This window comes from Oryx dammah, unplaced genomic scaffold, assembly GCF_014754425.2.
Source record: "Oryx dammah isolate SB20612 unplaced genomic scaffold, SCBI_Odam_1.1 HiC_scaffold_27, whole genome shotgun sequence".
NCBI classification, from domain to species: domain Eukaryota; kingdom Metazoa; phylum Chordata; class Mammalia; order Artiodactyla; family Bovidae; genus Oryx; species Oryx dammah.
Window position 1 is genome coordinate 8290818 of NW_024070211.1, and position 278258 is coordinate 8569075.

A 278258-nucleotide genomic window follows, 5' to 3' on the forward strand; every position below is an offset into this window, starting at 1 on the left:
ATGTAAGAGATTTTTCAAGTCTGTTTAATTTTTCTTTTCCCCCCACGATGTTGTAAGTAGATGGGATGCAGGAGAGCAGGGCGCATCCATCCTGTCCGTTCTAACGTGCTCAACCGGGAAACTGCGCCAGAATTAATAATAGTGCCAAAAAGTTCATATAATTCAGTAAGGTGCTGGATACAAGAGGTCAGGGAAGCCTAGCGTGCAGCAGTCCATGGGTTCGCAAAAAGGGGGACACGACTTAGCCACAACAACAACAAAGGTGCTGGATACAAGAGAAATGCATGAAAAAAATTTTTTTTCTTCAACCATTAATTGGATGTGGAAATGAAAAAGTAGTCCCCTTAAAAAGAGATACTATATAAGATTTAAACGGTAACATAAGGAAAACTACAAAAATTTCAATAAGTGATTAAGGATTTTCTGGTTGGAAGACAAAAGAAAAATGTATTATCACAAAGGAGTATCTCCAAAAAGTATAAGTGTTATTTAATCAAAATCTCAGTGGATTGTTTTTATTTTAGAGATGGAAATATGACTATTGGTGAGCCTATGAAGAAACATGAATTACTATATGGCTGGTAGTGTTACGGACCAGGCAGGGTTCTTGGACTCCTTTAATCAATAGAAATTGGTAAGAGGCCAGATGAATTCAACCAAAGCATTATTGGAAATCTTGCTGCATAAGGGGGAAATGAAGACAAGTAACAGGTACACTTCCTGGCTCCCTGAGGTGGGGAGGGCTGAAGTGAAGTGAAGTTGAAAGTCCCTTATTTGTGACCAACTCTGTGCAACCCAATGGACTATGGAGGCCATGGAATTCTCTAGGCCAGAATACTGGGGTGAGTAGCTTTTCATTTCTCCAGGGGATTCCCAACCCAGGGATCGAACCCAGGTCTCCCTCTTCGCAGGCAGATTCTTTACAAGCTGAGCCACAGGGAAGCCCAAGAATACTGGAGTGGGTAGCCTATCCCTTCTCCAGTGGATCTTCACGACCCAAGAATTAAACCCAAGTCTCCTGCTTTGCAGGAGAAGTCTTTACCAACTGAACTGTCAGGGAAGCCCTGATGATGAAAAGGACATCTTTTCTTGGTGTTACTTCTAGAAGGTCTTTTGGTCCTCATAGAATTGTTCAACTTCAGCTTCTTTGGCGTTACTGATTAGGGCATAGACTTGGATTACTGTGATACTGAGTGGTAAGTTTAGGAAACAAAACAGAAATCATTCTGTCATTTTTGAGATTGCACTCAAGTACTGCATTTCAGACTTGTTGACTATGAGGTCTACTCCATTTCTTCTAAGGGATTCTTGCCCACAATAGTAGATACAATAGTCATCTGAATTAAATTCGCCATTCCAGTGCATTTTAGTTCACTGATTCCTAAAATGTTAATGTTCACTCTTGCCATCTCCTGTTTGACCACTTTCAATTTACCATGATTCATGGACCTAAAATTACAGGTTCCTATGCAATATTGTTCTTTAGACCTTCAGTTCAGTTCAGTTGCTCAATCATGTCTGACTCTTTGTGACCCCATGCATGCCAGGCTTCCCTGTCCATCACCAACACCTGAAGTTTACCCAAACTCATGTCCATTGACTCGATGATGCCATCCAACCATCTCATACTCTGTCGCCCCCCTCTCCTCCTGCCTTCAATCTTTCCCAGCATCAGGGTCTTTTCAGATGAGTCAGCTCTTCACATCAAGTGGCCAAAGTATTGGAGTTTCAGCTTTAGCATCAGCCCTTCCAATGAACACCCAGGACTGATCTCCTTTAGAATGGACTGGTTGGATCTCCTTGCAGTCCAAGGGACTCTCTAGAGTCTTCTCCAATCCGCAATTCAAAAGCATCAATTATTCGGCATTCAGCTTTCCTTATAGTCCAACTTTCACATCCATACATGACTACTGGAAAAACCATAGCCTTGACTAATGGATCTTTGCTGACAAAGTAATGTCTCTGCTTTTTAATATGATGTCTAGGTTGGTCATAAATTTACTTCCAAGGAGTAAGCATCTTTTAATTTCATGGCTGCAATCACCATCTGCAGTGATTTTGGAGCCCCCCAAAATAAAGTCTGCCAGTGTTTTCCACTGCTTTCCCCATCTATTTGCCATGAAGTGATGGGACCAGATGCCATGATCTTCATTTTCTGATTGTTGAGTTTTTAGCCAACTTTTTCACTCTCCTCTTTCACTTTTATCAAGAGGCTCTTTAGTTCTTCCTCACTTTCTGTCGTAAGGGTGGTGTCATCTGCGTATCTGAAGTTATTGATATTCCTCCCAGGATTCTTGATTCCAGCTTGTGCTTCATCCAGCCCAGCTTTTCTCATGATGTACTCTGCATATAAGTTAAATAAGTAAGGTGACAATATACAGCCTAGACGTACTCTTTTTCCTATTTGGAACCAGTCTGTTGTTCCCTGTCCAGTTCTAACTGTTGCTTCCTTACCTGCATACAGATTTCTCAAGAGACAGGTCAGGTGGTCTGGTATACCCATCTCTTGAAGAATTTTCCAGTTTATTGTGATCCACACAGTCAAAGGCGTTGGAATAGCCAATAAAGCAAAAATAGATGTTTTCCTGAAACTCTCTTGCTTTCTCGATGATCCAGTGGATGTTGGCAATTTGATCTCTGGTTCCTCTGCCTTTTCTAAAACCAGCTTGAACATCTGGAAGTTCACGGTTCCTGTACTGTTGAAGCCTGGCTTGGAGAATTTTGAGCATTACTAGCATGTGAGATTGGAGAAGGCAACGGCACCCCACTCCAGTACTCTTGCCTAGAAAATCCCATGGGCAGAGGAGCCTGGTGGGCTGCAGTCCATGGGGTCGTGAAGAGTTGAACACGACTGAGCGACTTCACTTTCACTTTCGCTTTCATGCATTGGAGAAGGAAATGGCAACCCACTCCAGTGTTCTTGCCTGGAGAATCCCAGGGACAGGGGAGCCTGATGGGCTGCCATCTCTGGGGTCGCACAGAGTCAGACACGACTGAAGCGACTTAGCAGCAGCAGCATGTGAGATGAGTGCAATTGTGCGGTAGTTTGAGCATTCTTTGGCATTGCCTTTCTTTGGGATTGGAATGAAAACTGACCTTTTCCAGTCCTGTGGCCACTGCTGAATCCTCCAAATTTGCTGGCATATTGAGTGCAGCACTTTCGCAGCATCATCTTTTAGGACCTGAAATATCTCAACTGGAATTCCATCACCTCCATTAGCTTCATTGGTACTGATGCTTCCGAAGGCCCACTTGACTGCACATTCCAGGATGTCTGGCTCTAGGTGCGTGATCACACCATCGTGATTATCTGGGTCACAAAGACCTTTTTTGTATAGTTCTTCTGTGTATTCTTGCCACCTCTTAATATCATCTGCTTCTGTTAGGTCCATACCATTTCTGTCCTTTATTGAGCCCATCTTTGCATGAAATGTTCCCTTGGTATCTCTAATTTTCTTGACGAGATCTCTAGTCTTTCCCATTCTATTGTTTTCCTCTATTTCTTTGCACTGATCACTGAGGAAGGCCTTATCTCTCCTTGCTATTCCTTGAAACTCTGCATTCAGATGGGTATATCTTTCCTTTTCTCCTTTGCTCTTCACTTCTCTACTTTTCACAGCTATTTGTAAGACCTCCTCACATAGCCATTTTGCTTTTTCGCATTTCTTTTTCTTGGAGATGGTCTTTATCCCTGTCTCCTATACAATGTCATGAACCTCCATCCATAGTGCATAAGGCACTCTATCAGATCTAGTCCCTTAAATCTATTTGTCATTTCCACTATATAATCTAAGGGATTTGATGTACATTCTTCAATTTAAGTCCGAATTTGGCAATGAGGAGTTCATAATCTGAACCAAGGTCAGCTCCCGGTTTTGTTTTTGCTGACTGTATAGAGCTTCTCCATCTTTGCCTGCAAAGAATATAATGAATCTGATTTCACTATTGACCATCTGGTGATGTCCATGTGTAGAGTCTTCCCTTGTGTTGTTGGAAGCAGGTGTTTGCAATGACCAGTATGTTCTTTTGGCAAAACTCTATTAGCCTTTGCCCTCCTTCATTCTGTACTACAAGGCCAAATTTGCCTGTTACTCCAGGTGTTTCTTGACTCCCTACTTTTGCATTCTAGTTCCCTATAATGAAAAGGACATCTTTTTGAGGTACTAGTTCTAAAAGGTCTTGTAGGTCTTCATAGAACCATTCAACTTCAGCTTCTTCAGCATTACTGGTCAGGGCATAGACTTGGATTACTGTGATATTGAAGTTTTGGCTTGGAAATGAACAGAGATCATTCTGTCCTTTTTGAGATTGCATCCAAGTACTGAATTTCAGACTCTTCTGTTTACTGTGATGGCTACTCCATTTCTTTTAAAGGATTCTTGCCCACACTAGTAGATATAATGGTCATCTGAGTTAAATTCACCCATTCCAGTCCATTTTAGTTCACTGATTCCTAGAATGTTGACATTCACTCTTGCAATCTCCTGTTTCACCACTTCTAATTCGCCTTGATTCATGGACCTAAGATTCCAGGTTCCCATGCAATATTGCTCTTTACAGCATCAGACCTTGCTTCTATCTCCAGTCACACCCACAACTGGGTGTTGTTTTTGCTTTGGCTCCATCTCCTCACTCTTTCTGGAGTTAGTTCTCCGCTGATCTCCAGTAGCATATTGGGCACCTACTGACCTGGGGGGTACATCTTTCAGTGTCCTATCTTTTATGCCTTTTCTTACTGTTCATGGGGTTCTCAAGGCAAGAATACTGAAGTGGTTTGCCATTCCCTTCTCCAGTGGACCACGTTTTGTCAGAACTCTCCACCATGACCCGTCCATCTTGGGTGGCCCTGCACGGCATGGCTCATAGTTTCATTGAGTTAGACAAGGCTGTGGTCCATGTGACTAGACTGGTTAGTTCTCTGTGATTGTGGTTTTCAGTCTGTCTGCCCTCTGATGGAGAAGGAGGAGAAGGATACGATAATGGTGACCTCTGTCATCAGTACATCCCATGCATGTACAGCTGCACTCAGTGCCCCCAGCCCTGCAGCAGGCCACCACCGACCCACGCCTCCACTGGAGACTCCTGGACTCTCTAGTTTTCTGTAATTGTAGTTTCCATTCTGTCTGCTCTCTGATGGATAAGGATAAGAGGCTTGTGGAAGCTTCCTAATGGGAAGCTAGTGGAGGCGACAGAATTCCAGCTGAGCTATTTCAAATCTTTAAAGATGATGCTGGTAAAGTGCTGTACTCAGTATGCCAGCAAATTTGGAAAACTCAGCCAGCAGTGGCCACAGGATTGGAAAAGGTCAGTTTTCATTCCAATCCCTAAGAAAGGCAATGCCAAAAATATATATATGGTAGTTCCAACTACCACACAATTGCACTCATCTCACACACTAGCAAAGTAATACTCAAAATTCTCCAAGCCAGACTTCAACCATACATGAATAAGAACTTCCAGATGTCCAAGTTGGATTTAGAAAAGGCAGAGGAACTGGAGATCAAATGGCCAACATCCACTGGATCATTGAAAAAGCTGGAGAATTCCAGCAAAACATCTACTTCTTCTTCATTGACTATCCCAAAGCCTTTGTGTGGACACAACAAACTCTGGAAAATTCTGAAAGAGATGGGAATACCACACCACCTGACCTGCCTCATGAGAAATCTGTATGCAGGTCAAGAAGCTACAGTTAAAACCAGACATGAAACAATGGACTGGTTCCAAATTGGGAAAGGAGTATGTCAAGGCTGTATATTGTAACCTTGCTATTAACTTATATGCAGAGTACATCATGCGAAATGCCAGGTTGGATGAAGCACAAGCTGGAATCAAGATTGCTGGGAGAAATATCAATAACCTCAGATATGCAGATGACACCATCCTTATGGCAGAAAGCAAAGAGGAACTAAAGAGCCTCTTGATGAAAGTGAAAGAGGAGAGTGAAAAATTTGGCTTAAAACTCAACATTCAAAAAACTAAGATCATGGCATCCAGTCCTGGCACTTAATGGCTTTTAGATGGGGAAACAATGACAGACTTTATTTTCTTGGGCTCCAAAACCACTGCTGGTGGTGACTGTAGCCATAAAATTAAAAGATGCTTGCTCCTTGGAAGAAAAGCTATGACCAACATAGAAAGCTTATTTAAAAACAGAGACATTACTTTACTGACAAAAGGTCCATCTAGTCAACAACTGTGATGTTGGAGAAGACTCTTGAGAGTCCCTTGGACAACAAGGAGATCAAACCAGTCTATCCTAAGGAAATCAGTCCTGAACATCCATTGGAAGGACTGGTGCTGAAGCTGAAACTCCAATACTTTGGCCTCCTAATGTAAAGAACTGAGTCATTTGAAAGACCCTGTTGCTGGGAAAGATTGAAGGCAGGAGGAGAAGGGAACAACAGAGGATGAGATGTTTGGATGGCATCACTGACTTGATAGACATGAGTTTGAGCAAGCTTCAGGAGTTGGCAATGGACAGGAAAGCCTGGCGTGCTGCAGTCCATGAGGTCACAAAGAGTCAGACGTGACTGAGTAACTGAATTGAAATGAACTGAGTATGTAGTACTCTGATGGATAAGACAGTCTTATAAACCGTGCAATTCTGGTAAGTGACATTAATGAAAATAACTGACATTTCTGAATTCCTAAAGAATAGCAATGCTTATAAGACTGCTCTGTCAAATGAGGTCAGAAGGCAGCTGGGTGCAGCTGGAGACAAAGGTATATGTGAGGACAGTGGTTATGTCTATTTGCCCCCAAAACTACAATCTAGAAACTAGTGGAACATGCATACTTAATGCACTTGCAGTATTGAAAAAAAAAATAGGAGGTTGGATATGTGAAGAAGCAATGATATAATTCAAACATCCCCCTTGTGCAATATTTAATGAATCAGTGGATCAGTCAATGGCTATGAATGTCACAAAAAAAGATAAAATCAGAGATTATGTGTCTCCTGATAGAAGTACTAATAAAAGTGAAAGTCGTTCAGTCATGTCTAACTCTTTGCGACCCCATGGACTATACAGTCCATGGAATTCCCCAGGCCAGAATACTGGAGTGGGTAGTCCTTCCCTTCTCAAGGGAATCTTCCCAACCCAGGCATCGAACCCAGGTCTCCCTCAATGCAGGCAGACTCTACCGGCTGAGCCACAAAGGAAGCCCAAGAATACTGGAGTGGGTAGCCTATCCCTTCTCCAGGGGATCTTCCCAACCCAGGAATCGAACTGGGGTCTCCTGCATTGCAGGCAGATTCTTTACCAACTGAGCTATCAGGGATGCCTCAGAATTACTAATATGTAGCACCAACATCATATATTTGCTAAAAATGAATTTAACCTGACTTGGATGAAACCACGAGATCTAACGACCAATACAGGGGTCAATGGAATATGTTATAGGACCTTGTAGGGAGGCAGCTAGCAGAAGCCACTTTGGGAAACAATAGGACAGTCAACACAGTTGTTTTCACACTCCTCAAAAAAGCAATAGATAAAAACGATGGAGAAAGAAACTATAGATTAAATAAACCTTAAGAGATGTGCATGCATACTGATTAATTGCAACATATGGGGCTTCTCTGAATTCCAATTCAAACAAATTGTAAATATAATAAGGAACGCTTACAAGACCATCAGGAAAATGTGAACACTGTCAAGATACTTGATAATAAGTAATTATTTGGGGATAGTGCTGATGGTATTGTGGCTAGAAAGCAAGAAATCTGGGTTCTTAACCTAACTCTGCCCCTAACTCTGTAACCTAAAACTTTCTGAACTTCATAGACAATAAGGGAATTAGTTGGAGTCCTCATACCACCTTCATGGTTTAAACCATAAATATGACCACTTGTCCAAATGTTCAGTGTTTTTAGGTTTCTATTTTAGTTAATATTACTATTTAATACTGTTAATATTTATTAAATATTACTATACAAATGGGAATTTTAATCTTTTTAATCTATACGTTCTCTTTTCATATTTTCTTTGTTATTGCTGTTTTTAATTTGATGGCCTTTTATTTGGAATCAAGATTGCCAAGAGAAATCTCAATAACCTCAGATATGCAGATGACACCACCCTTATGGCAGAAAGTGAAGAGGAACTAAAAAGCCTCTTGATGAAAGTGAAAGTGGAGAGTGAAAAAGTTGGCTTAAAGCTGAACATTCAGAAAACAAAAATCATGCCATCTGGTCCCATCACTTCATGGGAAATAGATGGGGAAACAGTGGAAACAGTGTCAGACTTTATTTGGGGGGGACTCCAAAATCACCGCAGATGGTGAGTGCAGCCATGAAATTAAAAGATGCTTACTCCTTGGAAGAAAAGTTATGACCAACCTAGATAGCATATTCAAAGGCAGAGACATTACTTTGCCAACTAAGGTCCATCTAGTCAAAGCTATGGTTTTTCCTGTGGTCATGTATGGATGTGAGAGTTGGACTGTGAAGAAGGCTGAGCGCCGAAGAATTGATGCTTTTGAATTGTGGTGTTGGAGAAGACTCTTGAGAGTCCCTTGGACTGCAAGCAGATCCAACCAGTCCGTTCTGAAGGAGATCAGCCCTGGGATTTCTTTGGAAGGAATGATGCTAAAGCTGAAACTACAGTACTTTGGCCACCTCCTGCGAAGACTTCACTCATTGGAAAAGACTGATGCTGGGAGGGATTGGGGGCAGGAGGAAAAGGGGACGACAGAGGATGAGATGGCTGGATGGCATCACTGACTCGATGGACATGAGTCTGAGTGAACTCTGGGAGTTGGTGATGGACAGGGAGGCCTGGCGTGCTGCGATTCATGGGGTCACAAAGAGTCAGACACGACTGAGTGACTGAACTGAACTGAACTGAACAAAGGGTAGGGTGTGGGGTGCTTTTTTAGGCTGGAAAAAGAACAGATTTTTTTTTTTTCTGTTGCTTCCTGGTTTGTATTTGCATGCTGATGCATTCTGGTAGTATCTCCTATCCTGTTTGTTTTTGAAGGGAGTCTAAAGGAGTTTTTAACATATGTGTTTTTGAGATGTTAAACCCATTCAGTTCAGTTCAGTCCCTCAGTCGCGTCCGACTCTTTGTGACCCCATGGACTGCAGCATGCTGGGCCTCCCTGTCCATCACCAACTCCCAGAGTTTACTCTAACTCATGTCCATTGAACTGGTGATACCATCCAACCACCTCATCCTCTGTCATCCCCTTCTTCTCCTGCCTTCAATCTTTCCAAGCATCAGGGTCTTTTCAAATGAGTCAGTTCTTTGAATCAGGTGGCCAAAGTACTGGAGTTTCAGCTTCAGCATCAGTTCTTCCAGTGAATATTCAGGACTGATTTCCTTTAGGATGGACTGGTTGGATCTCTTTGCAGTCCAAGCGGCCTTCAAGAGTCTTCTCCAACACCATGGTTCAAAAGCATCAGTTCTTTGGCGCTCAGCTTTCCTTATAGTCCAACTCTCATATCCATATATGACTACTGGAAAAACCATAGCTTTGACTAGACAGACCTTTATCAGCAAAGCAATGTCTCTGCTTTTTAATATGCTGTCTAAGTTGGTCATAACTTTTCTTCCAAGGAGCAAGCACCTTTTAATTTCATGGCTGCAGTCACCATCTGCAGTGATTTTGGAGCCCCAAAAAATAAAGTCTGTCACCGTTTCCACTGTTTCCCCATCTATTTTCCATGAAGTGATGGGACCAGATGCCATGATCTTCGTTTTCTGGATGTTGAGTTTTAAGCCAACTTTTTCACTCTCCTCTTTCACTTTCATCAAGAGGCTCTTTAGTTCCTTGGCTTTCTGCCATAAGGGTGGTGTCATCTGCATGTCTGAGGTTATCGACATTTCTCCCAGCAATCTTGATTCCAGCTTGTCCTTCACCCAGCCCAGTATTTCTCACGATGTACTCTGCATATAAGTTAAATACGCAGGATGACAATATACAGCTTTGACATACTCCTTTTCCTATTTGGAACTAGTCTGTTGTTCCATGTGCAGTTGCTTCTTGACCTGCATACAGATTTCTCAGGGGCAGGTCAGGTGGTCTCGTATTCCCATCTCTTTAAGAATTTCCACAGTTTGTTGTGGTCCACACAGTCAAAGGCTTTGGCATAGCCAATAAAGCAGAAGTAGGTATTTTGCTGGAACTCTCTTGCTTTTTTGATGATCTAACAGATGTTGGCAATTTGATCTGTGGTTCTTCCTCTTGGAAGAAGTTGCCATTAACCCCACCATAGAGCCACCAGAACTTACACAGGACTGGGAAACAGACTCTTGGAGGGCACAAACAAAACCTTGTGTGTACCAGGACCCAGGAGAAAGGAGCAGTGACTCCACAAGAGACTGACCCAGACTTGCCCTTAAGTGTCCAGGAATTTCTCCCAGAGGCATGTCAGCGATGGCCTGCTGCAGGGCTGGGGGCACTGAGTGGGGCAGTGCCTGCACAGGACATTTTGAAGGAGGTCACCATTATCTTCATTACCTCCACCATGGTTTGGCCTCAGGTCAAACAATAGGGAGGGAACACAGCTCTGCCCATCAACAGAAAATTGGATTAAAGATTTACTGAGCATGGCCCCGCCCATCATAACAAGACCCAGTTTACCCCTCAGTCAGTCTCTCCCATCAGGAAGCTTCCTTAAGCCTCTTATCCTTCTCCATCAGGGCAGACAGAATGAAAACCTTGATCACAGAACTAACCAGTCTAATCACATGTACTACAGCCTTGTCTAATTCAATGAAACTATGAGCCATGCCATGTACCGCCACCCAAGATGGACGGGTCATGGTGGAGAGTTTTGACAAGACGTGGTCCACTGGAGAAGGGAATGGCAAACCACTTCAGTATTCTTGCCTTGAGAACCCCATGAACAGTATGAAAGGAAGTAGTCAAATCAGTATATTTCTCAGGCCTTCTTATTCCCAAATTATTGTTGTTTCCATCTTTACCACATGGTTCCTTGAAGGCAGTAAAATAATACTTCACAGTATAGGTATGGGTGTTTAACGGATCTCTTCTCCTTACATGAAATCTCCCCATTAGACACACACACACACATACAGAATTCTCCTGGGGCACACACACACAATTCTCCTGGTGCTCCCTTCCTTTTGGGATAAAATCCATAAGTCCATTTTAGATGGCCTACCATATAAGAAGAGAGGTAACATCTATTTGGATTTGTTTCCATACCTCTGCTGAAAACTTTGTGTCCTTGTAGTAGAATGAAGTTTGAAAATTAAATCACCAGGAAGTTGTGGAGGACATAAAAGACTTAAATTACCTGCAAAGTGGGAAGATAAAAAAATTCATTTGGAATGGCAATTGCAGGAAGAAGAAAAGGAAAAAATAAGTACACTTCTGCCATCTACATTAGCTGTGGATTCAAATATTACTGCTATGTTGAAGCAGTATAGAGCATATGGTATCATAGTTAAGCATTAAGCATTCCAGCTCTGGTTTCCTCACCTCTACCTTAAGAGTTGTTAGAATAAAATATGTAAAACACTTACAACACCGCTGGCACATAGTTAGAGCCACATAATGGATATTAGGGTAAAAGGTTAAGCTACAGTAACAAAAGCTCCAACTAAGAAAAGATAAAGCTCAGACTTCCCTGGTGGCTCAGCAGTAAAGAATCGGCCTACCATTGCAGGAAACTCGGGTCCACCCCCTGCGTTGGGCAGATCCCCTCGAGAAGGAAATGACAACCCACTCCAGTATTCTTGCCTGGCAATCCCATGGACAGAGGAGACTGGCAGGCCATAGTCCACAGGGTCACAAAAGAGTTGGACACGACTTAAAAACTAAACAAAAAGACAAAGCCCGTGAGGATTTCAAGTATCAGTTCCCAGTTGAGCAGCCTAAGACACTGGCCGGATCCAGCTGCAAGGGACATTGAGAACTGGGCCGCCATGAGGGTAGAAAGGAGGGAAGGATTTCGATGGACACGGTGTTTCCCCCACAGTTATTTTTGGCATCAGTGTTATAGACATATTACTTCTTTCAGATCACAGCACAGCAAATTCCACAGTTTTTGTACATTGGCCATTTTACTGTCTTGATGGCAGTCTTCAGGTTTTTCATATGAATCAAGGAATTATAAAAGGCAACAAAGTTAAAGATTTTTCCCCTCATTTTAGGAATGTGCGGGCTTCCCTCATAGCTCAGTTGGTAAAGAACCCGCCTGCAATGCAGGAGACCCCTGTTTGATTCCTGGGCTGGGAAGACCCACTGGAGAAGGGAAAGGCTACCCACTCCAGCATTCTCGGGCTTCCCCTGGGGCTTACCTGGTAGAGTCTGCCTGCAATGCAGGAGACCTGAGTTCGATCCCTGGGTTGGGATTCCCCCTAGAGAAGGGAAAGGCTACCCACTCCAGTATTCTGGCCTGGAGAATTCCAGGGACTCTACAGTCCATGCGGTTGCAAAGAGTTGGACATGACTGAGCGACTTTCACTTTAGAAATGTGCAGCAAGAGGGGAAGACTATGAAGAAGTAAAGTTGCTAGAGATCAGTGTAAAAGATGTAGAAAGATGGAAGAGGAAAAAGAGGAAAAATCCTGATCTCGGATTTTCAGATAAAAACGGCTTCAACCTTACTGACTGGGCATATTAATGGCCCATTCAACAAGTCTAATAATATCCAACAACTAAAATAGTCGGCGTCCCCTTTTCTTCAGATTATGCTGCTGCCCAGTTACACCAGTATCATAGGTTGACCAAACAGATCAGACCTGACATAGAAACATACAAGAGACTTGAGAGAAAAGCAGTAAGTCAATGTGTTTTAAAGGCATACGTTTTGTGTGTTACTGGAAGGCCTTGAATTTAAGAGTGCTGATCCTGGAGCTTTGCTTCCTGGCCTTGAGTCCTGGCTCCACCACTTACTAGCTGTGTCACAAGATTTTTCTGTTTCTTCACCTGTATACAGGGAATTACAACGGTGCTCTCTCACTTCATAGGCTGAGCAAAGAATGATTAAATAAATCATAACAAATAAATTCATACAATGCATTAGATCAGTGCTTGGCATACAGAGGGCACTGTATATGTACTGGCTATTATTTATTATCATGATTATTACTGTTGCTATTACACTTTCCAAAGGCAAGGGACACAGTAATACTTTCTATTATGTGCAGTAAGCAATGCTAAACTGCACTCCTTACTTATGGAAGAGAGATACTTCCAAGGCGGCTGTAGTGATAAAGAACCTGCCTGCCAATGCAGGAGACGTAAGAGATGTGGGTTCAATCCCTGGGTCGGAAGGTCCCCTGGAGGAAGGCACAGCAACCCACTCCAGTATTCTTGCCTGGAGAATCCCACAGACAGAGGATTCTGGTGGGCTACAGCCCAGAGGGTTGCAAAGCTGGATGTGACTGAAGCAACTTAGCATGCATGCACGTGCTAAAGATCAAAACTGTTTCAATAGTGATAGTGCAGTAGAGTGGAGAGGGCTAAGCATAGCATGTTACTCAAGATCTCTCAACATATGAACTTGGTTAAGTCCATGAACCCGTGGTCCTCTGCTAATGTCTTTGAAATCAAATATAATCCCTAAGTTTTCCACTTTTGACCACTGGACACTGTCCAGTTCTAAAGGTATAGGATCTTTTTTTAACTTTATTTTGTATTTGAATATATACAATTAACGAATATGTTGTGATAGTTTCAAGTGAACAGTGAAAGGATTTAACCATAAATATACATATATCCATTCTCCCCTAAACTCCCCTCCCATCCATTAACATTGAGCAGAGTTCCATGTGCTATAGTATGGAATCTTTTTTCCTGTTACTCACCAATTCACTTTTTCAGTGGAAAGGCATTCCACCCAACTTCTAGTAGGCCTCTTCATAGAACATATGTGCCTTCCACAGAAGAAACTGGCAGGATGGTCATAGACTTGGAAAAGCAGCAAGTACTACAAATGTAGCCTGAAGTTTTAGTACTGATTTCATGCCTAATAACAAAATTAACTGGGTAGAAATCAAAGAACACTTGAATTAAGAAGTTAAAGAACACTTGAATTATTAGTTTGAAGAATGGTCCCATCCTCTACCACTTTTGTATGTTTTGAATGGTATAATTATTAGGCAAAATCTATAGAGTATGCATAAAAATTCTAACATAATGTATCACTGCTCTCATATTTCAACCTGAACCCAGGTTCCCAAACTTCAGATCAGGTCATTTGATGGTTCAGTTCAGTTCAGTTCAGTCACTCAGTCGTGTCCGACTCTTTGCAACCCCATGGACTGCAGCATGCCAGGCCTCCCTGTCCATCACCAAGTCCCGGAGACGACTCAAACTCATGTCCATTGAACTGGTGATGCCATCCAACCATCTCTTCCTCTGTCATCCCCCTTCTCCCACCTTCAATCTTTCCCAGCATCAGGGTCTTTTCAAATGAATCAGCTCTTCACATCAGGTGGCCAAAGTATTGGAGTTTCAGCTTCAACATCAGTCCTTCCAGTGAACTCAGGACTGATCTCCTTTAGGATGGACTGGTTGGATCTCCTTGCAGTCCAAGGGACTCTCAAGAGTCTTCTCCAACACCGCAGTTCAAAAGCATCAATTCTTCAGCGCTCAGCTTTCTTTATAGTCCAACTCTTACATTCATACATGACTACTGGAAAAACCATAGCCTTGACTAGACAGGCCTTTGTTGGCAAAGTAACATCTCTGCTTTTTAATATGCTGTCTAGGTTGGTCATAACTATTCTCCCAAGGAGTAAGCGTCTTTTAATTTCATGGCTGCAGTCACCATCTGCAGTGATTTTGGAGCCCAGAATTAAAGTCTGCCAGTGTTTCCACTGTTTCTCCATCTCTTTGCCATGAAGTGATGGGACCAGATGCCATGATCTTTGTTTTCTGAATGCTGAGCTTTAAGCCAACTTTTTCACTCTCCTCTTTCACATTTGATGGTACTGTTAACTTTAAAAAGAAAACTGCAAGAACAATGCTCATTGGACATATATCCTTGCAGGGTACTTTTCTAAACATATTGCTTCAGTCTTAGAATAAAAAAGCAAGCAGCTTTGGATTCCATATATGTTTCTACAGAATTAAAAAATGAAACAAATATAGCTGGAGACGTCATTATACACTAATGGAAGGAATGCTAAATTCAACAAGAAGGCAGAAAGATTCTATGAGAAATATATAGCTGAAATTAACTTAGAAAGAGGGAACAGCTGTCTAATCTCCTTCAGGAACTGTTTTGACTGCCAAATTGTACCAGTAAATCAGGACACTTCCCTTTTATAACTTGTAAAGATGTGTTCTACAAATGACTGTACTTTCATACTTACATATTTATTCACTTGTTTCAGAAAAATTTTGTCTTGCATTTCTGTGTTAAAGGTGTGTACTTAATGTGTGTACTCTGCTAGGCTTAAAATTCTTAGATATAAACCCAAGTCATCATCATGATGAAATTTGTCATGCTTGATTTGACCTAGAGTTCAACTTGGGAGCTTCAGATGCTAAACTGGCATTAATTCTTCTTGTAAGCTATGGTAGGTAGTGAAAGAAAGGCAATGGAAATTCCTACTGGAAATTCACCTTAACTTTCCCCATTCCCTCATCTGCCCAGAGCAGTCAGTTAACAAGTTCTTGCCTTTCTCATATTCTACTCCATGGCCCAGGTGCATGTATGGGGCAAGCATAGAGGGTAGGAGACTGATTCTCCAATGGGATTTTGTAAATATGCCATCCTTCAAAAAGCAAATATTCCTTGGAAGAATGTAAGTTAAAATACTTGGTCAGAGAATTATTAAAATATATATAATACAATCCATTTTTTTAAGGCTAACTGGAATTCTAACCTTATTTCAATTGGTTTTAGGATATTTGATTTTAGTAGTAATTATACATACACACACATAGGAAACAGGACAGAAGACTGAAGTCAGGAGTATCCCATGAAAGTGAAGATTATTTATTCCATGTCATGTGAATAAAAACATTAACTAGGACTGAGATCAGTAAATTGGGCAATCCTTATGGATAAACGAGTAGGAAAATATGATTTAGCTAATGATGGACTTATATAGATGGCTATATAAATGCTATTAATAAAGGTATATTCAATGTACTGTGAATAGGGAAATTGTAACACTATAGTACATTCATACAATTAAAGAATGAGATAGATCTACACTGAAGAGATGCTCTTATCTATATAAAGAGGGGTTTGTCCAGGCATTAAAAAAAAAATCCAGGATGTATATCCTACTATTTACAGTGATTGTCTCTGGAGAATGGGAACAGAAGTGATAATTTTACTTAGACTAATTTTTTAACTTAATTTGACAAATGCACACCCATGCAGCCCAATCTTATCAAGAGTAATGAAATGATAGTTTTTTGTTCCCCAGTGTTTTCAAAGAAACATTTAATACATTTCAACTAAGGGAAAAGGAGGTGAGGGAAAATTTAATAGGTTTCATAGACATGATACTGACCTGGGTTTAAAAGACAAATAGGATTTCTACAGAGAAGAAAAGCACTCCCAAGAGCCAACCAAAAATCAGATGTCAGTATGATCTTTGAAGGAGACGGAGTGCATGATGAAAGCCACTAATTCAAACAGGCAATACTGTAATAAGCTCAGTATAGGAAAGCTTCATTCTGAAGCACTGAGGCAAGCATTGCAAACTGGAGTTCAGAAAATTGCTAATCCTCAGTTAGTAGATGATAGTTAAAGGCAGAATGGAGGAAACTGGCAACAGAGGTTAAAGGAGGAGGCCAAGGATAGAATCCAACTGTGAGCAAAGGACAAAGAGCCATTGTAGACAATAGAAGAGGTCAAAGACAAATGTATAGCAATCTGCCTGAATGACAGAAAAATTTGAGAAAGAACTCCATAAGGAAGTAGTGAAAAGTGAGCCCTCATAAGAACAAATTTTACGAGGTAAACTTGATGTTTCAGCAAAGAAAACCAAAGGACAACATGCTGTAGTTAGTTCAGTAAGCATGACTCCTCTCTAGGGAAAAAAAAAAAAAAAGGCAAAGTATTACAGACCTGAGGGCTTTCCTGGTGGCTCAGAGGTCAAGAACCCACCTGCCAATGCAGGAGACGTGGGTTCCATCTCTGGGTTGGGAAGATCCCCTGGAGAAGGAAATGGCAACCTACTCCAGTATTGTTGCCTGGGAAATGCCATGGACAACGGAGCCTGGTGGGCTACAGTCCGTGGGGTCATAAAAGAGTTGGACATGACTTAGTGACTGAACAACAGTATTATAGACCTGAACCTAACATCTCGGACTGTGCTTTCAATAAGCACGGTAGCCATCTACCATATGTGACCAGCTACCCGCTGGAATGTAGCTAGGGCAAGCGGAGGTGTGCTTTAAGTGTAAAATACACACTGAATCACACCACCTTACCAAAAAAGGCAAGGTATCACCTCTTTTTACATTAAATGTTGAAATATTTTTAAGTATACTGGGATAAAAAATGAATTGACCTCTTTAATCTTTTTCATTGAGGCTCTCCTTTATATTGGACAGCACTGAATCTAGTCTCTTGGTACAATTTCTCACTGTCAGCAGCTGCTTGCTATTTGTTCAGGTCGTGATGACATGGTTTATCACACCTAGGCAACTACATCCCACTTACATAATGACAGTCTGGGAATATGCAATTATCTTATGTTATAAAGCTTAGAAGAGACTGAACATAGTAGTCATACCCACACCCAAACAAGGTCAAGTTAAAGACTGACAGGACTTCATGGGATGATTATGAAAAAATGGAGAAAGTATATTCTTTTCAGCATTAGGAGTTAGGAGTATTAGTCGGTCAGTAGTGTCTAACTCTTTGTGACCCCACAGACTGTAGCCCGCCAGGCTTTTCTGTCCACAGAATTCTCCAGGCAAAAATACTGGAGTGGCTAGCCATATCCTTCTTCAGGGGATCTTCCCTACCCAGGGATCCAACCCAGGTCTCCTGAATTTTACAGGCAGATTCTTTATCATCTGAGCCACCAGGAAAGCCCTCTTTTCAGCATACTTGGTAGTAAAAAGAAAATCAGCCAAGATATTTGGATCATGGTGGAGAGTTCTGACAAAATGTGGTCCACTGGAGAAGGGAATGGCAAACCATTTCAGTATTCTTGCTTTGAGAACCCCATGAGCAGTATGAAAAGGCAAAAAGATACCACACTGAAAGATGAACTCCCCAGGTCCCTAAGTGCCCAATATGCTACTGGAGAAGAGCAGAGAAATAGCTCCAGGAAGAATGAAGAGGCTGAGCCAAAGCAAAAACAATACCCAGCTGTGGATGGGTCTGGTGGTTGAAGTCAAGTCCCAAGCTGTAAAGAACAATATTGCATAGGAACCTGGAATGTTAGGTCCATGAATCAAGGTAAATTGGAAGCGGTCAAACAGGAAATGGCAAGAGTGAACATCGACATTTTAGCAATCAGTGAACTAAAATGGACTGGAATGGGCAAATTTAATTCAGATGGTCATTGTATCTACTACTGTGGGCAAGAATCCCTTAAAAGAAATGGAATAGCCCTCAAAGTCAACAAGAGTCCAAAATGCAGTACTTGAGTACAACCTCAAAAAAGACAGAATGATCTCTGTTCCTTTCCAAAGCAAACCATTCAATATCACAGTAACCCAAGTCTATGGCCCAACCACTAATGCCAAACAAGCTGAACAGTTCTATGAAGACCTTCTAGAACTTCTATAAAATCTTCTACAAGAAGTAGAACTTCTACCAGACCTTCTAGTCTAACACCAAAAAAAGATGTCCTTTTCATCATAGGGAACTAGAAGGCAAAAGTAGGAAGTCAAGAGATACCTGGAGTAACAGGCAAGTTTGGCCTTGGAGATCAAAATGAAGCAGGGCAAAGGCTAACAGAGTTTTGCCAAGAGAACACACTGGTCATAGCAAACACACTCTTCCAACAACACAAGACACTACTCTACACATGTACATCACCAGATGGTCAATACTGAAATCAGATTGATTATATTCTTTGCAGTCGAACATAGAGAGGCTCCGTACAATCAGCAAAAACAAGACCAGGAGCTGACTGTAGCTCAGATCATGAATTCTTTATTGCAAAAGCTGACTTCAGCTCAGAGCATGAATTCTTTACTTCAAAATTCAGACTTAAAGTGAAGAAAGTAGGAAGAACCACTAGACCATTCAGGTATGACCTAGATCAAATCTTAGATTATATAGTGGAAGTGACAAATAGATTCAACAAATTAGATCTGATAGAATGCCTGAAGAACTAGGGACAGAGGTTCATAACCTTGTACAGGTGGTGGTGATCAAAACCATCACCAAGAAATGAAAAAAGGCAAAATGGTTGTCTGAAGAGGCCTTAAAAATAGCGGAGAAAAGAGAGAAGCTAAAGGCAAAGGAGAAAAGGAAAGATATACCCATCAGAATGCAGAGTTCCAAAGAATAGCAAGGAGAGATAAGAAAGCCTTCCTAAGTGAACAATACATAGAATACACAGAACTATATTAAAAAGATCTTCATGACCCAGATAACCACGATGGTATGATCATTCACCTAGAGTCAGACATCCTGGAATGTGAAGTCAAGTGGGCCTTAAGAAGCATCACTACGAACAAAGCTAGTGGAGCTGATGGAATTCCAGCTATTTCAGGTCGTAAAAGATGATGCTGTTAAAAGTGCTGTACTCAGCATGCCAGCAAATGTGGAAAACTCAGCGGTAGCCACAGTACTGGAAAAGGTCAGTTTTCATTCCAAACCCAAAGAAAGGCAATGCCAAAGATTGTTCAAACTACCACACAATTGCACTCATTTCACACACTAGCAAAGTAACACTTAGAATTTTCCATGCTAGGCTTCATTAGTACGTGAACCATGAACTTGGAGATGTTCAAGCTGGATTTTAGAAAAGGCAGAGGAACCAGAGATCAAATGGCCAACATCCAATGGATTATAGAAGCAGCAAAAGAATTCCAGACAAAGATCTATTTCTGTTTCATTGGCTACGCCAAAGACTTTGACTGTGTGGATCACAGCAAACTGTGGAAAATTCTTAAAGAGATGGCAATACCATTCCCTGGTATTCCCACCTTACCTGCCTGCTGAGAAATCTGTATGCAGGTCAAGAAGCAAAAGTTAGAATTGAACATGGAACAACAGACTGATTGAAAATTGGCAAAGTACTACATCAAGGCTGTATATTGTTGCCCTGTTTAACTTATATGCATAGTACATCATGTGAAATGCCAGGGTGGATGAAGCACAAGTTGGAATTAAGATTGCCAGGAAAAATATCAGTAACCTCAGATATGCAAATGACACCATCCTTAAGGCAGCAAAGAGGAACTAAAGAGCCTCTTGATGAAGGTGAAAGAGTGAAAAAGCTGGCTTAAAACTCAACATTCAAAAACCTAAGATCATGGGTTGGGAAGATCCCCTGGAGAAGGGCATGGCAATGCACTCCAGTGTTCTTGCCTGAATAATCCCATGGACAGAGGGGCCTGGTGGGCTACAGTCCATAGGTCACAAAGAGTAAGACATGACTGAAGCAGCTAAGCACAGCACAAGATGATCATGGCATCCAGTCCCATCACTTCGTGGCAAACAGGTAGGGAAACAATGGAAACAGTGGCAGACTTTTATTTTCTTGGGCTCCAAAATCACTGCAGATGGTGACTACAGCCATGAAATTAAAAGACACTTGCTTCTTGAAAAGTTGTGACCAACCTAGACAGCATACTAAAAAGCAGAGACATTACTTTGCCAACAAAGGTCCGTCTAGTCAAAGCTATGGTTTTTCCAGTAGTCATGTATGGATGTGAGAGTTGGACCATAAAGGCTCAGCACTGAAGAATTGATGCTTTTGAACTGTGGTGTTGGAGAGGACGCTTGAGTCTCTTAGACTGCAAGATCAAACCAGTCAATCCTAAAGGAAATCAATTCTGAATATTCATTGGAAGCACTGATGCTGAAGCTGAAGCTCCAGTACTGGCCACCTGATGTGAAGAACTGACTCACTGGAAAAGACCCTGCTGCTGGCAAAGACTGAAGGTAGAAGGGGACAACAGAGGACAAGATGGTTGGATGACATCACCGACTCAATGAACGTGAGTTTGAGCAAGTTCTGGGAGATGCTGAAGGACAGGGAAGCCTGGCATGCTGCAGCCCACGGGGTTGCAAAAAGTCTGACAAGACTAAGCGACTGAACAAGGCTGAAAGGTAACAGATATGGCTAATCTGTTATATAGGAGGACTGGTTAAAGAGGTTACATGATTTGTATACTTAGCTATTAAAGGCTGTATTTGAACACAAATCACAATCAAAGCAGGTGCTTTTCTGTCACCAGCTAAGTGAAGGTGAAAATTATTTTAGCATTTTGTCATCAGTTCATTGCAAAAGTCTACCTTACAAAGAGTACCTTGGAGAGTTCTGTAACCTTGCTAAGGATATACCAACAAATTATACTGAGTGTTCATGTTATCCACATTTTCAAAAAATTACAAACCCTAAAACCAATCCTGTTTTCTTGTACTTTGATGTAACTAGGCCAGTGTATCAATATTCTCAGGTCTCCTTAGAATAAATATGAACTTACTATTTAAACTCTCATGAATTAGAAGCAAATTACCCTCCCAATAACCACGGTTAGAAACTAAGTGGAAAAGAAGCATTTTATTTTACCCAGAAAAACTCTCCCAGGAAATTCCTTGTTCACATCAAGTGCTGCTGGCTTAAAGGATGAGAATGTGACCAAGACTACCTAAAAGATAACAAATTTGATGTCCAGGACATATATACCCAAGTCTTTGCACATTTACATTTTTAATAGGGTCAAATTTAAGAGCAGCTCTTATCCAATACAATATTCTACACAGAAATATTTATTATCTGCACTTTCCAGTAAATGGTTACTTAAAATTCAGTTCTAGGCTTCCGGTTCAAGATGGCAGACTAGGATGTATGCTCATCTCTTCCTCCAAGAGCATCAAAATCACAGCTAGCTGTTGACCAACCATTGACAGGAAGATGCTGGAACCCACCAAAAAGATACCCCACATCAAAGACAAAGAAGCCACAGGGAGACGGTAGGAGCGCGATCACAATATATTCCATACCCACCAGGTGGGTGACTCACAAACTGGAGAACAGTAGTACTGAATTAGTTCTCCCACTGTTGTGAAGGTTCTGGACCACACCTCAGACTTTCCAGGCTGGGGATCCCCAGGAAATCTGGTGTTGAAGGGGATTTGCTTATAGGATTTCCATAGGACTGGGGAAACAGACTGCAATCTTGGAGGACACAAACAAAATGTTGCATGCACCAAGACCCAGAGAAAAGGAGCAGTGACCCAAAAGGAGAGCTGAACCAAAACTACCTTTTGAGTGTTGGGAGGGTGTCCTACAGAGACGTGTCAGCAGGGGCTCACCACAGGAACAGGGGCACTGGCAGCAGCAGTCCAGGAAGTTACCCCTTGGCATAAGCCCTCTTAGAGGTCGCCATTAATCCAAAGAGCCCTAACACGGAGGAAGTCCAACCCTACCCATCAGCCAGTAACTGTATTAAAGCTTTACTGTGCAAGAAGGCCCTGCCCACCACAATAAGACCATTTTTTCCCACGTCAGTCCCTCTCATCAGGAAGCTTACTCAAGCCTCTTAGCTTCCTCCAGCAGGCAGACAGAAGCACGAAGAACCACAGTTTCACAAGAGCTAGAACAAAAACCACATTATTGAAAGTTAATCAGCATGAAAAAGCACAGAGTTATATCCCAGAGGAAGGGACAAGATAAAACCCCAGAGAAACCACTAAATAAAGTGGATAGGCAACCTTCCAAAAAAAAATTAAGAATAATGATACTGAAAATGACCCAGGATCTTGAGAAAACAATGAAGATGCAAAAAAACATTTACCAAGGACCAAAAAGAGTTAAAGAACAAACAGATGAGTAATGTGCTAGAAGGAATCAATAGAATAACTGAGGCAGAAGAACGGATAAATGACCTGGAGGACAGAATGGTGGAAATCACTGCCACCGAACAGAATATAGAAAAAAAGAATGAAAAAGAATGAAGACAGCCTAAGAGACCTCTGGGACATTAAATGCACCATTTGCATTACAGGGGTCCCAGAAGGAGAGAAAGTACCTGAAAAAATATAGTAACTGAAAACTTCCCAAACAAGGGAAAGGGAATAGTCAACCAAGTCCAGGAAGCAGAGTCCCAGGCAGGACAAACCCAAGGCAGAGCACACCAACACCAAGACATAGTAATCAAATGGACAAAACTTAATGACAGAGATAAAGTATTAAAAACAATGGAAAAACAACAAATAACATACAAGAGAACTCCCATCAGCTTATCAGCTGATTTCTCAACAGACACTCAACAAGCCAAAAAGGAATGGCAAGATATATTTATCAAGTGATGAAAGGGTAGAACCTATAACCAAGAATACATCTACCTGGCAAGACTCTCATTCAGATTTGATGGAGCAGCTTTCCAGACAAGCAAAAGAGAATTCAGAACCACTAAACCAGTTTTATAGCAAATGCTAAAGGAACTTCTCTAGGCAGGAAACAAACAGAAAAAGACTTTCACTTATCACATCACTTTGACTCCCTCAAACTGTATGTAATTATTTTATATTGTTAATCATGTTCCCACTATGGCTTACAATTGTAATGATCTTTTACTTTCTGTCTGGCTATTGATTGTGAAACTGATAAACACCTTTTATTACCATGATTATGCAATGTAACTATTACTCCCTAATACTCTGTATCAACAAAAAAATTCAGTTCCTCAGTCATTCTAGCCAAAGTAGTCAAAAGCACACATGGGGCTAGTGGCTGTCTTAATGGGAGGTGTATGTAAATACTGGATAGCACAGCTTTAGTTAATATAGCATTACATCCCACTTGAGGATCACTATCTTTTTAAGCTCACATCTTACATTTAAATTCAAACATTTATGCAATTAGTCAAATGCTTGGAGAGACCATTTAAAAATGGCTTAAAATCTTTCTAAGTTCTGGTATCCACTACATTAACAGGTGAAATTACAAAAGTCTGTAGCTAATGTTTAAACCAACTGTCCAGATCTTGAGTGTAACACTCATTTTAAAATTTTTACATGCTTAGTTAAGTTCCTTCTCAGCTATAGTAAGAAGCATTCAAGAATTTCAAATCATGAATATTAAAACATGATGGAAAAAAATAAATGCAACTAAAGCCTCTGATTTTCTAGCTCATTGAGCAATTCCACTTCAACCTCTCTGAGTTTCATGCCCTGATGCTCAGTTCAGGACAACACTATGCTAATATTAAGTCTTTAAGGCCAAACTTTTCAGATTTTAATGAGTATCTACCATCAACAGGGAACACGGTTGTGATTCAATTTCTAATTCAGATCTGGGGTAAAGACTTGAGGTTCAACATTTCTCACGAACTCCCAGGTAAGGTCACTGAGCCTTATGGTATCAATCCATGGATTTGGATCTGGGAGCAGGAAGGTTTTAAAGGAGATACTACCTCATTCTTCTTCATTAAATAAAAACCCATTATGTAAAATATACAAAACCAAGAGAGACTACAATAATTTTAAAAAATTTATTAACAAAGTATTTACAACACAGTTCAATTACTGTTTGCTTTTTAAAATTTCACTTCTACATAACAGATCTGTATTATATAAAACATTTACAAGTGTAAATATACAAGAATCCCACCTGTGTGTAACCTGTGGTCCATTTGTGCTATCTCCCATCTGCAAAAGAAATCTAAATCATTATTTAAATTAAGTATTTACATATTTTTGTGTTGTCATTTGTAATTGCAACACCACCACTAAATGGTTCACAAGAATGGAATAATGCTAGAAACAAAACTTGCAAAAAAAAAGTGCATTTCAGGCAACCTTAGCAGCTGGCTTTTTTTAGACAGGTATCCACAGTCCATATGGACTTTTCTTCTTATCTATTTTTGGGGATCCTGAAGAATTCTCTTCAGCAATAGCTTTAGCTGATTTCTGAAGCATAGGCTTTGCTACAGAATTCTGAAAGAGAACAAATTCTTAAAGTCAGCTTCCCAAACACATACCTTATATATTTAAAATATCACATTAAATAAAAGACACCAACCAAATGCAAAGCCATGGACCTCACTTGCAACTTAATTCCATCAAACTGTTAAGCCGAGACACTAGTGGGGGAAATCAGATATGTGCAAGGCATACTGCAACAGGGAGATATTAAGATAGTTTTGAAATTTTATTAAGCCTTTAGCTGATTATTCTAATCACAGGATATTCTGAGATTTTATTTTAAAATATTTCAACAATCAAAAAGGACAAAGGGAACAGTTAAAAGGGGAAAACGCTGAAACTGAGAATGTGCATATTAGAGTAAGAACCTATTGGTCACTTGTGAGGACCACACAAAAAAAGTATTAAAAATTCTATTTAGTGGCTTAGTAGGCCTCATATCACAAGTAAGCCAACAAAAATAAAAGCCCCCTAACAGAAATACATTCCAAGTCTAGTTTTTGAGTGATCAATGCTTAGATATACTTACGTTAGAGCTAAAAGTGATGCTTTTTTGCTGATAAGACTTTTCATTGGCATTTTTTGTTCCATCTTCTGTTAACTTGTCCGATAGCTAGACAGGTAAAAGAAAGTAAATTTTAGAAGTCGTACCCTTGTAGGTATAAAAAGTAGTTCAAGTGTATTATAAATTTACTTGTAGAGACATAAATCAAGTTTGATCTAACCAGTCAACATCCTAAAATAACATAATACTTTTGTTAAGTTTTTCCCATAAAATTGATTCAATGATTTAAGATACCTTTCTCCATAAAGCAGTATTGTATGTATCCCTCTGATCTAAATTCAAGTAACTGTGAAAATAAAATTATACCAAAAAATACCTAGTTTCAAAAGAACTAAGGCATTTGCCCATCCAGTTGGGTACCTAATCACCTGAAAAATCAACTCAACTCTTTGTCCACCACTAATGCTTAGGCAAACCCACACCTGGGTCTGCATGATAGATAACCCATCGTTCTCATGTTAACTGAATGTATCAATTCCTAATTATTGTAAACCTTTAAAGCTATGCATTTTATGCTGCACATTTCTGGAGAATTATAATAAACTTATCTGCAAATGAAGCAGGCCTCTTCTTCTGTAATCTCTCAAAACATCTGGAATATATTGCATATATTATGAAAGGGACATCTGTATCAGATGCCCCGCCATTACAAAGTACACTTTCATTTAAAAATTGTCTTTAGTATCTTATCCAAATGGTGCTTGTCCCAAATTCTAGCATGCATCGGAATCTACCAACAAAACACTAAGCTTTCAGTGGGTCAACATATGACTTCAAATTAGTTTAACCTCTGATGCTTTTGCGCATGTATCAATTACCAACAGACTTTCTTCATCAATGTCTGGAGACCACATTCATGATTTCTATAAGACAGAAATAAAGCAGATAAACTATACTGTATGTTGAGTACAGAAGCTGTGGGAACATAACCCTGCAAATGAAAATTACAGATACTCTATAAAAAACTAGCTAGAAAAACTTGGTAACTACAAAGAAATCACCAAAGTACCAGCTACAATTATGGAAGTAATCAGGACTATGGCAATTGAAAATAAAGATCATTAGTCTCCCACTTTCATGGGAAAGACCCTATCTAATATTGTCAGGTCTGTTATTTAAATTATATTAGCTAGCCATTCCAAGAAACAGTCTAGGGTAAATGGAATAAAAATGGATAATCAGCTCTTTCTGGTAGTAGTCTTCTGAAGAGCTTATTTATTTTAATATTAAGTTTAGAGATGAAGTTTGAAGATTAAGTTTATTTTTAAAATAAACAAAATACTTACCTCAGACTTTGCACCATTATTCAGTACACCTGTTTCCTGGTTTCTTTCCTTAGATACAGGAACACTTCTGAGACTAGCTGGCAAGTCAAAGTTGGCTGTTCCTAACGCTTTTGCTGCATTGGCTTTGGCTATTTCTAACAGCTCCATTCGATCTACAAAAAGAAACACAAAATGTTCATTTATCCGGTATCATTTCTCAAAAAAACCTCAAAATCACAAAGTGTTCTTACACTAGTAATATAAAGATATTTAAACAGTATCTCCACGTATAAAATATATTTCTATTTATGGAAAGAGAATTCTACTTCTTTTGTTTAGAAAAGTAACCTTCCCTCAATAATCAAAGGAAAGGAAAAGTGAAGTCACTCAGTCGTGTCCGACTCTTTGCGACCCCACGGACTGTAGCCTACTAGGCCATGGGATTTTCCAGGCAATAGTACTGGAGTGGATTGCCATTTCCTTCTCCAGGGGATCTTCCCGACCCAGGGATCAAACCCAGGTCTCCCGTATTGGAGGCAGACGCTTTACCGTCTGAGCCACCAATAATCAAAAGCTTGGTCAATAAATCAGTAGCATTTTGAGAGGTGGTCCACCCACAACTGCCCTCCACAGAGCCATTTAACACGCACGGTGTAAGCCCTAGGGGGAAAGAAAGCGGTCTATTTTAAAACTGGATGCCAACCGTACCGGAGTCTTAACTATTAACCCGCTGGGGCCCTTCCTCTTTCCCCGAAGGCCTCTCCAAAGACTCACCTTTCTCGCTCAAGCGAAAGGGGGTTGGGCTGCGCGACCTGCTCCGGGATCGACCCCTCCAGCTTCTGTGCTCCTCGGGGTAGACGGTGCGGCCGAAGCCGTAGTAGCGGCGGCCTCGCGCGATGGCGTAGGCCCTCCGGTAATCCAAGCGGCCGCGGGAGCGGCTGCGGGACCGGTAGGACCTCCGGGTGGAGCCGGAGTGCCTCTCCCGGTACCGGCGGCTGCGGGAACGTGAGTGGCTCCGGGAGTAAGAGCGCGAGTAGCGCCGGTACCTCCTCTGGTGGCGCCTTCGGGAGCGAGACCTGGAGCGGCTCCTCCGCCCGGGCGGGCTGCGGCTCCGGGACCACGACCGGCTCGAGACGCTGCAACGGGACGAAGAGCGGCTCCCGGAGGCCGACGAGGGCCGGCTGCACGGGCCCGACCGCGAGGACGAGGGCGAGGCCTTGGGCGGCGAACCCGGCCACAGGTCGTTCACGTAGCTGGACATCTCGGCCAGCAGCTAACTCTTCCGCGAGTATCCCTTGCCAGAAACTCAGTTCCTAAAAACAAACGGGAAAAGAAAAAAAAGTTAAGTTCCGGAATGAGTCGCGAGGGCGGCCCCGGGTCGAGGAGAAAATTAACCTCCAGGCCTCTAGGCCGTGGCGCCGCCTGCGGCCGGCCTCCCCGCCCGGCCACCTTCCATCCCCCCTCCCCCCCCGCCCCCCGCGGGCTCACACAGGCCCAGGGACACACGCGTCTTGAGGTACTGGCGGGGGCACCCTGTCACCAGAAGACCCACCACAGGCCGTCGACGCCTCACTCAATCAGAGAAAGGCCCAACGCACGCCTTCCTGTAGAAGGTAAGGACGAAGATAGTTTCACTGTTCTTCCCCACACGAACACTCCAATCCTCCACGTCCGACGTCCTCACACGATCTGAACAGGGCAACAGCAGACGCGTCTAAAATACCAGGAGCTGGCGCTCGGCGCGTGCGCAGAGACGTTGCGTGTGGGCGTGGCTCTTCTCGTCCAACTGACACTCTCCTCTCTGCCCGCCCAGCCCCACCCTCCGCCTCGCCCATTGGCCTCTGCGATGCGCATGCGCGGGCACGCTGGCTGGTTGGGTTTTCGGCTGTAAGTGGAGGGGAAATGAAGCAGCATCCGGCGGGTTACACTCGTCGCTGGGGCTTTATGCCCGGCCAGTGTTGACTGGGGCGTGGTCTCCTCTTCTGGGAAGCTGCAGGCTCGGGCTGTGCCTCCCGGGACCCTTATTGGCCACTTCCTCTGACCCGTGTCTGAAAGGTGGGCCGCCCTCCTGAGACGTCACGGAAAGCGTGTCATTGCGTGCATTATCTTAGAAAATGTGTCTTGGCTAGAAAACGTAAGAAAGGTAAAGACAGACTGCAGAGATACCCATGTGAAAGTGAAGTTGCTCAGTCGATTCCGACTCTTCGTGACCCCATGGACTGTAGCCTACCAGGCTCCTCTGTCCATGGGCTTTTCCAGGCAAGACTACTGGAGTGGATTGCCATTTCCTAGCTGACCTTTAATTTAGTGAAGGTTCAGAAGGACGTCTGAGATTATTCCAGTTATTATTTTGGTGCTAGGGATTAAACACTGATGACTTTTATTTCCAAGAATGTATAAGTAGGATGGGCTTCTCTGGTGGCTCAGTTGGTAAAGAAGCTACCTGCAATGCCGGAGACCCGGGTTCGTTTCCTGGGTCAGGAAGATCCCCTGGAGAAGAGAATGGCAACCCACTCCAGTATTCTTGCCTGGAGAATCCCATGGGCAGAGGAGCCTGGTGGGCTACAGTCCACGGGGTCGCAAGAGTCGGACACGACTTAGCGACTAAACCACCACCAACCATAAGTAAGTTACATTTTAGACATCAGTTCAGTCTCTCAGTCGTGTCCCACTCTGCGACCCCATGGACTGCAGCACGCCAGGCCTCCCTGTCCATCACCAACTCCTGAAGTCCACTCAAACTCATGTCCACAACAGGTGGCCACTGGCGTGTGCATCAAATACAGGCCAGGAGCTGCTATGTCCAACCATCTCATCTTCTGTCCTCTCCTTCTCCCACCTTCAATCTTTCCCAACATCAGGGTTTTTTCCAATGAGTCAGTTCTTCACATCAGGTGGCCAGAGTATTGGAGCTTCAGCTTCAGCATTAGTCCTTTCAATGAATATTCAGGACTGATCTCTTTTAGGATGCACTGGTTGGATCTCCTTGCAGTCCAAGGGACTCAAGAGTCTTCCCCAACACCACAGTTCAAAAGCATCAATTCTTTGGCTCTCAGCTTTCGTTACAGTCCAACTCTCACATCCATACATGACTACTGAAAAAACCATAGCTTTGACTAGACAGGCCTTTGTTGGCAAAGGCATGTCTCTGCTTTTTAACATGCTGTCTAGGTTGGTCATAGTTGTCCTTCCAAGGAGTAAGCATCTTTTAATTTCATGGCTGCAATCACCATCTGCAGTGATTTTGGAGCCCAGAAAAATAAACTTAGCCACTGTTTCCACTGTTTCCCCATCTATTTGCCATGAAGTGATGGGACCGGATGCCATGATCTTAGTTTTCTGAATGTTGAAATTTAAGCCAAATTTTTCACTCTCCTCTTTCGTTTTCATCAAGAGGCACTTTAGTTCTTCTTCACTTTCTGCCATAAGGGTAGTGTTATTTGCATACCTGAGCTTATTGATATTTCTCCAGCAATCTCGATTCCAGGTTGAGCTTCATCCAGTCCAGCATTTCTCATGACGTACTCTGCATATAAGTTAAATAAGCAGGATGACAGTATACAGCCTTGATGTACTCCTTTCCTTATTTGGAACCAGTCTGTTGTTCCATGTCGAGTTCTGACTGTTGCTTCCTGACCTGTGTAGAGATTTCTCATGAGGCAGGTCAGGTGGTCTGGTATTCCCATCTCTTTCAGAATTTTCCACAGTGTATTGTGATCCACACAGTCAAAGGCTTTGGCATAGTCAATAAAGCAGAAATGGATGTTTTTCTGGAACTCTTTTGCTTTTTTTAATGATCCAGCAGATGTTGGCAATTTGATTTCTGGTTCTTCTGCCTTTTCTAAAACCAGCTTGAACATCTGGAAGTTCTTGGTTCACGTTTTGTTGAAGCCTAGCTTGGAGAATTTTGAGCATTACTTTACTAGCACGTGAGATGAGTGCAAGGAGATCCAACCAGTCCATTCTGAAGGAGATCAGCCCTGGGTGTTCTTTGGAAGGAATGATGCTGAAGCTGAAACTCCAGTACTTTGGCCATCTCATGCGAAGAGTTGACTCATTGGAAAAGACTGATGCTGGGAGGGATTGGAGGCAGGAGGAGAAGGGGAAGACAGAGGATGAGATGGCTGGATGGCATCACCAACTCGATGGACGTGAGTCTGAGTGAACTCTGGGAGTTGGTGATGGACAGGGAGGCCTGGCGTGCTGCGATTCATGGGATCGCAAAGAATCGGACACAACTGAGCAACTGAACTGACTGACTGACTGATTGAGATGAGTGCAATTGTGTGGAAGTTTGAGGATTCTTTGGCATTGGATTTCTTTGGGATGGAATGAAAACTGACCTTTTCCAGTCCTGTGGCCACTGCTGAGTTTTCCAAATTTGTTGGCAGATTGAGTGCAGCAGACTGACCCAGACTTGCCTGTGAGTGTCCAGGAGTCTCCAGTGGAGGCGTGGGTCGGCGGTGGCCTCCTGCAGGGTCGGGAGCAGTGAGTGTAGCAGTACATGCTGCGATGTTTTGAAGGAGGTCACCATTATCTTCATTACCTCCACCATGGTTTGAGTGAAGTGAGTGAGTGAAGTCGCTCAGTCGTGTCCGACTCTTTGCGACCCCATGGACTGTAGCCCACCAGGCTCCTCTGTCCATGGGATTCTCTAGGGTAAATAGCAGGGAGGGAACACAGCTCTACTCATCAGTGGAAAATTGGATTAAAGATTTACTAAGCATGGCCCCGCCCATCAGAACAAGACCTAGTTTCCCCCTCAGTCAGTCTCTCCCATCAGGAAGCTTCCATAAGCCTCTTATCCTTCTCCATCAGAGGGCTGCTGCTGCTGCTGCTGCTAAGTCGCTTCAGTCGTGTCAGACTCTTTGCAACCCCATAGACAGCAGCCCCCTAGGCTCCTCCATCCCTGGGATTCTCCAGGCAAGAATACTGAAGTGGGTTGCCATTTCCTTCTCCAATGCATGAAAGTGAAAAGTGAAAGTGAAGTCGCTCAGTCGTGCCCGACTTTTAGCGACCCCATGGACTGCAGCCTACCAGGCTCCTCTGTCCGTGGGATTTTCCAGGCAAGAGTACTGGAGTGGGTTGCCATTGCCTTCTCCCCATCAGAGGGCAGACAGACTGAAAACCACAATCACAGAAAGCTAACCAGTCTAATCACATGGACCACAGCTTTGTCTAACTCAATGAAACTACGAGCCATGGCGTGTAGGGCCACCCAAGACGGGCGAGTCATGGTGGAGAGGTCTGACAGAATGTGGTCCACTGGAGAAGGGAATGGCAAACCACTTCAGTATTCTTGCCTTGAGAACCCCATGAAAAGGAAAAAAAGATAGAACACTGAAAGATCACCCCCCAGGTCGGTAGCTGCCAAATATGCTGCTGGAGATCAGTGGAGAACTAACTCCAGAAAGAATGAAGAGACGGAGCCAAAGTAAAAACAACACCCAGTTGTGGATGTGACTGGTGATGGAAGCAAGGTCTGATGCTGTAAAGAGTAATACTGCAAAGGAACCTGGAATGTTAGGTCCATGAATCAAGGCAAATTGGAAGTGGTCAAACAGGAGATGGCAAGAGTGAACATCAACATTTTAGGAATCAGCGAACTAAAATGAACTGGAATGGGTGAATTTAACTCAGATGACCATTTAAAACATATTAATTGTTAATAATAAGGATTTCCCTGTAGCTCAAGTGGTAAAGAAGCTGCCTGAGATGCAGGAGACCAGGGTTCAATCCCTGGGTCAGGAAGATCCTCTGCAGAAGGGAATGGCAGTCCATTCCAGTATTCTTGCCTGGAGAATTCCATGGACAGGGAAGCCTGGTGGTCTACAGTTAATGGGGTCACAGAGTCAGACACGACTGAGTGACTGTCACACACACACACACACACATTGTTAATAAACATGACAGTTGCCTTAAAATAAGTTTTCATCCAATGAATTTACCACTTGTGTAAGGAGAAGTATTAATTAGCTGCTTTGCAAGTCAAGGGTGAGATTTTTACAAAGGCCACTCTTTTTGGAGGGAAGATACAAAATCACATCTTGTATTATATAGGGTAGCCCAATCTAATCAGAGGAGAGACTCAAAGCAAGAGAAAAACTCCACCATTCATTGCTGCTTCTGAAATGTTATGGAATATCTGCAAGGACTCAGAGAGTTCTGTGGGAACTAAGGATGGCTCCCTGCTGGCAGCACCAAGGAAATAGAGCTCTTTGTCCTACAATCTCAGAACCGAATTCCTCCAATACCTGACTGAGCAAAATGTTGGGGATTTGCCCCTAGGTCTCCTGAAAGAATGCAGTGGCAGCCCTGCTGACACCGTGACTTTAGACCAGCAACCCATCTCACAGAACTGTTAATAAATTGGAGTTGGTTAAGACACTATTAAGACTTTATTTTCTTTGGCTCCAAAAATCACTGCAGATGGTGACTGCAGCCATGAAATTAAAAGACACTTGCTCCTTGGAAGAAAAACTGTTTGCCTAAATAGCATATTAAAAAGCAGACATTACTTTGCCAACAAAGGTCCATCTAGTCAAAGATGTGGTTTTTCCAGTAGTCATGTATGAATGTGAGAGTTGGACCATAATGAAATCTGAGCCCTGAAGAATGATGCTTTCCAACTGTGGTGTTGGAGAAGACTCTTGAGAGTCCCTTGGACTGTAAGGAGATCAATCCAGTCAATCCTAAAGGAAATCAGTCCTGAATATTCACTGGAAGGACTGATGCTGAAGCTCCAATCCTTTGGCCACCTGATGCAAAGAGCCAACTCATTAGAAAAGACCTTGTTGCTGGGAAAGAATGAAGTTCAGTTCAGTCGCTCAGTCGTGTCCAACTCTTTGCGACCCCATGAATCGCAGCACCCCAGGCCTCGCTGAATGAAGGGAGGAGGAAAAGAGGACAACAGAGGCTGAGATGGTTGGATGGCATTGCTGACTCAATGGAATGAGTTTGAGCAAGCTCCAGGAGATGGTGAAGGACAGGGAAGCCTGGCGTGCTGCAGTCCATGGGGTCACAAAGTATAGGGCATGACTGAGTGACTGAACAACAACAACAAGAAGACACTAAGTTTGTGGCTATTTGTTACTGAAGCAGTAGAAAACTAATACACTCACTAAAGTTTTGTAGTTTTTATTCATACACATCTTACACTTACCTTGCTAAGTGTATTCTAATATATTTTGATGATATTTGTGGATCCTGAATAGGATCCTTTTTGTTAAGTGTTCAGTTTGTGTTATGTGTTTGAAAGGTACACAACACCTAGCTGAGTTAGGTGAATAACACCTAGGTCAGTTTTTACACCCAACATTAAAGACTTTTTTCATTTAATAGGTAAATTCAACCCATTTATATTTATCAGAGTAACTGCATTATTGACCTTATCTCTTCCATCAGAGTCTATTGTTTATTTTACTTTGCCTTTTTCACTTTTTCCGATTTTATTTTGCCAACCTGATCAAGTCTCTCTTCCTCACACTGATCATACAGAGGTTCTGCAATGTTTCATCATACCATTAATGATTTAATAGTTATCTTTTTCTCCCTATGAAAGATATTTATACCCCATCTCTCCTTCCACAAATATTTATAGAATGTTTATTATATTAGATGCTATTGGATATGTTAAGAAAAATTTAGTACCGAAATTAAATTTTTTCATTAATTTTAATACAGCTAATTTTGTAACAAGCAAGGAAATCCAAAGATCTATAATGTAAAAGCTAATAATACATTTTCTGCTGGGGTCCAGCCTCAGCAGAGTCCAGGGATACCCTCAGGATGAACGGCGTTGGCGAACTAACGAATGACACGGGGAGACCAAGCTTCGGTGAGTGAGGCCCGTAACTTTATTTTCAAAAAGAGCTTTTATACCCTGACTTGTACATAGAGGAAAATGAAAGATGCAAGGTCATGCAGAGTCAGCTCAAACATTCCAGCAGTTTTGCCCTTATCGAAACCAGGATTTTTTCTGCATACCTTTCCCATAAACAAGGGTCCTATGTTGTGTACATTATCTTCTGGCCTTGGAGGCCTGTTGACATTTTATGACCCTTTCTTGATAAAGGTTGATCAACCAAAAAACTTGTTTTCCCTTAAAGTGTTTTTTCTTTATACCTCTAATCTGTGTCAGCCTCAGAAAGTAGTAAACAGAGTTACAATCTCATGGAGCAAAGGTGCAGTGGGTTACAACAAAAAAAGAACTTATTAGCTCAAAGGTCTGATGTGGTTAATACCAAGGCTACTACTTGTTTTTCTTACATTCCAACTATATTAACTAAGGCACTCCCGGGCACACAATGGATAAGGGATATGGGAACTTGGCAGCAAGCATTGGCTCAACAATGAAACCCTTCACCAGTATTAATTTAATAAAACTTTTTCACCCCTCAAAGGGTTCTATATTTTTAGAGTGGTTAGGCTTCCCAGTATCATGGTTTGTGAACAATCATATGCATAGTTGCAAGAGTCTGGATAAACCTGCCAAGCAAGCTAGAATGCTAACAGGGGGGTTTGAATTAAAATGCTCCTTTCATGCTCAGGTGACTTATCAACTAGAGCCCTAAGTTGATTTTCTCCAGAGAAAGGTGGCCGGGGATAGCCCCCTGTTAATGTCAGAAGAGTTGGTGAAAGGCATAATATAGTAAACAGTAGACAGACAGATTTTGGTTTGGGGGTAGATGCTAGAGCAGGTCCAGGGAGTCCCTCGAGTCCTGATCCACCTTGCTTGTCAGGTCTCCTCCACATGATCTTGTCATGGGTGGGATCTCCTGTGCTGGCTCCCGGCAATTTCCTATAAGTATCAGTTCAGTTCAGTTGCTCAGTCGTGTCCAACTTCTTGCGACCCCATGAATCACAGCACTCCAGGCCTCCCTGCCCATCACCAACTCCCGGAGTTTACTCAAACTCGTCCATCGAGTCGGTGATGCCATCCAGCCATCTCATCCTCTGTCAGCCCCTTCTCCTCCTGCCCTCAACCCTCCCAGCACAGAGTCTTTTCCAATGAGTCAACTCTTTGCATGAGGTGGCCAAAGTATTGGAGTTTCAGCTTCAACATCAGTCCTTCCAATGAACACTCAGGACAGATCTCCTTTAGAATGGATTGGTTGGATCTCCGTGCAGTCCAAGGGATTCTCAGGAGTCTTCTCCAACACCACAGTTCAAAAGCATCAATTCTTTGGCTCTCAGCTTTCTTCACAACCAACTCTCACATCCATACATGACTACTGGAAAAACCATAGCCTTGACTAGACAGACCTTTGTTGGCAAAGTAATGTCTCTGCTTTTGAATATGCTATCTAGGTTGGTCATAACTTTCCTTCCAAGGAGTAAGCATCTTTTAATTTCATGGCTGCAATCACCATCTGCAGTGATTTTGGAGCCCCAAAAAATAAACTCTGACACTGTTTCCCCATCTACTTGCCATGAAGTGATGGGACCAGATGCCATGATCTTCGTTTTCTGAATGTTGAGCTTTCAGCCAACTTTTTCACTCTCCTCTTTCACTTTCATCAAGAGGCTTTTTAGTTCCTCTTCACTTTCTGCCATAAGGGTGGTAGGTGCCCAATATGCTACTGGAGATCAGTGGAGAAATAACTCCAGAAAGAATGAAGGGATGGAGCCAAAACAAAAACAATACCCAGTTGTGGATGTGACTGGTGATAGAAGCAAGGTCTGATGCTGTAAAGAGCAATATTGCATATGAACCTGGAATGTTAGGTCCATGAATCAAAGCAAACTGGAAGTGGTCAAACAGGAGATGGCAAGAGTGAACATCAACATTCTAGGAATCAGCGAACTAAAATGGACTGGAATGGGTGAATTTAACTCAGATGACCATTATATCTACTACTGTGGGCAGGAATCCCTTAGAAGAAATGGAGTAGCCATCATGGTCAACAAGAGTCCAAAATACAGTACTTGGATGCAATCTCAAAAATGACAGAATGATCTCTGTTCGTCTCCAAGGCAAACCATTCAATATCACAGTAATCCAAGTCTATGCCCCAACCAGTAATGCTGAAGAAGCTGAAGTTGAACGGTTCTATGAATACCTACAAGACCTTTTAGAACTAACACCCAAAAAAGATGTCCTTTTCATTACAGGGGACTGGAATGCAAAAGTAGGAAGTTAAGAAACACCTGGGGTAACAGGCAAATTTGGCCTTGGAATATGGAATGAAGCAGAGCAAAGGCTAATAGAGTTTTGCCAAGAGAACGCACTGGTCATAGCAAACACCCTCTTTCAACAACACAAGAGAAGACTCTACACATGGACATTACCAGATGGTCAACACCGTAATCAGATTGATTATATTCTTTGCAGCCAAAGACGGAGAAGCTCTATACAGTCAGCAAAAACAAGACCAGGAGCTGACTGTGGCTCAGATCATGAGCTCCTTATTGCCAAATTCAGACTTAAATTGAAGAAAGTAGGGAAAACCACTAGACCATTCAGGTATGACCTAAATCAAATCCCTTATGATTATACAGTGGAAAAGTTCCATAAGACACCTTTAAATGTCTTTCACTAATCCTTTAATAGAACCATTTGCTCTTTTTTTGTGGGGGCAGTGGGGGGAGGCTATGTGGCATACAAACTCTTAGTTTTGGCATGACATGTGGCATCTAGTTCCCCGACCAGGGATCAAACCTGGGATCTAACTCTGCATTGGGAGTGCAGAGGCTTAGCCACTGGACCACCAAGTCCCAAGAGGGAGCTGTTTTTAGTTGAAAGATGTGAACCCAGGGTTCAACATTCTGTAATTTGACTACCATCTGATAGGTTAAAAGAACCTGTTGGGGCTCTTCCCATCAAGGTTCAAGCACAGTTTTTGGTTGCTGTCTTTTCTTGAAAACTGTCACTGGGTTCCAATGTGTGAGGCAGACCCTCATCAGGTGGAGAGTCTCTGCAGGCCTCTTTGACCTGCTGGAAATAAGCTTCTAATACTGCACTAGAATCTTACAGTACTGGGTCATATCAGAGTTCACAAGAGCTGGTTGAGCATGTGTGGTTCTATCATTAAGGGCATGGGTTGCCTGGTAATGATTTCATCAGACATCAACTTCTATTTCCCAAAAGGTGCTGATCTTATTGTCCTAAGAGTCAAAGGCAACACTTTAAGCCAAGGTAATACTGTGGTTTCAGTTAGTTTTGCCAATTTTCATTTTAGAATGCCATCACTACCATCAACCATTCTTGAAGACTGAGGATGACGGGGCCAATAGTAATGCCATTACTCTCCATCTAGTTGTTTCATAATTTGTCCAGTAAAGTGAATCCCTCTATCACCTGAAATTAAGTTTCAGTTCAGTTCAGTCGCTCAGTTGTGTCCGACTCTTTGTGACGCCATGTTACTGCAGAACACCAGGCCTCCCTGTCCATCACCAACTTCCAGAGTCCACCCAAACCCATGTCCATTGAGTCGGTAATGCCACTGAACCATCTCATCCTCTGTCGTCCCCTTCTCCTCCTGCCCTCAGTCTTTCCCAGCATCAGGGTCTTTTCAAATGAGTCAGCTCTTCCCATCAGGTGGCCACAGTATTGGAGTTTCAGCTTCAACATCAGTCCTTCGAATGAACACCCAGGACTGATCTCCTTTAGGATGGACTGGTTGGACCTCCTTGCAGTCCAAGGGACTCTCAAGAGTCTTCTCCAACACCACAGTTCAAAAGCATCAATTCTTCAGCGCTCAGCTTTCTCCATAGTCCAAGTCTCACACCCATGCATGACCCCTGGAAAAACCATAGCCTTGACTAGACAGATCTGGCAAAGTAATGTCTCTACTTTTTAATACGCTGTCTAAGTTGGTCATAACTTCCCTTCCAAGGAGTAAGTGTCCTTTAATTTCATGGCTGCAGTCACCATCTGCAGTGATTTTGGAGCCCCCCAAAATAAAGTCAGCCACTGTTTCCACTGTTTCTCCATCTATTTCCCATGAAGTGATGGGACCGGATGCCATGATCTTCGTTTTCTGAATGTTGAGCTTTAAGCCAACTTTTTCACTCTCCTCTTTCACTTTCATCAGGAGGCTCTTTATTTCTTCACTTTCTGCCATAAGGGTGGTGTCATTTGCATATCTGAGGTTATTGATATTTCTCCCAGCAATCTTGATTCCAGCTTGAGCTTCATCTAGTCCAGCATTTCTCATGATGTACTCTGCATATAAGTTAAATAAGCAGGGTGACAATATACAGCCTTGACGTACTGCTTTTCCTATTTGGAACCAGTCTGTTGTTTCATGTTCAGTTTTAACTGTTGCTTCCTGACCTGCATATAGGTTTCTCAAGAGGCAGGTTAGGTGGTCTGGTATTCCCATCTCTTTCAGAATTTTCCACACTTTATTGTGATCCACACAGTCAAAGGCTTTGGCATAGTCAATAAAGCAGAAATAGATGTCCTTCTGGAACTCCCTTGCTTTTTCCATGATCCAGTGGATGTTGGCATTTTGACCTCTGGTTCCTCTGCCTTTTCTAAAACCAGCTTGAACATCTGGAAGTTCAAAGTTCACGTATTGCTGAAGCCTGGCTTGAAGAATTTTAAGCATTTCTTTACTAGCGTGTGAGATGAGCCTAATTGTGCGGTATTTTGAGCATTCTTTGGCATTGCCTTTCTTTGGGATTGGAATGAACTGAACTTTTCCAGTCCTGTTGGATTCCTTAAAGGGGAAAAACATTTTCTAGTAATTTCTTTACTACAGTGGTAGCATCAGTTTTCCAATATGGAAAAGCTTCTACTCATCCAGAAAATTCCTCTGTCCATGGGATTTTCCAGGCAAGAGTACTGGAGTGGGGTGCCATTGCCTTCTCCGAGACATGGTGTTATTAAGTACATATTGATGGCCCACAGAAGGAGGCAAAGAAATGAAATCTAAATGCAAATGTTGAAATGGTCCAGATGGTGAGGCAGATGTTCTGGAGCCCCTTTCCTGAACTCACCCAGGTCCTGGGATTGGCTGGTTAAACCTTATGTTTCACACCATCTTAGAACAGTTATCCCAGCAGTATTTTTTCCTAATTTGAATCATTTGGTCAATCCCACAGTGAACAGTTAGAGTGCTTATAATAATAGCAATCTGAGGGATTCAGGAAGCACCAGATGACCATCCAGGCATCTATTCTTGGTGCCACTCTTGTTTCCTAATACAGATACATTTGCCTGTCTGTTAAATAAGTTATCATAAGTGATTTGGTTTCGATCACCTTTGGGGAGTTCATTCGTTACAGAGTTTTGGAATATTAGGAATCTCATGAGTCACAGCCTTAGCATCAAAGTCATCTATAACGTTTCCTTGATATTCACAGTCTGATTTGTATGAGCTTAAACTTTTATCATAGCAACTTACAAAAACAGTAATAATACAGACAGGCACTCAGTAACCTGTGGTCCATTTTTTATAGGCATGCCATTTGATGTTAAGAATTCCTTCTGTTTCTACAGTGTACCAAAATCATGGATAGTAAGCTTTCCACAGCATGAGGAACCTGTAGATATGAGTCATTTCCCTGAAAAAGTTCTGAGGACTCCACAGTTTTAGTGATTGCATCTGAAAAAAAATTTTTAGACTTTTTTTCTGGATGTGGACCATTTTTGAAAGTGTATATTGCATTTGTTACAATATTGCTTGTGTATTACATTTTGCCAGGTGGGATCCCAGCTCCTGAACTAGGGATCAAACCCACACCCTCTGTATTGGAAGGTGAGGTCCCAACCACTTAACCTCCAGCGAAGTCCCCTGTGGCTACTGCTTTCAAACAATTTGGGTCTGGCCTGGTTAATGGGTCCAACTGCAGGCTATAATAGGCTAAAGGTCTATTATTTTCCTTCACATTCTTGAGGACTCCTAAACCCCAATCGTTCCATTCATTGATGAACAATACAAAAGGTCTAGAATATACAGGGAGCAATAATGTGGGAGGATTTTACAAAGCCCATTTGAATTCAGGACTGGTTTCCTCATGTTTTATTCCCCAAGGAAGAGAATTCTGAGTGCTATTTTTAGTTCACAGAGTGGGGAAGCCAATCAAGACATATGAGACTCAGGATCTACAATATCCCACAAGACAAAGGAATCCTTAAGGCCTAGGGTAATTTTGAATGGTATTTATACTTTTTAAAGACAGAAAGATTCCTTTTGCAGAGAATTCATGACCTAGATAATGAACTACCTCTTGAGAACTGAGGCTTATCTTGAGGTGTTACAGCTTTTTATAGGAGCCCCTGGTGGCTCAGATAGTGAAGAGTCTACCTGCAGTGTGGGAGACCCAGGTTCCATCCCTGTGTCGGGAAGATCCCCTGGAGTAGGAAATGGCAACCCACTCCAGTAGTCTTGTCTGGAAAATTCCATACACAGAGGAGCCTGGTAGGCTACAGTCCATGGGGTCACAAAGAGTCGGACACGACTAGGTGACTTCACTACAGTTTTTATAACCCAGTCATTGTAACAGATATGTTGAATTGATTCCTGAGTTCTCCAGGGATGAGGAACAAAGAAGCACATCATTTACATATTAAATCAAGGCAGAGTCTCTGAGAACTTCTGGAAGAGTATTTAAATCCCGATGTTAAATTTGTGAAAAGTATGAGGGAGCCTCAGTAAACCCCTAATGCACTGCTGTCCAGTAAGACTCTTGGTTTCTCCAAGTAAGAGCAAACACTGACTTACTTTGTCCACAAGGATGCTGAAGAAAGCAGAGCATAAAGTCTACAACTACTAAAGCATTTGGACTCGGCTAGTATATTTGCCAACAAAGTAATTACATTTGGTACCCCTAGAAACTTCAGTAACACAATGGCTTTTGCTTACAGCTCTAAGGTCTTATACAAATCTCCATCCAAAACAAAACAAAACAAAAAAACAAATTTCCATCCCAGTCTACAGGGTTTCTTTGAAGGCAAGATAGGAACACAGCAAGAACTGATACAGGGGATAATAAGCCTCTGACTTACTACATCTTCTGTTACAGGGGTGAGCCTGTGTATGGCTTCAGGCTTCAAGGAGTACCGAGATGAATTAGGAAGTGGTTTAGAAGGATCATTCTGAACTTTAATGAGTTTGGGACTTTTTATTGTTTCCACATCCGTGGAAGAGGCCCATAGAGTATCACGGATTTCAGAGAGATCTATCAGCTCAGTTCAATTCAGCCATTAAGTCATGTCCAACTCTTTGCAACCCCATGGACTCCAGCACACCAGGCTTCCCTGTCCATCACCAACTCCCGGAGTCCACCCAAACCCAAGTCCATTGAGTCGGTGATGCCATCCAACCATCTCATCCTTTGTCATCCCCTTCTCCTCCTGCCTTCAATCTTTCCCAGCATCAAGGTTTTTTCCAATGAGTCAGTTCTTCTCATCAGGTGGCCAAATAGCATCCTTACTTTATGGAATTTAGTAGTCTCCTCAGGGCAATCAGTTTGGGCTTGGAGAATACATAATGCCTCAGTGTCAGATGAGTCTGGAAATTCTAAGGTTATTTCTCCTGATGAAAATTTTACTTGGCTTTATAATGCAGAAAGCCAGTCTTCCCTCTACCCAAAACAAACAACTTTTTGTTGAAGTATAGTTCATTTACAACGTTGTGTTAGTTTCAGGTATACAGCAAAGTGATTCACTTATAGATATATACTTTTTCAGATTCTTTTCCATTATAGGTTATTACAACATATTGAATGTAGTTCCCTGTGTCATAGTAGGTCTTATTATTTATCTGTTTGTGTATAGTAGTTTGTATCTCTTAATCCCAAACACCTAAATTATTCCTTCTCTCTTCCTTTCCCTTTTGCTAACCGTAAATTTGTTTTCTGTGAGCCTACTTCTGTTTTGTGAAAGCGAAAATGAAAGAAAAAGTCACTCAGTGGTGTCTGATTCTTTGCAACCCCAAGGACTGTCTATGAAATTCTCCAGGCCAGAATGCTGGAGTGGGTAGCCTGAACTGGGGTCTCCTGCATTGCAGGTGGATTCTTCAACTGAGCTATCAGGGAAGCCCATTTCTGTTTTGTAAATAAGTTCATCTGTATCATTTTTTAAGGTTCCATATATAAGTGATATCATATGATATTTGTCTTTGTTTGACTTATTTCACTCCGTATGATACTCTCTAGGTCCGTCCATGTTGCTGCAAATGGCATGACTTCATTCTTTTTTACAGATGAGTAATATTCCATTGGGGGCTTCTCCGGTGGCTTAGAGGTTAAAGCATCTGCTTGGAATGCAGGAGACCTGGGTTGGATCCCTGGGTCGGGAAGATCCCCTGGAGAAGGAAATGGCAACCCACTCCAGTACTCTTTCCTGGAGAATCCCATGGAGGGAGGAGCCTGGTGGGCTCCATGGGATCGCAAAGAATTGGACATGGCTGAGTGACTTCACTTCACTTCAATATTCCATTGGGAATTTATGTGCTGCGTGTACACATACCAAACTTCTTATCCATTCAACTGTTGATGGACATTTAGGTTGCTCCCACATCTTGACTACTGTAAATCGTAAATAGCTGTATAAATAAATAAATAGTGAATAGCTGTATCTAGGAAATTCACAGGGGTAGTATCATATAATAGTAAAACATCACTTTCAGAGAAAGAGCCAACAGTTATGGGTTTCCATAAAGGAATTCTTTGAACTTGACATTACTTCGAGGCAGTTCTTCATGTATCATGTGGCTTTATTTCTTTTTATTTTAATATTTTAAAATTTTTATTTATGTATCAGCTGTACTGGGTCTTCACTGCTGCATGGGCATATCTCTAGCTGTGGCAAGTGGGGGCTACTCTGTAGTTTCGGTTTGTGGGCTTCTCACTGCGGTGCAAGCTTCAGTAGTTATGGTTCCCAGGCTCCAGAGCGAAGGCTTAATAGCTGTGGCACATGGGCTTAGCTGCTCTGTGGCATGTGGGATCTTCCTCCCGGACCAGAGATCTAACCCATGTCTTCTGCATAGGCAGATAGATTCTTTACTGCTGAGCCACCAGGGAAGCCGCCATGACAGTTTTAAAGTAAATAGGGTTGGGGGGTGGGGGGTGGGAAGGGGCTCCCTGGGGGCTTAGTGGTTAGGATTCGAGGCTTTCACTGCCATGGCCTGGGTTCAGTCCCTCATGGGGAACTGAGATCCCACTAGTCATGTGGAACAGCCAAAAAAAAAAAAAAAAGAAAGAAAGAAAAGAAGTAGAGCTGCTCTGGTATCTATCAATATGGTAGAAATTCTCTATTTAAGTTTACTTTAATTTTCATTCTTAAGTTAAAGGAATTATTGAAAGTATCTTACTGGGCAACTTCTTGGAGCCTTATCATTGTTGACAGTCATCACAAGAATCTGGGAGTTGTGGGCTCTCTTATAGGGCAACTGGATTGTTAAAAGTGGGCCAATCTACCAATGTCCCTTATGATTACAAGTATCTCTACCAACAGGGTCAAAACATGGAGTAGGAATGTACTTCTTGAAGTTGGGTCAGGATTGTTACCTCGAATTTATTTGCCTGATAGCCTTTTTCTGTTCTACTGTTCTTTCAAAATGTGCAGCAAAATGTTGAAGCTCTGGGAGGGAAGTGACTTCCGATTCTAATTTACGTTCCTGTAACACACCATGGCGCTCTGGATGAAGCCTATTAACAAAACGGGCACACAAGGCAAAATTAGTCCTCAAATCTCTGAGACCAGAGTAGTGTCTGTGCGTGCTGAGTCACTTCAGTCCTGTCTGACTCTTTGTAACCCTATGGACTGTAGCCCTCCAGGCTCCTCTGTCCAAGGGATTCTCCAGGCGAGAATACTAGGTAGGTTGCCATACCCTCCTCCAGGGGATCTTCCCAACCCAGGGATTGAATTGAAATAGATAATCTTGTTTAGACTTCAGAGACAAAGCAGAGCAGGCCTCTGATCTTGTTTGTTAACCTTCCTGGACTGCCTGAGGTGGGGGTGCAAGACTCCAAGCACCATAGATAAGACAGGGGATGAATCTTGAGATTGTTGAGCCCCTAGAGGGGGTCTGGTAAACCAAGCCCCAGGCTTAACAACATTCCAAGTTTCACATGACAAAACAAAGGGCATTAACAAGAAACCAGAGCTGCAATTTGCTTACTTACAAATTGATGATGATATCAGTTAATGTCCTGGGATTTTAAGCAAGAACTCCAAAGGGCAGTTTGTCAACTCTCACCCCAAGGAGTGCTTCCTAGTACCTTTTCCCAATTGGGATTCCAGATGTGCTGTTCCGGACTTCCTAGCACTGTTTAAGTCTGTAAGTTGGTCAAAATCCTATTTAGTGATGTATTCTCTATTAGTTCTCTTTTCTTTTAATGTTAGTATATTGAAAGTAAGCTAGAGCTAGTAAGCTCTAATAAGTATTAATATTATCTATTTGTATAGAAAGAGGGGCTTATTTTGTTAACGAATCCTTTGAACTTGAGATGAAAGTGAAAACTTTCTGCAAAGCAGGGTCTTTTCAATATATTTCTTAAAGCCAATTTTGAGCATTTCCTGGACTTAGTATCATGTTAACAAACTAGCTCAGCAGGTAAAGAATCCACCTGCAATACAGGAGACCCTGGTTCGATTCCTCGGTCGGGAAGATCCACTGGAGAAGGGATAGGCTACCCACTTCAGTATTCTTGGACTTCCTTGGTGGCTCAGCCGGTAAAGAATCCACTTGCAATGTGGGAGACCAGGGTTCAATCCCTGGGTTGGGGAGATCTCCCGGAGAAGGGAACGGCTACCAAAAACGAGGATCATGGGATTTAGTCCCATCACTTCATGGCAAATAGATGTGGAAACAGTGAAAGACTTTATTTCCTTGGGCTCCAAAATCACTGCAGAAGGTGACCACAGCCATGAAATTAAAAAATGCTTGCTCCTTGGAAGACAAACCTAGACAGCATGTTAAAAAGCAGAGACATTACTTTGCTGGCAAATGTCTGTATAGTCAAAACTATGGTTTTTCCAGTAATCATGTATGGATGTGAGAGTTGGACTATAAAGAAAGCTGACTTTCCAAGAATTGATGCTTTCCAACTGTGGTGTTGGAGAAGACTCTTGAGAGTCCCTTGGACTGCAAGGGGATCAAACCAGTCAATCCTAAAGGAAATCAGTCCTGAATATTCATTGGAAGGACTGATGCTGAAGCTCCAATCCTTTGGCCACCTGATGTGAAGAACTGATTCATTTGAAAAGACCCTGATGCTGGGAAAGATTGAAGGCGGGAGGAGAAGGGGACGACAGAGGATGAGATGGTTGGATGGCATCACCGACTCAATGGACATAAGTTTCAGTAATCTCGGGGAGTTTGTGATGGACAGGGAGGCCTGGCGTGCTGCACTCCGTGGGGTCGCAAAGGGTTGGACACGACTGAGCGACTGAACTGACAGCCCGAGGGGGCGTGAGCAGAGACTCCGCGCGGTGGGCGTGGCTCTCTCCGGCCCTCCTCCAGCCGGTCCTCTTTACCCACGCCCCGCTTTCTCTGCCCCGTCTCCGCATGCGCGACCGAGCGCTGAGGGTGGGGCTGCTGCATCCGGGTATCCGGCGGCCGGTGGGTGTTGTGTTTTCCTGGCTGGAACTTGGAGGGGTAGGTAGTAGTAGGCCCGGCCCCGGCGCGACACCGGGCTCCGGATTTACTGCACCGGCCAGGCTGGACTTAAAACTGTAAGTACCAGGCCGGAGTCGGGGGAAGGGGAGGGGCCTGCCGATTGAGGCCGGAACCGTCTGCCCGGCTGATACTGCCTGGGTCGTTGCGTCCATCCTCTTGGGGAAGCTGCAGGCTCAAAGTCAGCGCCTTGCTGGACCCTTCTTTCCTGCACACTTACTGCTGACCTGTGCTCGGCCGGGGGCGGGAGAGGGCGACCACCTCCGCGCTCCGGACAGTGCCCTTCCCTGGACGTCGCAGGATCCCTGAAAATCGAAAATCACCATGCTCCTCCCCGCCGCCCCCGCTACGTTAGATCTGGGGAAGCTGGCACTCGGGAAGGAGTTTAAGCCGGCTGGTCCCCTCGGCGAGGGACATGGCCGAGCTAGAAGAGCTAGATCTAGTTCCCACGTCTTCCTAGTCTCTGGCCACCCTCTGCACCTCACATCCCCGGAATCTGGAGGGGCGGAGTTTGGGGTTGAGTGTGCGGGTCGTAAACCAAGAAAAAACGGAGGATTCGGGGTGGCGTCATCGGGGTAGATCGAAAGCACAAGATTACTGGATTGCTGTTCCTCCCAGGAAAGAATTTTTTTTTAAGTTAATTTTCAAAATTAGGCTTGTCCTCAAGGCCTATTAGCACAGCTTTTAATGTAATTCTTAAAAGGGAGTTTCCAACTGAATTCGTTACTTTTGTAACAACCCCGGTTGCCAACTACAGAGTAGCTTCATAGAGGTTAAGATTCACTGTAGGAATTTGGATGTTTGCTTGATTATTAACAATTTACACTTAAGGCAGGCTTTTTCATATTCTGAGACAGAGATAATATGGATGTGTCTCACACCAGGTCTGTATAGCCCAGCTCAAAGGAATGTTTTGTGTAATCGTCTATGGTAATTTATCCGTGGTAATTTAGCAGTGGATTCGTTTTTCTTTCTTTCGTTTCATCCTTCCTTTCGTGTGTGTATGTGTGTGCGCGCGCGCGCGCGCGGACCTTTTGGACTGTTTCCCACCAGGCTCCTCTGTCCATGGGATTCTCCAGGCAAGAATACTGGAGTGGGTTGCCATGCCCTCCTCCAGGGGATCTTCCCGACCCAGGCTTCCATCCCGAGTCTGCTGTGGTCTTCCGCATTGCAGGCGGATTCTTTACCCTCTGATCCACAGTGGAAGCCCCGCCTTCCTTTCCTGTCCTTTCGTTATTCCCTTTTTCCCTTTTTAATGGTCTGAATTAATACTGACTTCAATTTTGTGCTTTCTTTTGGCTGGAAAACGTTAGAATCAGAGGTAGAGATTATTAAAATGAAATGGCTGTTCTTTACATAGAGGGCTTCCCTTATGATTCAGCTGGTAAAGATTCTGCCTGCAATGCGGGAGACTTGGGTTTGATCCCTGGGTTGGGAAGATCCCCTCGGGAAGGAAAAGACTACCCACTCCAGGATTCTGGCCTGGAGAAGTCCATGGACTGTATATATAGTCCATGGGGTTTCGAAGAGTCGGACACGACTGAGCGACTTTCACTTTCACTTTTACATAGAAATGAAGCCAAAAGACAGGCTTGGAAAAAAATAATGAAGTGAAAGGCCTTGATGTGAAGAAACATGTTATAGATAAAATGTGTAAATTGCTAAGAGAAATATTTTTCATCTGAGTCCATACTTTAACTCAGAACCAAAATTTTATCATATGTCTCTACACTGTGCTAGTGCTCCTGGACTCTAAATATCTCAAGCACATAATAACTTAGTTTGGAATTAAAGTTAATAATCATTATAAATTTTTTTCAATATTTGGATACCCACTTTTGCTTAAAATCATCTTTTTAAATTAAAAAAAAAAAAAGAACACAACTAAATGAGTCCACACTTTGTTTTCCAGAGTTTTGGGGAAATTCATCAAAAGCTGAATCCCAAATATTCTGAAGTATATGTAGCAAATAAAGTATTTGTAACTTCATTTTTATTAAATTATTCCTAAACTGTTATTTTCTAGAAACATAAGTCAGATTTGAAGCAATTCACTAGAAGTACTATATTAAGTTTTGTTTGTTTGTTTGTTTGTTTAAGTGACCTGAAAAAATGTCTGGATTTCTGGAAGGCTTGAGGTGCTCAGAGTGCATTGATTGGGGGGAAAAGCGCAATACTATTGCTTCCATTGCTGCTGGTGTTCTAGTAAGTGTCCTTGATCATTTGGGCCTTCCTTAATTTGATGTGTTTGTTTTTATGTATTTTGAATTCTGTGTGATTTAAGTTTGCACTATTTATTTTATCTTTGACCACTGAATTTTTAAAAATAAATGTTTATGTTTTTATTTATGAGAGGATTTAGGTATTCCATTTAAAGAGTTGACATTGTGGCTTGAAATTTGATATTATTTTTCTTTTACTGCATAAAGCATAGTATAGTGAGAGAGTATATTTTATGTATTTATTCACAACGTGGATAATGAGTACAGGAAGTTACCAAGAAATGTTCAAGAAACAATCAGGTCAAAACCATTCAAAAGATATGACTGCATTTCTCCATATCTTAACTTTTCAGTCTCATTAGATAAATAAAGAGGTCATTAAAATATATTGTTTAGAAGTAATTTATAGAGTAAAATTCTTATTTATAATACAAATCCTTCAAGGCATGTGATATTTTTTTGTGCTCTAATGTTGACATATACTCTAAAGAGTGAATTTTAAGTAAACAAACAAAAATCTAAGTTTAAATACGTCTCTTTGCCTAGCCTCTTGAAAGTTATAATCTATGAAAAATAATTGTCCTAAATTTTTCCAGAGTAATGTCGAAATATAAAACTACTATAGAAATTCTGCTCTTATATTTTAAAAAAAAGCTTTGAATTTTAGTCTCTGAAGAAAATATCTTGAGTATGTTGGGCTCAAAGAGTTAAAAAAGGCAAAAGAATACTTGTGCTACCCAGTAAAAATGTCATTACTAGAGTATAGATCTGTCTGTAACCTGGAAAAATAATTTGATTAACCTAAAATAGTTATTTATAAATAATTGCCTAAAGATGGCAGTTCCCAGTGCTAACTAGGTCAAGGTTGGAAGGGGATAGAGAAGGGGATTTACTTTCCAAATCTGCTAAACTACATGTCACAATTTGGTTAATATCGCCTTATTGTAAGTGTCTGTTCAAGTGATAAAAAATATTTATGCAGTTTTAATGTCTTTTTTCATTTTATGTTTGCCCTTGATAATTTCCAGAGCCAAATTCAATTAAGATAAATATAATTTTGTGTTTTAATTGAATTTAGCATCACCTCTGAAACCATCTGTAGACTGCACTATAGTTCATCAAAAGAGGAAGCAGTGCTGCACAGCACATTGTTTATTTCACAACAGTAAGAGACTAGCTAAAATTCTATCAATAATAATTATTCCCCATATTATTTTGAGTACTGTTTTTTTCATTTTCAGTAATATCTTTCTGGAGGCTTTTATCGTCAGCAACAGGCCACTCCTCTTGTCAGTTCAAGTCTAAATGACTTTTTTCCTTTCTCCTGCCATGAAATATAATTTACTTCTAGTTCACAGAAATTAGATCACAGACTTTTTAAATGACAGTATAAAAGAATGATTGTAATCATCTTAGAAAAGTTTGTGTTAATAAATAATAGCTGTGGGACTTTAGGGTATCTAGTCTTTCATCAGATACTAAGCCAAGTGCTAATTATATGCAAGAAACTGCTGGGACATTTAAGAAAATTTTGGACTTTATTAGAAGGGATCTCTTCACTTAGATTCTTTGCTTTTTAGCCAGTAAGAGATGAAATGACTGTCATTTCTGCTCCTGTGGTTTGTCTTAGTTTTTTACAGGCTGGTGGATTATCATAGATGCAGCTGTCATTTATCCCCACATGGACGAATTCAACCATTCCTACCATGCGTGTGGTGTTATAGCAACCGTAGCCTTCTTAATGTAAGTGTCATCGCTAGTGACGCAACTTGCACAGATTGTCACAAGAGAAATATGTTTTACATATAGTTGAGTAGAGTTAAGATTTTTAAATATTACCAAATTAACATATGGGTTGCAGTTGAAATGTCAGATCACAGAGAAGGACTCAGGAAGAAAAACAGCGGTCCTCTTTTTTCTGTTCTTCTTGTTTTAATATTTGTTTATTTGGCTGAGCTGGCTCTTTAGTTGCAGCATGGGAACTCTAGTTGCAGCATGTGGGATCTAGTTCCCTGACCAGGGATTGAACCCAGGCCCCACCCCCAACCTGCCACACCCCCGCCCCCACCAGCCCCCAGACACATTGGAAGTGTAGGGGCTTAGCCACTGAAATGGCAGGGAAGTCCCCAGAGCAGACTTCTAGAGAAAGCAAGGCTGTCTCAATTTAGAGTGGTATTCTGTAAAGCTCAGTGAAAGACTTTTTATGTTTGGAGCATGTGTCAGGGATTGACAGAGCAAGATTTTACTGCTTGCATCTCTTCATGCTGAGTATGTGTGATTGTGCAAACAGAAAACTAGATAGAACCAAGCTAAAGATCATTCCAATCTTAGCAAGATATAATTCTAAGAATTTCATTCTCAAATTTTGACAAGAATCAGAATCATCTAAAGGATTTGTTCAAATTCAGATTGCTGGGCTCTACACCCAGAATTTCTGCTTCAGTAAACTTGGGGTAGAGCCAGGGAATTCTCATTTTAAAGCATGTCCAGGGGATGCTGATTCTGCTGGTCTGGGGACTGTATCCAGTACATTACAGGATACTGATTGAGGGGCCTTGCCTATTGTTGTATGAACCCATTACTCAAGACTCCTGAAGACTTAAATTTGCAGAACTCTATGGTTAGATAGCATCACCAACTCAATTGACATAAATTTGAGCAAACTCCAGGAGATAGTGAAGGACAGGGAAGCCTGGCATGCTGCAGTCCATTGGGGTGGCAAAGAATTGGACGTGACTTAGCGACTCAACAACAACAACAGCTTGTTGTACCTGGCAGTTTGATGTCATGGATAATTTCCTCTTAGAGTCAGAGACCCTGATTTCTTGGTTTTATTTTGTTCACACAGGATTAATGCAGTATCAAATGGACAAGTCCGAGGTGACAGTTACAGTGAAGGTTGCCTGGGTCAAACAGGTAAATAGATGCAAACAACATCTTACTGTACACTCTTAAAATAAGAATTATACATGTAAGGGCCACTTGTCTGACTTCTTCAGATCAGGGATAGGATGGAGATGTGTCTAAGGAGAGGTTGTAGGTTCCAAGGCCTAAGGTAAAAGTTGCATTTGGTCAATGGTTGCCAAATAGTTCAGAATACAAAGTTTTGAGTATATAATCCTGTGCAATAATAGTACTGTATAGATATAAATGTATACAGTATATAGTAAAAAACAGTATATAATAAAGAATGCATTATGCCAAGTGCAAAACAGACTTTCTAGTACTTGAAGCTTTACTATATAAATTATTTTCTTCCCTTTTTTTGCCAACCTTACTTGATTGAATTAGCATTTTGATACAGCTTAGATTCATAGTTTTTGGCATGTTTCACAATACACAACATAAAATTTACTATCATAACTATTTTTAAGTGTACAGTTCAGTCGTAGGTACATTCATTTTTATCGTGCAGCCAGTCTCTAGAACTCTTTTAATCTTGCAAAACTGAATAGGATGATAGAGTTGCAGTGCTTAGATTTACCTAGGCCTGCCTTTCTCCCCTGAGGAATTCATGGCCCCTGGACCCCATGGCCATGTAGGTCCAAGGTAGGCAGAGTACAGGATGTTTGTAGCACAGCTTCCTGTAGGTTCCAATTTGGTCAAAAATTTGAGGAGACAGATACTTATTGAGCATCTTAAATGGTAAGCTTATATCCATACAAAAATAAACCTGAATATAGGCAAGTTTCAGGTGACTTTTTTCCCTCCTGCCGCCCTAATGAAATAAAAAGAACTGCAGTGGTCAATTCTGGTCTGTGTTTTCAGACTCCCTCTGGTTCACTCTCTGTTACCAATAGACGAACTTAAGTAGAAGCAATACAGATATACTGATACACTGTGACCTTGTAAAATCTAAATGAAGAGATAAGTGTTAGCACAGCTCTGGGGGTCCAGAGCTGGTTGTATTTGTGTATCATATCACATCTATAAATAAGAGCTTATTATTTCAGAACTGTTGTTTTATATCTTGGGTATGAAATCAGAAATTTACATATAACATTATTTGTTGCGCTTTAATAAACAAGGCAGGGTTTTTATTAAAATGCATTTGTTCTAATTAAATAAACTCATCTCAGAATTCACTTTAGGCGAACTAATGACTCTGTTTCAATCAGTTCAGTTGCTCAGTTGTGTCTGAGTCTTTGCGACCACATGGACTACAGCACACCAGGCTTCCCTGTCCATCACCAACTCCCAGAGCTTACTCAAACTCATGTCCATTGAGTTGGTGCTGCCATCCAACCATCTCATCCTCTGTCATCCCCTTCTCCCGCCTTCAATCTTTCCCAGAATCACGGTCTTCTCCAGTGACTCAGTTCTTCACATCAGGTGGCCAAAGTATTGGAATTTCAGCTTCAGTATCAGTCCTTCCAATGAATATTTAGGACTGATTTCCTTTAGGATTAACTGGTTTGAGCTCCTTGCAGTCCAAGGAACTCTCATAAGTCTTCTACAACACCACAGTTCAAAAGCATCAGTTCTTTGGTGCTCAGCTTTCTTTATAATCCAACTCTCACATCCATGCATGACTACTGGAAAAACCATAGTTTTGACTAGACTGACCTTTGTAGGTAAAGCAACGTCTCTGCTTTTTAATATGCTGTCTAGGTTGGTCATAGCTTTTCTTCCAAGGAGCAAGAGTCTTTTAATTTCATGGGCTGCAGTCACCATCTGCAGTGATTTTGGAGCCCAGGATATAAGGTCTGTCACTGTTTGCATTGTTTCCTCATCTATTTGCCATGAAGTGATGGGACCGGATGCCATGACTCTGTTTATTTTATAGTAAATCTTCATAAATATTATATAAATGTGATCTGTAAGTTGATTGTCTTTCCCTGTTAACGTAATTTTAATGCAGTGTAGGCACTTAGAATGTAAAGACAAAAGTCGACAAGGGAAACAGCCGGCATCCACACTGACTGCCCTTAGCACAGTTCCCACTGTTCTTTGCTTTAGACTCTGATGGCAAGTGCACTTGTTTTTTTCTCTGGGTTTTTGACTTCTTTTGAAAAGCTAATTGAACTGAGTGCTGCCACATAAGAAACAATTCTGGTAAAATATTATTTCTCTTAAGGGGCTCGCATTTGGCTGTTCATTGGTTTCATGTTGGCCTTTGGCTCTCTGATTGCATCGATGTGGATTCTTTTTGGAGGGTATGTTGCTAAAGGTAAGAGAAAACGCGGTTTACCTTTTACTTCAATGGAATTTTGAAATTTTGCATTAAAGTTGTTTTTTTTTTTTTAGAATAAAGTTTTCTTTGTATAGTTCAGCCAACTACTAGCAATGCGTTTGTGCCCAGGAACCCCCCTCCCTACTCTATATTTGTATTTGTTTGTTTGCTGTGTTTTTAGTATTCCTTTCTCCTGTATTTTTTTCTTCTCATTTAGAGCCTGGAAGGAATGGGACAGAGCTCCATACCTTGTTTCTGTTTGGCTTCCAGAAACCTCAAAAGCAGAACGCATATCTTGTCCAGCTATTTGGCAAGTCTTGACTTGCTGAATAATATGCAGGCAAAGCTTTAACATCCTAGAATTGAAATTTATTGAGCTCAGCCTCCTTGATAATATATCATCATCTTCTTTCAGATAAAAAAGCGAATTAGCACTTAATGCCTATCTGCTATATAAGACCAGTTTGAGACAAGCTAAGAAGAGACCTACTCTTAGGTTCCTGGTTGAATTTTTGCCTTGAGGGACCCCAGAAAAATATGAAATTCATTCAGTGTTCTAGGTAAAATCAACCATGCTTATCATAGTAAAAAATAAAATATTAATGATTTGCCAAACCCGACCAGCAGAAATCTAATCTGGCTCATATTTTAACACTTCACTTTGTTGGATAAGATGTAATTTCTTGGATTAAAATGATTGGTTTCCTGATTTTTTTTTTTTATTCAAATTGTTAAAATCTTGCAGGTAGGAATGATAGGCAGTTTTAAATATTTATAGTTCTTTTATTTATGTAATTTATTATAAAACTATGTTGCTAGAAACATAGAAAAGAAAGAAAAGAAAAACTAATAATCTTACTGCTCTTAAATATTTTGGTATATTTTATTTGGTTTCTTTTGTTTCTTAAATAGTTGTAATCATAGTATAAATATAGTTTTGAACCTGGCCTTTTGCCTATCATACGAAATTCCCTTGCTGCTACAAAATTTATCATCATCATATTTTAAAAACAAAAATGTTACTTTTTTATCATGTGAATTGCATAATTGTTATTCATTGTAGAAAATCGAGAATATAAAAGAGCTCAAAGAGGAAAGTAAAATTACTGATAGTTCTTCTTTCCTAGATAACAACTATTAATACAGAGCCCCTTTTTGTAGAAATGTGTTCATCTCATAGACTTTGAAGTTATTTTCCTAAAGGCTTCTGAAGCCAAGTTATGCTTTGAGAATTATTAGCAGCAAATCTGTAATTTTATGAAGTGCCTTTATATAGAATCTTTATGAGTCATTCTAGTGGTAATGGTTATTTCATGTGGCTTTCTAGTACGGAGGGCCTATCCAAACCAGCTATTATGGTAGTCAGATTAATTTAAAACTCTTAGGAGGAAAAGTTGCTATTTATCACGCCTCGGTTTGTCAGTGAGTGATCATTGATAGCTCCAGTAGTAAAAACTTAGAAGAATTTCAACTTCAGTCCAGTGGCTTAGTGGCTACTTAGTCTTAGTGGCTACTTTCTTCATCCGGGTGTTTAGGCCCAAAACACAGGTGGTTAAGGCCTGTCAAAGATGACACCTCTTTGTCTTACATCCCACAGCCTAATCCATCCACAAATTCTGTTGATTCTGCTATTCAAGTACATCCTGAATATGACCACTTTCTATCTCTCGTGTTGCTCCCGCCCTGGTTCCATCCGTGATAGTCTGCGGCCTGCTTTCCTAAAATAGCTTGTTTGCATCCCCTACCCCCCCTCGCCCCCCCCCACTCCCAGTCTACTGTCAGCACCGCAGCCAGAAGATCTGCTGAAAGGGTGTCAGCTCAAGTCACTTCGCTGCTCAAAACCTTTCAGTGATTGTTTGTCCTCTCACCCAGATTGAAAATCAGAGTACTCAGCACGACTGTGAAGCTGGGCAGGGTCTGCGCCGCGCCCCGACCCTGTGCCGCGTCCTTCTTGACCCGTCTCCTGCTTGCCTCTCTTTGGCCCGTGCCTCTAATGCACTAGGCGTGCTCGCACCCCGGGGCCTCTGCGCTTGCTGTTCTGCTGCTTCTGCACGGCTCCTGCCCTCACTTTCTTCGTGTCCTTATACCTTTCCATGCATCACCTTCCCATGAGGTCTTTCTGGCCACCTGTATATTATCATTCAGTACACTTCCAGTACCTTTCCTGCTTGACTTTTTATTTATTCTCAACAGTGTTTACCTCCACGAAGGCAAACATTTTGCCTGTTTTATTTACTGCATTATCCTTAGCACATTCAGCAGCACTAGTACACAATATGTGCTCGGTATTTATTAAATAAATGAAGGAAGCTACCATTTATTAAACCAGAACTGCACTCGTATGTACTGTGTCATTTAATAACCACACCAATCATAGTTGCCAGAAAAATCGATTATGTTAGGCAGGAAAACTGATATTCACCAGTTTATCAGAAACTGAATGTTTTGAGATCATGCACCTCTAACTGTTACAATTACTTTTATAGAAAAAGCCATAGTATACCCTGGGATTGCTGTATTTTTCCAAAATGCCTTCATCTTTTTTGGGTAAGTTTGTTTTGCATTCTTCATCCTATCGTTTTTTTCCTTTATTTAAAATAATACTTAATTTTATGTCATTTACTGTATTTAGTTGCGTAATTTCCCCCTGTCTAATGCCTCTCCCCCATGTTATTGTCATAAAATATGAAGAATGAGACTGAGACAGATATTTTTAATACGTGGGTTGGTTTACTGCCAACCTTGGAAACATACATTGATTATTTTTTAATGCCACCACCTCCCCTTTAATGAAGAATCATGATTCATATAGATTTAGTTATCTAGCACTGACGCTGTTCATTTAAAATTTATATCTCTAACAATTGCTTTTAATGAAAGCCTGCTTAAAACCATTTCTCCTTAAAGTTTTGTTTCTGGATGCATTTTATGGTTCTTTCTGTCCTTGGTGTCACTTGAATTTGTATGTGATATTTGAGGTGTAAAGCCTTGACCTTTTTTTATCCTTCTGATATAGTGACAAATTAAAAGATTACTTAGACCCTAAAAACCTTAATACCTTTTATCACTAATCTTTTCTAATGTTCATTCTTTTCTGGACGTATAGGGCATGCCCTTTCCCCTTTCCCTAGCCTCCCTCTTCACCCCACCTCCCAGAAAAACAACAGAAACTTCTCTTTATCCTATGTATCAGGAGTCCTTAATTCCCATTCCATGGGTAGGCTTCTAAAGATTGGGAACCACCAGACATGTCTGCATGCAAGACATTGGTTTTTCTGTTTATTTCTGGGAAGAGAGCCTATAGCTTTCATCAAATTTTGAAAAATGTCCTTAATCCAGAAAAGGTTTTTTTAAAGAAACAAAACTGCTGTATATTCTAGGCCAGTCTATTCTAGGACTGTCCCTTCCCTTCCTTGTCCCTTCCCACCCACCTCCTGAAAGGAGATAGATAACCCCTGTCTACTTGAACCACTCATGGAATGCTAATAGTTACCCTTTAACGATAGCCAGCAGTTGGTATTCACACTTTTTCCATTCCACCACAATGCATTTTTGCAATTTTATAAAATCAGTTTAGAAATAAGAACAATGTGAATTTACATGTGGCAAGATATACAGCCTCTTTGGGTCATACCTTGCATCTTGAAACTAGTGGAGAAAACCCAAGAATTTTTTTTTAAATTCTAATGTTAAGCCATTGATTTTTGTGCAGGAAATAATAATGCCCAAAGTTTCTTGAGCACTTTTTATGTGCAAGGCACCATTCTTAGTGTGTTACATGTATGCTCCCAGTTGATTCCCAAAACTCTGAAGGTGGCTCCATTGTTACCATCGTTTTATATGTGAGAAATAGGCACAGAGATCATGTTCCAGACCGTGTGGCTAAAATTCAGCCTATCTGACTCTGAAGTTCAGGCTCCAGGAGGATGGAATTTCGAATGAGTTTAACATTTTCTCCTTTGTTGAGTTTTCAACCAGTTGCTTAATATTAGTTCTGTTTCCTTCCTGCCCTCCCCCCTCTTTTTTTTTTTTAACGAATGTAACACTCTACTTGAAAAATAGGAAGTGAACCAACCTCACTCCCCAAGTTATGTAAATTTGGTAAATATGGGTAGGTTTGTTATTTTGTAGGGTGATGTATTATATAGCATGTGTTTATTAGAGGGACAGTATTGATGTTTAGAATTTCTTTTCCTTTCAAGCTATAACGCTGAGGCTTGAGCATCTTTAAAGAAGGACCAGGCATCTGAGCTCAGTACTCCAGAATCTCCACAGGGTTAGAGGTGCTCATGGGAATTCAGTGTCCCACAACTTCAGCCTATCGAAAGTAATGTAACAGGGTCAGAGGCAGGGGTCAGAAAAGCTTCAGGATGGAGTGGTGGGGAGGGGACTTACCAAGAACCAGCTAGGGAAGGGCAAACAGCAGCCTTCTGTGTTATAATCATTGTTTACTCTAGCAGAGGTGGAGGATAAAGTAAGTTCCACCTTGAGATGCTATTTCCTGCAGAGAAGTTCCTCTGTCAGAGCAGGGAGGAGGAGCCAGAGGATTGAGAGATTTGTGGGAAATTTTTATCATTTCCAATGAGGGAAGAAACACATAAGTTCATACAATAGTTATCACATTTCACAAAACCTTAAAAACCATTTGCTGGCTTGTCTCAAGTTAGTTATAAAACGTTATTTTTCTATGCAACAAGTTTGGTTAATTTCTCATGTATTGCTATTGTACTCATTAAATCCAAAACTAATTTGGTTTTGTGAAAATACTGTAAGCAAATAGAAGTTAAATCCAACTAATAGACACCATTGTCAGGATAGTTTTAGCAGATTGCCTACCATTTTTGATTTATAACAGAACAGTTCTTAGCAACAAACTTAGAAACTGTTGTTTCAGAAATCAGAAACAGAAATCAGTACCAAAGGTAACCATCTGACAACACAAAAGGGACTGACTCTTGCCTAAGAAACTCCTAAGGTTGCCGATTGCATCTGGTGACTAGGGTTTAAAGTTAAGCCATGCCTCTTTCAAGTTCTCTGTGGAGTAGGGGCCCCTCATACCCAACTCTGGTTTTTCTTTTTTTGTAGCAGTAGTGTTGAAATTACCTGGAAGAACACAGATCAATCACTTTTTGGAAGTTTATGAAATCCTTTATAAAGGAGAATTCCATGAGAGGGTATAGATGACTTCCTGGTTGCTTTTTTTTTTTTTTTTCCCATCAAAAAACACTCGAGTGCTTACCTTTGTAAAGGCCTGTGAAACCTATTTTGTTTGGGCTGTGCTGAGCGGCTCACAGGATATTAGTTCCCCAACCAGGGAGCAAACCCAGGCCCCCTGCACTGGAGGCGCAGAGTCCTAACCACTGGACCGCTAGGGAATTTCCTATGAAACGTTTTAAAATTGACCATTTTGATTGAGTGTGTATCTTTGAGTATACACTGGAAATTGGAAAACAGATGAGAAAACAAATGAAAACCAGCAGAACCCGTTGTAGTGTCTACTTTTCACTTCTCCCTTGCCTTAGCCCCCCGGCATCCAAGCCCTGATGAGTTTGCTTCTGAATTGTCTTAACCCTCGTCTCTTTGTGTCCATTTCCTTCGTTAGGTTCGGTCATTCTCATCCTTTCATGAGACTTCACACTCTTGACTGATACCTCTCTTGGGTCCAGTTTTCCTGCATCAGTGTTCCTTCTAAAGCACTAGGAAATGGCAGCCCACTCCAGTATTCTCGCCTGGGAGATGCCATGGTCAAAGGAGCCTGATGGGCTGCAGTCCATGGTGTCGCAAACAAGCCTGACACCACTGAGTGACTAACACTTTGACAGACGAGATTGCCACTAGGGGCCATCCAGCAAAATGCAAAACAGTATTGTTTCGTTTTATTGAGCTGACATTTAAAAATGAAGGTATTTTACCTAAAAATCTGAATTCTTGAAAAACTAGAGGATCTGCCGACCCTGGGCGCTGGTTCAGCAACAGTCGTCTGGAGCCGAAGTTGTTTCTTTTACCCGGAGATGCGTCTCTGCGTAGTCCCAGCTCCTGCATTGCCTGGGCCCAAGCTGCCTTTAGTAGATCGCAGACTGGTGCCCGCCCGCTTGACTCATCTGAGGCTCCCGAAGGCCCTTGTGGGCAATTTGCCACTCTGGTCAGTTGGCTTGCTAAATCCTGGCCACTGCCATTTCTCATTCTCCTTGTCTCTTACACTGTACTCTGGCCATATTGGACTCTCCCCTGCTCTACTACACCAGAGGTATTTATATCCAGGTATATATGAATTAGCCAAAAACTTTGTTCAGGTTTTTCCATAAGATCATACAGGAAAACCCAAATGAACATGTGTGTGTGTGTGTTCCTATGTATCTGCCCTCTTCAATTGAAACCTTAAAAAATAGCTATAGACACTTTCCAAAATAAAACCTAGAGTGTAGGCTCTGTGAGGGCATTTCCTAACATGTCTACCTCTGGGGCTTTGCCTGAGGACCCGTGGTCTTTTATTCCTCTCTGCCTTTTTTATTTTTCCCCTCTTTGCCTTTTGATCTGCCGTTTCCTCTCCTAAAACATCTTCACCATCCCACCAGCTCCTGCTTCTCCCACCCTGCCATTCAAACTCCTCCTATCCTTCCATGTTCTTCCAATACCACCACCTCTGTAAGTCCTTTCCTGACACATTCAGGCAAAATGAATCCCCATACAGGACTTCCTGGTGGTCCAGTGGCTAAGACTGCGCTTGCAATGCACACTTCGACCTGGGTTCAATCCCTAGTCTGAGAACCAGATCCCAGATCCCACATCACAACTAAGACCTGGCACAGCCAAATAAATAAATATTTTAAAAAAAAAAAATCCCCATGTTCTCTGCTCCCTTAACATGTGGTATATATATGCCTCTCCCCACCCCTGACCCCCTTTACTTACCACGTTGTGTCATCAAGAGCATAAGCAACTTGAAGGCCGGGACCGCATCTTTACCTTTATAACCCTAGCTTCTCGCACTGCCATCTTGACTCAGAAAAGGCTTGTTAAAGGAATTAGATAATATCAGACATATAATGGTTACACACTAAACACTGGTTAACTTCTTAAGAGGGACAACAGAAGTTCAGGTTACAGGATAGCTTGTGGTAAACAGCACAGTTGAGTACACTGGCAGAGCTTACTACCATAGAACGATCAGTTTCTGTTCTGATACATCCCGAGTTTTTTCCATACAGCTCATCAGTTATTCTTTGTCGCTAGTTCCCCACAATTCTAAATCTCTTGTCGTCTATTTTTCCCAAACTCAGCCAGTCATGTGATATTTCTTGTTCTTTTTACAGAGGACTCGTTTTTAAGTTTGGCCGCACTGAAGACTTATGGCAGTGAAAGCTTCTGATTCGTCACTGCCCAGCAGCCCTGTGTGGGTTTTGGTTTTTGTTTGTTTGTTTGTTTTTACTACTCACTCCCAGTCTTTTGTAATGGCATTTTCTAAACTTCTTTCTGAGTATAGTCTCAACTTAAATTTGTATAATACTAAAATCATGAGAACTCTCTAAACAACCACAGCAAAATCTATTGTGATATACATTTGATTACATTTGATTAACTTGTAAAATGTTGCAGAAAAGTATTTCACATGAGAAATTTTTATTACATTTTATCATGTTTATAAAAATAAATCACAAAAGAAATCATGGAAGCATCTTATATGAGTATTTGTCATATCCAAGGTCCAAAACTTCAATTAAAATGTTCTGAAGATTTAATGTGTTTATTTAAATGTGGCCTGTTCTGTGTCAAATATTAGATGAAATATAAACATGTTCTTGTTTTTAAAAACTATTCAGAGGTCAGAATTCTTTCTCACTATCCTTTGTGTTTGGTTTATTAATGTATGGTTTTGGCCAAAATTCTGTAAATATTTCAGTGTAAATAGTTATTGAGGGTCTCCCAAGGGATGAGTGAATATGTTGAAAGAGAGAAGTCCCATAGTCTAGCCACCAGTTTCCTAGAAGTGTCCCTTCAGTGCCACTGATTGCAGGGAAGGGCAGTGGTAATAACTCAGCCGTGCCCCTGGGCCTGGTGGGATGCTGACAATCACTCCACAGCCACCATGGAAGGAAAGAGGAAGCAGATAGGGACTCGCTCTTTACTCCGGTGACTGACTTGTTGTTGGTTCGATAATAAATTAAATTCCATTTCGTTGTATCTCTACTGAACCACTAAGCTCAAACTAGACCAAGTGAGGTTGAGGTCAGTTATAATGACAAGTGTTCAGCTACTGGGAACTCTTAGTCTGTTCCTCTTTGGAATTCTTGTATCCCCCAGGCTCCCCACTTTGACAAAATGGGAATTTTTTTTCTTTAATGAGCTAGCTAACTATGTGGGTACATGTTCTTCGGAACTAAAGCTTGAAATGTTCTGTTATATTAATAAAGCTTGCAACGATCAGCAGCTGTTCATTAACCACCAAATACCTCTCAGATGGTTTGGATTGTGGTACCCTTTCTATGTCAGCCACAGTTTTCTCCCCGTGTGTATGTTTTGTTTGTTTTTTAGTTTTTGGTTACACTGTGTGGCATGTGGGATCTTAGTTCCCTGAACAGGGATCGAACCTGCTCCCCCCTACATTGGAAGCACTGAGTCTGAAGCACTGGACCGCCAGGGAAGTCCCTACTGTGTTATGTTTTGAATGTTGCCTGGTCATCAGCTACTCAAGGAAATGACTGTATCACTGTCATCTCACCATCAAATCACTGTTTTTTAGATCCACGGGTGTGAGAATTGGAGGAGATCTTAGGGATTGAAGTTTACCTTCTCTTTTTACAGATAAGGGAACCCAGACCATGGCGATTTAAATGATATCCTCAGGGTCATAGGACTAGTTTTTAAATCTTGAGGCAGTCTGTCTCCACGTTGGATCGCAGATGTCTTCCCTACAGTTAAATTGAGGATGTGCTCAAGGAATAAGAACTCCTTGTAAAACCACTGGAATAAAAGCATAATGTCAGCAAGGATTAAATCTGAGTCTTCAGTTTTTCCCTGTTTTATATCAGCTGCTCTGCTGATATAGGTGAGTTGGCTTAATACTTTACTAAGCACAAGAAAGAATCTAGGAATTGTCAATAAAATTGAACCAAAACCTTAATGTCTTCCCTCATAGTTCAATCAGTAAAGAATCTGCCTGCAATGCAGGAGAACTGGGTTCAATTCTTGGGTCAGGAAGATCCTCTGGAGAAAGAAATGGCAACTCACTCCAGTACTGTCGCCTGGAGAAAACCATGGAAAGACGAGCCTGGCAGGCTACAGTCCATGGGATCTTGAGAGTCGGACACGAGTTAACTAACCCACCACCACCATGTGTCTGTACCCAAGACGGTATTGAGAGCATCATCTTTCATGAAACTAAACATAATTATTTAAAATCATTATAAGATTATTAAGTTTTTAGTCTTTTATTTTTAATATTAAATCTATCTCTGACCTGTCTCATTGTACATAAGGAGACTTTGCTATAATAAGTGGTTGTACACACACACACACACAAATGGGCAATGGTGAAAAGTTGTCTTGTTTCCAAACAGGCCTTGTTTCTCTTGGATGCTTTCCCTTAATATCCAACAGCCAAACGTGGAAACTGTAAAAGGAAAGTGAACTTTTTATTACAGATGAACCCTTACACACTCAATATTGCACACATACTGATTCTGAATCTTATGTTGCCCAAAATGTTACTTTATCACAAAGGTCTTATTACAAAGTTCTTTCAAAAAATCTGAATTGGAAGACCTCTTGGGTCAATCTCATGTCATATAGCTCTTTACATGGATCATTCATGGTCACCTGGCTTTTGTTTGAACACCTCCAGTGGAGGAGACTCATCACCATGTAAAGTAGTTCTTTCCATAACATCTTATGGAAAAACCTGAATGAACTTAATTGGCCAACCCAATAGTGTCCTCTGTCATCCAAGGATGAGATGGGTATCCTTGGGGTTGGTGAGTGTCTCACCCTAGGAAGCGCTGAGCATGGTTTGGGCAATCAGTGAAGGAATGTCCTTTGTAACCTCTAGTAGTCTGCTTCTATGACATACAATAAGGGCATTTTATAATGTTTAAGATGTCTTTTTTGGATAGTTTACAAAAAAATCATTCCTGGATTTATCAGCTTGGGAAGTTCGTATTCTTGCATTTCAAATGCAAGCTATAAGTATAATCCTGCTGAAAAAATGGTTCTACTCAGCTGTTAAAAAAGATCAGAAGATGAGGGGGGAAATAGCCATTCTCTAGTAGCTGACCATAACACATAAGACATACACACGTGTCTCTGGAGCCAGACAGACACTGATTCAGCTTCCTCCTGTACCATTTACTAGCTCTGTCATTTTGGACAAGTGACTCATCTTTAGATGGGGAGACTTATTCTTACGCAGGGTTTTTGTGAGGATAAAATCAGATAATGCTGAAAACCATCCAGCACAGACTCAGAAACAGTAGGCTTGCAGTAAGTGATAGCTGTGAGACTTAACACATTCCACTGTGGTTGTCTAAATCCCTAGTCTTAAACTTTTACGATCACGTGGTGGCTTGCATTAGACAGAATGTAGTCACAGATATCATGACCTCATTTGAGTTTCAGAACAACCCCCTGAAGTAGAACAAAGGTTACTGTTCTTTTTTTAACCAGTGAGAGAAGTCAAAGTTCTTGCCTACATCAGACCTTGCAGAGAGGTGACTAGAATCCAGGTCTTCCTGTACCAGGGACACACTCTGTTTCACCTGCTCCCACAGAGGCTAGTGTTAGATGGGGTCCCCCAGTTTCCCTTCATTTGTTCAGCAAGTATTTACTGCAGCTCAAATAATTGAGGTGGGTATTTGTCCTATTTGTGGTATCTTCATGAGCAGGGTGCTTCATATATAATAGTTGCTCAGTACATACTTGTGGAATGAATGGATAGATTAAGCCAGTTTTCTGAGTCCTTTCACTGGGTTACCCTGCTTCTGCTAAAGGGACAAGAGCACTTGCAGGGGCCTGAGAGAGACTGGCTGTTGGGAGAAGCCAGTGGCTATAGAGAGAAGCTGGTTCAAGATGAGGCAGGTTATACACGACCACGTGGGTGGTCCCAGGATAATTACACTTGGTAAAAGAAAACAGACAAGTACGTGCGATGTGGTTCCATTTACGTAAAGTTAGAGAAAAGGTAAACTAATCCATTTCATGGCAAATAGATGGGGAAACAGTGGCTGCAGCCATGAAATTGCTGCTGCTGCTGCTGCTAAGTCACTTCAGTCGTGTCCGACTCTGTGCGACCCCATAGACGGCAGCCCACCAGGCTCCACTGTCCCTGGGATTCTCCAGGCAAGAACACTGAAGTGGGTTGCCATTCCCTTCTCCAATGCATGAAAGTGAAAAGTGAAAGTGAAGTCGCTCAGTCGTGTCTGACCCTCAGCGACCCCATGGACTGCAGCCTTCCAGGCTCCTCCATCCGTGGGATTTTCCAGGCAAGAGTACTGGAGTGGGGTGCCATTGCCTTCTCCGGCCATGAAATTAAAAGACGCTTACTCCTTGGAGGGAAAGTTATGACTAACCTAGACAGCATATTAAAAAGCAGAGACGTTACTTTGCCAACAAACGTCCGTCTAGTCAAGGCTATGGTTTTTCCAGTGGTCATGTATGGATGTGAGAGTTGGACTATAAAGAAAGCTGAGCACAGAAGAATTGATCTTTTGAACTGTAGTGTTGGAGAAGACTCTTGAGAGTCCCTTGGACTAAAAGGAGATCCAACCAGTCCATCCTAAAGGAAATCAGTCCTGTGTTCATTGGAAGGACTGATGTTGAAGCTGAAACTCCAATTCTTTGGCCAGCTGATGCAAAGAGCTGACTCATTGGAAAAGACACTGATGCTGGGAAAGACTGAGGGCAGGAGGAGAAGGGGACGACAGAGGATGAGATGGTTGGATAGCATCACTGACTCAATGGACAAGGGTTTGGGTGGACTCCAGGAGTTGGTGATGGACAGGGAGGCCTGGCGTGCTGCGGTTCATGGGGTTGCAAAGAGTCGGACACGACTGAGTGACTGAATGGAACTGAACTGAACTGAAGCTAATCCATGGGACAGAAAGCAGTTCAGTAGTTGCCTGGGGATGAAACAGGATGGAGTTGGGAGGGAGCAGTTTCTAAGAGGCAGGATGAAATCTTTGGTGGTGAATATGTTCTTTTCCCTCAAAACATATTATTTATTCATTTGGCTGCATCAAGTCTTAATTGTGGCATGCAAGATCTTCACTGTGTCTGCGAGATCTTTCACTGTGGCACACAGCTCTTAATTGTGGCAGGAGGGCTCGGTAGTTGCAGCACATGGGCTTAGCTGCCCCGGGACATGTGGGATCTTAGTTCCCTGACCAACAATTGAACCAGTACCTGCTGCACTGGAAGGTAGATTCTTAACCCCTGGATCACTAGGGAAGTCCTGACACATAGGTTCTTACCTTGATGTGGTCATGGTTTCAGGGGGGTATAAATATGTTTAAAGATATCAAATTATATACTTAATATGTGCAGTTTGTTGTCAACTATGCCTCCAGAAAGCTGTTTCAAGAGGAAGAGGAGTACAGAGATAAAGGAAAAGGAGAAGAGGTGGGTTTTCTCTATAGGTTCTCTCAGTTTGGCCCCTACAGACCTGAATAGCAAGGTCCATAATAAGGCTGGTTCTGTGTCCCCCTAGTGGTCAGTATCTTGGGCTGCTGGGTGAGAAAGCCAACCTCAGCATCAGCTGGAAGATTACCTAAGGCAACACACATCAGAGTACTTTGTGAACTGCGAGTGCAGGTCAAAGGGAGGAAGGCAGTGGGGTCTCAGGGAATGAGCCCTGACCTTCTTCCTAGCCCTACAATGTCACCTAGACTGTCAGTGGTCGCTGAATTATTCGAGCTATATGTCTCTTGACTCACTGACCCCAGATCCCTATACTACAAGTTTTCTCATGTCCACTGGCTGTAATTTACCCGGCTCTTCCTCTCAGAACTTGGACAGTCATGACTCCGCTCGGAAGTCTAGCAAATGAGGGGACTGGACTTGCTGGCCCCTGCGGGCCTTCTGGCGTTTGCAGCGCAGGATTCTATCACCTTCATGTCGAACTATTAGCCCACTTTGGTGACTCCAGATGGGGAGGAGATGTGGCCAGTGTCAGTTCCCACATCCCCGACCCTCAGTGACTTTGAGGCATCAGGGAAATGGGAACATCTACTACCTCCCCACCCCCCACCAACACACACACACACACACACACACACACACGAAGAAAGGATTTGCTTCTCCTCCAGTGCTCCTTACTTCATTTTCATTTGTTTTTTACTTTACTCTCCATAAACACCAAGTTAACATACATACCCCAGGTATCTTTTTAAGTCCATTCACTCTAAACTTACGACATTAATAGGTTAAAAATATTACCTTCCAGAAAGATTGGTCGTCAAAGTAGTGAACCTTGTGAGTTGCTTTCCATATGTTGAGGTTTAAGAGCAAACCTGTTTAAGTTCATAAATAAATGTTACACATTTAGAGGATTGCATTTATCTCAAAGTTAATCAGACTATCTTATCTCACCTATGATAACTCAACAAAAATCCTTTTATCTCCCGCAACCAGGAGATAGACACACTGAAGCACTGTCCTTCCTGGACCAGTTTAATTAATTCTATAGAGATCTTTTAAAAGGAACTGGTAAGAACAATTGTAATATCTGCTGCTGTGGCTAAGTCACTTCAGTCGTGTCCGACTCTGTGCGACTCCAGAGACGGCAGCCCACCAGGCTCCCCTGGGATTCTCCAGGCAAGAACACTGGAGTGGGTTGCCATTTCCTTCTCCAATGCATGAAAGTGAAAAGTGAAAGGGAAGTCACTCAGTCGTGTCTGACCCTCAGTGACCCCATGGACTGCAGCCTTCCAGGCTCCTCCGTCCATGGGATTCTCCAGGCAAGAGGACTGGAGTGGGGGGCCATCGCCTTCTCCTTGTAATCTCTAATTCATGACTAAACTTAGAGAATGAAGCTAGGTCTTGCACTGTGTCTGTCTAAATACGTCTTGGTATGTCTTTGTCTCTGGGTAATATTTTTGATGTTAATTTGTAAATAAGCTCTGTTTATTTGGCTTAAAAAAAGGTAAGCGCTTACAAATCAAATAATTCTAAATTAAACAATAAATTCCAGGTTCATGTGAACTGGGAAATATTCAGGATTAAATACCTGATATTAATGTTTGTTTGTTGACCTATCTAATATAGACATGTCTTAGAGTAATTAGACTGCCCTCGTGATTTCCCTGGTGGCTCAGATGGTAAAGCATCTGTCTACGATGCAGGAGACCTGGGTTCTATCCCTGGGTTGGGAAGTTCCCTGGAGAAGGAAATGGCAACCCACTAGAAAATCCCATGGACGGAGGACCCTGGTGTCCATGGGGTCGCCAAGAGTCGGACACGACTGAGCAACTTCACTTCACTTTAAGAACAATTACATCCAAAGGATTTAGATTACACTGAGAGGTATATGATAGTCATGGATCTAACATGCTTCCCAAGACAGAGAAGAAGGACCCTGTTGCACAAAGCCCCACTTAAAAGCTGATTCATTTAAACACAAGAGGTACCATGGAGAGCGACTCAAACAGCCACCCTTGCAGGCTCATCCTCCCTGGTTCCAAGAAAGTCACAGTGACCTCAGCTCCAGATTCCACTGGTTAGGAAAGCAGGTAATAACATGTGCTCCTGTGCTTGTTCTTGTCAGCCATCCCACCTCTGCCCAGAGAGCTAGGGCCCTATGCATTCCCCCAGCTGCTCAGAGTGGAATTTCCAGCACATAAAGTCGTGCTTACCTTTCATATGAAGCAGGGAAATGCCATTGATAGACTTATCTGTGTGTTTTTAATGATGATCCGTCCCACCATTGATAGACTTATCTGTGTGTTTTTAATGATGATCCGTCCCAATGTATTAAATAGTAAGATTAACAAGAGTAGGTGTGTGCTCACTCACACTCGCCTCTTACAGTGTGTGCCTTTAACTGATATTGGCATGGAGAGTGTAATCAACACACCTCATTTAGCTAGAATTACTCATAAATGAACCTCTGTTGCCTACATATATTTTTCAGATAGTTGAGGCTTACTCATCACTGATGAAAATCCATCTAAAATATATTTTCTTGTCTTGTGAGACTACACTGAACACATTTAGACTTTTTTTAAAAAATTAGAGTTGTTGATAGGAATATCTATTTATCAAAGGCACTATATAATGTGGAGAAGGGCCACAGCTGCTGAAAGTTACTGGCCCGTTCTCTGGCAGCCCAAGTTTCTCATGTTCTTGTGTCTGGTTTTAAGAATTTACTTTCTCCTGCTAGGCTCTTTGCTCTCACTGCTAACTTCTACCAGTGTGTCTTACCTCTGGAAACCTAACTCTAATCTGCTATTTTTAATCTGCCTGAACTGGGAAAACCCTTAACCATGCTTGATAAGATTGCTTCTTTTTATTTTCTCTCTCTCTCTCTTTTGGCTGTACCACATAGCATGTGAGATCCTACTTCCCTAACCAGGGATGGAACCTGTGCCCCTGGAGTGGAGGCACAGAGTCTTAACCATTGGACCACCAGGGAAGTCGCCAAGATTGTTTCTTACCTAAGTGCCTATAGGAGGGCTTCACAGAAAGGGGTCTCTTCATGGGTAAAATGCTTGATTTTAGGGGGTCAATTTGGTGCCATCCTGGCTTTTTGGAGGCCTCTTTCCCCTTACATTGTCCAAGTAAATTTTTTTTTAATTTGGGGAAAGATTAGGGGATGTCTTTGTGGTGCACAACACACGGAAGGCTGTCTTTCTTTTTCTTTTTTTGGCCAAGTGGCATGCAGGATCTTAGTTCCCCGACCAGGGATTGAACCTGAGATGCTGAAGTGGAAGTGCGGAGTCCTAACCACTGGGCAACCAGGGAAATCCCGTCCAAGTACTTTTTAATCACCAGTTTCCTCAAGTAGAAAGCAACATGTAAAGATGAAAGCTCATTGTTCTTAACTCTTAAAGGAATAATACGAGTGTCTTTATTCTCTTTCATGATCTCAGTGAAGCATGGGAAGCCGTCTGAGTTGCTTTACAAGGCAGCACCACTTAGTGTCATTTGTCTACACTGCTGACAGTGGCGAATGGCATGAGAGCCCGGGTGTAGGACTGCCAAACAAAAGGCAGGATGCTCAGTTAATTCTGAATTCTGAGTTGGGAGCCTTGTGTTTTCACTTGTTAAATCTGGCAACTCTCTTCAGGGTTGGACTGCCACCACCAATAGAATGTAAACTTATGGCAGAAGGCCTTGTTCTCATCTGCATTTAAGCAGTCATCTCAGACTCTGTTGAAAGCTGAGGCCAATTGGTACATTAAAGCAATTCTAGCCAATCTCATTCTTGAAAATTCCAGAAAGTACTTTCGGGACTTTCCTGGTAGTCCAATGGTTAAGACTCTGTGCTTCCAATGCAGGGGATGTGGCTTCCATCCCTGGTCAGGGAACCGAGACTCCCCATGCCATTGCTGTTCAGTCACTAAGTCGTGTCTGACTCTTTGTCACCCCCATGGACTGCAGTATGCCAGGCTTTCCTGTCCTTCAGTATTTCCCGAAGTTTGCCCAAACTCATGTCCATTGAGTCTCTGATGCCATCCAACCATGCCGTGCGGCCCCAAAAAAGTACTATCCTGCATGTTTTAGAGCTGAAAGGATGCCAAGTGAATAGTTACTGTAATCCATCCGCTTTACAGAAAGCCAGCCAATGCCCAGGGCACACCATTCACCCAAGGTCACACCATTCTTTAGGGTCTGCTTTGGCTATTTTGTCTCTTGTTTGGCATTCACTCCCTGCTTAGAGACACAATATGTGAGAGTCTAACCAAGAAGAGGTATTTACCTGTAGAATAACAGTGAACAGTTCTGGACAGAATGCATGTTTTCATCTTGCGTATAAGATAGGCAAACTGATGTCTCCCCACGATTCTTCTGGGACTTCCCTGGTGGTCCCGTGGCTAGGACTCTGCACTTCCAGTTTGATCCCTGGTCAGGGAACTAGATCCCACATGCCATATGTGTTTTGGGGGCTTCCCTGGTGGCTCAGATGATAAGGAATCTGCCTGCAATGTGGGAGACCCGGGTTTGATCCCTGGGTCAGGAAGATCTCCTGGTGAAGGGAATGGCAACCCACTCCAGTATTCTTGCCTGGAGAATTCCATGGACAGAGGAGCCTGGTGGGCTATAGTCCACAGGGTCGAAAAGATTCGGACACGACTGAGCGACTTTCACAGTCACATTCACAAGACTCTTTGCTCTTCTGTCACATTGCAGAAGTAAAAACGTACTTCAGTCCTCTGCCTACAGATCTCCAATGGCCTCCCATCTTCAGAATGATCTGGCCCCTTGCTGCCGCTCTGTCTCCAGCCCCCTCCCCTCTCCCCACCTCTCCAGCTACAGCAGCTACACTGACATCCTTGCTATTCCCCGAACAGGCAAAGGATGCTCCTGCCTCAGTGCCTCTGGCCTTGCTGTCCCTTTTCATGGAAAGTTCTCCTCCCAGATAAATACACAGTATGTCTCCCTCCTTCTTTGCAGTCAAGTCCTTGCTTAAAAGTCAACTTCTTAGGTAGGACTTCCTTACTACCCTTCCTAAAGAGCACCCCACTCTCACCATGACTCTGCATTTCCCTACCCTGATTTATTTCTCTTCATAGTGCTTATCACCATCTGATGTACCATATTTTTTCCTATTTATGGTAAAAGCTCCCTCTCCACCTAGAATATCAACCTGGTGTGACCAGGGAATTTGGTTTGTTCACTGCTGTGTCCCTAGTACCTGGTTTATTTGCTGAACAAAATAGCAGTTTAGGTGTTATCAGGGAATAACAGGTAAGCTCTGTAAGCCTCAGGGTTTCCTTAGTTTTCTGTACAAAATTCAGTGAAATCACCAGTCCTGGGCTCAAGAGGCTACAGTGTTCAGGTGACCTCTGAGGGCCTTCCCAATTCTGAAATGTTGTGATTCTGTGTTCATTTGTTTTTTTAAATCTAGATATGAGCCCTTAGCCTCATTTGGCTGGAGCTGAGGGGGTGGGTTCATGGGGAAGGAGATGGGTACATACATGTCCAACCATGGGCCAGTTGCAGTCTCGGCCCAGACCCTGCACCCTGGACGATGGTGGAAGAAGGGTGGTCTCACACTGACCTGTCAAAAGACCAGAGGTCACACCCATGATGATGGTGAAGCCCAATGCCCCGATGTTGATGAGTACCTGGTGGCTGAGCCTAGAAATGACAAAGCAGAGGTGGTCACATTTGGGCATCAGGCTGCAAAGGTCACTGGGGACCAAAAAGACTATGCGCATCGGTAGTGACGCTGTCAGCAAGGGCCACCGGGAGAACGAATGTCCCCTCCCCAGGCAGTGCCTTCCCGTAGCTCTCCTGCAAAGCTGCTCAGACACGTAGAAGGGGAAGACGGGATTTCAAGATTCTCTTTGGCTTACTTTAGCTCATGGATAATGAACTAGAGCAGAAGTCAGAAAACCCAAGTTCAAGTCCCAGTTCTGTCACTAGCTGTGTGACCCTAGGCACTTAACCTTGGAGTCCTGAGTTTCCTCATTAGGCCGTTAAAGATAAAGGTTTCCTGTCTCTCAGGGCAAGAAAAAGAAAGGTTTTATGTCTAAGTAGGCAAAAGAAACTGAACAGACATTTCCAAAGAGGAGGTATTCAAATGCTTAAGTAGTCATCAAGGAAATGAAAATTAAAACAGTAAGTTTGATGTCTAAATTATATATTAGGTAAAGGAAGCTCTCAGTTTCTACTGTATAAACCACAATAGAAAACTGAAAGTATCCACCGAAGCAGATTGCATGAAAACTGTATGATCCAACAGCTCAACATCTAGGCATATACTCAACAGAAATGCATTTGTAGGTTCAAAAAAAAGTGCTGGAACATTCATAACAACAATACTAGCTCCATACTAGAAACTACCCAAATGCTCATTGACAATGGGTAAATTGTGCTGTGTTCATATAATGGAGCTCTGTTCTATGTTTTCTTAAATTTTGTATTTGCCACTCATTTATTACAGGGCCAAACTGTCAACATTGTTTACCTCGATCTCTCATAAGTCAACTTTCATTACAAGCCCCCAACTGCAAGCTCTAACATTTGTGTTTTCACTTTCGGCCTATAGGGGACATCCCTGTGTCCCTCCCCTGCCACTCTAGTCCTAAAGACATAGTCTCTGCTCCCGTCTCTCTCTACTGCCTGGTCCCTGCATGTGGTAAGCTTTCACGTGTCCCTGCATGGTATGTCATGCCTCTCATTTCCAGGGCAATTGGAACACTGAAGTTTCTGTTCAATGACCTTGGCCTCTCCATGTTGTCATTCAGTTGCCTTTATCAATTAAGCCCAAGCACAAATCAATGCTATACTCCAATGAAAATGAACAATCTACAGAGATACTCAACGACATGGATGGATCTCACAACTTCAAAGATGAGTAAAAGAAGCCAAGAGGAACACAAGAGCAGACCTCCTGTATGATTTTATGCATTTAAAGGACAAAACCAGGCAAGACTGATTGCTGCTCTTAGAAGTCAGGTTAGTGGTTGCCCTGGGACAGGGCACAGATTTCTGTGTGCTGGTTATCGGCCAAGTCAGAAGTCATTGAGTGGTATTCTTATGACATGTTTTTAAAAATTGTTGTTTATTTATTTGGGCGGAGCTAGGGCTTTGGTGCTATGCGGGCTTTTCCTTAGTTGCGGCGAGTGGAGGCTGCTCTCCGGTTGCAGTACGCGGGCTTCTCGTAGCAGCGGCTTCTCTTTTGAGGAGCACAGGCTCTAGAGCGCTGGCTTAATAGCTGTGAAGCACAGGCTTAGTTGTTCTGTGCCATGTGGGATCTTCCCAGACCAGGGATTGAGCCTGTGCCTCCTGCATTGGCAGCTGGATTCTTTACCACTGGACCATCAGGGAAGCTAACCCTTATGATACGTGACTATTCTGGAAGTAGACTGTATTACAAGAAAAAAGTTTCTTTAAAAAGTAGTAAGTGGTAGAATAAAAGCGATAAGCGAAAGTCACTCAGTCGTGTCGACTCTTTGCAACCCCAATGAATAGTCCATGGAATTCTTCAGGCCAGAATACTGGAGTGAGTAGACATTCCCTTCTCTGGGTGATCTTCCTGACCCAGGAATCAAACCAGAGTCTCCTGCATTGCACGTAGAATAAAGGCTAGACCCAAATCTGCTACTTACAACCCAAGTTCGCTCTACCCTGCTGCCATCTGAGAGTAGAAATGGATGAGGCAGAAATGGCTGTGTTAACATTCCCCACGCAGGGTGGGCTCCTTGTGCCAGGGCTTCAGCCTCTATGGTTTACCATCTGAAAGTCCCTTTTTTACAAATGGGAGGTGCAGGTTAGGAAAGTGAACCAAGGGTCCCATTGCCATGTGGCTTGGAATGGCTGTTTCTAGGGATTCAAACCAGGCAGTTCAGTCTACCCACAAAAGTGGCCAAATTTCAGCATCGGTGGGCTCCCTTCTCAGATTTGGCCAGATCTGCATTCCAGGGATGCTATTATTTATTCATTTGTTTATGGTCACGCTGGGTCTTCATTGCTGAGTGTGGGCTTTATCTAGCTGTGGCGAGCGGGGGCTGCTCTCTGGCTGCGGTGTTCAAGCCTCTCATCGCAGTGGCTTCTCTTGTGGCGGAGCACGGGCTCTAGAGCTCAAGGCTGCAGCAGTTGCATCTCCTGGGCTCTAGAGCAGAGGCTCAGTAGTTGTGGTGCTTGGGCTTAGTGACCACCTAGCATGTGGATTTTATCTCCTGCCTTGGCAGGCGGATTCTTTACTCCTGGACCACCAGGGAAGTCCCAGGGATACTATTTTGTTTTTAATATTTTTCTTTAAAGTGAAGTTGCTCAGTTGTGTCTGACTCTTTGCAATCCCATGGACTATAGCCTACCAGGCTCCTCCGTCCATAGGATTTTCCAGGCAAGGGTACTGGAGTGGGTTGGCATTTTCTTCTCCAGGGGATCTTCCCGACCCAGGGATCGAACCTAGGTCTTCCTAGGTGTTGCAGGCAGATGCTTTACCATCTGAGCCAGCAGGGAAGCCCGTATATTTTTAAGTAAACTTAAAAAAAATTTTTTTTAAAATAAACCTATTTAAAAGGAACTTTGTGTCACTAGCTTAAATGGAAGAGAAATAGGAGGTAACCAAGATACAATGAAAAAAAAATATTGCTTTAATCTCCTTTAGGTGCAGCAGCCGGGGCAAATCTCAGACAGAGGTTTCCTCTGCTGTTGTTGAAGTTGGAGGTCAGCGAGGGTGGGAAGAGCGTGGAGACACTCAGCCCTAAGGGGCTCTTCCAGTGTGTCTTCACACCACTTAAAAATCCCACAATTTGTGAAAAATGCTCCATCCAGGCTCCAAGCACAGCATCTGACTCATTTACACTCACTCACCCGAATAGGGAAATGGGCAAATACTGTTTGTGGAATGAATGAAAAGTCATCCTTTGGAATGACGTGTCCAATGACACAGAGCTAGTAAAGCAGCTGATCCACACTTCCTGGGAAGTGCTCTGACGACCAGCTCAGTCCTCTTGCCATCTTTCCATTATGTCCAGATGCTCTTCTTACAGAGGCAGCAGCATCAGTAACTATCCTAAAGAAAGAGGCCGTGTGTTGACTGTTTACTACGTGCCAAGCACTGTCCTGAGCCCTTTCTTGTAAGAAAGTGAAAGTATCAGTTGCTCAGTGGTGTCTGACTCTTTGTGACCCCATGGACTGTAACCCACCAGACTCCTCTGTCCTCGGGAGTCTTCAGGCAAGAATCCTGGAGTGAGCTGCCATTTCCTCCTGGGATTGAATGCAAGTCTTCTACATTGTAGGCAGATTTTTTACTGTCTGAGCCACTAGGGAAGCCTTGAGCCCTTTCTTTTATGTTGCTGAATCTTCACAGCAGCCCTGGGACATGCATCTTATCATCCTATTTTACAGATAGAAAACTGAGACTTTAGAGAGAGTTTGAATACCTTGCCCAGTCACACAACTGTTCAGTGTGACCTTGCTCTATTTGTCCCCGAGGCCTGTGCCCTTTACTTCCAACAGACCAGAGGCCACCCCGAGAGAGGTCACTGCTGTCACTGTGCCCTTCCTTTGCCAAGTTCCTGCAGAGGAGAGAAAACTAATACTTGGTCCTCAGCTGTCTCATCCTGATGAGACTTGACGTGGAGACGGTGCTGGAGTCAGGCTCACACAGACGCACAGGACGACAGCTCTCATCTCCTCTCAACTCCATGTTTGGGAGTATCACTTTGATGGCTTGAAATCAGCCATGGTGAGAGTATTGGCACCAGAGAAATCGGTAAATGCTCTAAGTCAGGGCTTTGTTTCACCAGAAAGCTAGCTCTTAATCCTTTAGCAGCAGATTGGTTGGTTGTTTTGCTTTGTTTCTATTTTTTGCTATAGGCCAATAGTTCTTGAACCTGAACTTGCATGAGAAGCACATATAGGACTTGAGAAAACAGACTGCTGGGTCCCGCCGCCAGGTTTCTAATTGTGTGGGTCTTGGGTAGGGGAGGATTTGCATTTTTAACAAGTCCCAGGAGATACTGTTGCTGTTGAGAACCACTGTTCTGGGAGAGCCAGAGAATCACAGAATTCGGGGGAGGGGAGGGCAAGTGATCCAGAAGTTCCAGGTCAGCAGCCCACGAGCAGAATTTGGTCCACACATTGTTTCTAATGGGGGATTTCCCTGTAGCCAAGATGGTAAAGAATCTGCTTGCAATGCAGGAGACCCAGGTAGGATCGGGAAGATCCCCTGGAAAAGGAAATGGCAACCCACTCCAGTATCCTTGCCTGGAGAATTTCATGGACAGACCATGGGGTCGCAAAGAGTTGGACACGACTGAATCAACTTAGCACGCACGTGTTTCTAATGATTTTGAATCTTTTGCCAATACTTGGGGGAGTATGTGCATAACTCTGGATTTCTGCCTTCTCTTAAAAAGTCATTAGATCTGGCAATCCTGATCCCAAGTCTCTGGATGGTTTAAGCTGTCGGGCACTGAAGAACAAATGCCTGTGGTTTCCTCCCCCTGCTGGTCTCATTTTTAACCTTACCTGTCTGGCCCCTACAGGCATCTGAGTGTAGGACCCTGCTAGATTAACCTGTTGTTTTACAGAGGGAGACTCAGGGCCCCAGAGAGAGGAAAGAGATTGCCAACAGTCACACAGTTAGTAAAACAGCGGCAGGAACACCTTTGGAGTCCATTACTGAGATGCCTTGCTTCACATATACCATCCTCTTCTCATCCCCAAATGGGATCCTCCTCATCCCTAAGCAGCTCAAGGATGTATGTCTCATTTGCTCATAGATGATTCCTATAATCTGGGGCTATGGTTGTCTCTGTTGTTGGAATTATAAGGAACCTAGCTCTCCGTGATTTCTCTGAGATGCTTCCAAACACAATTTCTCATCACCCACCGCTGGTGATCACCACCTCGAAAGCCAGCTTCCAGCCACATGACTTCAGAAAGCTAACTCCCCCGAGGTATCAATTCTTAGGGAAAACTAATAACACCTCACTAGGTAGTTGTGAGGATTAAACAAGATGATGCACTTAATGATTTTAGCTTAATGCCTAGTACTTAGAAAGCAGTCAATAAATAGTACTGATTGTCATCAGTAATTTCATTGTTGTTATCACTATATGGGTTCATCTGGAAAAAATCTATTCCTGTATCATGCCCAAGTCACTCTTTCATTATGTGTGAGCCACATTCAGAAGATAAACAAGCTCAAAAGAAAAACCCAGAAAGTGGGAACAAGAAGATAACAACTTTCAGAAAGCTATGGTCAGAGTTCTGATCATTGCTGTCTATTGCCTGGGGGGCATAGGACCTGATTCTGGTCCAGGGACTTACATTCCTACCTCACAATTGAGACATTAACCACACCCTTTCCCTCTCTGGGTCTCAGGGATGAGCAGTATTCAGCATTTTCCTACATGAACATATTACATATCATATCCTTTTAACCACACAGTGCCTAGCTTCCAACACTCCTAGGCGGGGAAGTACTATCATTATCTTCATTTGCCATGGGGAGACAGAGGCTCAGAGAGGTTAGGTAGCATGGCCCAGGTCAAGACCTCATGGTTATTTCACCACCACCTAAATCACCAGCGGTCGAAGAATGGACTCAGTTGGTTTGGGTCTGACTGCTTCCTCTGTCTTCATTTGGGGAGGCCTCAGGACTATCAGCTTTTCCTCTCACTTAAGCTAACTGCTTTAGAAAGAAGTGACCTGGACAGGTGATAAGTCCATACAAAGCGGGGACTTGTCTGTAATTTTGGAATAAATTGGCCAATAGATATTCACTGAGGCTTTCCGACTGCCTGGCCCTGAGTGTATGCCCCTCACCCCTAGCCAAGGACTCTGGGCACACTCCTTCCTGAGATGAATGGGGTGATAGGGGGCTGAGCCAAGTGACCCACGGGGACTTATCGGTTCCCTGGGCCTGAAGCGCCATCAGCACGATGTTGACGATCCCTCCAAGCAGACCCGGCAAGCCGAAGGTGTAGTGCACGCCGTAGGTGTCGTGGAGTTCCAGCGTTCGCTGAAGACACGCCTGGGGACAAACACCATCATCAGCAGAGCGACATGTGGGCCTGCTACACCTTCCCCACCCTTTCCCAGACCCTCGGCATCCAGGGCATCCAGGGGGAATGGGCATTAGGGCTCAACTAAATAAGTACTTCTCAATTTGCATGTGTACTCACAGCATCTGGGCAGCTCATCCAAATGCAGAGTTGGATTTAGTAGGTCTGGGGCCTGTGATTCTACATTTCTAACAAAGTCCTGGGCGATGCCAGTGCTGCTGGCCATGGTCCACACTGCTCCCATTTGGGGCTGTGTTGGGGGAGCTCAGCTGGTAAAGAATCCGCCTGCAGTGCAGGAGACCCTGGCTCGATTCCTGGGTCAGGAAGATCCTGTGAGAAGGCATAGGCTACCCACTCCAGTATTCTTGGGCTTCCCTTGTGGCTCAGCTGGTAAAGAATCGCCTGCAATGCCGGAGAGCTAGGTTCGATCCCTCGGTTGGAAAGATCCCCTGGAGAAGGGAATGGCTACCCACTCCAGTGTTCTGGCCTGGAGAATTCCGTGGGCTATATAGCCCATGGGGTCGCAAAGAGTCGGACATGACTGAGCGACTTTCCCTTTCACTTTCTTTCTCTGAGGGGCCCTCCTGTGCATTATAGGAGGTTCAGCAGCATCCTTGGCCGGGACCTTCTAGATGCCAGAAGCAGTCCTCTCCCAAGTATATCCACCAAAACTGTCTCCAGACATTGTCCATGTCCCCAGCGGTTGATTGAAACCCATTTGTCCAGCCCAAACTTAACTCCATCCAAGAGACTACATGGCTGATTAAAAGGTAAGAAGCTGACCACTCGAGTCCCAATCAGCACTCCTTCCACTTCATCATTTGGCCTCCCAGCTGGCCGTGAGCCAACAGATGTGGATGCCAATGCAAATTTAAAAATGTATCTGTTTATTTGGCTGCACTGGGTCTTGGTTCCAGCACACAGGATCTTCCACTGTGGCACATGGACACTAGTGGTGTGCAGGCTCAGTAGTGTGACACACACAGGCTTAGCTGCCCTGCAGCACCTGGGGTCTTAGTTCCCAGATCTGAGATTGAACCCATGACGCGTGCATTGGAAGGTGGAATCTTAACCACTGGACCACCAAGAAAGGCCTCCAATGCAAATTTTATCAGGCTAGTTCCCTCCTCAGACTCCTCATTGTGTTCAGATTAACAATTCAAACTCTTCAGCTCTACCCAGGAGGTGTTCCTGAGCACCAGCCATCTCTCAAAGCTCTGGTGAGAGACACACTCCCTGATGAACTTGATGCTTCCGCCAAAAGAACATCTTTCTGTTGGTTGGGTCACATTCTCTTCTCACCACTGAGCCTTTGAACACACTGTTCCTTCTGCCTGGAGGACATTGACATTTCCTACTTCTTTCCCTGCTGAGACATCCTCTGCCCTGGGAAGCAGTTCCTGACCCATCTCAGGCCAGCTTAGATGTGCTCTAGTAGCAGTTCTTAAACTGTGCTGTGTTTAATTATCCATTTTCTTCACTACACTATAGCTTGGGACACAGGATAACTGTTAAATGTGTTGAGCAAATGAATGAAAAAAAATTGGTGAATCATCTTTGAATCCTTCCCCTGGTGATAGAATCAAGCAACCTGAGGCACAGAGAAAATGATGGACACTGACCCTGATGATAACTCGTGATACATGAGTTTTGGCCACACCTTATAGCTTGTGGGATCTTAGTTCCCCAACCAGGGATTGAACCGGGCCCTTGGCAGTCAAAGTTCGGAGTTTGAACCCCTGGACTTCTAGGAAATTCCTGTGATACATGTTTGGCTGTGCACATCTTACTTTCATCAGAGGGCCTCAAAGTCACAGGAGATAAAAGACGTGTGTTTCCACTTCAAAGATGAAAAGCAGACTGCTCCATCATCTGTGGTCAGATTGAGCTGTTGGTAAGTTCTTCCCTATTTGGGATTGAAACTGCCTCCCTGAATATCCACGGTTAATTCAAATTCAGCTTCTTGTGTCAACCAAGAATCTATTCCCTCTTCCTCCATCAAGTCTTCAAACCTACAAAGATTTGTTGCTCTTAAATATTTCTCTTGGAAGTGTGTTGTAACAAATGGGCTATGATGGAGCACTGTGATCTTATCTGTTGAATATTGAAGGAGGATAAATCCATTGTTTAGAAGAACTAAACAATCAGAAGCGAAGATGACCTGGATAATCAACCCAGCGTCCCTCTTTTGGGTGCTTCCTTTCCCACCCCTCTTCACATGGTTCATAGACAAAAGCTGTATATGTATCACGTGCCCTATCTCCCACCCCTGCCAAAGATGGGCACATTATCCAAGTTAGACCAATGAATCCCTTCTCCAAAGAACTTGCAATTGGTACCAAGAAATTTCACCTGGCTGCCTTCTTGAAGAGAAAGATGACATTCCACCATGTGGAGTAGAAGAGGAAGGAAGAGTGAAAAGAAAACAGATGTTCAGGAGAGACAAAAAAGGAAGAGCAGGAACTTCTTGGGCTCCCCACAACACTCCCACCCCTGGTGCCAGTCATTCCTGGGCTCCCACAGCATTCTTATCCTTGGATTTAGCAGTGTCCCAGTAGCCTTATAAAAAATCCCCCTTATTCCTGAGCAAGCTTGAATAGGTTCTGTTACTTGTTCCCCAGATCTTAGCAAAAGCACCATCCAACTTGGAATGGGTCCCTTACCCAAGCTCTGAAGCTAAATTGAGAAGCTGCCAACCAATGCCTAATGCAGCCCATGGCAATACGTGATGGCCCACCGTGGTCTAGGGGCCTGGTCCTTAGCATAAGGTCAAAGCAGCAGGTATTAGTTGCCCAGCTCCTTACCTGTAGGTATTTGACTCCCCCGATGGAGATCATCCCAGCCAGAAATCCCAGCACCATGGCCAGCCAAGGATAATCGATCAGGTAAGAAGGGGCACCCACAACCACACCTCCTGCCAGCACTGCATTGTGGATGTGAGTCTGCAAAGGAATAGCTTGTGGGTGAATGAAGTAAGCTAGAGGACAGCATCTCTCTAAGTTACTTGGTCAGCTGATAGCAAGACAACATGATAACATCCTCCCTGCATCTCCGATCCTGAAACCAGCCCCTCCCCTCTGCTGAGACTTCATCAGTGGTCTTATCTCACCCCATGTCTCGGGCTCAGGGAGCAGTCACCCTGATCGAGAGTCATTTCGATTGAAAGCACGGTTACTCAATAGCCTAACCATGCTCTCACACTTAGTTGTGATGTATCCTTGGGTGCTTAGCCATTCAGGGCTTTAACTTTGTCACCAGAAAAAGGGAGCTTTGATTGTAACTGTTGTTGCTTAGTTGCTGAGTCAGGTCTGACTCTTTTGCGACCCCATCGACTACAGAGGAGCCCACCGGGCTCCTCTGTCCATGTGATTTTCCAGGCAAGAAATACTGGAGTGGGTTGCCATTTCCTTCTCCAAGGGGTCTTCCCGACTCAGGGATCGAATCCACATCTCTGGCATTGGCAGGCAGAGTCTTTACCACTGAGACACCAGGGAAGCCCTTTGATTGTACCTACTGTTACGGCTATTGTAAGAATTAAGTGAATTAAGAATTATGTAAAACTCTGAGCCCAATGCTGAAAAAGAACATGAGTAAATGCCCCCCAAAATAGAAGCTAATGAATGACTGTGGCCTAGAAGACCCAAGTGTTGCCCAAGGGCCAGCCCCTCTCCTCACCATATTGATCTTCCCTTTAGGGTGAACCAAGGCTGACATTAAGATGGCGGTCACTGTGCTAACCGCCAGGGCGTAGTAGGTGTTCAACACGGCCTTCTTTCTTTCCTCTGCAATGTCCAGCAGAGCAGAGTTGAAACTTGGCCAGAATATCCACAAGAAGAGGGTGCCTGTGGACCAGAAAGTTTCAGTGGCTGGAACCAGCATTCCTGCTCCAAAGCCTCAGTCTCAGGGGACTTCAGACAGGAGGCTCCCGGACCTGGCCAGTCTCGTCTCTGTTACTTTCTTGCTCATCGACTTTGGACAAATCTGGTCTCCTCTCTGAATTCTTAAGTCGGCAGGGCCCAGCTAACATACTTTATGGGCAAGGAAAAGTAAGGCCCAGAGAGTTGAAATCACCAAAACCCAAGCCTCCTGACTAGCCTATGATGGCCACATGCTTATTTTTTAAAAAATTAATGGAACTCTTCCACTTGGCCCCGTGGCCTGGTATTCAGTTGCCTGCTGGCAGTCTCACTGCCTGATTTCCTTCCTCTAAGCCTCTCCCAGCCTTTAAGTTCATCACTTTTACTGAAACCCTTCCAATTAGACATTATTACTTCTCTCTTCCAGCTCCCATTCTTTCCTCCACTCCCAAGTCTGCCTTATTTCATCCATCCAATTCCCTTCTTTAAGTTAAGGACAAAAGGATTGGATAATCTAATCTTATTTATTTATTTTTGAATTTAAATTTGGCTGCATCAGGTCTTAGTTGGGGCATGTGGGATCCTGGTTCCCCAACCAGCAATTGAACCCTCACCCCCTTGCATTGTAAGGCGGATTCTTAACCACTGGATCACCAAGGCAGTTCCCAGATAACCTCATTTAAACTGAGATGTAACAAGTCTCTCCTCTCTTCTGGGTATCAGTGAAGAGAGTTTCCCTAGAGGGGAACGCTTCCTTCAAAGATGTGAATTCATCGAATACTGCTTGAGGAAATGGGTCATTACAAAGGGGCTTCAGACACCCCGGGGAAAGTTGGAAAAGCAGAGAGATTTTTCTGCAGAGCCGTTTTGGACCCTCCTGCTCACCCCAGATCTGAGCCCACCCACATCACCTTGTCCTTACCCAGCATGGTGAACAAACTGGGGCTGGTTGCTGTCTGATCTTTGTCCTCCGATGCGCTGGGCAGAGGCTTCTGGAGGCAGCAGACTACAGTCAGCCCAAAATAGGCCGCAAACATGTGGATATACATCATGCTTACATGGTGGTCCATCTGCAACAAAACCCAGTGGAAGCAGTGAGCATCAGCAGCCTCTGCTCCCAGGGAAATCCCTGTGTTCCATTTAGGAAGTTCTGCCTTCATGCAAGAGGCATGACTTGAAGTCAGGGGACTGACTCCACCCAGCAGTCCCCCTTTCAGAGGAGCCCCATGAGTTGCTGTGTATTTATTTATTCCTGGTAGTTTTCTGGTTGGCTTTATTTATTTAATTGGCTGTACCTTTCAGCTTGTGGGATCTTATTCCCTGCCCAGGGACTGAACCCAGGCCACAGTAGTGAAAGCGCTGAGTCATAACCACTGGACCACCAGGGAACTCCCCTCTGGTTGGCTTTGAATGCTTTGGGCCGAAGTCCACTTACCTGGTGGAAAAGCCACATAGACACGTACCCCACCGCTTCTTGCATTTTGGCAGAATTTCAACTCTTTGCATGGAGTATGAGTAACATAAACTTTGCAACATGAAGCTGCTAGAGATTTTATAATACCAAGCTAAAGTCTTCAGAAAATTCAAGCTATGTGCTAATTTTGCTTTACAAATATTAGGTAGATAGAATAGGAAAAAGGAGTCCAGAATAAAGTGAAGTCGCTCAGTTGTGTCCGACTCTTTGCGACCCCATAGACTATAGCCTACCAGGCTCCTCTGTCCATGGGATTTTCCAGGCAATAGAACTGGAGTGGATTGCCATTTCCTTCTCCAGGGGATCTTCCCAACCCAGGGCTCGAACCCGGGTCTCCTGCATTGAGGCAGATGCTTTACCAGTGGTGGCTAAAAGACAAAGAAGGGAAAAGCCCGTGAAAATAGAACAAAGGAGTGAGGACCTCAGGTTAAACAAACAGCCCTCCTGGCTAGCCCAGTTTACATAGGGCAGACTCAGAGGGAGGAGAAAAAAACATATAAAAGGAGGAGGGAAAGGGTTTCTCTTCTCCTGTCTTTTGGATCAACCTGCCCTCAAGAATGTATTTTCCTTTGCTTTCTAAATAAAACTACGCTGTAACATGGAGCTGTAACACTGGTCCATCCGTCACTTCAAATTTTTGCTGTGGCAAGACTGAACCAAGGAAATTACACACTCCCCTGACACAAATATCAAATTTAGTAATCCTTCATAACTCAGTGGGCTACTGTTAAGTCCTGTCCACTGTGCCTTCAAAAAAAATCCAGATGTGGCGGAATTTTTACCGCCATGCCCCAATGACCCCCATCTTGGTTTAAACTGACTTCAATACTTGCCCAAATTGTGATAACCTTCTAACTGGTCTCCCTATTTCCACCCTTGTCCCCCAACTGACTCTTCTGATGTAGCAGCTAGAGCGATCCTGTTAAAATCTAAGCCAGCTCATGGCATATTTCTGCTCTGAATCCCTCAATGGCACCTGTCTCCCTCAGTGTCAAAGTTGGCGTTCTTACTATGACCAACAGGATTCTGTGTGACCTGCTCTCCCACAACCCCTCTGACTTCCCCTCCTGCTCATTCCCTGGCTCTTCCTCAAAGCTACAGCCATGTTCTCATGTCAGTACCACTTTGGACCACCTGTTCTATGGGCTGGAGTACAGAGCAGAGGGAGTGCTCTATTCTGGGTACAGGCAATAAGGGGATGCGTTGTCTGTTGAGAATTTAAAACAATAATAAAAGCAACTAAAAGTCCATCTCCTTTTTATTACAGCTGAAAATGAAAGTGTTAGTTGCTGAGTCGAGTCCGGCTCTTTGTGACCCCATGGACAGTAGCCCACCAGGCTCCCCTGTCCGTGGAATTCTCCAGGCAAGAATACTGGAGTGGGTTGCCATTCGCTTCTCCAGGGGAACTTCCTGACCCAGGGATGGAACATAGGTCTCCTGCATTGCAGGCTTATTATCATTATATATCAACAATTCTAAACAATGTATCAGTGGACTTCTCTGGTGGTTCAGTGGTTAAGACTCCATGCTTTCACTGTAGGGAACACAGGTTAGATTCCTAGTCCCCCTCCCTAGGGAAGTTCCACATGGCATGATGCAGCCAAAAAAGAATAGCAATAAAATAAGAAATTAAAAGGAATAGTGTCAGTAATAAGATCCTCCTCTTGAAAGACAGGGACTTCCCTGGTGGCTCAGACGGTAAAGCGTCTGTCTACAGTGTGGGAGACCCGGGTTCTATCCCTGGGTCAGGAAGATCCGCTGGAGAAGGAAATGGCAATCCACTCCAGTACTATTGCCTGGAAAATCCCATGGACAGAGGAGCCTGGTAGGCTATAGCCCATGGAGTCGCAAAGAGTCAGACACGACTGAGCGACTCCACTTTCCTTTCCTTTCTTGAAAGATGCAGACCACTCCCACAGCTCTGCCCTTGATCTGCACCTGTCCTCAGATACCGATGTGACTTGTACACTTGCTGCCATCTGCTCTTTACTCAAAAATTATTTGCCCGATGAAACCTATAAAGCCCTGCTATAGAGCAATCGGCAAAGAATACATGGATGCGATACAGGAGATGTAAGAGATGTGGGTTCAATCCTTGGTTTGGGGAGTTCCCCTGACCCAGGGAACTTGTAACCCACTCCACTATTCTTGCCTGGAGAATTCCATGGACAGAGGAGCCTGGCAGGCTACAGTCCATGGGGTCAAAAGAATTGGACATGGCAGCTACTAATATTTTCACTTTCAACATGCTATCTCTTTTGCCTATTTTATTGATTATTGGCAGTCTTTCCGTCTGCCAATAAACAAGGAAGTTCCATGACAGTTACATTTTCCCTCTGCCTAGAAGAGTGCCTGGTACAGAACAGGCTCAGAACAAATATTTGTGAAATGAATGAATGAAAAAGTAAGGAACACTTAGTCACATATAAAAAATGTAAGTTTGTGGAATTCTCTTGTAAAAATGGAAGAGATCTTGCATTTTAAATCTCTTTGAGGTCTCCCAGGAATCTAAAAACCACATTTGGCAATTGTCAAATTGGTATCCTCATTTCTTGAGTTGTGTCAGAGCTGAAACATCTCGGTTTCTGGCTCTGGTTTCCCCCGAGTCCTTCCACAAAAGAAGCCCAGGCTGAAATGAAGTTTTTAAGAAGACGTGAACTTTCAAAATCAATGCTAAACCCTTCCCTGGACCAGCTAAACTGACACATTGCAGAGAAGAGAGGAGATGGCTTTCACTTAATGCAGCTTTCTAAAACCACTATGAGGACCATAACAAAGCAGGAGAAGGCTTATCATGCGCTGCCTGTGGTGAGGAACTGACCTCTTTCCTTGACAGCCATGTTTTTATTGTGGGAACCCCCTTCCACAGCATTTGCTCAGTGTGTTTAAATGTTGAGCAGACACCACACTTTTGCAACCCCATTTTGGCCTGTCTCTAATTTTTTCTTTTTCATCACAGGAGCTTTATCAAATGGGGATGGAGCCCTCCCCTTCCACCTCCTCATCCCTTATCCCAGAGGCCCCTCCTCACATCACCAGGACTCACACTGAGGTAGTTCATGCCGACCAGCCTCGTGGCACTAAAGGCTGTCACCTCTATCAGCGTCATAATCACCAGCTGCAGCAGGTTGGCCTTCCCCAGGACGACACCCGCGGAGATCAGCACAGATGTAGCGCTCATGGTGGCTCTCTGAATCCTGGGGAGAGTGGGCAAGGCAGGGGTGACAGAGAAGGAACAATGCCTCTCTTTCATTCATTCATTTATTCAGCAAACACTTGTTGAGGACCTACTCTCTGCCTGACACTTTTCAAGAAACTGGGGACAGACCAGGAGAGCAAACACACAACATTTCTACTCTCATGGGGATGGATGCTGCCCAGTCTAGAATCTCTTTCATTCTCTTCTCCCATCAGGGTGGCAGCCACACGCTGAGAGATTGATCTGGACACACTCTTCCAAGCTAAGGATGCGCTGAGGTTCTCACAGGAACATCTGACTGCTAGGATTCTGCTTTGGGCTTCTCTTCTGCCGTCAGCACACACAGATGCTCAACAGAGGGCGCGCTTCACCTGCCATCCGTCCGGTGATGCAGGCACCGCTTTGGACAGGGAAGCTTGGCTGTGCTGCGTCCCAGAGAGTTGGACACGACTGAGCGACTGAACTGAACTGAACTGAATCCTCATCTCTCCCTCTCCTTGTAGTGGAAAAAAGACTGGGTTTAGAAGAAGGACAAGTCCTGCTTCCAGTTCCAGCTTTTCCACTTGAGTAGCTATTTAATCTCACTGAGCCTGTTTCTTCATCTGTAAAATAAGAATGATGGTAATACTTATCTCATGAAAGCGGGGTGAGGGATTAGAAGGAATGGTCATGCCCGTGTGTGGAGCACACCAGGCCTGGCACAAAGAACTAACTCAGTGCTATTACTGACTCCTTTCTCCTTGACAAGTGAGCAAGCTTAGTGTGGGGATTTGGAAAGAGAAAACAGCTTCTGTTTTCAAGGCACTTAGGACTGGCCTGTGGAGACAAAGCGGACAGCACGACCCTGTCAATTAAGACGATCTGTGATATCACACAGCTTCCCAAGTGGCTCAGTGGGTAAAGAATATGCTTGCAATGCAGGGGCTGCAGGAGACTCTCAGGTTCGATATCTGGGTTGAGAAGATCCCCTGGAGAAGGGCATGGCAACCCACTCCAGTATTCTTGCCTGGAGAATCCCATGGACAGAGGAGCTTGGTAGGCTACAGTCCATGGGGTTGCAAAGAGTCAAACATGGCATGTGATACCACGAGGCAAGAGGGGTTCATTGGAGAAAGAAAGCACTGGGAACTGGACTCATCAGGGAGGGCTTCCTGGGGGAGGTGGTACCAAACTGGACAATCCATGGTGGTTAAGCGAACCCACCCTCCTCTGGGCACCTTGCTGAGACCACCTTTCCCCCTAAGAGTTGATGATGATGCTACCACCACTGCTGCCATCATCACCATCATCATCTGCTGAGCATTATGGGTAATAGTCTTGCAAGTACATCATCTCACTTAAATTTAAATCCTCCAGGTAATCCTCTGTAAAGCGATGGTGCTAGGTACCACCCAGTACATCCGTTTTACAGGTCAGGACACTGAGACTAGACGAGGTGACTTTTTGGGGAACAACCACACAGCTAGTTAATGACAAACACAAGGTTCAAGCCCACCCAATTGGCCTGGGCTCTAAAGTTTGGACACAGCCTTCCCACTGTTTGCTGCCAAAGTAGTGTCCTGCTGAAGGCTCAAAGATTTTGGAAGAAAGGCCAGAGGAGGGCGAAGGGTATGGAGAAAAAGTTTCAGAGGGACCAGGAATTATTGGAAATAATGGGTCACTCAGTGTTTCACTGTGGCTGACCATGTTATCTTTGGGGTGAACACTCATTTCATTCAGTTCAGTTCAGTCACTCGGTTGTGTCCGACTCTTTGCAACCCCAGGGACTACAGCACGCCAGGCTTCCCTGTCCATCACCAACTCCCAGAGCTTGCTCATCTCATTGGCAAAGGGCTAATTCAAGAGATTCTGTGCCAGTGGCAAGATTTCAGACCCCAGGGATGGGGGCGGTGTTGAGACAGTGAAGTGCAGTGCTTAGGACAATCTCTCTCCAGGCTGCCAAGGCTGGAGTCCTGACTCAGCCACTTCCTGGCTGTGTGGCCTTGGGCAAATGCCTTAACCACACTATGTTTCCGTTTCCTCATCTGTAAACGTAGAGGCAAGGCCTTTGGAGCTGTTGGGAGGGCAAAGTGAGTCAGACACAGTTGGGGGGTAGTTATTACTATGATAGGCCCTCAATGTACAGCATTAAAAATATCACATATTTTAGGGTTCTTTTTTATTTTCATCTTTGTTCCAATAACCAATTACGAAGTCCTTACTATGTGAGGAAAACAGAGGAGAAGACTGAATAAGACAGGCCCCTGCCCTGAAGGGACTGGTCATTGATGACTCAAGGCAGAACCGATTTAGAGCCAAGTCAGTCTACACAGGCGGGTGAGGCCTCCGGACAGGGAGAGCGAGAGGGCCTGGCTGGGAGGCAGGCCTGGGCACCGCCCACCACCCCAGTCAGAGCAGGAAAGGTCAGAAAGGAGTCCATTGTTCAACACTGTGAAGCCGGTCCCGTTGAGGGTCACTGCCAGGAGGACCCAAGCGGTCAGGGTGGGGCAGGGGTGTTCACTCAGGCGGTAAACGGCCTCTTCTTGTCTTTCCAGATTGAATCAAGAGCAAACAGATTCCTGCAGGCAGGACGTCAGAAGAAGGGGGGTGCCTGGAGATGCCTGGAGACTCAGGTGCAGGAGGCCAAAGGCTTGTGTGACTTAAGCCACGGCTGCAGAAACCCCAGACCAGGACCACCCTGTCAGGGTTCCCCCAGAATGCCCTTTGTCACTTCCCAGGTGCTTACTGGGGTGGGGGTGGGGGTTATAGAATACCCCTGGGGATCAGCTCTAAAATGGTTTAAAAGAAAAAATGTGGAGGGGATTTCCCTGGCAGTCCAGGGGTTAAGATTCCACACTTCCAATGAAGGCAGTGAGGGCTCCATCCTTGGCTGGGGAACTAGGATCCTGCAGGCTGCACATCATGGCCAAAAAATGGGGAAAAAAATTTTTTTTTTTAGTAAAGAAGCCCGAATTAAAAAAAGAAGAAAGGTGGCGAGTTATTTTCAGGGCCAGTGGGGAGCTGGCTAGACTGTGTTTCTTATCATGACCACTGCGCAGTGTGTGGGAAAGGCTATAGAATGAAAACTGAAGCCACTTCTACCGCTTAGCTGTGTGACCCTAGGTAAGTGTCTCGTGAGCTCTGAGCATCTCGTTCCTTGACGGTACACCACGTCAGACCCCTCCGTGAGAGAGTTAAACGAATAATATTTGTGGAGTGCCCAGCACGGAGCCTGGCTTGTAGAGAGGCGTTTAACAGGAGTGCCCAGAGTTTTAGCAGGGTATCCCAGTGGAGGGTAGAATGGCCTTGAAAGGTGATGGGGGGTCCCCAGATACTTGAGATAGGATTTACCATCATATGGGCAAGAAAAAGTTTCAGAACTGGATAAAACCAAAAAACAATTAAAAACATATTTTTTTTTACCTTGTTCCTCCTATTGACTGTGAATGACATATTTCTGCAGATATGTACAACTTAATGGGTGTGTATTTGTGCATATATGGGCTTTCCAGGCGGCTCAGTAGTAAAGAATCCGCCTGCCAATGCAGGAGACACACAAGATGTGGGTTCAGTTCCTGGGTCAGGGAAGATCCCCTGGAGAAGGAAATGGCAAACCATTCCAGTGTTCGTGCCTGGAAAACCCCATGGACAGAGGAGCCTGGCTGGCTATAGTCTGTGGGGTCACAGAGTCACGACTGAGCCTGTAGCACCGTGTGTATGCACATATATACTCTTGTGTAACCATCACCCAGAATACATAGAGAATGTTTTTGCTATTTAGTTGCTAAGTCGTGTCTGACTCCTTTGTGACCCCATAGACTATAGCCAGTCAGGCTCCTCTGTCCATGGGATTTTCCAGGCACGAATACTGGAGTGGGTTGTCATTTCCTTCTCCAGGGAATCTTTCTGACCTAGGGATTGAAACTGCCTCTCCTGCACTGGCAGGCGGATTCTTTAACACTGAGCCACCAGGGAAGCCCAAGAGGACGGTCACTGCATTCCATAAGCTTCTTTTGAGCCTTTTCCTAATCAATAAACACCTTTGCTGCTGCTAAGTCGCTTCAGTCGTGTCCGACTCTGTGTGACCCCGTAGATGGCAGCCCACCAGGCTCCCCCGTCCCTGGGATTCTCCAGGCAAGAACGCTGGAGTGGGCTGCCATTTCCTCCAATGCATGAAAGTGAAAAGTCAAAGTGAAGTTGCTGAGTCGTGTCTGACTCTTTGCGACCCCATGGACTGCAGCCCACCAGGCTCCTCCACCCATGGGATTCTCCAGGCAAGAGTACTGGAGTGGGATGCCGTTGCCTTCACCAAATAAACACCTCAGGTAACCATTATTCTGACATCTAGCAACACAGGTTAATTTTGCTAGTTCTTTTAAAGGCATCTAAATAGATCAAAGTTAATTTAAAGAAACTAAAGGCATGGCTATTTCTTGTCCACCAGCATTTGAAGACTGAAGGTACTTCCTTCTTTTCAAGAGACTACCTTTCTGAGTGTGAGATTTCTTTCTTTTTGTCTAATCTCTATTATTTTTTTCTTTGAACTAAAATTCACTGTATAAGTTTTACAAAATCAATTTAAAAAAAGAAAGGACACAAGGAGGGCTGTAGATCTGGGTCTCTTGTGATGCCACAGAGGAGGGTTGTCATATTAAACAGAGGATGCCAGTTAAACATGAATATTAGACAATGTATAACTTGTTAGTTTAAGTCCTGAATATTGCATGGTGTTGGCGCTAGAAAGAGACATCCCAGCACTTCTAGAATCTGCTCTCTTGGAGCCCAGACCCCCCAAAACCCAGAAGTGATCCAGCAGCCATCTAGTTACCTGGACATATCGATGACCATCTTCCTAAGAGAGAGTTCAATCAGGAGGCCATCCAGCAGGACTGCCAGCTGCACCCCGAGGGCCAGCAGAAAGAGATTGAAGGCTATGCTGCTCCAGCAATGTCTCCGCAAAGAAGTATTGAGGAAGCTGAAGCCAAGGGTTGCCATGATGAACACATCCTGGAAGTCTGCTCAGGGAAAAGAAGGAGGACGAGAAGCAGACAAGGTGGAGGGTTGTGTTAGAGTTTTGCGGAACAGCAGCTGGAAGGGGCATTAAGGATCATTGGAGAGAGCTTGGTCAAGTTACTTCCCCTCTTTAAGCCTCAGTTTTCTTATCTGAATAATGGGGATAACACATACAGGGTTGAGGGAAGGAATGACTGAGCTAACACAGAGCCTGGCCCACAGTGAGTGTTCAACAAAGGTAGCAATTACTGTTATTATTAAACACAATAATATGAACACGCGTAGGGAGTCAGGACCCGTCCTTGGCACATAGCTGACACTCTGTAAAGGTACTGACCTCTTGCTTTCCGAGAATCAGGCTTAACCTCCTGACCATGTGTAAGCGAAAATAAGGCCACATAATTTCGTGACTTAGCTCAGGTCATTCAGAAAAGAAGGGGCAGTAGCGAGTCTAGAGGTTCACAGGCAAGAACCAAATTATCTTTGCAAAAAATAGCTCTCTCCTTTGGCTCCTGCTGAGGGGGATCTGGGGGCCATTGGAAAGCACCAGGGCCATCTGGGTGACCCTCCCTTTTCCCAGCCTCAGACTTTGTGCAGTGGCTGCCATGGCAGATGGGTGAGAGGCACTTAGCTGACGTTCCGGAGGGGACCAGGAAGAGGAAAGGGCGGATGCTTTGAAGCGGCTCCAACTTTGCAAAATGGGTAACAGTTTGGGCTCTGGAACTAGATAAGCTTGGGGTTCTATCAGGGCTCTGGCACCGTCCAGCTGTGTGGTTTAATCTAGTTATTTAACGTCTCTGAGCTTTAATAACCGCCTACACTTATTAAATGTTTGCCAAATGCCAACGCTGTTTAAACCACTTCATGTAAACTATCTCATTTAGTTCTCACAAGCGTCCTTTACCACAGGGGCTGTTATTATCACCATTTGGCAGATGAGAAAACTGAGGCATAGAGATGTTATCATTTGCTTCAGCCAATAGGGTTGGGATTTCAGCCTAGAGGGTCTGCTCTAGAGCCTGTGCCTTGAGTTACCACACTATCTGCCCTCTTGATATTCTCTTCTATTAAGTGCGAAAAATAATTATATCTCCCTCATCAGGTTGTCGGAATCAAATGGTATAATACATGTAATTGCTCCAGAATAGTAAAGACCATTTTATCAACAAACACCAACTAGGTTCACATATGTGCAAATGCCTGGAGTGAAGTCTTAAAGGAATTCCGCCCCCAGCTCCCTGCCCCCACGGAGATTATCTCTGGGTTTAGGAGAGTTCTATTTTTTAAAAAAATTTTAGTGTTAAAATTTTCTACAACTGTTATGAAGAGAGTAGGTAATTTTTTCTTAAAGAAAAAAAGCCTGTGCTTTGAGGTCAGACAATTCTGTCTGACCCCAACTCTATCATTCTCTATTAGGTTAAATCATATTAAATTGCCAATATCTGACCATTTGACCTATAAGAATGGCAATTTGTATGTTTCAGCTTCTTAGCTGCATGGCCTTTGGGTTGCTTACTCACCTCATCAGCTAAATAAGAGCAATTATCCCCTCTCAGAGGGTACTGGGAAATCCAAAGGAAGTAATGTTTTGTTCAAGAGTTTGGCACTGTCCCTGGCACATGGAGAAAGCTCAGTAAATAGTGGCTATTCACCACCAACACCATCATCACTTTCACAGTGGTAAGAAGTCACCTGGTCTCCAACCTTGGGTCTGATAGCAACAAGGAAATTCTTTCCAGAGCTTTCCAAATACTCTTCAACTTACATTGAAATTTACTTTCGTTGAAAAATACAGGTAGCTAGGGTCTTGCACACAGGACTTGGGTAAATATCCCAGGTCAACCAGATTACAGGGGACCCAGGCATCTCCATGGGATCTGGGGACTTGTGGAGTGGGCGAGAAGTGGACCATCAAGAGGATTCAACTTCTTGCACCTTCTTCTCTGACATGAGGGAGGGGGAGGGGAGGCAACGCTTCCGTCTCCCGCTTGCCTCCCCTTAGGAATGGCGGTGGAATGGGCACATTTTGTATAGGGGCTCCTCTTGGGACTGCTCGATTTCCTTCAGGAGCTGAGCAGAAACTACGTAATGAAGATCATAGCGTGTATTGGGGAGTGGTGAGGCCTATGGCCAATTGGAGATATCACACGCCACTTTAGATGTGCAAATTCTTTTTTAAAAATTAATTATTTTAATTGGAGGCTAATTACTTTACAATATTGTGGTTTTTGCCATACCTTGACATGAATCAGCCATTGGTGTACATGTGTCCCCATCCCGAACCCCCTCCCACCTGCCTCCCCATCCCATCCCATCCTTCTGGGGTGTCCCAGTGTACCAGCTTTGAGTGCCCTGTTTCTAGATATGCAAATTCAATCTTTCCTTAAAAACTACTGTTAAAAAAAAACACAACAGTTCCTCCATTTTGCAGCAATGCTATATGTAAAGGGTCCAGACTTACTGAAGATTCCATGAGTAGTGGAGTCCTTCCATTTTCCTCTCATTCTACAGAAGGGATCCAGAGACAGCCTGTGACTTCCTCAAGAGCACACCAGCATGTCTGCGGCAGAGCCACGCTCTGGACTCCTGGGGCAGTGCCCTCCCCTCAGTGCTCGGCTATCTCCTGGTCTTGTTTGCCCACACCTCACTAAGGGACCTAAGGCAAGTCCCTTGCCTTCTTTGAGCCTCAGTTTCCCTATCTGTAGCTCATGGGATTTGGACTTCATACTCTCTAAGGACCTCACCACTCTGGTGTATTCAGAGGAGGGGGCAGCGTGTGGGAAGGGCAGGCAACCAGGATTAGGTCAGAGGTGGGGTTCTGAAGAGGGCTTCCCTGGTGGTTCAGATGGTAAAGTGCCTGTGTGCAATGCAGGAGACCCAGGTTCGATCCCTGGGTTGGGAAGATCCCCTGGAGAAGGAAATGGCTGCCCACTCCAGTATTCTTGCCTGGAGAATCCTATGGATGGAGGAGCCTGGTAGGCTACAGTCCAGGGGGCTCTGAAGATAAAAAGTCAGAGGCTCTTGGTTGGGGGCTTTATCAGGCACAATTGCCATGCCTGCTGCAGGTACAGAGCTCAGAACCCTCCTCCTACGACCCCACACTATCCCCGGGCGGGGGGTGGGTGGGGGAGGGGCGGTGGGCTTGGGCTTGTGCTTCAACCAGGGGGATAAAATTAGGGTGGCAGTTTCTTGGAGCTGTTGACAAAGCTCATTCACCCCAAACTGGTCAGTAAATCACGTTTGAGTTCAGGGTCCCTCTACTCCCACCTTCTGCATCCTCCCACTTCCTCTCCCAGGCTCGTGGGGCTCTGGTCCACCCCCACTCCTCCCATGTCTCACAACTGGATCCCAACTTCAACACTGGGTCCAAGCTCAAGGCATCATCCCCACTGGTATCAGCATCCACCTCTCAGAGCCTGTGCTGTGCCCTGCATTAGCTGCTGGTCTGATAAGATAATGGACCTAAGGTGTCCAGGGCTGATAAGGAGAGGATTGCTCCAGGGGCCCCATACGTGGGCCTCAGAGAGGAGTTTTACACATGATCTAAGGTGGGCCTTCTGGAGAAGTTTATGCAAGTCCTTCAACTTGGAGCCAGCCTAACCTGGGAGTCCTGTAGGGCAATAATCAACATCATTGTAACAGTGGGCACATATAAGGTGCCCTCCACAAACCAGGCACTCTTCCAAGTGCCTGCCAGCCTTAGACTACGACAAGCCCACGCAGGAGTTACCTTTGATTATCCCCATTTACAGCTGGGGAAAGGGAGGCACAGAGAGCTGCTGGAATTAGCTCAGGCCACACAGCTAGCAAATGGTAGTGGCAGACCTGAATCCTGGCTCTGGGTTTAATCACTATACCATCCTGCCTCCCCCTCCATCCTTCACTCTCCTTAGTGTCAAATTTGAGTGTGGGCCTCTGAGTCTGGCTGTCAGAGTTCAGAGCCTGGTTCAATCTCCGTGTCCCCGCTTCCTAGTCTGTAAAGTGGTCTGAAATAATGGCACCTGCTCAGAGGTTTGCTGTTAGTAGTGAGTTCCTTGGCTCCTGTGAATCACTTAGCCTAGCACTGGTGCATGGTAAATGTTAGGGACTATAAATTATCTCAGGCCTGCCCCTTGTTAGCTGTGCCTTTGGACAAGACTGTTCCCATTCCTTCAGCCTGGCTGCCCCTGGGAGTCTCCACTGTTCCCCACACACCCTTCCACCTCCCTCCGACCTGCAGACACTTCATCAGCTCCGAAACCAGGCCCAGCTTCTGTCCCTCGGACCCTGGGCTGGACCTGCACACTCTGCTCCCCTCCACTGACTTCGCATGGTACCTCTGCAGCCCTGGTCTGGAATCATCCATGGAGCCTCAGGCTACCTTTCCCACCCCCCCCCCCCACAATCTCCCACCCAATCCTTACCCCTACAGCAGTCTGGGAAAAGAAAAAGTGGTTTCCCAATCAACAGGGCTGTGAAGGCTAAGATGTGGGCTTCCCAGGTGGCACAGTGGTAAAGAATCCGCCTGCCAATTCAGGAGACACAAGAGATGCTGGTTCCATCCCTGGGCCAGGAAGATCCTCTGGAGGAGGAAATGGCAACCCATTCCAGTATTCTGGCCTGAAAAATCCCATGGACAGAGGAGCTTGGCAGGCTACAGTTCATGGGGTTGCAAAGAATCAGACATGACTGAAGCATGTACAGTGTACAAATGTGTGCCAATGACGTCAGTACATGTCATTAGCAAAGCCTTTCTTGTCTTTTAATAGCTCTCCTTCCTGCTTCTAAAGCATATGAGGGTAATTGGGTGGTAGCCACAGTGCAGGGCCCAGGATAGTCCCCCAGTCTGTCAGCGTTCAAGCAGGCTCTGTGTGACAAATGGTCACAGTAATGGGCCCCAATGAATCATCCTTCCAGGATAGACCCCTTCCACCTGAGCTAAGCTTTGTGATTGGCTTTGGCTAATGGGACATCACCAAACACAATACAAGCAGAGGATTGAAAAGCACCTGTGCATTGGGGCTTGCCCTCTCTTACTGCTGTAATTCCTCTGCTGCCATTTGAAAATCTGAGCTAGTTTGCTGGAATCACATGGGCTAAGTGTCCAGCCAGCATCAACTGACAAACATTCGAATGAGGCTATCAGAGACTGCTCAGCCCCGGTCAAAGCTCCAGGCTGGAGATGTATGGTATGTGCATGGATGCCTAGTTGCTCAGTCGTGTCTTATTCTATGTGACCCCATGGGCCTGCCAGGCTCCTCTGTCCATGGAATTCTCCAGGCAAGAATACTGGAGTGGGTTGCCATTCCCTTCTCTAGGGGGTCTTCCTGACCCAGGGATCGAACGTCAGTCTCCTGCATTGAAGGTGGAGTCTTTCACTGGCTGAGCTACCAGGGAAGCTCCGGAGATGCATAGTGACCCTAGGTGAAATTGACAGAACTGCATGACCACAATACAGCTGAAATTGCTGAACCACAGAATCATGATCCGGAGCAAATTAGACGATTGCTATTTTGAGCCCCTAAGGTTGGGGGTGGTTTGTTACGCAGCAATAGATAATGGATAAAATTGTTTTCCCCTGGCATCTCACTGGCACCTCAATCCCAAGCCCAGAATGAACATATCATTGTTCATTTATTCCACAATCTGCCTCTCATCTCAGAAATGGGCACCTCCATCTGCCAGTCACACATCTGAAGCCATCCTTGACTCCTCTCTTGTTTTCTCCAAGAACAGCCAATTTTATCTCCTAAATAACTCTTGAATCTGACTCTTTGCTTCTCTTTTACCGCCCCTGCCCATTTGACCTCATCACCAGTCAACCAGGCCAGTGGTCACCAGAGTAGGGTTCACACCCCTCAGAAGATTCTCCAGACAATCCGTAGGGGCTGCCAGAGAAGAGATATTAGCACTGCTATTTCTACTCATTTTTTCTAAAACATTTAAGAAATTAAAGTTTATTCATAAGAAAAAGCTAATACTTTTTTTTTTTTTTTTTGGTGGTGCTTTCTTGGATCTTAGTTTCCTGACCAGGTATCCAACCCAAGCCCCCTGCATTGGAAACACAGAGTCTTAACCACTGGACTGCAAGGGAAGTTCAAAGCTAATACTCTTTATCAGTTTTCGTGTGTGTTCATTCTTTCAAGCATTTCAACAACTTAGTAAGTACTATCGTCATGTGCCAGAGGCAGAGAGAGATTGAGTGATTTGCCCAAGGTCTCACAGCTAAGAAGAGGAAGTGAAGCAGAGATGTGAATCAGTCTAGCTCCAGCAGTCCTCACACTTCTGCGTATTTGAGTCACTTAGGGCTTGGAAAAACACAGATTGCTGGGCCCCACCCTTGAGTTTTGGATCAGTTGGTATGGATGGGGGCCCAGGTATTTCTTAGGGGATGGTGAGGTGGCTGGTCTGGGGACCACATTTGAGGACCACTGATCTAGGCTCTTCTCCCCCTAAAGGCACTTGGTCAGTTTTGCAACTCTGCAAGCATTTAATGTTCAGATGAATCCAGGAGCCTCCTCTGACTTGCTTAGGATATCAGCTCAGTCCCCTAGCTTTGGAAGGTGTCCTGAGGGAATATTAGGCCCCTGAATAGGGGGTGACATGTATTTCTTCATATTCATCTTGTTGCAACTAATGACAGGGTTTTGTTTTGCTTCATTGACAGCTTTATTATGGAAAATTTTAAGCATACACAAAAACAGAGTGAGTAGTGTGGTGCACATCGTGTACCCATTCCCAGCTTTGATGACTGTCACACGGGGTCAATCCTGTTTTTAATTATCCTTCTCCCCTTGTTTTCTTTCTTTCTTCTTTTGTGGTTAGTTTCAGGTGTGCAGCAAAGTGATTCAGTTGCACATACACATATATCCCTTCTTTTTTCAGATTCTTTTCCCATAGAGATTAACACAGACTATTGAGTAGAGTTCCCTGTGCTAAACCAGTAGGTCTTGTGGATTATCTATTTTATATGTAGTTGTGTGTTTATGTTAATCCCATTCAATCTCGTTTTTATTATCCTTCTCCACCTGTTTCCTTCCTTAGCCTTTCTTTTTTTCTTCCCTTCCTTCTCTTTCTCCTTCTCCATCTCCTTCCCCCTCCCCCCTCCGCCTTCCCCCTCCTCCTTTCCTACCTCTTTCTCCTTTTTCTTCTTCTTTTTGGCATGAAACAGATCCCAGACATTGTTCTATTCCAATATGCTCTTCTAACAAATAGGGCTCACTATTTGTTAGTTAAACCTACTTCTAAATAGGTTTAAAACCACCCATTATGCTATTATCACACCTAACAAAACTCACAATAATGCCTGTGTGTTACATAATACTCACGTTTTATTCAGATTTCCAGGTTGTCTCAAAATTGTCTTTTTTTAGAATTGGCTGGTTTAAATGACTTATTTTAGTTTACGTGGACTGGATTAGATTAAGTAGATTGACAGATTGCTACCTAGTTTTAACTCAACTAACCTTCACAAGATGGACTAACAGCTCAGACAACTGCCAAAAACCACAGATTGAAGGCAAAAGAATAATGTCAAGCAAGCTCAGAAACAAAGGGTAGAAGGATACTTCTTGTGCATGCTCTCCGTCAGTCACATTCAGAGTTAAAGAAAAAAACCCCATCTAATCACATCTGACAAGAAGTCAAGCAAGATAATTTGAAATTATCTAGAAGACCCTGAGGAATGCATTGCCATCCACTATCATTCTCGGTAGCAATGGACCTTGCCTGGAGTGACTGACACCATCACCATCAGTCATTTGAAAATATTTTCTATTTCCTTTTGATTTCTTTCCAATTTTCTAATTTACATACACTGCAGCAGGATTTAAGTAGAACATAGAAATACGAGGCATGCTTGAAAAATTTGAAGCCCCCCAGTCCACACAACACCACAGTCTCCACACTGGCTTCTGCCTCAAGTCAGGCCCCTTCCCCACCCCCACGCCAGTCCCGGAGTGGCTTTCTCCATAACCAAACCCAAACTGATCACACTGCTGCTTCCTAATAGATCAAGAGAATGAAGGGCAGCCTGCTTACTCAAGGGGATGGGTCCACCCACTGCTTCCCTCTTTATGCTTCGACAGCACTGTGTACGGTTCAACTCCAGCCTGGTCCGGTCTGATGAACTCGATGGTTCCTGCTGTGCTCGAGACCCTCCCTTTTCACGTGGCTACTCTACCTGAGCCTCTGAGGCCCGGCCGGGCAGTCACTTCCCTCCAGAGGCCTTTCCTGCCATCCCCATCTCCCTGCCTGGGTTGTGGGCCCTGCTCTGCACTGCCATAGAGCGTGAGCATCCAAGGACACTTATGTCTGTGTTAGCAGCACAGCCTAGGGGTAAAGAAAACTGGATCCAGACTACAAAGTTGAGATATTGGCTCCTATGCCTACTGATTATATGACAAGAGATTCAACCTCACTGTAAAATGGGGCTGTGAAGCATCATGGTTAAGTGCGTGGAAATTCAAACTAGGCTGCTTAAGTTTATTTTTTCCCCTTCATTTAGTTTTATTTAATCTATTTTATTTTTTAATTTTTATTTTATACTGGAGCATAGTTGATTAACAATGTTGTGTTCATTTCAGATGTACAACAAAGCAATTCAATTATACATATACGTGGGTCCATTCCTTTTAAAACTCTTTTCCCATTTAGGTTACTATAGAAAACTGAGCAGAATTCCCTGTGTAGGTCTTTGTTGGTTTTCTATTTTAAATATAAGGCTGTGCTGGGCTGTGCTTAGTTGCTCAGTTGTGGCCGACTCTGCGACCCCATGGACTGTAAGCCCGCCAGGCTCCTCTGTCCATGGGAACTCTCCAGGCAAGAATACTGGAGTGGGTTGCCATGCCCTCTTCCAGGGGATCTTCCCAACCCAGGGATCGAATCCAGGTCTCCCACCTTGCAGTCGGATTCTTTTCCTTCTGAGCACCAGAGAAGCCCAAATATAAGGCTACTGCTGCTAAGTCGCTTCAGTCGTGTCGACTCTGTGCGACCCCATAGACGGCTCCGCCGTCCCTGGGATTCTCCAGGCAAGAACACTGGAGTGGGTTGCCATTTCCTTCTCCAATGCATGAAAGTGAAAAATGAAAGTGAAGTTGCTCAGTGGTGTCCAACTCTTACCGACCCCATGGACTCCAGCCTACCAGGCTCCTCCGCCCATGGGATTCTCCAGGCAAGAGTACTGGAGTGGGGTGCCATTGTCTTCTCCGAAATATAAGGCTCCTCAACTTTAAACCAAGGACTTCCCTGATGGCTCAGTGGTAAAGAATCTGCTTGCCAATGCAGGAGATTCAAGTTCAATCCCTGGGTCTGGAAGATCCCTTGGAGAAGGAAATGGCAACCTAGTCAGTATTCTTGCCTGGGAAATCTCATGGACAAAGGAGCTTGGCGGGCTAAAGTCCAAGGGATTGCAAAAAAGTGAGACACGACTTAGCAACTAAACAACAACAGCAAAATTTCAAACTGCTCTGCTATTGCTAGCTGAACAGTCTTGGGCGAATCGCTCCATGTCCAAGCGCCTAGTTTCCTCCTAAGAAAAATGGAGATCATAATAGTACCTGTCTCTAAAGAATCTGCCTGCCAATGCAGGAGACACGGTTCGATTCCTGATCTGAGAAGATCCCACATGCCTTGGAACCCCTGTGCCACAACTACCGAGCCTGTGCTCTAGAGCCTGGGAACCTCAACTGCTGAAGCCAGAGCACCCTAGAGCCCGCGCTCCACCAGAGAAGCCGCTGCAGAGAAACCCAAGCACCGAAACTAGAGAGTAGCCCACACTCGCCGTACTTAGAGAAAAGTCTTCGCAGCGGCAAAGACCCAGCATAGCCAAAAGTAAAGAAATAAAATTATTATTTTTTAAAAATGGTACCTATCTCATAGAATGACAGTGAGGATTCAGTGTAAAGCATTTAAAATAGTGTCTGGTGTGTGCATGCATGCTTAGTTGCTCAGTCCTGCCTGACTCTTTGCGACCCCATGGACTGTAACCCACCAGGCTCCTCTGTCCATGGGATTGTCCAGGCAAGAATACTGGAGTGCCTGATACATAGTAAGTAATCAATAAATATCAGCTCTGATTAGCACGTGTCTGGATCCCACATGGTTTGTAATAGATTGAGCAAATGAATGAATGAATGGACTGAATTACATTATACCCAATTGAAAAGAATTACAGTAAGTTGAAATGAATGAAAATTGTGCCCAGGCCTTGCTCGTTCAGCACTGAGCACCCTCTCTGGGCTAGCTCATGAAGCAGTGTAGGGACTTCCCTCCCCCAAGTCATCTCCTGGTCCTTCTTTCTACCGCTGAGGGCCCAGGGATGCCTTCCCTTTGCTTCTAGTCTACTAGCTAACATCACTTAGAAACAAGCAAGCACTCAGCCAGGCTCATGCTTCTGCTTGGTCTCGGGGACCTCACTCAAGGAGGTCTATCCATTATCATAAACGATATCTTGACCCTCTGAGCTACTTGAAAACTCCTGTCAAGTTTTTCAAAAAAGCAGAAGCCACATCATTGTGGATGTCTATCTTGTTGAGAGTCATTCTCATCACAGTCTATGAGTATTTTTAGCTGCATATATAAAAAATAACAACCATCTTACATTCCCTTCAGCCAGAGCTTATGCCTCAGGATTTGCAGGCAGAAAGCAGACTTCCCAGCCCCTAAGTAAGAAGGAAGCTTCCAAAAGGAAAGTGGTACAGAAATGAGAAAAAGAGACCAAAAAAAAAAAAAAAAAAAAGGAAACAAAATCCCTCAAACCCAACAACACCATGAAATTCCTTGCTGTTAAGGAAAGAGAAGAGGGGACAGTGGAGGCAGAGAACTGCAAAGACCCTTTGGCAAAGGGAAGTCTAGGAACAGAGAAAAGGAGGGCCCTCCCTCTGCCCTGACAAATCAAGGAAGGCTTCATGGAAGAGGTGATGGCCACACTGGTCCTAAAGAAGAGACGGCATGTTTGGCTGCTTCTTTGTGCAACAGATCGAAGAGGATGAGGGAACCCCTTTCCTTGGAGACTTTGTGGAAAGGAGGCCCTATGCCCCTGGAAGACCTCCTCTTCCCTGCGCCTGCTGTTTGCCTCTGTGACCACCTCCCCTCTGGACACTCACCTCGGTAGTTCCTCAAGAGCTTCTTCTGTTCACTTACAGAAGCTGAATAGGAGGTGAAAAAGAAGAAGATGACAATGAAAATCACCTCCAGCATTAAGGCCCACAGGGGCAGCCTGACCCGCACAGACTTTTGGTACTTAGAGCCCATCCTGTGTCCGTCTCTGTGTGGCGTTTCCACCAGCACCGGGCATTACCCTTGGCCCCACACCCAGTAAGGGGAGGGACAGGGGAGACACCCGGGGAAGGGCTTATCTCAGGCTGCAAGGCTGGTCCTGCAGATATATCTGTGGAGTTAACACAGGAGCAGAGGAACAGTGACAGGGAGGAGGAAAATGCATTTATTCCAACAGTAATTGATTCATTTAATCATTTATTGATTCGACAAGTAGCTGCTACATTCCTACCACAGGGCAGGCACTGTGTCCAGTTGAAAAGAGGGCATTCATTCACTTGACCCTCAAACACGAGAATCCTCCTTCACCCCTTTTTCACTTACCTTTACCGCATCTTGCAAGAAAGGCAGAGACTAGATCAACACCCTTATTTCACAAATGGGGAAAGGGATGGTTAGATGGAGCTTTGGATTAGCAAAATTTCTCTTTAAAACCTTACCACAGGTCAGAGAGGGCACCAAGTGGGCTCTTAAAAATGATAAAGCGAATGAATGAATGGATGAAAGCAAAGAACAATATTAAGTCCTGGGGCGGACCTAGGACCCACAGAGAACTAACTCCTCAGAGCCACACCGTTGAAATTAGTTTTATCTGAATCTGTATTTAAATACAGAATCTGACCTGTTTCTCAATCTTTCAAGGACAGGTGTGACAGATGAAAGGAGGAGGTGACCCAGCTCTAGGAAAGCCCTGGTGGAAGTCCTGCTCTAGCCCGAGGCTGAAGTTGGCCCCAACTCTGGTCACCTGCTCCCAGAGCAGCCCAGGACTTGCCTAGGGCATGAGCACTGCGGCGCATTTGACGGTGGTCACCAGCCTCAGTACCCCCACCCCACAATGGAGGACTGTCCCCTGGAATGATAGGATTCAAGGCGCCTGGGATCTAGTTCTGCCCCTGCAGCTAACTGTTCCTATGGCCACATCCATTTGCTTAGTAGAAGATCTGAGATATAGAGAAAGGGAGAGAAGGAGGAATCAACATTTTTTACCTTCTACACTGGCCCCAGTCACAGGCCACTGTGTGTAGACTGAATTTATGAGGGCCCAGAGACTAAGACCTGGCTAGGAGTAGCAGGGAGGAGAAGGCAATGGCACCCCACCCCAGCATTCTTGCCTGGAAAATCCCATGGATGGAGGAGCCTGGAAGGCTGCAGTCCATGGGGTCATTGAGAGTTGGACACGACTGAGCAACTTCACTTTGACTTTTCACTTTCATGCATTGGAGAAGGAAATGGCAACCCACTCCAGTGTTCTTGCCTGGAGAATCCCAGGGACAGCAGAGCCTGGTGGGCTGCCGTCTATGGGGTCGCACAGAGTCGGACACGACTGAAGCGACTTAGCAGCAGCAGCAGGAGTAGCAGGGAGGCAGACTGTAGCCCAACATGAGTGGATATTTTATTGACCATTCATGGGGTAGTGAGCATCCTGTCACTAGGGGAATGCAAGCAGAAGCTGATGGTTAGTTGTCCGAGATGTTTTGTGAATGATTCAGATGTGGATTATGGGAGATGTTAATCACCTGGTAGAATCTTGTCTTTTTTGTTTTTAGATGAAACTAAACCCAGAAGGTCACACCCGAGGTCATACAGTCATTGACATTAGTCATTTCTGGCTCAGCGCAGCTTTATTTACAAAAAAGATAAAATTGAGAATAACCTAAACGTACAATCGTAGGGGACTGGTTAAGTAAACTACAGGACACATAATCTGCCACCAATATAATCACTCTGAACATGCAGAAAAATTCAGAAGAAAATGCTTTTAAAGTTTATCAAAAACGGCACGGGATATATTATTTGGTGAAGGAAGTTACAGAACAGTGTGCATGTTCCACGCTTTTGTGAAATAATAATAACACTGCATGTTAACACATGCACTGGGGGAAAAAATTGGCTACAAACCACTCCTGGTTACTTTTGGATTAGGTATCTTGGGGAGCTAAAATTTACTAAGTAGTTTAGTACACTAGGCACTGTTCTAGACACTTTACATGTATGAACTCAGTTAATGAGCCTGTGAGATGGGACTGTCAGCCTTTCTGCAACAAGCTGAGGCACAGCAATATCAGGTGACTTGCCCAAGGTTATGGGGTTAGTAAGTATTAGAACTAGGATTTCAACTTGGGCAGTCTATCTTGGGCACCTGGGTGTTTAACTACCTAACTTTAGCCCAGATAACTCCTAAGTCTTCTTCTACTTCTGAAAGACTAGCAACAAAGGATTCCAAGGCCTCTGCTACCTCACCAGTAAATACGGCAGTAAGTACCGGTTTCTAGAGCTCAGCCCTCATGGTCAGCCTCGGTTTTGATTTCTGGCCTTTTTCTGGCCATCAGTATTTCTTTTTTTTTTATTTTAAATTTTGTTTTGGGGTATAGCTGATTAATGAGGTTGTGGTAGTTTCAGGTGAACAGCAAGGAACTCAGCCGTATATACACATGTATCCATTCTCCCCAAAATGTCCCTCCTATCTGGGCTGCCACATAACATTGAGCAGAGTTCCATGTGCTATACGGTAGGTCTTGTTGCTTATCTATATTTTAAATATAGCAGGGTGTACATGTCCATCCCAGACTCCCTAACTATCCCTTTCCCCGATCCTCCTCTCTTACCCCCAGCAACCGTAAGATTGTTTCTGTCTGTGAGTCTCTTTCTGCTTTGTAATTTCATTTGTATAATTTCTTTCTAGATTCCACATATAAGCGATGTCATGCGATATTTCTCCTTCTTTGTCTGACTTACTTCACTCAGGATGACAATCTCCAGGTCCATCCACGTTGCAAATGGCATCATTTCATTTTTAATGGCTGAGTAATATTCCATTGTTTATATGTACCATATCTTCTTTATCCATTCCTCTGGGGATGGACATGTAGGTTGCTTCCATGTCTTTGGTCATGGAAGTTTCCTTAACAGGAGATTCCCCTGTGAGGGGGACAAGTGAACGTGATCCTTGTTGGCCTGGGTCCTGTACCAGCAGTTTGTGAACCAGGCAGCTGTACCTACCCACCCACGGGCACCAAATGTCAGGCAGATGAACACTAGAGATTTCCAGTCACTGCCAGCCCCTGTGCTTGGAGCCCCTGATGGTTGTGTTTACATGCTGGCAAACTCAGTGATGACGGCAGCTGCTTCCCACAGGGGCATCCTAAAGCCCTGTGTGTCCTGATCCTGCCCAGCGAGGGACAGACCACTTGACAAGAGGGCCAAGCTCCTGAATGAACAGAAAGGCTTTCTTTAATAAAAGGGAGCTGACCCCACAGGTGGCCTCTCCCAGAAGATTGGTCAAAAGGGGAGTTTTCTCTCCACCTCTCAGACTCTTGCAAAAGACCTCTGTTTTCTGACGACAGTTCCAGATAGTCTGACTTCAAATCTTCAAGGCAGGGTCCCTGGGAAAGCATATAGGATCTAGAGCAGAAATGTCATAAATCAAATGTTAATTGTCAACTCTAGGTGGGAGGTGAACGGCTTTTCACTCTACCTTTCTTTCAACTTTTTAGGTTTACGTTTGAAATTTTTCATAACAAAATGTTGGGGGAAAATGTTCTGTGTGTACCTGCTGTTCCCCATGTCAAAAGCACCCCTCCCCCCAGACGTCTACATGCTCCTGCCCTCACCGACTCAGATCCAAACGACACGAGCCCAGGGACTTTTGACTGTTGTATCCTCAGCACCTGGTGCTTAGTCCACAGCAGGTGCTCAAGAAATACCTGTCGACTGAATAACAGCTGCTGATTCTGGAATGCCAAGCACTGGACCCAGCACTTTACAGACATTATTTCATTTACTTTTTCCCTCAAACCTGTAAGTACAGGCATCACCACTCCCATTTGACAGATGAGAAAACTGCTGCTCAGAGAAGTGATGCAAGCACCCAAAGTCACATAGCTAGTAAACAGCAGAGTTGGAACCCAACCCACATCCATCCGATGCCACAGCTTGTGCTCTTACCTGCTTTGCAATTCTGTCTTCCATTAACTAAACCACTTACAGTCTCAATTTCCTTATGAGTCAAATAAGATGAGCTGCTTTGCTTTCCTCACAGAGTTATTATAAATGTGAGACTACATAAGCATGCTTGGCAACCTGTGTTTTGGAAATGAAGATGGGCAAGTGGTGCCATGACTTTGGCCTCCTGGTCTGAGTGACCAGACTTCCTATGGGTATGATGAATCAAATCAGAGAGACTACGCTTGGTCCTTGGAAGAAAAACTACGACCAACCTAGCATATTAAAAAGCAGAGACATTACTTTGCTAACAAAGGTCCATCTAGTCAAAGCTATGGTATTTCCAGGAGTCTTGTATGAATGTGAGAGTTGGATTATAAAGAAAGCTGAGCACCGAAGAAATTATATTTTTGAACTGTGGTGTTGGAGAAGACTCTTGAGAGTCCCTTGGACTGCAAGGAGATCCAACCAGTCCATCCTAAAGGAGATCAGTCCTGGGTGTTCATTGGAAGGACTGATGCTAAAGCTGAAACTCCAATACTTTGGCCACCTGATGGGAAGAGCTGACTCATTAGAAAAGACCCTGATACTGGGAAAGATTGAGGGCAAGAGGAGAAGGGGATGACAGAGGCTGAGGTGGTTGGATGGCATCACTGACTCAATGGACATGAGTTTGAGTAGGCTCTGGGAGCTAGTGATGGACAGGGAGGCCTGGTGTGCTGCAGTTCATGGGGTCGCAAAGAGTTGGACACGACTGAGCGGCTGAGCTGAACTGTAGCTTTCACGTGTGATCGTCCATTTTCTGTAGAAACTCTATGAGAACATTTACCATGTCCTCCTCATCTGAGTTAAATATTGGAAAACTCAGTCATGGGCAGGGACCAAGGAGGTAGGTAGGTGCCCCTCATCTTCTCTCTGGAATCCTGTCCACACCAAAGGTGTGATTCTGACCCAGGCATGCTTAGAGTGTGGCTAAGTCAATCATTTATCTATTTAACAAACATGAGCATTGGAGTCAGGCGACCTGGGTTCAAATCCTAGCTCTGCAAATTATTAGCTGCGTGACCTTGGGTAAGATGATCAATATCTCTGAGTCTGTCTCCTTATCTCTAAAGTGGAGAAAATCAGTATCCATCTGATAGGCTGGTTGTAAAGATTAAATGAGGTAGTAAACATAAAGTGTCACATATGTAGAGAATTTACCATAAATGTTAGAAATCATTATTATTGCATAAGCTTGACATGTTTACCTTAGAAAACCTCAACAATGCAGAGGTGTGTAAAACTTACACAGAGCACCCATGATTTCATCATCTCTCCAAACCAGCTCTACTCTTTTTGTACATAATCTTTCAGATTTTTTTCTATTCATATGAATTTATGCCTTGTTTTTTCCCCTACAAAAAATGAGATTATACAGCACATGTTTAGTAACTTGCGTTTTTTCATGAACAGTATATCACAAGTAGTTTCCAAACCAGGAAAAATCTTTCTACAACAGTATTATGGCAGATAAAGGTCCAGGCTTAGACATTAGACTACCTGGATTTGAATCCTGCTCTATCACTTACTGTGTGACCTTAGGCAAGTGACTTAGCTTCTCTGTGCCACAGTTTTCTCATCTGTAATATGGCACCAGTAGTAATCTCTTGGGCTCCCCAGGTGGTGCTAGTGGTAAAGAACTCGCCTGCCGATGCTGGAGACATGGGTTCAGTTCCTGGGCTGAGAAGATCCCCTGAAGGCAGGCATGGCAATCCATTCCAGTATTCTTGCTTGGAAAATCCCATGGAACGAGGAGCCTGGCCGGCTACAGTGCATAGTGTCGCAGACAGTCAGACACGACTGAAGTGCCTTAGCAGGCATGCACAGTAATCTCTTCCTTATAGGGTTGCTGTGAGGGTTAGATCAAAACGCATAGGATACTTAGAGGAGTATCCACACAAAATAAGTGTTACGTGTCATCATTCTCCAGGGCACACTGACTTCCATGGTAAGGCTATGTGATCATTTGTTTGACCAGTCCCCTCTGTGGGATATCTGGGTTATTTATAAAGCTGTTTCTGTTCTAAACACTACTATAAATATACTTCATTAACAGGGTTCTCTGGGGGATGCAGACACATGTATAAGAGGTGGCCATCCCAAGTCTGGATTTTTCTGTGACTCCCATGAGACAGGAACAAAGATCAAGGCAGGTGGGCCAGCCTTGCCTGGTGGGCTTGAGGGGATAAAAGCTGCTGAGAAGGTGGGCATGCAATTTCCTTGGATGTGAAACAGCACGTGATGATCTCCTCTAGGGTATTCTGAGCTCATTTGAAACTTATGCGCCAATTCCAACCCCTTGGCCATCTGAAAGTCCCAAGAGAAAATTCAGTCCCAGCCCTGAATTCCTGTCTGGCACTTGGTCTTTGGAATGAGAGCAAATGATTTCTCTTTCCTGTCTTACTCATCTGTTAAATGGCCACTGCTGATCTCCCCTGCTTCCTGATTGGTGGAGGAAGTGTGGGGAGCTGGGGAGCTCTGTATTAGTCAGGAGGCCTGCCTCATCTCGGGCCAGTTTTGTGCACTGAAGATCCTAAAAGTTCTTTTCAGTTTGAAAGGCTGGAACTTAGGCAAAGCCAAAGGGGTTTGGAGTAAGGTGGGCCAGGAAAATACGAAGTCCAGCTGGGGCAGGAGGAGTGAGAGGAAGGGAATGGAGAAGGGAAGACTTACAGTGGTATGTCCTTGGACTCTTGACAAGAAGGCCTTTCCCATCATTCCACTCCAGCCAATCATTAGATCAACCACCCTTAACGTCAAGAGTTATTTACAGGCACCAGAGGAGTTGCCTAGAGCATCAAGGCTCCATACAGCTTAGCTTGTGACTCAAGCCAAATTCCTTCACCATAGCAATTGCATGACCTTGTTTTCTCTGAGCCTAAGTTTTCTCATCTGCAAAATGGAGCTAATATGTTCTGCTTCTAAACATAGGGCTTGAAGTGATTCTAGGAGGTAATCTTGGCACAGAGTGGACAGGTCACTCAACTCAGGACACCAGCAAGTTGATATCTCAAGTGGGACTGGAACCCAGACCTCCAGATTGCTTCTTCTTGGGCCATCACCCTGGGATTCTCTTTGCCCTTCCTCTGCTCCTATGAATCCCAACAACTAACAGTAACTCCCAGCCACTTTATACTTCTCCACAGCATGGAATGCCCTTGTCAGGAACCTGGTTGATGGGAGGCTAGCCAGAGAGCTTCAGAAAGCTGGTAAGTGACCCCAGTGCCTCTTTCATCTTTTTTTGGACTATTGACCCATCCGTTCCACAGTGCGCCATGGCACTGTCCTAGACAGCAGGGACCTAATGGGGAGTAGGAAAGACCAAAGATATGGCCTCTAACCTTGCAGAGTTGACTGTCTTAGTTGCTGGCCCAGGTAATCTGGAAACTTGCAGTCATGGAGAAGAGGGCTATTCCAGTTGGCAGACCCCATGGAGTCTGAAGCCATGATCTCACCATGTACCTATGCCTTCAAGCCTCCAGTAATATTGATTTAGGTATCCTTCTCCATGAACCAACCTGTATCCTTTTCCATGAATCAACCTGCCTTGGCAACCAACCTTGGCAACTCGGCAACAGAAGTCTTTTTCTGTTGCTTCAAGCAAAGCATTAGGTTCAGATGCTTTCACAATGATAGGTAGCCTTGGTGAAACTTTGAGCTCACAGAGTTTGTTATCCTTGGCTGCCCAGTGACACTTTATCAACAGGCTGTAGTAGAGGTGAAGGATTAAAAACAGATATACTGTTAACAGAAATGACTTGCAGTAACCTACTGCATGTCTGGCCCTGAGAGTTCATCATCTGGTAAGAGGCTTCAAACAAACCTGAGTGAAAACAGAGGCTCTGAGACATTCAGTAACTTGCCGAAACTAGGTAAGTGGCCAAGCTGGAATTTCAATCCTGATCTGAAAAAGCAGATACTCTTGTAATTTTTCTAAATGCATCTCTACAGGGTATGAATCCAGTCCCCAAGCAGCTTTTCATCCAGGTGAATAGACAAGCCTCATCCAAGAAATCACAAATTAGGAACAGTACTGGAGGAGATGTTCTCTGTAGAAGCAAAGGCACGTAAGAGGGAAGACATAGTTGTCTTAGTGGATTTGAGGACAGTGAATAGATTAAGGCTTGCTGGCCTGGGGAGGCCTGGAAGAGGGGTGGGTCCCCCTTGTGACCAGCTTTGGATGCCATAATAAACAGAATGGGTCTTCTCTTCCAGGCACTGGGTAATCTTTGTGAAGATTTGTGACAGTATAAAGTAACAGCAGCAGTTGAGGATGATGCATTTGGGATAAATTACAAGTTTTTCTTTAAGGGAATGATCACAGGGCTGGGATATGTCCATGCATCCCAGGACAAAACAAGATGGCATCTGGTTTCCTGTAAGTTTTTTGGATGTGTTGTAAGACCATCTAACAGTCCGTCGGTTGGTGAATGGTTAAGTTGGTACAGACACGTGATAGAAGATTTTGCAACCATCAGAAATATTTAGGAAGGATGAATTCATTATAACATGTAAAAATGCTTATGTCAAAGAACAGAACTACAAAACTGAAAGTTTTAATAATAGTAAAAACAACAGTAACAGTAGTAATATATCATCCAAGGGGAGGAAACTGGAAAGAAAGGGAAAAATACAGAATGCTAACAGTAGTTCTGTTAAGGTGATGAGATCCATGGGTGACTTTCCCACCCCCGGCCCTCAGCAACTTCTCCACGTTTCCCCAGTTTTTCTTTACTGACATGCATTCCTCTTTTTGACATCTATTCTTTTCTTTTCTCTTTAAAAAAAAAAAAAAGAAAACCCAAACAACTTTATCTTTCCTAACTGCTATTTTGCCATACCTATGCTGCAGGGGAGCAATGACAAGTAAAAGAGCAAACAGATGCAGAGCACCCAGCGCGGTGCTTCGCACAGAACTGGGCGCTCTAGGAATGTTAGGTGAGAAGGGTCGCATGACCCGGCTTCCCCGCGGCACCAGAACCCTGCCCGGGGGCACAGACTCTTCCGACGTCGACGCTCGCCAGGTCCAGCAAGCACAGTGACCAAAGAAGCTGCCGCCACCGCCGCCGCCGCCGCGGCCGCCGCCAAAGTGAGCCCTGCGGACGTGGAGCCCGGGCCGCACCGCCCCACACACACCCGCTTCAGCGAACCTCGCGCGACGCCGCGCGCACCACGGCCCCGCCCCCTATGACGCGCCTCCAGGAGGCGGGATCACGGAGGCCCCGCCTCGCGCTCCTCCGATTGGCCGCCGCGCTGTCACCACCACGTCGCGGGAAGCTGGCAGGGTGTGTGCGGGTGCCTGTGTGTGTCTGTGTGTGTGTATGTGTGTGTGCGGTTTGCTTTGTCATTCGTATCCTCGTCGCTCGCAGACGCGGCCGGCTTGGCCGAGCACTCCAGGATCCTCAGGAAGGGCCCCCGGCTTCTCCCGGACGAGGAGGATGCGGCCAGCCCCTTACATAAGGATGCGGCGGACTGGAGTTTCAGTTCAGCGCAGAAACGCATATGCCGCAAACCCAGGCCTCGCGATTTCATAGGGCGCTAGGGATAGCTTAACAATGAAAAAAAGCACTGCATGCGCTAATGTGAATTCTCATACAGTGAAATGCAACCCAACAATAAAGAAATGCACCTTCGTAACAAGGCAGAATATAGGATGTTATATTTATAGGGCCTATTTATAAGCCTCTATTTAAATCGTTTCTGATAGGCTCGGACGCAGGCCCAGACACCTTTATGATTGGTGCACTCTTCTGTCCTTCAAAGAGGTAGGTTCTAGAGTCCGTTTTGCCTCAGCGGGCCCCGGGATTGGCCGGCAGCAGCGTAGCGGCGCCTGCGATTGGTCTGAGAGGCCGTCCGTCGGAGCGGTGGAGGCGGGGCAGGCGGCTGGCTGGTGCTGGGGCGGGCGGGCCCCGGAATTGTCATTTCTTTGTTTCCGAAGGCGGAGGAAGCTCTGAGCGCCCCCCTCCCTCCTCCCCGTCCCACCCCCTCCCCCCCCGGGTGCTGGCTCCATGTCTGTGTGACCGGCCCCAGGGGTAGAGTCCAGGCCCGACGCGGGGCGGGCCGGCGGCGGCGGCTGAGGTGAGAGACGGCGGCGGCGGCGCGGGCACCCGGCCCCCCAGCGGGAGGATGAAGCGGCGGAACGCCGACTGCAGTAAGCTCCGCCGCCCCCTAAAGCGGAACCGGATCACCGAGGGCATCTACGGCAGGTGAGTGGCGGAGCCCCCCGCCTCCGCCGGCGCGGGCCCCGCGGGCCCCCCGGCCGGCTCCGGAGGGGCCGGGCCCCGTTATGTAACCCCGACTAGGCCGCACGCCCGCGCCGGGGGCTCCTCGGAGGAGCGCTGCCCAGGAGGGAGAGGGCCCCGGGGGTCCGCCCCGGGGAGCGCGGGGCGTGGCGAGGGCCGCCGGCCGGGCTTCGAGGGCGCGGCGGGCGCGGGCTGAGCGAGCCGCCGCGCCGCCGTTGGGAGCGTCCGGGCCCCGCCGGGGGGGAGGGGCGGCGACCCCTTCCCCGCCCGTGCCCGCCGGGCCCTCGGGGCCGCTCCCGGGGCCCACGGGCCGCCTCTGTCCCCCCGCCCCTCAGTCCCCTCTGGCCCGGGAGTCGCCGGCCCGGGCTGGGAGGCGCGTGGACCATATGCCCCGGTGACGGGGAAGGCTGACAAAGTTGGGAGCAGACGGGGGCCCCCCCGCGGTCCCTCGGCTGACCGGGCGGGTGGTCACGTTGCCCCTCTCGCCTTTTACTTCTCTTACGGGATCTCAAACTTGACACCGACTGCTGAAGCTCATACCCACCCCCCAAATCATGCGCTGTGGCCCCGCTCCAGACTCAGGCGAGATGACCCTTGTCTCAGCCGCATTATTTTGACAATTCTAAGCAGATAGTTTTCTTCGAACCCGTTAAAAGGGATTTTTTCTCCAAACTCACGTGGCTTTTTGTTTTTTGTTTTTTTGTTTGTTTGTTTTGTTTTTAATCCTCCCCAAAGCAAAGCCGTGTCCCTTTAAATAGAAATTGAATTCAATACCGAGGGATAGGACAACAGGTTCACCGGGCAACTAAGTGACCATCCCAGCTTCCCTCAGCAGCGTTTGTGTTCAACTGTTATTTTCTGTTTCTCACTGTGTTAATTCTAAATGGTACTTGCCTTGATAAAGAAATGATTTTAGAGAAGTGGTTAGTTTACAAAGGAGAATTCTCAGGATGTGCATATAAGCTTAATTGAGTCCTGGCGGTGTTCTACAATTTAGCTCTTTTAGCTGTGGAACTTAGAGAAATATGTGAGGTAACTGATAACACCCAAGTTGCCTGAGCATAACTGGACACCTTGCTTATGCTACTGTTTACACATTTAGAAAGATTCCTTTTCACAAGCAGCTGACTGATGTAAACATTGGGTGTTTTCTTTATTTCAAGCTTAAAAGCAGTTAAGAAGTCAGTTAAAGTAAGAAGTTCTCGGATATATTCTTATGTAAGGAGCCACAGATCATAGGAAGAGTTCATTCATTCAACAAATACCTGCACTATGTACCAGGCCTTGTTCTAGCTAGTAAGAGTATAGCAGTAAGTCAAGCAGGCCAAAAATCCATGCTGAATCAATCAAACCTGACCAGTTAAGCAAAAGCTGTAAAAGCAGAAAACGTTTTTCCTACGAATTTAATGGATGGGGGAAAGCTCTCTTCAAGTTACACACACTATAATTTTTGAATAAGGGAAGGGTTTTCCCCCTGCCTATTGAAAATGATTTGAACAATTTAATATATTAATGGGGACACAATAGAGAAAGCATATTAAACAGAGTTGGTAAACCAAGGACAACAGTGCTATTTGAATGGCCGCTATTTACTGTAACGTATGATGATGTACCTGTTTATAGTCAGAAGATTGAGAATCCCATACTTTCCATGTTTTCTGTTGTATTTCAGCTTCTCTTGCATTTGAAAACACACGGGCAGTTTAGTACATGCCCCATAGTTGCCACTTAGTGTGCATCAGTGTGAAGATGCGAATTTATTGTCTAATGAAGTTCCATTATTTTACTAAGGAACTTCTGAAATTTGAATTTTCTTACCCTAAAGGTTAATAGTAAATACTCTATACAGCTATTCAGTTTAATCTGTAAGATTGTGAAAAACCAATAGTATTTCAGCTCTCAAATCTGTTTAAGCTTCTCTTTGATACTCTTTAAGATAAATGTTAATAAAAGACCTACATATATTTCTGTCTTTTCTCTTGGAGCACCATATTTCAAGTGAGTAGTTCAATTTACTCATCTGTTTCTTGGTTTATATTATTTATATTTCTTAGTTTATATTATTATATTATGGAATATTATATTATGGAATATTATGGAATATTATGATCTGAAGAACAAGATCATAGTGTTAAGGTTTTTTGCAGTTTTGTTTTCAAAAAGAGATTTAGAAAATTTCCAGTTATTTCTGAAGCAGACAGAATGAGTGAGCTAGTTCTGAATTGTGGTGTTTGAGGATTTGTTGAGTATCAAATTTCTGTTCATCATCACAGTTAAGTCTACACTAAATTGTTTGTAACACCATCTATTGCCCATTTTGTTTCTCAATGTCTGGCCAATTTGGTCTCATTAAATAGAGAGCTTTGTTTTTTCCTGAGGCTCTGTTGACAGTTCTGATAACCACTGTCTACTGTCTCACAGCATCACCTTTCATGGACTTAATATTTGCGTGTTCTCAGTCTGCACAGCTCTGAGCTTGGGCTAACAAGGAGGGAGCTGTGGCGAAGAGAGCACTGGACCGAGAGTGTCAGGAGACCTAGGTTCAGACTCAAGTGCCCCAGCTCTGCCGTGTGGGACAGACAAGGCAACCACAGCTTTGAGCCCTAGTTCCTTCACCTGTCAAGAGAGTTTTGAGGACTAAAAGGAGATGATAATGTCCCGTTTGTGGAATTTTGTATAAATTCTAGCATCTTAATACAAAATTATTTATTTAGCATGTTGTTGTTATCACAGTTTACCATATTTGGTTTATTTTTTAAAGGAATCAGGAAAGACCATAAAATTTGTTACAACTATCAACAGAAGTTGAGTAGTCAAAACAAGGGATCAGTTGCTGCTTGGTCTTGCTGAGGAAAAAAAAAAATCCCTGTTGCTGAGATGCTTTTAATCATGGGCTGCAATCCAGCAACTGTGACGGAGGTGATTGTCCAGTGATACCATTATTATCAGTATGGCTGTGGTAGAATTCTGTTTCAGGGGCAAGGTAGATGGAAAATGAATTTTTAACATTATGTTAATGTTACCTGCATTTATGTATATAGCCATTATTTGAAAACTGAAATGTATTAGAAATATGTTATTCCAGTCAAGTTAATAATCAAAAATAAGAGAAAGGAAATAGGAATGGTGATCATTTTCTTTTACATTATTATGGGCCAAAACTTCAGTGTCATTTTGAAAAAATCTGAGCCCGCACAGAACCTGACACAGAATAGGAATTCAGTGCTCATTGTTGAGCAAGTGAATTAGTAAATAAATGCATATAAGCCAGTCCATTCTACTCATTTAAGAACCTGCATTGTTTAGGTAGTTACGGAGGATACAGGATAAGATATGATTCCTTGTCTTCAAGGAGTTTACAGTCTAGGAGACCATAATAATTCCCTCTTAAATCTGCATAGTGATTTTGAGGTTCCAGAGAACTTTGAGTTCTGTCCAAGTAAAAATATTTTAGTTGAATTAAATTTTCACTTGCTGGTTTACCTGATGCATTAACAGACTTACTTTGCCCTGTGCTATTTTATGATGAAGTAGGCAGTCACCACTAAGTGAGGAAATATATATACTCAACTGAAATTGATGTGAAAGTACTTTGGAAATTATGAAAAAAGTTTTTAATAAGAGAAAGTAAAATGAGTAAGTCTACTTAACTGTAACATTTCAGAAGCCCTTGGCTTTTGGGGGCAGTGACGCTCCCTGTGTCTGCCTTCACACACGCACCAGACACTCCCCAAAGTAATATCTAACTGCTCCAACACAGTGGCTCTTCAGGTGAGATGGGGTTGGAGTGCTGTGTAGTTTTTAAAAGCCCTAGGGAATTCTGTGTGGTTCCACACCTTTCATCTTGCCGGGTTCCCCACCCCCTCTGAGCATTACTGACTCTATAATAGGAAGATGGGAAGACAGGCTTTAGTGAGTAGGAGATGGAGGCAGAGACATTTATGTTTAAAGTCTGCAGTTAAAATCGTTGCTTACCCAAGTACGTATAAGAAGAATTTTAAGTAAGGCATGCGTGTGTTTTAAGCTTCCGGAAATTATTTTATATCTGAAACTGGTAGTTGAAGGAAGCACCCCTTCACTTGTGGATTTATGGATACTTCCTGTCATGGTGTGCCGAGTTCTGCTTGTAATATGTTGCCTGCAGGTTAAGCAGTATAATACTGTACCTGACTTTTACATTTTAGGACTGGGGACTTCCCTGGTATGTACCATAACTTTTCCCATCTTTATTTCAGAGGAGAATTTTCTGGCCTTTGACTTTCTGTAAATGGTGAAAGTTTATATACTTCTCAGCTTCCTAATTTCCTTTTTCAGACCCTTGTCTGAATAACGTCATCTCCAGAGATTTCACTCACTGCTTTTCCTACTGCCTTTTCCTAAGCCTGGTTTTAGACTTCTTTGGGCCATGCTTATTAAAGCCACTCGAGGCGGGCCTGACCCTTGGCTGCCTTAATTGTACATGTGTTCTGCAACTGAAACCCCAGATACCAGTGTTGCAACCTCACAGCCTAAAAGCATTTTGATCATCTCGTAGACCTTAACTTCAGTGGTGCTGGACTTGACAGAAAAGTGAAAAAACGCAGTATTGTTTTAGAGGGATATTGTGGAAAGGGGTAAATACAATGGAAAATTTAGAAACTGAAATATTTTCACTAACCTTTCTAGTGAGGTGTTTAGCTTAACTCTTAAATTTGTGGCTCAGAGGGTAAAGCGTCTGCCTTCAATGCAGGTAGACCTGGGTTCTATTCCTGGGTCAGGAAGATCCTCTGGAGGAGGAAATGGCAACCCACTCCAATACCTTTGCCCGGAAAATCCCATCGACGGAGGAGCCCAGTAGGCTACAGTCCATGGGGTCGCAAAGAGTCGGACACGACTGAGCGATTTCACTTCACTTATATTTGTAGTTTCTGTGAAATACATTTAAACAAATTTTCCACGCTGGAATTCTGTACTTTATTTTTGCCAGTAGTATACTACCTTAAAAAAATAAAGTACTTTGCTCCAGCTTTCATTTATGATTCTTCTTGTCTGAGTGTTCTTGACAGTTTAGTTTCATTAGATGTTTTGAAAATTATTTTAAGTTGCTGCCATCAGTTGAGGTGGGGAAGGGAGTGAACATGATCTATTTCAGTATTTCAGATTATTTGCTTAAAAGCATCCTGTTTTATTAATGATAGTTTCCTTTTTCTTCATATTGGTTCCTCGTGGCTTTTCTTGAACCTCACTAGATTTGGAGATTGATTTTAACAGTAATCTTATTAGCTTATTATTTTCACTTTCTTGTTATATACCTATATACTGTGGACCCAGTCCATGTTCTGTAAGCACTTTTATTTCCAGAGTCTTTTTCTTTGGGTATTTCTCCCAGGTTTCCAGGATACTAACCCTTTGTGGTTTTATGTGGCTATAGGTGTGTTTTGTTCTGTCATTTTCTAGGCTATCATCCAGATGATATACTTAAGGGGCTATAACAAGGTAGAACATACATCTTGTGGAGTCTGGAGGATCAGATAGAAATTTTATAAACTTAGTTGAAACCTCAAAGTGAAATACTATAATATGGGTTACTTTTCTTGATGAAATTTAGTGTGCCCTTCAAATATAGCTATTACTTTATTCTCTAGGCTTCCCAGATTTGGGTGTAATTATTTTACTTGGATCATTTTCAAGAAATAGGTCCAGAAGAAAAATAAATTTCTTCTCAAAAAGCTGCCTAAGTAGAATGGTACGTACCGACAGGAGAAACACATACCCTCTGCTGCCCTTTTTTTCCCCATCATGGATTTCTTAAAATACCTGAGGAGTAACTATTTCCTCAAGGTCTCTCACCTTCAGGCAATGCATTCTGGTAATGGAAACTTTTTAAAAAAATGTAATCAACTATTAGAGTATAGTCTTTGAGGCTTTCTGTCTTTACTTTGACATTTAGTTTAACTGACATCAAATTGGCCTCAGCTCATCAGCCTTCCTAAGGTGCCTGTCATCCCCAGACTTTGAAGCCCCCTCATAGCATTGGCTTTCTTTCCTTTGTATTTTTACCTCTGCTACCCTTAAGAGCCATGTGCTGACATTGACTCACAGGGTTATCACGTCAGAAGTCGTTTATCCCTCACCCATCTTCTCTGTTGCCATTTCTGTTTTGGAGGTTTTGCATTTAGTGGCTTGAAATGGTTCTCCCAGTCCACTTTAGGTGTATCCATAGGAATCACTGATTCATTAAGGCTGTTCGGGATCTGCTTCCTACCCAGAACAGGGGAGTTGGCTAAAAGTAATCACACTCCTGTTTAAAATTATATTATTACTTTGCTCATCTTCAAAACACTTTTAAAACCCAAATAAGCTGCTCTGTACTAAAGTCAGTACTCTGCCTGTCATGTAGTGAGGTCACTTGAGCTCTGGAGAGAATAGGGACTGTATTCCTTGTCAAACAAAAACCCCTGTCTCAGATGGTAGAAGTACTAAGGTTGGAGCCTTCTTTCACAGATGTAATAAGTATTTTCTTGTCTTTTTCTAGGCTTGACAAACTATACCTCATGGTTCATTGTGTTTCTGGCTTTTTTAAAAAATGAGTCGTCTTTTTATTTTTAAACTACGACTTTCTCTATTACAGTGACCATTCTGTGAGTATGACTATTATTGGAGAGCAGTCTTGAATTGTCCCATCTTTTGTGCCATGGCTATTTCTGTAAAGAGCATTTGACTTTAGCATCTTTTTTTGCTTTTAAAGCTTCATAGTGTTTACAAATTAAGTTTATTGATTCATAGTTTATGAATTAAGGTACTGAGGGTTTATTTTGTAAAGTGTTTTTGCTAATTTTTTAAAGCTTGGCTCTCCTGGAAAATTAAAGAATTATGTAACTTGAATATATACACACAAAGGGATATAAAGAAGGGCAATAATATTTATTGTGCATGTAACAAGATGGGGAAGTCCAATGCGATAGTTAAGCATATGGGCTTTAACATCATACGAACTTGGGTTCAAGTGATGTCTCTGACACTAGTTATGTGATTTTGAACAAGTCATTTGCCTGCTTTAACCCTCAGTTTTCTCATCTGTAAAATGAGGATAGTAAATAATATTATCTTTAGGATTGTTATAAGGATAATTGACCGAAGTCATGTGAAATACTTAACATAGTATCTGACACAGTCATGGTTGCTTGAAAAGTTGATTTCTTTTATACTGTTGTTACTATAATTTTATTTTCATTCTGTTATTTAGTTCCAGGAAAGATACTAGTTTCACAGATGAGAAAACTTAGATTGTAGGAGGTTTCACTACTTGATAGAGGCCTCTGTCTGTCTAACCCTGAAGTCTGTCGTCTCTTACTTACTGTGCTGCTTCTTCCTTTCTGGGTGGTGTCTGCATGCAATAACATACAGCAGAGTTTGGTCCTCTCGAACTCTACTACATGTAGAACAAGTGTCATTATCTTCATGTTTCAGGTGAAGCAGCAGCTACCAGGAGTGTCCTGTGCAAGGACATTAATCTTTTTTCCTTCTCAAAATGAAAATCTCTTTCTATTAAATAATCCAGTATGAGTGTGACAACAATGCAAAATGTGATCCTGGGCTGAATCCTGACCTGGATCCTGGACTTGATCAATCGGTCTGTCTGTTGCTATAAAGGACATTAGTGGGATAATTACTGAAATTAGAATAATGTCTGTAGGTCAGGTAATAGTACTAAATCAGTGTTGGTTTCCTGATTTTGATAATTGTGCTGTGGTTTATAAGAAAATATTCTTGTTTTTAAAAAAATGAGTAAGGGGACATTATGTCTACAAATTATTTCAGATGGTTCAGGGGAAAATGTACACATATATAGGGAGAGAGTGATGACAGAAACTTGATAAAATGTTTTATCATTTGTGAAATCTGAGTGGAAAGATATAAGGGAATTCTTTGTAGTATTTAGGCAACTTTTCTGTCAATCTAAAAGTTTCAAAATGAAGAGTTAAGTAACACATGCTTGTTAAGAGAGACTAAAGCAGTATGACAGTGTGTAAGTCTAATGTAAAAAACCTTAGTTCTCCTGTTCTGGAATGAGCACTGTGATATAATTTATAAGTATGGTTTCTTCTTCGATCCATATAGATAAGTATTTCTTAATAGAAATAGAGTTTTGTCTCATATACAAGTTTCTTGGTTTTCCTCCACAGGAAAATTTCTATGTATTTTTTTATACATAGAAATTTATCTGTCTTTGAGTAGCAACACAACAATGCATGGAGAATCCACTCTGTTTCCTCTGGTCTCCTTGCTTCCATTCCTGTGCTCTTTCAACAGTGCCCTGCAGCCTGTTCTGTGTTCCTCAGGTTTCTTTTCTATTGAATGGCAATAACAGCCCTGCTTATGTGATAGTTGTAGGGATAAAAATGAGATAATTTTAATATGAAAGCTTTTGAAACAGTTACACAGTGAAAGTGAAAGTTGCTCAGTCGTGTCCGACTCTGTGACCCCATGGACTATACAGTCCATGGAATTCTCCAGGCCAGAATACTGGAGTGGGTAGCGTTTCCCTTCGCCAGGGGATGTTCCCAACCCAGGGATTGAACCCAGGTCTCCTACCCTGCAGGCCGATTTTCTACCAGCTGAGCCACCAGAGAAGCCCAAGAATACCGGAGTGGGTAGCCTTTCCCTTCTCCAGCGAATCTTCCTGACCCAGGAATGAAACCAGGGTCTCCTGCAGTGCAGGCGGATTCTTTTTCAACTGAGCACAAGGGCAATGTAAATGTGAAGTGTGATTAGGTAGATGATCTTTACTGTTGAAGATATGAAGTGTAATACTTGATTCACTTATGAAATAAACCTCTAATGTTTATACAATGTTAGCACAGGGTTTAGGGCCTCTGGCTTGTCTTCTTTCTCCTAATGTCTTCACCCATTTTCATCCCAAACCCCTACCGTCCACACTATTGAAAGTGTTTCTGAAGCAGAAATTCTAAAACTTTAAACATTCCAGTTGCATTAGGTTAGAGTACCTGTCATTAAAGAAGGGAATAGCAGAGGATGAGATGGTTGGATAGCATCACCGACTCAATGGACATGATTTTGAACAAACTCTGAGAGATGGTGGAGTATGGTGGAGCTTGGTGTGTTACCAGGGGGCGGCAAGGAGTCGGACACAACTTAGTGACTGAACTACAGCAAACCTGTCTTTGATATCTTGAGTCATAAAGTACTTTAGGAAAATGTTATACAAACAATTCTTGACAGCTTTTTTCAGTGATTTACATTCTAGAGTTTTTTCTTTTTAAATTGGATGTATTTCATCCTGTTAAGATTTGTCATTCCAGTCTGTGTATATGTACGGGCTGTGTGTGTATGTGTCTCTGTGTGTGTGTGTGTGTGTGTCTGTGTGTGTGTCTGTGTGTGTGTATGACTTCAGCATGATTTTTGTTGCAGCTTGCAGGAGGCCCAGAATAGAAAAGAGAAATACAGAACAGCTTAGGTCTTCTCAGGCTGCTCTCCTTTTCTGGATTTAATACAAGGATTGGTTGCAGAACATAGCAGTGATTCTAGTCTTGAGGCTCATGCACGACTTTCTGTAGACCATCATTTCTCAAATATTTTCTCTCAGGACTTCTTTACACTCTTAAAAGTGATTGAGAGTCCAAAGAGTTGTTTATATGGGTTATATCTAAAATTTTTGCTGGATTAGAAATTAAGACAAGAATTTTGAAATACTAGTTCATATAAAAATAGCAATAATAAATCCATGAGAAGAGTGGGATGCATTTCCATTTTTACAGATTTATGTAACATTAGGCTTAACGGAAGATGACTTTGAGGGCCCTCACAGCAGTCAGAGCCAGTGTCAGGCAGGCTAAATGAGGAGTGACGATCTGGCATCAGAGCAAGGCTGATAAGATGCCTCTTTTCCTTGCGGAGAAACTGGTGAGAAGAGCTTCGGAGCAGGAGTGCGGTGACCCTTCCGGAAGAGCCTGTATTTGTCACATGCACTGTTGTTGCTTTGTTCAGACCCCCTTCCTAGTCATCTGTGCATCATCTCTCCCTCTCGTTTTATTGTAAGTGCGTGCTTTGATAAAAGCCCTACTATTGGTCCTAAACACTCTTATGGATGGCAGGTCATGCATTCAACAAATATTTGTTAAGTTTCTCTGATGTGCAAGGTTCTGTGCTGGGCATTGAGAATAAAGCAGGGAATAAAATGGGCCTCCATTGTTCTCATGGACTTTGCATTTAAAGAGTCATACAACATGTTATTTAACTATAATATGATTCTTATGGTACAGGAAACTCTGAGCATATAATGGGGTACCAGTCTTTACTGTTGGGTCAAGGAGGCCTTTTTTGAACAAATGTTCATGCTGCATGCTGAAGGATGAGTAGTAGTGGAAGTGTTTCATTTAGTTTAAGTTGTATTTTTTTTAAGGATCTTATCTGTGACTGAGAAAGAAATGTAGAAAAATTGACCCTGAACAGTTTGCATGTTCCCAGTTGAGGGATGGACAGCTAACAGTTGGGAGATAGGTACTGATCATCTGAGTAGATTGTTGTCTTCTTTCTGAGACATTGTGGAATTCAGTGGAAGTTCTTTGGCTATGAGACGTTTATACAGAAGATAGTACTCTTCTCAAACTTTAATGTATGCACACTAGAGTTTAAAGAGTCTAGGCACCCGACTCCAACCCTCTTGCCTGGAAAATCCCGTGGACGGAGGAGCCTGCTAGGCTGCGGTCCATGGGGTCGCTAAGAGTTGGGCACGACTGAGCGACTTCACTTTCGATTTTCACTTTCATGCATTGGAGAAGGAAATGGCAACCCACTCCGGTGTTCTTGCCTGGAGAATCCCAGGGATGGGGGAGCCTAGTAGGCTGCCGTCTGTGGGGTCGCACAGAGTCAGACACGACTGAAGCGACTCAGCAGCAGCAGCAGGCATCTGGTTAAAACAGAAGCTTAGACTGAATAAGGGGTGGGCCCAGAAGTACTGCTTTTCTGAAAAGCTCATACTTGATGCTGATGCTGCTGGTCCCTGGACCACACTTTGAGTAGCAAGACTACAATTACATATAATAAGACTTTTAGCAGGATACCAGCTGAACAAGAGGCTGGGCGAATATTCTACAGATAATGTCCAATAGGAAGAAGTATTTGATAACAGTAGAAGACAAAGCCATTTGGTTCAAGAAGTATCATGCTGCATGCTGCTGCTGCTGCTAAGTCCGTGTCCGACTCTGTGCGACCCCATGGACTGCAGCCTACCAGGCACCTCCATCCATGGGATTTTCCAGGCAAGAGTGCTGGAGTGGGGTGCCATTGCCTTTTCCGATCATGCTGCATAGTGAAAGGCAAAAGGGACTCACAGTTGCTCTTACAGAGAGGACAGGAAAGCTTGGCATCGCAGTGGAGGATTACTAGCACAACCAGAGGGGCCTCCCTGGTGGCTCAGATGGTAAAGACTCTGCCTGCAGTGCAGGAGACCTGGGTTCCATCCCTGGGTTGGGAAGATCCCCTGGAGAAGGGAACGGCTACCCACCCCTGTATTCTGGCCTGGAGAACTCCATGAACAGAAGAGCCTGGTGGGCCACAGTCCATAGGGTCACAAAGAGTTGGACACGACTGAGTAACTTTCACTTCACTTTTCACTTTTAGCACAGCCAGAGAAATATTTCACAGACTCAACTTCTGTGGTGAGGACCAAGTGAACTAAATGGCCATTAGTCTGCCTAGGGAAAAGGTCAGGTACTGAGGATTTATGGCCACCCTATGGTAATTAATTGTGTGACTCCAGAAAATGATCTAAGTGACAAGCTGCAAGAGATTCTAGAGAGAAAGTGCACTTTTAGTTGGGGAAAAAAAAGAATGTTCAGTACTGCCTCTCATTAATCATAGGTGAGTAATCCATAGATGGACATATTTCTAAATAGATTCAGTTTTTAAAAATGGTTGAACGTGGCAAGGGTAGGAATAGAATGGGGAGAAAAATGAATCTTATGGTTAATATCCACTGTGAAAAGGTCACCAACAGTAAACCTAATATTTGATATTTCTACTATATTTCACTGGCACCTAGAGTAGAAGTTATCAGACTATCAAAAGATATTATTGGTCTGCCCTTATTCCAGGATATTATTATGGAAAATATCTTTTTGTTACAAGATAGTTTACAGTAATTAGTAAATTTGTTTGGATTGGAGAATTAAAGTAACAACAAGTTAGCCATAAGTCATATTATGAACTATTAAATCATGAAAAAATATGATTAAGTATAGCATATTTTTTCATGATTTAATAGAAATATTTTGGAATGTGATAATAATGGTTTAAAACTCTAAGATTTTCTCCCCCTAGAAGGTCATCTCTTTGGATTTGTCAAGATCTTATGACGTTCAGAATATGACAAGAAAGGAATTAGTCAGATTTTCTACACTGATGAGCAGTCGTTTTAAATTTCTTTTAACTTTTGTACCTGTACCTATAGAAGGTTAATAGGCATAATTTACTGATATAGAAGGCTCAGTGAATACTGAATCAGGCAACTGTCTTAAACATTCTAAAACTCTATTAGATTGAAGTGAATCTATAAAGTTTGAAACTACTCCTAGAGTAAAATCAACTGTTAAGATTACCTCTTGATTTTAGGTAGGCCCACCTAGAAGGGGAAGCCTGAGGAAAGCTGAAGGTATAGCACATGTTTGTGAAAGATCTAGTTCCTTTCAATATGTATACTTCTAAATGTGACTCCATAAGATCTGTCAGGGAACATCAGAGTTACGAAAGCAGTTGTTTGAAAAGAAATGAAATAGATGGAACCCCTTTGAGTTACAGATTGAAAATGAGTAGTCACTATAACAAAGATAATCATTTTCATAATGCCTTATAGGTTTAAATGGCTGAGTTATTAAAAAGTTGGTTGCCATTCTTAAGATTTGTTGTTGTTTAGTTGCTAAGTCATGTCTGACTCTTTGTAACCCTGTGGACTATATGGCCTGCCAGGTTCTTCTGTCCATGGAATTTTCCAGGCAAGAATACTGGAGTGGTAGCCATTTACTTCTCCATAAAGCTGTCTAAACAGTGAAATGGAATGTTGCCAGCTAGACTAGGCTCTTGCCATGCTTGGGAGCATTTGGGGCAGAGAGTAGTTGGTGGAACTCTTACCTTCCCCACTTGGGGAGTAACGACAACTAGCCTAAGGAAGTGCCCACCATGTCTTATTCAGCTACAAGGAAAAAGCCACTTAGTTTTAAAGCCAGACTTGGAAATCTAGTTTCAGACTACATCTGTGCTCCCGAATGCCTGCATGACTCAGTTATTCCTTCTAACAAGCTATGCCTTGCTCTTCACTGGATCAGCAGTGGGTTTAATGAATGAGAATGAGAGCTCTGTTCTCATCTGGCTAATGTGACTCCAGTGAAATGAAAGTAAAAGTCAGACTTCAAGATTCAAACCTGTGTTCTAGTTTGCCTTGGATTCCTTGATTCTACAGCAAACCTCCTCATTAGAACTTACTGTCATGCCTAAAAAAGTTCTACCAAGAATCAGTATTAGAAATTGACTCTAGTTGCAAATTATGTATCCCCATGATAGTATAACCTGGGAGTTGAACCCACATCTCCCAGATTGCAGGCAGACTCTTTACTGTCTTAGCCACCAGGGAACCCCACTATATAACATTAAGGGTCATTTGTGTCTGTTTCTGACATTCTTTACCTGTGTGGCTTTATAGGGCATCGAAAGAAGCCTCTATGCTGGATCCTGCTTTATTAATTTTACCCCCAAGAATATAAGTCTTTATGTACCTTATTTTAATATATTTTAAAATTATTTATTAGAAGTCTTGATTTATTATTGGTGGTGTATATTCAAACAGCTGATTTAATCACAGCAGTGTTGGAATGTTTCTGTTGCAGAACACCATGCAAAGCTATAGCCCAAGTCAAAGTGAATTTAGGCATTTCCGACCTGAATATCTTGGAAAATCTTTTTCTTAAATACCTATATTTAACCTGCTCTAGAACTGACCAGACTAAAGACCTTAGAGACTTTTTAATAGGCATAGTTTGAAAGCTTCATTATCTTTAATACAACTAATGAATTCAAAGAATGGGATTTTAGATTATATCAAAAGTGTTTTTGTTTTTTTTAATCCAAGCCCTTACTTTGCTTTGAGATTCTACAGTGGTTACATAGGTGTTCTGATTGGCTTATCAGAGTGTGTTCCTACTTCACAAAAGTCCAAAGGGAAGTGGGAGGACACATCAGTATCTCACCGCGGGCAGTGCTGGGGTCCTTCGTGGTTTTTCCTTTAATGTGCATTTTGATACCCTCATAGCCTTTAGTAGTGATTGGCATCTACTCCCTAAGTTAATGTCTGTCTATTTGGGGAAGTTATTTGGTTTTTGTTTGGTTAATGCAGATGAATACTATAGAGAGAGGCAAGAGGAGAAAGAGGGGGGAAAATACAGAATTCTTCAAGCATGTAGGGATGCGCATCAAGAATTTCAAAGACTTCAAACAGATGTAGAGGGGTGGGGAAACAGCAAATTTGAAGCTGCTCAACCATGACATTTCTTCTAATGACGAACAGCTTGAAAGCTGTAATTTTGAGAGTGTTGCAATATTTTGAAGTCAGACACTTAGCACATTTTAAAATAGTGGTGAAATTTAAATGAGCTTTTTCCATCTTAAATGGAATTAAGCATTTTGGGTCATCATCTTATTTTGATAGTTGTGGGTCTCAGAATGAACACCAGAGCTTTTAAAATTTACATGGGCCAGGGCAGCATCTCCTTTTGTCTTTTATCTCCATTGTTTTCATAGTATAGGAAGATATTTTTTCTCTTTTAAATAAAGTAGTGCATTTTCATTTTCTAGTTCTTCACCAATGACCTTGAATTCTTTATTTTTATATTTTGCAGTACATTCTTATACCTGAAGTTCCTGGTGGTGTGGGCACTTGTCCTCCTGGCAGATTTTGTCCTAGAATTCAGATTTGAGTACCTATGGCCATTTTGGCTTTTCATCAGAAGCGTCTATGATTCCTTCAGATACCAGGGACTGGTATGTTTTTTAATACATGTTTTTCAAGTATAAAGGATTTAATTACCGTTCTAAGAAAGTCTTCAATAACTGCTGGTGAAACTGTTCAAAACAGATTTTATTAGCAATACTTAGGTGACTGTATTGAGCTAATAGGGTCTGTGGGCTGAAACTGCCCTTTCAGGCCACTTTGTCTAAATCCACTGATCAGATCATTACACTCCCTCCTCCTTGCCCATTCCAGTGAAAAGAAGGGGAGGGAGGGAGGCTTTCAGGAGGGAGAGGCAGAGTAGCAGGGGAAGCAGTAATTACCTACCCAGCCCTCCTCTGAAGTACCTCTGAAGCCTCTGGCTTAGGGAGTGGGTTAGAGTTAGAACAGTGGTTCTCAAACTTTTTGTGCTCAAGACACTTTACACTCTTAAGAGCTATTGAGGACTCCAGAAGGCTTTTATTTGTGTGGGTTACATTTATCCATATTTACTATAGTAGAAATTAAGTCTAGGAAAAATTTTGATGCTTATTTAATTTAAATAAAAATTTAAAATTTTATTTAAAATAAAATTTAAAATGAAAATTTAATACTTAAAACACTTAAAATAACTATAATAAACCCATTACATGTTAATACACATTAAATTTTAAAATGAAAACCTAACTGTATTTTCTAAAACAAAAGAGAAATTAAAAGATTGACTACATTTTTGAAAACCTCTCTAATGTTTGGCTTAATAGAAGACAGCTGATTTTCATATCTACTTCTAAACTCAGTTATTACCAATATCATGTATCATGTAATCAATGTTTTTAATCAATGAATATCAATGTCATGTATTCTAGAAGACACCACCATACTCCTGAGTAAATGAGTGTGAAAGAGATAATGCCTTAGTATTACTATGAAATTATTTTACTTGGAAGACTTCTGAAAGGATCTCAGAAATCCCCAGGGATCCCCAGACCGTGTTTTGAGAACTGCTGGATTAGAGCAAGGGCACAGGCCTGGACTTGCTCCCTTGATTGACCTGTAGTTCTGTTGTGTTCCACAGTCACATCTTAAACCTGTAACTCTTCTACCCAGGCCTGATACTCTGGTCAGAGCAAATCCATGCCTTGAAAAGATGGTTTCGGGCTCGTGTCCTGTTAGCAGTAGATAATGATGTGTCCAAAGGAAGCTGCATTGTTGGACATCTGTGCTATTCTTAACCACAGTTGTGTCTCATCTGTGCTCCAACAGCCTATCCTTTAAGAATGAGGCTATTTAGTAATGTTTTGTGACTAGAGAGGAGAATTTTCTGTGTTAAATTCTGTTTCTTTTAGGTAACCCACCTGTGGAATCCAAATAAACTCACTGTGAATCAACCTCAATTTGTTCTGGTCCAATTCTTCATGATTTGAGGCCATAAATAGGATTACTCTTCAATGCTGAATTAACCACATCTTTTTATATGGTTGATTTTAAATATTTAAAATTTCCTGTTGTAACTTGCTCTATAGTTATTGCATAGCAGCTTCAGAGATTTTGTTCAGCGTGCTTTTAATAATCTCTGTTTGAAATGAACAAGTTCTAATATGTGCTTTTTATTTTGTCTTTCCCTTTAGGCCTTCTCAGTATTTTTTGTTTGTGTAGCATTCACGTCAAATATAATATGTCTGCTATTTATACCCATTCAATGGCTTTTTTTTGCTGCTAGTACATATGTGTGGGTTCAATATGTATGGCACACAGGTAAGTCTTAATGGTTTCTTAGATGGATTGAAATCTTAGATTCAAACTTCTAAAATGTGATTTCCTTGAATAAATTATTTAGAATTGAGTTTAATGTGGACATTTTTAAGATCCCTTTTCATAATAGATTATAGTATACCTTTAAAATGTATTTCTTTTTTATTAAAAGTTTAAGCCTTTATGATTTGATATTTTGATTGTAGGCATTTCAATTACCAACTCTCATTATGAAGTATCCATATTTTTTTAAAAATTGAAGCAATTATTATTTAGGTAGACTTGAAGACAGCCATGTGCCAAATAAGAAAAATGTTCCTGCAGCTTCAGCATTGAAAGGAATGTCAGAAGTCATTTAGTTGAACCCTTACTTAGTATAAGAATCCCCACAGCATTGCTGGCACATGGTGTTTTAATCTCTGATTGAAAATCTACAGTGACAAGGAACTTACTAGTGTTGTTTTGGGGCAATTGAAATAGAAAATTCTTCCTCGTACTGAGCCAGAATTTTCCTTCTTAGGCTTTTGACCCAGGATATCTTGACTGTCTTGGGGTGCACTGATCACTTTGAGTTGATAAAGTGCTTTCTCCAGAAAAATATATGGGAATATAGAGAATATATTTTTTTTCAGTTTCAGCAGGCTTACAGACCATCCCTCTAATCCAAACATTGGACCCCTGTGTTAGAGCCACACTGAATAGGTGTACTGTTCCATCCATGTTAACATTTCTTTAGACTAAAACACACAGTCATACCCTCTCATGTTCTTTTCTGTAGACAAAGCATCTCTGATCTCATCAGCTTTTGCTTGTATGTTATTTTAAGCACTTTCACCATTTTGGTCTCCCTAGTTCTTAGTGGCTCTCTAAACCACAGTGTACATTTCAGGTGTGTTCTGGCTTGAGTGGAACTACATAGTCACCTCCCTTCTTAGAGCTATTCTTATGCTATTACAAACTAAGATGAGATAAGCTGTTTTAATAACACCAATCCACTACAAAGCCTGTGCATAGGACACATGGGGATGTGAGGACTGGCTCACAGACATGTGAGGATGTCGCACTTGTCTGCAAAAGCGGCATGAAACTTGATTCCTAGGCCCAGCTGTAACCTGTAGCATTTTGACCACTGAAAGAGTACCAGCTAATAAAAGCTGTCTGGAGCAGCATTCATCCCCTTCTCTAAATGCTAGAAGGATGATGTTGTCCCATGTTAGGAGACACGACTCAGCTGTAGTTTTAAAGTATCTGCTGTGAGCATGGTTTTCTCCATCTTTAGCACTCTCTCGTATCTGACTGAATTTATAAGCTAGCATGCTTCTTGCTTAGTCTGCTTTCCTCTAGTTAAAGTGATTTTTCTATATACCAGGTTTTACTTGTATTTTCTTGTCCTGGGCCTCAGTTTCGAGTGAGTTGCCATTTACACTTATTCTCTCTAGGTCTCAGCTTCTTTTCTGTCATATGAGGGTGGAGTGATCTAAATAATAATTAAGGGAACCTTGCAGCTCAAATAATCTGTGACTCTGATGAACTATAATGATTTTCTAAGTTGCTTTAATAGTGTCTTATTAGTTGAGAAAAAGCTACTCATGTAACTATTATTAGAACCTATTGGAATTCAGTGTGTGACCCACAAGGCAGCAAGGAAGCTAATATAATAAATGATATTGGTCTCTCTTTAGCTCTAGGCTCAGAAATGCATGTTGGAATACCTAAGTTATGATGTGCGTTTTAATTTGGAGTGGTTAGTGAGCAAACAGAACAAACCCTGTGTTCTTATTAGGCCTGGTAAATATGAGTGCAGTTTTTATAGGTTGGGATTAATTTCTCTTTCATTGTTAAAATTTAACATTTTAAAAAAGAATGTTAGGAATGGTTGATGAAACTATGTATATTGCCACAAGAGCATGAAAATATGTCATTAATTTTTTCCTTGTTGTTAAGAGGGAGAAAACAGGATATAAAACTGTATGTACAACATAACTATTAAACTAGTTCAAAAATATTTTCAGTGTGGTTTTATTTATTTAGATGTAGAAATATGAGTAATCTGTCCAAATTTTTCTGTTTTTCCTGTAATATGCTTATTTTGTTTATGATAACTTTAGAAATTAATATAGAAATTAGATATTTACAGAATGTAAAATTTTTAATGTATTTTAAAATGAATTTGAAAATGGATAATCCTAAGGATTGACTTTTGTTTTCCTACCTTGCAAAAATACCCTTTTTTTGGTTTATTAAATCTGTAAGAATGGTTGAAACCACTAGCTGTCTTCACAGGACTTTGCCTGTCTTATCTTATGGACTAGGTCTGTGGGGACTTGAATTCTCCTTAGAAGCAGATTCAGTTTTGTTTCTGTGAATTTGGACACAGTTTCTATAAACTCTGGGCCCCACTTTACTCTTCCATAAAATGAGGAAGTTGGACTAAGTGGGACTAATCTTTGGGACTAATTTTTCTGTAATTTTTCTTTTGTTTCATCCATTCCAAAGAGTCTTAGAAAAAAGCCATCTAGTTCTTCAGGTCACTGAGTTTTCCCTCCATTTGTCTCTTCTGTAACTGGCTTGCTTTATACACTCTCAAAGGGGATCTTTCCAGAGTTATAGGTCTCATGTCTTTGTGTTCCATCTTCATAAAATATCCCATTATTAGTCATGTCCTGACACGGATGGACCTAGCCTACAGACTTTGATTCTAAAACCCAGTGAAAATTATCTGATTATTTGAGTCTTGTTTATTCTATTGCAAATTGCTTTTTCCTCTGTTGAAAATTGCTTTTAATTACAAAAGGAATATGAGCTTGTAGTTAAGAAAAAAAAACTTTTTTGAATAATACTTAAATGTCAGAAACATGTCTTAGTGCTGTAATTCATTCTTTAAAAATTGGGTTTTTTTTTTTACATATCATTCTATGATAATACAGATCTTCATCCTTTTGAAAAGTTGCATCATATTTCATTATATAGATTTATTATAATTCAGCAGTTCCTATTGATAGGCACTTAAGTTAATTCTAAATTCTAGTTTTTGCTATTGCAAATAATACATTGAACATTCTTATACATTGATCCCAGGGCTCTTTTATATGTCTATAGGGTACATTCCTGGAATTGGAATTTCTGGGTCAAAGGTATAAGTATTTTTCATTATACTGCCAAATTGCCTTATAAGAAAGTTACCCCAATTTATATTCTTGCTGAGAAATGAGAGGGAAGCCAGTCACACGTCTTCCCTGTACTATTACCCATCTTTAAAATTTTGGCTTTATCCGATAGGTTAAAATAATTGAGTCTCATTTAAAAATTTTTATCTCCCTAATCAGTAGAGAAGTTGACATCTTTTCACATGTTTTTTAACTGTCTATAACTGAGTCACTGAGCGCGCGCGCACACACACATACACATTTTTTCTTTTATAACTTCCAAATTTTTTTCTTCAGTTGCCTTTTTTATTGATTTGTAGGAGGTCTTTGTATGCTAGGGCTATGATTTCTTTGTTTTACATATGTTGTAAATATTTTCTGCCAGAATACTAGTTTTTATTTTTGTCTATGATTCCATAGCATGTTTTGTCATATGAAAGCTTTCAGTTTGGATCAAATTGCTTTTTAATTAGTTCAGAGTCTTAAATGAAAGTTACTGTAGTTGAACCAGTCTCCCAAACAACCCATCTGTTATATTAGTTAATGTGTCATTGATGCTTGTCTCTCTGCTGCTTTCCCACAGAAAGGGGAGTGTGTTTGCCCACAGTATCCCTGTGGATACTCTTTGTTTATATTGAAGCAGCAATTAGATTTAAAGATCTCAAAAATTTTCATGTAGACCTTTGTCGCCCATTTGCTGCTCACTGGTGAGTATTATGTATATTCTTAATCTGTAATCCAGTTAAGTGTTTTCAGTGTAGAATGGTAAATTTAATTGTAAATTTTTTCTTAGAGATATTATATAAATTCAGAAGACAGCATAACATGGTGTGGTAAAGAACATGAGCCCTCTAGTCAGGGACATGAGTGTTTGAATCCCAGCTGTGCCCCAAACAGCTTTGTGCTTTGGACATGTCACTCTCTCTAAGCCTTAGTTCTCTTACATTTATATTGGGGAGCTGTCTCATGGGGTGTCATGGGAAAGATGAAATGAGGTGATAAATGTAAAGTGTTTAATTAGGTCCATGTACATAGGTGTCTGATACTTGTTATCTGTTTTTATTGTAATTAGATAATGATTCCAAAAAGCCTTGATGAAATATATGACTATTTCATGGAGATTAAATGATTTTAAAATTTCCTTTGCATGTTTACAAAAGCAAGATAATATTATTAATAATTTTTAAGGACTATTATTTTTAACCTAAACCATGAAACATTTTTTATTATTATTATTATTTTTTTTTTTTTTTTTAATTTTTTTTGTTTATTTTTGGTCTTGCTGGGTCTTTGTTGCCGCACGTGGGCTTTCTCTAGTTGGGGCGTGAGGGCTTCTCATTGTGGAGCAGGGCTTCTAGGCACACAGGCTTAGTTGTTCCACGGCACGTGGGATCATCCTGGGCCAGGGATTGAACCTGCATCCCCTGCATCGGCAGGCAGATTCTTAACCACTGGACCACCAGGGAAGTCCCGAAACATTTTTTAAAATAAGCTTGATTTTGTTTATATCTATTGTAGAAATCACCACTTAATGTATGTTTCTTTTAAATACACCAATTTTTGCTAATATTTATGGCAGAAACCAAAACAAATAGGAATCAACAACCAAAAAATAGTTACCAATATGTTTAAAATCTTCACAAACAAGTGAATTAAATAGACTTGGTCAATAAACTTGTCACTATAAATTTGTGGTGTGATCACATTTAGACTAATTATAATTGATAAATTATAAGTTTTAATGTTAATGAGACTTCCCCGGTGGCCGTGAAGAACCCTCTTGCAATGCAGGAGACGCAGGAGACGCAGGTCCGATCTCTGGGTTGGGAATATCCTCTGGAGAAGAAAATGGCAACCCACTCCCGGATTCTTGCTTGGGAAATCCCATGGACAGAGGAGCCTGGCAGGCTATATAGTTTGTGGGGTCTCAAAAGAGTCGGACATGACTTAGCAACTAAATAACAGCATTAATGAAGCTTGAGAAAAGTTTTGGCAGTGTTTTCAGAGGCTTTGAAACAATATTAGACTGATGGCTTGAATGAAAATATTTCAACTTTTTGTCCCAGGGATTAGAGTTGTAAGTACAGCTGGTTTAATTTGTTGGTGCAAACCAAATGTTGGCTCTGATAATATCAGATACTTGGTTAAATGATTCTTAATTTATGTTTGATAGAGTGTTTATGAACTAATTTTCCAGGAATAGCTGGTGACAGGCATTTCTCAGGCAGCAAGAAGATGAGTCACCTGAATTTGACCCTGCCTTCTAGTATTGAAAACCAAATGATGTGTTTGATTTTAATGCTTGCAATGTTTACTTATGATCAGTCATAAAATCTCTACCTTTTTAGTTCTTAAAAATATACAGATCCCTAAGTCCTAACTATGCATGAGGCAGGTTCCATGTTAATCAAAGACTTTAGCCACTGCATCCAACAATCTCTGTGGTAACTTCTTGAGTGTATTTGAAGATTGCCAGGGCCCAATGGGCAGCTTCTTATGGTCCAACCGTTCTGCTGTTCCGCAGGGGTTTGTTCTGCATGCTAGCTGCCTGATTTCCACAGCAGACATATTTAGTTGTGTTTACTGGATGCTCAGCTGTTACCATCATCTGTAAGGACGAATCGGTCACAGGGTCCTCCTGCGCCTGATGCATGTGTTGCTTGTTTTCTTAACTTACATTTACTAGCAGAATTGTCTTCTTTCTAGTATTGGATACCCAGTGGTGACTTTGGGCTTTGGCTTCAAAAGTTATGTAAGCTACAAAATGCGGTTGAGGAAGCAAAAAGAAGTGCAAAAAGAGAACGAATTTTACATGCAGCTTCTTCAACAAGCCCTCCCTCCAGAGCAACAGATGCTACAGAAGCAAGAAAAAGAGGCCGAGGAAGGTAGGTCTTTACTCTAAAGCTATTGGCTGAATAGGTTAGTTATTAGTTTGTCAGTAGTACTTTTTCAGAACAGTTGCTAGGGCTTTGGGAAATTACCATGGCTTTTTGTGTTTTCTGGTGTTCCTCTTTAGGACTGTTGCTTTACTTGCTCATGAAATACAGAATATGTATGATGTTTTCTGCCTAGTGTCTTAAGACCATGTGCTTATAAATATGTTTATTTTTAAAACATTTCATTTCCTTTTACAGTTTATTTTCTATTTTAATATTTTATTTGTTATGAAGATTTTAAAATATTTATTCTCAGTGACAATAGTATATGCAACTATGTGCATTTGTAATTGTAGCAAGCCAAGTATAAGCCAGATAGAGATGTAAACACAGAATTGTTTTACAAATCAGAATTCTTCTGAATAGAGCAAACATGGCTAGGTCTTATTTTAAATGGTTTGTATAATGCAACATGGATCTTAGAATGACCTTTTCTAATACAGCCTCTTTCATGAATATGTAACCTGTGAACAGACAGCAATACTAGTTTTCTTTGGTTTTTGTTTTTAGTTGATACATGACAAAATCTTGTTCTCTGGTGTGGTGCAAAATTATCTCTTCAAGTACACTTTGTCGAGTTTGAATATGTAGACCTATACAGAAAATTCATTGTAAAGTGGCCTAGTAAATGATAACAGACTTCTTATTACTTTAACAATAGAGGCAAGACAAAGGATAGGTGCCCTGTATGCTAACATCACACCTGTTTGTTTCATTTAATCTATCTTCTCAGTAAAGTTACTAAATTTGTTTAATCCAAGCATCTTTTTAAATGTGGCCTTTAAGATTATGATCTGCCTATGTCCTGTCACCCCAGTGATAGACAAGTTTGATTAGACTGATAAATGAGGTATGACTTAATTGTAAAATCCTCATATTCTTTTCAAGGTCAGAACTTTAATGACGTGGTGTGTTGAAATGATGGTGATATTCTAAATGTGCAGCTTCTCAAATTTATTTGGCTTTGCTTCTTAAAGTTAGCATAATGAGGTGTGGTTCTTGCTTCTGAATGAGTTGGCAGCTTAATGTAATGCGCTTCTAAGTGTAGATGACACTGTTTGTTGAATCAATCCATTTTGTTTTTTACAACTAAATATTCCAGTGTGGGTTTTTTTTTGCTTGTTGGTTTGTTTTTGGTATTGTAGCAGCCAAAGGATTACCTGATATGGATTCCTCAATCCTCATACACCACAATGGAGGTATCCCAGCCAACAAAAAACTCTCTACAACTTTGCCAGAGATAGAATACCGAGAAAAAGGGAAAGAAAAAGAAAAAGATGCCAAAAAACACAACCTTGGAATAAATAACAACAATATTCTACAACCTGTAGACTCTAAAATACAAGAAATTGAGTATATGGAAAACCATATCAATAGTAAAAGATTAAATAATGATCTTGTGGGAAGTACAGAAAATCTCTTGAAAGAGGACTCCTGCACTGCTTCCTCAAAAAACTACAAAAATGCCAGTGGCGTTGTGAACTCCTCACCTCGAAGTCACAGCGCCACAAATGGGAGCATCCCTTCCTCATCTAGTAAAAATGAGAAGAAGCAGAAATGCACTAGCAAGAGCCCAGGTGCACACAAGGACTTAATGGAAAACTGTATTCCTAATAACCAGCTAAGCAAACCGGACGCACTGGTAAGGTAAGTGTGTGTGCTGTGTCCTTAACACTTGCCAGGAGCTTGACTTGGGTCTTGAGAAGCGTATTTCTGAGTAGGCTGCAGGGGTTGTTTGTGATCAGATTCTGTGACAGTTAACTCTGTGGTGTTGGGCATTGAGTGTTTCTTTCCCACGGGTCTGTTGGTCGCCCGCACCATCCAGAAGCACTGACTAAAGCTCTTCCCAGTGTGCTCAGTGTGAGGTGATAGTGGTTACTTCCCACATTTGACAAATTTACACATGACTTGATTTTTCTCGTGGTTTTGAGAGGCGTATCTTTAGTCTTTTTTCAATTTGCATATCCAAAGATCATGTGGCATAGACACGAAAAGAAGAGTTTGTGGCCTGTTCATGCAAATCTTTGTCTTCTTTCTAAAAATTCCGTAGGTAAATGCAGTTAATCCTTGAATAACACGGGTTTGAACTGCGTGGGAACACTTATACGTGTTTTTCAGTAGTAAATACAGCAGTACTACATAGCCCCTAGTTGGTTGGGTTTGTGGATGTGGAGGAGCCATGGATATGGAGGGCCAACTATAAATTATACTGGGCTTAATCTGCATATTGTTCGAGGGTCAACTGTTCAGTGTTAGATACAGATTTTAATTGAAGTGTTCCTTTTCCCATGTTTAAGTTAAAGATGAACATTGTTGTATTACCTTGATTGGCTCAGACTTAATTTTGCTGTGTTTTATATATTTTATAAAATACACATACGTTCCTTTACTTCATCAGTCAGTCAGTTCAGTTGCTTAGTTGTGTCCGACTCTTTGCTACCCCATGGACTGCAACAAGCCAGGCTTCCCCGTCCATCACCAACTCCTGGAGCTTGCTCAAACTCATGTCCATCGAGTTGGTGATGCCATCCATCCACCTCACCCTCTGTCATCTCCTTCTCCTCCTGCCCTCAATCTTTCCCAGCATCAGGGTCTTTTCTAATGAGTCAGTTTTTTGCATCAGGTGGCCAGAGTGTTGAAGCTTCAGCCTCACTCCTTCCAATGAATATTCAGGACTGATTCCTTTAGTATTGACTGGTTCGATCCCCTTGCAGTCCAAGGGACTCTCAAGAGGCTTGTACTTCATATCTTTCAATTTGGAAACTGAGATCTGAAGTGGAGCTTTTATATATTTTTTTCTCTCTTTAGTATTTTTTAAAATTGGAGTGTAATTGATTTACAGTATTGTGTTAGGTTCTGGTATACAGCTAAGTGATTTAGTTATACATATATCTCTGCATTCTTTTTCATATTCTTTTCCATTATGGTTTATTATAGGATATTGAATATAGTCCTCTGTGCTATACAGTAAAACTTTGTTGTTTATCTATTTTATGTGTAGTAGTTGGTGTCTGCTAATCCCAAGCTCCTAATTTATCCCCCTACCCCCTTTCCTCTTTGATTACTGTAACTTTGTTTTCTGTGTCTATGTGTCTTTTTCATTTTGCCATATTTTAGATTCCACATATAAATGAAATGGTATTTGTCTTTCTCTGACTTCACTTAGTATAATAATCTCTATATCCATCCATATTATTGTAAACGGCATTATTTCATGGACCTTTCAAAAAGCACATAGCTGAAGAGGCCGCTGTGACCCCTCTCTCCTCTGAGTTATCTCATGTTCCTGTTTGGCGTGTTTCAGAGCAGATCATTTATGAGGGAGAGTTTCTAGTATTATAAATCATATGAATTAGATTAATAATTTGTTTTAGTTTTCTGATTGTCAGCTAGATAAAGGGAAATACAGGTGGATTCTACTCCTTAAGGCTCTAGAGGTTTCATAACCCTTGGCCACTATTGGAAACATACCATGCTGCTGCTGTTACCAGGCTGACATTTACACGTGTTTTTTTTTGACATTCTGCCTCATCGTGCCCTGAGGAGAAAACACTCAGCAGATAGCTGTCTTTCATTTAAAGACCAATTAGTTGACCTTCTATGTCAAAGTGAATATCTCACAAATTTACTATATACTATAAATGAAACATCTGCCACCAGCTTTTTAACATCCTCTCTCCTGCACAATTTTAATAATAGCAGTCAAGTCAAAACAATTTTCCTCTGTTGGATGTTACAGAGAGAGCAATCAAGGCTCAGTTCTGTGATACCATCTCACTTGGGCCCCACGTGTCATGTCGGTTATCTCTGCTACCTCATCTGCCTTCAGTAAAGAATTTCAAGGACTCAGATGGCCTGTTTTCTAGTCGTGGGTCCAGTGCTCCTGAGCCGCTCCTGGGGTGTACACCTCTCCCTGTGGCCACTGATGTCTATTCTGATGTGCCTTGATCTGAAGGGCTCCAGAGTATTACTCTGTTTTAGGGAATCAGTTCAGTTCAGTCGCTGAGTCGTGTCCAATTCTTTGCGACCGTTTGAATCACAGCACACCAGGCCTCCCTGTCCATCACCAACTCCCGGAGTTCACTCAAACTCGTCCATCGAGTCAGTGATGCCTTCCAGCCATCTCATCCTCTATCGTCCCCTTCTCCTCCTGCCCCCAATTCCTCCAAGTATACCTGCTGTCAAATATGTAAATATAAAATATTAAATAGTTTCATAAGCTTCCATGGGATTATTTTCAACTTTTCATGTAATATTATAAAAAATAGATGATGTAAATATCCAACAATAGGTGAGAAACTTAAATACTTATAGTCCATCTATTTGATGGATTTTTAATACAGACATTAAAAATCATTTTGAGACAGTTAATAATATAGGATAGTGCTTATAATATTTCATGAAGAAAGTAGAGAGGAATCTTACTGAAAGCATTTTGCTTTTCTGATATACACAGAGAAAGGATTTGACGAGAAAGGAGCCAAAATGATAATAGTAATTTCTCCTTGATAGTATTGGGCCTTTTAGTTTTTATTTCATCTTTCATGCATTTTCAAGTTTTTCTGTGATAACAGTGAAAAGTTTATGAAAGGAAAATATATCTTGCTTGACTTCATATATGTTTTGATGAATATTAAGACTCTTAACGGATCCAAACCTGACATGTTTGAGCTTTAGCCAGAGAGTGGATTTGTTATCTTCAGATGGAAAAGGCTGGGCTTGAAGTCTCTTCAACAGTTTGTACATGAGTTCTTCACTCTTCCAGGTACATCCAGGGCTGTGTACAGGTCCAGGCTGGCTAGAGGGATAAGAGGGATAAGACTGATTGTCCCTTTTATAAATTTTTAAAAAATCACTTGAAAACCAGCGTTGTTGTGTTAGTAAATGCAGCACATTCCACATAGCTCTGTGTGTCTCAGTATCATGGTTGGAAACTGCTGTATTTGAGGAGCCAAGTCATTGTCTTTGCAGGGGGAATTCACTAATATACCACTTTCAAAGAGAAGTCTTAAAGATTGGTATGGCTGTCAAAGTAAGATCTGATGGTCCTTCCCTGTGAAGGAGCAAGCAGTCCTTCGGGTCTTTTCATTGTCTCTCCAAACTCCAAGGATGTTCTCTAGTGTGCTGTATACCACAGACTGACAAATGACTGCACACAGGCCAAAGCTGGCCCCCTGCCTGTTTTCGTAAAGTAAGTTTTATTGAAACGTAGCCACACTCATCCATTTGTGTAGTGTCTGTGGCTGGTTTGTGGTGCAGAGTTGAGTAGTTGTGACAGAAACTCTCTTGCCTGCAAAGCCGAAGGTCTTCCTAGCCAGCAACTGAAAGCATGCTGGTGGATTGGTCAGGTGGGGAAGGTGAGGGACTCGGCAGTGAGCATTGCTTGTAGGGCACTTACCAGGGGAAGTTTGGGAACTTGCTGAGGCGTCTTTTGATCGGAGAAATAAGTATCTTACAAAATGACCCAATTTCTGCCAGCTTGATTTCTGAATTCTTTACCCAAGTTATTTAGAAACAGACTTATAATGTTGGTAGCCAAAAATATTTTTAATTTTGACATGGAAAAAATTCTATATATAAACAAAAAAGCAATGAGGAAGATCAGTTATTTTAACTACGTGCTGGCAGATTAAAAAGGAATCATGTAAATTAGACTGAGGTTTGCTCAATTTTTTCCTCCAGTGGTCAGTTTTTAAATATTTTAAGTGTGCAAAAAATTATAGAAAATTTAGGTGGAAAAAAGGAGATATATGACACAAATCACTTAAATTTTTGTTGTATTTTCATCAACTGAATTTATATAGATGTGGCCATAGCATTTGTGTAGTTTTTTTCGTCCTGATTTTTCACCTAAATTATATTGAAATCATTTTCCCAACCTAGCCTAACCCTGGTTTTCACTTGATGTGGCATATTCCGTGGAGGTCTGTGTGATCATTCCGTGATCTGTCTGAGGTCTAGTAGGTCAGGGTGTAACACCTGAGCTGCTTTCCTGTAGTTTCAGGGCCCACAAGCAGAAGAGCCAGCACTTTTGTTTGTACTTGGCACAATGCTTCCTCTCAAACACAGCCCAAGACTGTGGGGTTTCTTGTTTGGCATTTGTTACTTGTTTTCAGTTTCCTGGTTAAGGGAGAGAATTGAAAACTGGGTCCAAAATGTAAAGTGATGCATATTCTGTAGAAATGTTGAAGTAGAAGTCTCTTTGTTTTATTTCCATCCCACTTTTTCTTTCTTTGTTTTTGTGTTCAAGACAGATTAATCTTTCTTGTTTCTCATGCTTACTCTTAGTAAGATATCAACTCTTTAACGTAGTTGAATAATGTTTGGTGTGAAGAGTCATAAAGGAAAAGTATCCACACTTTGCCTAGAAGGGATGCATTTAATGAAACTGAGTAGAATTTAGATGTTGCAGAGATATTTAGACCAGCCTCCCCAGCCCTGTCATTTCATCAGTGAAGTAAACAAGTCCTGGAAGATTAAATGACTAGTCCTAGTAACCAGCTTGGAGAAGGCAATGGCACCCCACTCCAGTACTCTTGCCTGGAAAATCCCATGGACAGAGGAGCCTGGAAGGCTGCAGTCCATGGGGTCACTAAGAGTAGGACACAATTGAGCAACTTCACTTTCACTTTTCACTTTCATGCATTGGAGAAGGACATGGCAACCCACTCCAGTGTTCTTGCCTGGAGAATCCCAGGGACGGAGGAGCCAGGTGGACTGCCGTCTATGGGGTCGCACAGAGTCAGACATGACTGAAGTGAGTTAGCAGTAACCAGCTGGAGGGACAGTTACAAGGACCAGAACCAAAGTTTCATGATTTCTGCCTTTGCTGTTAGTAATGTGCTGCTCAAAAAAAAGTTATATCAAAAAAAAAAAAAGTTATATCAACCTGCTTTATTGTTCTGGTTTTTTAATTTTTTTACAAATTCTTGTGTTTTTGTTTGTTTCAAATATATATACATGTAAAGTTGGCACAAGGATTGGCACCAGAGCTAAATTTTGTCCTCTTTTGGCTAAAATGTATAGAAGAAATGCTTAGAATTTTAGAATTTGTTTAGTTTTCCTTTCTTCTAGAGAGATGCTGTTTTAAGAGTTTTAAAAATTCATGCTCTTGCCAAAGACAGAGGGGTATATTTATTTCTGAACAGACGGTGGCCATCCGCTGGTACCCCTGAAAATTTATAGGATCTCTAAGAATGCAGCTCTCATTAGGACTCCGTGGGAGTTAGTCTAGTTCAGACACCCTGGAGCCCCCTAGCAGGGAATTTGCTCTTTAGGAATAAACCTGGGATAGGCCTACGTTGACAGAGCAGACCCGAGAGCCTCGAATTGGGGAACTTAAGATAAGGGATGTAAACCTCAACCCTGGGGAAAGACCACCGTGACTGCTTGAAAAGTCTAAGGCATGGGCATGGCCATCGTGTTAGGTTCTGAGGGCAGAAGTGGGGGTAGCTTTTCTTCAGGGGAAAATGGAAAATCTGGGGAATGCTGTAATTTATTGAATAGTCACTCTTTTTTTCTTCTTTTCTAAATTCATTTGGCTATTTCAGGCACACCAAAATGTTATAACTTAGTTTGTTCATACAGTTCTGCATAGTTGGAGACTTAAGAGCCTTGGGGGAAAGGTAGAGAACGTTTATTAGGACTTTTCCAGTAATCGTTAAGCAAGTATGGTAGCCCTGCCTCAGCAAAGGTGTGGCGGTGGGGTGGCGGGGGAGGGGGAGGGTAGGGGTGTGAAGGGGTAGAGGAGCTCTCTAAGAAATTCTAACCCATTCACTTACACAGAGGAGTGTTTAATTTACATTCATACCAGGAACTAACTTATATTACCACTTCTGGGTCTTAGGGAAATATTTTGGGAGCATATAGATTGATGACAGCATAGTTGATAAACAGGCTTTATAATGTCCTGGTCCATCAGTGACTATATTGATTAGTATTGTGTGTTAGTAGGCTGTGATATGAGTATTGGTGACTCATCTCTTTCTAATTGAAGCTGGTAGGCGAGCAGAATGTCACTGGCCTTCATTCCACTTTCTAGCCATTATAAATCTTATGTTTATGTTTTGTGATTTTATGTTTTTCTTATGAGGGACAAAGATAGCAAAAGCTAAGAACAGCCAACTTTCTTCCTTGATGGGACTTGGCTGGTGGCACAGATGGCCCAGGTGGTTTGACTAAGCAGTTCTCAGTGTTTGTACTTCTGAACTTAGTCTTGTCTCCAGATACCAGTGTTTTAAATTGTTGTGTAACCCCTGCCTTATAGAAGACTCCTTAGTGTGGTCTTGCTGCTTGGGGACAAACAACAGACAATTTACACTACTTCCAATTTTTCATTTCCCCACATTTTAAGATGTGCGCACGCACTCAGTTGTGTACAACTTTGCAAATCCATGGAATGCAGCCCGCCAAGCAAGAATACTGGAGCAGGTTGCCATTTCCTTCTCCAGGGGATCTTCTGACCCCGAGATGGAATCCATATCTCCTGAGTCTCCTGCATTGGCAGGCGATTCTTTACCCGTAGGCCACCTGGGAAGCCCCATTTTAAGACATCTACAGACAATTTAAAGTTAGATATCCACTGAAAGGAAAGGGCCATATTTTTAGATACTGATTTTTAATTATCAGTGGATTCAGTATGATTTTGGTGTGAATAGCTGTGAAGAAAGAGCATAATAAAGAGAGAGTCCAAGAAGCCTCTGTTTTGTCATCTTAGAGATTGTAGGCACAAAGCAAGGATAGACTCCAAAGCTGAGACCCAACTCTGGGGAGGAAACAAGACAGTGCAGTCAGTTCCAGAGGTAGAGCCTTTGTGCATTCACTGGGGTAGGTACCCGAGGGAAGGCGGCCTTATGTGGACTTTTCCAGCCTTCTCTCAAGTCCCTAAAGAGTCCTACATGGGGGATCACAATAGTTAAAGTGGGGAATGTTACAAAGGATTCTCTTGAAAGGTGGAAAAGTGAAAGTCGCTCAGCTGTTTCCGACTCTTTGTGACCCCATGGACTATACAGTCCTTGGAATTCATCAGGCCAGAATACTGGAGTGGGTAGCCTTTCCCTTCTCCAGGGGATCTTCCCAATCCAGAGATCGAACCAGGTCTCCTGCATTGCAGGCGGATTCTTTACCAGCTGAGCTACAAGGGAAGCCCTGAAAGGTGGAAACGTATCTTAAAGAGAATGTAATGGAAAGACCTCAAGATGGATTGTTAAAGGGGAGGAAGTAGAAAAACTGATCAGATAGTATGACCCCATTACAAAATATGGGTAAGTATTATTCTTTACATATGCAGAAGATTATTTGAAATAGTTTATACCAAATGGTCAATTATAGTTGAGTATAGTAGATGTTTACTTTCTACATTGTCTGTTTCTACATACTTTGAATTTTTACACAGGCTTATTATGCACATAATAGAATATAAGCTCAATGAGATTAAAAGATGCTTACTCCTTGGAAGGAAAGTTATGACCAACCTAGACAGCATATTAAAAAGCAGAGACATTACTTTGCCAACAAAGGTCCGTCTAGTCAAGGTTCTGGTTTTTCCAGTAGTCATGCATGGATGTGAGAGTTGGACTATAAAGAAAGCTGAGAGCTGAGGAATTGATACTTTTGAACTGCGATGTTGGAGAAGACTCTTGAGAATCCCTTGGACTGTAAGGAGATCCAACCAGTCCATCCTAAAGGAGATCAGTCCTGGGTGTTCATTGGAAGGACTGATGCTGAAGCTGAAACTCCAATACTTTGGCCACCTGATGGGAAGAGCTGACTCATTTGAAAAGACCCTGATGCTGGGAAAGATTGAGGGCTGGAGGAGAAGGGGATGACAGAGAATGAGATGGATGGTTGGATGGCATCACTGACTCAACGGACATGAATTTCGGTAACTCTGGAAGTTGCTGATGGACAGGGAGGCGTGGCATGCTGCGCTTCATGGAGTCGAAAAGAGTCGGACACGACTGAGCGACTGAACTGAACTGAAGCTCAGTGAGGCCAGGGACCACCTTTGTTCTTGTTTTCCCCTTTTTTCCTTTGCCATGATATACGGTGATTGGCACACGGTAGATGCTCAGTAAATACTTGTTGAACAAATGTTACCCTTTGTCCAGGAAAAATAATAGGTAGGCGGCCAAGAGAAGAAAGGCGGGCCTCAGTGACTGCAGTGCAGTGCCAGTGCTGTGTAACTCAAAGGCTCTGAAGGTGGGATACCTCAGTGTTACGTTAGACCCAGCCAGAGACCTGCTGTCTAGTGTCAAGCTGTTTGTTCTTGAGTAAGTTCTTATTGACTTTATTTCTAAAAAATGAAAAGAGTTTCCACTCTTAAGCCCCCTTCCTTGCTGTGCAGGAGATTGAGGAATTTCTGGAAGTTACACAGGCAAGGGAAGAAAACTCCAAGGGACAGTTGTCGAAAAGCCATTTTTTCTGGCAGTGGGTTGATTATGCTGCAGGGCCAGGGAATCTAGGCACAAACCACATGTCAGCCAAGAACGCAGAGAAAGGCTGTTTGCCTTGTCTTATTCCACTTTACTGGTGGCTCTTGCCTTCTCTCTTCCCGCTTAGTCCTAGCCGTTCTCTTTGTCTTTGTGGTAGCTGCTGCTGCTAAGTCACTTCAGTCATGTCCGACTCTGTGCTACCCCATAGATGGCAGCCCACCAGGCTCCCCCATCCCTGGGATTCTCTAGGCAAGAACACGGGAGTGGGTTGCCATTTCCTTCTCCAATGCATGAAAGTGAAAAGTCAAAGTGAAGTCGCTCAGTCGTGTCCGACTCTTAGCGACCCCGTGGACTGCAGCCTACAAGGCTCCTCTGTCCATGGGATTTTCCAGGCAAGAGTACTGGAGTGGGGTAGCTAGAGAGAGAGAACTCAGATCCCACATTTCTGTTCCAGAACCTTCCCTCCAAGGAAATCCCCTTGGTTAGAAAATGTGTTGACTGCCCTGTATATCGTCTCAGGTGCCAGAGAGAAAGTGGTACATTGGCTTGTTTTCTTCTGAATACATTTCATTTGAATACATTTTGCTCTGTGTCAGGAATAGTTTGTGAAAGAAAATCTGATCTTGGGAGACAGTGATTGGGGCTTTGGCCTTTACCCTCGATACTCTCTGTCCGTGTGCTGCCTGTTGCCTGCGCTGACAACCTGTGCTGCCCAGTGACGTGCCTGACACTGTTCCCGTTAGTGATGGCTGCCAAAGTAGGGCTTTCCATTTCTACAGGTGCATTTGATCATTTATTCGTAACAGTATCATTTCCAGCCTAGAGGTAAAATTAGTAAAATACGTGACATTTCAGAAAGAAGATTTTAACTAGACACTTAGAGGTTCTAGTTAGATTAGATTAAATATCTTGTATGTAGCTATTACTTTAGTTCAGTTCAGTTCAGTCGCTCAGTCGTGTCCGACTCTTTGCGACCCCGTGAATTGCAGCATGCCAGGCCTCCCTGTCCATCACCAACTCCCGGAGTCCACCTAAACTCACGTCCATCGAGTCGGTGATGCCATCCAGCCATCTCATCCTCGTCGTCCCCTTCTCCTCCTGCCCCCAATCCCTCCCAGCATTAGAGTCTTTTCCAATAAGTCAGCTCTTCGCATGAGGTGGCCAAAGTACTGGAGTTTCAGCTTTAGCCTCATTCCTTCCAAAGAACACCCAGGGCTGATCTCCTTTAGGATGGACTGGTTTGGACCTCCTTGCAGTCCAGGGTCCTCTCAAGAGTCTTCTGTAACACCACAGTTCAAAAGTATCAATTCTTCAGCACTCAGCTTTCTTCACATTCCAACTCTCACATCCATACATGACTAATGGAAAAACCATAGCCTTGACTAGACGGACCTTTGTTGGCAAAGTAATGTCTCTGCTTTTCAATATGCTATTTAGATTGGTCATAACTTTCCTTCCAAGGAATAAGCGTCTTTTAATTTCATGGCTGCAATCACCATCTGCAGTGATTTTGGAGCCCCCCAAAATAAAGTCTGACACTGTTTCCCCTGTTTCCCCATCTATTTCCCATGAAGTGATGGGACCAGATGCCATGATCTTCGTTTTCTGAATGTTGAGCTTTCAGCCAACTTTTTCACTCTCCTCTTTCACTTTCATCAAGAGGCTTTTGAGTTCCTCTTCACTTTCTGCCATAAGGGTGGTGTCATCTGCATATCTGAGGTTATTGAGATTTCTCCCAGCAATCTTGATTCCACCTTGTGCTTCTTCCAGCCCAGCATTTCTCATGATGTACTCTGCATAGAAGTTAAATAAGCAGGGTGACAATATACAGCCTTGACGCACTCCTTTTCCTATTTGGAACCAGTCTGTTGTTCCATGTCCAGTTCTAACTGTTGCTTCCTGACCTGCATATAGGTTTCTCAAGAGGCAGGTCAGGTGGTCTGGTATTCCCATCTCTTTCAGAATTTTCCACAGTTTATTGTGATCCACACAGTCAAAGGCTTTAGCATAGTGAATAAAACAGAAATAGATGTTTTTCTGGAACTCTCTTGCTTTTTCCATGATCCAGCGGATGTTGGCAATTTGATCTTTGGTTCCTCTGCCTTTTCTAAAACCAGCTTAAACATCTGGAAGTTCACAGTTCACATATTGCTAAAGCCTGGCTTGGAGAATTTTGAGCATTACTTTACTTGCGTGTGAGATGAGTACAATTGTGCGGTAGTTTGAGCATTCTTTGGCATTGCCTTTCTTTGGGATTGGAATGAAAACTGACCTTTTCCAGTCCTGTGGCCACTGCTGAGTTTTCCAAATTTGCTGGCATATTGAGTGCAGCACTTTCACAGCATCATCTTTCAGGATTTGAAATAGCTCAGTGGAATTCCATCACCTCCACTAGCTTTGTTCGTAGTGATGCTTTCTAAGGCCCACTTGACTTCACATTCCAGGATGTCTGGCTCTAGGTGAGTGATCACACCTTCGTGATTATCTTGGTCACGAAAATCTTTTTTGTACAGTTCTTCTGTGTATTCTTGCCACCTCTTCTTAATATCTTCTGCTTCTGTTAGGTCCATACCATTTCTGTCCTTTATCGAGCCCATCTTTGCATGAAATGTTCCCTTGGTATCTCTAATTTTCTTGAAGAGAGCTATTACTAAATTTTATTTGGAAATAATTAAGTGGGAACAATAAGTAGTGGAGTGTGTTTCTATTAATATTTAGTAAGTTTAGTGTCTCTGTGGAAACACGTTTCTGATTTATATTAGTCCAGCATTGTTTCTGAGCCCACGTGTTGTCAAGCGTGACTGGTTTCCTTTTCTGCCTTTGCTCATAGTGTTTACGGCACCTGTAGGTTTTACTGGGTTAGCTTTGTTTATTATGTTAGTTCATAATACAGTTTGAATCTATTGTAACCATTGCAGTGATCTAAAACTATAATATTCTGGGAGATAAAAGCAGTCACAGAAGCATGATAATTCTAAACTCCGGCAGGCCTGTTTTACAGCTTGGAAACCACTCAGCACTTTAGAAGCTAGGCATTAATGGATTTGAGCCAGTGGTTTACTTAGTGTCTCCATATCCCGGTGATCAAAGGAAATAATTATCTGTGTTGCATAGATAACATTATGAAATAACACATAAATTATTTGATGGGGTGAGTCCACATTAGAAACACTTTTATGTTGAGTCCTGAGATTTTATTCCAACAATAGGAATTTCTGATTAGACAATTAGAAAGTTTGCTCCCTAGAATTCAGAAGGAACTGCTATAAAATTTTGTGTTAAATTCTGAGTCAGTATGCCCCATTGGCACATAATGAATTGAGATTACCAGCTAAGGATTAGGGGTGGATTCCCTGAAGGGGAGGAACTCCAACGAAAAGGAACTGTGGTCTTTATATGTTACTCACGCTCTCATTTAGAAACTAGCTGTTTGAATACTTTGACAGCCAGTGTGCGTATACTTCAGTCTGTGCAAATCTCTCGGGGATCTCTGAAACCTTTCTGCTAGCCAGCCGGGACTCTCAGAATTAAAACAAGTCTTAGTTTCTTTTTTGTGAGAAGAATGACAGCTCCCTGCTCTCAGGTGCCTTTCTCCTTTCTTGGCAGAGTGTTGAAGCAGATTTGAAATAGAAATACAGTGCAGCGAACTGAGACGGGCCCTTGTCCTTCCTCTCCCCTGACTCTAGAGAGGGTAGAGCAGACTCAGACACATTTAGGAACGAGGCAGGGCATAGGCATGAGCTGGGGGCCAGGGTTGGAACCATTCATAATCAGCACTGTGTCTGGCACCCAGGAGTTTGAAAGCACATGTCCTTCCAGACAGGACAGCCAGTTGTTGCTCTGGGGGATTGTAGGCCCAATGTTGCTGAATATTCTGATATTTAGAAGAGGTGCCAAAAGTAGATATCTTTATGTGAAATCTCATAGTTAAATATTTTTTTTTTACTTCATGTAGAAGAAGGTCAAACAAAACATGTTTATGGGCCAGATTGGTTCACTGGTTTATAACCTGTGCACCTGACCCTTCCTATGATTCTTGTATTTTGTTCCATCCCCCACTGATGACATCAATCAAGACTGGACTTCTGTAGAAAGGACTTTTAATTAGGGGCTGTCTGGCAGTCCCACGAGCTGATCTGCCATGTATTAATGGGTTTTTTACCTTCTCCTATCCTTGAGTTCCTTGTGCTCCTGGAAAACACGCACCTGTTGACGGCACCCCTCCAGAGTCAAAAGACTGCTCCCTGTTTTGCTGCAGTCCTCGACACCTGACCAAGGAGCTTTCAGGCCACCTAGCAGGAAAGGGAGCAGTCTTGTGATCAGAAGGGTAGTTTGAGTCTCTGTGCAAGTCGCTCAGTCATGTCTGACTCTTTGCGACCCCATGGACTATACAGTCCATGGAATTCTCTAGGCCAGAATACTGGAATGGGTAGCCTTGCCCTTCTCCAGGGGATCTTCCCAACCCAGGGATCGAACCCAGGTCTCCCACATTGCGGGCGGATTCTTTACCAGCTGAGCCACCAGGGAGGCCCAAGAACACTGGGGTGGGTAGCCTGTCCCTTCCCCAGGGGATCTTCCCGACCCAGGAACTGAACCAGGGTCTCCTGCACTGCAGGAGGATTCTTTACCAGCTGAGCTATCAGAGGTGTTCCTCCAATATTACAGTATAGAGGCCTCCTATGCCTAAGGATGGTGACTTCTTCCACATCAGGGTGTTTTTCTGCCATATTCTTGGAGCAGACACCAAAACAGGGGACATGAGACTGGTTATTCACAGATTTCACAGATCAGCTAGATTTGAATCTGGACTTAGACAAACTGTTTCTTTGATAGGGACTGATGGATGGGAAGTAATAGTTGATGTAGATTTAGGAACTGAGGCGTTTTCTACTTCAGAAAGTTAAGTTCCTCTTTTTTGGAATGACCTAAAAAGTTTAAGAAGTAAAACAGTTGGGTTTTCCCTAAGGCTTTCAGATTATTCTGAAACTGGCCTGTGATGTGGGCAAATCTGAGAGTAACAGTGAATGTTGAAAAACCATGCAGAGCAAATAAACAGCCTCCTCTTTTAAAAAAAAAAACCCAAAACTTTTCTCTCAATCAGAAAATAATAATTAAAATATTAAAAATAAGTTACAAATGTTGATACTTCCAACTTTGAGAGTAGAGATGGCCACTCTCTTACATATACATCCTCTCAGTCTTTTTTCTTTTGCATACATACTTATTCTTTTCACAAAACGGAGCTCATATGCTATGTATACTGTTTTATAATTATGTTTTCCCACTGATTCTGTCATGAGTATTCTCCCATGTCATTGAATATTCTTCCTCAGTGGTTTTTTAATAGTTGTGTGTCAGTCAGACATGAATGTACAATTTATTTAGTCAATTTTCTGTTGAATATTTATTTAGCCAATTTATTTAGTCAATTTTCTGTTGAATACTGATTTTTTCTTAGTATAAATACTGTTGCAGCAAACACACTCTTACACAAATCTTTGTGTGTATCTCCAGTTTGGGAATGGGATGCTGTATCAGCAGATACAAACATTTTGAAGACTTTTGATACAAACTGTCATATCTGACCACATCCTTTAAGGACCTTATTAAAAATACTAGTTCATGGCACCCCTAGCTTTATGCTTGAGGGGCTTCAAGAATTCACTTTCCCATTTCCCTGAGTGGCCAGTGAAATCCTCTAGATTTCCTTTCCTGTCTCTTTTTGTTCTTTAATGAAAAGGACAGCTTAGGGAGCAGAGACCTAAGGTACTCTGTAATACGGTTTCACCTAGCAGACAGGTCATCAGGCTGTTACTTATTTTTGATACTTGTGCCCGGTAAGCAATTGTAGTAATCACAGTGAAACCTGAGGCAGCCTCATTTCCTTATTTCCAAAGTTGTGGTTAACTGGATGTACTGGAACAGCTTCACCTGCTCAGTGTGGGCCTCATTTAAGTTGGGAGACATTCGTGTCTTTATGTGACTGACCCATGCTGCCTGTCCTGTCAGGGTGAATGACCTGGAAAGGGGGGAAAGGAAGGAGTTGGTGGAGAGGGCAAACAGTACTTCTTCTGGGGACAGAGCTTTGATTTATGAGCTCAGTTTCCTGCAGAGACAGCTGTGTGGTCCCTAAACAAGTCTTGTCTTGTATGATTAATGTATGCTGGGGATCTCCTAATGGAATTAGGTACTTCCCAAGATGAAGCAGTTGCTCTTCACTCATTCTTTTCATGTGCACCTGCCTTCCTGATAAGCAAACGCCCCTTTACCCCTGTCTCCATCAGCCACTGTTTAAACTAAAAATCTGGCAGCCTGCTCCAGATAGGTTGTTTCCAGAGCCTCGTGTATCACGACATTGACCCTGTTCTGCTCTAAGCACTGGGGAGACGCACACAGAGTGAGGGTTAGAGGCGTGGTCTTGGAAAGACTGAAAGAAACTTGAGAATACACTTCCAGCTTCTAGCTGTAGAGTGCTGTCAGTCCCTGGCTTCAGAGAACTTACATGCTTTTTAGAAATAAGATAACATGCACAGGAAAAGATTAAAACCCAAACAAGTTTAAACAGAGCCCAAGGCAGTGGTTTGGTGCCAAGTGAGAAACAGCAACAGTAAGGGTTTTCAGACTTCAGAAGGATAGAGAACATTGGGCCCTTAGAAGTCAGCACCTCATCCTGGAGAGTTTTGTGTGTTTTTTTTTTTTTTTTTTTAATTTTTAAAAATTTATTTAATTTTTTATTGAAGGATAACTGCTTTTCAGAATTATGTTGTTTTCTGTCAAACCTCAACATGAGTCAGCCATAGGTATACATATATCCCCTCCCTTTTGAACCTCCCCACCATCTCTCTCCCTATCCCACCCCTGTAGGTTGATACAGAGCCCCTGTTTAAGTTTCCTGAGCCATACAGTGAGTTCCTGTTGGCTATTTTACATATGGTAATGTAAATTTCCATGTTACTCTTTCCATATATCTCACTCTCACTTCCCCTCTCCCCATGTCTGTTCTCTGTCTGTTTCTCCATTGCTGCCCTGTAAATAAATTCTTCAGAACCATTCTAGATTCCATGTATATGTTAGAATACGATATTTCTCTTTCTCTTTTTGACTCACTTTACTCTGTATAAGAGGTTCTAGGTTCATCCACCTCATTACAACTGACTCAAATGTGTTCCTTTTTATGGCTGAGTAATATTCCATTGTGTATATGTACCACAACTTCTTTATCCATTGATCTGTCGATGGACATCTAAGTTGCTTCCACATTCTAGCTATTGTAAATAGTGCTGCAATGATACGTGTGTTTCTTTCAATTTTGGTTTCCTCAGGGTATATGCCTAGAAGTTGGATTGTTGGGTCATATGGTGGTTTTATTCCTAGTTTTTTAAGGAATCTCCATACCGTATTCCATAGTGGCTGTATCAATTTACATTTCCACAAACAGTGCAAAAGCGTTCCCTTTTCTCCACACCCTTCTCCAGCATTTATTGTTTGTAGACTTTTTGATGATGGCCATTCTGACCAGCATGAGGTGATATATCATTGTAGTTTTGATTTGCATTTCTCTAATAATGAGTAACATTGAGCATCTTTTCATGGGTTTGTTAGCCGTCTGTAGGTCTTCTTTGGAGAAATGTCTGTTTAGGTCGTTTTCCCACTTTTTGATTGGGGTGTTTGTTTTTCTGGTATTCAGTTGTATGAACTGCTTGTATATTTTGAAAATTGATCCTTTGTCAGTTGTTTTATTTGCTATTATTTTCTCCCAGTCTGAGGGCTGTCTTTTCACCACGCTTACTTTTGGTTTTATTTCCATTAGTCCTGGAGGTGGGTCATAGAGGATCTTGTTTTGATTTATGTCATCGAGTGTTCTGCCTGTTTTCCTCTAAGGGTTTTATAGTTTATGGTCTTATATTTAGGTCCTTAATCCATTTTTAGTTTATCTTTGTGTATGGTGTTAGGAAGTGTTCTAATTTCATTCTTTTACATTTAGCTGTCCAGTTTTCCCAGCACCATTTATTGAAGAGGCTGTCTTTGACCCATTGTATATTCTTGCCTCCTTTGTCAAAAATAAGGTACCCATAGGTGCATGGGTTTATTTCTGGGCTTTCTATCTTGTTCATTGATCTGTGTTTCTGTTTCATGCCAGTACCATACTGTCTTGATAACTGCAGCTTTGTAGTGTAATCTGAAGTCAGGAAGGTTGATTCCTCCAGCTCCATACTTTCTCAAGACTGCTTTGACTATTTGGGGTCTTTTGTGTTTCCATATGAACTGTGAAATTTTTTGTTCTAGTTCTGTGAAAAATGCCATTGGTAGTTTCTATGGATCACATTGACGCTATAGATTGCATTTTGTATTTTCACAATATTGATTCTTCCTACTCAGAACATGGAATCTCTCTCCATCTGTTTATGTCATCTTTGATTTCTTTCATTAGTGTCTTATAATTTTATGTGTACAGTTCTTTTGTCTCCTTCAGTTCAGTTCAGTTCAGTTTCTCAGTCATGTCTGACTCTTTGCAACCCCATGGACTGCAGCACTCCAGGCCTCCCTGTCCATCAGCAACTCCCGGAGTTTACCCAAACTCATGTGCATTAAGTTGGTGATACCATCCAACCACCTCATCCTCTGTTGTCCCCTTCTCTTCCCGCCTTCAATCTTTCCCAGCATCAGGGTCTTTTCAAATGAGTCAGCTCTTCACATCAGGTGGCCAACATCAGTCCTTCAAATGAACACTCAGGACTGATCTCCTTTAGGATGGACTTGGATCTCCTTACAGTCCAAGGGACTCTCAAGAGTCTTCTCCAACACCACAGTTCAAAAACATCAATTCTTTGGTGCTCAGCTTTCTTTATAGTCCAACTCTCACATCCATACATGACTACTGGATAAACCATAGCCTTGACTAGATGGACCTTTGTTGGCATAGTAATGTCTCTACTTTTTATTTATTTATTTATTTTTTGTCTCTACTTTTTAATATGCTATCTAGGTTGGTCGTAACTTGCCTTCCAAGGAGTAAGCATCTTTTAATTTCATGGCTGCAGTCACCATCTGCAGTGATTTTGGAGCCCCCAAAATTAAAGTCTGACACTGTTTACACTGTTTCCCCATCTATTTCCCATGATGTGATGGGACTGGATGCCATGACCTTAGTTTTCTGAATGCTGAGCTTTAAGCCAACTTTTTCACTCTCCTCATTCACTTTCTTGGAGAAGGAAATGGCACCCCACTCTAGTACACTTGCCTGGAGAATCCCATGGATGGAGGAGCCTGGTAGGCTGCAGTCCATGGGGTCGCTGAGTCAGACACAGCTGAGCGACTTCACTTTCGCTTTTCACTTTCATGCATTGGAGAAGGAAATGGCAACCCACTCCAGTGTTCTTGCCTGGAAAAATCCTAGGGACGGGGGAGCCTGGTGGGCTGCTGTCTGTGGGGTCGCACAGAGTCAGCCACGACTGAAACAACTTAGCAGCAGCAGCACCATTCACTTTCATCAAGAGGCTCTTTAGTTCTTCACTTTCTGCCATAAGGGTGGTGTCATTTGTCTCCTTGGGTAAGTTTATTCCTAGATATTTAATTCTTTTTGTTGCAATGGTGAATGGGATTGATCCCTTAATTTCTCTTTCTGATTTTTTATTGTTAGTATATAGAAATGCAAATGATTTCTGTTTATTGATTTTGTATCATGCAACTTGGCTAAATTCACTGCTTAGCTCTAGTAATTTTCTGATACTATCTTTAAGGTTTTCTATTTGCAGTATCATGTCATCTGCAAACAATGAGAGCTTTACTTCTTCTCTTCCAATCTGGATTCCTTTTATTTCTTTTTCTTCTCTGATTGCTGTAGCTAGGACTTCCAGAACTATGTTGAATAATAGTGGTGAAAGTGGACACCCTTGTCTTGTTCCTGATCTTAGGGGGAATGCTTTCAGTTTTTAGCCATTGAGAATGTTTGCTGTAGGCTTATCATATACGGCCTTTACTATGTTGAGGTAGGTTCCTTCTGTGCCCATGTTTTGAAGAGTTTTAATCATAACTGGGTGCTGAATTTTTTCACAGACTTTTTCTTCATCTATTGAGATTATCATATGGTTTTTATTTTTCAATTTGTTAATATGGTATATCACATTGATTGATATGCATGTATTGAAGAATCCTCGCATCCCTGGAATAAACCCAACTTGATCGTGGTGTATGAGCTTTTTAATGTGTTGGCGAATTCTGTTTGCTAAAATTTTTTTTGAGGATTTTTGCATCTATGTTCATCAGTAATATTGGTCTGAAAGAGTTTTAGAAGGATAGGCATTAGCTCTTCCTAAATGTTTGATAGAATTCTCTTGTGAAGCCGTCTGGTCCTGGGCTTTTGTTTTTTGGGAAATTTTTGATCATAGCTTCAATTTCAGTGCTTGTAATTGGGTTATTCATAATTTCTATTTGTTCCTGGTTCAATCATGGAAGATTGAATTTTTCTAAGAATATGTCCATTTCTTCCAGGTTACCCATTTTATTGCTGTGTATTTGTTAATAATAGTCTGTTATAATCCTTTGTATTTCTGCACTGTCTATTGTAACCTCCCCTTTTTCATTTCTCATTTTGTTGATTTGATTCTTCTCTTCTTTTCTTGATGAGTCTGGCTAAAGGTTTGTTGATTTTGTTTATCCTCAAAAAACCAGCTTTTAGTTTCATTAATCTTTACTGTTGTTTTTTTCATTTATTTCTGCTCAGAACTTTATGATTCTTTTCTTCTGCTAATTTGGCGGGGGGGTTTGTTCTTCCTTTTCCAGTTGTTTTAGGTGTAAAGTTAGGTTGTCCATTTGATATTTTTCTTGTTTCTTAAGGTAGGACAGTATTGCTATAAACTTCCTTCTTAGGACTGCTTTTGCTGCATCCCATAGGTTTTGAGTTGTCATGTTTTCATTGTCATTTGTTTCTAGAAATTTCTTGATTTCCCTTTTGATGTTTTTCAGTAACCTGTAGTTAGTTATTTACTAGTAGTTATTACTAGTAGTAATATTAATTATACCAATCAATTATAATATTGATGTTGTTAATATTATAATTAATTATATTAATTAATATTAATATATTATTAATAATATAACCAATAGTGTAAATATCAACATTTATATTAATAATAAATATTACTGGTTATTACTTACATAGTAAGTAACCTGTTAGATATATAGAAATGTGTTGTTTAATCTCCATGTGTTTGTGTTTCTTACAGTTTTTTTCTTATAATTGATATCTAATCTCATAGCGTTGTGTTTGGAGAAGACGCTTGATACAATTTTGGTTTTCTTATACTTAGAGAGATTTGATTTGTGACCCAAGATGTGGTCTATGCTAGAGAATGAGCACTTGAGAAGGTGGTGTATTCCTCTGCATTGGATGGAATGTCCTGAAGATATCAATGAGATCCATCTCATCTAATGTATCATTTAAGACTTGTGTTTCCTTATTAATTTTCTATTTTGATGATCTGTCTATTGGTGTGAGTAGGATGTTAAAACCTCCTACTCTTACTGTGTTACTGTCAATTTCTCCTTTTATGTCTGTTAGTGTTTGTCTTATGTATTGAGGTGTTCCTGTTTTGGGTGCATAGATATTTACAATTGTTATGTCTTCCTCTTGGATTGATCCCTTGATCATTATGTAGTGTCCTTCCTTGTCTCTTGTAGTATTCTTTATTTTAAGGTCTGTTTTGTCTGATATGAGGATTGTTGCTCCAGCTTTCTTTTGCTTCCCATTTGCATGGAATATATTTTTCCATCGTCTCACTTTCAGTTTATATGTGTCTTGAGGTCTGCAGTGGGTTTCTTGTAGACAGCATATATATGGGCCTTGTTTTTGAATCCATTCAGCCAGTCTGTGTCTTCTGGTTGGAGCATTTAATCCATTTATATTTAAAGTAATTGTTGATGTATATGTTTCTATTGCCATTTTTGTTTTTATTTTTTAACTGGGCCTTAAATGAGTGAGGTTTGAAAATTAGAGGCCTTTCCTCCAGGAGGAATGGTATAATTAAAGACAAGAGATGTCTGGAAATGAATGAATCGTTTTGGCTGCTATGATGGGTGTGTGTAAAAAACATCTTTCAGTCACTTGGCTGCATAATTTGGAGATGAGCTTTGAAGCCCCTTTTCTTACAGAGTGAGCGGCATTGTAAATTCTGTGTTTTCTTGCAGGGCCTACAGCATCTCTGTCAGAGCTTCTTAGAATTCAGAGATAACCATCATAGCCAAGGCTCCTTGTCTTCCTGATGGCCTCATGGGGTTGTTCTGGCATACATACAGAAATGTACACTTAGGTTGTTTTCTAGAATGGATGTGGAGTGTGACTCAGAGTATGTGGGGAACCTAGTCCTCCCCAGGTGAAGTCCTGGCTAATAGAAGGTCTCCCACTTTTGTGCAGGACTTGCTTCCCAGGAGACTCAGGTTCGATCTCTGAGTCAGGAAGATCCCCTGGAGGAGGGCATGACTTCCCACTCTAGTACTCTTGCCTGGAGAATCCCATGGACAGAGGAGCCTGGTGGGCTACAGTTTACAGGGTTGCAAAGAGTCGGACACAAGTGAAGTGAGTTAGCACATACGCACACTTCTGGAGAAATTTGCTGCCCCAGAGTGTTAAAGTTCTTGTGTATTCTCAATCAGGCCTCATAACACCTCAGGCTTTATTAAATTGTGAAGGTGCTGGCTGTACACATTGGAGACTTTTATAATTTCAGTGAAGTCAGTACTGTGGCTGTAATTCAAGTGATTCACAGAAGATGAGGATTACAAACATTTAGATATAAATATCTCAGTCGTGTCCGACCCTCCATGACCCCATGGACTGCAGCCTACCAGGCTCCCCCGTCCATGGGATTTTCCAGGCAAGAGTACTGGAGTGGGTTGCCATTGCCTTCTCCAAAGAATACTGGAATGGGTTGCCATTCCCTTCTCCAGGAGATCTTCCTGACCCAGGGATTGAACCCAGGTCTCCCACATTGTAGGGAGACGCTTTACCATCTGAGCCACCAGGGAAGTCAGATATCTCCCTACCTTTTCATATGCTTAAAAACAATACTTCTTTCAACTGAAAGCTGACACCTGAATACTGTACTTTGTTTTACCAGCAAGTGTGCTTCAAGATACTCACAGGTATTTTTTTCTACCTAGCTTGCCTTGAAAGACTGAGGTTTGAGCTTCATACTTTTTGGTAGGCTAGGAAATTACCCCTTATTAAACTGTAAAATCTCCCCTTAAAATTAAATAATTGTTAACCATTTACATTATAATTTACCTCAGTTGAGTGGGCTAAGAGAGAAGAGGAGCTGGAGTTGAGGTTTGGAGTGTCAGTTTTGCCCTTAAGTCAAGGGCTGTGAGTTAGGTGGTGTGCTGAAGTTCAGAGGTAGCTTCACAGGTTTAGAAGTTCAGTTTAAATTTATGAATAAACTGGCTCGGGAAGGTGCCTGGACCTAATAAGTAATGTTTTGAGTTGATTAGACCCCGGCTTGTCCGACGGGGCACAAGTGGGTGTATTTATTGGACACATAGACTCCAGCTTTGCCGTGTTCCCTGTCTCTATCCCAAGTGGCAGCTCTCTTGGGCAGCCTTTGAAAGGGTGACTAGTGCCACAGGAGTTGGGCAAGGAGGGAGTGCATTTATTCGCTGCCTAAGCCTTTCCAAAGTGTGATTAAGATCTGTGTGATCCTTTATTTCTCTTTTTTGGATGAGTTTGTAGCTCTGCTGGAGGAAAGTTCTCTTTTATCCCTTAATCTTGTGCTGTGTAGGGAGGAGAATAGGAATTAGCTCTGATAAATGGGTTTAAGCTTGGAGATGAATGTTTTTTCCTCGTTTCTTTTTTTTAAACATTTCTCTATCTGTGGCTGCACTGGGTCTTCACTGCTGTGCGCGGGCTTTCTCTAGCTGTGGCAAGTGGGGGTTGCTCTCTCTCATTAGGCACCCTCACCGGAGGTGGGGGAAGCTGCCTCTGCTGAGCTCAGGCTCTAGAGTGTGGGCCTCCGCAGTTGTGGCTCAGGGGCTGCAGAGCATGCATCCTCCTTTCTTTTGACTCCTATTTACTGAAATTAGTTTTAAGGTTTATCAACTATTACTTCTGTCTCATTTTCTTCCTGACCACTTGCTTCAAATTTAGGTTGCAGCTATTGACATTTTAATACAGTCCCATGAATACATTCAAAGATTATGCATTAACCTCTTAACAGCATTTAATTAGTACTTCTTGGTGCTTCTCACCAGTAAATTATATATCTGCATTTTACCTAGTAAGTACTGATCTTCAACACAAAAGGGTTAAATACACCATTACAACAGGTAGTTATCTTTCTAATAAACGCCCCTGGAATTTGACTGGCTCAGTTCAGTTCAATTTACTAATGCACATAATTCTTTAAAAACTCATGTTTACATTTTTTATTGAGTATATGCAGGGATTGAGGTATATTTTTAAAAGTAGGATTGTACAGTACATCTGTGCAATGTAATATTATGCAGCAGTTGTTTGTGAAAAGTTTCTAATAGTGTGGAAAGGTGCTTAAGATAAATAAACTATACATGTGGTACTCTTTCAGCAATATTAATATCTATGTGTGTTAAGAAAGAGAAAGAAAAGAGAGACATACAAAAATGAAGTAAACCAGATGCAAATAGTAGTTCTGTCTGGATGAAAGAATTATGAGTTATTTACATTTTTATTCTTTGCTCTTGTATGCAGTTTTTTATTTTGACTGGGTATCACTTTTCCAATAAAAACATAAATCCAGTAAGGGATTATAAATCATTTTACCACCTACCTCAGTAAAGATTTAAAATATAGTGAATATAGTGAATATTCAACATTTAATTAATGCTTTCTGCAGAGAGACAATGAAAAATTTCCCCTCATAAATTTAAAAAATTACTGAGAATTTACCATTTAGCACATTAAGTTATCTTACATGTTGTTATAGTTTCCTGTAGACCAGTGTTTCTTAAACTGGGGAATGCTGGTGTTAAATAACAGATTTGGAAAACAGTCATTCATAGTTTTACAGAACTAATGTGAGCAGTTGTGAAAATCCTGAAGCATTTTAATTCTATACCTTGTGAACTTAAGTTATTTAATTTTTGAAAATAAGTCTTTTATTGAAGTATAACACATCCACAAAAATGCACAAATCTTAATTGTACAGCTTATGAATTTTCACAAAGTAAACATACCCTTGTAACCATATCACTTTATCTCTTGTGTTGTACTGCTATATGTCTTTGACAAAATTTTCATAGCTCTCCACACAGAAGATATTGTTTAGTGTTCTATGATCTCCAGAAGTTACACTGTTGATATTTCTGCTTGTTTTGCTTTCATAACTTCACTAACTCCCTTGGTTTTTGTTTTTTTTTTTTCATTTTTCAAGGAACTCTGAAAGTTTCATTCAAAATATTGTTATCCTTAGTTCATGGTGGGAAAGTTTGGCTTTTGTAGATTAAAAACTGCAAAAAAGTAATAACTTCAAAATTATCGACATCTGACATTTACGTTAGGAGCTTCCCAGGTGGCGCAGTGGCAAGGAATATTCCTGCCAGTGCAGGAGACACAAGAGACATGGTTTTGATCCCTGGGTCAGGAAGATCCCGTGCAGGAGGAAATGGCAACCCACTCCAGTGTTCTTGTCTGGAAAACTCCATGAATAGATGAGCCTGGTGGTCTACAGTCTGTGGGGTCTCGAAGAGTAAGACAGAACTGAGAGTGCACGCACGCGCGCACACACAGCGTTTGTGTATTTAATCTTTCTCTCATTCCCAACTGTGGCACATGCTTTGCCCCAGTAGCAGGTTGTGTGGAACTTGATTCCTGGGCCCTACATGTGATACAGCTTGGGTTGCTAATCTGAAGGAGCAGATCAGCAGCCAGTGGTAAGTGTGTCAGGCCTAGAAATCCTAGACCAAGTTGAGAGGAACTTTAGAGATCATTTTGCCTCAGATGGAGAAACTGAGTCCTGAAAGGTGACATGCCTTGCTCAGGGTCCCAGAGTTGGCACCATAGCTGAGTCTAGAATCCTGATCCTCTATCCCATTTCTAAACCATGCTAAGTCCCTAGTCTCTTCTTAAAGCTCATCCTTTTTTGACTAAAAATGTACTCCTCAGGCAGTGAAACTGACTTCTCAAAAAGATAAATTACCTAACACGTTTTTCACCCAGACTTCTTAGTGGGGGTAACCTGATGGCATTGACCTATTTTGGAAAATATCCCTTGGGTTATTTTGGGTGAACAAGGGATGGTGTGGGGATGGTATAAATGCCAGTTGGTGATTGTTTAGAGCCGTTTGGGGAGTACATTCAACTGGAATAACCCTGGCAATAGGGAAAGTGTGGCGTGATGTCCGTTCGTGACCCTTCCCTGGGGACTGAGCTGTGTCAGGAGGCCCGGCAGTGCCTCTGGAACACAAGCTCTCTACTTTGTGCTCTCCCGGCTCCTGCACCTGGAGATGACAATAGATGTTACATGACTTTTTGATTTTAAGGTTTGGTTTCAGGTGGCTGAAGGGAGACAAGTAAATAAAGCTGCTCTTTGGTTTTCTAAGGAATACCTGGCAACAGATACATGTATTTAGTAAGTGTTGATCACAGTGATTGATGGGCCCTGGGGATTTAATGTTTCATGAAACATATCTGTAAGGCCCTAGGCTGTGGAGCTGGCAATTTCTAAGGAGCAATCACCATTACCCTCCAAAAATCTTGGTTCTGTTGCTGTGTTGGATCAGTGAAATGCACCGGAGTCTTGTCAGAGTAAACTGACATCTGCCTACCTGTAAGTTTGTAGGAACAGGTGTCTTCTGAGTCTCCCCTGGCAGTCATCCTTGGCCTGACCTTCAGTGCCGGTCTCCACAGTCCAATCTCCAAACCCCTTCTTATCCTTTCTCCCTCTATTCCCAGAGTAGATCCCTTCCTCAGAGGCCAGACTGATTGCTCTGTCCCCAGATATCTGCGGCTAGTGGTGCTTTTGAGCGTGTTTCCCCTTATTTAGAATGCCTCGTCCTCCCCTTCTGCTTCTCCAAATCCTGCCCAACCTTCGAGGCCCAGCTCACTTCCCATCTTCTCTGCTTGGAACTCACGTGGCACTCCTCCCGACACCATGCTATGGCTGATAGAGCCACAGTTTGGCCAGCGGGAGAAGAGAATGGACTCTGGAGCTAGGTTGCCTGTGTGCCCTTAGGCTGAAGACTTTTCTGAATCTAGGTTTCTTCATCTTTAAAAATGGACTAATAATTGCCAAGGTTATTCAGCTTACCTCATAGTTGGACAGGTTAAATGAATCCGTGCCGCTAAAATCTCCAGGACAACGTCTGACACATAAGTTCTCATGAGATACTAGTCATTCCTTTTAGCATGCGTTTAACTGTGGCCTCCCTGTGTTATGGTTTAATAATTTCAGATGTCTGGTTATTGGCCTCTAGTGAAATCAGAAAGTCCTCTCATGAAGAAAGGGCCTTGACACTATCCTTCTTGTTGACCCTTTTCAGTCCTGCCTGTGCACATAATAGTTGCGCGGTGCATGTCACTTGAAATGAAACTATGGCTGTTTTAAAGAAAATAGATGAAACAGGAGTGAAGAATTGAGGAGATAAGCTTCCTTCCACAGATGGAGTTTTCTTATGATTCGTAGCTCACGTAATTTGTTCCTTTTTTCATTGTTGTTGAGTCTAATGATCTCTTCTGTCACAGTCACCACAAGTGTGAGCATCATTTAGCAAGGATGATAGTTTCAGGAGCTTGTCTCAGACACTTTCTTCTTGGCCCAGGGTGGGAGGGAATCTCAGAGAGTAGATTCTGACCTGTCAGGATGTCTCAAAGCAGGTGGGTCCTGAGCTGGTTGCTGTGAGCATATCTCCTGTGCTGAGGAGCATGGGCAATTCACCAGTGGGGAGGGGACCTTCCCCTTCAGCCACCCTCCCTCTGCTTTCCCCTCTTCCTTTGTTAGCAGCTCAGATACAAGTCACCATCTTCACCTGTCGGATTCACAAATGTTTGAGGAGAAGCAAAAGTTACCCTCTGGTGGGAAGGCATGGGGACCCAGGCAGAAGCATTCGTTCAAAGGCTGATTGCGGACAGGAGTTGCAGTGGTGGCGGGATGCTCCACCATCCAGCCAGCCCTCAAGGACTTCAGCCAGGGTCTCCCGCAGAGCCCCAGGGATGCCCCCTCAGTGACGAAGATGCTGCTCTTTTCCTTCTCCTAGGCTGGAACAAGACATTAAAAAGTTAAAGGCCGACCTGCAGGCCAGCAGGCAAGTGGAACAGGAGCTCCGCAGTCAGATCAGCTCGCTCTCAAGCACCGAGCGAGGGATCCGCTCAGAAATGGGCCAGCTCCGGCAGGAGAATGAGCTGCTGCAGAACAAGTACGTGCACCTTGTGGGCCTTCGGCAGAGAGCCGAGCAGCCTCGTACCGCTTCTGTTTTCGGGGATCGGAGAACAGGGTTCATGATGACAAAAGAGTCTAGCAGAGGGGTTTTTAAAAATAAAATGTTAAAAGTATTGAACATGAGATATTCAATGTGTTACAAAATCTATAAAAACATTTAATGTTAACAAAACAGTTTAATAATACTATTTGTCTTCTCTCATTTAATAACTTCTGCTCTTAGTTTAAAAGTCATTGAGCTTTTGTGACAATTTGAGTAAAATTGACCAGAAGTATTTCTGCCACAATTTGAAGCTCTTACTCCTTTGAGTGAAAGTTTCCAGAGGATTAGACTCTCTGTACTTTGATTCCTGGAACTAAATTTGGCATTGAACTTTGATTTTATTTGAAGAGGCAGACCAAAAGCCTGCTTTTCTTTTATGCTTTCCATGAATTCATTCTGGAATTACTTCTTGACTCAATGTGGGTCTATCTTTTTTTTTTTTTTTTAATCTCTAAGCATTGGGTGTCTGGGGTAGTGATTGCTACTGTAGGTGCTGAGCTGTCTGGGCTTTCCCTTGAAAGAGGACTCCTTCCTCATTTTCAGGGAATGTAACTCAAAAGCTACAGCATTATGGACAAATAGCCTTTCCATTGTTTCTGACCTATGTATGTGTGTGATGGCTCTAACATTGTTGATATAGTGAGAAAAACTCACTATATTGATACATAAAGCTAGACGTAGTAGTAGCAAGGCAGAGAATGTGGCTGAAATTTCTATCTGAAATTAAGCATCCTGTGATTCTAACGACAAGTTCTATTTTGGGATACTGGGAGAAAACACCTCCCAGCTGGGAAGGAAAGGCTGCAGTGGGCTGTGGCATATTGTATTCACGCAAAGAAAGACCTGCCTCTCCCACCCTTCCCCTCCGTTTCAGTGGGGCTGGTTCCATCTGCTCTTCCTTGATCTCAGACTGAAGTTCTACGAGGCAGTAGAATTAGCTCTCCAGTTATCTTTTCCTCTCTTAGAACTTGTTTTATCCTGTTTTTTTGGATTACCTTCTATAGATCACTTGCAGAAGTGAAGTGAAAGTCGCTCAGTCATGTCCAACTCTTGAGACTCCATGGACTGTATCCATGGAATTCTCCAGGCCAGAATACTGAAGTGGGTACCCGTTCCCTCCTCCAGGGTATCTTCCCAACCCAGGTCTCCTGCATTGCAGGCGAATTCTTTACCGTCTGAGCCACCAGAAAAGCCCAGTAAAGCAGAGGCTAGGTCCAATTCTGTATTTTGTAAAGTAGCTTGTTTATTTGTTTTTAGGAATTGTTAAATAATAATGACAGTGTATTTTCCCTGGGCCCTCTTGGAGTTGACATCTGTGATCTGCTATTCAAATCTCCTGTTTGGCCTTAGAATGATAAAGAGAAGCCATGTCTTTCCAGGGTTTATGGTGAACACTTCTAATTGTAAAACTGTATGACAATCATTTCCATATAGATTACATAATGCTGTGCAAATGAAGCAGAAAGATAAGCAGAATATCAGCCAGTTGGAGAAAAAGCTAAAAGCTGAGCAGGAAGCCCGAAGTTTTGTAGAAAAGCAGTTAATGGAGGAGAAAAAAAGGAAGAAGTTAGAAGAAGCTACTGCTGCCCGGGCTGTCGCATTCGCTGCTGCATCAAGGTAGGTCCATGCCACCTGTTGGGCTTTCCTGGGACTGAGAATGGGAATTTGATGCCTTGGGCAGGTCTAGAAATACACAGTCATGCACGGATGGAGTGCTGTTGAGTACTGTTATGTTAACTGGTTTAAACTCCATCTATGCAAGCTCAGGCGCTCATGACCGCTTCATCCCTCGTGACCTCCTCTATAAAGCAGGATGAGGGAATTTCTGTGCCCTCCACACCTGGAAGGCAAAATGCTGCTCAAAAAGGGGTTCCAGTCACTTTCTGTAAGACTAATAGTTACTACATACTTTGAGAGAGCCTATCTGGACTTTTGTTCCCTTGAAGAACTGTCATTACTAAGTTGTGTGTTTCTGGAGTTTTTATCTTAAAATGCAAGAAAGATAAAATCTCATTTCCCCAGGCACTGTGTCCTGACTGCTCATGTCTTTGTTGGACATCAGCAAACTGTCAAATGACCTTAAAAAAGATGGGGAAAGAGTTAAGAGCCTCTTTTTCTCCCTCTCTGTCTCTCTTTAGCTTCTACTTCACTTTTTCACTTTTTCTTCATTTTTTCGACTGGTGAAGTTCTTCTGCATAGTGAGGGTCAGTTATGGGTTTACAGATGCAGCATAAGGGTAAATTATTATTTATTTCATATAAGTCTCTATCCCCAAATTTGTGGCTGTGTGATATAGTTCTACTTTTTGCTCTTTTGTATTTGGCATGTTAATAGCCGCCTTTTCAGTTCTGGCATTTGTAGAATACTTGGTAAACCATCATTTCATCTTTTAGGAAGTATCAGTGGGATGGAGAAGTCTTTCTCCTGTATGATCCTGCCTTACCCCGGCAGCCACTGGACTGCAGCTGGCCAAGCTGACTTGGCCCATCAGCATCTTTACAAATTCATAAGACCCTTTATAACTTGCCTAGGATGTGACGAGTTTTGTTTGTCCATCATTCAAAGATTTGTAAGCATTTCTGAAGCACTTGCATTGCAGGAGAGTTTCCTGAACAGTTGTCTGGTGTGGCTTGTGCTCTCCTTAATTCATCTAACAGTTACTGTTTTTTAAAAAAATCCCTTAGGTGGACATGACATTTTCTTAACCATATTGTTTAGTGTCTCTTACGCCTGAGAATCAGTATGTTGGTTTCGGTCTCTGTCCTTAATCTCTTCTGCTTTCAGTTAAGCTTATTGCCTTTGCTCTCTTACCCTTGGATGGTTCTTGTTTGCCATCATTCATGTAGTAAAGTGAAAGTAGCTCAGTTGTGTCTGACTCTTTGCAACCCCATGGACTATACAGTCCATGGAATTCTCCAGGCCAGAATACTGGAATGGGTAGCCTTGCCCTTCTCCAGGGGATCTTCCCAACCCAGGGATCGAACCCAGGTCTCCCACATTGCAGGCAGATTCTTTACCAGCTGAGCCAGTAGGGAAGCCCTCATTCATGTAGAGGCTGTTTTTATTCTTAAATAAATCTCAAACCTTAAAGAGTCTCTCTGGACCTTCCTTTCTGTGGGCAAAGGATACCTACTCCACCAGGCCTAAACGGTTCATCAGCTTTGAACTTGCTGTTATCATCATCTTTTTAAGTTTTTCCTTATTATAGCCCTGAGAAGCAACTCTAATGCTGCTTCCTTCTCTTTCTAGTTACTTCAGGCTTGTCAAAATATCATGCCTAAAGAAAGGTGATGTTTGCAGTGCATATAGCCCCTCAAAAGTGAAAGTGTTTCTAGCTCACTGCCCTCTGCTGGAGACAGAAGACATCTGGTTTTGTCTTGCTCAGCTTGTGTTCATTGTTCCAGGCCATGTTGCCTGATGGGAAGCTTGGTGGATTGGCAAAGTGGAAAAACCTCAGTTCTTACCCTGTTCTGTGACCGACAAGTTGGCAACCTTGCGACTATGTTCACTTTTTCAGTATTATATCTAAATAGCTTCAGTTTTCTTCTCTGGAAAATAGAAAAGAAAGCAGTATGGGTAAAAGTACTAGCTTGGCATCTGGCTCATCTAAAACCCCAGTTAGTCATCATTTTAGGTCATTTTTGAAATTATAAAAGTACAGAGAGAATGAGCAGACTGAGCCAAAAGCTGAAATCTGATTCTGTGAGTACAAGAAAAATATCGGTCCTAAAAGTATGATTAAACCTATACTTGTTTGAATTCTTTAAACCTATACTTGTTTGAATTCTTTTTCCTTTCTCTCCTTTTTTAAAAGGGGAGAATGCACCGAAACCTTACGGAATCGGATCAGAGAATTAGAAGCAGAGGGCAAGAAGCTCACAATGGACATGAAGGTTAAAGAAGACCAGATCAGAGAATTAGAGCTGAAAGTTCAGGTAAGGGAGGAACAGCCGACTTCATTGCACTTGAATTCCTCTTCTGTGTGAGATTTGTGCTCTGTGCTGCCATGAGGAGATGGCCCCTGCTAATACAAGCCAAACCCCATCGCGTTTGAAAATCTCCATATGATTCTCCAAAAGAAGCTCTCATCTTGTCCAGCTCATTCAAGCTATATTTAATTTAACTGGATTCTAAGATAAGCCAGAAATATTGATCCCTGACATGTTTTATACCAGAATTTGGTTTACCAGAGATTCATTTAACTTTTTCAGGTTACAGGCCAAGTTAGTGTGCTATGGAACTGATACACCTCTTCTTAGCCCTAACTCTGTATCGATTGCCAGGGAATTGGCCATTCTGGATGGCTCTGAGCCTCACAGATGGCCAGTCGAGGCATGGAGTGGAGGAGAACTGCATGCGCGTGGAGTGGGAAACTGCCGGTTCTTTGGACAGTGCCGGTTTGGGGATTGTGTATAGCTTGACACAGTATTTGATGTTGGTCTTTAAAGGGACATTTAAAATTAATGTCTTAAGTTGTAAAGTTACAGTAATTTGAGTTATAGGGGACTCATAAAAAATCAGTGGCAGATAGAATAGATGACCCAGAGACAAAGCTTAAAGTGTGCAGAAATGGATAAAACAGCGAGGGTGAATCAGTGAGGGCTGTGGAAGAGCTAGACAGTGGGAAAGAAGAAAATTAGACACTCACCTGATAGCACAGAAAAAGAAATGCCAGAGAAAGTCAAAATTCCACAGGCAAAGAAACGCGTTTTGCTTTAAATCACAAAGTGGAAAAAAAATTTTTTTAATCACCTGGGGCGGATACAGATATTGAAACAAATGTTATAAATAAGGGATTAATATTCTCAATATGTAAATAGCTCATAAATATTGCTAAGAAAAGCTCAAATATACAGAAGATAGGCAAAGGATATGAATAAATCACAGAAAAAATACAAATGACTGATAACAATGTAAGAATATGTCCTTATCTATCACCAAAGGCAGATTAAAATTGGGTATCATTTATAGTCTGTGAAATTAGCAAACAATTTTTAAACGGTGATAACAGCCTGGATAAGGGTGCAGTGAAATAGGCCTTATATGTTGCTGGTGGAAGGATAATGTTCTGGAAAGACCACGTATTTTCTAAAAATATTTTCCTTAGATTCCAGCCTAAGGTAAATATTTTTAAGTCTCACCGATGATTCATACACAAAGATGTACATCACAGTGGTATATATTAATAAATGCAAAAAAATTGAAAATAATCATAATAGTGGAGATTTAATAAATTATGGTACATATACATTTAGGTCCATACCGTTTCTGTCCTTTATTGTTCCCATCTTTGCATGAAATGTTCCCTTGTTATCTCTAATTTTCTTGAAGAGATCTCTAGTCTTTCTCATTCTATTGTTTTCCTCTATTTCTTTGCATTGGTCACTGAGGAAGGCTTTCTTATCTCTCCTTGCTGTTCTTTGAAACTCTGCATTCAAATGGGTATACCTTTCCTTTTCTCCTTTGCCTTTTGCTTTGCTTCATTTCTCAACCATTTGTAAGGCCTCCTCAGACAACCATTTTGCCTTTTTGCATTTCTTTTTCTTGGAGATGGTCTTGATCACTGCCTCCTATACAATGTCACGAAGCTCCATCCATAATTCTTAAGGCATTCCGTCTATCAAATGTAATCCCTTGAATCTATTTGTCACTTCCACTGTATAATCATTCAGCCTGAATTTTGCAATAAGGAGTTCATGATCTGAGCCACAGTGAGCTCCTGGTCTTGTTTCTGCTGACTGTATAGAGCTTCTCCATCTTTGCCTGGAAAGAATATAATCAATCTGATTTTGGTTTTGGCCATCTGGTGATGTCCATGTGCAGAGTCGTCTCTTGTGTTGTTGAAAGAGGATGTTTGCTATGACCAGTGCATTCTCTTGGCAAAACTCTGTTAGTCTTTGCCCTGCTTCATTTTGTACTCCAAGGCCAAACTTCCCTGTTACTCCAGGTATTTCGCGACTTCCTACTTCTGCATTCCAGTCACCGGTGGTGAAAAGGACATCATTTTTTGGTGTTAGTTCTAGAAGGTCTTTTAGGTCTTCATAGAACCATTCAACTTCAGCTTCCTCAGCATTAGTGGTTGGGGCATAGGCTTGGATTACTGTGATATTGAATGGTTTGCCTTGGAAATGAACAGAGATCATTCTGTCATTTTTGAGACTGCACCTAAATACTGCATTTCAGACTCTTTTGTTGACTATGAGGGCTACTCCATTTCTTCTAAGGGGTTCTTGCCCACAGTAGTAGATATAATGGTCATCTGAATTAAATTCACCCATTCCGGTCCATTTTAGTTCACTGATTCCTAAAAATGTCAATGTTCATTCTTGCCTTCTCTTTCACTACTTCCAACTTACCTTGATTCATAAACCTAACATTCCAGGTTCCCATGCAATATTGTTCTTTACAGCATCTGACTTTCCTTCTATCACCAGTCACATCCACAACTGGACATTGTTTTTGCTTTGGCTCTGTCTCTTCATTCTTTCTGGAGTTATTTCTCTGCTCTTCTCCAGTAGCATATTGGGCACCTGGGAAGTTCATCTTTCAGTGTCGTATCTTTTTGCCTTCTCATACTGTTCATGGGGTTCTCAAGGCAAGAATTTTGAAGCGGTTTGCCATTCCCTTCTCCAGTGGACCACATTTGGTCAGAACTCCACCATGACCCGTTCATCTTGAGTAGCCCTACGTGACATGGCTCATAGTTTCATTGAGTTAGACAAGGCTCTGGTCCATGTGATCAGTTTGGTTAGTTTTCTGTGATTGTGGTTTCCATTCTGTCTGCCCTTTGATGGAGAAGGATAAGAGGCTTATAGAAGCTTCCTGATGGGAGAGACTGACTGGTGGGGGTGGGGCTGGGCGGGGCAGGGGGAGGGGGTGGCAAAGCTGGGTCTTGTTCTGAAGGGTGGGACCATGCTCAGTAAATCTTTAATCCAATTTTTCTGGGGGCGGGGCTGTGTCCCCTCCCTGTTATTTGGCCTGAGGCCAAACTATGGTAGGGGTAACGGCGGCTTCCTTGGAAAGGACTTGTGCAGGCACTGTTGTATTCAGTGCCCCGACCCTGCAGCAGGCACACCTCCGCCAGAGACGCCTGACACCCCCAGGCAAGTCTCAGTTGTTTGTGGATCACAGCAAACTGTGGGAAATTCTTAAAGAGATGGGAATACCAAATCACCTTACCTGTCTCCTGAGAAATCTGTATGCAGGTCAAGAAGCAACAGTTAGAAGCAGACATTGAACAACGGACTGGTTCCAAATTGGGAAAGGAGTACGTCAGGGCTGTATATTGTCACATTTTGCGAAATGCTGGGCTGGGTAAAGCATAAGTTGGAATCAAGATTGCTGGGAGAAATATCAATAACCTCAGATATGCAGATGACACGACCCTTATGGCAGAAAGCATAGAGGAACTGAAGAGCCTTTTGCTTGAAAGAGGAGAATGAAAAAGCTGCCTTAAAACTCAACATTCAAAAAACGAAGATCATGGCATCTGGTCCCATCACTTCATGGCAAATAGATGGGAAAACAATGGAAACAGTGACAGACTTTATTTTCTTGGGCTCTAAAATCACTGCAGGTGGTAACTACAGCCATGAAATTAAAAGATCCTTGCTCCTTGGAAGAAAAGCTATGACCAACCTAGACAGCATATTAAAAGGCAGAGACATTACTTTGCCAACAAAGGTCCGTCTAGTCAGAGCTATGGTTTTTCCAGTAGTCATGTATGGATGTGAGAGTTGGACCATAAAGAAAGCTGAGAGCCAAAGAATTGATGCTTGTGAATTGTGGTGTTGGAGAAGGCTCTTGAGAGTCCCTTGAACTGCAAGAAGATCCAACCAGTCCATCCTAAAGGAAATCAGTCCTGAATATTCATTGGAAGGACTGATGCTGAAGCTGAAGCTCCAGTACTTTGGCCACCTGATACAAAGAACTAACTCATTGGAAAAGACCATGATGCTGGGAAACATTGAAGGCAGGAGAAGGGGATGACAAGAGATGAGATGGTTGGATGGTATCACTGACTCAGTGGACATGAGTTTGAGCAAGCTCTGGGAGTTGGTGATGGACAGAGAAGCCTGGTGTGCTGCAGTCCATGGGGTTGCAAAGAGTCAGACATGACTGAGCTGCTGAACTGAACTGATACGTTTAGGAATATTATCTAGTCAATAAAAATTGTATTTTTGAAGAACTGTAGATCATATACGTTTTTAGAAAATTGTACATTTAGTGTGATTTCAATTATGCTAAAAGATACATAGGCTTAAAAAAGACTGGAAGAAGATATGTCAAATTTTTTGCAGCATTGGGATTTTGGGTGATTTTTATTTTCTTCTTTGAACTGTTAAGTATTTTTTAATTCACTATAATAAGTTTCAGTTTCTCTTAAAATGAAAATATTAAAATATCAGTGTGTATGTGTGTGGGTGTGTTCATCTGATGTTTTAAGTGAGTTTATTTTGGAATATGCCCTATCAAAATAATTTAAGATTTTTACAGTTTTTAGTTTTAAGTTGAGAGTATAGTTTTGGCTAATTTAACTAGAGCGTTATAGCACCATTTGCAACTGGCAGCAGGGTCTTTGTGGTTCTGAGTTAGGATTTTAAGAAAGTGTTTTATGTGGAGACAGAGTCCACTGTTACCTCGAAATACCCCAACACAGTCACTGTTTCTGTATGTGCACATCACTGTATAAATACATTTTGCACTCCCTCTAAGGGGTAAGGTCTAAACCTATGAAGCAGCATGTTGTGTTCTAGGAGCCAGGTTGGTAATGGTGGGATTTTATTTGTGATTTCAGGCTAATTTGTAGACATCGATGCCAAAACTGTCTTGTAACATTGCTGCTTTGATGATATTGATAGGAGCTTCGGAAGTATAAGGAAAATGAGAAGGATACTGAGGTGTTAATGTCAGCCCTCTCGGCCATGCAAGATAAAACGCAGCACCTGGAGAACAGCCTGAGTGCAGAGACAAGAATCAAGCTGGACCTGTTTTCTGCACTGGGGGACGCAAAGCGACAGCTCGAGATTGCCCAAGGTAGGCGAGCAGCAGGCCCAGGTCAGGGATGCCTGCGGACACACAGAGCAGAGCTTCCTTAGAGCTCTACCAAGGGCATTTGCACTTGCAGTTCCAGTGGTTTGATAAGTGCCCATCATGAACATCTGGGAATCATCACATTAATTCATTTTGCAGACGTATTTTGAGATGAGAACGTGTCCAGCAGGGCACACAGGGAAAAGTATGAGTTTCTGTGCTCAAGGAGCTCAGAGTGTCGTAGAAGTATGTAGAGAACTGCAGAGTCACCAGAAGGTGCCAATGGAACAGTATGTATGGGTTCTCTGGGAATATTGGCAGATACTCAGCCGGTCTAGAGAGTGCCATTTCTCAGGGGAGCTGATGTCTCACCTGGGTCTTGAGTGATGAGAAGGGGTTAGCCCAGTGAGGAAACGGTGTAGTGAGCGGAAAGGGAAGAGAGCTGTCTAAAGGGAAGAAGCAGCTTGAGTGAGGCGCTGCTGGCTCTGTTTGACTGGAGCAAAGGTTGCAGATAAGGGCATGGAAGGAGGAGGGTCTGGAGGGCAGGCTGTCCTCAGCAGATGTTACTGAAACTCGCTGTGTACCAAACACTGTGAGCATCCCCGAGGGGACCGATGGTAATGGGTAGACGTATAACATGGAGGGGTACAGTGAAGTGAAGGAAAGAAAGCAGTGGCAAGGGAGCCTGTGCTGGGGTGGAGGGGGGCACTGCCGGTTTGACATGGGGAACATGGAAGAGCCTTTGAGTAGGTAGCGTTTGAGCAGAGACTGGGAGGAGAGAGAGGGAGCAGGTACGTGTCTAGAGGGAACTTGTCTCATGGCCAGTGGGGCTGCAGCCTGCGTGACGGGGAGCGTTTTTAGGGTCAAAAGTAACAGGAGCCGCGTCCTGCCAGGCTTTGCCGCCCGTGGAGAGGACTTGATTCCGAACGCCGTGGGGAGCTTTGGGAGGCTTCGGAACAGAGACCTGACGTGACCTAATGAGAAGAAAGTTAGATTTTGTTCCAGAAGTTGATGAGCCACAAATAGATGACTGAAGAAAAATTTTTTCAAGCAGTTGACTTAGTAGAAGGAAAAGAATATCTCAACAGGTACTTGCAGAGCATTCACACTTGCTCTACGTGAACCATTTTACTAGAAGGTGAAAAGGAGACAAGAAAAACAAGACATACTCTAGTTGAGGTTCCACTCAGGTAGTGGCACTCAGACTTTTTGGTCTTAGGACCTCTTTACACTCTTGACACATTACCAACCAGGGGATTTTTGCAGGAACTAATGCCTGTGGTGTTACTGTCTCCAGTCAATAAAGGGTTAAAATTGAGTGTCCCAGGGAGGTGTATTTCGAGTGTGTTTCTACACTCAGTATGTTGTGCTTTCATTTGCCATGTTGCTTCTGGAAGATTTCACTTAGTTTCATGAGGGAATGCACGTGAATTAGGCAGATGATGTCTTAGTACTAGGGCGAGGATAGCGTGGATGCTGTGAGAACTGCCACACCAGGGAAAGCCACACGTAAGGCCTGCCAGCACACGGTAGAGGCAGGCGGCCTGAAAGGCCAGAGGAGGGGTCAAGGCAGCTTCCTAAGGGAGGGGCCGTTGAATGGACTTTGAAGGGTGAATTTTTTTTTTTCATACTTCAAATTTTTTATCTTGTATTGGGGTATAGCCAATTAATACCAGTAGTCATGTGTGGATGTGAGAGTTGGACTATAAAGAAAGCTGAGCACCGAAGAATTGATGTTTTTGAACTGTGGTGTTGGAGAAGACTCTTGAGAGTCCCTTGGACTGCAAGGAGATCCAACCAGTCCATTCTAAGGGCAATCAGTCCTAGGTGTTCATTGGAGGGACTGATGCTGAAGCTGAAACGCCAGTACTTTGGCCACCTGATGCGAAGACCTGACGCATTTGAAGAGACCCTGATGCTGGGAAAGATTGGGGGCAGGAGGAGAAGGGGACAACAGAGGATGAGATGGTTGGATGGCTTCACCGACACAATGGACATGGGTTTGGGTGGACTCCAGGAGTTGGCGATGGACAGGGAGGCCTGGCATGCTGCGGTTCATGGGGTCACAAAGAGTCAGACACGACTGAGCGACTGAACTGAACTGAATGTTGTGGAAGTTTCAGGTGAACAGTGAAGGGACTCAGCCATACATATACATATAGCCATTCTCCCCCAAACCCTCCTCCCATCCAGGCTGACACATAAAATTGAGTAGAGCTCCACGTGCTATACAATAGGTCCTCCTTGTTGGTTATCCATTTTGAATATAGCAGTAGGTACATGACCTTGAAGGGTGAATTCTGAAAGCAGAGAATGTCAGGGAAGACCATTGTTATCTGAAGGAACAGTGTAAGCGAAGGAAAGAAAGTGCTGAGAACGTCCAGGGGAGCAGTCCAGTGACCTCTAGCTGAGGGATGTGGAAGAAGAGAGTGGATTAGGGGGACCGTGAATGAAACAATACTAGAGGGTGTAACTCCTGGATTTTCAGGAGGGAAGAGGGTGACATGTTCCATCAGGGCTGCTAAAACCTTGGAAGAAGAGCGGAACAGATTTAAGGAATGAGAAGAAAAAGTGAGTTTGCTTTGGGATGCTTTGATCTGAAGTCGCCTCCCAGACACTGAGTTGAAGGTCTTCATCAGTCAGTGGGAATTTGGGGCCCCTTGGGGTTGCGGGGTCAGTGAAGCCATAGGAGTGGCTTGGGATGGCAGCGACAGAGCAGGAAGAGAAGAGGGTTGAGAATCAGACTTACGAATCTGCGGATTCAAGGAAAGACATTTAAAAAGAAGCTTCCTGGGAATCCTGCTTTAGAGCCAGACTTCTGAGCACACACTGTATTTTTCTGCCTGCCTGGCTCAGCTCCCTGAGAAGTGGCCACCCTCTCTCTGCCTCCTCCCATTTGCTTGGATTTACAGACTTGAAAGAGGTTACCTCCTGGAGGGAAGCAGCACCTGGTCTCAGAGTAGCCAAGGGGAGCTTCCTTCTCAACACGGATTATACTTCCTTCTTGGCCCAGAAATTCCTGTAAAGCCACAGAGAAGCAGAGAGCTGTCTGCCAAAGCTCTGGGAATGTTTGTACGTTACTGATTAAAGAAACCAAACTTAAATCTGCATGGAAAAGAAGATACAGTGGCTCATATATCAGATGCCATTAGGTATTTTATTCATCTGAGGTTTTCTTTGTTCAAAGAGAAGGAGGGTATCTGATGCCCACTTGAAGCTGAGGGGATGTGAAGGAAGCCGGAGGGAGCAGTTCCTGTCTGCGGCTCTTGGCCTCTGCCTTCCCCACCACTTCTCTCTTCTGTCATGCTCGGAATAGTCTAATAGGAACCCAACTTTGTAATTTAAATCAAACCCCTTGTTGCCTTTCTCCTTCTGCTTTCTCTATCATTTGATTCATCCTGGTTCCAAAATGGCTTTCATCTCTACTATATCATTTTTTAAAACCTGCCACCACACTCTCTTACATTTCGAATACATTACCATCTTCTGTAGGACTCAAAATGAGTGCAACTCAAATGCAACCTCTTACTTTTTTCAGCATTTAAATTTCAAAAGGGCTCCTCCTAAGTGTTCTTCCCCTAGTGGACCAAAAGCATGATGGAGATTGTGTGGGCTTTGGAACCAAGTGGTCCTGGATTTAAATCCTGCTCAGCCATTGATAACTGAATGACTTTGGTAGGACGTATACCTTGCAGGGTCTCGGCTCTGCACTGAGCCAGGCACTAAGGTTTTGGCAAAGACGAAAAAGGGGGAACAGTCTTGGCCCTCACAGAGCTCGTGGTCCAGGGGAGAGAATATGGGGCACTACTGCTGCTGCTGCTAAGTCGCTTCAGTCGTGTCCGATTCTTTGTGACCCCATAGATGGCAGCCCACCAGGCTCCCCCGTCCCTAGGATTCTCCAGGCAAGAACACTGGAGTGGGTTGCCATTTCCTTCTCCAGTGCCTGAAAGTGAAAAATGAAAGTGAAGGCACTTAGTCATGTCCGACTCTTAGTGACCCCATGGATTGCAGTCCACCAGACTCCTCCGTCCATGGGATTTTCCAGGCAAGAGTACTGGAGTGGGGTGCCATTGCCTTCTCCGGTGGGGCACTAACCATTGCCCATTTCAACACTCATAGGAGACAGAATGCAGACTCCGGAGCCAGACTGCATCGTGTTCAATCCCAGATCTGTCACTCCACCTCTCTGTGCTCCAGTTTCCTTATCTATAAAATGGATGATGACGATAATTCCCACCTTAGAGGGTTGTTTTGATAAGTAAATGAATTCGTCTGTGCAAGCACTTAGAATAGTGTCTGGCACATATGTGTTAGCTATAGTGATTATTAGCATTATTACAAAGAAGAAAGTGACAGAAAGGGAAGTTATGGTGTGTTGAGAATCGAGGAGTTGGGGGCTGGGGCTAGGGTCTGATTTAGATGGAAGGAGCAGGGACAGCTTTGTGATGCAGTAGAAACAGAAACCTCCAGAGTTAACAACACAGAGCACAGGAAGGGAAGCAGCCATGCGGCAGGTGGGAGCTGGTTGCCTTGCTTGCCCTGACTCAGAGATGCTCCGTCCTCCCAGAGCAGTGTTTCAGCTCATGAGGCAGAGCCGTAAGTCAAGAGCAGCCCCCTCTTAGGCCACCCTGCTGCTGCCGCCGAGCTCAGCACGTGGCTTTTGGTGCCCGAGCTCTGTGCTTCATCACACCTGCCTAGACACAGTTGCTTTCCACTCGCACACCACGGCCCATGGGCCATGTCTGGCCTGCCAGCTTTTCTTGTACCACTGGTGGGCTGCAAATAGTTTTTACTACTATGGTCTTGAAAAAAAAGACAAGAACAGTATGTGGCTCACAGGTTTTAAAATATTTACTGGCCCGTTACAGGAAGTGTCTCCCCTTGCAAACCATCAGAGCTGGAGTTGAACCCACTTGGGATTGATGGGCCCAAAAGGCCACGGTGTTGGGTGAGCCTTTCCTTCTCACTAATGGCGGGTCTTTGATCTTCCAGGACAGATTCTTCAGAAAGACCAGGAAATCAAGGACCTAAAGCAGAAGATAGCTGAAGTCATGGCCGTCATGCCCAGCATAGCATACAGCGCTGCCGCCAGCCCCCTGAGCCCCGTCTCCCCCCACTACTCTTCCAAATTTGTGGAGACCAGCCCCTCTGGACTCGACCCCAATGCCTCTGTTTACCAGCCCCTGAAGAAATGAAGGCCAACAGTGTGTTTTGTTCAGCCATTTGGTTATCAGAAGGCATCACAAAGGAGCGTCTCTGGCAGTCAAGATTAAAAAAAAAAGTTGATATTGTATTTTGTGGGACTGTATATGTTGTCATTTTTAAAAAGGGGGGGAAGATAACATCCAAGTCTGATTAGAACTGCCCATCAGTTTTTCTTGTAAATTTTTAGAAGACCTCACAGAACTTTGCAGTTTATTTTTCTCGGCCAATACATTAAAACCATTCTTGGATTTCAACTAGCCAATTTTGCCTTTTATGTATTCTTACAGTTTCCTCTTGAAGAAAAAGAAAAAAAAAAGCAGAGTTTTTGCTTCTCAGCCCTTTAATTTGTTTTGTTCTTAAATTAGCAAGCAAAACCTGCACATTGGGTTCACATGGGATGATAATGAAAAATTTTAGTTTTTAGTGTGAAAAGGTTCAGTAACCTAACACAGCTTTGATCCCATAGCTGCATTGAAGATATTACAGAAAACAAAAATTGATGACCCTTCCAAGGACCAAACAAATTCAAGGAGTATCATTTCAGCCGAGGGGAGAGACTCAGGTGATGAGACCAGCTGTGAGACTCTCACAGGGTTCGTGTCTCAAATGTGTATATTCCCATCGGTGTGTCCAGTCCTGGAAACTAGCTAGCAGCAGTCTTGTTCACAGTGCCTTGGGAAAAGACATTCAAGAGGAAACTTGATTTTAAACGATTTCCCCCTTTACCATCATCTGTCTTCTCTCTCTATCAAGCTCACTACGGATCCTGCTGTGAAACTGGTGGGTAGCTGGGCTGTTTGTTACCGCCAAGCCACACCTTCTGTTTCCTTTCGTAGAAAGCACCACGGTGTTCTGAACTGGTCTCCAGGCAGGCACCCTGGGATGGGGAGCTGGGTGGTGGTTGTGTTCGAGAGACTGCAATGCCGGCTAATAAAAGCTGCAGTTCTAGGTTTGGTTTTTGTTTTAATTTCCTTTAACTGTGCTTTCCAGTCTTCGTCATCTTGTGTTTGACGATTTAAAAGAAACTTGACAATTCCTCAGCTCTTGTGCCAAGGAGGGTTTTATTTTATTTTTTTTTAAGAGCTTAAAACTCAAAATTCTGCACAAAGATTTCGGTTTCAAGTGTGTATTATACATTGGTAGAAAAGTGTTTGCACTGGCAACCTTTGGAAGTGTTTTAAGAATCAGGGTGGGGGTGGAGGGAGGGTCTGGGAGAGGGAGGGGCAAAGCAAAACTGTATTTGGAAACTAGGAAAATTCAGAAACCAAACAGATTGGCTTGGCTTCCTTGCCATGGATTCTGGAAGGACATAGTTCTACAATTTCCTGTTAATTGGCATGTACGTCTCATTTAAAGCAAATTAAGTAGGACAAGCAAGTCAGCAAAATAGAAGTATTAAAAAGAATCATCCTTTTAATCACAGATCTTATTTTGGGATTAAAAACTTCTAGCTTTAGCCAGGTGTGCATGTTGCTGCCATTTTGCATTTTTGAATCATCTTGTGTAATTGTCACCATGAAAGTGTTACTTGGAATTGTCATAGATTTTTTTCATCTTTGTGCGAAAACATGGAAAATTGTTACTGACTTTGTGTTGAGGTTTCCCCCATTTTGCTGCCTTTTGGGACACTACTTTGGTTAAATACTTGGTCTTGGCTGCATTCTTATTTTTTTTTCCTGTGGGGTTCAAAAGAATAAACATTTTCTTACAGATAAAAACTAGTTTTCTGCCTTTTAACTTTTCAGGAGGGCACACAAGGTAGATGGTTCCGAATGGGCCTTAGACTTTCACTCTCCTGTCCTCGGTTCTGCGCCCTGACAGTGGCAGGTGTAGCGGGGCTCAGGTGCAGGAAATGGGACGAGTCCACCCCAGCTCTCAGGCGGTTTCCCTTCTTGTCTTACTTAGGATGCATCCATTCTTATCCCCTCACCCTCCCTCTTCCTTCCCTCCTTCTCCCTCCCCACCTTTTCCTTTCTCTGTGGCATTAGAAACAAAGTTGACTTGTTTTCTGGTACAAAAAGCAAGTTAGGGTTGGAGTCGGAAGGTAGTTGGTGAGAAACTTAAGAGCACGTTGCCTTTCCATGTTCCAGAGTCTTGTCCGCCGCTGTGTGGCCAGTATCCTATCGGGTTTCCTTTCTGCTGCGCATCCTGAGCTGATCTCCAGGGTAACCATGTCTGTAGTCCTGCCTTGTTTCTAGGGGCTTTGCCTGTTTTCATCCTGAGTGGCCAGCTGCCTGCCCCTCTGGGCCGCTCTTTTCCTCTCTTGGCCATTGTTACAATTGACCTTGGCTCCAGTTTTGGAAAATTCTGCTCTTGGCACCTCAGCCCTGGCCCTGTGGCTGGACAGCCTTCCTGAGTTTCAGCCACTCAGGCTGCTGCAAACATACCGCACTTGTCCGCGAGCCAGGTTCCCCAGGGGAGACCCCTCCACTTGGCTTTTGCCTTCACCCTCCCTGAAGGAATGTGTCTGCGCAGAGCCTCTCACTGTCGTGTTCTTTTCCACCAAGGATATCTCCAATTGTTGTCTTTGTTATTCTAGGGCCATCATGAAACGGTTCCATGTTAGTACAGTATCATTTGTTACAGGCCACAAAATAACGTTTGCCATTCTGGATGATAATTTACAGAAAAAGCGGCCTGCATGCCTTTTGATTGGCTGAATAACCTCTCTTTATTGACGTCTCCCAATGTGACACCAGGAAATAGCTGTTGTGTGCCCATTCCCTCTCTGATCATCTTTCTAAGACCCCCTACAAAATGAGAATGAACAGTTCCTCATGGCTCCCAGCCTAAAAGGAAGGGGATAGTCCTTTCTCCTGCCATCCCAGTTGCCCAGGCTCACGTTTGTTTCCACAAGGCTGCGGCAAGCCACCTGGAATGCTGAACATTTCTAACAGCTGCTCTCAGATTGCTTCCTGAGAAACTCACATCATCCCAGAGGAAGACAAAACAGGAAACTGGAAACCCACCCCAGAGCCAATTCAATGAAGGCCGAAACTAGGCAACTGTGGCCCACAGCAACTAGACCTGTTTAGGTTAAAGGCCCTTGAGCCCCATAAACACCTGGTTTTCTGTGACTCAGTGGTGTTTGGCCCTGAGCTGGCTTCACAGGCCTGCAGTGTCTCCCTCTCTGAAGGCCCTCGTCTGCTCTGGGCTAGGCAGAGCCCTCCAGATGGGGAGGGCAGTCTGCTCTCTGCTTTGCCACCAGCACAGCCTCTCGGGTGGGTGCTGTTCCTTCACCTTTAAGACGGCCGACTAAACAGCAGCAGCGTTGTTCCTGACTGCCCAACCGCCCAGAAGACACTGTGGGAATCAGGAAGACGAGAGCTCCGTGAAATAGCCAGGGCCTCCGACGAGGCCCGGAGCTGGAGCTGCCGCAGGGAGTGGCTGTGAGGCCAGCCTGGCTGGGAATCGGCATCCTGGGCCTACTGGGCACACTGGGGACTCTGTCCCCACAGCCTGACTTCCAAGGGAGCTCCTTAGCACATGGTCTGCACCCGGGGCTTGCAGCGTCAGCACCCGGGAGCTCTTCTCCAGGCCTCCAGTTAAACCCGCACTCGAACATCTCTGGGTGATTCCGTTGCCTATGAATTGTTAAAAAGCCCTGCCTGAGCCGGTTTTCCCAACCCGAAGCCTCAACACTGTCACTCTTCTAGTTCATCCCTGAAAATTCAGAATGAGAACTTAATCGATGAGGGGCAAGCTGGAAAGGAAGAACCCAGAGTGTTACACCTTTCGCTTATTTCGTGTATTACCTTTCCCCGCTCTTCATTAGAATGCGTACTCTGTGAGGGCAGGGATTTTCATCTGTTACCCCTGTAACCCTAGCACCTAGAACAGTGAGTGCCACATGGCGGGTGCTCAATGAATCCTTATTGAATGAATAAAGCTAACTATTGGATGAGACATGTAACCTGAAATATGATGTCTTAACTAAATCAGAACATCTCTGTAATAGTATTTACCGTTAGAATGACAGTATAAACAACTGTTTCTAGGAGAGGGGAAAATTTGAAGTGGCATATTTACCATGACTTCTTCCATCTCCCTGTCTCTGGTTTTTGCTCAAACCTTGTTTTTCTTGTCAGATTTTCTCTACAACCTCCTTGAATTTTCCAGGTGCCAAGATTTCCTTAACTGCTCGATGCCCTGCAAAGCCACTTCTCTGTCAGGAAAGCCTTGCTGCAGGGAACCTGCTGGGGACCTAGGTGTTTTTTACCCAGACCGAATTTCCCCAGGTGCCAGTTCAGCTACATCTTGAGTCAATGTGGGACTTTTTCATTTTGACAGTAATCGAATTATGAAGCATTTCTTCCTGGAAGGGATCTGGTTAAAGACTGATCCATCTGCCCAAGGGGACCACACTTTTCTTGGTCTCCTCCTCCCTTGGGCTTCCCTCGTCTCTGCTTTATTCCTACCTCAATGTTTCTTTTCATTCCTCTCCTGAAGTTTTAGTCTTGCCCTCAGGAAGGGCTTGGTAGACAGTTCCGGAATCATCCTGCCGTTATACCTCTGATCTTTGTCCTAAGAATCCCAGGTTTAGCATCACACAACATGGTGTGGTCTTTTGAGCTGTGTCCAAGAAGCCAGAATGGGTTTACTCTGGGCAGTGGTCCATTCCGCCCGTTCCCCAGCTCTGCAGCCTCCAGAGGGCCGAGAGGGAGGTGGGGCTGAGGAGGTGTGTTAACCAAGCACCAGCACCTTCGGCATGGTCATTGTCTTTTGCCCTCAGAGCCTGGGCCATTTTGACACAGTATCTGGTACCAGGCCTGAATTTATCTAGAACCGTAGTTCTCAAACTTGGAAGTTTCATCAGAAGTGCCTAAATGGCTTGTTAAAACACAGATTGCTGGGCCCCACCCTCAAGAGTTTCTATGCAGAAGAACTGAAGTTTAGGGCCTGAAAATTTTTGTTTCTAACAGGTTACCAGGTGACCCTGGGTCCCAGGACCCCACTTTGAGAACCACTGACCAGAGCAGCGAGGGCGGGCCCTGGAGACCAGCCTTGTGACGCCATCCCTCCAGCTGCCACCAGGGGGCACATGCGAGCCTAGCGAGAGAGCTTCCCGTCCAGAGCCAGCTCCACTGGACAGCAGAAGTTCTGCCCTAAAGATTTCTTTCTTTCTAAATGTAATTTTTGTTATTATGTATAAAGAAGAAGAAATATTGATCTAAAGAGCAGGGGAGGTTCTCCAAGTCTGTCTCTGACAAACATCAATGGTCTGAGGGACCAGCTTTTTAAGGCGTTGCATGGCCAGGCTTTCAAGACATGGAACTCCGTCTCCATAGGAAGATTTCTGGGGGCCCCCGCTCCCCCAGCACACTGACATAGGGGCTCTCTTTCAGAATGTTCTGAATCACTGCCTATTCAGAACCTAAGAGGCACTTAAGATTATAAGTGACTTTCATTTTCGTCTTTGTGTGTTAAGTTGCTTCAGTCTTGTCCGACTCTGTGACCCATGGACCATAGCCCGCCAGGCTCCTCTGTCCATGGGATTTCCCAGGCAAGAACACTGGAGTGGGTAGCCATTCCCTTCTCCAGGGGAATCTTCCCAACCCCGGATCGAGCCCGCATCTCTTATGTCTCCTGCACTGGCAGAGGGGGGTTTCTTTACCACAGTCCTGCCTGGGAAGCCTGTCCTTCTTTGTATCTCACTATATGTAGTCCCAGTTTTCCACAATAAACTAATATTACTTTTATAATGTTTTTTAAAACACACTTTCAACGGAATTAAAAGCCAAAACAACAACTCAACATTTGAGAATTGAGAGATTTCACACTATCCAGATTTTTGTTTGTTTTTTTTCGAAAATCTGCAGATCTGGCATCCCGGGGGGCTGGCGTTCCTCTCCAGGCACTGCAGAGTCTGGCGGCAGGGGTGACGGTGGTGGGGGGAAGCAGGCCTCAGGAGTCCGTCCCTCACTCATTAGAACCACGGGGGGAGCTCTTAAAAATGCTCATCCCCAGGGCCTACCCCCAAAGAGCCGGATCTCACCAGGCTGGGAGGAACCTGGGCTTTGTTTTGTTTTAACTCCACAGGGGTTTCTAATGTACAACCAGGGCTGAGAACTAGAGGGTAACGGCTGGGGCCTGGGGCCTCAGACAGGTCTTACGGGCATTTGTGGGTTTGGGGTTGGGCCAGGACCGAGGGGACTTTTACCTGGCCAAACAGCTGTCCAGGGCTTCCCAGGGGGCTCAGTGGTAAAGAGTCTGCCTGCCACTGCAGGAGACGAAGAGGACTTGGGTTCAATCCCTGGGTCGGGAAGATGCCCTGGAGGAGGGCATGGCAACCCACTCCAGTATTCTTGCCTGGAGAATCCCATGGACACAGGAGCCTGGCGGGGGCTACAGTCCATGGGGTCACACAGAGCTGAACACAACTGAAGTGACTTGGCCCGGCATGGCACGGCGCCACTATCGTATCAGTCCAGGAGGTAACTGCTCAGAGAACTTCTGATCCACCACAGGGCCAGTGGAGCTGAAAAGCCAGAGAATTCTACCTTTCAAGTCACCTGTGCAGCCTTTCTGAGACATCAAAAGTAGCTTTGAGAGCACATGTTACAGCTTCCCAGGCATCTATAAAGCTGGGCCCCCGGGGGAACTGAGAGCGTTGTCATTCCAGCAGCTGCACCAGAAGCCAAAAGTGTCCTGAGAACCAGAGGAATTCGCCCAGCAGGCGGCGCTCGTGGCAGGTGGGACAGCAGTTACGCTGCACTCCGTCTCTCTGCGACCCCCGTGAACTGTAGCAGATATCCCGGGCCTTTGTCGGGAGGCCCTGTCTGTCTGCCTGACTCCGAATCAACTGAACCCCTTGGGAAGGCAGAGAGGGATAGGACCGCCACCTCCCAGGATGGTTTTCACTGTCAGACACAGCTTGCAACAGTCCCCTAAACTCTATGTGCCTCACTTTCCTCATCTGTCAGATGGGGATGATGAAAACGGTCCCCAGGTCACACTGGTGCTGTGAGAATTCAGTGAATTAGCACCGGCCAGGCACTGGGCTTATTTGCACTTCACCTCACCCATCGGGTCACTAATCCTCTCGGCTGTTTTAGGAGGAACATACAAGAGGTGGACTGGAGAGTTTGTTGCCAGGATGATATGAGCTAAAGCATGGAAGCCTGTAAACTCATTTATTTGATTTATTATTATAAGTATTTTTAAAAATTTTTACTTGGCTATGTCGGGTCTGAGTCACAGCATGTGGGATCTAGTCCCCTGACCAGGGATCCAACCTGTGCCCCCTGCATTGGAGCACCGAATCTTAGCCACTGGACCACTAGAGAAGTCCCTCTAAGCTCTTTTTTTTTTAATTTATTTTTTTACTGAAGGATAATTGCTTTATATAAGCTCATTTAAATGGCTGTGCTCATAAATCGTGTGTGTGTGTGTGTGTGTGTGTGTGTGTGTGTGTGTGTGTCCACACCTCAGCATTCACCCTCCCTCCCCCTAGGGGATCTTGCCTCTCCAGCTTTGAGAATTTGCAATTTTCTTTCTTTGCTGCTGACTCCCACGTTCATAGTCTTCAGTTTAGGTCCTCGCTCCTCAACTCCAGACTTGTATTTCCAGATGCCACTTGACAACTCCTCTGGGGTGTCTCACGGGCCCTCTGACTCAGTCTTTTTAAACTGAGTACCTAATTTCCTCCCAAACCTGTCTTCCTCCATCCTTCCAGCGGCTCGGGCGGCCCCTGGATCCTCCCCTTCTCTCACACTGCACGTCTCATCCTCCCGCAGATCTGGTCAGCTCTACCCCTGGAAATACAGCGCATTTCCAGAACTTGCCCCGTTCTCCCCTCCTCCACTGCTGCCATTCTGGTCTGGCCGACCGTCCTCTGTCGCCCGGACATCTGCAGGGGCCTCCTCACTGGCCTCCCTGCTTCAGCCTTTGCCCCACATGGTCTGGTTCCAACAAAGCAACCAGAGAGCTGCTGTTAGACCACAAATCAGGTGATGCCAGACTGCCAGTGAACCTACCTAATCCTTGGAGCAAAGAAAAGAGTCCTTATAACGTCCTGCAAGCCTGTACACAATTCATCTTCCACCTGTCTCTCTGATCGCCTCTCCTCCCAATCTCCATCAAGCAGTGCCAGGAATTGCTAATCCTGCCAGGCATGCTCCTGCCTCAGGGCCTTTGCACTTGCTGTCTCCCTTACTGTTGATAAGCATTTTATTTTAGAATAGTTTTAGGTGTAAATCAATTTTAGAAAAAAATGATAAGATGGTACAGAAATTCCTGTACTCATCACCCAACTTCCCCTTATTATTAGCATCTTACCTTAACTTGGTACCTTTGTTATAATTAATGAACCGATATTGATACACTGTTATTTACTAGACTCCACACTTCATTCAGAAGGCAATGGCACCCCACTCCAGTACTCTTGCCTGGAAAATCCCATGGACGGAGGAGCCTGGTAGGCTGCAGTCCACAGGGTCGCTAAGAGTCGGACCCGACTGGGCAACTTCACTTTCACTTTCCACTTTCATGCATTGGAGAAGGAACTGGCAACCCACTCCAGTGTTCTTGCCTGGAGAATCCCAGGGACAGGGGAGCCTGGTGGGCTTCCATCTGTGGGGTCACACAGAGTTGGACACAACTGAAGCGACTTAGCAGCACTTCATTCAGATTTCCTCAGTTTTTACCTAACATCCCTTTTCTGTTTGAGGACCCATCAGGACATTGCATTACATTTAGTCATCATATCTCTTAGGCTCCTCTTGGCTGTGACAGTTCTGTTCCTTCTTTTTCAAATGTCTGATTCATTCTGACCAGCTAAAACCAAATAGTCTGTATGCCTCTTCTCTGCTTTCTTCTTCTCAGAATTAATTACTATCTTTCACATTTAAAAGTTTTTCTTTATCTTGTGGTTTGTCTGTCTCCCCTGATGGAAAATGTCGGTTCCATGAAGCCAGGGAATTTTGTCTGTTTGGCTCACTGCTGTATCCCTGGCACTCAGTAGCATGCCGGGCACGTAGTAGAAGACGCTCCATAAGTGTCTGCTGGACGAGAGAATGAGCACTGGAGCCCGACTCTGAGCCATCCATACTCTGCATTCCCTCACCCCCCTCCACCCCCGCCCCAGGAAACAGGAGAAGAAATCTCTGAGTGCTTCCCTGCTATGGGCCCTGGGGCCACCTACCCTCATGTGTTCCAACAACCCCAAGGGGTTGGTTGTTGTACTCAGAGGTGAGGAAAACTCAGGCCCAGAGAGGCAGCGTCACACGGGCGGGGAATGAAGCCTCTGGCTGCCTCAAGTCTATTGGATTGGCCAAAAGTTTCATCTGGTTAATGAATAGGGTGTCCAATAAAGTTCTTGGTGAAAATGAGAAAAAAAAAAAAAAGTGCCTTCTAGTGTTACTGAAAACCAAAAGAACTTTTTGGCCTGCCCAAGACCAGCCTCCCCGAGACACACGTCTTCCGCAGCCTGGGATTCCTCTAGCAGTTAGAGGCAGGGCTCTTTTCCTCACGATGGCTTATCGCGGGATACTGAATATAGTTCCCTGTGCTGTACAGGAGGACCTTGTTTATCCGTTCTATATATAACGGATAAGAAGATTGCGTCTGCTAATCCCAAACTCCGGATCCATCCCTCCCCTCCCCCTCCCCCTTGGCAACTGCAAGTCTGCTCTCTATGCCTGTGCGCCTTTTTCTGTTATGTAGATAAGTTCATTTGTGTCCTATTTTAGATTCCACGTGCACGTTATACGTATTTGTCTTTCTCTTCTTTGCTTCTCTTAGTGTGATAACCTCCAGGCCCACCCATGTTGCGGCAGATGGCATGATTTCATTCTTTTTATGGCTGAGTAGTATTCCATTGTATGTATGTTCGCATCCTCTTTATCCGTTCATCTATCCATGGACATTTAGGTGGCTTCCATTTCTTGCCTGTTGTCAGTAGCGCTGCTATGAACCTAGGGGTGCGTCAATCATTTCGAGTGACAGCGTTCTTAGGATATATGCCCAAGAGTGGGACTGCTGGGTCATAGACAATTCTATTTTTAGTTTTTTGAGGAACCTCCACGACGTTCTCCATAGTGGCTGGACCAACTTACATTTCCACCAACAGTGTGTGAGGCTTTGAGGGAGGGGCTTTGTGGCTGGGGTTTGCAGAGAGAGAGAGAGACAGGAATTCAGCCCAGTTGGGACATCACACAGAGTCAAAGAAGGTCTAGAGGGCAAGTGCTTTCATGGGCCCTGCCCTGGTCAGGCCCAGGGCTCTGTGTGGGTGAGCAGACAGGCCCTGTCCAAGCTCGCAGTCAGCCAGACCAAGGGTGGCGAGGAGGCTGGCCTCCTTGATTTGGGGGCGGGGTGGGGGGGCGGCCAGCAGCTCCTCCGGTGCGGTCGGGGTCTGTCTGTGCCCTCTCAGTTTCAGGCGGCAGCGGCAAATGTGGCCACGTTAGGGCATCGCCCCTTTTCCCACCCCAACCCGGCTTTTTTCTTTAGCGGGTCCAGTTCTCTCACTTTCCTAACTTGGACTTGGCGGGAATTGAAGACACTCTCTTTTGGGGGTGGAGTCAGACACCCTGATTGGCTCAGGAATGAAACCTCAACCCCATGAGGACCAATGAGATGCAAGGAGATCTCACTTGCCTTCGGCAAGAGAGCTTCCCTCCTCTCCCACCCAAGCTGCCAGGCAGTGTGAGGATGTGGCCTTCAAGGTGGCCTGTCGTGGGCTGTACATGAGGCGCTGGGTGAAGAACCTCACTCACAGGCTGATTTGGGTGAAAAAGGGAGACCAGGCAGCGCTCGCCCACAGACCATAGGGCCCACCATGCCCTAGGGATCCCCTAGATACCAGGCAACTGGCAATAATAAACTTTTCCTGAATAAATGAATGGATGGATGGATGATGCCTGCCCTCAGCTCCCTCTTCCCAAATGAACTGCTGAACTGGACTTTTTTAAAAATCTCTCCTTCAGTTGTTCTCCCATCCCAAACGTCTCCAGGTTCCGCTCCCTAATCTGTACAATGAGTGTAATAAGAGTATCTACTTCCCGGAATGATTGTGGGAACTAAATGAATTTAATATACATGGCACACAGTAGACACATGTGGGTGTGCTCAGTCCTGTCTGACTCTTTGTGGCCCTGTGGACTGTAGCTTACCAGACTCCTCTGTCCATGGGATTTTCCAGGCAAGAATACTGGAGGGGGTTGCCATTTCCTCCTCCAGGGGATCTTCCCGACCCAGGGATTGAACCTGCATTTCTTACATCTCTTTATTGGCAGGCAGATTGTTTATCACTAGCACCACCTGGGAAGCGCTAGTAGGCACATTACAAATGTCAGTTATTGTTAAGATTAGCATTATCATTTCCCTCCAGGATCTTCGGTTTTCTCATCTGTGAAATGGGAATTCATCTGCTCCTTCAACAAACTACTCATCATCATCCATGTGCCAGGCATTGTTGTTAAGATCTGGGGCAGTTACAGAGATGAATGGGCCAAAGTCTGTGTCTGGAGGAATTAACCTTCAGGCAGTCAGAGTTAAAACCCAGTGGGGGAAATGTCAGGGCATTTGGAAAGTCTACTGTACAGATGTGGGGTGACCTGGGGTAATGAGAAACTACCTCCAAAACTGGACTAGTTGAGGTGAGAGATGGCACTGAATCCTCATCCCCTGCTCTTTCCAGGATGCTGAGTTGGCTTGAAAACATTTAGGATAGGCTCCAGTCATGAACCAGATAGAAAATGAAGTTAGACTACCAGTTCAGTTCAGCTCGGTTCAGTTGCTCAGTCGTGTCCGACTCTTTGCGACCCCATGGACTGCAGCACGCCAGGCCTCCCTGTCCATCACCAACTCCCGGAATTTACTCAAACTCATGTCCATTGAGTCGGTGATGCCATCCAAACATCTCAACCTCTGTCGTCCCCTTCTCCTTCCGCCTTCAATCTTTCCCAGCATCAGACTACCAAGGAACCCAAAGTTTAGAGCTGGAAGATAGATACAATTAAGAGTCAGGGAAGGACTTGCCAACTTGTATCACAGGCATCTTTCCTCTAAAACACTATCTCAGTTTTTAAAAATTATGTGAAAAAATGTATAAATCTAATTCTTTAGACTTCTGTCTGCTTTGAAAAATGAGTGAATTTTTTTTAGTGGTTTCCTGTCTGATAGGAACAGCCCCATCACACCGCCACCTAATGGCAGAACACTAAAGTCACGGGTTTGTTTTGTTTTGCTTGAGATGAACAAGACAGCAAGCTCAGTTTGGGGGTATGACCAGAGATAATCAAAGCCATTCCCCCAGCTCCCCTTCTCCCCACACCTTTACTAAAACCCAGCTTCTATAGTTGATGTTCCCAAGTTCCAGCTTTTTGCCCGAGCCATGCCTACTCCAGTTTCCCAGCAGACAAGCCAACCAGCTCCTCCTCCCTAGCTCTTGCAGGCACTTAAGAAGGGGAGAGTTTCAGACCTGGGCTTCCCCCAACCTTGGCAATCCCCAGAACCCTGTCCTGAAGCCCAGGAAATCCGCCTTCTGGCCCAATGGTGATGCTGCCTGGATCTTGTTGTGTGGCCCTGTATAAGTCACTTACTTATTTGAACCTCATATTCCCCATCCGTAAAAGGGAGATCCCCAATCTAGTTCAGCCCCAACAACATGGCTGTTGGGGGTACAAAGGTGGGGGCAGGATGGAGGCATCCTCTACCTTCCCCTACCTCCTCGGGGAACCCCAGGACCCTGCTCAGAGGAGGGAGGAAGCCCTGCTTCCTCTGGGGAAGTTGGTCCCAGGGGACTCTTGTGATCCTCCCCACGCTTACTGTGGGCGGGCAGGCAGCAATAAGAGCTGTATTAATTATTACCAACTCCCCCTTGGGAAGTGAATTCAAAATGAGGTCACCATGGTAACCCAAATGGTTACAATGTGACCAAATTTTTAAAGTGTTCAACATGTTCTGGGCAAATCACCTCTCAGTGGAAAAGAAAAGACTGGGGCCTCAGTGGCACACCCCAGTGGCCTGGGGAGCCTGGGAGCTCTCTCTCACCAAGAGAGGGTGAGCCGGGGGCTGGGCAGAGCAGAGAGGCCCGAGCGGCAACGACACCCGGGTCCCGCAGCGGGCCTGCCCAGAGCCAGAGGCCCTGGGTTCAGTCCCAGCCCTAGCGTCATGTTGCCTGCGGCTCCTGGCGGGTGCCTTGCCTGCCCTGGGCCTCCAGTCACCCTTCACTCAGCAGTATCTCTTCCAGGAGCACACAGATGGGACTTCCTCGGTGGCCCAGTGGTGGAGAGTCCACTTGCCAATGCAGGGGACACAGGTTCGACCCCCTGGCCCAGGAAGATCCCACATGCTGCGGGGGCCACAAAGCCCGTGTGTCACAGCTGAGACCTGCGTGCTCTAGAGCCCATGTCTCACAGCAGGAGAAGGCCCCGCAGGGAGGAGCCCATGCACTGCAACTAGAGAGTAACCCCCGTTTGCTGCAAATAGCCCCCACTTTAAAGCCCATGCACAGCAACAAAGACCAAAAATAACAAATAAATAAATAATCCAAAATCCAGCTTAAAAAAAAGAAAAGGATCAAACCGATAGATGAGCCAGTGGGTTGTTAAGCTCACCTGTGGGGTGGAGGGTGATGGGGAAGGGAGTTTTTGGCTGATCAGGCCTCCAAGGCAGAGAGAACACCTGGGTTCAGATCCCCCCTCCACTGCCAGCAGCTATGGAGACCTTGGGCCTGGGTCTTCACCCCTCTGAGCTTTGGCTTCCCTACCTATAAGAGAGGGGGCTACCAGTAGTCTCTTCCCTTCGGGGTGGTTGTGAAGTTTAAACAAGATAACCCATGGAAAGTGCTTAGCATGGCGCCTGCACATAATAGGTCTGACATCATCCTGCCTCTGTGCCCCGTGGACCGGCCCTGAGTTGAGCAAGTTACAAGTGATCTTGCAGTGGATCTTCACTATGTTCCTTCCATGAGAACATTAAGCCCATTTTACAGATGTGGAGACTGAGGTTAGTTAGCAAGGTGAAACAACTCACTGAGGCACACAGAGCACCCGTGGAGGGGGGCCTGGATGGCGAGCCAGGTCTGTCAGTCTTGAGTCTGAACTCGAGCTCCTAAAACCACTCCTTATACAGCCTGAGGATGGTGAAATGAAACATGGATTGAGTACCCAAGCTTACTAGTGTGTGGCACGTGGTTGGTCCTCATTAGATAGTGGGCAGTCATAGGCACATCCAGGTTTTGTGTCAGAGGCACTGTGCTGCCCCTGACCCCCGTCTTCTGGAGCTCGGGTACCAGGTCTGGTGGGTTCAGAACAAACATGGCTCAGGCGGTGATGGGCGAACGGGCAGGCCCCTCTTTAGGTCACTGCGTCATAATGGCCCTGCCTGTCCCCGGGGCCCTGGCTGTCCTCACAGTGTGGGGACACAGACAGCCAGGAGCTGCCTCTAACCTCACCCTGCCCTGGTTACTCTCTGGACGTCATGGCCCCCACCTACCCCTTCCTGCTGGGTCAGCCTCCCACCTCACCCTCCCCTCCCGGCCACCCCCAGGCAAAGCCCAGCTTTCCCGGGACAGAATGGGGTCAGACCTGCTGGATGATAGATGGATTTAATAACCAGCTATTCCCACCTCCAGCCCATTTGCCCTCCACTGTCCCAGCCCCACAACAGGGGCCGGAGTCAGCCTCATCTGTCAGGGGAGAGAAGTCGGAGGGATGGAGACCACCCTCCCAGCCTGTTCAGGGCTCCCCAGGAGCCCAGAGCAGCTCAAAGCTGAAAACCTGGGGTTTGGATCCTCCAGTTTTAGCCCTTCTTCCTATTGGTGGGATGACCTGGAGCAAATCATTGCTATTCTCAGACCCTCACTTTCTCCGTCTACAAAATGCATCGGGTAATCCCCGGGGTTGCCGTGGGGCCTGAGCCACTAGCAGGCGTGTTCTTGCTTTGTGAATCTCTGTGCACACATAAGATGATTCTGGTTATTGATCATCTTTGGCTGCTATCTGGGTTGGGTCCCTCTAGAAGCAGACCCTGAGTCAAGGATGAGGGAAGTTCCCTTGGAACTTCTTGGGCAGTGATGCCCTGGTGGGGAAGTGGGGAAGAGAGATAGGGAAGGGAGAATCCAGTTCAGGCTGTGCTAATCGGCAGGCTACAGGGCAACCGGCTACAGGGGATTAGCACTTCTAAAGACTTCTGCAAGATAGGGCAGTATGGGCCTCAGATTTGTCCTAATCGAGAGGTGAGGAGCTGGGTTATTTTCCACCAGCTCTCATCCACCTTTGGTTGAGGATTGCTCCCTAAGACACTTCATTGCTTCCAAGCACTTCCAGACCACCCTGTGAGGGGGCCGAGCAGGCCCTCTGGGCAGAGAGAGTCCTGGGAGAGTTGCAGGTACTTACATCAGAGCCTGTCATATACTAGGAATGGTGATGCTGATGAGATGTGGCAGGGTCCTACATGCAGCATCTCATTTATTTATCCGTCAGCCATGTAAGGGAGGTTCTATTATTAGCCCCATTTTGCAGATATGAGGCTCAGGGAGGTAACGTTCACTTGCCCAAGAACACACAGCTCAGAAGGAGTGAAGTAAGGATTAGAATGGGCTGCAGGGCCTTTGGTCTTTCCGCTGCCTCTCAAATTGGCAGGACTCTTTTGTATGTGGGTTGCAGCCAGCAGTGTGCTGCTAAATGTTTAAACATGGGAGAAAAAAGCCCTGGCTTATAGTGTTTACTGGTTGCCATGGTATAAATACACCCACCATGCCCAATTTCAAGCTACCAAAGTGATGTCTGTCACTGAACACAGAGCTGGGAAAAGATGCTAACAATTGGCTCTTAAAAGCTGGTATGAGCTAGCTCCAGCACATCACTGTTGGAATATTTTTTATCTCGTCTCCAGCCAGCACAGCTCTCGGTACTGAGCAAACGGAATTCCTTTCAAGGGCACAAACACATCACGCCTGTTCTAGCACCCTCTCTGTTCCTACTACACTTCCCTCTGGAAGGCCTTCTTCTTTCTCTCTGTTTCCAAATCTTATTCATCTTTTAAGAGCCTGCTCTGGTCCCACTTCCTCTAGTTTGTATTAGTCAGGATAAGTACCATTAGCTGCTATAACAAACAGCCCCAGAATCGTAGTGTGTGATTTTAGTGTGTAAAATCACTAATTTTATACACTCTAAATGTATTGCCCCCTTGTCCTATAGGCCAGGAGAGGTTCTTCTCAGCCTGGACCCCAGATTCTTTCCATTTTAAAATGCTACCATCATCAACACTTTGTGTCCAAATTCACCACAGAACAGGGACCGAGCAGAAAGGATCCCACAAGAGTTTTATGTCCGGCTGTGGAACTGGTGCTTATCATTTCTACACATTTTGTTGGCCAGAACTGTCCCTCTGGACTGCAAGGAGCCCAAGAAGCATGGCTTAACTGGAAATGGGATTTTCTTCCAAGGAGAAAATGAAACCATGGAAACAAAATCCAGCCAGCTTCTGCTTCTACTTCCCCAACTTCCACAGTCCAACCAACTTCTTTCTTTTCTAGATTCTTGCAGAATTGTTTTCTTCGGTCTTTGACTCAGACTGGCAGGCATGGTTACTGGGTTGGTCTTCTGGGACTCCACAGACTCACAGAGGCCGAGCTGTGGAAGGGCCCTGGCGGCAGGTTTCCCAACGCTTGCTTCAGGTATGAATCACCTGTAGATTCAGGGTTCCCAGGCCTGATATTATAGGTCTGAGGAAGAGCCCAGCAATCAGTATTTTTAACCAGACCTTTAGGTAGTCCAGAGGTGCAACTAACATTGATACCACTGATCTAGTCCAAAGGTCCCATTTTATGGATGTGGACACTGAGGCCCAGATAGTGGGAATGGGAATTTGCCCTAAGCCGTGGAGTAAGTTAGAGCTGGATCTGAAACTCAAACCCAGAGCTCCTGACTTTTAACCCTGGGCTGTCTACACAGCATGCTGTTACTCATCAAGAAAGCCTGACCATAAATTCCAGCGCAAGACACTGGTTGATGCTGAATCCGTCATGGACTATCAAGGTGACCTTCGAGTTCAACGTGAACTCCATAGAGGTAAGCAGACCTCAGTTCAAATTCTGCCTCTTCCACCTGCTTGTTTTGGGATCTTGGACAAGTCTTTCTACCTCTCTGAGCTTTGGTCTCCTCCCCTGGAAAATGGGGATAATAAAAATGTCCATCCCACAGGTTAGGGGGAGAAAAAGGTATGAAAAATGCTCAGCGCAGCAGCTGATAAATTCTCAATAAATACTTGTTGTTGGCTCTGGTTATCTGCTGAGGTGAGTGGTTGTTCTCAAGGAGCATGAGGGGCATCTGGAAGCAACCTCAAGGCTGAGGCTAATCCCCAAGAGAGCCTCCCCCAGCTTAAGTTTCAGTCGTGTGCAGCTCTTTCATGAAAATCAGCTCCCAAAGTGTACCTGCAGAGCCCTCGGGAACTCAAGCAGTACAACTTGATCTTGGTTTTTATCCAGTTGGGTGCATAGCTATTTGCTTCAGAAATATACCCAAGCTGTGTGTGTGTGCCTGTGCGAGCGTGGGCCGTGCTTCTGTGCACTGAGGCTGCGTGGTCTCAGGCCATGGGAGGACCATGTCAGTCAGGGCAGTAACGAACACCCCGCAGCTTAGAACTACAGAGCCTGCTTTCAGTCGTTCTGCGTGTGCGTCATGGCTCGGCTGGGACTCTCCCCCTGGTAGGCACTCAGGCACATGGCTGAAGGAGCAGCCGCCAACCCAACTGCTGCTGTTGCCTGTGCCCAGAAAGCAGAGGACACTGCAAAGTTTTATTCAGGCAATAAAGTGCTCCTCACTGAGGCAAACCCAGCAACCTATCTCTTTCCCCATTTGCATAAAGAGAATAACAGTACTTAGATCATTGGTGAGAGGGGCTACCTGATATAATACTGCGGAATTGTTAGAATAGGATGGAGACAGAACTTGGTAAATGATGGGTTATAATAGCCAAATAGTGGAAACAGCCCACCTGTCCATCAACAGATGAATGGATAAGCAAGCATTTACAATGGGATGCCATTCGGTCATAAAAAGGAATGAAGTCCTGATACACGCTACAACACAGAGGAACCTTAAAAACACTTAGGCTAAAAACAAAACAAAACACTTAGGCTAGGGACTTCCCTGGCGGTCCAGGGAATACTCCATGCTCCCACTGCAAGGCGCAGAGGTTCAGTCCCTGGTCAGAAACTAAGATCCCACATCCTGCGTGGCATGCCCCCCACACCCGCCGCCAAAAAAAAACCCTAACAGCAAACAAAAACACTTAGGCAAAGTGAAAAAGACAGTCATGAAAGGCCTTATAGTATATGATTCTATTGATATGAAGATCCAGAATAGGCAGATTCATAGAGACCAAAAGTGGTTTCCAGGGGCTGGGAGTAGGAAGGAATTAGGAGCAACTGCCAATGGGTGCAAGCTTTCATTTTGGGCAGTTGGGAATGTTCTGGAATTAGACAGTGGAGGTAGTTGCACAACAATGTGACTGTACTGCAACCCACTTGAAAATGAAGTTTATGCCATGTGAATTATACATAAAAAATGAAATATAAAAACAATACAAAATGAAATAATATAAAACATGAATAATATGAATAATGTAAAATATGTATAACACATGCAAATAAGTATCTAATCATAATAATAAGTGAAGGATAAGAAGTACTCCCATCCCCCTACAGAGTGGCATTGTTCACCCCCACCCCAAACCGTGAGCCCCACCCTTGTAATCCTTATCTTTATGCTGTCATTTCTGTGGACTGGCTGGTCTCCTCGCCATCCAGGAATCCTTCAAAGCCGTGGTGGAGCCTGGCTATTTTTGCTCCTCTCGGTGGCCCCTGCTCCAGGCAGGTAGGATCGGGCGTAGAAACTGCTCTCACTCACAAAGCTGTGCTCATGCCCTGTGTGTGCGTGTGTGCATGTGCACGTGTGTGTGTGCTGGGTCCTGGAACTGTTCTTACACCCGCTCCTGTGGCAGAGGCTGCTTCCCGTCTCCAATCTACCCAGGCCCTTCTCGCGCTGCCCCCAGTATCCTGGAGGGGTGCCTGCCTGGGAGGGAAGTGCCACCAGGCAGCCTTCCAGCCCCTTCTATTTGTCACAAGGAAGCTGGTCCACAGAAGGAAGCCTTGCCCAGTGTCACAGGCTGATGTGGCAGCGGAGCTGGACCAAGCCTCCAGGCACCCCACAGCCGGCCCAGTGCCCCTCACCCCGACCCCCGGCGATGGAGGCGGGTCAGAGGGCGGGCTGCAGGCCGGGCAAGTGCTGAGAGATCCTGGGCCTTCTCGGAGCCCCTCCCACCGGACAAGTGACCAGCCTGTTGTACAAGGATATGGAGGGGCCAGCGGGCTGGTGGGGTTAGGGAAGGCTGAAGTCAGGCGGAGAAGGGCCTGGTCGCTCAGTACTTCCTGTTTTTATCATTGCTCTAGTCACGAGAGACAGTTGCCGCCACAAAACCGCAGCAGCAAACCCACTGGCTTCCCTTCGCCTGTGCCCCTCCATCCCAGCGACCTCTCTCTGGCACTGTGTCTCCTTCAGGCCTGCAGAGGTGGGCCCACCATGGCAGGGATGAGACTGGATCCTGAGACGAACCAGCCCACAAGGCTGCAGTTGGGCCCACAGGCTCACTGAAGTTGGACCCACAGGCTCACTGACATTGGACCCATCCTCTCTTCCAAGGGCTCTGTGTTTGTGCATTTATTGAGCCCCTACTGTGTGCCATGCCAGCTCCGACACCACATGCTGAGGTTAAAGGCCATCAACACCAGCTTGTCTAAGACTCACTTGAGACATTAGTAGCCTGGCTGAGACTAGGGGTACAGCTCAGGGCCCAGCCTGTCCCCGGAGCCAGGGACCTCAGCTGCCCCCACCCCAACTACAAGAGGTCACTCTTGCTGCCTTATGTTCAGGACTCCTGGGGACAGTTTATCACAAGGAAGGGACACATGCCTGAGATGGAGTATGTGGCCTCACGTGGAGTATGAGATGGAGTATGAAATATGGCCTCACGGAGGGAGAAAATGATTCCATTTCTGAGGAGGAAGGAGAGTCTTGGGTGGGTGCGTTCCATCTTTGACACTTTTCTGACCTCCACTGCCCTCCCTTTGAACAGAGTGCATGCATGCTCAATCGTGTCTGACCCTCTGCGATCCCATGGTCTGTAGCCCACCAGGCTCCTCTGTCCTTGGAATTTTCCAAGCAAGAATACTGGAGTGGATTGCCATTTCCTACTCTAGGGGATCTTGCTGACCCAGGAATCGAACCCATGATTCCTGCATTGGCAGGTGGATTCTGCGCCACCTGGGAAGCCCCTCCTTGAGCATAGAGACTGGCCTTCAAATCCAGAACCCTGGGGACACCAGGGAACCGTCAGGACACAACTTGATTAACATCTTACTCATGCCATGGCTTAGCTTCTATTTATGGCAATCAAGAAGTTTTTCATTTATTAATACAGTTTCCTTGAAAATAAATTATTTAAGTAAGGATGAGTAGAGTTTTAAGACACCAAAGAACTGTTAGGACTGGCAGGAGGGAAAGTAGTTTTGAATGTTTGGGTGGTTTGAGAAACAGTCCAGGGTTTCATGGATCTGGGAGGTGGGGTAGTTTAATTCTGGTTTCCTCCTGCCGGAAGGACCCTGCCCTGGACGTGTCATCTCTGGACTCCCGGTGGCCAGAGTCCTTGTCTTTGGAGCATCTGGGTGTCAGGCTCCTTGTCTCCAGGGCAACAGTGGGGAGGGCGCTGGTGGCCCTCCTGGGTGGAGACTGCCCTCTCTCCTACCTGAATCAGCTCAACCACCCTGGCCTGGGGCTGCTGTGTCACACATGCCTCAGGAGCCAAACCAGGTCCTCCTCTCTCTTCACCCTCCCGCACACAACTCTCCTACAAAGCCCTCAGATGACAAGCAAGGGGTTTGACTACCTGGCCCTCCCCTTCCTTCCCTATCTCTCCAGGTGAATCTGGGGTTCCTGGCCCAAAGCCTCTCCTGGCACCCATTCTCTGGACCATGGTCCTTCCACCCTGTGCCATCTTTACTTAAATAATTTATTTTCAAGGAAATTGTATTAATAAATGAAAAACTTCCTGATTGCCATAAATAGAAGCTAAGCAATGGCATAAGTAAGATGTTAATCAAGCTGTGTCCTCCCCTTCTAGGTTCAGCCCCTCCATGACTCCTGGGTGTCACTCCCCACCACTAAGAAGCTGCCCTCAGGGAGTCTGAGGTAGTCTCCAGGCACCTTCCTTTAAAACACCACCACCAATGTCTGCAGGAATCATGTGGGGCAGAGTCAGGACCAGGGGAGGCTGGCGAGGTACCTGGGGCACAGAGTTCATGGAGGCACCCGTTCTCAATGGTCACCCTGAAAATGAGTGCCTCCTGTGCTCCCTGGAGACCTCACTCCTCTCCGTTAGTCCCAGCCAGGCTGCAGAACACGAGGGACAGAAAGCCTGCTGGTTGGAAGGCTGTTTGGGGAATTACTGGGGTTGAGTCACTCTTGCTGAGAGTGTCCCAGGGAAGCTGATCGGCAAGGTAGCTGCCTGAACACAGTTGTGTGTGGTATGCAATACACAAGGGTGTGACCAAGGGGCAAGTGTGGCTGAAATCCAGCCTGTCCCCGCTCGTGTGTCTGAGCACGGGGGCTGCGTCAGCCTGGAGCAGGGGGCACCTTTCTGTATTTTGCCCACTGGTGGGGGTTCCTTTCAGTACTTCCTAAGGGTTAGTCGCTCAGGTGTGTCCGACTCCTTACGACCCCATGGACCCGCCGTAGCCCACTAGGTTCCTCTGTCCATGGGATTCTCCAAGCAAGAATACTGGAGTAGGTAGCCATTTCCTTCTGCAGGGGATCTTCCCAACCCAGGGATCGAACCCATGCTTCTTAAGTTTTCTGCATCGTGGGCAGATTCTTTACCATCAGAGCCACCAGGGAAGCCCTCAGTTCAGTTCAGTTCAGTTCAGCCGCTCAGTCATGTCCAGCTCTTTGCGACCCCATGGACTACAGCACTCCAGGCTTCACTGTCCATCACCAACTCCTGGAGCTTACTCATATTCATGTTCATTGAGTCGGTAATGCCATCCAACCATCTCATCCTCTGTTGTCTCCTTCTCCTCCCGCCTTCAATCTTTCCCAGCTTCAGGGTGTTTTCAAATGAGTCAGCTCTCCACATCAGGTGGCCAAAGTATTGGAGATTCAGCTTCAACATCAGTCCTTCCAATGAATATTCAGGACTGATCTCCTTTAGGGTGGACTGGTTGGATCTCCTTGCAGTCTAAGGGACTCTCAAGAGTCTTCTCCAACACCACAGTTCAAAAGCATCAATTCGTTGGTGCTCAGCTTTCTTTATAGTCCAACTTTCACATCCATACATGACCACTGGAAAAACCACAGCTTTGATGGAACGGATCTTTGTTAGGAAAGTAATGTCTCTGCTTTTTAATATGCTGTCTAGTTCGGTCATAACTTTTCTCAAGGAGCAAGCATCTTTTAATTTCATGGCTGCAGGCACTATCTGCAGTGATTTTGGAGCCCCTAAAAATAGTCTGTCACTGTTTCTACTGTTTCCCCATCTATTTGCCATGAAGTGATGGGACCGGATGCCATGATCTTAGTTTTCTGAATGTTGAGCTTTAAGCCAACTTTTTCACTCTCCTCTTTCACTTTCATCAAGAGGCTCTTTAGTTCTTCACTTTCTGCCATAAGGGTGGTATCATCTGCATATTTGAGGTTATCGATATTTCTCCTGGAAATCTTGATTCCAGTTTGAGCTTCATCCAGTCCAGCATTTCTCATGATGTACTCTGCATTTAAGTTAAATAAGCAGGGTGACAATACACAGCCTTGACATTCTCCTTTCCCAATTTGGAACCAGTCTGTTGTTCCTGTCCAGCTCTAACTGTTGCTTCTTGACCTGCATGCAGATTTCTCAAGAGGTAGGTCAGGTGATCTGGTATTCCCATCTCTTTCAGAATTTTCCACAGTTTGTTGTGATCCACAGAGTCGAAGGCTTTGGCATAGTCAATAAAGCAGAAGTAGATGTTTTTCTGGAACTCTCTTACTTTTTCCATGATCCAATGGGTGTTGGCAATTTGATCTCTGGTTCCTCTGCCTTTTCTAAAACCAGCTTGAACATCAGGAAGTTCATGGTTCACGTATTGCTGAAGCCTGGCTTGGAGAATTTTGAGCATTACTTTACTAACATGTGAGATGAGTACAACTGTGCGGTAGTTTGAGCATTCTTTGGCATTGCCTTTCTTTGGGATTGGAATGAAAACTGATCTTTTCCAGTCCTGTGGCCACTGCTGAGTTTTCCAAATTTGCTGGCATATTGAGTGCAGCACTTTCACAGCATCTTTCACCAGTACTTCCTGGGAGGGTATCAAATGTGCTCCCAGTGGTCTTGCAGACAGTGGGAGAGAAGGTGATTACAGAGGGGCGGGGACTTGCTCTAGGACACAGAGCAGCAGGGCCAGGACCCAAATTTCTTAATTCTTCACTTGATCCTCTTCCGTTTACCTTTTATGACGCTAGGATTGAATAAAAAACGTTAGAGAGCTGAGTATTTCCCACAGGCAGAGGTAAACCTAGAATGTGAGGTCCCAGCTATGCTCTTTCTTGTCTGCTCCTCCCCCACCCTGCCACGGCCGAGGTAATTCCCACCTTGACGTGTTTTCAGCAGCTTGGACTCGCCTCTAAATCTGCGTCTGTCTCCCTCATCGGCTTGTGAATGCCTGAAGGGCAGAGACCGGCTCTCATCGTAGCCTGGGTCTCAGCACCGGGTTTGGGAAATTGTAAGCTGGCGTGCATGGTGACCCACCTATCCTGAGACCCCAGGAGGCCTCATCTTGGCTCTGGGCGAGCAGAGCACATCGTAAGACACAGACCATTAACCAAAAGTAATTTAAAAACAACTCCAACTGTAACTCGTGTCTAATACTCTTAAAAGCTGTTTCCCTCCCTGTTTTCTCTCTCTCCCTTTCCCCTTCAGGCTCTCCCTTCCATTTTCTGGGTTCTGTGACACAAAACTGAGAAACCAGTTTGTCCAAAACCCAGATTCTCTTTCTAGAGAAAGGGTAGGTGCTGTAAACCCGCTGGTCGTCCTCTCAAACTGTCCTCGTCCTCCTGAGCACGTGGCCACGAAGCTGGACAACATTTCCCGGCCTCCCTTGCAGCACTGGCTGCAGGACTGCGTCCTGGCCATTGGAACGTGAATGGCAGCGACAGAGCCTGCATTCGGGCCTTGGCCTTCAGTCACCGGGCGCCCTCTCTCTCCTCCCTGCTGGCCAAGACCAGAAGCACTGACGGTAAACCTGACGGAAGTCATTGCGTGAAGGAACCTGTCTCTGCATGCTTGTGTGGAGCAGACATGCCTTCCTGGCCTGGAACACTCACCAGGGAGGGTTAGTGAGAGAGAAAGACACTTCTGTGCTCTTTTTTCAAAAAATAAATTTATTTGGCTGCTCTGGGTCTCAGTTTCATCTAAGTTGCATCTTAGTTGCATCTGGTCTTGGGAGGATCTAATTCCCTGTTGTTCCGTCGCTCAGTCCTGTCTGACTTTTGCAACCCCATGGACTGCAGTACACCAGGCTTCCTTGTCTTTCACTATTTCCCAGAGTTTGCTCAAACTCATGTCCATTGAGTCGGTGATGCCATCCAACCATCTCATCCTCTGTCTCCCCTTTTTCCTCCTGTCCTCAATCTTTCCCAGCATCAGGGTCTTTCCAATGAGTCAGCTCTTCACATCAGGTGGCCAAAGTATTGGAGCTTCAGCTTCAGTCTCAGTCCTTCCAATGAATATTCAGGGTTGAGTTCCTTTAGGATGGACTGGTTTGATCTCCTTGCAGTCCAAGGGACTCTCAAGAGTTTTCTCCAGCAGCACAGTTCGAAAGCATCAGTTCTTTGGTGCTCAGCCTTCCTTATGATCCAATTTCACATCCATACATGAGGGAATCAAACCTGCATTGGGAGCATGAAGTCTTAACTACTAGACCAGGGAAGGCCCCTCTGTGCTGTTTAAGCTTTTTTTTTTTTTGCCTCCGGAAAGAAGTGTTGAGTCTTATACCTCAACAACAGAATAGTGAAGGGGGAGAAATGGCTGAATATAAAAATCAGAGTTCTTTTTAGGAGGAAGGGGAACAGAGCCTGGACTATACCCACGTAATGAGCTTTGTCCCCTCCCATGTGTGAGAAGGATTGAATGGCCAGGAGGTGGTGGCAAGTGCAGTGAGAGATGGCTGTTTCTTGTGTAACTAAAGTGGAAGAAGAGAGAGTGGGGTCATGAAGCACCCAGTTGCAAGACTGACGGTGGCTCAAATGAGAGAGAAGTAACCTTCACTGTATCATCATTATTCCTCAAAGGACGCAGGCCTCTGCTGCCCTTCCCTGGGAGGTGGGCAAAGGCAGCCCCTCCTGCCTTATTTCGCAAGGATCTCCCCAGAAGAGAGTAGCTGGCTTGCCCAAAGTCACCCTGGCTGTCAGAGGCAGAAGAGACCAAGGGAACCCCAAGAGAGGATTTGGAGCCAAAAAGGATTTGAACCTGGCAGCAGATGGGGAAACCAGCAAGGGGATCTTCCCGTGCTGGAAAGATCAATTCAAGAAGCTGCCCCCAAAGACAATGGATGGAAGTGACCTAAGGAATTCCAGGAAGGAGAGAAGCCTGTGGTCCAGGCGTCTGGGGAGCTCTTACTGCAGCCTTCAGGGTAGCTGCCATTCATACCAACAATGCTGTAGAGGACAGGAGGCAGAAAGGCTGAAGCACTGAGGTCTGAAAAGGAAGTGCCAGAACCACAAATGTTCTAATGTGAGTTGTCTGTGTGAAAATGGACAGGGGGTGGGCCTGGAGCCCAGATGGCCAGGAAATGGAAAGACTGATGGGCCCCAGCCTTCACAGGTCACAGCCATTCATTCAACATCCCCTGAACACTCACTGAGCACTGGCAATGCACCCAGCATCTCTGTACCTGGGACATACAGCTGTGACCCACGCGGACCAAAGCCTCATCTTCCATGAGCCCACATTCTAGTGGGAGAAACAGACCAGAAGTGAGAATTGTAAGACATAAGTCAATCTGTAACATCAAGATGCAAGGAGACGGACTTCCCCGGTGGTCCAATGGTTGAGCATCCGCCTTGCAAGGCCGGGGTCTCAGGTTCAATCTCTGGTCAGGGGAGATTCCACGTGCCTCGGAGCAACTAAGCCAGTGCCCCACAACCACTGAGCCCGTGTGCAGCGACCACTGAAGCCCCAGAGCCTGGATCCTGTGCTCGGTACCAAAGGAGCCACTGCAATGAGAAGCCCGCGCACCGCACCTAGAGAGCAGCCCCCACTGTTGTTTGCCCCTTTGTTTTGACTGCTAAGAAGCTCAGAGCTTTTTTAAAATATGAACATTTTATTTCTGTATTTAAATGTTTTTATTTATTTGTTTCTGTGTGAGGGCTTTCTCTAGTTTCAAAAGCAGCTTGGAATTCTCTAGCTCCGGTGTATGGGCTCCTCACTGAAGGGGCTTCTCTGTTGCAGAGCATGGGCTCTGAGGCACTCGAGCTTCAGAAACTGCGGCATGCAAGTTCAGTGGTTGTAGCGCACCAGCTTATTTGCCCTAAACAGTGAAACTGAAAACAGGGACTCTTCCCAGACCAGGGCTTGAACATTTGTTCCCTGCCTTGCAAGTTCAGTTCAGTTCAGTCGCTCAGTCGTGCTCGACTCTTTGTGACCCCATGGACTGCAGCACGCCAGGCTTCCCTGTCCATCACCAGCTCCAGGAGTTTATTCAAACTCATGTCCATTGGGTCGGTGACGCCATCCCACCATCTCATCCTCTGTCATCCCCTTCTCCTCCCGCCATCAATCTTTCCCAGCATCAGGGTCTTTTCAAATTGCAAGGCAGATTCTTGCAATCTGGGACCAGGGAAGTCCCAGGAATTTGCATTTTAAACCAGCACCCCAGGAAAACCACAGCTGTAGGGAGAGGGAGCAAAGCAGGTGGGCAAGCAGTTGGAAAGGGGCTCCCAGGGAGACGTGCCACCCACCGCGTGTGTGGAGAGTGGCTTCCGCTGGCCTGGGAGGTATATAACTCAGTGAAGCACTGAAGGGGGAGGGATGCCCCAGGGTGGAGAACGGGAAGGGAGGGGGAGGGCATGGCAAGAGGCGGGGGCTGTCTGGACCAAGACTAAAGGACTGAAGGGAAGGAGGTGAGAGGAGGTTTGCACAAGTTTTCTCGGGTCCCTCTGTGACCCAGGGACACTGGGACCAGGGTGGGCTTCATCAGCCTGCAACAACTGGAGGGACAGGATTCTTGAGAATTGGTCATTGTTAGCTGCAGATGTAGCCCCCTTCTTGATTCGACCCCCAAGAGTCATGATGGATGGGTCAGCTGGGCTCACTACCCCAGCTTCTCTTCTTCCTCCCGAGGGAGGTTAAGGCTTTTATCCCAGAGAACAGAGCGGCTGGAGGCTCGGAGAAAGGGGATGAGTGAGGAAGACCTCTTGAGGGGGCATGACTGACCTCACAGCCCCTCCCTGGGTGGCCCTCAAGGCGCTGGCTGGGCGGCGGGCAGAGGAGGCAGCCTGTCTCTCAAACTGGGGACCCAAGCTTGTTGGTGGCTGCTCTTCTGCTCAGAGCAGTCATACCTGGAGGTGCCCTGAAGCTAAGTCTCACAGAGAAGACTGTTAAATATTCAAGAAGTTGGCAAGCCAGTTAGTTGTTAAACTTTTGGTAGCAAAGTTGGCCATAGTGGGCTGAGCTGACTGATCACCTCTCCACTGAGAAGGGAGCCACAGGCGCTGGCACCACGGGGCGGGGAGCAGACAGGGACCCTGGCCAACACACAGCCTCTGTGAGTGCCCTGCCCTGGGCCCAGGAAACATCCAGGTACCCCAGATGCTCTCAGGTGTCCTTCTCTTGAGAAACAGTCTAGTAGGGAGACAGATAACCTGGGGGTTACAGACCAGAGGGCTGACACTAACGCCGCCGCCATATCTTGAGTCTCTCCCAGGTGTTATGCTGCTGGGAACTTCTCACACATCATCTCTACTCCTCACAGTATGGGGAAAATGACGCCCAATAGTATCAAATCATCTGCCCAGGATCACACAGCTGGCAAAAAGTAAAGTCGCTCAGTCATGTCTGACTCTTTGCGACCCCATGGACTGTAGCCTACCAGGCTTCTCTGTCCATGGGATTTTCCAGGCAAGAATACTGGAGTGGGTTGCCATTTCCTTCTCTGGGAGATCTTCCCAACCCAGGGATTGAACCCAGGTCTCTCGCATTGTAGGCAGACGCAAAGTCAAGTCTAAAATCCACTTGATTCTGTTGGTAGCCTTAACCACTGCATCGTCCTGCCCCCACCTTTCAAGTTGCACCGTGGAGCACAGAGCAGGGAGCACCTAACCCTGCCTGGGGCAGGTGCAGGGGTGGCATGGGAAAAGCCTTCCAAAAGTGGACATTCGGTCTGGGTATTGAAGGATGAATAGGAGTTTGCCAGTCTTAGGGCAACGTGGAGAAAGGCATTCCAGGCGGAAAGAAGAGCACAGGAAAAGGCACGGAGTTATAAACAGGCATAGAAAATTTGAGGGAAGAGAGAACAGGGTGGTTTGATGAGGGTGTGTAGTGGGGAAGGAGGCAAGATGGGAAAAAGAGATTGAGAGTTTGGTGAGAAGGGCCTCAGAAGTCAGGAAAAGAGCCTGGGTCTTTATCCTGTAGGCTTTGAGAGCCAAGGAGTTGAAAGTGCCTAGAACTCTGGAAATATTATGGTGAGTTGCTATGATGTCTGCTGGGATTTACAAAGTCCCCTGAAGCAGTGCTTCTCAAACCATCTGCGGTGAAGGACTGTTTTTTAGATTTTTCTAATCTGTCACAGAACAATACTTCCATTCAATATAAGGAAAATGAATTACTAGAAAAATAAAATTTTAAAAATGTGAACCTATTTTTCTCATGATGAGATTCAAGACATAAAATAACTCTATCAAATTGCTCTACAAGTTCTCAACCCTTAATTTCTGAGCTCACTTTGAAAGAGATGAGCTTGTCCGGGGATTGCTGTTACAGGCACAGGTTGAAAGCAATGCAGGTTCTCCTAGTAAGAGGTAAGTGCCCTCAAACAAATCCCATATTGGAGATGAGGAGTCTGTTTCTCAGAGTGGCAAGTAGGCTGCCCTAGATCACACAGCTGGCAAGGGGCAGGGCTGGGATTCATGCCTGGAGCTCTCTGCCTCACTATGTGGTAAGGTGCAGTCCAGTCCCTTAGCCTTGCCAACCACTTAACACGAGGTCAAGAGCCCTGCAGATAGGGAAATGGACCCAGTGTGAGGAGTGAACTTCCTTGCTCAGGGTCCCACTGCAAGAGGATGGCAGAGGTGGCCAGCCTCCAGGTCTCCTGCCATCAGCCTGTGCTCAGTTTCGCCACTCCGCCTGCCTCCAGGTCTGTGTGGTGACCTCCAGGCCAGACAATGCCAAGGAGGGCAAGGGTAGGAGAGGCATGAAGAGGCAGGGAACTCATTGATTGCTGGCAATTACATGGTGCCTTGTCATTCTTAATTAGCTCAGCAGCTCCATAACCAGAGACAGCTTTATGGATGCCCAGGCTGAGGGGGAGACAGCCACTGGTCCCACCTAGGAAGGTGGTCTGGGTCAGGAGGGGCCCCTCAGGAGCCCCTCCCCCAGCCCCTTTAGGTGCTGCTGCTTCTCCAGCTGCAGAGGGTCACCCACTTGCTGGGTGCGCTCTGAGAACTGGAGCACAGAGCTGAAGTCCAGCTCCTGGGTGTGTATTGAGTGCCTCCCCTGGGCCAGACACTGGTCAGTGGCTCTTGAGGACCCTGGGGTGAGTGATGGTTTCCAGTCCCGTGCGTGGGGCATGCCCAGCTGCTGGGGAAGGCAAACAGGTTCACCAAAAATATATTAAAATGCTAACCAGTGTTACCATTTACTGAGCGCTTGTCACATGCCAGGCACGGGGCTAAGTTTTTCCCTCATATTATCTCACAAAAGCCTTGCAAAGCCCTTTAAAGCAGGTAATGCCCTCAGTGAACAGGTGAGGAAACTGAGGCCCAGATAGCTGAGGTTGTATATATAATAGGTGGAGGTTTTAGAGCCCAGGTATAACCCACTCCAGTATTCTTGCCTGGAGAATTTCATGGACAGAGGATCCTGGTGGGTTACAGTCCAAGGGGTCACAAACAGTCAGACACGGCTGAGTGACTAACACTTTCACTATCATAAAGAACTCCAAGGTCAAACGGTTGTCCAGGTATAACCCACTCCAGTATTCTTGCCAGGAGAATTCCACGGACAGGGGAGCCTGGCGGGCTGCAGTTCATGGGGTCACGAAGAGTCAGACACGACTGAGTGGCTAACACTTTCACTTTCATAAAGAACTCCAAAGTCAAACGGCTGTGTGTGTGTGTGTGTGTGTGTGTGTGCGTTTGTGTGTGTGTGTGTATTGGGAAGGAAGATAGGTGTGTGGGTATCTGCAATTGTGGATGCTGGGGAAGAAGCCAACCAGATGTTCTGGGCAAAGGTGAGGAGGCTGGGAAAGTTAAGGAGGCAATCTGGCCGGATGTTTCTTTCTCTCTTTTATTATTTATTTGTTTGTTTATTTGACTGCACTAGGTCTTAGCTGCAGTATGCGGGATCTTGGTTGGGTCACGAGGGATCTTTCCGTAATGGCACATGGACTCAGTTGTGGCATGTGGGATTTAGTGCCCTGACCAGGGATTGAACCTGGAGCCCTGCACTGGGAGCCTGGAGTCTTAGCCACTAACCACCAGGGAAGTCCCTGGCTGCACATTTCTGCACAAGGAAGCAGCATGGAAAGGTCCTGTGGAGGGAAAGGTTCAGAGGTGATTGGTTGGGGAGTGGGATGGTGGAACACCGCAGGCAGGAGAGGCCTTGTGGGCGAAAGCAAGTCAAAGCAGAAATCCCTGGGCAGTGACCCAGGTACCCTCAGATTCCGGGGAGAAGGGCTGTGTCAGACCTGGGCCTGAGGGGGGTGGGGGACGGGCAGCCCTGGGGAGAGGGCAGACTACCCACAGCTCAGACTGGGCCAGGCTGGTTCCAGTCCCAGGAGAGCTCCCACCTCTGGGAGCCAGTCAGGAACTAAGATAACAATAACTACTCATCTTCACTGTTCACGTTCACCTTCACATGAGGAACATGATTTGAGTTTTATTAAAATATGTGACATAAATCACACTTATTATATGCAGGCGTAATTCTAAAGATGTCCCGAACTTTAATTCTTTTAATCCTCACAGCCACCCATTTTTTTTGAAATTTGTTTATTTTTAATTGAAGGATAATTGCTTTACCATACTGTGTTGGTTTCTGCCATACATCAACATGAATCAGCTATAGGTATACATATGTCCCTGCTCTCCTGAACCTCCCTCCCACCTCCCACTCCTCTAGGTTGTCACAGAGCCCTGGATTAAAATCCCTGAGTCATACAGCAAATTCCCACTTGCTGTCTGTTCTACCTATGGTAGTGTGTATGTTTCCAGGCTACTCTCTCCATTCGTCCAACCTGCTCTTCCCTGCCCCTGTGTTGACAAGCCTCTTCTCTATGTCTGCAGCTCCGCTGCCACCCTGAAAATAGGTTCATCAGTACCATCTTTCTAGCTTCCATATATATGCGTAATATACGATATTTGTTTTTCTTTCTGATTTATTTCCCTCTGTATAATAGACAGCCACCCATTTTTACAGATAAGGAAACTGAGGCCTGTGGAATATAAATGACTTGCTTAAGCAAGAGAGTTCCAGAAAAACATCTATTTCTGCTTTATTGACTACACCAAAGCCTTTGACTGTGTGGATCACAATAAACTGTGGAAAATTCTGAAAGAGATGGGAATACCAGACCACCTGACCTGCCTCTTGAGAAACCTATATGCAGGTCAGGAAGCAACAGTTAGAACTGGACATGGAACAACAGACTGGTTCCAAAGAGGAAAAGGAGTGCGTCGAGGCTGTATATGTCACCCTGCTTATTTAACTTCTATGCAGAGTACATCATGAGAAACGCTGGAATGGAAGAAACACAAGCTGGAATCAAGATTGCCAGGAGAAATCTCAATAACCTCAGATATGCAGATGACACCACCCTTATGGCAGAAAGTGAAGAGGAACTAAAAAGCTTCTTGATGAAAGTGAAAGTGGAGAGTGAAAAAGTTGACTTAAAGCTCAACATTCAGAAAACTAAGATCATGGCATCTGGTCCCATCACTTCATGGGAAATAGATGGGGAAACAGTGGAAACAGTGTCAGACTTTATTTTGGGGGGCTCCAAAATCACTGCAGATGGTGGCTGCAGCCATGAAATTAAAAGACGTTTACTCCTTGGAAGAAAAGTTATGACCAACCTAGATAGTATATTCAAAAGCAGAGACATTACTTTGCCAACAAAGGTCCATCTAGTCAAGGTTATGGTTTTTCCTGTGGTCATGTATGGATGTGAGAGTTGGACTGTGAAGAAGGCTGAGCGCCGAAGAATTGATGCTTTTGAACTGTGGTGTTGGAGAAGACTCTTGAGAGTCCCTTGGACTGCAGGAGATCCAACCAGTCCATTCTGAAGGAGATCAGCCCTGGGATTTCTTTGGAAGGAATGATGTTAAAGCTGAAACTCCAGTACTTTGGCCACCTCATGCGAAGAGTTGACTCATTGGAAAAGACTCTGATGCTGGGAGGGATTGGGGGAGAAGGGGACCATAGAGGATGAGATGGCTGGATGGCATCATGGACTCGATGGACGTGAGTCTGAGTGAACTCCGGGAGTTGGTGATGGACAGGGAAGCCTGGCGTGCTGCGATTCATGGGGTTGCAAAGAGTCGGACAAGACTGAGCAACTGAACTGAACTGAACTGAAGGTCACAGAGTAAAGAGGAGGGGGAGATGGAATCCCAGACTCCAGTGCCCATGGGTTTCACCACTGTGCTCTGCTAGTGGAGGGTAGAGGGCCAGAATACATACTCTACTATAAAAACTCCCATTTTACAGATGGAAAAACTGAGACCTGGTCAGGTGAAGAGACTGGTTCAGGAGGACAGATTATTTGAGGAAACCAGGGCTCCTGATCCCAGCCTAAGGCTTTGGTCTTGATCCCACTGCAAGCCCAAGTGACAGCAGGAGAGACACTGAGAGCCTACCAGCTCCCCGGCACCCACTGTCTCACTGGGGTCCCAGGAGGGCCCAGTGTGGGAGGGAACAGTAAGATTACAATTCTGATACCATTTTCCTAAGGACAAAAGCCACTTACTCCCATAGGTAGCTTTTCCCTCCATTTTATTGCTTTTTTCCTTTCTGATTATTAAAGATCATCATAAAAATGTTTACGAAGTTAGATCAGATAAGTAAAAAAGAAAAACCACCTTAAAACTCCTTCTTGAATACTGGTGTATTGTCAAGATTTTTTTGCTCCCTCTTTGTTTTTGTTAGCATCCAAACTAGGAGGCAAGAGACTCGGCTTCTGGTCCTGCCTGGCTGTGTGACCTTGGGCGAGTCTCTGCCCTTTTCTGGGCCTCAGGCTCCTCACTTATGAAATGAGGGTTTGGACATGGTGACCTTAGAGGAGGCCCCTCGCAGCTCTGACCTTCTGTTTCTGCTTCTGTTTCTGGGGCTGGCAGAAGGGGCACAAGCAGGCTGCCCCTCTGCGGGGGATGCACGGCTGACTGCTCCCAGCAAGCCACCTCCGGGAGGATGCGATGGCCCTGGAAACAGCCTCACCGCGACATAGAGTGCCCAGGCTTGCCTGCTTACCGGGCCCATATGGTGCCCCCTGCCAGCCGGACACCACCAGCTGCCCTTCACCAGTCAGCCCGAGGTGATTAGTTTTGCTTCAAGCTCCAGAATCTTCTCTCTTCCCCAGGGCCTACCTGGCTCAGGGCTGGGACGCTCAGCCCTGGGGACATACCTACCCATCACCAAAGCCCTTTGCAGAAGTTAGTCTGCTGTGGTGAAAAGCTGGAGAGAGGGAGGAAGGGAGGGAAGGAGGAAAGAAACGCTGTGTTCCAACTCCATTTGGACCCCTTGCTAGGCATTTGGGCTTCAGAAATAAATCAGAAAAACCTACTGCCCTTGAAGGACCTAAAGTCTGCTGGAGGCAAATAGAGTAGAAACGGGAAGCCACGACACTGCCAAAAGCTCAGCCTGTGGCATCCCGCAGGGAAAAGTCTAACTGATGGATGGCAGCCTGGAAAGCTTCCTGGAGGTGGCAACTCTATAGGTGCGTTCTTAAGGAGAGGGTTCAGCTTTTCCAACTCATGTTATTTATTCCTTACAACAGCCCTGTGGAAAAGGTATTGTTGCCTCTTACACAGCTGCGGCTCAGAAAGGTGAATTCGCAACCACTAAAAGAAGGAAAGCCGGTTTCAGACCCCTGACATTCTACTCTGGCCTAAAGGGCTGGCTTTGAACTCCATCCTGGCTTCTCTCCCAGGCCTTGGGCTCTTATCTGTAAGTGGGTCTACTGCTGGCTGCAGTGTTGTTGGAGCAAAGGACAGAATGGCCGAAAAAGCACTTAGTGTCTAGACTAAGAGAGGAATGTCAGCCTCCCTGTCCCACTGGGGACAGCACAGATCTCTCTTTCCCCCATCATGAGCACAGGACTCCTGTCTTCTGAGCCAGGAGAATCCCAGAGGCTGCAGTCACCTTGCTGAGGCAACACACCCACCGCCCCAAGAAGAAACTGGGTGGTGGCCTGGATATGTGTGTTCTCCTTCTAACTCCCTTTGGTAAAACTTGACAGGCAGGCACAGGATTCTAGAGAGAATTCTAGGCTTAGAACATCTGTGCTTGAGGAATTCTAGAATCCAGTAAAGTGTTAGTTGTTCAGTTGAGTCTGACTCTTTGTGACCCCATGGACTGTAGCCTGCCAGGCTACGCTGTCCATGGGATTCTCCAGGCAAGAGTACTGGAGTGGGTTGGTTGCCATTTCCTTCTCCAGGGGAATCTTCCCAACCCAGGGATCGAGCCCGCCTCTCTTATGTCTCCTGCACTGGCAGAGGGGGGTTTCTTTACCACAGTCAGATTCTTTACTGCCTGCGCCATCAGCGAAGGCCCAGGTCTAAAATCCAGACTGCCCAGGAAGTGCCTCCTCAAAAGGACGGCAGGGTCTGGGTCAAGGTCTGACAGATTGGAAGGGTTGCTAGACAGGATCTCATCTGACTTCACAAGTAAAGACTAAGACCCAGACTGGGGAAGGAAATGCCTGAGGTCACACAGCAAGTCATTTTTAGAACTGAGGCTCCTTTCCCCATACCTCAGAGCATAACATCAAGACCACACCATGTCTGAGGCTACTTGGGGAGTAAGGTGGGCAGGGGGCAGCCCAGAGGGCCTAAGTGGAGCAAGGGAACAGGCTGAGTCTGTTGGGTGAGTCAAGTGTCCAACGAGTCTTGCTCAGGCCAACTTTATATTCCTGCCCTGTTCCCAGCAAAGTTCTACCACCTACAGCTCTCTTTCCAAGCTCCCCACCCCCCGCCCCCAGCTGCTGTGGTCATCACCTTTCTCTCGGACAAGCTTCCTGTCTCCTGCCCTCAGTCTCCCCATCTGTAAAATGGTCTCCAGGTAATTTTCAGTGGTCTTGAAATTCTAGGCCCGCACCTCCCACGCCTCCTTACTTTGCCAACAAAGGTCCCTCTAGTCAAGGCTATGGTTTTTCCAGTAGTCATGTATGGATGTGAGAGTTGGATATGAAGAAACCTGAGCGCCGAAGAATTGATGCTTTTGAACTATGGTGTTGGAGAGGACTCTTGAGAGTCCCTTGGACTGCAAGGAGATCCAACCAGTCCATTCTAAAGGAAATCAGTCCTGAATATCATTGGAAGGACTGATGCTGAAGCTGAAACTCCAATACTTTGGCCACCTGATGGGAAGAACTGACTCACTGGAAAAGACCCTGATGCTGGGAAAGATTGAAGGCAGGAGGAGAAGGGGACGACAGAGGAGGAGATGGTTGGATGGCATCCAACCATCAATGGACATGAGTTTGAGTAGGCTCCGGGAGTTGGTGATGGACAGGGAGGCCTGGCGTGCTGCAGTCCATGGGGTCGCAAAGAGTCACACACCACTGAGCGATTGAACTGACTGACTGACTGACTCCCGCGGCGGAGCGGCTGCTCTCGGACTCAGCCCCCTACCAGGTGGGAAATAAGGGGTTTGAGGAGAGAGACAGAGAGGAAAGGACAGGGCGTCTACCGCTTGGCTCGCGGCCTCGGGGGGTGGGGGGGGTGCCTTTTGTCTAGACAGCCTTCGAGAGCTGGGCAGGGGCGGGGCGGGGCCAGAGGAGCGGCGGGGCGGAGCGGGCCCATGGGCGGGGCCTGGTCGGCCCTCGCCCCGCCCCATCGGACGTCGGCGCGGAGCTCGCGCGGGGAGGGGAGGAGCGCAGTCTCCGCGCGCCGCCTGGCCCCGGCGGAAAGTTTTCCCTGACGGAGTTTTTGGCTGCGGCGGAGGCGGCAGCGCGGCGGCCCGGGGAGGCCATGGACGCGCTCAAGTCCGCCGGGCGGGCGCTGATCCGGAGCCCCAGCCTCGCCAAGCAGAGCTGGGGGTGCGGCGGCGGCCGGCACCGGAGTGAGTGTGTGCGCGTCCGCCGGGGGCCCGGGCTGGGGGTCGCGGCGCACGGAACTCGCCTCCTGAGGGGCCCCGGAGTGGGGAGAGAGGCAGGGCCTGACCCCGCGCCCTGTGGCCCGGGAGCGACTTTCCCCGACCCTGCGTGGTTGAGGGTCTCCGAAGGTCACGTCCCCACTCCAGCCCCCATTCTTTTCGGCTGTGGAGGAGGGGCAGGAGCTGGGGGAAGAAACGGGAGCTCGGGGTCCCCAGGTGCGGGCTGCAGGTCGGAGGAGGCGCCTTGCGCGACCCGGGCACCTCCCGTCTTTGGACAGCCAGGGGAGGCGGGAGCTCGGCGTCTGTACCCGGGAGGTGTGGTGTTGGGGGGAAGGGACGTAGGGCCGGGGGGGGATTTGGGAAGACACCCCCACCCCGCGCCCCTGCATTCTGGCCCGCGGTCAGCGGCCGGCGGGCGCCCACCTTGTCCGCTTCCCCCAGTGCAACCCACGAAGTCATCTTTTAACTCCCTCGGGCGCGCGGAAACAGACTCAGGTGCGAGCCCGGGCTTCGCCGGTACCTGCTGGAAGTTGGGGGCGGGGCTCAACCTGGGGTCTCAGGAGGTGCCTCCCATCCGCCCTGTCTAGACCCCTCCTCTGGCGGGGTTCAGGTGGCCCGGCCGGCGTCCTGGAGTATTGGAAACCTGTCTTTATTTCTCGCACTTCGCCGCTTGAGCTTTCGAAGTCCCTAGGCCCCCGGGCGAAAGGCAGGCTCTGCCGCCGCCTCTCCCAAGGGGCGTCCGGGAGTCTGCGAGGAGCCTCACTGGGCTCCCCCTCCTCTCCCTGTCTCCAGTTACTCTCAGGGAACCAACCAGTCACCTGGCACCTTCCCCCGCGAGGCCTGAGAAACCCAGCCCAGGTCCCTCCTTTTTCAGGAGGAGTGGCTTGCCCTGGGTCACGCAGCGCCTTACTGGGAGGGAGATACAGAGCCAAAGCCAGCACTGCTGCACTCTCCCGCCTCCCCTGCCGACAGCCTGGGACCCGGGCCTCTCCCGCACCAGGAAGCCCGCTCTCAGTACACTCCATCCTCTTCGGTCTTGGCCTTCCAGGGCTCCACCAGGGGAGCCCGAGTTCCCTAGGCTCAGGAGAGGCCCCGGAGTGCCAGCGTGTCTGGGCCTAGGGAGCCTGCCCTGCCCCACCTCTTGCCCCATTCTGCGGTTCCAGCGGTGCCTGCCTCCTAAACCAAGAAGACTAGCGTTGGGAACGTGGGCTGGTGCCTGCTGGCGGGGCTGGGGTCAGGCCATTAGGACTGGAGGAGGCCAGGGATGCACCCATCTCCCACATTTATGGACTCCCAAAATAGCTCCTTTAAATATTTGTGGGATTTGATTAGAACTTCAGAGAATGATGGCCCGTTCCAATGGGGAAACCCTGTTGTTTTCTCTAGGGATAAGGGAGGAGCGAGGACAGGGAAGGAAACTTAGGAACACCCCCTCTCTCTTCCCCCACTCAGTATGGGGAAAGGGGAGAAGAAGCCACCTTGAGTGGCAGAAAAGAGTTTCTCCTGCCTGTTCTGATCTTGGACAAGTCACTTGTCCTTTCTGATCCTCAGTTTTCTCATCTGCAAAATCAGGATAAAAACTCTAACCTGGCAGGGATGTGGTTTGTTAGTTTGCTTTTATTTTTTAATTATTTTTATTTATTTGGCTGCCTTGGGTCTGCTGCCAGGGGCCCTACTTTGTGGCATGTGAGATCTTTCCTTGCAGTGCAGCGGGCTTCTTTCTGGTTGTGGCTTGAGGGCTCCAGAGCGTGCCAGCTCAGTAGTTGTGGCATGTGGACTTAGTCTCCCCCGCCTTCCCCCCTGCATGCGGGAGTCTTTACCATCTGAGCCACAAAAATTTATTTTTGGCTGCGCTGGGTCTTCATTGCTGCGAGTGGGCTTTCTTTAGTTGCGGCAAGTAGGGGCTGCTCTTCCTTGTGGTGGCCAGGCTTCTCAAGGCAGTGGCTGCTCTTGTTGCGGAGCACAGCCTTCCCTCGTTGCAGCTCTTGGCTCTGGAGCATGTGGCCTCAGTTTTGGTGCATGGGCTTAGTTACTCTGCGGCATGTGGAATCTCCCTAGACGGGGGATCGAACCTGTGTCTCCTGCCTTGGCTGGCTGATTCCTATACACTGCACCACCAGGGAAGTCCAGAAGGTATAATAGATTCTTAACCACAGAACCACCAGGAAAGTCTCTCTGGCAGAGGTGTTGAGAAGGTTGTTGACAATAACATTTCCTTCTGGCACCTAACTGGTGGTTTCCTGCTGCCCCACTCTCCCTTCCCCTGCTTGTCATGTGGGCCTTCACCATGACTCTTAATGTGGTGGAACAAGTTTGTGGGGGGCTCAGAGCCTGTCTACAACTGCGCAGAAAAGGCGAGGAGAGCCCTGTTCCTCTTAGGTAGACCCCAGTAAGCCAAGAGTGCTGTCCTGGAGCCTTCTGGACCTAGAATGAGCTGGTGTGAATTCCCACCTGTCCCTGGTTAAGTCAGTTTTTTGATGTGTAAATTGTCGACAATAGTAGTACCCAGTTCAGTGTAGTTGCTGTTGTTTGATGCAGGTTAACTGAAAGCATGTTTTCCTGGCAGAAAGAGCTCAATGAATGGCAACTACTGTTTTTGTCACTCTACCTTGTAGGTAGGGTTTTTCTTCCATTATCATGTTTGCTCCTGTGAGGTGTCAGAGCAGGGATTCTTATCAGATTCATTTTTCAGATAAAGGAGCCTGAGGCTCGGGAAGTGGAGTCAGTGGCTCCAACCCGGAGCTTCCAAGAGCTGGCTCCAAATCCCTAGCCCAGGGGTCTTATCAGTGTGGCCTCATGGACTCTGACCCCTGGAGTGACTGAGGCAGGGCTGGCCGCCCCTGAGGACTGCGGTGGTCGCAAGTAGAGGGGGAGGCGGTGAGGTGTGTCTGGGGTAGGAGTGCTGAGGCAGCCTGACGTGGGGTGGTGTCCCAGCCAGGCCTTGGATCCAGTCCTCAAGGTCTGAGCCCTGTGCTTGAGTTTGGGGACCAAACTGAAGCCAGTGGAGTTAAGGTTAGACCTGATACCCGCTGTCGGCTGTGACTTGCTCCTCACCCCTCAAGGTCTTCAGCTGGGATTAGTGCACTCATTGTTTTATTTGCACAGAAACTGAAGCCCGGAGTAGGGCTTGCCTTAGGTCACAGAGCAAAGCCGGCAGCAGACAGGCTTCTTTGTCCTGACCCTCACCGCCCCTGTCTCCCAGTTACTGCCGACTTCAAAGGGGGACTCTCTCCTTCTCCCACACATGGCTTTCCCCCTACCCCCACCCCATGCCATCTCTTTGGGAACCATAAATATTCTATTTCAGTCCCTGGCCAGGGGTTTTCCTTTCTTCCAGTTCCCTGGAAGGCTGACTCACCCCATCCCCTCAATACCCTTATTTCCACAAGGAGTCCCTCTGACCCTCAGATTCCTGCATGGGTTGTCAGAGAACTCTGAGAGAGAGAGACCAAGTAAAGAAACCTGAGGTGCAGGTTTCAGCAAAGCTGGTTCATGGTAGTTGGGGGTGGGACCGAGGATCTAGTCCTACTTATTCATAATGTTAACTTTGAAAGATATAAATAAACCCAAACCACAATATACTGAGCACGGACTGTGTCGGGCACTGATAGAGGTATCGGGGAGGCTGGTGAATGAGTTCATCTCTGCCCTCTGGGGTAGGAAGCATGACTGGCGCACCAGTGAGTGGTGTGCTTGTCGGCAGATAAAGCAGGTGAGGAAGTGATAGGCGGTGTCTTTGTTTGGGTTCTAGAAGCAGATGCCGAGACAGGGGTCTGAGTACAAGTCGCTTATTTGGGAAGAGATCCCAGGAAGTATTCTTAGGAGAAGCGAGAAGAGAAAGGAGTCCAAAGAGTGGACACCGTGAAGCCCATTTTCATTGTAGGCAACTGAGAGGCCACCCCAGGGGGAGCTCCAGAGCAGTTAAATTTCATTTGAGGGGCAGTTCCTGTCAGTGGTTGCAGGGCTGCTGGAGACGGGAGCTCTTACTGCCCCAGGCTGAGTGGGCATCCAAGTCTCCAGCAGCCAGAGAGAGTGGCATGTCAGGTGGCCTGGGTGGAAATGGTACCTACCTTGGGCTTCCCAGGTGGCACCTGGGTTCTTTACCTAGAGGTAAAGAACCAGCCTTCCAGTGTAGGAGACGAGGGTGCCATCCCTGGGTTGGGAAGATACGCTGGAGAAGGAAAGGGCAACCAACTTCAGCATTCTTGCCTGGAGAATCCTTTGGACAGAGGAGCTAAAGGTGGGGCAATGAGAGTGTCAGGGTAGGAGGTCAGGGAAGGCCTCTCAGAGGTGACACGGAACACGGGTGAATACAAGGAGGGCGGAATCTGGGAACAGCATGTGCAAGGGACATTTAACTGGCGGCTGGGACTTCTCGCAGCCTGGTGGCTGAGGGTGAGGTGTGTGGCTTGACAGAGTCTGATCACCCACGGCCCGCTGAAAGTGAGCCAGATGTTCTTTTCAGGCGGCATGCAGGGCAGGTTACCTGTTCTTCCTGGGTGATCCTGAGCCTGGCCCGGCTCATGGGAAGGGGCTCGGCAGATTGCAGGAGAGAGTCACAGGCACAGCTGTGAAAGTCAAGGCTCAGCACCCTGGATTCTGAGTCATGCCTAGACACCACTGAGCATCTTCATCTGCCAAATGGGAGTCCTGATAAATCCTTGACTCTTCTCTAAAGTACTGCACATGGCTGTGTACACCTTTGCATTTGACCCTTGGTAATGACCCAACCAGTCCATCCTCAAGGAGATCAGTCCTGGGTGTTCATTGGAAGGACTGATGCTGAAGCTGAATTTCCAATACTTTGGCCACCTGATGTGAAGAGCTGACTCATTGGAAAAGACCCTGATGCTGGGAAAGATTGAGGGCAGGAGGAGAAGGGGATGACAGAGGATGAGATGGCTGGATGGCATCACCGACTCGATGGACATGGGTTTGGGTGAACTCCGAGAGTTGGTGATGGACAGGGAGGCCTGGCGTGCTGCGGTCCATGGGGTCACAAAGAGTCGGACACGACTGAGCGACTGAACTGAACGGAATGACACTCACACTTGTGATCTGCCAGGCACGGTTCTAAGCCCAGCTCGTGGGTGTACTGATTCCATCCTCACCCACACAGTCCCGTGGGACTGATACTACTGTTGATACCGTTTTGAAATGTGGAAGCCAAGGACCAGGGCGGTAGAGTGACGATGAACCCCACTGCTGCTGTTATCATTTTGAGGGGCTTGGCAGCTTACAGGATCTTAGTTCTCCAACAAGGGATTGAACCCAGGCCCCTGCAGTGAAAGCACCGAGGGGTGCTTAACCACTCGATCACCTTTTAAAAAAAAATCATTATTACTTTCTTTTGATAATCTTAATAACTTCTGGAATTTGCTTAGCATGTTTCACACGCTGAACCTTTTTTCTGCTGACACTCCTGCAGGACTGAGCCCATTTGTCAGAAAAGGAGACTGTGGCCTGGAGAATCAGCCCCACTCCAGGTCACAGCAGAACTTGGGTCCTCTTCTTGAGATACCACTCTGTGGCTCCTGAGGCCATCTCCCCAGCAGGCTGGAGGGGACTGGAGGCCAGGAGCCCGGTTGGAGGATGGATTTGGCCGTAGCCCTGATGTTCTAGCCATCAACCAGGCTGGAAGGGGCACAGGGCACCTTGCCCAGCCCTGACTCCCGGGCAGGGGCCCCTTAGTGAGGAAAGAGTACCATGTTTGCAGCTACAAGTCAGACTGGGCATACGGTCCATCCGTCCCTAGCTAATTCTGACAGCAGGTCATCTGTAAAAATCACAAGTTAAAATAGCACAGTTATTACACACTACAGGGCCAAAAATAACCAGGACCGGAACAGGGCTGTGGACTCAAGCCTGTATTTGCCTAGGGGCCTCTGGGAGCTCTTCATGATGCCTTGGGTTCCTCCTCGAAAGGAACCTGTGGCCTCCAGCGTGAGGTGGCTGCGTGGTGAGCGGGGCGGTTGTGGTAGCGAGCCTTACCTCTGTCTTTCCTGAGTGCTCCCAGGTGCTGGTTTCTTCCGGGAGGGCGTGGGGCCTGAGAGAGCTGACACCTCATCAAAGAGATGATTCATGCCCCAGAAGTACGGGAGGGGAGGCAGGGTTTACTGGAGGGGAAGAAAGTTCCTTCTTGGGCCTGGGAGGCCAGGGTGATGGGGGTGGGCAGGGAGAAGCAGAATGAAGCCTGACAGCGTCATCGGGCAGGGGTGCACCTCCTCCCCGCTAGATCGTGGAGGAGGCAGACGTGCACGAAAGTCCTTGAAGAGGAGAACACACTAGCAGGCAGCTGCTTGGTGGTGGAGAAATGGCTACAGGAGGAAGAGGGGGAAATCCATACCCAGAACAGAGTAGCCCCCGACAGGACAGAAGAGGCCCCAGGAGGCAGGACCATGGGTGGGGCCCTGTGCTAATAAGCACATTACACTTTATTATCTCGTTATCTCATTATCTCATCAAAGGGTCAGAACAGCCCTGTGAGCTGGAGACTCTTGCTTCTCCCGTTGTGTAGAGGGCTTCTCTGGTGGCTTAGTTGGTAAAGAAGCTACCTGCAATGCTGGAGACCCGGGTTCGTTTCCTGGGTCGGGAAGATCCTCTGGAGAAGAGAATGGCAACCCACTCCAGTATTCTTGCCTGGAGAATCCCAAGGGCAGAGGAGCCTGGCAGGCTACGGTCCACGGGGTTGCAAGAGTCAGACACGACTTAGCAACTAAACCACCACCATTTTAATAGAAGAGACAGCTGAGGCTCAGGGAAAGTTAATTAACCTACTCAAGCTCAGTGAGTTCTAGGATTAAGGCCCTTGCTCTTAACCACTAGGATATACCGCCTCAAAGAAGGCTTTCTGGAGGAGACTGGATGGAGGGGTTTCAGTCTAGCAAAAGTGAAAGGGAAAGTGAAATCGCTCAGTCGTGTCCAACTCTTTGCAACCCCATGGACTGTAGCCTACTGGGCTCCTCCGTCGATGGGATTTTCTGGGCAAATGTAGTGGAGTGGGTTGCCATTTCCTTCTCCAGAGGATCAAACCCAGGTCTACCTGCATTGAAGGCAGACGCTTTACCCTCTGAGCCACTAGGGAAGCTCCTTGGTCTAGCAAAGGGAAGGGCATTTCTGGTAGAGGGAGCTACTTGTGAGCAAAGACACAGAAGTAGGAAAGTAAACGTTACATCATGGGAGGAAGCTCTGCGTGATTGGACCCTCTGCTGTGTGTACACGCGCCTGAGTGTGTGTGTCTGTGTGTGTATGTGTGCGCGCACATGTAGGAGGAGAGGAGGCTGGGCAGCCTGTAACTCCCACCAGTGCTTGTGGGCATTACCTGTAGTGGATTGGGAGCTGGGGTCCCTCTGACTTGCTGTGTGACCTTGCACAAGTCCCATTGTTCTCTGGGCCTCCGTTTTGTCATCTGTCAAGTAAGGGGGTTGGGGTGAGGGTCTCTGAGGCTTGGTGAGTGGCCACCAGTCTACCAGGGCCCTCTTCCAGGAGCCCGCAGAAGAAAGGATGGGTCAGGCCAGGGTAGGAGGATTGCAGAAAAATGCCAAGCATTTCAGAGGTCAGGGGGAACTGGGGAATATCTTGACAACAAAGAGGTCGTCCATGACCTTGGCAGGCTCTGGCCCTTGGAATGGAGGGAGCGGAAGTGGCTTTGGAGAGGGGCCAGGAAAGGGCAGAGCCAGCGGAAATGAGAGCGGAGACATGAAAAACTCGAGGATGTTTGCCGAGGGGCAGGGGTGGATGAAGAGACGAACAAGGCCACGCCTGAGGGACTGGGATTACCTGCCTGCAGCCTTGTATTGAGAAACAGTTCAGAGCCTTTAAATCGGAGGGAATAGAGCTGTAGTGGATTAGCAATGTCTGCCGAGGACACAGGTGACAGGCCTGGCCGTACCTGGTTTGCCCTCGTTCCTCAGAGGGGTCTCAGGTTGAAAGTGGTGGTCTGGGCAGATTCCTACAGAGAGGAAGCCTCAGGAATTAAGAACTGTGGAGGGAAATACCTGTGGCTGTAGGAACTTCTCCCTGACATTTTGCTAGAAGGAGGGTAGTTTGCCTCATGGGAAGATAGTATCGCCTAATGGTTAGGAACTTGGGCTTTAAGCGTGACTTAGACAACTGATTGGACCAATTCCTTGTCCTGTGAGCCTCAGTTTCCTCATCTGTGAGATGAGAATAAGGGGCTTCCCTGGTGGCTCAGATGGTAAAGCGTCTGCCTGCAATGTGGGAGACCTGGGTTTGATTCCTGGGTTGGGAAGATCCCCTGGAGAAGGAAATGGCAATCCACTCCAGCACTCTTGCCTGGAAAAATCTCATGGATGGATGGAGGAGCCTGATAGGCTACAGTCCATGGGGTCGCAAAGAGTCGGACACGACTGAGCGACTTCACTCACTCACTAGCTTGTAAGGTAGTCATGAGTGTTAGAGCGCTCTTTTGCCCTGGGGGTGGTAATGTTCTTGGTTTCTTGAGGGGAAGGCCCATTGTCTGAGTTCTCATCACCAAACAGGACTGGAGCACCTCAAGGACTTTCTGATTCTCTTTGGAGGATCAAATCAAATAGACTCCTGGTTGACGGACGGAGGATGGGATCCCTTTGGGAGTCTTCTTAGTGGGGCCTGGCCTTCTTTCGGGGTAGAGGCTTAAAGGCAGTGGGCCAGGGTCCAGAGCTGAGGATGGCATTGGGGGCATCTCGGGCCTGAAAGCATCCTTGGTGTTGTCTGGGTTGTTCCTTCACTTGGGCAGGCCAGCTTGCATGCACCGGCTTCCTCTTCACCTGGGTCTCACTCTGCAGAGTAGGCACTAGGAGCTCCTGAGAGTTCCTGTATGACCCGTACCCCAGCGAAGACCACCCTTCTCCTCTTGTCCCTCTGCCTGCTCAGGGCGTCTCAGATGGGTGGGTCCAAACAGGGGCCTCTTTCCAGCTCTCCTTCCTGGTCTGTTTCACTACCCAGTGAGCCAGGCTCCTCCCCTCTTTGCAACCTTCCTTACTTTGGTCATGGTCAGAGCTTGCAAAGGGTCCTTCCCGGGGCTGCTGCTGTGTACCACTGCTGCAGCCCAGGCATTATTAGTCTCAAAGAGGAGAGAGGCCTTCCCCAGGGCCATGCAGGTGGAAGGAAGCAGAGCTGGGATTTGAACCCCGGTCTTCTGGAGTCAGGTGGCCTTCGTGTCATGTCTTTTGAGCAGTCACCTCCCTCTTTCCCTACTAAGCCTTACCTCACCCCTGCTCTCCTTGGACTGCTGTCTCTTTCCTGGTCTCCCCTCCTCCCTACCTCCTGGGGTCTGTGGCTATGCAAAGAGAGGAAAACAGGCCAGGCTGGGGCCATGGGAATCACCTAATCTTGAATTCTGACTCTAACCCTTTACTCATTGGCCTTTGTCTGCCAACTTCCTCTTTTTGAGCCTCAGTTTTCTAATCTGTAAAGTGGGAATAATATCCATCTCACCAGATTGCACTGAAGATTCAATATGAAAGTGGCACGATTTGCCCTCAGAAAATATTAACACTGAAGTTAAGAGTTTGGGCTTGAAAATAAGAGTTTGATTCTGGGCTGTTGTACTTGCTGGCTCTGTGGTCTTGGTCATGGGATTTCGCCTCCCTGGGTCTCAGTGTCTTTGTGTCTAAATGAGTATGATAAAAGCGTCTGCCTCACAGGTTCTCCTGAGGGTTAATGAGAAGATTTTATGTAAAGCTTCCTACCATGGTGCCTGGGATATGCTAGAAAATGTTAGCCCTTCATTAAAGATAAAAATGATAGATAGGGGGACCCCAGTGTCCCTTGCTGGGTCTTCCTAGGAGATGGGGGCTGCAGACGCTGGCCTTACCCATCAGGGTCTGAGGGCCTGTCCTTCTCTGCCCAGAGCTGCCTGAGAACTGGACAGACACCCGGGAGACCCTGCTCGAGGGCATGCTCTTCACTCTCAAGTACCTGGGCATGACGCTGGTGGAGCAGCCCAAGGGTGAGGAGCTGTCAGCCGCCGCCGTCAAGAGGATCGTAGCCACGGTGAGCCCAGTCGAGGCGGGTTGTGGGAGCTCCAGGTAGGGGGCTAGCTCCTGCGGGAGTGGGTGGCACCCACCGCCTGCCTTATGACCTGAGAGGCAGGGTGGCCCTCTAGGACTGATTGCCTCCCCAGCTCTTGAGTGAGCACATGCCCTCCGAGTCCGCCTCTCCTGGTGGTCTAGGCCCCCCTCAGCTCAGACCCCTGCAGGTACAGCGGGTGGAGCGCAGAGTCCCCACGCTGCTGGACTCTAATAGCGCATTCAGTCCTCAGAGTCTGACACCCCCTCCTGGCTGTGTGTCCTTCGGCCAGTGCTTTAACCTGTCTGAGTCTTTTTCCTCCCGAGGCGAAACCCTGCCGCCTGTGAGGAAGACTCGAGGTGCTATGCTTGGCAGACGGCAGGTACTCCGTGAGAGACTCGTGTCTCTGTTTTTATCAGAAGGGGGTGTCGACCGAATTATATTCCCCGTCACGTCTCTACCAGTCACCCGAACTGAGGCCTTCTGTGGGCCTCACATCAGGGGCTCAGAACAGCGGGGAGTCACCCATGAGGGTGGGTCCCAAGTGCAGGCAGGTAAGGCTCCTCTGACCCACGTCTGCCCCAAGGCCAAGGCCAGCGGGAAGAAGCTGCAGAAGGTGACTCTCAAGGTGTCGCCCCGGGGGATCATCCTGACGGACAACATCACCAACCAGCTCATTGAGAACGTGTCCATTTACAGGTACACTCAGCATCGCCCAGCTTCCCTCTGCCCCTCAGGGCGGTGGGTGGAGTGCTTTGTCTGAGTCCAGGCTCTACCACTGCCTGTCGGGGCGACCCTGGGGCCTTGGTTTCCTCATCTGCATCTGTCGGGGTGGAAACAGGCCCCACCCAGGGGCTGTTGTGGAGCACGAGGGCCCACCCCTGGCTCACAGCGCACGCCTGGCTGAAGGGCTGCTGCCGCCGTCACTAGTTGCAGCGCCCTGGGACAACCCGCACCTCCCCCCTTGTGCTGCTGAGTCAGGCTTGGAGCAGACAGCAGCGCCGTCACTGCCTTTTTTCGCTGGGATTACAGCAGCTCAGCTCTGGACATCTGGCCAGGCATCCAGGGAGGCCTCGGGCGCATCTGAGGCCAGAGCGTAGACGATCTCCGATCTCGGTAGCGGTTGGGGGCTAGTCACAGGGCGACAGGCCCGGCCCTTGGAGCCTCAGGCCATCCCTGCCCATGTCAGCTGGTCAGTTGTAGGACTTCAGAGCTGGAAGAGACGGACAACTCAGGTCCATTTTCCACCTGGGTAGCTGAGGCCCAGGGAGGGAATTGCCCTCATGGTGAGGTCATGACTGGGTTGAGCCCAGGACACCGAGGGCAGACTTGTGTCAGCCCTCGAGTCCCTACACCCTCTTGCTTCATCTCCAAGCAGGTGGCTCAGCCAGCTAGAGCACAGACCAGTCCTGGGGTTGGGGTTGGAGTGTGTGTGTGGGAGTGGATGTAAGCTAGGGGCTCGTTGTAGAGTTTCTAGCTTGTGTCTTCCTCTTCCCTTCCTAATTCTGCCTGCCTCCTTCACCCAGCATTTACCTGCTCTGCTGAGGTCTGTGCCAGGTGAGGGGATCAGACCCATCCTGCCTTCAGGGAGCTTCTAGTTGAGGAGGAGATGGAGGGGAGGACATGAGACAGAAGTGTTTCCCAAGAGGGCAGAGAAGGAGAGGCCTACCTGGGGTTACCCGGGAAAGCCTCTCCTTGCTGAGGCGTGAAGAATAGCAGGCTCTAGTTGATTGATACCAAAAGACCCAGGGCATTAAGGAGACCGGCTCAGGGTTGGAGAAGAGGTGGCTAGGAACCTGGCACCCCCTCCCTCTGCCCACTTGGGGGTTTTAAATGGTCCTGATTGATCCCTTTGTCAATGCCTGTGATTGAAGCTGGGGCCACGTGAGTCAGGGAATCTGCAGAGCTCCTGTCCCACCTCTGGGCCCACAGCTCCTTTCCCGACAGGGATTCCCAGGATGACTGGAGGCCGCACGGTGGGATCAAATGGGGTGAGGGGGTGTTTCAAGCTGGGGAGCTGCCTCCTAGGCCCCCACCCTGCTCCCAGCTCCTTTTCCCCTGGCCCGAGCCCCAGGAGGACCTGTTAGCAGTCTCAGTCATCCTGGGAGCAATGGGCCTGGGACTCTTCTGACCTGTGATTAGAGGGAGGGCAGTTGGGGGGCCTTCAGGTGAAGGGCATCCTTTTCCTCCTTCCAGCTGGTCAGCACGGACCTCCGTGAGGCAGCATGGCAGTGGCTGTGGCCCCCGGCCCACTAGCTTGGTGGTCTGTTAGCCTTGGTTTTTTCACCTGCAAAGTGGGAGTGGTACTAGAACCCATCTCAGAGGGCAGTTTTGAGAATTCAGCGAGGTGCCGTCTAGAAGGCTGCCTGGTGTGCAGTAAGGGTTCAGCTACTATTGTTTGGGGATGTGGCCTTCCTCCAGTCTTTCCTATCACTCCTTCCTGCCAAGCCTGGGTTCCCTCCCCTCCCCTGTCCTGCCACAGCTGGCCCAGGACACCAGGCCCAGAGTCCTGCCCTGGTGGAATGGGACTGCAGGCTGCCTGGACCTCGGGATGTGCTCTAAGGGGCGTCCCGGATGCGGTCAGGCCCCTGTCCCGGAGGCTGGTGACACTTCCCCCTTGCCTTTCAGAATCTCCTACTGCACGGCAGACAAGATGCATGACAAAGTGTTTGCGTACATCGCGCAGAGCCAGCACAACGAGAACCTCGAGTGCCACGCCTTCCTCTGCACCAAGCGGAAGATGGTCAGTTGGGGGAGGCTGGGCTCGGGCAGCAGGAGCCTCAGTTTGGGGGCCCTGACTGCAGGGGAGGCAGGACCCAAAGGGGTTATCAATTAAATCTGAAATCCCTGGGAACCTCAAGTGGTTGCTCAGCTGAGAGCTGAGGGCACCCATGCAGGGCCGCAGGTCACCTGGCAGGGTGGACTGCCTGCAGCTGGTCTGTGGGTGGCCACAAGCCCACTTTCCCAGTGAGTACCCTGGGGCCCCTTCCGCTCTGTCATATGATTTGATGGATTTGAAGTCTAGGAGAGGTGGTCTGTCCCTGGTATGGTCTGGGGATGCAGGGCCTTACAGAGATTAGTCTTTGGAGACTGGTGATCAGAGTGGCCCAGGGTGAAAGGCAGAGGTGAGGGCCCCCAGAGGACCTTGCTGGCTATGGCCAGAGCAGCGAGGGAAATGGCCCTATGTTGGTACCTACTCTGCCTGTTTCAATGGTCATCTCTAAGGTATCGTCTCATTTGCTCCTCAGAACAACTCTACGAGATGGGTGCTGTAACTGTGTTCATTGTTTTTATTTTTAATGAGGAAACAGCCTTACAGAGGTTGGCTGTCTTGCTCAAGATAACATAGCCAGCTAGGCAGAGGGAGGGTCTAAACCCACGTTTCTTCCCTTCCTGTGTGACTAAGGAGCCCGGAGCCCCTTACCCCATTTCCAGGCCACCCTGATCACATCTGGCTGGGGCGGGTGGGACCTCGGTGGTCTCTGGGCTTTTGTCTTGAATTTCGTGGCAAGCCGCTGGAGTGAGTCAGTCTTTGGCATTGAAGTTTTTGTTTCTGAGGCCCCTGAGGTCTGAGCATCCGCCCTGTAAGGAGGTTCCTGACATTTATTGATTTAGTATTGTCCTCGGTTGATCTCTGTGTCCGAAGCCCAGAGCCCCAGTTCCTGTATCCTAGCGTCCTTAAAGCCGAGGAGATAGGATCTGTTCAACTCCCCCGTCATCAGGGACACATCCAGGACGTTCCAGTGTTGAAGTGGCCCCCAGGCTTTCTGCTGCCCTTCAGGGCCAGCAGTGGAGCACCGTCCAGTCTCCCTCTCTGCTTCTGTAGCCACTTTGCTGCTTCTGACTCTCACCCTCCTGCCTCGCTCTCGTAAGGCCCTTTGTGATCGGGCCTGCTGGGTAATCCAGGATAATCCCCACCTCAGAGTCCTTAACTTAATCACGCTTGCCAAGTTCCTCTTGCCCTGTAACATTCACAGGTTCTAGGATTAGATTGTGGACATCTGGGCTGAGAGGGGTGGGCGGGCTTCCCTTGTGACTCAGCTGATAAAGAAACCGCCTGCAATGCGGGAGACCTGGGTTTGATCCCTGGGTTGGGAAGATCCCCTGGAGAAGGGAACAGCTACCCACTCCAGTATTCTGGCCTGGAGAATTCCATGGACTGTATAGTCCATGGGCACGCAATGAGTCGGACACGACTGAGCGACTTTCCGTCTTGTGGAAGGAGGGGTGCTGTTCAGCCTGCCTCAGGGCCTGTGGAAGGAGCCCTGTGGGAGGAGTCCCGCCGGGCCTGACCCACCCTGCGGCCGCGGGCGAGGCCCTGCCCTTCCCTGGGCTGCGTGGCCCTCGGGATGGAGGCCGCCTCCTTGGCCTCCTGGGTGGCTCTCAGGGGTCCCGGCTGCTTCGTGCGCCTTGTTCCTTCCTTGCAGACTCAGTGTCGCCAGCCGCTCCCCCGGGCCTCGTGGCGCCCTGGGTCCCTGCGCTGCGGTGGCTTCTCCCGTGACAGCCATGTTCCCCACAGAACAAGCGTATTATGTCCCCATTGTTTGTCTCTTCCTCCGCACTGAGCAGAGCAGGCGCTGAGCAGGGGCAGCTGGCCCTCGGCCATTGCTGCAGAGTAGGGGCTCCCAGCATGTAGGGACTTCCTCCGGGGTGGGGAGGTTGGGGGTGAAAGAGCGAATGCTGGCCCGGGGGCCGCAGGAGCCTGGCCTGGGGCCAGAGGACTTTAGACAGGCTTGAATGAAGCCAGTCTGCCCCAGGCTGAGAGGTCAGGTTTACTGGGGGAAACAGCCGGCCACTGCTCAGTGCTGACAGCAGAGCCTGCAGCAGAGGGCCGGCTCAGCGCGCAGGCCCCTTGCTTTCCTCAGCCCGTTCTCATCTGCGTCAGGAGCGGCTGGATCTCGGCTTGTCCTTCTCCAGCCTCTCCCACCTGGTCTCTCCGATTCCAGCAGGCCCCTCAGAGAGACAGCCCAGCCCGGGGTGGTGTAAATAGACCATCTGACACGCGGGTGGTGTCCTTGTGGCTCCCAAGGCCTCAGCCAAGGCCGGACTTCCAGTGTGTTATGGCCTCGTGGCCTGGTCGCGTTGGAGATCCCGAGACTCTCAGGGCAGAGAGGACGTGACTGACGAGGAGGAGGCAGAAGGCAGAATGGGTGCCCCGGTCTCTGCATCCCTGCCGCCGGCAGGTCCCTCCACAGACGCGTGCTGCTCCCTGTCCTGGGCAAAGCTCTGTGCCAGGCCCTGGGGACCCCGGGGAGTGAGGCCACGGAGAGGAGAGCCAGGAATCAGTTACTGGCCCACAGGGAGCTTGGTTCTCGGGTGGTGGTCACTGTCATGCTGGAGATCGTGAAGACTTCCCCGAGAAGGAGACATTTTGAATTGGGCTTTGAGGGATGAGTAATAAGTGGGAGGAGTTTCCCAGGCCAAGAAAAAGGGGGCAGGGTGGTGAGAGGGTGGGTGCACTCCAGCCCAGGAATCATCAGCAGGTGAAGACATGAGGTGCAAACTTCAGTGATATATTTGGAGGTGGGGGATTCAGATGTCACTGGAGCCTGGGTGGATGGCACCTCAGGGGAACCTTGAATTTGGATGTTGCTGCAGCCCTCATTTCTTTTGGCCAGCGGCCCAGAGTCTCCACATCTCCACCCTTCCTTGCTGGGCTGCCTGAATCAGCAGGAAGCCAAGACCTACCCAAATGGAGGGCAAGGGGTCCCTTTCTGGGTCACCCACCAGTTCAGCTCAACATGGGTGGCAGAACCACCAGGCCTCTCTTCCCTGGAGGCTCTTCTTGTGCATGGCTAGAATAAGATTCTCTACAAAGAAATGTTTTTATCTGCCCACCTGGGAGCCCTCAGCCAGCACTTCGGCCTCTGGGCTCGGGAGGAAGGTGCCGTTGCCAGCGCCAGTGGGGAGCCCAGGGCTGCAGGACAGGTGGACTCCCTAATTCTACCTGGGGTCAGGTGGGCAGGGCTCTTCTTCTCCTCAGGACAGTGGTATCCCCCGGGTAATCCTTTGGTGCAGCAGTTAATGCTTCTGGGCAGCAGGGCTATGCAGGTACCTGGCCCCATTTGGTTTGAGTACCCAGCTGGGATCCTGGATCCCGCAGTCCTGGCCCGCATCTGCAGCCCTAAGCGCAACAGTTCCCTGTGAGAAGCTGACCACCTGGTTATCCGGAACAAGACAGGGACATGAAAAACTGGGCAAGGTAGTACCAGGTCAGGTAATAAGACAGACCCACAGGCCGGAGGCATTCAGGAGGGGTGGGCCCCTGGCATGTGGAGTCAAGGAAGGCTTTTCTGTGGGCAGACGTGAACAGTCCTTCCATCTCATGCTGGTGCCCAGATTCCTGCAGTCACCCAGGAAAATGGGGCCCACCCCCCCTCCCAGTCGCTGTCCAGCCTGGGCTTACAGCCACCTGCAGGCATCTGCATCTTGAGTTATATTCGGTTTAACTTGCAGCTCAGGACTTCAGGGCGAAAGGGCGGGGATATATGCAAATGAGCAAGCAGATTTATGCAAAAACAGCATCAGGCCTGTGTCCCCAGATTTCCCGGAGGCAAAAATAATGGCATTCCCATCTCCCTGCCACACTGGGTGACCAGCCCTTGCTTGGGTGTATAGTGATCTGACTCTGGCTGGTAATTAGCCCATATTTTTAGTTCATGGGCAATTCTCAATGGTAACTGGGTCTATTAAACTTGATTCAGACGTGACAGCTTAAATTGTAAACAGCTGTGAAGAGTTTCATACTTAATTACCATATTTAAGTTTTGCCATAAAGCACCCGTACTTCTATCAAAAATGTAAATGACGGAGACATTCAAATGAGATTTTATACTTCGTGAAGTTTAATTGGCAGGGATCAGTCAGCTTGTTTAGGGATTTTAAATTTTGAAGAAGAGTTTTAAAGGCAGTAGCCACAGATTCATTTCTCAATTAAGTTGAGTTGTCTGGCTGAGGGGAAGGGAGTGGGGCTGAGGCTGGTTAGGCCTGAACTTGTTGTGTACCTGAAAGAGTCTGGCACTTTCTTCCCCAGGCCAGGCCTGCAGAGGAAGCTACCTGTCGCTTCTGGCTACAGCTGCAAGTTCTAGGACTTTCACTCCCAGAAGTCGAGCTGATTAACCCTGAGCTGAAATCAGAGAGGAAGGGGCTAAGATGAAGGTGGGCTGAGGGTCGGTCCTGGCTGGAGTGTGAGGCCTCAGAGACCTGTCCCTAGGCAAATACCATCCAGCCAGCAACCTAGGCACCCCTGGAGGGCTCTGGAGATCAGGGGTGTTCACAGAGTTGATGCTTGCCTTTCGGGAGCACCCAGTCGGGGTGGCATAGGCAGGCAAGCATGGGCTTTGCTGGTGTCTCAGCACTAAAGAGTCTCTGCAGTGCAGGAGACACAGGTTCAATCCCTGGGTCAGGAAGATCCCCTGGAGGAAGGCATGGCAACCCACTCCAGTATTCTTCCCTGGAGAATCCCCATGGACAGAGGAGCCTGGCAGGCTACAGTCCATAGGGTCACAAAGTCAGACACGACTGAAGCAACTTGGCAGGCAGGCATGCAAACTGGTAACGCTTCCATATGATGTCACTAGAGAGAGATAGGCGAGGCTGGGGGAGCCCAGTGCCCGTGATGTCATGTGACATGGCATGGCGTAGCACGGCGTGACGTAAGAGAGGTGATGACATGTAGGTTGGGTTTAAAGGGGTAGATGGGAATCCCCCAGGGGTTGAGGGCCAACGTGTGGCCTTTCTTTATAAGTAGGTGATGGCACTGGATGGTTTTAGTCTTCTGCCCCGGGCCCTTATTGACATCCTGCTCCTGCCAGGAAGTGACTTCCCTGGTGCAGATGGTACCTACAATGCGAGAGACCCAGGTTTGATCCTTGGGTTGGGAAGATCCTCTGGGGAAGGAAATGGCAACCCACTGCAGCACTCTTGCCTGGAAAATCCCATGGACAGAAAAGTGTGGTAGGCTACAGTCCATGGGTTTGCAAAGAGTCGGACACGACTGAGCAACTTCACTTTCACTTTCCTGCCAGGAAATGAAAGAGCCTTTTTGGCATCCAGTTGCAAGCCCCTTTGACCTGCCATAGTCCTGACCAGAGTCTAACCTGTGGCTCATTCAGGCAGTGGCGGAGGCCCTTTCCCAACTCTGGCTTTTCTGTTCTGTAATTCTAAGGGCTAAGTTACTATGTGAAGTCCTCAGGTCATCAGGGAGGACTTCTTGGATGAAGTAAGCCTCACGGTTAATTAATTGCATTCAGGGAAACTCAAAGGGGAAGGAAAAAACTTGGAGGTGAATAGCCATTGCCAAGGTGGGGGGTTGAAGTACCGGTGGGAACCTTGGCTGGGCTCCTGGTAGTGATGATGGGGCCTCAGCTGCCTGGGGGAGGTGTGGCCCCTTTCCTTCCAGGCTGCTTTGGTGATGGGGAGGGGCTGGGGTTCCGCCTCCACCCATCAGACATTCCAGAGCCAGGGTGGGCCTGGCCTGGAGTCCCAGGGCCTCCAGTGGAGACTTGCTGTTACCTGCCTAACAATGTACCCCTCCCCCGACTCCACTTCCTGTTTTTTAGGCCCAGGCTGTCACCCTCACAGTAGCCCAAGCCTTCAAAGTCGCCTTTGAGTTTTGGCAGGTATCCAAGGAAGGTGAGTCTTGTTTGTGATGTAGCGAGTGGGGGGTGGGGGTGTTGAAGACCAGCTGAACAGTAGGGGCAGGGCATATGGTAAAGGCTCTGGAGTTAACTTCATCTTCATCACATATGTGGTTTGTGGCTTTGGCCAAGTTCCTGCACCTCCGAGCCTCAGTTTCTCCATCTGAAGAATTGGGAACAGCTTTCTCCCTCCCCCAGGGTTCTTGTGAGGAGTAAATAAAATATGCCGAGTTTCTTTCCTCCCTTCTGGAGACATTACACCTGGCTCCCCTGAGATGGGCCACAACTTGCCCCTGCCCAGAGGTGGCTAGGGCTGGAGTGCCGGGCTTGGGGACTCCCAACACGCTGTGCTTGGTCCCACAGAGAAGGAGAAGAGGGAGAAAGTCAACCAAGAGGGAGCGGACGTCCTGGGTGTGGGCCACCAAGACAGCGCCCCTTCGTTGAAGAGCCGTGAGTCTTGAACTGGGGAAAGGGCCTGCCCTTCATCCAGAGCATCCCCCCGACCCTGGCCACCTCCCTCCTGGGCCAGGGTCAACTCCTAGGTCCTAATTTTTATTTTGTTGTTAAACTAATAATACTTAATTATAGAAAAATTAGCAAATGTAGGTAAAGGGAAAAAATGACTTGTTTAGGTGCATGTCCAGACATATCCAGGTATGTCTGTGCAGATATAGAAATCTGGGTATATGTCTCTCCCTTCACACTTTATAGAACCTCAATGCCTGTTGTGAATATGGGTTCCAGCCTGAATCACGAGTGGGACAGAGCTTCCCACCCCGTGGGCTGCTGTGCAGCTGCCTCAGGAGGTTCCAGGGTGGGTCTCGGTGGTCTGGGTGATGGGCCTGGAAAGGCCATGCCCAAGGAGGGAGTTGGGACCAGACCAGCCCAGGAGACACCAGGATGGGGCCCAGAGGCTGGACTGAGGACAGGAGCCTCCCCTCACCCTGATGCACCTGACCCTTCATAGTGGTCGTCACTGGGAACCTGCTGGACTTGGAAGAAACGGCCAAGGCCCCGCTGTCCACGGTCAGCGCCAACACCACCAACACGGACGAGCCACCGCGGCCTCAAGCCTTAAACAGCAGCAGTGTTGTCTGGGTGAGTGGTCACGGGGCCTGGGATCCCCCACGGATCGAGGGAGCCTCGGCCTGGTCCCCAGATGAGGCCTGCGGCAGCTCCTGAGCAGGCCCTGGCACCCACTTCTTGCAGGCCTCTAGGAGGTCCTGACCCTAGCAGCACCCAGGCCCCGGGTAGGGGATAAACAATGTCCCTTTGAACCTAGGGCTGCTTCGCCAACAGGCTTGGCTCCTAGCAGAGCTGTCTCCTCACAATGCCTGGCCTTTTGGCCTGAGCATCCAGCTCTGCCCACTGCAGGAACAGCCAAAGGCCCCCTTGTTCTCACTGCGGGCTGTTCTCTCCTGACGCCCCCTCCCCCTCAGCCGTCTGAATGAGGAGCCTGAGACTCAGGCAGGCAGCCTGGTCCTTGACTGGCTCTGTGACCCAGGGCAAGCCCCCTGACCTTTCTCTGTCTCAGCTCTTTTACTTCCTCAGTGATGATCATGACCTCTGCCTGAAGAATCTTCCAGAGGAACCTGATTTTTTTTTTAATTAAAAAAATTTTAAATTCCTTTATTGATAATTTCAGACATGAAGTATTACAAAAACAGTACACAGAATTCCTGTTCCCCTTCATATAGATTCCCCAAGTGTTAACATCTTACATAACTGCATTACAAAGATCAAAATCATTAACATTGATACAGCACTGTTATATAAGCTACCAGCTTTGATTCACATTTCTCCACTTGTCCCTCCAGTGTCCTTTCTCTGGTCCAGGATCCACTGCAAAAGGACATGTTACTTTACTTGTAACGTCCCTTTAATTTTTAAAAATGTGGACCGTCGAGAGACTTGAATAAGTGCCAGATCCCACTGCCTGTTGGGGGCCACCCAGTGTCCCCTGAGCGGGCACTGTGAACTGGTCTGGGAGCCAGCCTTGCCACCTGCCTGTCCCTCAGGAGGCTGCGGAGGGAGCCTTGCCCAGTTTTGTTTTTTTTTTTCCCACCTAGGCTGTGGGATTCCTGCCACTAGTTATCCCTTATGAGCTTAGAATCCTGGTTCAGCTTTCAAAAGTGGGTAAAAGCAAGAAAACCTTCCCCCAACCCTCTCCCTCTCGGATCTGGAAAGCCGCAGAGATCATTCAGTCCAATCTCCTCAATTTATAGAAGGAAAAGCTGAGTCTCAAAGAGCAGCGGTGACTTGCCTCACTAAGGTGTTGCCGAGTCGTGGCAGAGCTAGGAACTGAAACCCTGGGCCTCTGGGCACCCAGGGGTCCTCTCTCCCGTCCCAGGCTTGGGTCCCTGTGCTGAGATGCTGATGGCAGTAGCCAGAGGGAGGCCTTCCTATGTCCGTTCCCCCAGGGGCCCGCCAGACTCCTCCCGTCCTCCTGCGTGCTCGGTGCCCGTAGCTTCCCAGGGCTGTGGGTATGTGCTTCCCCTCTGAGGGCTATCATCTCCCGCTTTGTTTTCCCCAAGGAGCTGGATGACGGCCTGGATGAAGCATTTTCAAGGTAACATTAGCTGGGCTCCTGATGCTGGGGAAGGAGGCCTGGCACTTGTGGGGGTGGGGTGGGGAGCTGGCCTCCAGGGCTCTTTGCTGTGTCTGAGAACATGAATTCTGACCTTCTCCAGAGGGAAAATCTCAACTTGAATATGTCCAGGGGCGGGGAGCTCACTGCTCAGCCAGGCCTGCTAAAGCGTCCTTGCCGGTGAAATCTGAAGCTGTTTTTCCTCATGGCTGCTTGAGCCCAGTCTGAGCTGAACTGAGCACAGTGCAGCTCAGGTTGGCTTGCTTTTCCTGTGCCTGGTGTGGCCTTCAAAAATGGGCTTTTGGCGCAGGTTTTGTCTGCTCCCGAGGTTTTGGCTCTATGGAAAGGGGTAGGGAGGAGGCAATGTTAAATTAAATCCATGTAGCATTTACTTGCGGAGAAGGCAATGGCACCCCACTCCAGTATTCTTGCCTGGAAAATCCCATGGACGGAGGAGCCTTGTAGGTTGCAGTCCATGGGGTCGCTAAGAGTCAGACACGACTGAGTGACTTCAATTTGACTTTTCACTTTCATGCATTGGAGAAGGAAATGGCAACCCACTCCAGTGTTCTTGCCTGGAGAATCCTAGGGTCGGGGGAGCCTGGTGGGCTGCCGTCTATGGGGTCGCATAGAGTCAGACGCGACTGAAGCGACTTAGCAGCAACAGCAGCATTTACTAGGGGTGGGAGTGAAGCCCATCAGGAGATAGGTGGTCTAGCCGGAGGCTGGTGGCATTTTCCCTTTTTACCAGGGTTCATCTCTGTCCACGGCTACCTTCAGCTCGGGGACACACCACCACGAAGGTGGACTGAGGAGAGGCCTGGGCAGCTCAGGGTCCTGAATCAGGCCTTCCTTACTCCCTTGGGACCCACAGCAGCCCCCTACAGCCGTCATCCCCTTCCCCATCACCTTCCAGCCAGAGCCGGTGGGAACCTCGGCCCAGCACTGGTGAGGGCGGGGAGCGGCAGATGTGGCCCCTTCATTATTCTCGTGGCCATCTCTCCTGCTTCCCTGGCTGACTGCAACCCTCCTGTTTGAAGGAAATCTTTCATTTGCTTTTTCCAGATTACTGAAGTGTCATATGCCCTTAATTAACAACTTTGAAAATCAGCAAAGCATTAAACAGGAAATAACACCATCCCATAATCCCACAGCCCAGACTTTGGGGCTTAACTCATGCTGATCCTATACATATGCATTTTTTTCTTTGCCTTGATCAGCTCATGATATTTGTATTTGGGGATCCTGATTTTTCACTCTACGCTGGTATATATCTGGAGCATTTCTCCAGGCTATTAAAAACTCCTTGTAAGCACCTCATTCATCGACTGCCTCACATTCTTTTAAGGATGTGGGCTGTAATTAACTCTGCGGATTTTTTTGACATTTAATTGTGCCCCTTTTTGAATTTACTTTGTGAACGGCGCTGTGTTGAACGTAGTTAGAGCCAGTGGTCTTCCATGGTTTCCCCAGGCCCCCTCCCACGCACTCCCCCCTCTGCCTTGGCACAGCTGCCCTTTCTTCTCTTCCCTGGGCATTTCCTGATGGAGCCGTCGGTGCCCCGGCCTCTCTGTGGTGGGAATACCACTGCCTGACCCACAGTTTCCTGAGCCACTTGACCTTCAAGGGTAGACTCTCTGGTTAGAGGTTCCACCTCTCCCGACATCTGGGTCTTTCTTTTCTCTAAACAAATAATGTCATTTATCATTTTTGGCGCAGTGGGTCTTCATTGCTGCAGGAGCGCTTTCTCTGGTCGAGGTGTGCATGCTTCTCATTGTAGTGACTTCTTTTGTTGCAGGGCATGGGCTTAGTAGTCAAGGCACGTGGGCTCAGTTGCCCACGTGTGGGATCTTAGTTCGCTGACTAGAGATCAAGCCTGTGTACCCAGATGAATTTCTAACCCCTGGACCGCCAGGGAAGACCTGGGTCTTTTCTTCTTTGTCCCCAAATCCTGCCGTTTGCCCACCCATGCTCTCTCGCTTCTGACCCTTTTGCTGGACTGCCTCCTTGGGCCCCCACCAGTCCCTTGCCTGGGCCCCCAGCTTACACAGCTCTGCCTTGCAGGCTGGCCCAGTCTCGGACGAACCCTCAGGTCCTGGACACTGGACTGACGGCACAGGACATTCATTACGCCCAGTGCCTCTCACCTGTCGACTGGAACAAGGCTGACAGCGGTGGCGCCGAGCCGGACGACCTCTTCAGCTTCTGAGGCCTGGGGCTGGCAGGACATGTGACGAACCAAAGCTCCCCACGTTTGGGATTGGGGGCCAGCTCCTGGACTGTCCCCCACGCCGGCCACCCTCCTCCAGTCGGCAGCACTGTTAGCCTGAAGATCAAAGTGCAGCCAGTCAAGCAGAGGGAAGGAGATATATTATTTTTAACCCTGTTCTTTCTCTAAGAACTGAAAGATGCCTTGAATATTTATTCAGTGACTCCTGGTTCCAGAAGCCGGTTTGGCATCAGGCATGAGCGCAGTGTGATAACCAGCTTCCTGCCCTCTCTTGTGTGAGCGCTGCTCGCTGTGGGTATCAGGATGGTGACCAAAGCATTTCTTGTCCCTTCTCTCTGAGGGCCCAGATTTCCCTGGAGGCGCCCCTGCTCCTTACTGAAAGGAGCTGGGTCCTTCATTTCTGCCACCCTTTGAGCACAGGAGGGCCCTGCAGCCTCGGGAGAAGACGCTTCATCCCGCTCGCCTTCCCAGCAGGCCCCAGCAGGCTGGGGCTTGAGCTCCTGGCCCTGGGGACGCTCAGAGAGACAGGGGCAACCCCTGACCAAAGACAGCATGTGGCGGCACTTTAGAGCAGTCACCGCGGGCGCGGCCCCCGCTCCTTGATGGTGCTGTGTTGTGTAGAGCTTTCTTTCTGCCCTTCTTCCAAGAGGAGGGGCCCAAAGTCCCCGTGGAGGGTCCCCACCAGTGCTGCGCACCAGTGTAACTGGCCGCTCACGGACTCCTAGAGTCTGCCTGCAACAGTGGGGTCATCTGTGTGGCCGCCCTCCCTGCCCTTCCCCCTGCGTGTGCTGCTGCTGGCTCTGAGCCCCACCTCCCCATACTTCCTGAGATGACACGTGAAACCTAACACCTAGATTTGATCTGCAACTCATTGGTTGCAAGTTTCAGACGAGGAAACTTGAGGCCACACGTGTGGAAGAAGAAAGAGTCGAGAGTGGAACCCAGATCTGGTGCCAAAGCTGCCTTCTCACCCCCTCCACTCACAACTCGCACCTCCTTTTTTTTTCTCTCTAGCTTTGTTGTCCTCCCAGGAACCAAAAAGCCCCAGCTATTTTCTGACCAAAATGTATTTCATAACAAACCATCTGGTGCCTTTACACACAGAACTGGCATGAGCCTGCATGCCCTGCTAACTGTCTTGCTGTTGATTTCCGTGAAAATGGAAGTGTTTGAAGTCTGCTAATTCAGAGGGTGAAACAAAACCAAACTTCGTAAGCATCACGCAATTCCTTCCTGACGCTCCAACCCCAGGTCAGTGCCAGCAGCCACCTGTCTTCAGAGTCTACCCTCCTCCCCTCTCCCACAGGGCTCCCGGCAAAGCCACCAGCACACCCTCCATCCTCAGGTGCCTCCCAGGCCTGGCTTTACCAAGCTGAAGTCCCTGGTGGTAGTCGGAGCAAGTTACACCAGCCTAGGAAACACCATTTTTTTAGATTTTGTGTATCTAAGCATTGGAATCAGAGCACAGACAGAAATGCCTGGGTGAGACGAAGGGTAGGATTGTCTTTATCAGAATGTGGCCCTGGCCCAGCTCCCGCACCCCACCGCCCTGCTACCCAGCCCAGACCTCCTTGGTGTCAGCCCGTGTGTCTGTCATGAGGCAGCAGGGATTGGGCCTGACACAGGCCGCCCTTGGCACGAGGGTCCAGGAGCCCGGAGAAAGGCCTTGCTGTGTTTGTGTGACTCGCAGTGGGGTCTTCATCTGGTCCCCGGCCAACAGCAGTCATTGTGCTCCCTGTGTGTCTGCAGATAAGTTTGTGCTTTACTTGGTGTTGCTGTAAAGGAATTCTAAAAAGGAAAAACAAAAGTAATAAACGTTATCTTTTTGAAATACAAAGAGCATTCGGATGGAGTGGCCTCTGGCGGACCCTGCCCTGGGGTGGTTGGGGCTGTGGTGATCACAGGCGCAGACGTGGGGAACGGTGGTCTGTGGTCTGGCAGATGAGACCAGGAGCCCTCTCTTCATTGGCCGATGGGCTCTGAGAGGTCATCTCTGGATAGCATAGTGAGCTCAGCCCTGGAGAGGTCTCTGAAGGTCTAGGTTAAGGCCCCTAACCAGGGTGTGTGACCCCTTGAAATAAACATGGCCACGCATATATTTCTCTTGGGAAGGATGTCAGTCATTTTTCTTGCTGTCTCAAATGAGGCCATGATATTTATTCATTTGGCAGACTTTATGCTAAACTCAAACCAGGCCTAGGACTTTGTGCTGGGGACTAAGCGGTCCAGATACCTTGTCCATATGGACTCAGGACACTGGCTTGGGTGATTGGGGTTGGTGGAAAGTGTGTTTTGGTAACTTGGGAGACCCAAGGTCTAGCTCTGGCTTTGCTGCCTGGGGCTATGACTCTGGATCCATGACTTCTTTCCTCGAGCCTCAGTTTCCCCATCTGGGAAAAGGGTACAACCATCATGACCCTTTTCTGCCTCTCTGGGTTTTGTGGGACTTGAGTGACAGTTACCAATTTGTTGGTGATGGGCATAGATGGCTCAGAGGTTATCTCAGAACAAAAGCCAGTTTGGACCAAATATATTTAAGGAAGTCAAAATAAAAGTGATAATGGTGGGCACCATTAACTGAGCTATCTTTCTCTGTGCCTGTGACTGTGCCAGGCTCTCAGCTCTACCTCATCACACTGCTTCTCTTGAGCCCAGGTGGTTCTCGCTCCCTTTCCTGCTACAGGCACTAAGGCTGCGGGCCATGCGGCCAGAACTCGGCAGAGAGACACAGCCTCAGGTCTGTGTGACCCTCCGCTCCCATGCAGCCACGTCTGTAGTCGTATCCCCCGTGGCCTCCCTTCGAGCCACACAGAAAAGCCACCATCTTCAGGCTCCAGGTGGGGGGGGTGTCTCCTCGGACATTTATCTCTGTCCCTTTTAAACAGTGATGATAAAAGTCTCCAGAATGCAGGGCGGAGCCCTCTGATGTCAGCTCTCGGGCAGAGCAGCTGTGAATTCTGAGCGGATGGGAGATGACGGAGAAATTCTCTCCTTTCTTCCTCTCCCATAATCTGAAAAGACAACCAACAAGTTCATCTTTCGGTTTAAATTTGGCCAGTGCCTTTAGTCTCCGGATGTCTCAAATTATGAATCCTGAGCACTCGCCATCTGCTCTTTCATGCGTAACAGATGAAGCCACGGAGAACAAAGTTGCCTTTCAGATTTGATGTGACCTTCAGCTTCACTGGATGGATGTTGGGGTCACCTCTCCCCAGAGAAGAGACCATCCCAATTAAAATCTCTCCAAGGACTTGCTAACAAGTCCAGAGAAGAAACCGGGGTGAATTCCTGTGTCCTCGGTTCCGGTCTGGGGTCTGTTCACTTGGCCTTTCTCCCTCTGCTCCTCCCTGTTCTTGGAGCACCCAGGCGGCCTCTCCGTTGGCAGGGAGTGAGCTCTTCTCCAGGGCTCACATGTCAGGCCCTGTTAGTCCTTTACACCTAACATCAGAGTTATTAGTGCCCCCAACCATGCCAGGAGCTGGGTGGTCCTAGTACCACGTTCAAGATGGGACAATTGACCAGAGACTCCCAGCCAGTAAGGAATGGACCTCAGGTTTGAAACCTAGTCTGCCTGATGCTAAAGCTTGTATATTTCCATGGTACTACCTACCCCATGGAGTACCTACCTACCTACCTACCTAGTCCAAGCCGAGCTGCCTGTTCTCTGCTCTGGGGAACCTCTCCGCATGGAAGGGAGCAGTAGGGCCCCAGCTGGGCTCAGTACCTAGGGCAGTAGGGGCTGACTTCACAGGCAGGGGAAACCTCTTCCCCACTGTGCAGGTGTGCCCTCAGGGCTGCTTCCCTGCACATGTCCAGTTGAGGACTCAGAAGGGCGTGTCTCATCACATTGCGCCCTGTCTGGCCCCTGGTCAGCATCACCCTGCCTGTGGTGGAGCAGAGAGGTGGGGAGATGTCCAGAGTGAGCTTTGATGTCCCTCAGAGTGGGGCAGCATCCTCTCGGAGCAGACTCAGGATGTCAGATGGTGAATACCCGCCTCAGAGGAGCTGAGAAGGAGGGGAACACATGTCTGGAACCCTGGCAGCATCTGAACCCAGTAGCTAGTTTAAGCTGCTGTGCAGTGACTGTGCTAGCAGGCATTATTAGCCCATTGTAAAGATGATTGCACTGAGACCCACAGAACTTCTGCCACCTGCCAGCCTCACACAGCTGGGAAGAGGTGGGCCTGGGGTTCAGAGCCTGTGTTTCCCACTGTCCTGAGGTGGCCCCTCCTCTCTGCCAGTCTCTTGGAACATTTGGACAATACCATATCCTCTCTTCCTTAGGAGCTTCGGGACCCAGTACAGAGTAATCTTAGCCAAGTGCCCAGCACATGGATGCTGGCTTAGACTGGGGCCTTCACTTCCAGCCAAGACAGATGTGAGCTGTGTCACAAGTCCTTGTTGACCAGCTGACTACATCTGCTGAGCCCGAGCGTGGGGCCAGGCTTCTGGGATCTGTCCAGGGATTGGGGTCATGGTGCCCTAGAAAGCTCCGTGGCGTGGGCTAGGTCTGTACCACACCACGGGGACATGAGAAGTCAGAGCCAGAAGCCAGGGAGAATTCTGGAAGAGGATTCCAGAAGCTGGGCCTCGAAGGAGGGGAGCGGTGTTCAGACGGGCTTCACTAGCCTGGGAGCTCCGGGGGCCAGGGCCTGATCCACCTGTGGTCTCGGTGCCCAGTGTAGCTCCCGGCACAGAGTGGCCGTCAGTGACTTGAGTCAGCTGATAAATAGGGAACACAACCAGCCAGACTTCCTGTGAGAACCTTCGAGAGCAGGGGCAGCCGCGGATCAGCAGGCAAGGCTGGGAGTCACCAGCCCAGAGGTCAACTTCTCAGGTTATCTGTTCTGGAGGCAAAACCGCCTGGTGGTTGGCTTCCCATTCCCCCTGGGCTTTGACTTTCTGGGTCTCCATCGTGCAGCCAGTGGCCTCGCACGTCCAATCCAGCCAGGTTTGGTAAAATGTGTGGTCCACTCCTCTGCGCTGACCCAAAGCTTTTGATTTTCAGAATGTCTTTAAAGCAGGATTCTAGAAAGAGAGCTGGGAGAGCCACAGCAGTCCTCCAGTCCGCCTTCTTGGCTTTCACTTGGGTCCTGTCCCCAGGACCTCCCCAGGCCAATGGGGCAGTGGAGAAGCAGAGCTGAGACTGGAGCTTTGTTCTTTTCCAGGGCCCCCACGCCCTGTCCCCAACCCCATAAGCAGGAGAGAGGTCCCTTCCCCACGTGTGCTGGAAGGGGCCATGTGCTTGTGGGGAAGTGGGAATGATGATGACAAGGAGAGGCTGGAGGAAGGGCCTTGGTGAGTTCTCAAGCACGTAATGAGCATCGGCTCATCACCCATCTCTTCATCCCCCCTCTTCGAGGGCTCTGAGGTCTCATCTGCTGCTCGAGATGCTGGCACGGATGCCTGGAAGGGAAAGCAGAGAGCTGTAATTACGAGCACAGCCCCTGGAGCCAGGGTGGATTTGACTCTCAGATTTGCCACTTATTAGCCATGTAAATGACTGAAGAGCAGATGACTTAATAGTCTGGCTCTCAGTTTACTCGTGTATAAAACAGTGAGAGTCCCTTGTAGGGCAAGAAGATCAAACCAGTCAATCCCAAAGGAAAGCAACCCTGAATATTCACTGGAAGGACTGATGCTGAAGCTCTGATACTTTGAAGCTCTGGTACCTGATGTGGAGAACCCATTCGTTGTAAAAAAAAAAAAAAAAAAAAGATCCTGATGCTGGGAGAGATTGAGGGCAGGAGGAGAAGAGGGCAACAGAAGATGAGATGGGTGGATGACATTGTCAACACCAGTGGACATGAGTTGGAAGGACAGTGCTGCAGTCCGTGGGGTTACAAACAGTCAGACAGGACAGGGATTGAACAAGAAACAACAAAAATAGGATGGTAACAGCCCCGTCCACGCAGAGATGTTGTGAGGAGTAAATGAGTGAGTACTGGCAAGGTGCTGAGAACTGTCCACTGTGGCTGTCACTTGTTTTTATTGTCGCTGTGAGGGCTTCTGGGGGAGGGGAGGGAGTGCAGGACCAGCGTCACCACAGGGCTGATCCAGCCCCACCCGCGATGGCAAAGGGGGAGGAGACAAGTCACGTGCCACCAGCATGCCACCCACTGCAGGCTCTGGGCCCTCCCCCTCAAAGTGTGCCCCCAGGGAAAACTTCAGACACTTCGGGAGCCAGTCTGGAGGCAGGCAAGAAAACCATCCACTCTAGCTGTTTCATGTAGGAAATAAATCTCTTAATGAAAAGATTCGGCCCTCAGAACCACTGGGAGCGCTTGGGGGTGTGAAGGAATGCCCGCAAGGCTCAGGGAATCCGGAGAGGCTGGAGTTGAACCCCTGCCGTGGCCCGGCCGCGCTCTGCTCCAGCCCTTGGTCCTGTGGGATCTGATTGCGCGGCCAGAAGCCGATACAAAGCCAGCTGGCCAAGGGAGGTGGGGAGAGTGGTTCCCTGCGTCCAGCCCTTGAGATTCAGGCGGGCACGTTGGAAGGAAGGGAAATGGAGCTGAGACCACCTGGCCACCCTTCCTTCCCTGGCACTCCTGAGGGAGGCAGGGAGAGAGGAACGGGGGTAGGGGGGCGGTGGGCCAGAGGAAACCTCACCACTGTGCGGTCACGTCAGGTGCCGCGTTGACAGCCGACACACGTGGTCTCCAATCCTCGCGAGAGCCGAGATTGAGAGGGGGTGAGACCGGCCCAGGCTGGACCGCAGGTCTGTGTGCACATCAGCTCGGGCCTTGGCTCTGGGTGCTCTCTGAGCCAGGCTGGGCGTCAGGAGTCATCCATTCGGCACCCACTGATTGAGCACCCACCGTCCACCACCAGATTGGGTTCCGGGTGCTTGGAACACGGCAGCAAGCAACACATGACAAAGACCCCATCCCGTGGAGTTGCGTTCCTCTTGAGGAGGGGGATCTAACACTCCCTCCTCCGCGGAGATGTAGAATTAACCTGTGGTGCTCAGTACTATGAAGCATGGAAACCCAGCAGTGGAGATGAGGGGCAGGGCTGCTTTATACTGGGGCGGCGGTGCGCGGGGGTCAGGGACTCCTGAGCACGGACCTGAAGGTAGAGGGAGGAAGGAGCACTTAAGAGGAGACAGCAAGTGCACCCCGGCTCCGTGGCACCCTAGGAAGAGTGGGATGTGAGCGAATAGAAGCGGGAGGAGGTCAGTGTGGCCGGAAGCAGAGAGCCTGGAGACGAGGTCAGAGAGCAGATCAGCGCTGCGGACCTTTGGCTTGCTCGAGATGGAGCAGGCGGTTCTGTGCAGAGAGAGACAAGATCACAGAGGCCGCAGATGCCTCAGGGCTGCGGCAGTCATCCAGGGTTAGACTCAAAAGAGCGGGCTCAGGGCTAGAAACGGGGCAGGTGGGAGCTTGTCATGGGAAGCACTTTGGACTCTGTTTCCCGCAGAGGGCGGTCTGTGGTGTCCTGGAGTCTGTGGCTCTGCGTCTCTTAAGTCCCTGCCCGCTTCAGGCTGTGGTGTGAGGGTCGCCAGGCACATGTGACATCCCGATGGGCGTGTGCAGCCAGCACGTGTCGCCTCCCGGGTCTGTGTTGTGCTGCAGGTGTGGGTGTCTGTGTGTGGACGGGTGATCTGGGCGGGAGCCCGCAGGTGTATTTCTTTGTGCCTGTGTGGGCGCCTCGCTGGTCTGTAGGGGGCAGCATTGGGGAATGTCTTTGATTTTGGCCCCTTCTCTGTCTGGTCCCCCTGCTGGCTTGACCTTCTGCAGCGCTGGGATCTAATTTTCACAGCAAATCCGAACAGAGGTCCCTGGGGCCCAGGGGGGTTGGCATATGGTCCCTGGGGCCCAGGGGGTTTGGCATATGCTCCCTGGGGACTTGGGTTAAGGGTCTGCCTTTTGGGGGCATCAGACAGCTGAAGTAGAGAGGACACCCATCCCCTGGTTCCCACATCACAGTGTTTAAACCCAGAGACCACCTCCTTCTCCAGGGACCCAGTTGGACCAGGGCTTTCAGCACCCAGTTAGGAAGGCTGTCTGAAGTTTGAGTCCTGCCAACCCATAGTAAGAGTCATATTCCCAAGCCTGGAGGCCTTGGACTTAAGCACTGTGAGGGAAACAACAACAACAACAACAACAACAACAACCAGTGTTAAGAGTCAGAGGAAGCTGGGTTCAAGTCCCAGTCCTGTCATTTACTAGACGTAGTTAGTAACTGTGGTTGAATGATGGCTTGGTTTCCTCTGTAAAGCAGGGACCCGCCTCATGGTGTCATTATGAAGATTAAATGAGAACTTCCTATGTGCCAGGCCCTGTGCTAAGGGGCTTTGCGTGCGTCACCCTATTAAATCCTCTACAGTGGATACTGTCCCCATTTTACTGAAGAAGACACTGAGGTCCAGAGAGGTAAAGTTACTTGCCTGGAGTCACTCAGCTAGGAGTGGAAGAACCTGGGTTTGAACTAGGCAGTCTGACTTCAAAAGCAGCAGTGTGACACAGTGAATATGAAGCCAAGTACCCGACTTCTGGTAGGTGATTGGTCAATTGTAATTTCTGATGCCAGATGGCTATTCAGGGTCAAACTCCTGACCCCAAAGGATAGCTCTGGACTCTCCTTTCTCCTTTTAAATTTTAAAGAAGGCAGTGGAAAAACATCAGACTTGGGAGACTTGAAGTACCGATGCTGGCTCTGCGTCTCATTCACTATGCGCCTTTGTACTCAACTTCCCGACCCCAAGCTCCATTTTCCCTCGTCTGTACAATGGACACACTCCTTTCCAGCCTGCCTGTGAGGATCCAGCGTGTGCAGAAGAGCTTGCAGCCTGTTGACTTGTGTCCTCCCCAAACTGTGTCCACAAACCCCAGTACATCAGGATGTGACCGTGTTTGGAAAGAGAGTCTTTACAGAGGTAATCAAGTTAAAACAAAGTCATTTGGGTGGTGCCCTTATAAAAAGGGGGAGATTTGGACAGAGGGACAGACAGATGCAGACGGAAGGCTGTGTGAAGAGACACAGGGAGAAGGTGGTGTGAGGCTGGAGTGATGCTGCAGTGAGCCAAGGAACACTCGGAGCGATCAGAAGCTGGAGGAGGCGAGGCAGGGTCTCCTGCAGATGAGGGGTTGGGGGGAGCACGACTCTGCTGACACTTGGACTTTGGCCTTCTGGCCTCCAGAACTGTGAGACAGTCCATTTCTGGTATTCTAAGCTACCCACTTTGCGGTATAGGTTTCCCTGCTATTCCAAAGCTCCTGTGAAACCTTTCATAAGCTGAGTTGGTATAAAGCGAAGAAGCAATCCCATAGGACACACCTCGCTAACAGATGCATGAAGGAAACCCCATGAAAGTACAGATGCTCACAGACGCGGTTCAAAGCGAAGGAGGCTTGAGCTGCTGAGATGCAGAAGGTATTTTCAGGAAGGGAGCTGGGCGGTGCCGCTCTCTGCTCGGCGTGTGTTGCCTCTATGACGGCTGCTGCAAAACAAACGCTGAGCGCTAGTTTCACTCTGCCTTTTTCATAAAAGTGAAAATTCTCTTGGATGTCTTTCAGTTAGTGAAAACAGGAACTAATGTTGATCTTCCGTAAACACAAAGTGACATAAAGCAAACTTTTTTTTTTTAAGGCTTTTTTTTCTTTGATGTGGAACGTTTTCAAACTTTTTATTAAATTTGTTACAATATTGCTTCTGTTTTACATTTTGGTTTTATTGGCCCTGAGGCATGTGGGATTTTAGATCCCTGGCCAGGGATTGAACCCACACCCCTGCGTTGGAGGGTGAGGTCCCAACCACTGGACCACTGGGGAAATCCCAGAACAAACTTTCCAAAAGCAGGGATACCTGTTTCTTGTTCTGCAGCCCCAGGACTGTAAAATGGGCCTGTGACATAAGATCCATGATGCCCACTGTTTTTTTTTTTTTTTTCCTGGGGATACAAGCATGCACCCCATTGATGCTGTGAGGAGACTGAGGCTTAGAGAGGTGAAATCATCAGCCCATCACACAACAGGTGAGCACAGTGCCAGGACTAAACCAGGGTCCTTCCAACCCCAGAGTCTGTGCTGCTTTGCTCAGGCACAGGGGCTGTGGCTAGAGGCCAGGTGACCCTGTGATCCTGGAGGAGCCCAGGAACCAGGACCCAGATCTTCAGCTTTGCTCTGCAGCCCTTCCCCATCCACTTCTGTACTCTGGGGCAGTTGCCCCGCCCGCCTGCCTCCAGAGCTATCAGGTCTGACAGCCTAGATCACCGAAACCCATAGAATATCCCCGGCCATATATACTTGCAGAGGGTGGTGGCAATTAGTGGCTCCTTGGTGTCAGAGCCAGAGAACCAGTTTTGAGTTCTGACTCCATCACTGCCTGGTTGACTTGAGTGTGTCAACACCCTGCTCTCTGAGCCCCAGTTTCTTTGTCTGTGAAGTGGGACCATGAACCAGATGCTACCTCCCCCGAGAGCTGGTATGCGGGTTCAGCGAGGTCAGGTGTGGGCAGCTCAGAGGCTGCTGTCACGGGCCTGCTGCCCAGGTAGGGCCTGTGAGTGGAGGATTTAAGTCCCACCTGGGGTCCCCAAGGCACTGTGTCCTCCGCGCTGGCTAGTGGGAAGGAAGGTGGGCCGGGTTTGGAAAGATTCTAAAAGCTCTGCCTCCCCTCCTCAACTCCCCTTGACCAGGGTCCTCTCTCAGCCCCTAGGGTTGCTGTGGGGAGGGGGTGTTGGATTAGGATGATTTATGGTTGTGATTTATCAAGCACTTAGTCTGTGCCTGAATGTTCTTTTATAGTAATTTTATAACAGCTCATTTTATAATAGTCCCATTTTACAAATGAGGAAACTGAGGCTCAAAGAGATGATGTAACTTGCCTCAGGACCCACAGCCCAAAAGGGGCAGGCCAGGATTTGAGGCCTGGCCTCCCTCAACACATCATATCAGCCTGCCATCTGGTGGAAACTCGGATGGGGCCCAGAGAGAGGATGGACCTTGACTAAGGGCATGCAGAAGGGCAGGGTCAGACCTCAGGTCCAGGCCTTTCTTCCTCTCCAGAAAGCCGGGCTGAAGGGCAGAGGTAGGCACCCAGTGGTTAGCAAACCCCAGTTACAGGTCTGGAGGCTTTGCCTGCCCCTCCTGGTGTGGAGGAGGCCATGTGTTGTTGGGTCCAGCTGGAAGCACAGACCGGAAGCGAGCCAGTGTGGCCCGGGCCAATGTTTGCGCTCTCAGAACAGACTGACTTCTGCCTAAAACCTGGCTGCAGGGTAGCTGGGTCAGGGGAGGCCTCAGCTGGGCCGTGGGTGCCCCCGGTGATGTCCTGTGAGCGTGGCCTTCAGTCCCAGCCCTGCTGAGTCACCCCCAGGCAGAAAAGGCCCAGTGCTATCTCAATTCCACTGGCTGGGAAAGATCAGGAGAGAGGATGTCTTGAACGCTGCTTTATTGCAATAAGTTTGTCGATTCAGCTCATTACATTTAATTAGAATTATTTAATTAGAATCTTAATAAAAGGGTAAAACAGGAAGGAGGCTGAGAAGCGGAAGTAAGGAGATCCGTGCTGAGCGTATGAAGTAGATCCAGCCGAGTGGTGGAGAGGCGGAAGGGCCAGCAGAACATTTGCCCAGAAGGTGGGGGATAGCACGTCTGCACATGCTGGGACCAACTGGGCTCAGGGATCTGGTATTGGGGAGAAGCGAGCTGAGGGCCTGGCGCTGGGCTCTCACCACCCATTCTGCATGCCAGCTCCTGGGCTGAGGACGCTAGACCTGTGGAGATGAGCAGGGCCTATTTCCTGCCCTCAAGGGAAATAGATAAGAAGCCAGTTACAAGGCCCAGTGCCCTGGAGAGACAGTGGTCACTGCGGCAGCTAGAGACGGGTGTCTGGCCTGGGCTGGGGCTGGAAAGCTTTCTAGAGTATTGATGCCCTCCTGTGGGGACAGCTGAACCTTGAGTTGCAGTTAAGATGAGGAAGAGGAGAGCTTCAAGCAGGTCTGGGGGAAGGCAGGGAGGAGAGGAGGTTCAGAGCAAGGGCCTGGAGCCGGGTGGCTGGCTCCCCACCCCAGCACCCCCGCTGTGGGCTCTAGCAAGCTACACCACCCCTCGGAGCCTCAGTTTCCTCATCTGTGAATGAGAGCAGCAACAGGTCCATCTCCTAGGGCTGTTGTGTGGGGAGATGAGCTGATACACGGACAGCATTGGAACTGCAGCTGGCACGTGGTCAGTACCATATGCATTAGCTCTTCGGAGTCTTCCTCTTCTCCTCCAGGGGGAGATGCCCAGGAGTGGTCAGTTACACGTGTCTGGCCGGGCATCTAGCTCTGCGGCTCATCAGAGAAGTCGCCACTGCCGCTCATCACCTCCACTTCCTCTTTCCTCATTCCCTGAAGGACTCGGTTGGTTCAGAGGTCTGCCCACCACAGGGCCCTGGCTCTTCAGGGCTGCCGACCCCACGCCGCAGCTCCAGAGGGGGACCTGGGGAGACTCAGCCCGGTCTGGTCGTGACATTCCCCTGGTGCTAGGTCTCAGTGAGGCTGGAGAGCCGGTCTGGTTCCACAGTCAGCGGAGATTCTCCCTCCGCCCTCCTCCCTCTCCCTCGGCCTCTCCCATCTCTCCCCTTCCCCTCCCCTTGCCCACCCCTCTCCTCTGGTTTCCCTCTTCCTCTCCCTCCTGGGCACATACACACAGAAGCAGGTGGCTCCATTGCCCCTGCTTAGGGAACCAGAGCTAGGATGAAGCCAGTGATGTGCTGGTGTACCACCTCTCCAAATTGAAAAGGAAAAAAAAAGCCCTGATATGTGGTGCTGGCTGATTTCCAAGGTGTAAATACTCCCTCCATGGTCAGTTTCAGACTGCCCACATGAGGCCAAGTGAACAGAGTCAGAAAGCACGCAGTCACCTCTTGCAAGCCAGCATGAGCAGGCTCCACTGGATGAAGCCAATCCAGGGGCTGGAAGAGCTGAGCGAAAACCACGGGCACCTCTGAGAGCCCTGGGTGCTGCTGGGAGCTGTGCATTCCGGAAGTTCACCTGCCCTGGACTGCTGCTACTGCAGAGTTTTCTGTTCTTTGCAGCCAAAGGCATCCCACATGCTGCAGGGATGCAGAGCAAGAAGAGAAGACCCAGGGTCAGCCTCGAGGAACCACCAGCATGAATGCGGCAGGCAGAGGAGGAGAAGGCTGTGAACTCAACGGCCACTGGAGTTTGGCAAAGCAAAGGATCACGCTCTGCGGTTGGTTTTCCACAAACTTCATCTTGATGCAGTAAAAGATAAGCGATTCTTTAGTCCAGTTATAGAAAGGTTCTATACTGGGCTCCAATTTATGCCTTGAGCCAAGAATTTAGAGATTGTAGTTTGTGATTCTTTCTCTTTGAATTGTCTAGTGTCATAGAAGCAGCCAGGCCATCTTTGGAGTCGTGCCATTCCCATTCTATTCCATGGCAGCGGCGACTCAGGCCCGCACAGCTTTGCCTTCATTTTTTCCAGATGGCCACCGGCCATAATGTAATTAATGAATTTAATTGCATTAGCTATTTCATCACCACATACCACAGGCTACTGGATTCTCGTCCCTGGACACTAACTGGATTTTCGCCACCTTCAGCCCCAGCTAGAATATATTATTATTTCCTCCCTTTCCCTAGGGGTGTTGTTGTCTGAAACCCACCCTTTCAGACCAGTTTCCAAGCCGGTCAAGTTTCTTGGTTGAAAACAATGAAAACTGACTCTCATTAATTTAAGCAGGACAGGAATTTATTGGAAGGACACCAAGCAGCTTGCAGAATCGATTGGAGAACCAGGCTCAGGGAAAGGACAGATATGAAGGAGGCTGGCAGCTCAGGACACAGGCAGCGTCCCTGTGGGAATTGTCTTATGTCTGGGGCTGCTTCCTGGGCCACTGTCACTGGGCATCATGGCCTGGGCATAGCCTCTGGCCCCCAGGAATGCTCCCCCAATTATCCTCTGCAGCACCTTAGCGGTCCCCAAATTCAGGTCCCCAAATTCAGCCCACTCAGGTGGGCTCCTGAGTGATGGAATCAGGTCACGTGCCTCCTCCTCCTGACCGAAGGCGTGTCAGCCTCTGCACTGGGAGGACAGAGCGCCCTCCTATGAGGGTCAGCCCAGGAGGGTGGTCCCCCAAAGAAGAAAACGTTTTGAATGCCGAGCAGGAGAAAAAAACAAAATCATAAAACAGCACGCTTTCACCTTGGCCAGGTACCGTGCTAACAGGTTTCCTGCATCATCTCAGTTTAAGCCTCACAATTATGTTTGGGGAGCTGTTACTTCTATCAGGCTCATTTTACAACTGGGGAAACAAGCTCCGAGTTTCTTCATCAGTAAGCCCCAGACTCTGGGGTCGCTGTGGGGACCAGACTGGACGGCTCAGAGCCAGGCTTCTGGAGGGCTTGCCCTGAATTTAGGCCAACCTTGGCCTTCGGGCCTCAGAGAGGGGGGAGGAGCCTGTCCAGTCTGAGCACTTCCTAACTCTAGATGCTGTTGGCCTGCTGGGAACAGGTCATGGACCGACAGGGCAGCAGCCCAGGGACCGTGGCAGACGCAGCCGAGCCACCGAAAGCAAACGTGTCAGGAGCGGGTGTTTCCTGGCGGGCCTCAGCGGGTGGGCCGTCTGTCACGGAGCTGACTGAGACCAACAGCCTAAAGGTGGGGCCCACTGCTACGTGAACAGGGAGATGCTGGGTTCTGAGAAACAGAGGTGTCAGAGCCCTCTTGCCTCCCAATTGAGAAGAGGAAGGGGCATCCGAAGAAGAAAGAGAGAAGCCAGCCGAAGCCCAAGCAGGGACCGAGGAGGCTCCTGCTGGTGGCCCAGGCCTCCCCCGTCAGCCTAGGGGTCTCCATCCTTAGACAAGTCTCCTACAAGCAGAGTGCCATCTCGTCCAGCATATCAGGAGGTCCTGTGTCAGGGTTACGTCTCCAGTCTCTGACTGGGGGCTTTTAGAGGAGGGGTGTCTTCCCTCAGACTAGGGGCCCCGAAGCCAGGGCTACCTTAGAACACAGTGTTCTAAGAAGACTGTGTCAGCAAGAGCCGCGCGGTTTGGAGGAGCAGAGCCAGATGGAACCAGATTACCCTGAAGGGGGGTTGAGACCCAAAGACCAGCAGGGGCCTGCAGGATTTGTCCCCCAGGGAGAAGCTGACCAAAACACTATTCCAGGACCCTTGCCTCCTTGCCAGGAGTTGGGGTGACAGGGTGAGGTGTGGTTTTAGGAATGCAACCCCCAGAGCCAGGCAGGGGGCAGGCCTGCGGGATCCAGGCCCGGTGCCGGGCTGCCGACCCCACCCCTTGGAAACGCCTCCGGTTGTTCTGTCCTGGGTGTTTGCCTCCTTGGCCAGGTTCCTGGGCGATTGCCTCATCCCGCGGAGGCCAGCAGATGTGCACAGCTGGAGGAGGGGCTCCGGGGGGACTCCAGCCCTGCCTGGTGCTGGCCTGGGCCAGGGGAGCTGGGGATTTGGGTTCCGGTCCCCGCCTCCACCTCTCCTTGATGGTGTGGCCCTGGGTAGGGCCGTGGCCCCCGGGGGCCTCAGCTTCTTCTGTGTCTCATGATGGAGGCTCTCCTTTCTTTCATCAGACGTCGACCAAAGGCCCATGATGTGGCCAGCTCTGTATCAGGCCCCGGGCGCGAGCCATCCAGGAGCTTGTGCCCCTTGGGGAGCTGATGCTGAGCCTCTGCAGTGGTGTGTGGGGCTCTGGGTGGACAAGGGGCTTCACAGGAAGCAGTTGCAATTTTTTCCAACCCCTGGCCACAGCCGTGTGGTGGCAGATCCCAGCATGCTGTGGTCACTGTGTTATTACAAGGCCATCTGTCTGAAATCCCAGTCCCAGAGGCGATTCAGAGCTTTTCCTCCCTTTGTCCCCAGCACCAGGCTGATGGGACTTGGAGTGTCATATGCGGCTGTGTGTTACTCCACACTGGGGGGTGGGGTGGGGAGGCTGCCTCTTTCCTGGTGTTCTAACGTCAGTATCTTGGAGTATTTAGGGGTCCATGGTCTTCTTCTGGGACACTTCCCCTCTCCATTTTTTTATTTTTTTTAATTTATATTTTAATTTTTTATTTTACTTTACAATTCTGTATTGGTTTTGCCATACATTGACATGAATCCACCACGGGTGTACATCTTTTTTTTAAAATGAAATTTTTTTAGTTTTAAAAAATTGTGGTAAAATATACATAACATAAAATCTAGCGTTTTAACCATTTTTAAGTGTACAGCTCAGTGGCATGAGGTGCCTCCGTATTGTTGGGCAGCCGTCGCACTGTCCATCTCCAAAACTTCTTTCTGATCCCAAATGAAATGCCCCTCATTATATTATTATTATTATTATTTAGATATTAACCCAACATGTTTAGTAATCACTATTTTTTGTTGCACTTATTCAATGGCTTTTATTTTTTTTAAAACTTTTTATTTTGTATTGGGATATAGCTGGTTAATAGGGTGGTGATAGTTTCGGATGAACAGAGAGGGGACTCAGCCATACACACACATGTATCCATTCTCTCCCAAACACCCCTCCCAGCCAGGCTGCCACCCAACACTTCGCACAGTTCCCCGTGCTCTTGTTGGCTACCCATTTTAAATACAGCAGTGTGTACATGTCCATCCAAACCATTTCTCCGTCCCCCACAACCTTCCCCCTCCCCATTTTAAAATGACAGCTGTATTGAAATGTGACTTACATAACATACAGTTCGTTCCTCCATTCAGAGTGTACACATAGTGGTTTTGAGTCCATTCACAGGGACGCGCCAGCAGTATTACAATCCAAGTGAAAACATTTCATCACCCTGACCGGAAGCTCCTTTCCGTGAAACACCCCCTACTCCATGCTCGGCAACCAGCCCTCCATCCACCAATCTGTGTTCTGTCTCCATGGATCTGCCTCCTCCGGACGTGCCGTATAAGTGGAATCTTACGCTGTGTGGCTTTCTGTGTCTGGCTTTCTTCGCTGAGCATAATAGTTTCAACATCCGTCCATGTGCCAGAGGTGTCAGCGTTCCAGTTCTCCCCCTCTGTTCTTAAGATGTAGCCTCTCTGGTGTAGGGGCTGAGGGAATCAGGGCTCAGCAGGCAACAGTTAGGCACCCGAGTTACCCACCTGTGGTTGGGCTCCTCTCTGTGGACCGATGCTGATGGCCGCCGATGCCCTCAGCGTGGCAGGCATCTGAATGCTGGCCCTCCACTGGGCACGCGTGTGTGTGCACTCTTCATGGGTCCCGAGGGAGCCCCGGCCTCTGCAGTCCCCTGGGTATTGGGCTCTTCCGCAACCTCCCTTTTCCAGTTCCCGCCTGCCCCATGGTTCCTGTTGTAGGGCCCCTGGGTGTGGTGGGGTGCCTTCCTGGATGGGCACCAAAGATGGCACAATTCAACTCTTTCCTGTGATGCCTGCTGACCGTTAGCTGATGGCAAGCCTGCAGGCTGCCCCGTGCCCCATCCCTTCCCTCACGCCACTTCTATTTGACCCCACCCTGCCCAGAAAGGCCAGGCTGGAACAAATCTGCCCCGCACAGTGCAAGTTTCTAACCTCGCCTCCTGGCAGGGGCCTCCCTGCTTTCATCATAACATGTGATTTTCTTGGTGCGTCTCCCATGGGCTTGGTTGGCTAAAAAGGAAAATCCATAAGGTCCTTAGGAAACCGCAGCTGCCCGTCTCTGTGGAATCCTTCTCCCCAGTCCAACCTCCTGGGAACAGAGGGGTGACACAGTGGGAGTCTCATCCCCTGAGCAAGTCCTGAAGAGGTTACTGAGGCCCCTCTTCAGAGCACAGGGGGCTCGGCAATTATTCACCCCAGGTCTGCACCCCGGCTGTCAATTCTGGGGCAAATGGAGACGTCCCTTCCAATGGCCTGTCACACGTATAATCCTATCCCCATTTGCTGACAGGTGCTACAGAGGAAGTGTGGAGAATGCGCTGGTCCCACCTGGAGTGCCCCAAGGAAGTGACTTTCACAGGCCACAGCAAGAGAGCATCCTGTGCAAAGGTTGTGAAGCAGGAGGGAGTGTGGCACGCTGGGGCGATGGAAAGGCCTGTGTGTTTGGGGCAGCGAGACTGAGCAAAGGGTAACAGGGATGAGTCTGGGATGGTGGCAGCAACCGTGGTAGCAGCACCGATATTTATAGCTCACTTGCCTTTTATAGCACTTCTTGCCTAACAATCACAAGAGGAAATGATTATTATCGCTCTTTCAGGGAAGGAAATGGCAACCCACTCCAGCATTCTTGCCTGGAGAATTCCATGGACAGAGGAGCCTGGTGGGCTACAGTCCATGGGGTCGCAAAGAGTCAGACACGCCTGAGCGACTCACACTTCCACTTGCATCCTGTCCAGAGAAGTGAGGCAGCTTGGCTGAGATCACACAGCAGGTATTCAGGGAAGCTGGGTTGACTCTGGGTCCAGAGTTGGACACACGGAACACAGGGTAGGCATGGCCTCTGGATCTCTTCTGTGCCCCACGACCCCAGTGGGGTTGTGGACCCAAGCTGGGTGTCTGCCCCATCCCCTGGGTGTCTGTCCCATCTCCTGCCCACCCCTTCTCTTCTCTGGCCTTTCCCTGGGAGCCCACATGGGGCGGATATAGGCAGCATGTGGTCATGTCAGGGATGAAAGAAGCCCGATTGGCATGAGGGATGAGGGCTTTGGTGCTAGCAGGCCTGAGATCCCCACGCCCCTCCTAACTGACCCGGGGTCAGTCCCTCCCCTCTCTGATTGTCAGTTTCCTCACTTGTCAAATGCCTTTCTTAACTTATATTGTTCCCATTTTACAGGACTTCCCTGGTGGCTCAGACGGTAAAGTGTCTGTCTACAATGTGGGAGACCTGGGTTCGATCCCTGGGTCGGGAAGATCCTCTGGAGAAGGAAATGGCAACCCACTTCAGTACTCTTGCCTGGAGAATCCCATGGATGGAGGAGCCTGGTAGGCTACAGTCCATGGGGTCACAAAGAGTCAGACACGACTGAGTGACTAAACTTTCACTTTCTTTCACACAGAGAGACAGACAAGGTGGGGCGCCCAGGCCCCCAATACCCAACCTGAGGCTCTTTCCTCTACCCCTGACCAGTGTCCTCTCAGGGGTTTGGGCAGAGCCAGTCCCAGCCACTTAGGGTGGGCAGTCGATATAGAGGCCCAGCTTTCTGAAGACCAGTGGTACTGGGGCTCTCGTGATAGTCTTGCTGGGGGCACCACAGTTCAAGCCAGCTCCCCTCCCCACACCCATCTCTGGGCCTGCCTGACTTTGACTTCCCTGGGGCCCTGTCTGATCTGTGCAGACCCTTCCTCATAAACACCAGGCTCCAGCAGTGCACAGCATCCCTAAGGGGCTTGGACCCAGATCCCTGCGTCCCAGACACAGTGGTGGGATCTGGTACCCAGCATAGCAGCAGGGGTGGAGTTCGGCTGAGTCTGTGCTTGTAGGCTTCTCCTGCACCCTCCTGAGTTTGGCTCTGACTCCAGACCTCAGGAGCAGGAAGGCAGAGCCCTGATGGTCCTCAGTCCAGGCTCAGACACACATTCACATCCCTGAGCCCCAGTCCAAGGCTTCACCTTGACTCTGGTTCCAGGCTAAGACCCCAAACTTGTCTCTAGACTGAGTCTTGCCCCTCAACTCTGTTCCAAGCCCTGATCACAGTCCCAGGCTGAGACCTGGCCCTGAGTCTAGGCTGAGCTCTTTCGAAGGATGAAGCTCAAAACCTCGCCCCCAACTGATCTGACTCTGGTCAGAAGTTCAAGCAGGATCCAGCTCTAGTTTCAGTCCGGACCTGTCTTTGACTGAACTGTGACTGTGGCCGTGGACTGACTCTAATTTCCAGACAACAGAACAACACTTGACCTGAAACGTAACCCAAGTGGGAGCTCTTCAAATGGCAGAATTTGTGCTGAGTCTAGAAGGAATGTTAGTGCTTCACCGGGCAGAGTTGTGGGGACTGTGTGCCCGGGGCTCAAAGGGGAGAGGGGAGAAGGAAACAGCATCTCAAAGAGGAGACGGGAGTGGCCGGAGGGGGTGACAGCTGTCCAAGGGGAGGGGCTGGAAGGACTCTGGACTCAGAACCCACAGCTGTGGCTCTAAGCTCGTTTACTGTAAACTTATTTTGGAAAACTCCACTGGCCTCCCCATGGCTGTTTCTTCATCTTAAAAGGGATCCACCTGCTTTCCTCTTGGGTCCCGTAGTTCCCTGAGAGTGTGGTCTTTGCCTTGCCTTTGGGTCTTCTTACATTCTGACCCTTTGCCTGGACCACACTCTTTCCTTGCCCGCTCCTACATCCCCCGAGTGAAATGCCCCTTCTTCCAGCAAGTCTTCCTGAAGGGCCTTGTGGTGGACATAACATGTGTCCAGATCACCCTTCAGTGAAAGACTTGGTGTCCTGGGTCTGGAAGGCTGTCTGCAGGCGGCCTTTGCCCTCCAGCCATCATTCACTTCAGGGCTGCCCGCATCCAGAGACTGATCAGGGACTGGTGGCAGGAGGAGATTCAAAGACCTTGCAGCCATCTCCGACCAGCTCTGGACAACACCCTTGCTACCCCTCCCTTTCCCACGTGTTGCTCTTAGAACACTCCCCACTAAGCACCTGTGTGCTGACCTCCAGAGAACCCAGCCTCTGACACCCCTAGTCCAAGTCCCAAATGATACCCATGGCACTTGGTCATCTCCTCTCTAACATTCCTGAGGGTGTTGGGCGCTTCCTCTATCCTGTCTCCTTGCCCTGGAATTGTCATGCGAGAGGGGATAAACGCAGCACAGCGGCGCACGGCGCAGATGGAGATTGCTGGGGAGAGCTCAAGAGGCAGAGAAATACCAGCATCCGCAGGGCCTTGAACTCTCATCCTCTTCATCATGGGTTCTCAGCTGGCATGTCCTCCGCATGGCCAGGGCTCCTGCAGAGATGCCTGACCCAGCCAGCCAGCTGGACATGCAACCATCGCCAAGAGAAAGGACCCACTCCAGACTGCTGGCCAGAGAGGTAAGAGGGAATGTGTAAATTCTCTAAGTAACAAGAAATCTATCAAGGGGTGTCTGGGCATTAGTGACGATTAGGCAGTGTGCTTGCCAAGGCCCAGGGCTGCACTCTGAGGACATGGAAGAGCCTTGGAGGTTGTCAGCCCACAGGAACGTGGATACCTGACAAAACCAGGGTGGGCTCTGGCCCACAGACTGGCCTGGTCCAGCCCGGCCACCTCTCCAAGCTAACGAATAGGAAGAAAATGGGCCTCTGGAGCCCTCCAAACTTGTCCTCATCAAAACTGTGTGTTTCTCGAGGGTGGGAGCTGAGTCTGTGTTGTTCCGACTCAACAACTCAGATGTGTGCTATGGATGAATAAATTAATGGATCAAGAGAGAAGGGATGGAAAAGCAATTTACATATCTGAAGCATCATACGAGGCAGGGGATAACGGGCAAGAAATGCTTTTTCTAGAAGTTATTCCTTAGGAAGGGTCCAAAAAGCCTATTCATAGACTCGATTAATAAACATCAGCCAAGGTAAATGTTAACAGGAAACACCTCGAAAATGCTGGAGGTCTCTCAGGCCAGGCTCGGGGTTGGCTGGCACGCAGGCAGAGAGGGCACCCTCCCTCCTGTTTGCTCAGAGAACCATCTCAGCCCAGGGGGAGACTCCTCCCTGGGAGCCTTCTCCCTGCCTCCCCAAGTGGGGGTGCAGCCCAGCTGCTTCCTAGAAGCCGCCCCGCTCCAGCCACTGCGGCCCCTTCTGTGTTCTGTAAACACCCCAAGCCTGTTTGTACCTTGGAGTCTTCCCCCTTGCTGTTCCCATTGGCCCTCTTCCCCTCATTTCCTTCGAGTTTCTGTGCGAACATCACTTCCTCAAAGAGGCCTTGTCTGACCCCAATCTAAAAGAGCAGCCACTGTCCCCATCAAGGCCCATCTTTAAAAAAAAAAAAATCCCTTTTTTAAAAAAAGCTCTATTATTATTATTATTAGCTCATGAATTTACGTTTGGCTGTGCTGGGTCTTCTTCGCTGCTCGAGGACTTTTGTCTAGTCGCGCGGGTGAGGTTTCCTCTTTGCTGTAATGTGCAGGCATCTCACTAGGTGGCCTGTCGTGTGGCGCAGGCTCTAGGGTGCGTGAGCTTCAGCAGCCGCGGCTCTCGGGCCCTGTGGTGTGGGCTCGATAGCTATGGCACATGGGCCCAGTTGCCCTTCGGCATGTGGAATCTTCCTGGGCCAGGAATCGAACCCTTGTCTCCTGAGTTGGCAGGCAGATTCTTATCCACTGGACCACCAGGGCAGTGCTCCCTTAACCAGTTTTAATTTATTGAAACGACTTGTTACAACCTGAAATTGTGTATAGAATACACACGGCTTTTAAAGCATTATTTATTTATTTTTGTCCAACTCTCCCCTCTAGAATGAAGACAGGGGCTCTTCTGTGCTGTTTACTGCTATGTCTCCTAGAACAGCACCTGGCCCCTTAACTAGGCACTCAGCACGCTGCTGAATGAGTAAGTGGGGGTGAATTGGACAGACTGTCTTCTCAAGTGGCTCCCCTTCTATTAGGCAGCACTGGCAGCAACCAGGCAGTTATGCGTCCTGGGCTGAGTGAGGTGGTGAAGACATGGGATGCTGGGGGCAGGGCAGTGAGGAAAGGCAAAGAACCCTGCCGGGAGGATGACAGAAGACTTCTTGGATGAGGTCACATCTAACCAAGACCTGAGTTCTGAGCAGGAATTCTCCATCTAGGATGGAGGAGGAGAGAGTTCTGGGCAGAGGCAAGTAAAGGGTTAAAGTCCTGAAGGCGAGAGAGAGCCTGGAAAGTTGATGGAATGTAAAAAAGTTTTGTGTGTCTGGATCAGAGTCGGGAGGGGGACAGGCACAGACGAGAGTGGGTGGTGGGCAGGGGTCCGCTTAGGAAGGATCCATGCAGACATTAAGCCAGGAAGTGACATGACCAGATCATATTTCTGCATTCTGGTGTTTTCTAAACATTCATAATCTCTGGATCTTTGCCATACCCTGCATCTCTTGTCCTCGTGATAAATACTGTTCACTTAATACTTTACCTGTACTGAGTCCCTGTAATTAAACACATTCATTTAAAAGGGAAACCGTTTGTAAACTATCCTAATTTGTGTCATACACACAAACTCACGGTAAAACTAAACCGAATGAAAATGAAATGATGTTCCATTTCACCACTTGCTACAGGCTGATCCCAAGTCTACCTTCTCTTGTTAAAAAGGAGGATTAACGTGTCAGCAAGATGTTAAGATGAGATAGCACCAAGAGGGGACTTTCTCCTTAACTAGATAACCAGAAAGATTCGAAGAGGACTCAAAGAAAACATCTTTCTTACTATGAAAGGCGGAGTTACTTCAAACTGTATCTGGGTTTCTTCTAAGATTATTTCATAACAACAAAATAACCCTATACATGACCGGTGATACAATTTCCACAGAGTCTCACTATAAACCTTTCAGATATCTTTGAATGGAAGTAGGGTATGGAAGACTAAATGGGGGGGGGGGATGGCTAAGAAAACTGAACAAGCCAATCAATCAAATGTTATCCCCTCTCTCCTCTCACATTGTAAAACCTGCCCATCCACGGTGAATGTGTCTTTTTCCTTTGCTGAGCATCTGCTGACTGTAGAGGGACCTGAGTTCTGGTGGCCAAGGAATAGGTAAAGCTATGCTGCTGTCCCAGGAATTCCCAGACCCAGCTTCGGGAGGGCAAATGATCACAATCATTGCTAATGGACTGAGGACGTATTACATTAAAAAAATCAACTGCGGTCCTCTGGATTCCTTGGCTCCCTTCACCAGGATCTGGTTGCCAAGAGGAGGCAGGTAGGGGTACCAATTATACCCCTAGCCCCTCTTTGATGATGGTCCCCTCTCCTTGGCAGTGTCTCCTTGTTCTACAAAATCCTGCCTGTTAAGGTTATGGGTGCTGAGCACATTTTGTCCACTGTGACTGTGGGCCTTGTCACTGAAAGTGATAATCCCTCTTGGGACAGACACGAGATGCTGCCCTTCCCTGACACACAGTACATGCTGCTCTCTGCTCCCTGGTGGAGGGTGGCAGTGCCAGGGCTCTGTGGACTCCTCTAGCTCAGCTGTATTTGAAAGGCAACCTGTCGACATTCTCCAGGAGTGGGGGGCCATCTCCACAGCACCAACCTTGTCCTGAGACCCTTTCACCTGCACCTTCCATCAATCTCAGAGTTTTCTGGGCTCATCAACATTTGTTGAAGCATCATCCTTGCCTATTTGCAGGTCAGCTTTATGCCCTGCCCCCAGCCTTTTAATACAGGTAAACTCTGTTTGCATAACATCATCACCTGTTAAGAACAGGCTCTGGAGTCAGGCCACTCGAGTCCAGGTGCCTTCTGCCTTGCTTACTGCTTAAGTGTGCTCAGTCACTCAGTTGTGTCCAACTCTGCAGCCCCACGGAATGCAGCCAGCATACTAAAAAGCAGAGACATTACTTTGCTGACAAAGGTCCATCTTGTCAGAGCTATGGTTTTTCCAGTAGTCATGTATGGCTGTGAGAGTTGGACCATAAAGAAAGCTGAGAGCCAAAGAATTGATGCTTTTGAACTGTGGTGTTGGAGAAGACTCTTGAGAGTCCCTTGGACTGCCAGGAGATCAAACCAGTCCATCCTAAAGGAAATCAGGCCTGAATATTCATTGGAAGGACTGATGCTGAAGCTGAAGCTCCAATACTTTGGCCAACTGATGTGAAGAACTGACTCATCGGAAAAGACCCTGATGCTGGGCAAGACTGAAGGCAGGAGGAGAAGGGGATGACAGAGGATGAGATGGTTGGATGGTACCACCGACTCGATGGACATGAGTTTGAGCAAGTGCCAGGAAGTTGCTGATGGACAGGGAAGCCTGGAGTGCTGCAGTCCATGGGGTCACAAAGAGTCAGACATGACTGAGCAACTGAACTGAACTGAGTTCCGCAGGCAACAGCCAGCATCAACTTCTAGACATGTGAGTGACCATCTTGGAAGCCCATCCCGGTCATGCCTCCAGCTGGCTCCAGCCCCAGAAGAACCACATAGCTGAGCCTCGCCAAATGCAAGAATCATGAGAGAACTACAGTTTGGGGTGACTCTCCATGCAGCAACAGAAAACCCAAATACTGACTTGTACAAGCAGATGGAGTAAGAGGAAGTGAGATGAAGCTGGAGAAGTCGTCAGGAGTAGATTATGGGGAGCCTGGTAAGCCACGGTCAGGAGTCTTGCTTTCCTCCTAAGAGCAGTGGGAAACTGTAGAAAGATTTTGGGTAGAAAGGTGACACTGTTGCATTTATGGGCTTCCCTGGCAGTTCGGCTGGTAAAGAATCCTCTGTCCATGGGCAGAGGAGCCTGGCGGGTTACAGTCCATGGGGTCACAAAGAGCTGGACAGGACTGAGCGACTAGGCACAGCATATCGCATTTATATTTCACCCAGATCATCTGCCTGCTGTGCGGAAAACAGCCTGGAGGGGGATCCAGACAGGTGAGCCAGCCCAGAGATGAAGGATGCTATTGGGGCTGGAAGCTGAAGGTGGTTTGGACTGGGAAGTGGAGTGGGAAGTGGGGTTTAGTGGTTGAAAGGGAGCAAAGTGGATGGTCAGTGATATTTAGGAGATTGAATTATAATGGTTCGGGGACTGCTGGTAATCTATGTGGCCTTTACCTAACTAGTTCCTTCTACCTTCTGTTCCCCACTCCTCTACAGCATCACACATGGCGAGAGCAAGGACTCAGGTACCAGGTACATTAATCCCAGTTCTCTACTTGTCTGCTGTGTTACCTTGGGCAAGTCACCTAACTTCTCTGGACTTCAGTTCTCCTCTGCTATCAAACAGAGGCAATACCAAGAATGATCATAGTAATCAATTCTCCTTGTTTACTGTACAGTGCCTGGCACATAGCAGGCACTCAATAAGTATTTGTTGAGTGAATGGATTTAGTGGGCTGGAATTGAGGAGGTATAAAGAAGAAATGATCTTATTTTTCTCCTCCTCCTGAAAATTTCTTCTGTCAAAGGTGGTTTCCCTCTCTTGACTCCTGATAATAATCAGGCAGATCCATGACTTTTTGGTCCCTTTGGGGCAAAATAACAGTTTCATTTTGGTAATTAAAACTCACTTCCAGTAATTAGAAAGTCCACTTTGACCCAGTGAAATAAAATATTTTGATTTCTCATCCAGTTCAAAGCTCAAACAAATCTCTCCTTCACTGAGTACCTAGTATGTGCCAGACACTGGGCTGGGGGGCAAGTCGAGCTCCCAGGTACAACACAGGACTTGAATTCCAGATAAATCAGCAAACAATCTGTTGGTATATGCAAGTCCAAAATGATTCTGTGGGACATATTTATAGTAAAAATCATTTGTTGTTTATCTGAAACTCAAATGTAATGGGACCTCCTGTATTTTTATTTGGTAAATCATGATACTGAAATACCCTGGCCCTTGTCCCGTGAGAGCACAGACTTCATGCTTCTGCCAAAGACAGTTGACTCCAGGAGAGCAGACAGGTCCAGGAAGACCTTTTCCCACCTGCTGCCTTCAGCATATTTGACATTTTCTATGTGGGGGGAACACTGACCCTCTGCAGGTGAGATCTAGCGGGGTTCCTTTGTCCAGTTGATTGGCCCACTGCGGAGGTTTCCCCTGTTACAGCCGCAGTCCTTTGATCTTTGGAACCTTGTTTCTTTTCAGATAGTTCAGGAAGTACATTTGCCTCTGCAAGGGTTGGAGCCCTATAAGCACATTTTTTTAACATCCAGTTGGGAGGAGGACTTTCTGAGAACAGAATTCAGTGGTGATTTCCTGGAAAGGGGCGTAGTGCTGCCAGAGGGTGGGGGATGGCCTGATGGGGGAGCGGGAGGGTCCCAAACTGGGGATCCTGGGTCCACCTCCAGGCTGAGCAGGGCACCCCCTACCTGGAGCGGAGCCCGGAGGAGGCCACTGTCCACCTGGGTGGAGAAAGGGAAGCACGGAGAGAGCAGGGGCCAGGAAGGTGGCGGGGACAGGCTAAAGAATACGGGTTTGGGGACAGGCCCTGTCTTCTCACGCCTCAGAGGCCCCATCTTTAAAGTTTTTTGGCCATGCTGTGCAGCACATGGGATCCTAGTTCCCGGGCCAGGGATAAAACTCGGCACTGGAGGCAGAGTCCTAACCCCTGGAAGGGAGGTCCCACAGGGCCCCTGTCTTAAGCTGGGCGGTCAGAGCAAATGTTCTGGCCACCAGCCCTTCCTGCTCCAGGCTCCTTGCTCCTCCTAACTCTCCACGGCCACCGGCCTTTCTAGTGCCTCCTGCAGAGTCCCCTTCCCAGAACAGACGGCTTCTGCTAGGTATCTGTGCCCGCCATCCTGCCTTCACTATGGGCACCGGGGGCCTGGCATCAAGTGGGCTGTGCGTGTCCATGAGAGGGACAGGCTCCTCCCACCCACCTCAGGCTCTCAGAAGCAGTAACTGGGTGCAGGGGAAGAGAAGGGACCCACTCTCCTGTTTTCAGCCCGTCTGCTCCTTGGCCCTGTAGGTAATCACAGCCTTGCGGGGGTTCTGTAGTGTAATTACCTCCAGCTTTCTCCATTGGCAGTTTAAGGTTCAAAGTTCTTGGCTGCCCCAAGTTATAACCCACTAATCTGGTTTTTCTGCCTTCCAAATTTTGTTACTGTTATCTCTTCTTCTGTACTAATTATCCTTGTGGTTTCACACCTTCAAAGGAAAAAAATTCCCTTTGCCTTTGTGTTAGTGGAGGCTCAGGATGGAGCAGGGCTCCACATGTGTGCGCTCAATCTGCCTTATTTAGCCAGAACTCATAGTGTCATTTAACCTTCACAACGCCACCAAAGGGCCAGTATTATTGTTCTCATTCTCAGAGGCTTGGAGAAGAGGTCCATAGAGCTCATAAGTGGCAGGACCTGGTGTCACCCGCAGCCTCTGTCTCCAACATTCTTTACACCTCACACAGCTCTCCTGGAAGTGCTCAGAGAAGGCTGTGCCCTCCCCACCTCCGCCAGAAGTTGGCATCTTATGTGGCAAAACCCCAGTTTTCCAGAAGGACGCCATGGAGTGATCACACCTTCCTCCATCTAAACATGTCCTCTGACCGTACCTTCTGAAGGAGACGAGGGATGGTAAGGATGACAAACACAATTAACAACTGGAATGACCTTACTGTCCAGCAGATTGGGTAAATTATGGTCTACCCATTTAAAAAATAAATGGGCTTTCCTTGTGGCTCAGCTGGTAAAGAATCCACCTGCAATGTGGGAGACCTGGGTTCAATTCCTGGGTTGGGAACATCCCCTGGAGAAGGGAAATGCTACCCACTCCAGTATTCTGGCCTGGAGAATTCCCAGTTCATGGGGTCATAAAGAGTTGGACACAACTGAGCGACTTTCACTTTAAAATTTAAAAAATCATATCTGGCTGTCAGAATGATGAGGTTGAAGAATATTTAATTTCATGGAAAAATGCTCCTGATATATTGGGAAACTGAAGAAGCCAATTTTCTAAGCAATGGGTGCAGTATAAGAACAACACACACATAATAATAAATAAATAAATAAATAAAGAATTAACATTTACCCTCGATCGTTGAGTATAGGTCCCAAGTCAACATCCAGAGTCAAAAGGGATCCTGTCTACCCCTGGGTATGAGATCAAGTTCTAATGCCTTAGTCTCACCAGCCTCCCACCTCTCCCTGACCCCCGCAATTCCTCTTCACCTTGAAGCCTCCATGTCATCTTCTGCAGAAAAGAAAAAAGTGCATCAGCTGCTCCTCTACCCTCACCTCCACCTGGGGTTTAGTGAGTCTACTCTTAGAATACTGTGGGTGCTGAGAACATTTTAAAAAGCTGTATTGTTCTCTTTACTTTTAACTTGGGCCACTGGAAAGCCCTTCCCCCTTTTTTTTTAATTTGAGGAAGAATAAGAGGGAGGAGAAGGCAATGGCACCCCACTCCAGTACTCTTGCCTGGAAAATCCCATGGACGGAGGAACCTGGTAGGCTGCAGTCCATGGGGTCGGTGAGGGTCAGACACGACTGAGTGACTTCACTTTGACTTTTCACTTTCATGCATTGGAGAAGGAAATGGCAACCCACTCTAGTGTTCTTGCCTGGAGAATCCTAGGGACGGGGGAGCCTGGTGGGCTGCCGTCTATGGGGTCGCACAGAGTCGGACACGACTGAAGCGACTTAGCAGCAGTAGCAGCAAGAGGGAATGAATTAGCTAATGGGAATCAAATGGCATTAGTTATCCTGGAAGGAAAAGCTTCCCCCGACTGCAGGCTAAAAGGGATCTAATTTTTTTTTTACAATCTATTTTACAAGACACTGGATTTCCTTTTCCAAAGATCGTCTGGACCAGGATAAAGATTTATGTGCTCAGGCACCTTAGAACAGTGCTTCCAAATGAGGGCCATTCGCCATTACGGCTGTGCTGTCCACTCCAGTGGCTACTAGCCACACGGGGCTTGTGGCCGCATCTGAAATGTGGCTCACCTGAATGGAAATGTGCCATAAAGGTTAAACACACTCTGGATCATGAAGACTTGACATGTAAAAAAAGAATGTAGCCTATTTCATGACTGATTTTTAAAATAATAATGGAAATGATACTATTTTGGATATATGGGATTACATAAAATATACTGTGGAAGCTAACCTGAAACATTTCTTGAAGTTAAAAATGTTTTCAGGGGTGGGAGGGGGGTTCATGTTTGGGAACACATGTACACCCGTGGTGGATTCATGTCAATGTATGCCAAAACCAATACAGAATTGTAAAGTAAAAATAAATTAAAAAAAAAAAAAAGCTCTTTAGGAAAACTGGAAAAAAAAAATGTTTTCAAAGCGCTGTGGTCTCAGCGGCTCAACACAACACCTATCAATTTCTCATCTTAGCTCCATGCCAGGGCAGCCAAAGCAGATGGGCAGAAGGTTCTGCACATTATACTCACACAGGGACTCTGGCTGATGGAGCAGCTGCCGCCTTGATCCCTGTCAGTCACCTTGCTAGAGGGAAAGCCAGCGCTCTGGAGGGCATGGCACTGCCGATTAAATGTCCTGGCCTAGAAGTGACACCTGTCGCTTCTGCTCACAGCTCATTGGCCAAAACCAGTCACATGGCTTTACTTAACCACAAGGGGGCAGGGCGAGCCTACCCTGTGCCCAGAGGCAGAGCTCCAGCAATCCTTACTGGATGCGATAAGCTTGTTTCTACCAGCTTTTTTTCTTTCTTTAGAACATACAGAATTAAATGATGGTAAAATGTAGAATGGAATAGGAAAGTTCAGACAGCCTCATAGATTTTTTTAAAATTATGATTGAAGCTCAATAAATATTAATGAGATGGTGAAAATTCTTTCTCAAAATGGGTAATAACCACAACAAAAATGTCTTTTCTGCTTTGTCACTAACAAAGTGCCTGCCCACTGGTTATCTCATGTAGGGTATTATGTGTGTGTGCTAAGTCACTTCAGTCGTGTCTTGACTCTGCGACCCCATGGACTGTAGCCGGCTAGGCTCCTCTGTCCATGGGATTCTCCAGGCAAGAATACTGGAGTCAGTCACCATTTCCTCCTCCAGAGGATCTTCCCGACCCAGGGATCAAACCCCGGTCTCCTGTGTCCCCTACATTGGCAGGCAGATTCTCTACCACTGAGCCACCTGGGAAGCCCATGGGGGTTTCACGGGCCCCTCTTTTATGGATGAAGAAACTAGCTCAGAGAGGTGAGTGGTCTGCCCAGCTCTCACAGTCAAATGGCAGAGCTGGGACTTGGGACAAGTAAGATAATTAATAGAACTTCTGCATCAAACCCCAATCTTTCTTCTCTTTCACTTATCAGCCTGCTAACTTGCGGTCCCATCACTTCATGGTCAACAGATGGGGAAACAGTGGAAACAGTGGCTGACTTTATTTTTCTGGGCTCCAAAATCACTGCAGATGATGATTGCAGCCATGAAATTAAAAGACGCTTACTCCTTGGAAGGAAAGTTATGACCAACCTAGACAGCATATTAAAAAGTAGAGACATTACTTTGCTAACAAAGGTCCATCTAGTCAAGGCTATGGTTTTTCTAGTGTTCATGTATGGATTTGAGGGTTGGACTATAAAGAAAGCTGAGCACTGAAGAATTGATGCTTTTGAACTGTGGTGTTGGAGAAGACTTTTGAGAGTCCCTTGGACTGCCAGGAGATCAAACCAGTCCATCCTAAAGAAAATCAGTCCTGGGTGTTCATTGAAAGGACTGATGCTAAAGCTGAAACTCCAATATTTTGGCCACCTGATGTGAAGAGTTGACTCATTGGAAAAGACCCTGATGCTAGGAAAGATCGAGGGCAGGAGGAGAAGGGGACGGCAGAGGATGAGATGGCTGGATGGCATCACCGACTTGATGGACATGGGTTTGGGTGGACTCCGGGAGTTGGTGGTGGACAGGGAGGCCTGGCGTGTTGCAGTTCATGGGGTCACAAAGAGTCAGACACGACTGAGCGACTGGACTGAACTGAACTTGCTTTTCTTTATTTCTTTTAATACTAACATTTAACATATACTGAATTTAGTACTATTTTCATTGCTATTTTATAGCCAAGGAATCTGAGGCTCAAACAGATGAGATGACCACTCAAGGTTACATAGCCCCTGGTAACCTTGGCAGGACTTGGGTTCATATGCAGGTCTATGAGAGTCAAGGCTGTAACTTTGATGTTGTTGTGCCACTCTGGCTTACTGACCTGGTTCTAGAAATCATTTGAATGACATAATGGATAAGGTTATGAGGGAACTCCCCATGATTGTTTGGTTCCTGTGGTCCCAACAGTTCCTGCTTACATTCCTAATCCCAGAGGGACAGATAGAATCTGGAAATTCAGTCACCTCTGGACATTGAGAAACAGAGATGCACACACATCAAACAAGATAAAGGTTCCCTGATATTAGTAAGTAGAACCAGATGACCAAATTATGCCAGGATTACATTTTAAAGATTGTGTTTCATTTCTAGCTTTGTGGGGCTTAGGAGTGTAAGCTTTTGGAAGTGTACTTTAATGAGATTCAAAGATATTTATTTTACCTTCCTTTTAAAAGTGCCAGTACCATAAATAAGAATAACTAACATTTAGATCCTGCGATATGTCAGGCACTCTGCTAAGACATTAACGTGGATTATTTCATTTAACCCTCACAACTTCAGTGAGGTAAATGTAACCCACGGCTGTGAAAGTGAGAAGAACCCTTATTATATGTGTGGAAGTGGCCTCAGCTGGGATTCTCAAGTACTGACAAGAGCCAACCTCTGCTCTGCCTCTAACTGCAAATTACTTACAGGCATCTTGATCCTTAGATTTCACGCGTGCAGCATTCTTCCTTTGAGCTGGGTGATCTAGAAACTCCTAGAGAGGAGGGGGTGGCCCGAGCAGTGCTTAGTACAAGAGGACTGCACCAATAGCACTATTATTATAATCCAGGTAGAGGCCATATTTTTTGAAATGAACATCGGAGGGACCATGGACAGAGTATTTGAAATCAGAACTTCCCTGGAAACTTTGACTTACAAAGTTTCAGTTTGCTCCGTAGCTTGTTTGCTACGGGGAAATGCTGCTGCTGCTGCCAAGTCACTTCAGTTGTGTCCGACTCTGTGCGACCCCATAGACAGCAGCCCACTAAGCTCCTCTGTCCCTGGGATTCTCCAGGCAAGAATACTAGAGTGGGTTGCCATTTCCTTCTCCAGTGCATGAAAGTGACAAGTGAAAGGGAAGTTGCTCAGTCGTACCCGACTCTTAGCGACCCCATGGACTGCAGCCCACCAGGCTCCTCTGTCCATGGGATTTTCCAAGCAAGAAATGCGGCAGCACTAATTCTTTTGTAACATTGGTTCCCACTTATCCAGTGCTCACTATGTACCCGACTCTGTACTAAGATATGTACAATTAGCTCCTTTAGTCCCCATAACCACCCTGTGTGATCATCCCCATTTCACAGATGAGGAAACGGGTGCTTCAGGAGATGAGCAATTTCCCCAGCGTCCTGCTAGTGGTAGGAGATGGAGTCCAGACTGGTGCTCTGACTCCAGGGTCCTTGTTCCTTTTACTTTTTCTTTTTTAAATTATTTTGGCTGCACTGGATCTCCGTTTAGGTGTGTGGGCTGCTCATTGCAGCGCACGAACTCGCAAGGGTGCAGGCTCAGTAGTTGTGGCATGCGAGCTTCTCTAGCTAAGCACGTGGGCTTAGCTGCCCCACAGCATGTGGGGTCTTAGTTCCCTGACTAGGGATTGAATCCATGTCCTCTGTATTGGAAGGCAGATTCTTAACCACTGGCCCACCAGGGAAGTCCCAGGGTCTGCGTTCCTACCACCCTGCTTTCCCTTGTCTAGCATACCAAGGACTTAGTTTGGGAAGTAGATCAAAAATAAGTTCAGCCGGGACTCTGCTCATGAGCGTAACATTTGCTTCGGGCTCTTTGTGACCAGTTATCTCAAGTAATCCTCACATCATCTTTCTGAGGTCTGTGTTACTATTCATCCCACTTGACAGATGGAGAACTTGAGGCTCAGAGAGGCCAGATAAGTTGTTGTCCAAGAAAAACCAGCTAATGTGTGGCAAAACTAGGATTCAAACCCAGGCATCTCTGACTTCAAAGCCTTGGTTTTAAGCCAAGGTTTCTCAGCTTTGGCCCAGCTGACATTGGGACAGGGCAATTTAGGGGCAGGGGGGCGCTATCTTGTGCATTGGAAGATGTCTGATAGCATCCTTGACTTTGATCCACTAGATTTCAGCAGCATGCCTTCCCCAGTTGTGACAACCACAATTATCTCCAAACATGGTCAGTGTTCCCTGGGTGCAAAATTGCTCACCATTGAGAGCCCTTGCTTCTGACTGGCTGACTGGGCCTCCTCAGGACTGGGGACTCAAGAAAGAAGAGTTGAAAGGAAACCTTTATGAGCGTGAGAACAGATATTCTGGCTCTGTGACCCTGAAATTGGCCACCCCCTGCACAGCAAGGTATCTGCAGCCTGCGGGAGAGGACCTGAGACAGCTACAGGCCCTTTTATCTCTGGACCAACCTGGTGTGCTCTCACCCGATACCCAGCAGCCCCTCAGACACCAGTCCCTGTCTTGCTCATGTTGAATTTGTCTGGAGACCATTAAGGAAGCTGCCCGAAGGTTGTTTCTTGGCTCAACTTAGCTTTATCTCTAAGAATCTGCCGGCAATGCAGGAGACCCAGGTCGGGTCTCCTGACTCAATCCCTGGGTCGGGAACATCTCCTGGAGAAGGAAATGGCAGTCCTCTCCAGTATTCTTGCCTGGAGAATTCCACGGACAGGGGAGCCTGGTGGGTTCTAATCCATGGAATTGAAGAGTGGAATACGACTGAGCGACTAACTCATAACAATGACTGTATGAGATTCGGATTCTGCACCATCTGCATAGGAGCTTCTCAGTGAGCAGATGCAAAGCTTCTTACAGCAAAATTCACTGCTCCCATCTCAACAACTACCTCTGTCCCCTGGCAAGTTAGAAACCTGGGAATCCTTGCAGCCATCTCCCTATCTATCCAAGTCCAATCTCAAGCCTTCACCCAGTCCTCTCAGTTCTAGATTCTGAGTACGATTTGGATCCTGTGGGCCTGTCCTTCTCCCACTTTCCCAATCCAAGCCACCATAGGCTATTGCAATATCCTCTGAAAGGCGCCCACTTCATTCATTCCTGCCTTCCATTCTGTTTTCAATGAGCTACAGTAGCCTTTTAAAAATGTTAATCGGAATCCACCCACCCACCCACCCCTACACACACATTCCTGCTCCCCCCGAAATCACTCAGTGATGCTTCCTGTCTTTCCCTTTCACTCTCTCTGCTCCAGACACACTGACTAGTCTGTTCTCAAAAGTTGGCATATTCTCTCCACCCCAAGACTTGCGCGTATGTTGTCTCTCAGCTTCGGTGCTCTCACCATCACTCTTGGCTTAGGCAGTTCCTCTTAGAGGATGTCTTCCCTGACCACTTCTCCCTCAACCCCAGTCTAGGTCCAGATCTGCCATTCTTAGAGCAACATCACTCACTTTTATCTCAGCTTGCAGATTTATTTGGGAGATTATTTATTTAAACTCCTCTTCCCCTTAAAACTGCAATCTCCATGATGGGAACAATGTATCCATCTTTGCTCCTCATTATTTCACTAAAGCCTAGTATATTGCGTGGAACATAGCAGGTACCCAATACATACTTACTGAATGGCTGAGTGAACTCATATAATCCTCCCAACAAGCCTGTGAAAATTCTGCCTGAGGCCAATGTTCCTTCCCAGCTCTGACTTCCTACAAGCACCTGCTCTCTTGGCACTGTAAAAGGGAAACAATAGACTCTGAAAGACTTGAGGGCTCTGGAGACTGACCAACTGGGTTCGAATCTCTCTACTGCTACTTCCCAGCTGTGTGACATTGGGTAAGATCCTTAAAATCTCTGTGCGATTTTAAGGGTTTGGCACATACTATGTGCCCCATTAAGCTTAGTTACTATTAGTATTATTAACAGAAAGAGCACAGATCCCAGCACTGGATGAATCTGGTTTTCTCTTATATGTGGAATTTTTTCCCTGTGTGATCAAGTCATTTCACGTCCCGGAGCCTGAGTTTCCCGATCTCTGAAGCTGGGAATCTTTCAGAGACAGCCATTGTGATAGCAGACAGGATGAGAGCAAAGCATTCAGCACAGGGTCCAGCATGGTGATTCTCTTCCCGATGCTGAACTGGTTCCTGTTGCCTTTTAGACAAGAAGCTCCCTGAAGTCAGGCTTCACATCTGCCTTCCTTAGGGCTGTTTTCCTCAGCCCCTGGCACATATGGGTGTTGAGTAAATAGCTCTTTACTGAGAATGAATGCATAATAACTGGGACCATGCTTTGCTCATCTTTGACCAACCTGAGACCAGTACAATACCTCGTATCTAATTTCAGTAAATATTTGTTGACAGAACAGATTTTAAAACGCTATTTATTTCTGTTCCCAGTCCCACTTGAGTTTCTGAATTGAACTGAGAAAGATACTTTTAAACTTATCCTAAATCTCTCTCTAGCCTTAGTATTCTTATTTGTAAAATGAGCCTGTTAATAATAATATCTACCTCATTAGAATGTTCTGAAAGTAAATGAAGCAACATGTATTCAGCACATTGAAAATGTTGGTTCATTATTATTCTCTCCCCTCAGCGTTAGTTTCCTCATCTGTGAAATGGGCATCCACTCCCACACCTATGCATTCATTACTCAACAAACACAGCACTCATGTGCCAGATATTGTAGTTACGACTTGGGGCAGTTAGAGTGGTGAACAAGCCACACGTGGTTCCCATGGGATGGGACCTCCAGATGGGCCCTCAGCCAGCTTGTTCAGTTCAGTTCAGTCGCTCAGTCGTGTCCGACTCTTTGCGACCCCATGAATCGCAGCACGCCAGGCCTCCCTGTCCATCACCATCTCCCAGAGTTCACCCAAACTCACATCCATCGAGTCGGTGATGCCATCCAGCTATCTCATCCTCTGTCATCCCCTTCTCCTCCTGCTCCCAATCCCTCCCAGCATCAGAGTCTTTTCCAATGAGTCAACTCTTCGCATGAGGTGGCCAAGTACTGGAGTTTCAGCTTTAGCATCATTCCTTCCAAAGCTTGCTAGGGAGATTATAGGTTATGGGATCACCAATGTCTTGAAATCACCAATATGACATCGGTTTGAAATGGAGTTGTCCCCCCCAGGCTCTGGTTTTTTTTTTTTTTTTTTTGTAGGCTGTCTGTGGAATCCTGTTGTAGCCTCACTTTCTACCCCAGCTCACCAGCATACCAGAGATTGGTCATTGTGTCACAATCACAGTGAGGATCTAGTTCAAATAGCCTTCTGAGACTCTACCAACCCTCCTCCTCTTCTCCTGGGTCCTCCCTTCTCAGGGGACTGAACAGTGACTTCCCCTGCACTCTCAATGTGATATGCTGTGGGGTGCCTCCAGTGCCTGCTGTCTTCCTGTCTGATTCTCCAAAGACAAGCCTCCCTCTGCCCAAGGTGGGTCCCAGTAGGGAGATGCTTGGGCATTGGAGATCAGCAAAAGCCTGGCCGGATCTCTGGGCTCCTGCATCCAAGCAGACCACATGCTTGTGTCTGATGTTCACAGCTGGTTCCAGGCACCTGACTCCTGCCAGTCAAACTCATGAGAGACCGAAACACCTCAACTGGCACTTCACATTTTTAAGTTGGGTGTGCTTGTAGGGTGGGGAGAAACTATGTATCTCCAGTGACCAAAATATTTGCACCTGTTACCCAGAGCACTCTTTTATTTTCAACGGAAAGAAACTGACATGCCAAAGGCATTTAAACATCAGGGGAGGGTCTGCTGTCAGTGGCCTGGCCAGAGGCAGAAGGATGTCAGAGTCCCACCGGTAACAGGCCTCAGGGAAGAAGCAAGATTTACGAGGGTGAGAGCCCGCCTGGGCCGCTTCTGTCCTAAAGGCCTCCCTGCAGTATTTTCTGTCTCATCAACGCTGCATTTCATTTTAAATTGCAGCTAAAAGCGGATATTTTCCCTCTTGCCTATTACACCTCTTAATTTGTCTCTCCCTCTGCTGTTATTTGTCTCTATAAAGTGTTTTGCATGAAAGACCCACACAGCACAGTTTCTTTGCCTTGGGTTAGGTTTAACAGGAGGAGAAGAAGGGAGGAAAGGGTGAGGGCCTTGGGGTGGAGACTCCTGTGTCTCTATGTCTGGTAGTGTGTACACGTGTGTGTTTCTTGGACCTGTTGTGTATCATGTGGGTATGTGTGTACGTGTCACTATTTATACTACTATGTAAATTAGTACCTGTACAATATGCATATACGTCTACATGCGCTTTGGTAAATCGCTTCTACCTAAATTAAGCGCAAGTTTGTGTGCAGGTACACACCCACATGTAATCTCCGAGTGCATCTGCATCTAGGCATAGAAGCACACACGTGCACATAAACACACGCAGGCATCTGGGTACGCATGTCACATGACGTGTGTGGTCTTCTACGCACACGACCAGGGTTCTTTCTCCTTCCTTGCCCTACACTCCGCTGCGGTTAGCGTCTCTCCCTGCCCCACCCAGGGGCCCCGGCCTGGTTTCGGGCCATAGGAAAAGGAAGGCAGAGTTGTGTTCTGCCAGTGCGGGGGCGGTGGGGGGGGGGGCGGCGTCCGGTGGAAACCCTGCCTGAACCCAGCCCAACCGTGGCCACAGCTCCCTGGCTGGGGGCTTCAGCCAGCCCTTCCTCACAGCCGGCCACAGCAGCACCTCCACGGCTCCCGCGGAAGCTCTGGGACCCCCGGGCAAGCTCCCGGCTCCCTGACAATTCTGGACTGGCACTGAGGGGGTGAGTGAGGTTACCGAACGGCCGCCAGAGCCCTAGCAGACCGCCTGGGTCCCCTGCCCGCTCCAGGGAACCAACAACCTGAGCCGCGCCGGTGGGGGCAAGAAGCGGGGCGGAGGTGGGGGGGTGTCTCGGTCGCTCCCAGTCCGGCGAATGCTGGGCACTAACCAATGGGGGGCCGCAGCCCAACGGGGATCCCTGCGAGGCAGCCAATGACCTCGCGCCGCTCTCCACCCCCCGCCCTCGCCAACCCCGCGCAGCTGGACCATTGGTGCTGGTGGGCTGGGGGGGGGCGTGTGCGCGGCGGCGCCGGCCCTTGGAGGGAGGGGGCGTGGCTTGGAGTCCCGGGCCCTCTCCCGGACTCGGGCTTAGGCCCCAGCACACTCCCCACCCCGGGTCGCCAGGCCAACTGGCCAGGCTGCGGCGCCGCGGCGGCGGCGGACGGCGGGGCGCGCGCAGTGGGCGTGGCCCGAGGGCGTGGCCCGGCGGGAGGCGGGGCCGCGGGCGCTGCCTCCGTGAAAGCCTGAG

The 278258-nt window shown here is 46.0% G+C and overlaps 5 protein-coding genes and 1 pseudogene across 11 annotated transcripts; 4 read left to right on the forward strand and 2 right to left on the reverse strand.

The window, feature by feature from the left end:
- Positions 1-11227: 11227 nt before the first annotated feature.
- On the forward strand, positions 11228-15254 carry LOC120854747 (annotated as a pseudogene).
- Positions 15255-24625: 9371 nt separating this feature from the next.
- Positions 24626-28589, reverse strand: RSRP1 (arginine and serine rich protein 1). Of its 5 annotated transcripts, XR_005719133.1 has the most exons (6): positions 28394-28574; positions 27616-28154; positions 26863-27014; positions 26395-26439; positions 25541-26168; positions 24626-25023 (listed from the first exon to the last, which is right to left on the reverse strand). XR_005719133.1 is itself a non-coding variant. In XM_040229667.1 (5 exons), the coding sequence occupies exons 2-5, from the start codon at positions 28100-28102 to the stop codon at positions 24904-24906; spliced, it is 843 nt and encodes a 280-aa protein (XP_040085601.1). In that variant the 5' UTR covers positions 28103-28154; positions 28394-28581; the 3' UTR covers positions 24626-24903. The 5 variants fall into 5 exon arrangements, 2 of the variants coding, with proteins under 2 accessions (XP_040085601.1, XP_040085602.1); XR_005719132.1 differs by lacking the exon at positions 26395-26439 and having other exon boundaries at positions 28394-28589; XM_040229667.1 differs by lacking the exon at positions 26395-26439 and having other exon boundaries at positions 25541-25624; positions 28394-28581.
- A 17667-nt stretch (positions 28590-46256) lies between these two features.
- Positions 46257-61622, forward strand: TMEM50A (transmembrane protein 50A). 2 transcript variants are annotated; one of them, XM_040229687.1, is made up of 7 exons: positions 46257-46471; positions 48513-48617; positions 50265-50377; positions 51483-51550; positions 53712-53804; positions 56294-56354; positions 61121-61622. In XM_040229687.1, exons 2-7 carry the CDS (start codon positions 48525-48527, stop codon positions 61164-61166), a joined length of 474 nt encoding a protein of 157 aa, XP_040085621.1. In that variant the 5' UTR covers positions 46257-46471; positions 48513-48524; the 3' UTR covers positions 61167-61622. The 2 variants fall into 2 exon arrangements, with proteins under 2 accessions (XP_040085621.1, XP_040085622.1); XM_040229688.1 differs by having other exon boundaries at positions 46289-46358.
- Positions 61623-63311: 1689 nt separating this feature from the next.
- Positions 63312-103238, reverse strand: RHCE (Rh blood group CcEe antigens). Its single transcript, XM_040229637.1, has 10 exons — positions 103091-103238; positions 91822-92008; positions 86862-87012; positions 83264-83411; positions 82160-82326; positions 81289-81426; positions 78320-78453; positions 72016-72095; positions 67233-67306; positions 63312-63417 (listed from the first exon to the last, which is right to left on the reverse strand). Exons 1-10 carry the CDS (start codon positions 103236-103238, stop codon positions 63391-63393), a joined length of 1254 nt encoding a protein of 417 aa, XP_040085571.1. The 3' UTR covers positions 63312-63390.
- Positions 103239-113105: 9867 nt separating this feature from the next.
- Positions 113106-181132, forward strand: MACO1 (macoilin 1). 2 transcript variants are annotated; one of them, XM_040229599.1, is made up of 11 exons: positions 113106-113449; positions 128374-128515; positions 130094-130220; positions 133947-134070; positions 136070-136248; positions 137445-137946; positions 164952-165110; positions 166611-166793; positions 168991-169111; positions 174038-174212; positions 179202-181132. In XM_040229599.1, exons 1-11 carry the CDS (start codon positions 113370-113372, stop codon positions 179402-179404), a joined length of 1995 nt encoding a protein of 664 aa, XP_040085533.1. In that variant the 5' UTR covers positions 113106-113369; the 3' UTR covers positions 179405-181132. The 2 variants fall into 2 exon arrangements, with proteins under 2 accessions (XP_040085533.1, XP_040085535.1); XM_040229601.1 differs by having other exon boundaries at positions 113155-113449; positions 137448-137946; positions 179202-179668.
- A 34632-nt stretch (positions 181133-215764) lies between these two features.
- On the forward strand, positions 215765-241276 carry LDLRAP1 (low density lipoprotein receptor adaptor protein 1). Its single transcript, XM_040229660.1, has 9 exons — positions 215765-215939; positions 225826-225968; positions 226570-226682; positions 228612-228726; positions 234545-234617; positions 234986-235072; positions 235590-235720; positions 237157-237191; positions 239274-241276. Exons 1-9 carry the CDS (start codon positions 215849-215851, stop codon positions 239416-239418), a joined length of 933 nt encoding a protein of 310 aa, XP_040085594.1. The 5' UTR covers positions 215765-215848; the 3' UTR covers positions 239419-241276.
- Positions 241277-278258: the final 36982 nt, after the last annotated feature.

Bases quoted from the DNA above. Each gene is read 5' to 3' on its own strand.
- LDLRAP1 (XM_040229660.1), top strand. From the start codon at position 215,849: ATGGACGCGCTCAAGTCCGCCGGGCGGGCGCTGATCCGGAGCCCCAGC. The intron at 228,727-234,544 runs GTCAGTTGGGGG...CCTGTTTTTTAG, and splicing joins TCTGCACCAAGCGGAAGATG to GCCCAGGCTGTCACCCTCAC. The intron at 237,192-239,273 runs GTAACATTAGCT...TCTGCCTTGCAG, and splicing joins CTGGATGAAGCATTTTCAAG to GCTGGCCCAGTCTCGGACGA.
- TMEM50A (XM_040229687.1), top strand. From the start codon at position 48,525: ATGTCTGGATTTCTGGAAGGCTTGAGGTGCTCAGAGTGCATTGATTGG. The intron at 51,551-53,711 runs GTAAATAGATGC...ATTTCTCTTAAG, and splicing joins AGGTTGCCTGGGTCAAACAG to GGGCTCGCATTTGGCTGTTC. The intron at 53,805-56,293 runs GTAAGAGAAAAC...TTACTTTTATAG, and splicing joins TGGAGGGTATGTTGCTAAAG to AAAAAGCCATAGTATACCCT.
- RSRP1 (XM_040229667.1), bottom strand. From the start codon at position 28,102: ATGTCCAGCTACGTGAACGACCTGTGGCCGGGTTCGCCGCCCAAGGCC. The intron at 27,015-27,615 runs GTGAGTCTTTGG...TTCTTTTTGTAG, and splicing joins CTTTCGCTTGAGCGAGAAAG to ATCGAATGGAGCTGTTAGAA. The intron at 25,024-25,540 runs GTAAGTATATCT...GTTCTCTTTCAG, and splicing joins GCATCACTTTTAGCTCTAAC to AATTCTGTAGCAAAGCCTAT.
- MACO1 (XM_040229599.1), top strand. From the start codon at position 113,370: ATGAAGCGGCGGAACGCCGACTGCAGTAAGCTCCGCCGCCCCCTAAAG. The intron at 134,071-136,069 runs GTGAGTATTATG...TCTTCTTTCTAG, and splicing joins CGCCCATTTGCTGCTCACTG to TATTGGATACCCAGTGGTGA. The intron at 137,947-164,951 runs GTAAGTGTGTGT...TCCTTCTCCTAG, and splicing joins AAACCGGACGCACTGGTAAG to GCTGGAACAAGACATTAAAA.
- RHCE (XM_040229637.1), bottom strand. From the start codon at position 103,238: ATGGGCTCTAAGTACCAAAAGTCTGTGCGGGTCAGGCTGCCCCTGTGG. The intron at 83,412-86,861 runs GTGAGTCCTGGT...GTTTTGTTGCAG, and splicing joins TCGGCATGAACTACCTCAGT to ATGGACCACCATGTAAGCAT. The intron at 78,454-81,288 runs GTAAGGAGCTGG...GTTTGTCCCCAG, and splicing joins GGGGAGTCAAATACCTACAG to GCGTGTCTTCAGCGAACGCT.